We start from the raw sequence: 288,358 nt of genomic DNA, 5'->3' as shown, positions 1-288,358 counted from the left end.
CCAATTCCATCCTTACTAGCTGCTTTATTGGTCTTTAGCTGTTGGATGGCATCCTCAACTTCCCTCGAGGTGGAGACTGGTGGGCTTCCATCGTCCGCTGAACTGACGTAGTCATCTCCTCCGCTGCCTGTACTCTCAGCGCCATTCAAATGTTCCTCGTAGTGCTGCTTCCATCTTTCGATCACCACACGTTCGTCCGTCAAGATGCTCCCATCCTTATCCCGGCACATTTCGGCTCGCGGCACGAAGCCTTTGCGGGATGCGTTGAGCTTCTGATAGAACTTGCATGTTTCTTGAGAACAGCACAGCTGTGCCATCTCCATGCACTCCGCTTCTTCCAGGTGGCGTTTATTCTCCTAAAAAAGGCGGGTCCGCTGTTTCCGCTTCCGTCTATAACGTTCCACGTTCTGCCGGGTACCTTGCTGCAGTGCGACCGCCCGCGCTGCATCCTTCTCCTCCAGAATCTGTCTGCACTCTTCGTCGAACCAATCGTTCCGTCGACTTCGACCCATATACCCGACGTTGTTCTCCGCTGCGTCGTTAATGGCTGCTTTGACTGTATTCCAGCAGTCCTCAAGAGGGGCCCTTCGAGCTCACCCTCTTCCGGCAACGCTGCCTCGATATGATGCGCGTATGCAGTGACGACATCAGGTTGCTTCAGTCGCTCTAGGTCGTACCTCGGCGGTCGTCGGTACCGAACATTATTGATGACGGATAGTTTTGGGCGCAGTTTTACCATCTCCAGATAGTGGTCAGAGTCGATGTCAGCCCCACGATATGTCCTGACGTCGATAATGTCGGAGACATGCCGTCCATCAATCAGAACGTGGTCAAGTTGTGATTCTGTCTGAAGTGGTGTTCCGATACGGGAGGCTGTGTTGGAAGTAGACGTCGTGGCTTGGGCAGCTGCCGTACTCACGTTCCAGCTGCGCGTAGAATGCGTCCTTATCATTATCAGTGCTTCCGGAGTGTGGGCTATGGACGTTGATTATGCTGAAGTTATAGAACCGGCCATTGATTCTTCTCAACCTGCACATTCTTTCATTGATCGGCTACTACCCGATCACGCGCCTCTGCATGTCGCCCATCACTATGAAAGCTGTTCTCAGCTCGTGTGTGTTGCCGCAGCTCTGGTAGATGATATGATTACCTCTAAACGTTCGCACCATTGATCCCTTCCAACAAACCTCCTGCAGCGCTACGATGCCGAATCCACGGTCCTTGAGCACATCGGCGAGTATGCGTGTGCTCCCGATGGAGTTGAGAGATTTGCAGTTCCACGAACCGAGTTCCCAATCACTAGTCCCTTTTCGTCGCAGTGGTCTTCGCCGATGGTTCCGGTCCATACTCTCTTGTTGATTGTTCGTTGCGTATGTTTTTTCAAAGGCTGGCTTTCAGGGCCTGACACCAAACCCCCTAAATTTTCGGAGGACCATTCCTTCTTATTCCCGGTGGACCATAGTTTCACTTAGAGTCCCTCGTTGGTACTCGGACGATATGCCGTCAAAAATGTAACGTTTTTCAAAAATATGTTTCACTGGTCAAAACTCCCCAGTGTAGGCAGGACGATATGCCCTTACCAACTGAACACAAGCGCGATGAGCTTGCAGCAGTTGCTACACAATTATATGGAAACTATTGAAATGTTATTCCAACCTGCTTAAATGAACTTATGTTAGTTTTTTTGATGTCGAGCACATAAGGATTTGTTACCCTTTTATTATGGGATAGATAAAATACTAATGAAGGGCTATGAAACGTCTTTGGTTAAGATGGGGCGTATTGCCCAGGCACTTTTTGAATTTCATTTCTTCACGAATTTTCAAAAAAGCTTTATTACGTGATATCTGTAATATTTTATATGACTACTCACGGGCAATATATTTGTGGACTACCAAATAACACAAAGTTTGCATAAATTGCGTTGAAAATAAAAAGTTATCAAGGAGTTGCCTTAGGGGGCATACTATATCGTCTCAGCCTACTTGCACAATTGCACGATGGTTTAGAAAAGTCAATAGCGTTTTGTTTGCACTAGAGGAGAATCTCAAAAATCGACAATCAAACAAGAATTAACAGCTATCCATTGGGTCTTTTTACTTTTAAGACGGTATTTATATGGAAGGAAATTATGAAAGTGAAAGTTTGTTTCTTGTCCAGTCGCGTTTCTCTAGTAAGCAGGGCGATCAGCTGGTCATCGAAATTCAGTTCTGCTTTGTGCGGAAAGCAAAATAATCGACCGGTCACCGAAATTTTGTTCTGCATTGTGCGGGAGAGAAAATTGAACAGAAAAGAAAAACCCAGATTAATCCACCTAGCGGTGATGGTGCCTTTCTCGTTCGTTCAAAAGGTTTGAAAAATCTCAAATAACACCAACATGTGGATTGGTCTTATTTTTCATATTTGTTTATATGCATAAAAAAATTCTCGCCAAACGCAATTTGTTGCAAACAAATTCGCCATAACTCTGACCCAATTGTACGATCCGGCCAACTTTCTATAGGAAACAATGCGACAAGAATCTGCGTCGAATGCAATCTGTTGCGAGCGACCTGAGAAGCACACATATTGCACATCAATCACAGTAACTTACACTCAGCGAACTGGACTATCGAAATTCATAACTGGCGCCTTATGAATCTTCGACTGATTATTCCACCAACAGTGCTTCTTATACGCAGTTACCTTCCTGAGTATTCAAGCGTCGATGGGCGTGTGGTCTACATACCGGCCTCTCGACCCCGACGTCCATGGTTCGAACCCAGTCTGCCGCACTTTGCTTTTTTTTAATGAAAATCATCGCGTAAATATATTGAAACTCATACCGAATCCTTGTGGCAAATTTTCATAAGGCTTTTGATTGAAAATCATACGTCCATTTTCCTCAGTGCATATGTCCGGAATCAGTCACAATATGGTTACTGCAACCAGAATTGTTGAACTTGTGTTGCTTGGGGAATAGATGAAGTCTAAGTGCTAAAAAAGTGAGCTAGACTTTTTTAAACTCTTTTTCGCAATAAATAGTAATTTAACCATAACATCTAAGCCCATAGTCCGATCTGGCCAATTTTCAATAAGAAAATATGAGACATTCTGCGTCGAATGCAATTTAATGCGAGCAAATCGGTTGAGGAAAAGTACCTGAAAAATGAGTGAGTTTTTTTAGCGATTTTTTCGTATAAATTTATATTTTGGCAATAACTTTCGATCCCATAGTCCGATCTGGCCAATTTCAAATAGGAAACAATGGGACAGGATTCTGCGTCGAATGCATTTTGTTTCGAGCAAATCGGTTAAGGATAAGTGCCCGAAAAATGAGTGACATTTTTTACGCGATTTTTTCATATGAATTTGTATTTTGACCCTAACTTTCGATCCTATAGTTCGATCTGGCCAATTTTCAATAGGAAACAATGGGACAGGATTCTGCGTCGAATGCAATGCTCGCAATTTGCGAGCAAATCAGTTGAAAAAAAGGGTCCGAAAAATGAGTGACATTTTTTACGCGATTTTTACGTATGAATTTGTATTTTGGCCATAACTTCCGATTCCTTAGTCCGACCTGGCCAATTTTAAAAAGGAAACAATGGGACAGGATTCTGCGTCGAATTCCACTTGTTGCAAGCAAATCGGTTGAAGATAAGTGCCCGAAAAATGAGTGACATTTTTTACGCGTTTTTTTCGTATGAATTTGTATGTTGGCCATAACTTTTGATCGCATAGTCCGATCTGGCCAATTTCAAATAGGAAATAATGGGACAGGATTCTGCTTCGAATGCAACTTGTTGCGAGCAAATCGGTTAAGGATAAGTGCCCGGCAAATGAGTGACATTTTTTACGGTTTTTTTTCGTATGAATTTGTATTTTGGCCATAACTTTCGATCTCATAGTCCGATCAGGCCAATTTCAAATAGGAAACAATGGGACAGGATTCTGCGTCGAATGCATTTTGTTGCAAGTAAATCGATTAAGGATAAGTGCCCGAAAAATGAGTGACATTTTTTACGCGATTTTTTCGTATGAATTTGTATTTTGGCCATAACTTTCGATCCCATAGTCCGATCTGGCCAATTTCAAATAGAAAACAATGGGACAGGATTCTGCGTCGAATGCAACTTGCTGCAAGTAAATCGGTTGAGGATAAATGCTCGAAAAATGAGTGACATTTTTCACGCGATTTTTTCGTATGAATTTGTATTTTGACCATAACTTTCGATCTTATAGTCCGATCTGGCCAATTTTAAATAGGAAACAATGGGACAGGGTTCTGCGTCGAATGCAACTTGTTGCGAGCAAATCGGTTAAGGATAAGTGCCCGAAAAATGAGTGACATTTTTCACGCGATTTTTTCGTATGAATTTGTATTTTGACCATAACTTTCGATTCCATAGTCCGATCTGGCCAATTTCAAATAGGAAACAATGGGACAGGATTCTGCGTCGAATGCAACTTGTTGCGAGCAAATCGGTTGAGGATAAGTGCCCGAAAAATGAGTGACATTTTTTGAGTAGTTTTGCACACACACACACACACACACACACACACACACACACACACACACACACACACACACACACACACACACACACACACACACACACACACACACACACACACACACACACACACACAGACATCACCTCAATTCGTCGAACTGAGTCGATTGGTATATAACACTATGGGTCTCCGGGCCTTCTATAAAAGTTTGTTTTTGAGCGATCATATAGCCTTTACCGTATACTTAGTATACGAGAAAGGCAAAACCCGCCACACTGCCTACCCCAATTGACCTGCATTCGGACACGGCCGGTGCTGGTATTGCTTATTTTTGGGTCGCCAATGTGGGATCGGCCATTTGCTTTGCTGCCGTATCAAAGTGACGGCGAATTACTTACCCAATCGTGTGCTTCCATGGACGGTTACGATGGATGTGCTGGGTGAGCGTGTTTCGCGACTCGCCTACTTCGTTGCCAACCATCGTCATATGAGAAAGTCCTTTATGACGATTGTCGTGAGTGAAGCCAACACGTGGTGGGATGCTATAAGCGATAGGTATCATATCTATTTAAGGTGAATGCATACCACACAGCCAGTTCTTACACACTGAAGATGATGTTAGTCCCAAACCTCATCTGTTGGTTCTCTGTGTAATTACAGCTGACCTGGCAATAACGGAGTAGCAACCGTGTGTGTTCAATCATGCTCATGCTCATGCTCGTATTTATTTGGAAGGATATTTTTTATTTGACCTGATAACCGTCCGCTCGTTAATCTCTTTTCTATTAAAAACCCAACATCAAAACTTACCAGAATGAGATGTGATATGGAAGAATATGATTTTTTTTTTGTTCAGTATATAAAGGGCAAATCTAATGTCGTAGCAGACGCGTTTGCTCGAATCCCACTAGATACGAACGAATTGAAACAGATATACGCTATTACACGATCAATGACAAGAAATAGCCCCAACATTCGAATTAAGGAGTCTCAAGTACAGAAGACACTACGAAGAGCACCTGAATGGCGATGTGGCAGACAACGGTGGCGGTATGGTAATGAACCATTTAGCAAGCAATTTAGTTATTTTGTCATAAAACATTTCCTGTATGAGATAAAATTAATATTATTTTGGCAAAAATGCTTAGAATTTAATTTTCTACAACTTTGTAGGACAGTACGACCCCCTAAATTGAAAGATTAAAAAATACCTTTTACAAAATTTGTCACAAAAGGCCACCCTAATGACAACTTACACCAAAAATAGATATTTTTCTGAATAAGTTAACACTCTAGCACTGATAGTTTTCGAGTTATCAAATTATGTCGTGAAATTTTGTGTGAGAATGAAGGGCTTAGCATAAACGCTCAAAAAACTACTATAATTCCATTTACACGTAGAAGAAGTATTAGAGTTCCAGATATATATTTAAAGGGCATCAGGTTAGAACTTTCTCTAAAAGTGAAATATCTGGGAGTACTTTTAGATAGCAAACTAAATTGGAACTCTCACATAGAACTTTTAATCAGTAAAGCTACAAATGCTTTATGGATAAGTAAAAGAACCATTGGCAACACATGGGGACTCAAGCCTAAAATGATTCACTGGATCTACACTTCTATAGTAAGACCTCGAATAATATATGCTTCACTAGTCTGGTGGCCAAAAACAAAAGTGAAATATATTCAGAAGAAATTAGGAAAACTTCAGAGAATTGCTACTATGTCCATCACAGGAGCTAGGCGTAGTACGCCTTCTAATGCACTTGATGCAATATTGAATCTATTACCTTTACATTCGTTCATACAATTAGAAGCCGAGAAAAGTGCACTAAGATTAAAGAGAACAATAACGTTCTTCGAGGGAGATCTTAGGGGTCATCTCAGTATACTTAAGGAAATTAAAATAAATTCATTATTTAATCATAAAGACTGGATGAATACGAAATACAACTTTGGACGACTATTCAATGTGACGGAGCCTAGTCGCACTGAGTGGGAATCAGAGGGACCTAGTATTTAACCAGGCTCAGTCATATTTTATACAGATGGATCAAAATTAAATAATAGTGTAGGAGCTGGCCTAACAGGCCCTGGAGTAAATATATCTGTTTCAATGGGTAAATGGCCAACCTTGTTTCAAGAAGAAATACAGGCAATTATTGAGTGTACTTCCATTTGCTTACGACATAGATACAGATATGCAAATATATATATTTTTTCTGACAGTTTAGCTGCTAAAAGCGCTGAAATCAGTGACTTGCTCATCAAGATTAGTATGGGAATGCATTCAATTACTCCAACAAGATCAAAATAATACATTGAATTTATGTTGGGTTCCTGGGCACTGTGGAATTGAAGGTAATAAAAAAGCTGACGTCTTAGCAAGAAAAGGATCTTCCAAACTATTCATAGGTCCAGAACCATTCTGTGGCATTTCGGAATGTTCTCTTGAAATGGAACTGAAGTACTGGATAAAACTGAAAATAAATGAAATCTGGAATAATACAAGGACAACACAAAAATCAAGGAGACTCATAACTCCAAATGCAACAATAACTAAAAAGGTTTTGAGCTTATCAAAAAAAGACTTATGTACATTCAGTGGGCTAATAACAGGTCACTGTACCAGTAAATACTATTTAAAACAACTTGGAGAGCTGGAAGACGATATCTGTCGTTTCTGTAACTTTGAGATTGAAACTTCGGAACATTTACTTTGTGATTGTACAGCACTTTTTCATAGAAGAAGAAACATTTTTGAGAAGGGTTTTATCGAACCCTCGGATGTTTGGATAACTTCTCCCAACAAGACAATAAACTTCATTCGTTTAATTATACCTTACTGGGATAATAATCATAGTCAGTAAGTTCAAATCACTCTTCAATAGTGTTTTAGACTATCTGACTTCTACTATACATTAAAAAAGGGCCCGCCACAATAGATCAAATATCTGGTCGCAGTGGATATTGTACCCGACAGAAAAAAAAAAAAAATATAAAAGGAGTCAAAATTCCATGCAAGCAAAAAATACAAGCGCTCAAAAAAAATCATTTTTGACATGCTCTCAAATAATCCGGATTATCTCCGGTCTCCAGCGGTCTGAACATGGATTTGAAACAGTTTCCCAAAACTTGATTAATTTTCCCGTCGAACACTGTAAAAACCAAAGAAGTCGGTTGATTTTTCACAAAGTTATGGTCATTTGAATTTCGATAAAATTTTGCTTGTCCCGATCATTCTGTCCAACCTCCAAGTCAGTAAATAAGGGAGTTTTTAATGAAGTTTGCAAACTTCTTCTAATAACTCATACTTGGGCCAGTGTTTATCATCCCCAAACAATTGAATCATTAGAAAGAAGCCACAAAACATTAAACGAATATTTGAGATTTTTTTATCAATGAAACAAAAAATGATTGGGTGAATGGTTACCATATTTTGGTTTCTGTTTTAATACGACGTCATGTCCAGACCACGCATATACTCCTTTTGAACTAGTATTCGGCGATTCATCAAATCTCTTCGATCTCTATCAAGCTTATGAGAAAGAATTCAATTTTAAACTACGGGTTGCACATTCAAAAGTAAGAGAAGCAATAATGATTGATAAGTCGAAAATAACATTGAACCTTAACTATAAATATCTAAAACTTGAAAATAGGCAAAAATATGACTCAGTAAATTCTGGACCATTTACAGTTATTGATTTATCAGATTGTAACGTTGTTAAATTATAAGGGGCCCTCCTTAACCGTGCGGTAAGATGCGTAGCTACAAAGCAAGACCATGCTGAGAATGGCTGGGTTCGATTCCCGGTGCCGGTCTAGGCAATTTTCGAATTGGAAATTGTATCGACTTCCCTAAGCATAAAGGTATCATCGTGTTAACCTCAACTTGGCTTAGAAACCTCGCAGTTAATAACTATGGAAGTGATGAACACTAAGCTGCGAGGCGGCTCTGTCCCAGTGTGGGGATGTAATGCCAATAAGAAGAAGAATAAGAACGTTGTTATATTGAATTTTAGTAAAAAAAACGGCTACTCAGTCTAAATTTAGTAAAACGAGTATGTTATTTACCCAACCTTTCGACACAGGGATTGTGTCTTCCTCAGGGGGAAATATTGTCGTTTTTTGTCTTTTGTTTGGTCTAACTTTTTGAATAACAATAATAAGCAGAAACTAGAAGTACACAGAACACACAGAAATTTGAACCTTCATAAACATAGAGACATTTTAACACAATTCGAAAAACTATTCCTTTTAAGGGAGAAAGGAATACAAACTGAAAACGCATCTACATTTATTATAGCAGTGATGACTGCCCTAAATAATCAACAGTTTTACACCTTTGTCGGCGAATATCAAAGCGGTTTTCGAAAAGGACGATCAACAACGAACTAGATTTTCACTCTGCGACAAATCCTTGATAAAAAGTGGGACTCATCATCTGTTTGCAGATTTCAAGGCAGCGTACGACTCAGTGAAAAGGAAGGAATTATGGCATATACTGTTAGAACATGACTTTCCGCCAAAGTTTATTAGGCTGATTCGTGCGACGCAGGATGGAACCAAATAGAGCGTCAGAATATCTAGTGAGACATTCGATCCGTTCGTGACTATGCGCCATTCCTCCTTTAAATTCTTCGGTTTCGAACACAAGTTGTATTACTGCAAACTTCCTGATCGGAGTCTAGGATAGGATGTGCCAATTAGTCATTAAAAATGGTACGGATTTTCTGTCAAAATCGTACCGGTTGCTGATTGGGTGAAAATGACAAATGATTACTTCGATCGGCGGTATCACATTTTCAAAAGGGCAGCTTGTTGTTTGCTGGGTAATTAAATTCAAATTTATAACAAAATTCAAAAGTTTGTTTTTTTTTTGGTTAAAATAGTTTTATGCTAGACTGCAAATGATGTATGCATGATTCTCAAAGGTTATGCTTATTAAAACACTCAATTGATTTATCATCAGACTAAGGCCGGAGTGGCCTGTGCTGCACATAAAAGACTTCTCTATTCGGCTCGGTTCATGGCTGCACTTCGCCATCTACGCAGTCTGCGGAGGGTCCGCAAGTCCTCCACCTGATCGATCCACCTTGCCCGCTGTGCACCTCGCCTTCTTGTTCCCGTCGGATCGTTGTCGAGAACCATTTTCACCGGATTACTGTCCGACATTCTGGCTACGTGCCCGGCCCACCGCAGTCTATGAACGATGGATGGTTCTCCCAACAGCTGATGCAACTCGTGGTTCATTCGCCTCCTCCAGGTACCGTCCGCCATCTGCAACCCACCATAGATGGTACGCAACACTTTCCTTTCGAAAACTCCCAGTGCGCGTTGGTCCTCCACGAGCATCGTCCAGGTCTCGTGTCCGTAGAGAACTACCGGTCTTATAAGCGTTTTGTAGATAGTCAGTTTGGTACGGCGGCGAACTCTATTCGATCGGAGCGTCTTGCGGAGTCCAAAGTACGTACGAATTCCAGCCACTATGCGTCTCCGAATTTCTCTGCTGGTATCGTTATCGGCGGTCACCAGTGAGCCCAAGTACACGAATTCTTCAACCACCTCGATTTCGTCACCACCGATAGAAACTCGTGGTGGGTGGCTCACATTGACCTCTCTTGAGCCTCTTCCTATCATGTACTTCGTCTTCGACGTGTTGATGACTAGTCCAATCCGTTTAGCTTCGCTTTTCAGTCTGATGTAGGCTTCCTCCATCCTCTCAAAGTTACGTGCCATGATATCAATGTCGTCGGCGAAACCAAATAACTGGACGGACTTCGTGAAAATCGTACCACTCGTGTCAATCCCTGCCCTTCGTATTACTCCCTCCAAAGCGATGTTGTAGGGGCCCTCCTTAGCCGTGCGGTAAGATGCGCGGCTACAAAGCAAGACCATGCTGAGGGTGGCTGGGTTCGATTCCCGGTGCCGGTCTAGACAATTTGCGGAGTTGAAATTGTCTCGACTTCCCTGGGCATAAAAGTATCATCGTGTTAGCCTCATGATATACGAATGCGAAAATGGTAACTTGGCTTAGAAACCTCGCAGTTAATAACTGTGGAAGTGCTTAATGAACACTAAGCTGCGAGGCGGCAATGTCCCAGTGGGGGATGTAATGCCAATGAAGAAGAAAGCGATGTTGAATAGCAGACACGAAAGACCATCATCTTGCCGTAACCCTCTGCGGGTTTCGAAGGGACTCGAGAATGCCCCTGAAGCTCGAACTACTCACATCACCCGATCCATCGTCGCCTTGATCAACCGTATCAGTTTATCCGGAGATCCGTTTTCGTGCATTAGTATCTTCTATGTCGTTCGTAATAGTTGTTTTTAAAGGCGGCTTATTGGGCCTGCGCAAACCTCCTGTCTCGTCGGAGGGCCGTCGTGTCAGGGCTGTTTAGCGTCCCACCTAACACCAGGACTTGGGCTTGTGCGCTTTGAGCGGCACACGGTCGCTTTGGCGGAGCCTACTTGCGGATACATGCAGCTTTTCATAGAGGTTTAACAGGGCCCACTGTCAAACCCCACCACATCCTAGGCAGGCGCCACAACTCGCAGATGGCCCGGGGAGGGATCGTCAAGCCCTTGAACATAGTCCTTGCTGCCCCAAACACTTGATTTGAAGCATTATTAACAAACTTTTTACCCATTTCGCTGTAAAACTCATCTAATTCCATGTTAAAACTTTTTTCTAATAGTACGTAACATCTTTTATTACCAATAATGGAAGAAATGAACGAGAAAACATTATTCTTTTACATATATTGTTTGGCGGATTTCGCCAAAAAAAATATTCGGAAGCACTGGCCATCACCTCGTCGAAGCAATCGACTGAGGAAACAGTAAGGCAGTGGCAATTCAATGGTCACATCCTATCCTAGATCGGAGTAAGCTATGCCGAAGATGTGGAGCTGGAGGTCACATAGATCACACCTTCCAAAATCTTGCTGGAAGACTGCTCTGCAATAGCGAAGTTTTTTAGCGAGTTTTCATGGACTCGCTGAATGCCCATTGCAAACCGTTCAACAACCACTAACTTGTTGTGCCTAACGTCGTACATCACGGATAGCACGATTGTTCGCACTCAAAAGTATGTGATTTGCATAGATTTTTCTGCAGCATTTGATAAGCTGAACCACGAAATTGCACTCGCCAAGCTTGACAGACTTGGAGTCGGTGAAAATCTCCTCGAATTGTTTCGATCATATCTGACTGGGCGTCAGCGGGTGGTTGCTTTGGGTGTTTGTCGCTCAGATAGGTAGTTTCCGCGCTTCGTCTGGTGAAGTTTGAGCAGTCGCATGTCCAATTCCATTGTAATTTGTGTTATGTCCCCTGCTCTTCCCATTCTAACCCTGATCGAAATTGCAGAAAATAAATTTCAATTGCAAACAGAATTCTTTGAGCTCCTGATATGTTTTCGTGAAGTTTGACCAATCGCATGCCCAGTTTCATTGTAATTGGTGTTATGGCCACTGTTCTCCCCATTTTGAACCCTGAATCCAGCCCTAGTAAGTATTTAGAAGGTCAATGTAATTTGAAAATTAGATTTTTAGAACTTCCGCATGCATATTTCTTTATAGTTGATTTTATAGCCCATATTCTACAATTTTAACCTCTGAATCCGGCCCTTAATTCAGTCTTCCTTACTCAAATGGCGAATCATCAGAATCTACCACAAATCTTTACAAAAACAAAAATACCCCCACGCACATTAATGTTTAGTAATAACTCCGAATCAGAACGGGAATTTTAGTCTGAAAATGTATCAGGGCAATAATATAGCTATTCCCATTGAGCACAAACGAAACCACGAGGAATTCCGACGATCAGGTGCTGAATGCAAACCATTTGAAAAAATCCGTTCATGCTCTGTCTTTGAGGGTTACAGTTCCACACCAACTGAACTTTTTTCCTAATTTTTATGTCCATATTGACATTAAAAAGGATGCAATGAGTTATATCAAACAATAATTAAATATCAAATGTCATCTTATTCACTGAACCCGAGAAAGTGTGAACTGCGTGTCGCGTACATACATGCCGACTATCATACCCGGTATCGTCATTCTCTTCCAACCGGGCTAGTTGGAGTCCACGCCGAATCAAAATCCCCTGGGGCCACTATCCGCTCGGTGGTAAAGTGGTCGGTGACCTACATCCTCAGCTTTCCTGCTCGACGATTCGCTTTGGCACACCATTCGACCCGGGTGTCGTTTATCAATTTATATGCTAAAGGTTTCTTGTTGTCGCTAATTCGCTTGCTTTCTGCTCTGTCGTTGTTGTTGTTTTTGAGTTTTGCTTTCCACTCTCGCCTCTGCTGATGCTGGCTGGTTGGGCTTGGGAGTGTTTATTTTTTGGATGGTTCCACTTGCCATGGTCCAAGAAGACCCACAGTAAGGAAGCATATGAGTGATAGTGTCACATTCGTTTCTGTGCAACCAACCAAGCTTCTTCTGGGCCTATCCGGAGTTCGTCGAACTTTTGCTGAGATGGAATGTTGGTAACAACGAACCATGCGGAACATGCTGCATTGGATAGTCACGTGAGGAGGCTTGTGAAACCTGGAGCAACAACGCCAACGGTAGAATAAATGAGCGATGGGGTGAGGTATTCACATTGCAACATACCATGGTTGGCCGGTCGCTTAAGGCTCGCGAACCAGTGGAGATGATTTGATAAGAGTTTTATGATTTGTTTTCCCCATAGTTCCCCATGATCGATGAAAGTGAAATTGTATACCGGTTTGGAAGTTGTGAATTGAATACTCGTGAAATCAGAAAAAATCTGGAGCTCAGGGTACTTTGAATCGAACTTTCCTGCTCAAATTTACCAAAATTCTTTCCACATGCCTCCCACATTCATTTCCCTACCTAAAATGTTTCAGAAATCCATCATCTTATTTTGGTAACCACTTTGCAATACTTTCGCGAATGCTACTTTCTGAATAGCCAAAGCAGCATCACGCCTTCTTTTGTTAATAACTGGTTTTCGGACGATGAATACCATATTTTCCAAAAGCTTGGACACGACCCTGTTTAACCACCCGCTCTCCGCCCGGCAAGCCATTTCACCGGGAAGGAACTCGTGCTGATATGAGCGTTCAAACCCTTGTCGCACTTCTTGCCACCACACACACTGCACTCTGCGAGCCACGGGACCACGGGTTTCTCAGTTGACATGATCGCAGTTTTGACTTGCATAAATAAAGGGTGAGGAATTTCGACATGACGCACAGTGCTTTTAATTGCGTTGATAAAAATCCATAATTGTTTCTTTGAAAATGAGATCGTTTCAAGCGACGTAATGATTGATATTCCCTTCTCACTAATCACTAATTGCTCAGCTTGATTGACTGCGACAGAGGAATCAACGAACCTTGCAAATGAGGTGCTTGATGGCACTACTGTCGGAAAGAAACTTGACCTTACGAAAAAGTGAACTTTAAGTTGCATTTCCTACCATCGTTTAAAGTAATTTTGAGCGTTTATACAGGTAGAGAAAGCCAGATTTCAAAGACGTGCAAAATAATTCAACTATACTGTGTGGACAATATTTTTTTAAACTACTGAGAATTTCGCCCAGCAACTACGTTTCAAGTAAGAGGCGGCTTTGCAAACGCGAAATCAACTTCTACCCTTGGTCTGATATGTAAGCAATGGAGCAATAAATAACAAACCATTGATAAACTAATCTCATAAATTCGATCAACATCCGATTTGACAGACATTATCTAGTTCAGAAGCATGAATGAGCATGAGCATGAGCATGATTGACCGCCCACGGTTGCTACTCCGTTATTGCCAGATCAGCTGTAGTTACACAGAGAACCATTAGATGAATTTTGGGACTAACATCATCTTCAATGTGTAAGTACTGGTGACCCAAAAATAAGCAATACCAGCGCCGGCCGTGTCCGAATGCAGGTCAATTAGGGAATAGGTAGGAAATTGTTGACGTGATACTCGCTTTGATAGAAGCCGACGAGTCATCTGCACTTCCACGAGAGGTCCCTGGGATGTTGGATATATGGGGTAGGGCTGTGTGGCAGGGTTCGTTTTGGTAAACGGTATGCCATACATAGCGTGTAGTTAGATCGATGAAAACAATACTATTTTTTTTTTGAAGGCCGCACAAAGCAGAACAAAATTTCGGGATCGGCTGATCGTTCTGCTTACCACACAAAGCAGAATAAAACTATGATTACCGGCCGATCGTTCTGCTTACTGAATAAAATATGTCTAGATGCGATGATTTAAACTTTTACTTTCTAATTAATTTACACACACGCACGAAACAGAACAAAATTTCGGTTACCGGCCGATCGTTCTGCTTACCGCACTGCAGAAAACACGTCTGGACGCGAATTCCGATCGTTCTACGTTCAATACAATACACGAACAAATCTGCACTGAACTGATTGTTTCACTTTCCAGTTTACTCGCCCACACAGGGGTATTTGATAACCGCGCGACCGTACTGCTTCCAACTCAAAATACGAACACACTTGCACTCTTTACGATTTGTCAACTTTACGATTTATCAATTTCCAAGTACCTCTAGCTAATAATAAGTATAATTGATAAACATAGAGACAATAATAAAGAATCAATTAAGTTTACCGATCACGAAAATAATGATAAAGTATTATTTTTTTCAATCCTGCTCAATACGTTGAGCAACTTCTGCAGCCAAAGTAAATTGTTTGAGGAATAGTAACATTAAATCGCGAGTATATTTTGCCTACTTGACAGAGAAGCTAGAACTTTATTAGTTATTTAATTAACATTTGTCCTTACAAGCGAACGCAACACAATAGATAAATGAATTTGGTTACACTTGCATCTCACGAATTGGTTGATTAAGGCAGAAAGTAATAAATATAAGGATCAAATGTATTAAAATCAAAAACATAAAATCTCCTTTGGACGATCTTCCTGTTAAGCCAAAAATCAACACTTTCTATAAGTATGCTGCATGTTTTATGCTTACAGGATGTTCAATAAGTTCGAATACAAATGTTTGATCCTTGTGTTTGTAAACCCAATGTACATATTCTGTATTAGTATTGGTGTCAGTGTTATCGGTATTTATACGCATGTGTGTGGGTGTTGACATTCTGTCACTTGTTATTTGTTTATTACGTGCGTTGAAAATGGATTGGGCATCATAAATAGCCATTTTTGAATTTCAAAATCATTGCAGCGTACTACAAAACTGAGGTTTTGGGGACGATTGATGCCCCCTGTGGCCCGGTGCTTAGACGGAGATGAGCCCTACGTGTTCCAATAGGACGATAACCCTTTATACACGGAAATTGATATTTTAGCCTAATATGGGGACAATTTCATCGACTTTTTGGACAAAACTTTGCGACCTCACAGTTTCCCGGATTTGAACCCTCTTAACTTTTTTGTGTGGTCCTTTATTATGTTAAAGCTGTACGAATACAAGGTCAGTAACTTAGACCAGTTCAAGACGTAATCCTCAAAATCTGGACCGAAATGCCCATGCAGATCGTGCGTGCCGCTTGCGATGGGTTTAAGAAACGTTTGAAGCTCGTGAAGAAGTACAAATTAGAGGTCATTCCAAATGAAATGTTACAAACGTTCCTTATAAACAATACTTTCAGTGAAATGCAACTGGGAAAAGAAATAATTTAATTTCAATTTTTAAACATTTTTTGAAAGTGTATTCGAACTTATTGAACACCCTGTATATAAAACAATATAGCTACTTCGGAGAAAACTTAGCTAAGCTCTCTAGATTTCTATAAACGTTCATACTTACTTGATACTTGATGGGCTACAGCTCTTCGATGAACCTACGCCGAATGGAGTATCCTTCTCCACTGGACTCGATCCTGGGCCAATCGCTTCCAGTCGCCCTGAACATTGAGCGCCCTCAAGTCCTCTTCAACTGCAAAAAGCCATCGTGTACGCGGCCTTCCACGAAGCCTGCGGCCTCTTCCGGGTTCTCTACTAAATATTATCTTCGCTTGACGTTCTTCCGGCATACGAACAACGTGACCAGCCGACCGTAGTCTGCCGTGTTGTATAAGCAACAATATCCAGATACCGTTATCTTGTTTACCGCCGAGTATTGTCCGCAGCACCTTACGCTAGTTAACACATAGCGACGAACGACATTAAACTCTACAAGCAGCATCAGCACTTCTCAAGTGGGTCACGAACGCCGGGACAACGAACGCCGATAAAAACAATCACAACATTGTCGAGGGCACCGATCGATCTATGCTGAGTGGGCTCAACCGCCGCGGGACCGTCATCGCTGAAATTACATTTTGAGTTTTGAACCTTGAATAAAGTCTGTTCTGTTTTTACCATCGACCGACTCGGATCATTCTTTTAAAAGAACCTCCCCGGTAAAAAGTTAACTGGCGCCCGAATAGGGACCTTGCCAAAAGTGGGAATTGTATAAGTTACAAGTGGTGAAAATCGTTAATTGTTAACATGTGGAAAAAATCCTAAGTGGATATCACAAAATCCGAAAGTGGTTCAAGGAGCCAGTTCACCTGTTACAATCCGGTTCAACGAGCCCCATCACGACAACGAAAGCGAGAGCCAGGACACCGAAGCTGAGAAGCTCGATCGCTACTAGGACCCTGAGTAGCAGCACTGCAGCGGCAAAAGGAATCACCTGAAGTAGCTGCCTGGTTTTCCCCCACCGAGCGAGGCCGCCCTAAGTTACAACCCAAAAAGTCCAGGAATTTCATCATGGTACTGGCATTAATGTAAGTAATTTTTATCATTATTATCTAAAAGTGTAAGTGACAAACCAATTGAAACCAAGAAAAAAAACATTTTTCTCCATCGTCATTACCCATAAGTGAATATCTTTATCCGATCAATTGTGACAAAATTTCGTTCTACCGAGTGGAAACAAAACAGTGCGACGGTTTTTGATTTTTTTTTACCTTTTGCTTTCATATGAGCAAGAAAATCCAAGTAGAAGCATAAAAGTGTTACTGTGACGAGTAGATTTTATTTCACTCTTCCTAATTGCTAGCCTCACTAATTGATTAACCATCAGTGAATACAGCTAATTTGCTTTTCAAAATATAATTGATTAAAGATCATACAGAATTCCTTCAAAAAAACCTAGGGTGGACATTTACTTCAGAAACATAATGGCCACCAACAACGTAGTAAATAATAACATGACTGCAGACGACTTTATCGCTATTGGTAGAGTCCCTGAATTTGTACGGTCAGTCAACTCATTCAGCGGTAATCCTACTGAATTAGTGGACTGGTTGGCCGATGTAGATTCCATTTTTCGCACTTATAATGCCAGGAACGCTACAGCTGATCAAATCAATCTCCTTCAGAGAGTGATACGGCGAAAAATTACAGGCGAAGCAGCCGACATCCTAAACGCAAATAATATTACGTGTGATTGGGATGAAATTAAAACGACACTTGTTCTCTATTATAGAGACAAACGTGACGTAAAAACTCTAGATTTTGAAATGACTACAATTAAAAACTTCCCAACGAAAACATCAGTACTTATTATAGCAGAGTAAATGATGTTTTGACCCACATAATTGCTCAAATTCATACTGATGATAAATTGAAACTTAATGCAGCAGTACACATAACATACTTTCGGGACAAAGCTCTCGACGCTTTTATTAGAGGATTGGAAAATCCTTTGAATATTTTATTAAAAGTACAAATCCGACATCGCTCGGACAAGCATACCAATTTTGCATGGACTATTATAATATGAACTTTAGGTCTGCACCTTTCAGAAACGAGTTGGGCAACCAACCAACACCTAAACCTAATGAGCCACCAAAGATAAATATTTCCAACGCCCGATCAGGTTTACCACCTCCGCTCCCGCCAAAGTATTTCTTCAAACCAAACCAGCCTCAACCAAATCGTTTCAGATTCATGCCACCGCCGCAAAGAACATTTACTTTCGCCCCATCGCAAAGACCATTTCCCTTTGCTTCACAGCAAAGAACATACCCTTTTGCTCCGCCACAAAGAACATTTCCCCCACCGGAACCAATGGAAGTCGATCAAAGCCTACGATCGCGAAATTTAAATTATGGAAATCGCCCTCCAATGAACATGAAACGTCCTCACCCTCCTTCCCAACAACATACAAATTTCAAAAGACAAGCATATCCACTTGAGGATACATACCAAACGTTTGAAGAACAGTATGACTACTACGATTACGACCCATACTATAATTATGACACTGGATACGACTCATATTACAACGAAGAAACACAGCAAGAAACAGAAACCCAAAACATACTCGACGCCAACGTTCCGTTAAGTGACGAAAATAGTGCTGTTCAAAATGATAGTAACCTTGCATCTACCAATTTTTAGAATGGACCCCAGAGTGGTAAGTATGCCATATATAATGCTGAAAACCACTATCGGAAATTTTACTTTTTAATTGATACAGGCGCTAATATTAATATTATTAGTCCCAAATTAGCTTACACTTTCAAAATGCGAAACCATATAAACTACATGCAAGAAATATTTCTAGTGCAAATGGCAACTTCAATACTTCTTCAGCAATTAATATTAATTTTTTTCACCAAAAATTGACCATACGGCACAATTCATACTTCACAATTTTCATAACTTTTCGAAGGAATCATCGGAACCGGCATACTAAATACATTAGGTGCAATTGTTGACTTGGCAAACAAAATTTAACATTACAATTAGGTGAACAAAACTGACCATACCCTCCTGTCCTACATTCCCCAACGACAAGCATCGAATAGCTTAACTGTGACGACACCCGACACCTTTTACGGCGACAAAATTGAACTCGAACGTACTGACTGCAACGCGGATATACAAAGCAATAATGCATTAGACCCAACTTCATTCAGAACAGCTCATCTTTCAGAGAACCAAAACAAAGCATTGCTAAATGTACTCCAAAAGCATGACTACGCTTTTCATAAGCCTGATAATAAACTTACATGCAGCACGGTAGTTGAATGCTCTATCAACACCATCGACGATATCGCGGTTCACCAAAAGGTTTATCCATATCCAGCAGCGTATGTTGACGAAGTCAATATACAAATAAATAAACTTTTAAATGATGGGATCATTCGTCCCTCACGCTCTTCTTGGACGTCACCCGTTTGGATTGTTCCAAAGAAAACGGATGCATCGGGGATAAAAAAATTTCGTATGGTAATCGATTATCGTAAGTTAAACGAAAAAACCATATCAGACCGTTATCCCATGCCGGAAATTAATTATGTATTGGACCAATTGAAAGGCCAAAAATTTTTTACAACTCTTGATTTGGCATCTGGTTTCCACCAGATCAGAATGAAAGAGAGCGACATCGAAAAAACAGCGTTTTCAATCAACAATGGCAAATATGAATTCACAAGAATGCCATTTGGATTAAAAAATGCGCCGGCGTGTTTTCAACGAGCCATTGATGATGTGCTCCGTAATCACATTGGAAAAATCTGCTACGTATACATGCATGATGTAATTGTATTTGGCAGAAATTTTGAAGAAGCCTTGACAAACCTTGAAACTATTGTCAAAGCATTGAACGATGCAAATCTAAAAATTCAGCTAGATAAGTCTGAATTTTGCATCAAGAAATCGAATTTTTGGGATATGTGATTGGATCCACAGGAATCAAGGCCAATTCCCAAAAAATCGAAGTAATTCGAAGATACCCAATTCCTAATTCGATAAAGGAATTGAGATCTTTCCTTGGCATGATGAGTTACTACAGAAGATTCGTAAAGGATTTTGCAAAATTGCTAAACCCCTCACGAACCTTCTAAGGGGAGAGAAGAACATGAGTTCAACAAAAAATCAAACTCGACGAAGCTGAGACAAAATGCTTCGAAAAATGAAATCAATACTATCATCTTCTAATGTGTTGGCATATCCAGACCATTCAAAGCCCTATATATTGACCACAGATGCATCAGACTTTGCGATAGGCGCTGTACTTTCACAAGGTGAAATTGGGAAAGACAGACCGATCCATTTCGCGTCACGGTCTTTAACAAGAGCAGAAGAAAAACATTCTGTTCCTGAGAAAGAAATGTTGGCCATATTTTGGGCTCTTAAAGTATTCGAAACTATTTATACGGAGCCAAATTTAAAATTTTTACAGATCATCAGCCTTTGACATTTGCATTATCACCTAAAAATACAAACACCAAATTAAAAATATGAAATCTTATCTTGAGGAACACGATTACGAGATTGCCTATAAACCAGGTAAATCGAATGTCGTTGCGGATGCTCTTAGTCGCATCGCATGCTCTATGACTTGTACCCAACATTCAGCTGACGATAGTGATGATATGTTCATCATATCTACGGAAGCACCCATTAATGCCTTTAAACACCAGGTAATAATAAAAGAGGTCCAGACAAAATAGAAACTACTCATCCTTTCCCTAACTATACACGAATTTTAATTCATATAAACGATATTAATGAAAACTCTATATTTCAGGTTCTGAAAGAATACGTTGATCCGACCAAGTTAAACGGATTATTAACTGAGGAAAAAATCATGGGTCAAATACAAGAAGTGTATAAAAACACTTTATTCAAGAAAACATGTTAAAAATCCGTTTTCTCAAAAATTCCTCATCGACGTACCGGAAGAAGATGTTCAATGGAGAATTATTGAAAAAGAGCACTATAGAGCACACCGCGGTTTAGAGGAAAACAAAGCCCAAATCCTCAGGAAATATTATTTTCCACAATTGAATAGTAAGCTTCGAGAATTCACGAAGAACTGTCAATTGTGTCAAGAAAATAAATATGACCGTAATCCTATTCATTATCCACTTCAAAGAACCCTATCCCGAATACACCTTTCCAAATTGTACACATTGACATAATGTTTTTAGAAAATTAATGTTCCTAACGTGCGTCGATAAATTTTCCAAGTTCGCTCAAGTCCAGCTAGTAGAATCAAGAGCAACCGTTGACATAATGCCTGCTGTAAAAGAAGTTCTCACAAAATTTAAATTACCGGAAATTGTCGTAATGGACAATGAAAAATCGTTTATTTCTGGCGAATTAACAAATTTCTTCAATGAAAACAAAATCGCTTCTTATATAGCAGCAACCGGACGAAGTGTGATGAATGGAGTAGTCGAAAGATTTCACTCCACTTTACAAGAAATTTACCGAATCACGAAGGCAGAAAATCCACGAAAAAAAACCAAAACAGCTTGTCGAAATGTCTTTGATTAAGTACAATTCCACTATCCATTCTTGTACTAAATTCACACCCTTTGAAATCATTATTCCAAGCTCCCAAAGTTCCAAAATTATCGAAAACGTTTACCAAAATCTGCAGAAAAACAAAATCGAGACCTAGAATACCATAACAAAAAGCTGACTCCAAAACACATAAACGAAAACCAGGAAGCCTTTGAAAAGACAAGAAGACGGATAAAAACCGTCCCACGTTATAAAAAATAAAAATCAAAAATGTTCACAATAGCACTATAACAACTTCTGATAACAGACGAGTCCACAAAATGACCTAAAAATTCGATACACTTAATTTCGTTTTAGATTTTTACTGTTACAACTCTTTGGAGGCGGTACTCAACAGACGATCGCCATACATAAAACGGACAAATTACCTCTTTTCCTATATGATAAAGGCCCTGGACGTATTCAAATAAGTTCTCATTACTACATCCACCACTTTAATTTGGAGTCATTCAAAATTCACATACAAGATTTAAAATTAAAATTCAAACAAATAGAAGAAAATCAGTTTACTAGTCTCATATTAGATGAATTTAACGAGTTAGATACCAACTTAAAAATTTGTTACCAATCAGAAGAAGAAAAAGATGGAATTAGTTAGGAACAGTATGGAAGTATATCGCAGGAAGCCCTGATGCTACAGATCTTAAAATTATCAATAGTTCGATTAATGGCCTTGTTAGCAACAATAATGAACAGATTAGAATAAATAGGGAAATTTCATTGCAAATGAAGGAAATAGTGAATAAAACTAAAGAATCCATTGACTTGCTTAACTCAAAATCATCTGAACTATATTCTGTAAACATATTTTTGAATCTTAAATTCCTGAATGATAAACTAGATCACATTATTCAAACAATTGCTTTAGCCAAAGTAGGGATACTTAATGAAAAGGTATTGAGTCAGACAGAAGTCGAATTACTTGTTAAAGATTTAAGCAAAGGAAACTTGACTGTTTGGAACACCGCCGAAGCACTTACCTACGTCACCACATCAATAGTCACCAACGAACTCGACATCGCCCTTTTACTTAAATTGCCCAAACTAGACCCGAGAGTTTTTAGAAAAATCTTCGTTCTACCAACTTGGTTTAATCGTCAACAAATCCATATTTCCAACCACAATTATCTACACCATGGAACTCAATACTACATCGTAAACAGCCTACAGCCAAAGATCTTTGACGCTAAGGACGCTACACTAGATTTTACAGCCTGTGTGTCCAACAACCAGCCAAATGCGATTATCTAGCCAACCCGACGGAAGAAATCGTAGCAATCGACAACCAACATCTTATCACCAATGTGTTAGGAAATTTTACCCTACACACCAACTGTGGTTTGTCTGAAAGGAACCTGTCTGGAACTTATCTGATTTCGTTCAACAACTGTGAGGTAACGATCAACAATCAAACATTTTCGAACTACAACCAGAATATAACAGGTAAACCGATCCATGTACCGATGTATGGCATTCCCATCGAAAAACAACGTATTGTTGTTAATTTGAGCCTACATCACCTGCACAACCTGCATCTAGAAGCTAGGAAGGAGATGGAGCAAATCCGTTTGAACACTACAAGTATTCAATGGCCACATTGGACAATCTTTGGGGATTATCATTCTCTCCCGTCATCATATGTGCTGTTCTCTTTTGTATATCTTTCGTAACAGAAAACCAGAGGTGGAAATTCAAATGAACCAACAGAAGACGACGCCGGAGGAAACAAGGACATTTCAAATTTTGCCGCTGAGTGAAATTGTTCGTACGGAGCCTCACACTGAAGGGGACAAGTTAACACATAGCGACGAACGACATTAAACTCTACAAGCAGCATCAGCACTTCTCAAGTGGGTCACGAACGCCGGGACAACGAACGCCGATAAAAACAATCACAACATTGTCGAGGGCACCGATCGATCTATGCTGAGTGGGCTCAACCGCCGCGGGACCGTCATCGCTGAAATTACATTTTGAGTTTTGAACCTTGAATAAAGTCTGTTCTGTTTTTACCATCGACCGACTCGGATCATTCTTTTAAAAGAACCTCCCCGGTAAAAAAGTTAACTCGCTCAAACACTCCGAAAGCTCTCCGATCAGCCTCCTTTAATGTCCATGTTTCATGGTCGTATAAAGCCACCGGAAGAATCAGAGTAGTATACAGCGCGAGTTTTGTTTTCGTTTGCAGACTACGGGACTTAAGCTGGTTACGAAGTCCGTAATAAGCCCTATTTGCAGCTGCAATACGCCTTTTCACCTCGCGGGTAACATCATTATCGCACGTCAATAATGTTCCAAGATACACAAATTTTTCCACCACTTCAAATTTTTCACCATCCAGCACCATTCCACTACCACCACCACTAATGAACCCACGTTGATTGTCTGCGACCATATACTTCGTTTTGCTGGTATTGATCGTGAGTCCAATCCTCGCTGTCTCCCTCTTAAAAAGCACTATCCGCTTCTTTGCACACCAGCTCTCCTAATCACTCCATCGAACGCTATATTGAACAGTAGATTCGAGAGTGCATCACCCTGCTTTAATCCATCTAAGGTAACAAATGACGTCGATATTTCATCCGCAACCCTTACACTTGATTTCGATCCGTCCAACGTTATACGAATCAGCCGTATCAGTTTCGCCGGAAAACCATGTTCAAGCATAATTTGCCATAATTCATTCCGTTTCACTGAATCGTACGCCGCCTTGAAATCAATAAACAGATGATGTGTCTGCAAGCTGTACTTCCGGAATTTATCAAGGATTTGTCTCAGGATAAACATTTGATCCGTCGTTGATCGGCCCTCACGAAAAACTGCTTGGTATTCGCCGACGAAGGACTCTGTGGACAGTCTGTGCCCTTTCTTAAAGAGAGGGCAAATGAGGCCGTCCAACCAGCTAGCAGGCATTTTCTCGTCTTCCCATATTTTCGACATAATATGGTGCAGAACTTCATAAAGCTGCTCACTGCCATGTTTGAGAAGTTCAGCCGGGAACTGGTCCTTCCCCGCAGCCTTATTGTTTTTCAGCTCTTGTATCGATCTCTATTCGATCGGGTACCTGACACCAACATCCGGCTTCTGGCAACGTTCTTCTCCTCTGTCACTCTCTGACACTCCACATCGAACCAACCCGTCCTGGGTCGCCTCTGTGCAGTGCCTACCACTTCTCGTGCTGTTGTGCTCACCGCTCCATGAATCGACTCCCATAGATCGTTGATTGCACTTATCCGTTCGTTGTTTGTTGCACTTATCCGTTCGTCGAGCTTCTGGCGGTACTCAGCCGATACTCCTTCCGTCGACAATCGCTGGATATTGTAACGCATCGTTCGCTGTGATCTTTCGTTCGATACAGTTGACAACCGTGATCGAATTTTACTGACAACGAGGTAGTGATCAGAGTCAATGTTCGGACCTCTGAATGTCCGCACATCGATAACATCCGAGAAATGGCGCCTATCTACCAGAACATGGTCTATCTGGTTGCAAGTTTCACCATTTGGGTGTCTCCAGGTGTGCTTTCGGATGTTCTTTCGTGCAAAGTAGGTGCTACTGATGGCCATCCCTCTGGCAGCAGCAAAATTTACTAGCCGTAGGCCGTTGTCATTGGTGGCGGAGTGAAGGCTCTCCCTACCAATTATGGGACGGAAAAGTCCTCTCTACCGACCTGAGCGTTAGCGTCTCCAATAACAATTTTCACGTCATGCTTTGGGCATTCTCCATAGGCTTTATCAAGATATTCATAAAACGTGTCCTTCGCGTCGTCGGATTTATCGTGTGTCGGTGCGTTGATTAGGCTGTAATTGAAGAATATGCCCCGTATCCTCAATACACAGATTCGTTTGCTAATGGGCTTCCACCGCAGTCCTCGTTTCATCTGATTGCCAATCACTACGAAGCCAACTCCATGCTCTGCTTTTCACCGCCGCTGTGATAGATGTTATACTTGAATGCAGTATTGGTCGTGGGGTCCACGGCTCGGAATTCACGTTCTCCGGATCTAGGCCATCGGACTTCTTGAATAGCAGTCACGTTCACTTCAACCTTCTGCAGTTCACGAGCCAGAAGGCTCACTCGTCCAGGTTCATTTGGGGTCCTGACATTCCAGGTACCGAGTTTCCAATCATAGTCCTTATTTCGTTGCCGGGTCGGTTGCCAAAACTAACGTTTTCTTTTTCTTCTATCTATCTAGCTACCTTACCGGGGTCGCGTTACCTACATCGCGATGATGGGGCTGCCACCTTAGGTATAGCTGACGCGATACAGCATTTCGTTAATCAGCCGCTGGGTACCAGGCAGACGCTGTTTGAGCCGCACCTCCTGGTGAACAGACGCTCGAGGCGTACCTTCTCACTCTAGCTGATGTCAGAAGGACAACAGTGCCCAAGCTGCACTACCAACTAAGTACACAACCCCTAGCTGGCGGTCTTTTGTCATCGGACGACCCGTGGAAGCGTGAGATAGGGACTTGTGGGGACCAGAGCTTTGTTGGGCGCTCCTTCCTTGATGTCAACCCACCATTTTGCAGACGTTCATATCACCCATAATACTGACTTGAAATAGAGCAAAAAGAGCAAATAAGCCCACAATCATTGATGAAATAGTTTAACAAACACATTTTTGCACCTCCTACCAATGGTAGGCTACCCTGCCGTACATGTTGCCTGGTGTTCATTATATCGAATATATTTTACAGTTGACAAAAAAAAGTTTTCCATTCTATTTGTTACTGGAGTTTATTTTAAAAAAAAGATCCGTCTGGTATAACATCATCTGACTTTTTAGATTTTCGGAGTTTTTTTTAACTTTCGTTACATGCATAGCAATCATTCCGAATATTATCTGTACACATAAACTAATTATTGGTAATGTTTACCATACACATCGCCGAGCTTTCAACTGTCGGTTTGGCAATAAATTATTATTTTGGAAGGGAAGAAAAACATTCTTATTGAATATAAATCAAGGAATTTGAATAGAAGGCCATTAAAAGCACATTCATTTAACGACGCTACACATAAACGTTTCAAAGATATGAAAGTACAAAAGGAACGGACTTACCAACATAGTTATACATACTACTCTGTAACATCGTTGTCCATATCCTTCCTTAATCGTCTGCTCGAATTTCACACCAGATATTGATGCCAATTCGAGTTCAGATCTGAAATATATTGACATCTGCTACGCATTCCCAGCAATGTCTTAATTTCCTGAAGGTGCTTAAAGATCTCGGCCCGATATTGTTGCTTGAGAAGATCCTTGTACATTATCTATTTCTGTTTTTGAATGGCTTCATTTGAGTATGCAGTATGTCGCTCTGATTCATCTGTACTTCCTAGCACTGTCGAATGTAGTCCAAATTGTCCAAACGTTATTGTTTCAAAACTTTCTTTTTGAGTGGCAATCTTTTCTTCCAGTCATCAGTTTCTCTGCCCGTCGCTTCTTGATAGGTTATAAATTTACAAAACGATTGGTATGATTTTTGGAAATTTTGACGGAAAAGGCGGAGCATGTCTATCTAGTTTAGAAGCATGAATCTTAGAAATACTCCTGCTTCCATTGTTCGGAACTTCGTTAGTTCATTAAATCTTGGGCAAAACACCATCAGTCCTCATAAAGTTGCTGTTGGCAAACATGCACACAATCTTCAACAAATTTTCAACGACTTCTCGGATGAGATAGATAATTACGGATAACGGAACTAAGAAGAGAATTTCCAAGACCTTCCTTCCAGAACTTTAGAAGAATTTAAAGTTGAAAGAAAAATGAACGAATAAGGAAGGAGAGAAAATGTAAAACGTAGCAGGAAGACAAAGTAGAAAGATGAATAAAGGAAATAAAGAAGGTATAGAGAAAAGGACGAAGCAAAAATGAGAATGGAAAAAAATAAGCAAAGAAAGAAGAAGTAAAATGGAGGGAAAGATAAGAAGAAAGAAGAATGAAGGAAGAAAAATTAGGAAGAAAAGTAAGGAATAGGAAAGAGAAGAGAAAGAAAGAAAAAGAACGAAAAAAAAAATAAAAAGCGGAAAGAAGGTAGGAAAAGAAAGAAAGAAGACCCAATAAATAAAAATAAAGGAGATTCGAATCTCTTACTCTAGGACTCTTAGGATACTTACGTCGCTAGCCATCCTCCCGTCTCCTCCCCTCCTTTTCCTAATTCTCAATTTTTACCTTTCTCATTTCTTACTTTTTTCTCGTTTCTCATTTTTCAAATCCCATTTCTCACTTCTCCACTATTCTCATTTGTTGCTCTACAGTTTTTACTTCACACCCCTCAATTGTCACTTCTTACGTCTTACATTTTTTGACAAGTGGGAAGTGAGAATCATTCCCATTTCTTTCTTCAAGCTTCGCAATTCTCACTTCTCTCTTCTTAATTTACATTTCTCACTGCACGCATAATGATACATTGTCCTACTGCTCGGCCAAACGGCATTCATCCAAATGGCCCGACACTCTTAGAAATGTTTTCTATAACATATGTATATTTGTAAGAAGGGAATTTTACCAGCCTTGATATTTATAAATAATTTTACGTAACCGCAACCGAGTATTACAGTCGACTCCCTATATCTCGATGTTCTATATCTCGATATCACTCTCTATGTCGATGGTTTCCTTGGTTCCTTCAATCTACATATATTTTAGCTTTCTACATCTCGATAGCCTCCCTATCTCGATCTCTCTCTATCCCGATGTGTTCTGATCATATTTTGTTCTGCATTCACTCTCCTTATGTCGATATGTTCAAAAATTTTGGTTACTAGACCATCTTTGGACCATAATAAACAGATCAAACAACATGTAATGACATTTGTTTTGTTGTCGTTTTTCATAGCAACGACATTTTTAGGATCTAGTATACATTTCAATTTTCCTTCCATTCCTCGATCTCTCCCTATCTCGATGGTCCCTTCAATATCGAGATGTGGAGAGGCGACTATATAGTTAGTTAGTTATGGATCCTGTACACCTCCGGTGGTGAAAAGGACCGACTTGAAAGATTTCCATACTGAGCGTTGCCCGGCTATCGCTTTAACCTGTTGCCAGGTTAGATTTCGGTCGACTTCTTTTATTTCTTTATTGAGGCTTCGCCGTCATGAGCCTCTGGGTCTGCCTCTGCTGCGATGTCCCGCTGGGTTCCAGTCTAATGCTTGTTTACAGATTTCGTTTCCGCCCCTACGTAGAGTGTGGCCGACTCAGCCCTACTTCCGATCCCGAATTTCTGTTGCTATCGGCCTCTGGTGACAACGACGATGGAGCTCATTGTTTGTGAGGCCACCAGGCCCGAATTATATACCGCAGGCATCTGTTAATAAACACCTGCAGCCGTTGAGTGTTCTCCACTGATACACACCATGTTTCGCTAGCGTATAACAGCACAAATTTCACGTTAGAGTTGACTTATCTGCCTGTTTTTCCAGATATTTCTTAAACTCGCAAAGGCAGCCCTTGCTTTCTTAATCCGTGCGCCTATGTCGATCTTGGTACCGCCGTCTGACGCCATTTGGCTACCAAGATATTGGAAGCTTTCAACATTCTCCACTAGTTGCCCGGCTACTGTGAAACTGGAAGGAGTCACCGTGTTTACATCCAACGATTTGGTTTTGTTGACGTTGATGACTAAACCTACCGAGGAGGAGTACTCGGCAATGTCGTTGAGCTTACTCTGCATATCAGAGCGCCGTTGCGCGAGGAGTGCAACGTCATCAGCCAATTCGAAGTCGTTTAGGAGCTCCATGGTTATAGGCTGCCATAACAGCCCGCGGTTTGGTTCACGGTCAATCGCATCTACCAGAATCTCATCGATTACGATGAGGAACAGTAACGGTGATAGAATACATCCTTGCCTCACACCAGCTACAACCCGAATAGGGTCGGACAGGACCCCATTGTGCAGCACTCTACACGAAAAGGCCTCGTCCTGTGCCTCGATGAGACCGATGATTTTCTCAGGAACCCCATTGCGTCTCAGGGCGCCCCACATATTCTCGTGATTGAGACGGTCGAAAGCTTTTTCGTAGTCAATGAATACCAAGTAAAGGGACTGTTGGAATTCGTTGACCTGCTCCAGAATAATGCGGAGCGTGACAATATGGTCCACACAGGATCTTCCGGCACGGAATCCGGCCTGCTGCCGACGGAGAGTCGCATCGATCTTCTCCTGAATCCGGGCTAGGATAATTTTGCACAGAACTTTGAGAACGGTACACAGCAACATAATGCCTCGCCAGTTATCGCATACAGTCAGGTCACCCTTTTTGGGCACCTTCACTAAGATACCTTGCATCCAGTCGACCGGGAAAGTTGCGGTGTCCCAGATATTACGAAATAAACGATGCAGTAGTTGAGCGGATGTCATGGGGTCAGCTTTGAGCATCTCGGCTGATATTCGATCAACCCTTGGGGCTTTATTCGATTTCATTTCATTTAAATGGCTGTTTGAATCTCTAGCAGTGATGAAGATTCGGTACTGACGCGTGTTATATGTCGGATTCTAAGCAGATCATGCCGAGGTGGTGATGGCCTAGCTAGCACTTGAAAAACTTGTTCGAAGTGCTCGAACCAGCGTTTCAGCTGGTCAGTTGGGTCGGTCAATAACTGATCATTCGCGTGTTTCACAGGCATCGTTGCATTCATCTTCGCCCCGCTTAAGCGTCGTAAGATATCGTAGAGGAGGCGAATGTCCCCGGTTGCTGCGGCTCTCCTTCCTTCGTCGGCCAGAGAGTCCACCCACGCTGGCTTGTCCCGTCGACATGAGCGTTTTACCTCCTTCTCAAGAGCCGAGTATCGTTGACGGGCTAAGACTTTGGTTCCTCTGGTTTTTGATCGCTCTATCGCGGCTTTGGCCTCACTTTGTTCCTCTATCTTTCTCCAGGTCTCATCGGTGATCCATTGTTTTCTCTGGGTGCGCAGTACGGCGTACGATGAAGGCATTCTTGATGGTGGTCCATTGGTCTTCCACGATGCCACCTTTCGGAATATCTGCAGCACGGGTCTCCAGTTCTTCAACGAAACATCGTTTCACCGTGGCATCTTCCAGTCGGCGTGTGTTGAACCGTCGTCCAACTCTTTCCTCCTGCCGACGAATCCGTGCAATGCGCAGGCGTATTTCGCCGATGAGGAGGTGATGATCAGACGCGATATCGGCACTACGTTTATTCCGTACATCAAGAAGGCTCCGTTTCCAATTTCGGCTGATGCAGATGTGGTCGGTTTGATTTTCTGTAAAGCCGTCACGGGAGACCCACGTGACCTTGTGAACCGGTCGATGAGGGAAGAGCGATCCCCCGATCACCATGTCGTTATTACAACAAAATTCTGCAAACGGCTCTCCGTTTTCGCTCATTTCTCCGAGACCATGGCGTCCCAAAATGCGCTCATGGTTCGAGTTGTCGGATCCGATCTTCGCATTGAAGTCGCCCAAACAGATCTTGATATCACCCTTCGGAATTTAATCTACGACGGCATTGAGTTGACTGTAGAAGTTCTCTTTGTCTTGCAGATCGGCAGCATCGGTTGACGCATAACATTGGATTATAGTAAGGTTTCGGACCCGTGTTCTAAATCTGGCTACGATTATCCTTTCACTTATAGGTTCCCACTTCATAAGCGCAGAGTGTGCCTGAGCGCTTAGTAGGAAGCCAACTCCGCGATGCCGGGGAGCGTGTTCACCTCGTAAACCAGAGTATAGCAGAACTTGTCCCGACGGCGTTCTGTGTTCTCCAAAGTTTGGCCAAAGGACTTCACTCAGTCCCAGGATCTCAAGCTACATGCGGCGTGCCTCATTGACAAGTTGTGCCAATTTACCCTGCTGGGCTAGGGTTAATACGTTCCATGTTCCTATTTGTGTCCGTTGTTTCGCGCTCAGAGTCGTCACCGTAAATCAGTCCGTATTCTTTCATTATCGGATTCTCGAATAAATTGATGTTTCGGGAACAGTAGGTTATTGGCCCAAGGTTCCCTATCCACCGGGATGGGGCTGCCATCTTAGGTATAACTTCCGGGGAATAGCATTTCATACTCAGCCGCTGGATGCCAGAACAGACGCTGTTGGAGCCGCACCTCCTTGGTGAACAGACGCTCGATCAGTCGGGTCAAATTTGTTTAAAGTTCCACTTAACACCATGACTAGGCTAGTGCGCTTTGAGCGGCACACGGTCGCTTTGATAGGGCCTGCTTGGGGACACATGCAGCTTTTTATAGAAGTTCAACAGAGCCCACTGTCGAACCCCACCACATCCTAGGCAGACCCCACAGGACGCACCCTCTCAGTCTAGCTGATGTCAGAAGGACAACAGTGCCCAGGCTGCACTACCAGATAAGTACGCAACCCTTAACTGGCGGTCTTTTGTCATCAGCAGAACCGTAGAAGCGTGAGAATTGGAACTTGTGAGGACCAGAGCTATGTTAGGCGCCCCTTCCCTGATGTCAACTCACCATTTCGCAGCCCAGGCGACTGTATAAGTGACCGCAAATGCCAATAAATAGCACCAAGATCTCGCGAAAGTTCTATGCAAAGTTATCCTAGCCCAGATTCAGGATCGATGCGACTCTCCGGCGACAGCAGGCCGGATGCCGTGCCGGAAGATCCTGTGTGGACCATATTGTCACGCTCCGTATAGTTATGGAGCAGGGCAACGATTTCTAAGAGTCGCTTTACTTGATTTTCATTGACTACGAAAAGGAGTCTCAATCACGAAAATATGTGGGGTGCGTCGAGACGCGAGGGGGTCCTTGAGAAATTCATCGGCCTCATCAACGACGCATTCTATCACCTTTACTGTTCCTCGTGGTAATCGACGAGATTCTCGTAGGTGCAATTGACCGTGAACCACACTGTGGGCTACTATGGCAGCCTATAACCATGAAGCATGTAAACGACTTCGAATTGGCGGATGTGTTCAACAGCGCTGTGATATGCAGAGTAAGCTCAACGACCTCGCCGAGCGCTTCTCTTCGGCAGGTTTATTCATCAAAGTCAACAAAACCAAATCGTTAAAAGTAAACAAGGTGACCCATTCCAGTTTCACAGTAGCTAATTCATTGGCACTCGCTTCAGATCTATGGGCGCGTACAATTGCATTCTAGATAAGCAAGAATCTGTAGAAGGAACATTCCAAAGTTTCACGGGGTGCCTATATAGTGATGTTGGCTATTTTTTCGGATTTTTTTTTCGAAAAAACACTCAGTGGGTGGAGATTCTTCCAGAAAAGATACAGATTTTGAATTGTGTGGCATTCGAATGCCTCAGATGTAAAAGAGCACGAAATTCCATTATAATTTATCATATAGAATACACTTATCCAGAGACGCTGGAAATATTAGTTTGGACATTCTCAGTACGCGAATGCAATAGTATTTGAAAGGGCATGCCTTCACTGATGCTAGACCATCACGGCGAAAAGATTTCAAAAAGGCGCTCAAAATAAGGGAAAATTCGTCCAGAAGAAAATATTATTTGACTATTGGTGACTTTAAATTCAAATGCTTAAAATCTATAGGGATGCTAAATTATTAAACCAGTGCTTTCGATGTGAGCCAAATCTGCAGGAGGGAAATTTGACACTGTGCCTATATTCAGTAATCTTGAATATTGAAGCTGGGGGGACGTTGTTCCAGGCTGTAGCACCAATGCAATGGTGCTTAAACATCGAAGCTGCCCAGTAAACACAAGATCGTATATGATACCGTATAAGATGCTAAAGTGGAAGCGATATAGGTACTTCCCCATACAACTTGCGTCATTAACGATTTCGTGTTGACTGGGTGATTTGATTTAGCCTATTCAATAGCCGTGCGGTAAGATGCGCGGCTACAAAGCAAGACCATGCTGAGGGTGGCTGGGTTCGATTCCCGGTGCTGGTCTAGACAATTTTCGGGTTAGAAGTTGTCTCGACTTCTCTGGGCATAGAAGTTGCATCGTGATAGCCTCATGATATACGACTGCAGAAATGGTACCTTGGCTTAGAAACCTCGCGGTTAAAAAATGTGGAAGTGCTTAATGAACACTAATCTGCGAGGCGGAAATGTCCCAGTGGGAGATGTAATGCTAATGAAGAAGAAGAAGAAGAAGAAGAAGAAGAAGAAGAAGAAGAAGAAGAAGAAGAAGAAGAAGAAGAAGAAGAAGAAGAAGAAGAAGAAGATTCAATGATGTAAATTCTTAAGAGCGATAGTTCCTCTATCTGCGAGGTTTCGGCTTATTAGTCTGGGTATTTTTTAGTACAACCGTTTATGATCTGTCCCAAGGTTACAGCAAGTTTTTGTTGCGTTCATCAGGGGACGAAACAAAAAAACTTACCGAAATGTTGGAACAGATCTTAAACGATTCTTCTAAAAATATCCAGACTGAAAAACCGAAACCCCACAAATAGTTTTACATAAGCAGTCGAACCCGTTCCGCACACTGGGGACATAGATACTTTTTAGAAGTGTGTACTGTGTAGCGGTTTAAATCTGGTCATATTATCAGTAGCACTTCAGTGCAGCTAATAATATGATGTCTCCTAACCCCTTATCCTACGATATCAAGCGACCCGTGCCAAGAGGATGCATGGTCGCCCCACCGATCGCCAGGGGCAGGCGATACAGAAGAGCGTGGCAGGTGAGAGGAGCCGCCCATCGAAATCAAGATGGACGGAGCTATCCTGGCCAGGGTCATCACGAAATTGATGACCAGCCACAAGGAGAGCAGAGGCCAGAAAATGGATGTGATTACAGACGTAACGGACATAATCATGTCCAATCTGGACAACGGTGGGAAGTACAGCAAGGACCTTAAGAAGTCACCTCTGCAACATGGTTGTAGAGGCAAAGCAGGAGTGGAAGTCTTTGCTGCCTTCACTTGCCTAGTAAGGAGGCGGAACGAAAGATCCGCCAAGTTAAAGAGGAGAAAGAGTTGGCAATGAGTCAAGTCAGGATGTCAGGAAGGAAGCCGATTCGAAGATTTGAGTCCTTACTGAAGAAAAGCAGCTGGCAGAAAGCCAGACTGCAGAACTCCGCATACGCATGGCTGTCCCTGGAGCAATTCCAAAGCTTAGTAAGGTCAGTATGGCAACCGATCTGAAGGAAACTAGCGCCAAGCCGAGAAGAAGCTACTAATATCCGTCGGGAGAAAGTTGAGCAGGTTGCCGACCCTAAGGAACGACGGAAACCAGTTCCTCCCTCTACGAGGACTACCGAAGTTCGCCGGGAGGAAGACTTGCCCTGGAGGGAAGTTGTGAACCCCAAAAAGGCGAAGAAGGAGCGAAAAGTGGCAGAAGAGGCGAATGTGCCATTGGCTCGTAGAGGAAAGGCAACACCTTCCAAAGGTCAAGGACAGAGGTGAAGCAATTATCGCCAAGGCTGATGGTAAGAACTATACACCCATTTTTTTTACACGGTTTGGTTTTAGTCGTTTAAAACCTTTCAGCGTCAATGAAATAATGAGTTAACCCCACAAAAAAATTCACAAAAAATCAAAGAAAATTCAGGTGGTATTTAAAAAGCTGTGAAAGTTCGGGTTAACCGGGAAATTAATGAATTCCAACCGTGTAAAAAAAACCTGGGTGTATGTAGAACGGGGTAAGAACTGTAGAACGGGGCGATAAAAAGCCCACTGGCCTAGGGGATGATGTCAACTGCATCCGTAGAACGCAGAAAGGCGAGATGATCCTCGTCCTAAAGCGGTATGCTGCGCGGAAGAGTTCTGCGTATAAAAAGTTAGCAGAAAAGGTGCTGGGTGACGCGGTTCAGGTGAGAGCCCTATGCCCAGTGGAGATAATCCAATGCCGAGCCCTGGACGAAATTACCAAAACCGGTGAACTTGTAGCTGCACTGAGAGATCAGTGTGGCATTGAAATCCAGGATATCGTGAATCGGTTGCAGAAAGGTTATGCTGGAACGCAGGTTGCCTCATTCCAGGTACCTGTGGCTGGCGCCAAGAGGGTACTGGATAAGGCCAAGCTGAAGGTGGATTGGTCGGAATGCTCGGTGAGTGCAAACTAACAACATCAGGCTTCAAATGCTTCGATTGCGGACATAAGTCATATGACTGCAAATGTCCTGATTGGAGTCGGCTTTGCCGGAGGTGGGGAGCTGAAGATCACAAGGCTCAAACCTGCCAGGCCACACCGAGGTGTTTGATCTGTGGTCCGGGCACAGACAACAAACACCCATCCGGTGGGCAGGCTTGCCCGGCCTCCAGACGGGCTCGGTCATGCAAGTAGCTCAGTCTGATACAACAGTCTGTGCACGATAATAAGACCAACAATCAATATAAAACTGGCGAATATTTTATGGTTCCAGTTTCATATACTTTGGGCAATCCTCGGTACCTAATACGTAATTTATTGAGTACACGGTTTAGAACTGCTGTCATAGCAACCAATTTTTCCCCAAGCAAAAACAAGATTCTAAAATGAAAACCGTATAGAAGCAGTTTTTGGTCAAAATCTACGCCGTTTCTAAATATTTCCCAAATACTTTTATTAAACCATTATTATTTCTTTCAGCTCAACTTCGACCTGAAAAATTAACTTGTACTCAAGGAACTAGCCTTAACCCCTAGTTGCTACTCTAGCCACGAACGACAGCCGCCCGGGGCGGACGCAGAAGGCCTCTTTTGCTCCGTGTTTCCGGATGTTAGGTATGGGGAGGTTTTCGGAATCGTGGATGATCAAATTTTGTAGATTTCCGGTGAATTTAGGAGTTTAATTTTGAAACACTTACAGGGAGGTACTATAGGTGGCCATTTGTTAGTTTGGCCGATGGGCGGTTGTGCAATGTTGCTGCCGACGAGTATGTTACGAGTAGGAAACGGCTAGCAAGCGACGGCTGGCTGGTCAAACGGTGAATCGGCTAGCAAACTATGGAGTGAAAAGGTCGGCGTCGGTCTAATGGCGGCTGGACGGTAAAGCGGTCGGTGTTTAGCTGGTCAGCTAACGGGTTACGATGCAAACAGTCGATCGGAGATATGCCGGATGATAATGTGGACAGCGGCTGGGCCATTCACTGTTTGGAACGAAAACTAGGATCGGGGCTTCACGCTTCATTTTACTTAATTGGATAAACATAATTCACAAGAGTTTTTCCCCAGAACTCCCCCAGGGACTACTTTAAAAAAATCCACCAAGAATTCCTCCCGATCTTGTGACCAGAGATTCGAGAAATATGCGAATCAGTCTGTAATCTTCGGGATTGATCTGAATTTTAGAAGTCTGTAGACGATCCGTTACACAAATTTGTATAACAGTTTTGCCCCATATTGTGAGATATGGTTTACGGCTGGTTAGATGAAACTATGTAGAAACGTAATAAAATATACAGTTTATTCTGTAGGGAACTCTTGGACAATCTGTTTTTATGAAAAGTTTTAGTCACAAGTCTCCCAAGCATCGAGGTTATCACCTATTATGCTTATAAAACATTCTCAATGTTTATTCTTATCTATTTAAATCAAGCGTGAAGACAAGTGGCTAAATTTTTGATAGGGCGAATTTGAATTTATGCTTTACATGTGGATTAAACGCAAACCAGACAATGAGCGAACTCAGCCACTGCGAATAAATCTTAAAAGAAGAACATATCAAACACTCGCTTTCCGTGAGGAGATGAGTGTTCAAACCATATGTTTAGTGAACGACGCAATACAATCTGTGCACATCGTGTCTTGTATTCGGCAACCCGGAAGCGCTATCTTACTCCGACAGCCGCAGGCGCTAGCCCAGCCAAACGATCGACCGACCATCTTCTAGCAACACAATTGCGCATCCACCTATTAACAGTCTTATCATCCGGCATCACACCGACCACGCTGTTTTACCGTAGACCGTTAGTTGCATCGTGGTCCATCCTCCAGTCGGGAGTAAATAATCACGCCGCTTTTTAGCCATACCACCATCCGACTCTGGCTGGTTAGGATTACTGCAATGTCCGATTGTCTTTTTCGAGGCAGAAAAGACTTTCCGTTCTTGCCTAAAAAGCTGCCGTGGCTAGACCACTTGCTAGTTGTTTGCTAGGATGTTGTTAGTACCAATATCGGAATTGAGCGGTACCGGAGACATAAAATTTGAGTCATTTAAACCTAAAACAATAGAAAATATACAATTATTACATTACAATTAATAAACAGATGATTTCACGAATTCACCGACTCCCTGGGGAAATAATGAATTGAATAATTAGAACTAATTTAAATTTACATCAAAGTTTGCTTAGTTTCACTGGATACCAGAGAGCTTAAAATGAGTACTAATTTGCTCTGACCCCAACATCTTGATAATTATATCTATGCTAAGACTGATGTTACCTTGCTGTCCGAGCCGTACCGCATTGGGTTGCGGTCCAGAATCCTGACCATCTGAACTTGCGGTAAGTACCCTATCCAGGAGGTAGTGTCATCTCCTGATGATGAGGGCTTTGTCATAGCAAAGGTAAACGAAGTTTACTTTTATATCTGCTACTGTCCTCCTAAATGGAGCATTCAGCAGTATACTGGGGTGTTAGATAATCTTGTAGCGAGACTAACACTTTCTTAAACCATTAGTTGCGGCAGGTGACTTCAAAGCGTGGATGGGAAATGGATTGGGCCTCTCGATTCACCAACGCTAGAGGACATATCCTGCTAGAGTCTTTAGCGGTACTGAACGTAGTCCTGCTGAACGAGAGCCAAGCGTCAACGTGGCGAGTCATGCATCGATGTGACCTTCTACAGCGTGGTATGGACGGTGGAGCCTGAAGCCACGAAGGGTATATTGCTAGTGACTATCAGGAAATACATTTTATGGTCAGCAATACCCCCAACAGAACCACAAGGCGGGTTAGTACAGCTGATCTAGGATGGCGTACCTCGCAATTCGACCCGGAACTGCTGGAAGAATCACTACGGTGGAAAAATCGGACTCTAGGCCTTAGTGGTGATGAGTTATCCGATGTCCTAACACGAGCATGTGACGTGACAACACCCAGGAGGAATATGCCAACCGGCAACCGCAAACCGCTGCACTGGTGGACGAGTACGATAGCTGATCTTCGCAGAAGCTGTCTTAGAGCCGGAAAAGATTGCGACGAAGCGGACATGCTAGAAAGACGCCAGGTGTTCCAAACAGCGAGCAGAGCTCTGAACTACGAAATCAAATGTCATTAGAGAGCCTGCTTCGAAGAGCTGTGTAGGATGGCCAATAATACTCCATGGGGGGATGCATACAGGATAGTAATGGCTAGGACCAACAGCACACCTCCTGAGAAATCCCTGGAGATGTTAGCCAGGATCGTTGAAGATTTGTTCCCGAAGCATGACTCATCGGACTGGCCCGCCACACCGTACGAGTCAGTGAACGTGGTACCGCTAGTGACTAACGATGAGCTTATCGCCGTTGCAAGAAAACTTAAGCTAAATAAGGCACCAGGTCCGGATTGTATTCCTAACCTGGTCCTTAAGCACGCGATTCTTGCCGCTCCAGATATGTTCAGGAGCTGCCTTCAACGTTGCCTGGACGAAGCGAATTTCCCAGATCGTTGGAAATGGCAAAAGTTGGTGCTATTGCCTAAGCCTGGGAAATCCCCGGGTGAGCCTTCGGCATACAGACCAATTTGCCTACTCGACACAACTGGTTGTTAGAGAGGGTGATCCTGAATAGATTGCTATAGCTGATTCCCTACATCGATTGAGAGCCCCGGATTATCTGTGCAGGATGATGAAAAGCTATTGTCAGAGCAGGATATTGTTTAGTCAACACCGACGCTGGTCAGCAGTCGATTGAAGTGTCAGCGGGTGTTCCACAGGGATCGATCCCTGGACCGGTTCTGTGGTATATCATGCATGACGGAGTATTACGCTTGAATCTCCCGCCCGGTATGAAAATAGAAGGTTTTGCGGTTGATGTAATGCTAGAGAGTGTCGCCTGCTCGACGAAGTTGAATTGAGAGCTTCATATGCGATTAGCAGAGTCGAAGAATGACTCAACTCAAGAAGGTTGGCGTTAGCACATCACAAGACTGAGGTTGTTGTGGTGCATAATCACCATCGATTGCAGCGTAAGGTCATCTGGGCGTGATGATCGTCGATAAGCTCAATTTTACGAGCCACGTCGATTATGTATGCCAAAGGGCTTCATTGGTGATAAAATCTTAATCGCGAATGATGTCCAACGGATCAGCGGTGCAAAATCAGGTGCGTAGGCTTATAACATTGTTCATTATCCGATCTGGTGTACCAGCTTGGTCCAAAGCACTAGAGGCCTTCCGGGTGCAATGTTAAGATATTAATCAGAGTACACCGGCTGATGTATCTGCGGGCTGCAAGCGCATACCGCACTATATATTATGAGGCGATGTGCCTCATTGCTGGGATGATGCCAATAAAAATACTTCTGGAGGAAGATGTGCAGTACTTGAACGACAGGGACTCGGTGCATATGCGACGTGTCAAGAGAGCAACTTCGTTGTTCAAATGGGAAAGAGCATGAGACACTGCAGTCAAAGGTTGTTGGACCCACATACTGATTCCGGAGGTATCGAATTGGATTAGTAGGAAGCATGGTCAGGTAAATTTCCACCTACCACACCCTAGCAACACAATTCAAGTTGATTTGGTTGCAATAACTCATATATGACCAAATTTTGTCATATATGAGTATCATAAACTGATTTACAACATGAGTGTTGCTCGGGCAGGTGTTGTCTGAGCATGGCTGCTTTAAAAAGTTCCTTCATAAGTTCGGGTTCGCAGATTCTGTGGAGTCCCCGGAATGTGTAGGTGAGGTAGAATCGGCAGAGCATGTGATGTTTGCATGTCCGCGATTCGATGTTGCGCGCAATGCCATGCTGCTTGTCAACGGCATGGATACAACCCCGGACAACCTCGTTGAGAGACAACCTCGGGAAGAGGTTATATGGAATGCGGTGAACAAAACGTCTCAACAGATTATGTCTACAGCGTTGGTGGCGTCTTGAATAAACCAACAGCTGCAGTAGAGACTACTGTGATGCAGTGAACATGCTTACCTAGACAGCAAAAACGTCGCAGGTGGGCTGCGGTGACCTCCTTATATAGATATAGATGTCATTGCGGTTCCCGCGCGGAGTTGGTTGTCGGGGTGCTCGTCTCCTACGCGAGTTTATCATACAGACCGATAGGTTACTATTATAGCTTGTGATCGACGGGTGATGAGGTTACCATCCTTGAAGTCGATGTTGTGTTATAACGTCTAGTGCGTTAGCATAGGCGTGAGAGTTCTCAATAGTCCTCTCTTGATGTATTGCTTAATTGCGGGCCGGGAAATACGGACTGGCGAAAGGGTTTTGGTTTTAGTGGGTCGGGTGAGCCCATGCTCACATTACCTGAGTTAACCTCCTCGTGGGTCTGTTTGCAGATTCCCGTTCACCCTTGCTCAAAAAAAGCAGTCGAAAGACGGAATTTATTTCACATAAAAATAATATCCTCAGCTAGCTCTTTACGACGGACCCAGTATACAGAATGTAGCTAAAGCTGGAAGGATACGATGGGCAGGGCATGTAGCAAGAATGCCGGAAAGCAACCCTGCAAAGATGGTGTTTGTTTTCGATGCGGAAGGTACAAGAAGGCGTGGATCATAGCGGGCCATCAAGGTGGGCGGAGGTATGCAGGTAGGCGATTTGGCGAGCGAGGGGCGCAACCGTGGATGGAGAGATGTGGCCCGAATTGTGTATTATGGCGTCAAACTTTTAATACTGTGTTATCTGGTTAGATGTAAACTGAATGAATAAATACATTTTGGCATGTATTTTTGAGTACAAGGTGTAGCATGCGTATCACACATGTCATGGATTCAAGTTCAATTCCATCAAATCGCATTCCTTGCGTCATTCCGAATATAATTCTAGACCCCATAATTCAGCGACTCATCAAGTCGATGCCCTTTGCAATGCATATGCACTTTGCTTTGGAAGTGTCATTTTAGAGAGTGGTTATTTCCAGGCCAAGCTTTTCCCAAGCTACTCGTCGCACGTTAGTGCCGACGGTGTGGTTTCTATTTTTCTGTCTCTCTCTCTCCCGATCAGTGCACCGACAAAGATGAATCAAATTTGAGGATGTGAGTCAATCTAATATTATGCAAAGATTGTTTGAGTGACGATGTGTCATTCAGAAAATCTAGACCAACATTTGAAAAGAGCGTAACAGCCAAAATTTATTTCTTTTGTTTCTTTGTCTACATAAATAGCTATATATGTAGACGAGGAATCAGAAGGAATAAATATTGGCTGTTACGCCCTTTTCAAATGTTGGTCTAGAAATGTTTTACAGTAACACAGTGAGAATAGAACGGCGTACTGTACAAGGCTCTTCGAACTAGTTTAACTATTTTACCAGTTCGGAAAATATTCAAAGGTGCAACTTTCATTTTTTTATTCGCCATATTATTTTATTATTAATTTGTCCATATTCCAATATAGGCAACGCACTGTGTGCGGCAAATGTTTTGGAAGCGAGAGATTGTTGTTTATGGCATCAAAGGTAGGAAGCCCGAAAGAAAGTCGAGAATAAACTGCCAAGACTCTGAAAACAAGCTGCTTTGTGGCAGTTTCTCCACCCAGCTGGTTGCACTACGGACGCACATTAAGTCAGAACGGACTACAACAAGTTTCTTTATGATGGATACATGTTATGCGGAAGCAAGTTACCTTTGCGATTTCCAGACGTTTTAATTTGCGAAAGTTATGCTCGGAAATGTGGATAACATTGAGTATGTAAATGCTTTTCCGTTGCAGATGTGGAAAGCGAAGGGTGTATAAACAGTAGGAATTTTTTTTATCAAGTTATGACGCAAAATAAGGGTATTAATATCGAAAAAAGGTAGAACAAGATCGCTTGTGGTACACCAATTCACTGTCAGCTCGTTGTGTTAGTCATATATGGCTCCTCACATTCTCTACAATAAAAATGGAAATGTCGAAATAGAAGCATTTCGCTACATAATTTATACTCACAAGTCTGCTTACCTACCAATTAATTCCGTCATTTTTCCCAATAGGAAGTTACCTCTCCACAATCACAATCAACAGCCCAGCATTATGAATGGCTTTCGGAAGAACCATCCGTTTGTCTACTAAAACCTTGCCAGCCGGACCCGCTAATTAAAATTTTCTCACAACCTGCATCACAGACCTACTCTTTGCCAAAAGATTGTATCAAAATTCGGGCCCTGTCACTGTTCCACCTAGCCAGCATTGGCCACATAAAGTAATCTGCAATGGGAGAAAGGCGGGCGACACACTCGCGACTTTGAATTAGTGACTTCCCTCTATGGCTGACGAACCAAAACCTCTCAAATAACAAGGGGCCAAGCCCCTTTCCTCGCATGCGGTTTACGCAGGTCTTTTAAAATTTACGGAACACGGCAGTAGCAAGCACCAGGAAGAGGAACAGCGGTCGAATTTCCGAGGTCAACAAGGGATTTGGGTTTTGTCCCTTCCTGGGTAAAGAAGATTGATCATCACATTTATCACACTTCGTTCGAGTAGTTCCAATCCAATTGAATCACGTTGAACACGGCTTGAAACATGAGCCATGAATGCACAACATCCATTGAATAGATTCCGCCTGATCATTGAATAGGTAACTAGCGCGAAAGATATGACATTCATCTGCAGAAGTACGTACGGTCCCAGAAGTACGGGTGGTCCCATATTCCTATATGTTATGGATCTAATGAAGAGAACAAGCTGATTGCGTGTCTCATGAAATGCGCTTGAGAGTGTGCCCCAGAAGATGAAGCCGTGAAGTGTGATTTCACGCGATGTTTACATGAGCTTCGGTGGCAAATGTGCGCGCAAACCACTGTGTTGATGGTAATTAAGATGAATAATGTTTTTATTAGGTGTGATGCAGACTTTGCTCAGCGTAAACAGATAATAGTGAAATGTCGAAGAATGTATATTTGAAACATATGTTTTATATTACAGCAAATATATTTGACTACAGTGAAAAAAATCGTTTCCTGGCCAAACAAACATGATCATATTAACATAGTTTGGGACTCAAAAACGCCAATTCCCATTATTGTCTCATGACTTGTCAACAAGAAAGTAATGTGTTAAAAAATCTCGTTTCGCATCTTTTTATTAAATTTTAGGAAATCATTTTCAATTCGTAAGTTTTGTTCAATGTGATCGAATAACTTCGTCTAGCTGGGAATCGTTTTAATAGGCTATTTAGATTACGTTAATAACTATATAATAATTGAAGATTCAGGGTAAATATGCTTTATGATGACGATATTTACATAATATTCCGAGAACATGTGTTCTTTCGAAACGTGTACATTTAGACAAATGACGTGTGCTGCCGAACGACCATTTCGGACAAATGACTTGTGATTCTCTCTTATACATACTATTAGAAACTAATCGTATCGTGATTACGAAACAGACAACAGACATAGTTACTATGCTGACGTTCCGATGATTATAACGACGAGGGCGAATATTATATCCAGGACAACTATGACGACAGTGGCGATGACTTTGATGCTGGACGAATATGATATCGAGAACAACAGTGACGTCATCGTTACGTAATTTAAGGATGCTCTTACACCCGTGGAAGGATGAAGCTTTAGATTGATTACGACTAAGGGGACAAAGGTTATGATGACGTGAACGAATACGATAACGAAGACAACTCCGACGGGGAAGGGCCGGAAATTGTTTGGCCGAATATAACATTTTTTTCCGAACAGACCATTTGGCCGAAAGGGTAATTTAGCCGAATAGGTCATTTAGCCGAATAAAACATTTGTCCGTATGGGACATTCGGCCGAATAAGACATTAGGCCGAATAGGTTAGTTAGAAAGCGAGAAATGAGGTGTGAAAAGTGAGACGCGCTACTCACTTTTTACAGTGAAAAGTGAGAAGTAAGACGTCTCACTTCTCACTCATAATTTCTCACTTCTCACTCATAATTTCTCACTTCCCACTACTCACCTTTCACAGTGAGAAGTGAGAAATGAGGAGTAAACAATGAGACGTCCTACTTTTCGCACCTCATTTCTCACTTACAAATGGCCTATTCGGCCAAGTGATATGTTCGGCCAAATTTATTATTCGATAAAATGACCTATTCGGCCAAATGATGTAATCGGCCAAATGACTTACTCGGCCAAACGACTTTCGGCCAGATGGGTTTCGGCCTAATGTTTTGTTCGGCCTAGTGGCATTCGGCCAAATTGCTTTCGGCCATAAGACCCTTCTCCCTGTGATGATGTGGGCAAATATTATGCTGCCGTTGACAAATGACGAAGACAACTATGGCGACGAGGACAATGATTATGATGAGGTGGTTCAATATGATGACGGGAACAACTATAACGATGAGATCAACTATGACGACGAGAAGCTCTATGACGAAGGGTTCAATGATTATGGCAGCTTGGACCAATATGATGACGAGGACAATGGTTATGATGATTCGAACGAATATTATAACGAGGACAATGACTATGATGACCAGGACGAATATGATCTTCTTCTTCTTTTTTGGCTTTACATTCCAACTGGAACTTGGCCTGCTTTTCAACTTAGTATTCTATTAGCATTTCCTCAATTATTCTTTTTCGCTCGACTGTAGTATTGAGCTTATTTTTGAAATATTTAGCTTCGCAATCTTTGAGGGAATTGAAAACTATGTTTTTAATCTTTTCCCGTCGTTTCGTTCCATTTAGAGCCTTTTTCAAGGGGTCGATTTGTTAAAGTTTCTTCGTCAAATATGTTTCTGTATATGACGTTCAATGTCATGTGAATCAAATGGTTCAAATTTGGTCCGAATGAATTCTTCATCGGACAATTTGGACGATTTCTTGCTATCCGAAATTCGGTGTCTGGACTTGCCATGGTGGAAATTAGCAAATCTAGACACCGAATTTCGGATAGCAAGATATCGTCCAAATTGTCCGATGCAGAATTCATTCGGACCAAATTTGAACCATTTTATTCACATGACATTGAACGTTATGCAGAAACATATTTGACGAAGAAACTTTAACAAATCGACTCCTTGAAAAGGCCCTAAATGGACTGAAACGTCGGGAAAAGAATAAAAACATAGTTTTCAATTCCCTCCAAGACTGCGAAGCCAAATATTTCCCAAATTTCCTCAGTTATTAATTGAAAGCTTTTCTATGCCCGCCATTGCATGCCACCTTGTGTGGCAAGTACAATGGATGCACTATGCTCAGGGTGTCGAGAATGTTACCAACCCGAAAACATCCTAGACCGGACCGAGAATCGAACTCGCCATCTCCGGATTGGCAATCCTACGCCTTTGCTCGCAAGGCTACTGGAGGTCGAATATGATGATGAATACAAATATGACGGCGTTGATAATGATTGTGATGACGTAGATGAGTATAATGACGGGAACAACTATATGACGACGAGAAGCACTATGATGACGAGAACAATGACTGGTAACGAGAACGTACATTCAGTTGTGGGCACCTTTATTGGTTCGGCTATGGGCACCCTTATTATATTGACAAATCATTCAAAATCGTTTTTGTTGTTCTAATGCACCGATGGATGCACCATCACTGCTAGGTGGATTGATCTGATTTTGTTAGTGCCTCCTGACCATTAGAATAAATAAATTATTCCTTTTCTTCATATCTGGGTGGTTTCTATTCATGCTTCATAATTTTTAGCTGAGTTTTCAAGGGTGCCCACAACCAAACCACAAAATTTAATTGTCCAAAAATGTCAAATTTGCATAATTCTCGCTTAACTTTTCAAAAGGACCTAAGTAACATTTTTTTCAGGAATTAATTTGAATGCTGCAATCAAGAGCTTTCATGTTGTTCTGTTGATTGCAGTACTCAAATTAATTCATGAAAAAAATGTTACTTGCACAATAAATTTTTTTCGCCGAAATTCAGCATAATGTTGCTGAATTTTGCCGAACTGAATGATCAGCAATCATTTCAGCACAAAAAAGTTACTGAAAATTTCGGCGAAGTGAAAGTCATTCCATGTGACAGCTATTTGCTGAATCATTAGCAAATCCAAATAGCTCGCTGAAATTTCAGTAGATTCGGCCACTATGGAATTTGACAGTAGCTTGCTGTAATAATTCAGCAAAATATAGCCAACTGCTGATATAATCAGATTTAAACTACCAATCAATTAATGAAGAAATAAAAATATGTTTTTAAGGTTTAATTTTTTTTTATTCACCTAATTTACCTAAATATATCAAACATTATCCATAATTTAAAATGAATGCAGTGAACATTCATGTTGTGGAAAGGAATGACCAGGATTGTCCCAACGATCTCCCAGATTGTTTGCGCTGACTCGCCGACTGAAAAATATTTATAAAAATAATTATCACGTGACTGTTCTCCACTTGGTTCTTCATCAATATGAAGTATGCGGTACAGATAATTGGTTATGTAATACTTACAGGAATGAGGATTCGTGTTGGATTGAAAAATAATTTCACACATCACACAGCATAATAGAAATCATAATTAAAATGGCTACTTTTTTCTGAATTTTGACAGTAAATTGTCTGTCGATAGAAAAATCTGATCGTTCAGTAAAGTATGCTGATTTTCAGTAAACTTCATAATTGCTGATTTTCTACAGTAAATCAGTTTGCTGAAAAACTTTTTAAGAATTTGGTGTGTAGGTCCTTTTCAAAAGTTATGCGAGAATTGTCAATATTTTTTTTAAACCGATGAAATCAAACTTTTTTTTTCGCTAGTAATAAGGTTATCAGTCTAGCTTCCTATTGATATACGAATGTCGGCATAAGAACAACTAGGGCCATAGTTATGGAATAAAGACAAAACCCAAGTAACAATTTTCATGCTTGTTGGATTTATTTAATTCTTATAGCGGATTTATGGCAGCAGTCACCATGGCTAGTTGCTCAGATTTATTGGCGATCTTATTGCTATCAATAAACCTCTAATAAATCTGCTCGGAAAGCTTCAAACGTCAAATGCCGATTGGTCTTGTTAGCAACTCTATGGTTGTAACGAAGAGCGTAATAAGTCCAATTTTCAAAGCTTGATCAAAGCCATAATTTTTGGTCATAATGTGGTCAAATGAATAACCCCAATAAGAATATTTACATTGCAGAGGGTTTATAATGGTGTTCAATAAGGGCAACATTTTTCTGGTCGAAATCTATGATGGCCATATTGAAAATGGAGAACCATCTTCAAGTCAGTGAAATTTATCACTGGAATTCATGATTAGACGGTGTTTTCGCCGCAAAAGACACATTTTTGGTAAAAGATATAAAGAACAAACATATTTGGGTGTAATATCAATAGATTTAATGAAGATTTAAATTACTGATGTTATAATAATTTTAAATTTATTGCCCAAAACTATATTATTTTGCGGGCGCGTAGAGCTCAATCTCATTTTTGCACTAGTTTTCACCATGAAATCGAGCGCGCACCTCATTTCCATGAAAGTACATTGGAAAAAAAAACTTGAAAAAGTATTATTTTGTATTCATCCTCATCATGATTTTCATCATCATTTTAGTTTGATATTATTTGTTTGCAAGGTTTTGTTTCTCTTTTTTCAAAGCAACATTTTTGACAGCTGCCGCAGCCAAATTCGCTTTTCTGCGGGTGGCTTGAAACGGATTTTTATAAGAGTATATAAAGAGGTTTATAGTGGTAATCTAGAGAGGGCCATTTGGACATATCTTACTCTTATAGTGGTAACCAGAAGGTAATCCTGTAGTAATGGGTTTTATTGTCAGTTCTTGTAATTCGATCTTGAAAACCATTTCTAGAGCGGAATAAAACTTGAAATGTTACTTGGGAAGGGTGCCCAGAACCGAACCTTTTCCCCTAGTACAGTTACAATCATTATCAATATTAATACATGTACGATACATAATACATTCATATTATAAAGATTGTCAATAAAATATCACGTAATATAACAATGTTTTTTATAAATATGGTTGATTATCATTGTATCAGTCATCAGTGGCACCGCAAATTCAAGTTGAATTCATCCAAAGTACAGATCGATCTTATACCTTGTGCTTCCCCATGATACTTTCGATACCCTAGAGTTTGTCGAGCCGGAGAATGGCCAACCATGTGACGAGCTGCTACAGGAATCCTTCAAGTGGCTTACAGCTAATAAAATATTTTCATATTTTGCTGACCGAATGGCCCGATTATTTAATAAAGTTGAAACAAGCAGCATTTCTTCGAAACATCTGCTATCCTCAAGTGATTATTAAAAAAAATGACACCTCCGGTGGAACGGTCAAAAATTGTGCTACTTATTTTTAACAGCAATTTTTCGATCGTCTTTAAAATATATTACAGATTGATGGCTTCACATTTTAAATTCGGAGATATTGTTCAACGACAGCGAATTCATCATCAAAGCTACTTGTATTGTAAGTGCCCTGCTGGGAAATTCAACAGCTTGAAAGCACATTGGCGCTCTGCTAATGGCGCTTGAGGAGTTTGCAAAAACAGGTTAGTTTACCCTTTTTGGATTCCTTATTTTTAAATTCGTAACATTGTTACAAATTTTAGGTAATTTGCCGCAAAATAAGACTTGTACAGAAGTGCTTCAAACCTGGCATAGACCACCTAAAACACAGATAAATCGATGATGTACAGTATAGTCCTCTCAAAGAAAGTCTATCGAATCTTCTTCCTACCATCATTGATTCGTCTGGAAATGATTCAACGACTAAGATGATGAATAGTTCATTGAACCGCGGAATATGTATGTCAGTACACAGAGGCGCATCCACGTTTCGAGTCGTGGGTAGGACAATCTAGTTTTCCGCGAGCAGTAATGGCCGCCTGCTTGCATGTGAGCTAGTCTTTGATTTGACGTTTGTGGAAGTCAACTGCACCTACCGTTCCCAGCATTCTAACCAATATGGTAAATAAAAGAGGCGGATGAAGTGGGTTCACACGTTTTTATTTACCACATTGATCAAAATGCTTGGAACGGTGGGTGCAGTTAACCTTCACCAACGTCAAATCAGAAACTAGCTCACAGGCAAGCTGGCGGCCATTACCGATCGCGGAAAACTGGATTAGGAAAGACGAGTTTTGTTAAAAAATCTGGTATTAACATTTATAGACCAGTTATGCTTGCGGTGGCAATCTAATCAATTTTAAATGATTTAATCATGACTTGAAAAGCTCTTGAAAAACTCACATAATTAGAGATTTTTTTAATTGGCAAGACAAATATTGATTTTCCAAGATTATTCAGGCCCTCTAAGAATTTGACATACCGTCGTCGGGGTGACAATGGGTCAAATGTTGGTGAGTATGAATGTATCTGAGGGTAAGAAGACTAAAATATAAGAGATCTTTTTGAACGATTTTGCTGTACGACCTCCAGACTGCCGGGGAGATTGATGACCCATTCTCACCCCCCAGACCCATTGTCACCCCCGATGGCGGTGCATGAACGATTATTGAATATAACTCGGGTAGTTTTTCAAAATAACGTATGTAATTTTGTAAACAAAGATTCAAACTTCGATTTGTCGATACTATTAATTTAATATGGATATGGATCTAGCGATTCAAAGCAAACTACCAAAAAATCGCATGATTGTCAACTAATCTTTTGAGAGCTTAGAAGCCTTCACCGACCAGATTTCAAGCGGGATTTGGGATATTTGTAATTCCCCAGATTTCAATTAATCTTCTGAGGTTTGTATCAAACTTTATTCCGTGGGCTTATTAGAAGCCTTTTAAAGGTGCTTTATTTATCATAACTTCTAAAAATGTTTCTAATCACATTTGCAGATTTCAACAACTTCTATTTTATATCTGGAAAACCTTTAGACAATGGAAGTTTTCGATCATTTAGTAAACTGGGCTTTCCCCTTCTTGATTTCTGATAGCATTCTAGACAAGGATCTCAAAAGTAAAACATGAGTATCACTAGTGTCCAGTCTACGAATTACACCGTAACAATGCTAATGCTAAAATTTAGTAAACTGGGCTCGATCATTCAGCGAACTAACGAATGACTAAGCTAAATTCTAAAATATGTTTTCTGGTGGACTTCTTGTGCGAAGATTTTGCTACAACTTTCCCTAAAAATTCGTTGTTTGAATGCCATTTATAACGAAGGTAGCGCTACTTGCAGTATCTTACACTAAATGATTTAAATGTTGTCCTTTTAGTAGAAGTTACAGCAACATGCGCTTAAACTTCGTTTTAGTGGAATTTAAAAAAAGATATTTTAGTTACTAAGATAAAGATTGTCGCTTCGGTTCCCTTTGTTCTGCTGTTCGGAACATGTTGGGTACCAAGCTGTCAAATCGTATGGATTTCCCTTCTTTGACATTTAGCTCCCCCATCCTCGCCAGCAAAAAATGTTCCGGACAGTGACGACAGCGACAATCTTTATCTGGTAACTAAAATATCTTTTAATTTAAACAACGTTTTTAACTTGATTAGTTAATGCAAGCCCTGGGCTGAATAAAGACATCAAAGACTAATAAAGACATCAAAAAAACTTGGTTAAAGTGATTTTTCAAAGAGACATCGAGTTCATCACTCCAAACAACGGTCTACCGTACAACGCATTTGAAAATTTAGCCGCTGGACTGAGTTATTGACAAAATATTAAATGATCGAGCCCAAATAACTAAATAAACGAACACATTCTTCATCCTATAAATCTCTATATATCATATATGACTATTGTTTAGACTCTAATTAACTTTGAAATCTCCATTTGCTAACACACTGCCAATGACTTCATCTTACCATAATCATGGGTAGGACAATGCTTTGACTGTCCTACCCAGGAATATTCATGCGTAGGACATGTCCTACTTATCCCACCCACACCCGGCGCCACTGTCAGTACATAGAAGACGTTATGTTTCGAATATGGATAATTACATTATTGAGCATTCTTACGCAAAGAAAATTGACAACGAGAATGCTAAATATACTGAGGAAGATTCGGATAATAGTCAGTGAAACCCACAAGCAGACATAACTCTTTAAACATTTTGCGGCAAAACACATTGTTCAAAAATTATGAAAGGCGTCTCAAGTAACGAAGGTGATAGTGAGTAGGGTGAATGATATATTTTGGACATGTACATATTTTGGACAAGCCTGAGCTTCTTCGATCAACTTTAGATAATGTGTAGGAAATTTTTTATCGAAAATATGATCATTGCATACTTTTACCTCAACTCTAGCGGCTCCTGATGAGAATTCACAAATCAACTTTTATTTATCTTTAAAATTATCTAAAATGTAAAGCTTTCTACCAAAGTGCCTGCTGGACGACAGTATGCAGGAGAACATGCATTATAGGACTCTTCGTAACATGCACCTGAAACACGTTTAAATTGGTTCAAACAGCAATCTTGAGGTTCTGCGGCCAAAGTTTGATTGTAATTGAGATACTAACATATTCCAATCGCTTAACATGAACTTGACACGGATGAAAAGGAGTGACCAAAATGAAGTTATGTTTTTATGCATCAGACATTTATTGGTCACCCCATGTACAGTACATGGATGAACCATTAATTGCCAACTTTTAGGCTGTTTTCAATGATATCGATAAGATTGCGAAACAATGTTAATTTCTGGTTTAATCTATGTCAGTTAAGCAAATAAATGCATTTAAATGAATGTGGATACGTGTAGGTAAGTCATACCATTGAGATCTGTAGGTGACCATTTTTAAATTAGGAGAAAATGACTCTGTCCAAAATATATGCATTTTCCATGTCGAAATTATATATTTGATGTCCAAAAAGAAAATATTTCAGTTCGCAGTATATCACAGTTTACACCTAGTAAACGTAATTTACTCAAAAATTGGGCAATGGAGACGCAAGACTAATCATAGGTTATGTATTTGGATGAACCTAGTGGTTTTCAATTGTTTTATACTATTCAATCTCGATATATTTTCTAATGAATGTCCTGCGCTTGTCCAAGATACATCATTTACCCTAGACGTCAAACCCAAACAAAAGCGATTGGAATGCCGCTGCTAGTCTTTTAGTTGCCTAAGGGTTTGCCTCCACTATAATAGTTTAATCAAGAGTTAGAGTTTCCTTGAGAAATTGATTAGTTTGACACTGTTTTTGACAATGCACAATGGTCCCAGAGTCGAATCTAGCAAGACAAAAATGTTTGCGCCAAAACTATTAGTTTCAGATATATAGTGTCTTTGGGAAAAAAAAATTCATATTTTTGACGATTTTTTCCATGTAGTGAAATTAGGGTGGTACCTAAATTTTAGAAGTTCACAATATCAACTTTTAATTTTTCGGTAAAGACTTGTGCAATGTTCCAGAAAGTTGTAGAGCAACTAATTTTGAGCAACTTTGCCGAAGAAACCATTTTCTATCACTTATGGTTCACAAGTTATGAGCTTTTCAAAAATACGTTAGGGCGGTCCTCAAAAATCGGTATTCTTCACATATCTTTTTATACATTCATTTCTCGCATAAACTTTGTTCCGAGCACTTTTAGGACTTTTGAAGACGCACATTTTGTTAAAGAACCATGGATCTATCTCTTATAACAAAAGTTATTCGACTTTTGTATGAAAACATGTTTTTTCATATGCGTATATTTCAAAATGGAGCAAACCGATTTTCAATCTATTAGTTCTATTCGAAAGCTAGCACTTTTCTGCGTTTATGGTGGGAAAACTGAGAGAGCGTTTTTTGTTTAAAGCATTTTATTTCATTTTGAAAAAAATATCTTTTTAATCGAAAAACGGCTATAACTTGATAAATAAACGAGATAGGTCCATGAGTCTTCAACAAAAAGATGTGTCTTTAGAAGTTCTAAATGTGGTCCATACAAAGTATCCCTCAAAAAGCAATACATAAAAATAAATTAAAAAAAAACGGTTTTCTTAAGGAAATAAACGTTAGATCGATCAAAGTAGGCTGAACTAGAGAGCACATTTTCTCGATTCACCGGTTCATTCATACTGAATGTTTACATACGCGTTGAGACTGCCATGTCTTTTGTGTACCATGCTAAACATCAAACAGAAAATCAGGATACTATGCATATTAATGGTAGTAGCTTGGTTTTCTGTTGGATATGTAGCGTTAAAAGTACGTGACTTTTGAAGTTACAAGCCTATTTTGTTTTGATTAGATTTTTTTTCGGTATCGCCAGTGGGAGAAAGCGAAGATGACCTGTGGTTAGCTACTGAAATGTTGTTATTACTATTACGTTAAAATCCAATCTTCACATTTAACCGACACGTGGTGCATCCTAGCGGTGAATGCTTGGATAGCACGTGCTATTTGAACTGCGGAGAAATTTTTCACATCTATGAGAGCTTTGGAAAATTATCACGAATTTTTTGTTGCAAGGCACAATAACGTCAAAAAAATCATACGCTTTGTCGACCAGCCTACTTTGATCTAACTAACGTTTATTTCCTTACGAAAACCGTTTTTTTAAATATATTTTTATGTACTGATTTTTGAGGGATACTTTGTATGGACCACTTTTAGAACTTCTAAAGGCACATCTTTTTGTTGAAGACCCATGGACATATCTCGTTTATTTATCAAGTTATTGGCGTTTTTTTTTTATTAAAAACATATATTTTTCAAAATTATATAGAACGCTTTAAATAAAAAACGCTCTCTCAGTTTTCCCACCATAAACGAAGAAAAGTGCGAGCTTTCAAATAGAATTAATAGATTGAAAATCGGTTTGCTCCATTTACAAATATTTGCATATGACAAAAAAACTTGTTTTTCATAGAAAAACTTAAATAACTTTTTGTTATAAGAGATAGATCCATGGTTCTTTAACAAAAATGTGTGTCTTCAAAAGTCCTAAAAGTGCTCGGAACAAAGTTTATGCGAGAAATGAATGTATAAAAAGTTATGTGAAGAATACCGATTTTTGAGGACCGCCCTAACGTATTTTTTGAAAAGCTCATAACTTGTGAACCATAAGTGATAGAAAAATGGTTTCTTCGGCAAAGTTGCTCAAAATTAGTTGCTCTACAACTTTGTGGAACACTGCACAAGTCTTTACCAAAAAATTAAAAAGTTGATATTATGAACTTCTGAAATATAGGTACCACCCTATTTTCACTACATGGACAAAAAAGACACTATATATCTGAAACTAATAGTTTTGGCGCAAACATTTTTGTCTTGCTAGATTCGACTCTGGGACCATTGTGCAATGGCTAAGAAAAAAAGTAGTTTGAACATTGGGGTTCATTTTGCATTATTTTTAAAGTGAAGACTAAGAAAAAACTCAGATTAATCCACCTCAGCGATGCCAGATTGCTTCAACAATAATTCCGTAGATTCACTCAAAAAATTTGGCTGGTTCAATTTCGGCGCTCATCTACATTCTTAGTATACAGGATATTACACGACAGATCTCTAACTTTTCTCAATGCATGAAAATTAGATAAAAACTTAAAAAAAATATAGTAACTGGTGTTGATATTTCCTTTCATGAAAATCCAAAAAGAATGAGATTCATAAGCACAGTGCCCTATAAAGTTATCTTCACTCGTCATAATGGCAGTTGGTATACACAGAGCCGTAGCGTGGACTACCAGCGCCCTTGGCGAAACCGTTATTAGGCGCCCCTTACTTTCTTGGCATGTTCAAAATAAAAAGCATGATAAGAGCTGGGATACTTTTAAAATAAATTGGTCTGGGTCCCTTCTCAATGCTAGATCTCGGGAAATGAGAAAGCGGATGCTTTGGATAAGATGGGCGCTTGTACGATGATGTTTACGACAAGAAAATATCCTTCGATGAATTTTCCTATTAGTTCGTCAGCAAAACCTTGAACTAGCAGCCTCAGGAATCTTGAAACAAAGCCAACAGAAATGAAAAAAAGGGCAGTTGAGTAGTTGGCTGTATTTAATTCGCATGTAGATGTCGAAGCGTTCATGGTTCAAAAAATTGAATAAGGGACGAGACTTCATTCGAACCATGTGTCGTCTACTGTTCAATCATTACACTCTAAATTCACATCTTTTCAGGATATTGTTTACGTCGTGTGGGCGTGCAAGGAACATCGTGGTTCCAAATATGCGCTAAAGGAATATCTCCGGATCCGAAGAAAACAACCGAAGCCTCCTAACAAACCTTAAAAGCGGGTGAAGCGCTTATTCAGCTAAAAATAGTCTTGTAAAAATCAGCTTATTCAACTTAAATTGTTTGTTGGGATTAGCAAAGTGTTGGCGGGTCTTGATCTCTATAACATGTCCCTTGATAACCAATTTTTGAGAGTTTCTGATGTAAGAATGTAATCATAGTCCGCCCATCCTCTTTTCTGCCATTCCCCATCACGAATATCTTCCTCTTGTTTCCCCGTTTAATGTCTGTCGTTTCCCTTTCATATGCCTTCCTCTCGGTATTGTCTCCCAAGAAAATGTTACAGAAGTGAAACATCGTCAAGAATGGCAATTATGTCAACATCCGCATGGTTATTACTTAAGCACCCTAAATTTTCTTCCTTTCCTACTGCATTATTGTATTCCATAACCAAATCGCGAGTCTTTCAGTTCCCCAAAACTAACATTAGTACATAAGAATCATGAAAAATTGGAATTAAAACATGATTTTAGCTTCGTAACGCTTAACGGTAAATGAGCCTTCCAAAAAAACGAAAGTTATTTTTTTTTAATAATTTCTGTTTTGCTTGGTGGATTTAATAAATATTTGCTTAATGAATTCCTTAAGTCTTTAAGTAAACTTTACTTGTTCTTTTACCATCATACAAGTGTCTCACGGTGTCTTTGTCCGAAGGGGCTTATTAAAAAAAAAATCAGTAACTCTAAAACACCCACTACACAAAAGTAGAGGTTTTTCTCTTTCACGTAGGTGCATTTTTAAAATGTTCTATCGGGGGTCATTTTTCCATACATTGTTTGGGGGATTAAATCGGCTATCATTTGAGATTTCTAAGGAGTTTGTACCAAAAATAGTGAAAAAAAATAAAAATTGTTCTAGATCCCCCGATAGAACATTTTAGTTTACCCACTATATGAAAGAGGTGAGTATATACTTTCACGTGGTGCGTGTATCAGAGATACTGATTTAAAAAAAATCCCCATAGAGGCACCGTGGTCTGGTATAAAGGAATCGAAAATGTCACTAGATAAAATGCGATCGTTATGGTCCGTTGCTGAACCTCAAATAGTTTGCCTGCATAAAATGAGAGAATTAGTCTTAAATTCAAAAAAACTTCCTATCATTACTTTCAAGTATCTATTATTTGAAAACGGCTTAGATTTCTTAGTCACGAACAAAAATTGCACGGGGTTTTTTACACTCTACTCTGTGTTTTGCCTTTGGCGTTTTGAAGTCCTCATCTAGGGCTTCTTCCCTAGTAACTTGTTCCATTCTTCTTTTCAATTGTATTCCTGTTCAATTCAAATAGTATCCAAGCGCGTAAAAAACTTGAGAGATGAGATTTTTCATCATTTCCCTCAGTTCTGGATTTTGGCGCCCTTGGCGGGGGCCAACCTGGCCAACCACACGCTACGGCGCTGGGTATATATATTTTTGACAGTAACTATTTCCAATGTTGAGACTACTGTTGAGGATCCTTATTACTAATTGCACCTATTGGTGATAGCCCAGTTGGGCTATGTCACTGGCAGTTTAGTTTGCTCAAATTCATGCAGATCTCTCTTAAGTTTAGGCATATGATTAAGTTTTTATCATTTCCGAGATTATCTTGACTCTTGTTAATTAGCACTGACGGTGCCAGAGTTGTGTTAATGTTGGTTCACCAGTTTCTATCGAATTTCACTAACTTCCGACAAATTCCTTCGAAAATTTCTATAGGAAAAGAAATTCTTCTTCAGAAATTCTTCTAAGGATTCTTAAGAAAAATCTTAGAAAAAATCCTTTAGTAATATTTTCAGAAATTCCTACAGTAATTCATTCAGAAATAATTTAATCAATTCCCAGAGACATCGCTACAGTGAAAACTCAATTTCTTCGTACTTGATTTGGAACTTCCTCCAGAAATGCTAGGACGAAACTCTAGGAATATTCGAACGAATTTCAAAGGAATTTCTAAAGAATTTTCTAAATTCTCAAATTTCTTCAAGAATTACTTTGGACATTTATCCAAAAATTGTTTTGGAATTTACCCTAGAGGTTTCTTTGGAAAATCCTCTGGAAATTACTTCAAAAATAAATTCGGAAAATTCTTAGGAATCTCCTCCATATATTCCTTTGAAAGTCCAAAGAAGGACTTCTAATAATTCTTTCGGAATTTCCCTTAGAACTTTCAGGAAAATTTGATATGGATTTCATAGAATTTTCAGAGGACCTCCCCGAGGACCTCTGGACCAGGACCGAGGACCAGGAATTCCTTTAAAAATTCATTTTTTTTTTCATCTGTGCGTTCTATATTTATAGTTAAAATTAAATTAAGCCGATACAAATATTTAAAAAATTGACCACCACGGATTATTTTTGCCTGAAAATAATAAATTGAGGGGGCAACAATAAAATTTCCAGAAAGTCTTGAGGGTTTTCAAAATTTTCTTTTACAAATCCAAGGATTTGATTTAAAAATTAATTTTTATTATTCCTCCTTGACCTTTCGGAGACCAGTAGGTCATGACTTTTAATAAATATTTGTAACGGCCTTTCCTTCCCAATAGACCATATACCAAGAACTTACGTATTGCTTGCTCAACTTGAACTAAATTTAAAATCAAGTGAGAATATTTGAAAATTCTAAATTATCTAGTTTACTAACTAACAATCATCTCACATCGTTAGAGATCGGGCATACAGCTTTTGAATTTCAACTGTTATAGATACGCAAATGGGCAAATGCATGTTTCAGATTCGAATTCAATACAGTGTCCCAGTACAATGTTAAGGTCACTCCTGACGGAATCCAAGTTTCAAAGTGCTCGCGTTTTCGGGGGCACACCACTCGATACGGAAGCAACGCACAACTGTCATTTCTATTTTTTCACGCATGCTGCGACGCAACAAAGCTAAATCAACAGAAATGACAGTTGTGCGTCGCCTCCGTATCGAGTGGTGTGTCCCCGAAAACGCGAGCACTTTGAAACTTGGATTCCGTCAGGAGTGACCTTCATCACTGGTGTCACAGATACTCCATTTGAAATTAAAAAAGCGCTTTAAAAAAATCCGTAGATTTCCGCAGAAATTTTCAAATTTCCGTAGTTTTTATCTACGGATCCGTAGATCCGTAGAAAGCATTCAATTCCGTAAATCTACGGAAACTTCCGTAGATCTGGCATCGCTGATCCACCTAGCGGTGAAGATGCCTGTCTCGATTCAATCGATTGGTATCGCCTTTGTGTGATACACATCATAAATAATTGCCTAGATTACGGCTCTTGTAAACGCTGTACAACGTTCTACCATATGCATGGTGCATATGTTAGCTGGAATAAGCTTCGAATTCTTTCTATAATGACAAAAATGAACGTTCGGGGACAAGTACAATATTGCCACAGTCGCGATTTTAGCTGCGCTTATTTGAAACCTTATTGTCTATTGGAATTAAACCAATACCGCACCAGCACCACTTTAACAACGCGCAAAACACTTTGAAGAACGTAGCACAATGAGCCGATACTTTTAAAGTGAAAAAAATATTCGAGAAAAATTAAACTGTGACAGGAAGTTTAAAACGCGTCCGTTCGCGTGCACAGCCTACTCAAATTCCATTTTAATATAAAAAATAAACTTGTGATTCTATAAAACAGGGTATTTTGCATTTATTCACATAAATAGCAGTTCGTTCTCAATATGTAATGTGTGTTCACTTTTCGCGATAATGATCCTTTGCTACGTCACAGATTGGTGGCCTAAAGTTGGTTAGCTTAAACAAGACCTTTATGATTTTGTCCATATATGGGAACATACTATGGGTTACTTTATTGGATAGAATTGGCATAACCAATCACACGTTCCACAACGATTCGTCGGGAAATCGCCGGCGTTCTGAAAACATCTGCCCCACTAAGTTGGTCTCTTTGTTTGAAACCGGAAGACGGTTAAGAACTACTCCTTTGGCGGATAAGACATCCGTTTGCTCGAACCCTCTATCTTCCAAGATGTGATCACCTTCATTGAAATAATCGAGTTTTCCGGAGAGCTCTACAATTCTGTTGTTCTATACGGAGCCTCCATAAGCATCACTCACGCACAAAATTGTCCTTTGTTCATCTATCGTAACAAGAATTTTGAATGTATTCTTGTACTTCGAAAACGTAACTTGCTGGATATCTGGCGACTCTGGCTTCTCCATGATAATTTCCATACAATCCAGTATAGCTACGTATTCGTCAGAAAAAATATTTTAAGCTCTTTTTGGTGGAATGTATTCAATCGTCTAAAACGAGTTAAGTAACTCCATTTAATTCCACCAATTATCCAATAATTGGTGGAATTATATTGTTACCGTTTTCGGTACCAAGGATCAGTACATTTGCGTGGGTACCAATAAAAAAAACATACTAACCATTACTATTGTGAGACTTCGCATGCAGTAGCCAAAGGTAGAATAGGTGTACACTTTTGAAAACGCCTATTCTGCCTTAAACGTGTAAAGCCAACTAATTCCGTGTGGCTCAAATCTCGTGGGCGACGATGGCACCCCTATGGTGGGGATGAAGAGAAAAAATAGAAGATAGCGAGAAGATCGTATGGGGTCACGAGACGGAGCAGTCGGGAACCAACCAAGCGAGAAGAAAGTCAAAGTGTCCGATAAATCGAGATTTTTTTGTCAAGCAAGTGATCAAGGGTCACCACGCGGTGAGGCCGAAGTAAAGCTATTGCCGATTTCCTCAGCGGGAGTTCCAAGAACGGTGTCCAGTGTCACGGTGCTTCTTCGCCCGAGTTATAAGGCGCGAGACGTGGTTCTGAAGTATTTCTTGATTGGCAACCCGCACTGGATTGCAAGTATTACCCGGTCGGGGCAGTTTCCGGCCAAAGCAAGCCCAGCCTGTGTCCCGAACCAATTTGGTCCCGATCCAAGACGTTTCTCGAACCCATCAGGAAGTTCCTGGCCATTCGTGGTGCACCAGAAATCGTAAACCGTAAAAGTTCCGCGCAGGCAGGAACCGCTACGTCCCTAGCCTTGACAAGGTAACCTCAAAAGCCGCCAACTCAACGCAAGAATACCACGAGGTGGCCTCATTATCTGGATCCCGTCGCCAGCATTTTCTGCGACCGGAGATAGCCCGGACAAAATCTCGACACTCGCGCGTCGCCAGCACAGTAGAGGACGAAAAATCAGTCAAAGCCATCTGGGAAATCATCGGCAGGACGTGGCGGACAGAATCATTGCCCACCGGACTCCAGATCCCCACGCGAAGCCCATGCGAAATACCGAAAGCCTCGGATACGATGAGGATAGACGCCTACCTGAAGCCGGGAGCAAGCTCCGCTACCCGTACCGTCCCGCAGTAGGCCGTATGTGCATTGCACCCAGAGTTCGCGGGCGAGCCCACCTTTGCCATCCCCCCTTTGTCGCATCGCCACAGGTATGTTAGGAGCCTGGTCTCCGTATGCTTCTCGGGACATCTATCGGCCGCAACGAATCTACTAACCAAACAAAAAAAACTAACCCTAACATGATAAGAAAAATATATAAATAATAAAAATGTACATGGAATTCTTTAATGATAATGGTGCATGCATCTGAATGATCCTTCCTTGTTCCATCCACTTCAGCTACGTCTTGTGTCGTGTGTTCAGCAGGAGGAGGAGCAGGAGGTAAGCCGGCCCTGAGGAGAGGTGAGCTAGTTTGGGGCGTGTGGACGTCCACTGCCTACACGTGTGGACGTCACCGGCAGTTACAATATGTATTCGTGCTCTTTGCGTAACTCCAAACTACAGAAATAGATTTTCTCAATTTGATTGTATAGGCAGTAGATTCGTCCAGACTCCAGAATACGAAAATATCATGAACGCTTGACTCCTTCAGTTTGAACTAGAGTCCTATAAGAAGAGTACCGCCATGTTCTACGTTTGACAGGTCTCCTGCTCGTTAGTATGGAACTGACAGATGATTCTGAAATGATATGGAAATGCTAATATCATCTTCCAAACTTGGACGTACATGTTCATGATAGCATTAGAGGCGAAAGTATAGAATTGATAGTTCCGTTAGGATACGGCAGGCATGAAGAATGTTTTTATAGAAGTCGATTTGAAAGCGAGCGGAGGGCAATATTTGTGATGGCACATATCGCTGACCTTCCTTCTGCCAAGCTCCCGTATGAAGGGGAGGGAAGAATATCAGTGTGGAAGCTGATATATCTCCCCTGTCCAAAGGAAGGTGGTTTGACTTGCTCATATGCCATCGCGTGCGGAAGGATTTGCTATCGATGTGCTTCAGTAAAGGTGTGGGCCAAAGTCCTCTAAGTCTGTTCTGTTTTCTCATTGCGTCCGTCTCGTCGCAACCAACTTGGCTGCCTCGGATAGAACAAAGCAGAGAAAGGCACTGCTGCTGTACCGTCGACCAATAACAGCTGAATTGATGGATGCCCCCACCAAGGGTAGTACACTAAATTAATGATTTCGTGTGATACTTTCGCCTCTAATTCTATCATGAACATGTACGTCCAAGTTTGGAAGATGATATTAGCATTTCCATATCATTGTAAATCGTTTAACTTCACGTAGAAGTAACACACACGAAATCATTAATTTAGTGTAAGAAATTGATTTTCTCAATTTGATTGTATAGGTAGTAGATTCGTCCAGATTCCAGAATACGAAAATATCATGAACGATTGACTCCTTCAGTTTGAACTAGAGTCCTATAAGAAGAGTACCGCCATGTTCTACGTTTGACAGGTCTCCTGCTCGTTTGGAACGCGCATTTGTATGGAACTGACAGATGATTCTGTTTAAATTCTGACACTTGACGGCACTGTTATCATAGTCACTGTAGTTTGAACATGATTGATAGTGTTGTGAAACTTGTGAACTTCCAGGCTTTCCTATAATTCATGAGGGTTAGAGGAAGTTGCTCCTTCAACGGAAGGCCGTAATGTGGCCATTCTACTTGACGATTAATGCAAAACTGATAAACAATTCGAATGATGTTTTTTCCAAGCCCTGTTAAGTACTTCAAATGACGTGCGATTAGACTTTCAATATTGAATGTGCCGTTGAACATAGTGAATATACTACTGGTTTTACTATTTGCGTCTTCTGAGAGTGCGGTCCATCAACCTGAAATTACATTTTGTAAAATGAGATAGGCTAATGATGTAATCCATCTCGGTTTAGGAATGAATGGTTTGTAGCTTTTCAATGTGTCTAGTTTATTTATGAACGGTTTGTAAATAGTAACCTATAGTGTTCTTTTGGTTGATTATAAACTTGGATGAGTGGTGGAATTAAATGGGATTGTACAAACTCGTCTTATGACAAGTGAACTTGGATGACCTTTTCCTCACGGCCAATGTTTTCAAATATTGAGGCACGAAAAAACTCGTCTTTGCCATGCTTCTTCAGTGAAATGCTTTTGTCAATATTTATATAGGAGGCATGTGTTGTATGTAATAATAAATAATAATGTGTTGTTTGTCTGATTTGTCTGAAGTACGCTTGAGAAGGCATAGTGAACGTATTATAGAGCTTGCTGGCGTCAAATATTATAGATTAACAATATAGTCCACTCTTCTATTTTACAAAAGACATTACACTGGCGCCACAGTGGCATAAAAGTAAACCAGTACACTGTGAAATTTGCATTTGGAAAATGACAGCTCTCCAACGAGACAGTTTTTCAAATTGTCTTATCTAGGTAATACCTCGATGTTTTTTCAACAAGTCGTATTTAACATTATCATCAAGAATATAGCTGAATGATTTTCAAGGAGTAAATATACACTAGCTGTTCAATAACTGTTACGTATTAAAGTTTCATTTCACGTATTTTGTTTGATAAATGCAATGCATTTTAGACGTCAGACGGTTGTCGGCCGACGCCAGATGTACTAAAGCATCTATGCATCGTTCTGAAGTTCAGCAGTCTGATAACTACAGTCGTAATTCGCTGGTTGGGATTTTAATACTTGGGTAACTTTTTAGTTGGGCCTCCGCTGGTGGGGGCATGACCTAGTTGGGTAGATACAAAGCATCCAAACGTCAAAATCCTTTTTTGAGTGACTTTTGACAGGTGCTGGTTCTGTTGTACAAACCAGTATATTTGTTACAAATTTTGAAGACCAGTCCAAACTGTTTGATAAACACGTAAAATTTAAAAAATCCCCTATTTGAAACTATATGGGCTAATAAAATCTGACATTTTCTCAAGTTGTGAGAGAAAATGGTGAACATATAGAAAATTCCCGTTTCTGAAATCAAGCCAAACGAATTATCTGCTTTTGTAAACAAAGATTCCAATGACGATTTTTACTAATCTGAGAGCACTCCCTCGCAAACCAACACCATACACAGGTAGCAGGAACCTTCACCAACCTGCTAGCGAACCTGATTATGTTGTTTTGTACGGAAGTGCTATCAGATTCGACTATTCGATGTTTCAATACTTAGTTTACAAAAGCTGATAAGTCGTTTTGAAAATGCTGTCTTGAAATTTCGCATTTTTGAAGCAAGTCAAACATTTTTTGTGGAAATTGATAATCCAAGTGTTTTTACAAAACTTATTCTTGTAGTACTCAGCATTTATTATTCTGAAAAGATTGTCAATCTTGTCGTCACGCTTATGTGCATTATTTATCGATCCGTACTGTGAGATCAGAAGTTATATAACCTGAATTGATTTAAGATTTTGTTTTTAAATTGAAAAAAAGCGAACTATTCTCATATATAAAAAACGATGGGTCGAACAGAATGCGCAGTTTCTGGATGTTCCAGTTCCAAAATGGCCCGTCTTTATTGTCATTTTTCGGCTAAATTCAGCAAACAGGTATTTTTTAGTATCAAAATCGATGCATTTCAATCTATAATAATAATACTTGGCTTTAATACAGGGATATTGATATCTGGAGGGAGTTTTGCTGCAATCCTTTCCTCAGTAAAAACAGTGTTATCTGCGCGTTACATTTTCGGGATTCGGATTTCTCCAATCCACTCAACAAGTCTCAAGGGTATGTCTTAACTTATTAACAGAACGATCTTCAGCTTCAGCAAGACAACTAACCACAAAGATGAATCTTAGGTTGTATCTTCATGCTCGCCCGTCTCTATTTCCTGGCGTTCCATCAGCTGGACATGATAGTCGTCCTGTCACGCACAGTGCAGATTACGTGCTTCCGATGGATGATGAAATGGAATGGTTCACATCTGATGAAATCGACTGCGCTGGTGAGATGGAAGTGGGTGCAAATACGATCGTAGAGCCTGCTCCTTGTATTTGGAGTGAACCACCAACTGTCAGCTCGGACGCAACAGTTAAGCATGATCACGATTACCGCGGAGACGTTGAAAGGATATCCCTTTGTATGGAGAGACTTGTAGTTGTAGAACAACAAAATGTTGAGCTCAAAAAGAAAATGCATGTAAAGCAAAAGCTGTTGGCCGCATCCAAGTCCCGGGTGCGAGCTCTGACGGCGGAAAGAAATGAATTGAAGGCGGCCCTGTTGTCTCAGACATCTAATTTGACGGACCCAGTGCTAACGGAACTGCAGGTTAATAAGAATAGGAAGCAACGTGGTGCAAGATATTCAGACAAAATGCGAAATATGGCGATAGTGTTACACTATTGTTCAAGTAAAGCATATCGCCAGATGCGTAAGTTCTTTACTTTGCCGTCTGCTGGAACTATAAAACGGTGGCTTTCCAAATTAGAAATAAAAGAAGGCTACTCTTCAACTATTCTGAAGCTGCTCAAGTTCAAGGTGACTGGTTTGCCGGAAAATGAAAAGCTGGTGACAGTATTCGTCGATGAGATGAGTGTTTCTCAACGTCTGACCTATATTGCAAACTCCCAGCCTGACTATTTTATGGGATTTCCAACAAAAGTTGGAAACGAAACAACAAACCTTAATCAAAGGGCCAGTACAGCCCTAACGATCATGGTGAAGTCCATCCAATCAGGATTCAAGCAAGCAATTGGCTATTTTTTTAATTCGAGCTCACTGAACACTGAACGCCTTCAATGCATAGTGAATGAGGGTTTACGATTAGTTATTGAAGCTGGACTGATACCCAAATTGTTCGTTTGCGACCAAAATTCGACAAATCGTTCTTTGTTTAATTTGTATGGTGTTACCATAGAACGACCGTGGTTCCTTTTTCAGCAGAAAAGAATTTTTTGTGCATACGATGCACCTCATTTGGCTAAATCAGCTCGAAATAACTTATTAAAACATAACGCTGTCTTGGATGGTGAAATATGTAGCTTCCAACATATTGCTGATTTGTTTCATGTGGATTCCAAATGCATTCCGCGATTGGTTCCAAAACTGACACTGAATCATGTGCAGCTTGCTCCATACGCAGAGATGAATGTTAGCTTAGCTACCCAGACGCTCAGTTCATCTGTAACTGCTGGGTTGAAAGCGTATGTAGGTTTTAAAAAGCTACCAAAATCGTACTTGAATACGGCTGCTTACACCGAAAGCTTCGACAAACTTTTCGACTGTGCAAATTCATCGACTTTCTGCGAGACAAAGGTATTAACAACTGTATCCATGTAACAAAAGATTAACCTAACCTCAACATCTTAATACAGGAACTAAAAAGGCCGTTACAACAAAATTCCGCACACTGGGATTTACTGAGTGAAATGAAGGACAGACTAAAAACGTTACGATTTGTTTCCAAAGATTGCTTTGATTTGAAAAAGGTAAGATTAATTTACATACATTTACAAACGATACATATAAAAAATGTTTAAAATTCTTTCAGGAAGATCAATATCCCAAACTGCCGTCCCAATCGCGCAAACCGTACTTCATAAATGGCTGGTTGATTTATATATCAGCAGTTGAACAGCTGTGGGAAGATCTTTATTCAAATCATGGATTTACTTTCTTGCGAACTAGAAACTTATCGCAAGATTGCTTAGAGCATTTTTTCTCTCTCATTAGGTGGAAAAACTGTAATAATAACCACCCAGATCCAAGCAAGTTCACGTCCGCATTCAAATCTATAGTGATTAACCAAATCATGGCTCCGAAAAAGTTAGGAAATGTCCAAGCAGACGTAGATAAATATTTTGTAAATACATCCGAAATGTCGAAACTAAAAATAATAAGCTGCTCAGAACTTGAAAAGAAGAACATAAGAGAAGTCACTGGCGAAAAAATGGAAATTAACCAATCGAACAGTGTTTACTATACTGCCGGTTGGGTTGCATCGAAACTGACCCATGCTGAATGCATCGAAAGAGCATATGGAGATACTCGTTTCGTTTCTCGGGAGAATTGTATACTTTTGAACCTCAAAAAATTCAAACCCGATTCAAAGCTGAATGCTCCAGGCTTAGGAATATTTAGGTTTTGTAAAAAAATAGTATTTGTTTTTGAGAAAAACTTCGAAAATTTCCTGAAAAAATCCGTGCGAGGTGTTAAACAAAAACTTATGAATGTCATATTTTGGCCGTTTGAAACTAGCTGTGAGCAAAATAATCTAGTGTATAAAACTCTTTGTCTTCCTTGTGCAAAACTCATTGCCAACAAATATTTTAATATGTTGATTAAAGCTAAATTACAAAATTTAAATATGAAGATAAAGTCCAGTGAGCAGCAAAAGCGAAAAGATAAGAAGAACAGAAAAGTTCTGACAAAACGTAAAAAATTAAATATTTCCTGATTAACTGTATTTACTAGAAACATATCTAAAGGTATGTGTTGTTAAGTCTTTGAATTGATTTTAGTTATATATGTAAATTTGTTTTATTCTACAGAAAAACTTGAATAAATATTGAACAAGTCAGTATCTAAACTTATTTCCTTTTTGTAGAAACTAATTGATCGTAAAACAAGACGAAAAGCGAAACAAAAATAAACATCGGCATTTTATCTTTGCAATGATTCAATCGTTTCTACAAACATGTGACATGGTATTCAAACTGTATCACATGGTACAGAGTAACTTTGTGTCAAATTATAGTATTCATTATCTTGTTATTCATACGTTTTTTTTTCATAATTAATAACATTCACTTTTAACAAACACCCCCCCCCCCCCCCCCCCGATTATATTTATTGTAATTAAGCAATAACGGGCCCTCCTTAGTCGTGTGGTAAGATGCGCGGCTATAAAGCAAGACCATGTTGAGGGTGGCTGGGTTCGATTCCCGATGCCGGTCTAGGAAATTTTTGTATTGGAAATTGGACTCGACTTCCCTGAACATACAAGTATCATCGTGTTAGCCTCATGATATATGGATGCAAAATGGTAACATGGCTTAGAAACCTCGCAGTTAATAACTGTGGAAGTGCTTAATGAACACTAAGCTGCGAGGCATCAATGTCCCAGTGGGGGATGTTAATGCCAATGAAGATGAAGAGAAGAATTGAACACTTATTTTTTGTAATTATCACATTTGCACCCTCTTCCCTCTTTAACGCGCCACGTATTTAGTGATCATTTCATTGATATTCTCAAGCATACAAACTAGATGGTTTAATATTAGGAGCAACTTACTGATGCTTGTGTGTGATTAAATCGCTTTAAATCTATGCTGTTGGAAACAAAACTAGTGTTGGGCCGATACGTCCAAATATATAACACTTCTACCTATGGTGTATGATTTTCGACATCAAATACCTGATTCTTTTCTCTTTCTAATGTTGTTAAAAGCATATACCGCATTATAAGTTCACGTCGAAATGACATTTTTGTATGATCAGCGGAATATACTTACGGATGCATAGAATAATATACTGGTTAATTAGCATTGAAACACTTTATTAAAAACAAAACAAAAATGCTTTTTCCACTGCGAAAGTCATTATGACCGTAATTGAAAAAGTTCTTCAGTACTTTTCCGCCGGATGAGTCTTCTACTGCGAGAAATGCTTGAGAGAATAGAGGTAACAAAGAACCGCAACGTCATTCTTTTTTCTATATTGATTACCTTTATTCTGGGAGGCAGCATCGAAGATTCGGTTTTGTCACATCTACAATTTACAAGTCATAGATTAAAATCACTCTTCTTGCATTCTGAAATCGATTGTCAGGCTTACCTCAAAATCGGTTTTATTCGGATCTACTCGTGTATAATTTGGGCTAACACTTGGCGTTTCTTCTGCGATGAGATTGATTGTGTGCACTATGGTCAGTGAGCGAATTTCCAGCTCTTCCTGCTTGTCCATTCGCAGTAAACATTGGCCACCAAGGGTGGAAAACAGCATAGCAGCGCATAGCGTCATCATTCATCCAGAAATCACTTCGATACCTACCTAGGTACGTGAATTTAAACTTATTGCTATTTCCGAACGAGTTCTCCTGTTGGTAATTAAAGCAGAACATGACAGCGTTAAAAAACCATTTCTTTATTGACGAGTCTTTTCTTCACAACTTACCGATATATAGTTACTGAGAAATTAAATAATAAATTTAGCACTGAATTTAATGCTGAATATATTCGTATCAGGCAGTTTATTTATTTTGATTGTTTTGACGTTTCTTTGCTTCATCAGCTCAAGATACACACCGAAAGTAGTTTAGTCTGATCTGAAACTATATAAATGAATAGTTACCATTTTCAACAAAAGATGGCATTACATTTGTGTCTTTCGCGACTTGTATGAAATTTTGAGAAGTGGACTATATTGTTAATCTATAATATTTGCTGGCGTTTAATCATCTTCTTTTTCAAACGCATAGGAAGGATAGGATCTGTTTTCATCGATACCGAAACCATGTTTAAAAGCCCGATTGATCTTAAGCTACGCGTGAAGATCTTGAGGGCTTATTCCAAGGATTTCTTGGATGACAAAGATTTTAAGCTGTGGACTCTTTCTATTCTATGTGTTACAAATAAACATGAGAACCTTTACCGTTGAGTCATTCTATTCTACACATCCAAAAGGGCATATACCATAATTAAAACAGTTCGATTGATCTTTAGTTACACATGCTGATCTTAAGGCAAGAGATCCCTCTTGAATGACTGAGAACTTCTGCAGTTGACTTATTAAATTGTACACATTAAAAAGGGCGTGCATCACACTTAAGGTGGTTATACAACAAAGCCACAAATCGGCCATCTTGGAAACCACGTGCTTTTTCCAGTGATTTTTCCAGAGCACGAATTTAGAGAACTACAATGCCCATGGGGATGAAACATCCGTAGATCGTTTGCTTACTGAAGCTTAACAATCGACTTTAATTTCAGCATTGTACGAAAATTATTACGCTAGATTTGAACTTTTGCTAATAGGAGTAGAAAACCGTGTGGTGAAATTTGATTGTGATTTGAAACTCACCACATGGCTTGATTGTATAATCACCTTAAAACAGTCCGATAAATCTTTGGTCACTGGATTGGCTGCTGGATGCCCAGAAATCTTTTTCGACGACATCTACCAGAATCAAAAGATACTACAAATTAGTTCATAGAAGAATCCAAGGGATGGCGCCACTTAGTTTATCAGTGACGTCTACAGTTAACTTTGTTGCAAAGCTACGGGTGGTACCCCGGACTAGACAGAATACGAAAATGCTGTGTATTCGCAGTTTCTGAGAACTGTGAAGCTCAGTGTGCCGGAGCAACCCGTTCGGTAAAATGACATTTTCGGCCATATGGATTTATTTTATTTTGGGAAGGATCGTTTGGCCGAAACCCATTCGGCCGAAACCCATCTGACCGAAAGTCATTTGGCCGAAAGGGTCATTTGTCCGAATAGGACATTTGGCCGAAAAGGACATTTTGCCGAATAGAACATTCGGCAGAATAGATCATTTGAAAAGTGAGAAATGAGGAGTAAGAAGTGAGACGCCTCACTTCTCACTCCTGGTTTCTCACTTCTAAGAAGTGAGACGTCTCACTACTCACTCCTCATTTCTCACTTCTCACTGTAAAAAATTAAAATCGCGCTTTTAACTTATTACAGTAAGAAGTAAAAATGAGGAGTGAGAAATGAGACGTCTCGCTACTCACTTCACGCTTCTCACTTTTTACAGTGAGGAATGAGTAGTGAATAGTGAGACGCCTCCCTGCTCACTCTCCATTTTTCACTTTTCGCTATAAAAAGTGAAAAGCCCGAAGTTAGTAGTGAGACGAACCATATTTTTCACTTTTCAAATGACCTTTTCAGTCAAATGAGCAATTCGAACAAAAGACCGTTTCGGCCAAAGACCCTTTCGGCCTAATGGTCTGTTAGGCCAAACGGTATATTCGGCCAAACAACTTTCTGCCTAATGGCTTCCGGCCAAATGGCATTCGGCCGAACGGTATTTGGCCAAACGGCCCTTCTCCAGCCTTTTTATGCCATACTATATTCTTGTTCGGCAGTAAAGTCTGTTAAGCTGAATGTTTGTTTCTGATGAAACTTTCAACTGAATTGAGTTCCATACAAGAGTTTGTCTCCAAAAGTAGTATTTCAAATATTGTGTATGGTATTTAAAAACGCATTCAATAAAATCTCCAATCCAGACTTTTGAGGTCATCAGCATCTTAAATATCATCTCATAGTATTCACTTCTGGTGCCATGACGGCATCCTTATTCGTCGGCCATGGACGGTATCACGTTTCAATCATGATGAAAGCTTCAAACTTCATACATATATGCTTCGTTTTACGGGAAACCGGAATGTCATATTCATGTAACGCCTTACACGATGAAATGTTCGCTCGTAAAAACAAACACTATAACTGGCCCGAGTTGGGATCAAACATGGAACCGCGCATCGACGCATGCATGCTTTGGGATGTGGGTATGCGAATAACCCAAGATGAATCTTTTAACAGCCAGCGCCTCCAACTCGATGGAACTGATGAAGATGGGAGATTTGTTCGCTGAAGAATGGCGACAAGTGAGAAACCTGCTCGGTAGCAGTTCATTATATCACTAATTACCATTGGTGGAATGGTTAAAATATTGGTCCCAGTATCGCGTATCATCGCTTTGAAGTTATTGGTGTCACAATCTATCCACTTGCGATTGAAATATTGTTGCGCGATGACCTCTTTTAAAGTTTTAATCTTACAAAACTGATATGTTCGTTTTTCAATGTAACATTTCATCCCAAAAGCTCTTACATTGGGCCGCCATTCAAGCCCAGCCGGCTTCAACATAGGATTGCCATGCATCCGCGTATTCCACGACTAAGCTTAGAAGACCCCCCAGTCTGATATACATCGCGTGATAATTCGTTCATAACATTGCCCGCCTTGCAAAATCTACAGTTGCGTGTCTCCTTGGGGAGCTCTGTATGACGATGATAAGGCACTCAGCTGGGTTGCAATCTAATGTGTTGGTCGGTCCCAGACGCGGACCCTGGCGTGGCGTGGTCGGGATCAGATAATCAGCAAGACGAGCAGATGTTGATAAGCATCGATGATGTGTGTTTGCGAGTGAGACAGGTTGAGTTTGCTGAGAAAGTGAAAGTAGATATGCGAAGCTGTCAACAACGTGAAGGCTTGTGTTGTAGCCTTCTGCTGGGAAAATCCATAAGGTCAATGGGCAAATTTCTTAAAGTCGAATCCAATATGATAATTTCTCATATCGTCAAAATCAGGTGTTAAACTACGAGTAGCAATGTGAAATCAACTTTAAGGTTTCAAAAGCTTGAAAAAAAATAATAGTTCATGACAAATTGTGCATGTGAAAGAACTTGACTATGGTGTGTTTTTACTCTCGTGATTGTCAAGTTTGTTAATGCCAGATACTTAGTAATGATGATATACATATCCAAATGATCAAATCAGATATTATTTTATAAAAATATAAATATTATGGTCCCCAGTTAAGTTTATAGGGCGAGTTTTTTAATCGGTTTATAATTGAACACGTGATAGAAATATGGAAAATATCTCAGTGGGGGGTATAATACCTCAGCATAAAAGCATCGCGTCTGTCTTTACTTTGTCACCAAGCCCTGACCCAAACGCTTTCTCAATTCCGGTTTGACACACTTAAGCAGCGTGCAGTACCAGGTCCCACGGAGGTCATAACTTGTCAATCGTCGTAATCGTTATTTTCCCAAAATGTAAATTTTGTCGATATGTTACTGAAACATAGTCGTGAACCCTTTCTTTCCATATGCATGCTAAAATGCAGATGGTGTCATCTTTCCCGAACGTGCCGCCGATGATGGTCGTTACCGACAAGCGGCGATGCTGTGAAATTGAATTTAATGTTGGATCCACGACTTCACGCCGGCAAGTGACGATAAGCGATCGTGCCGTCGCCTTAACATGCTTTGTTATATAGGAAAAGATTTTCAGCGGCACTTCCTCGCTAGACACTGGGATTAGACTTCAGCCAATTTTAGGATGGGGGCCTCACGCAGATCGAAGCTGGTTGAAGGCCCTATTTCGTAATATCTACGAAGATGGAAATGCTGCTGACACGAAAGGTGGACCTTTCTGCACAGTGTGTCCCATGAGCATGTCCGTTGCCGATTTGCTAACTATGTGTGTTTTCTGAATTATGCAAAGTATATAATTGGCGTCTTCCTTAGTTGCAGACTAGATACTCTTTTTGCGACCGAATTATAATTAGTAGGAAGCGTAGCTCACTCAATAAAGTAGTCACTCTACAAGCTTTATTAGCATGGTCATTTGACTGATGGGTATGGCGAATGATCTTGTTTGATTACATGATCCCGGATATGGAACCTGTTAGTAATGAAATGAAATTGGATAATCGCGAACGAGATATCGTCAGTCACCTGTGTGGACACTGCAAACCCTATCCTTGTTCGAATTTGCATATGTGTGGGACAGTTATTCGCGTAAAATCAGTTCGGTGTATAATGAAATGGTCCCATAATCGGTAAAACCATAATCAAGGGAATGGTAAGAGGTAAAAGAATTGGATTGTGAAAAACAACACTTGCTGTTCAAAAAGTGAAAGATAATGAAATATTATCATATCTGAATGGTTTCATCAGAGAGCAAATCAGGGGGTCACGATAGATTTATTCAATCCTTCCAAAACACATGGAACATAATCAAGCCCTATTCGTAATAAGGTCGACTTCCGGCAGTAGGACACAAACATCTGACTTCTGTGAACGTTTTCTCATCTGTTAACCTCTGACACTTCATATCCAATCAATTCGGTCTGGCTCGCCTTTGAGAATTCCCTTTTCCAGATAGGTAGACTTCCAGAGTTCGTTGATGGTGTCGCTTACATGGATGTCGCTTATCCTTCCATCAAGCTTTTGGCCGTAGTCACTTGGTGTACTCCTTAAGCTAAAAATCTTTTTTATATGACTTCGATTTTATATTTAAAAACAAGTTCTTCACTTGTCATGTTGTATAAGCCGGCAGCCGGATGGACATACCCACGAACAAAAACGGTGCCGGCCACGTCCTTACGGTCATATAGGAAGGAAAAGATCGTAAGTCCAACTCTCGTTGCTACTAGAGACCGAATATACCTCTGCATTTCCACGATTGTCTTGGGATGGGATATCGTTTTATTTATAAAAGATAATTTATCTGAATTCACTTCGGTAAGCGATTCGATCTATGGGATGGGAATTACAGTCAAACCTCCACGAGTCGATGCTCTATGACTCGATATCGATTCATGGAAACAAATTATGCCATATCGAAAAATATTTTCTGGGTTACTGTGATGGCCCCTTCACACAGTTTTCCAAGGAATTTGTGTTCCATAACTCAATATTTCCATGAGTCGATGGTCCCTTCAATATCATGGATTGACTGTAACACTAATACACTAATCGCACACCCGGTGGAATACGAAAACTGAGGAGAATCGCGTTTTGGACAACCGAACGGAAGCGCAGCACTCTTTACTCACTTGCTCGATGACTACTGCATACTATTGAATATCGCGCTTGTTTCTACCGGAGCAAAACGCAATACATGCGCATGAACCACAGAACACCAAACAGATAAAGTACACGCACTGTACTCACTTGCTCGATGGCTTTGCAAACTCCGTTAAGTTACCGTACAAGAAGGTAAACAAACATAAATTTTAAGTTCCCCTGAGACGTAAATCACAGAGAACAGACTTGGGGGCTCATACAAAATTTAGTTGAAAACGTGTGTAAAGCTCCGCAACGCCGCCAACGCGGACGGCCCGACATACAAACTCAATCTGACCATGCGATGGCGTTGGCTTACACTACGCAAACAAGGTGATGCTGCCATCTAGTGACAATTCGGACTGAATACCAGCCACCACTAGCGCTAAAAAGTAAAGTACGGCAAAATTTTCACCAACATTATTAGCACACTAGCACCGCGCAACGGGGGCATAACGATATACTTCAAAATGACCAGTACAAAGCTTTACACAACTTTTTGACATAAGACGAACGTCTGTTCTCTGTGCCTCAATCTAACACATTAAAATAATTTAAAAAATATTTTCTATATGATAAAATTCTGTCGATATCGGTTTTTGATGGCATCATCGATGAAGCTCAGCATTCATTCATTTATTTAGTCTACATCTAAACAGATAACACTGAATCAACAATTTGACGCCACAATACACGGTTCGAGGCATCATCTCTCCATCCTCGAATACGCCTCACGCTCGCCAAGTCGTTTTGCACCTGGTCTGCCCATCTCGCTTGCTGCGCTCCACGTCGTCTCGTACCTGCCGGATCGGAAGCGAACACCATCTTTGCAGGGTTGCTGTCCGGCATTCTTGCAACATGCCCTGCCCATCGTACCCGTCCGGCTTTAGCTACCTTCTGGATACTGGGTTCGCCGTAGAGCTGGGCGAGCTCATGGTTCATTCTTCGCCGCCACACACCACACACACTTGCATAACGCCAAAGATGGTCCTTAGCACCCGTCTCTCGAATACTCCGTGTGCGTACAAGTCCTCCTCGAGCATTGTACATGTTTCATGTCCGTAGAGGACAACCGGTCTTATTAGCGTCTTGTACATGACACATTTGGTGCGGTGGCGAATCTTTTTTGACTGCAGTTTCTTCTGGAGCCCGTAGAAGGCCCGACTTTCACAGATGATGCGCCTTCGTATTTCACGACTAACATTGTTATCAGCCGTTCGCAAGGATCCGAGGTAGACGAATTCCTCGACCACCTCGAAGGTTACTCCCGGCTCTCCGCATTACACCTTCTAGCGCAATGTTGAACAACAGGCACGAAAGTCCATCAGGAATGGGACAAGATAAATAATTGATGGTAAATAAGACAAGAAGATACTCCAAGAATTTCTCTGCAAGTTCCTCCAGGAATTCCGTCGAAAGTTCGTACAGAAATTTCTCCAAAAGTTCCCATAGAAATTCCTCCGGAAGTTCCTCCAAGAATTCCTCCTAAAGTTTCTTCAGGAATTCCTTCGAAAGTTCCTCCAGGAATTCCTCCGGAAGTTCCTCCAGGAATTCCTCCGGAAGTTCCTCCAGGAATTCCTCCGGAAGTTCCTCCGGAAGTTCCTCCGGAAGTTCCTCCAGGAATTCCTCCGGAAGTTCCTCTAGGAATTCCTCCGGAAGTTTCTCCAGGAATTCCTCCAGGAATTTCTCCGGAAGTTCCTCCAGGAATTCCTCCGGAAGTTCCTCCAGGAATTCCTCCGGAAGTTCCTCCAGGAATTCCTCCGGAAGTTCCTCCTGGAATTCTTCCGGATGTTCCTCCAGAAAGTCCTTCGGAAGTTCCTTCAGAAATTCCGTTTCCACCGAAAGTTCCTCCAGAAGTTCCTCCAGGAATTCCTCCGGAAGTTCCTCCAGGAATTCCTCCGGAAGTTCCTCCAGGAATTCCTCCGGAAGTTCCTCCAGGAATTCCTCCGGAAGTTCCTCCAGGAATTCCTCCGGAAGTTCCTCCAGGAATTCCTCCGGAAGTTCCTCCAGGAATTCCTCCGGAAGTTCCTCCAGGAATTCCTCCGGAAGTTCCTCCAGGAATTCCTCCGGAAGTTCCTCCAGGAATTCCTCCGGAAGTTCCTCCAGGAATTCCTCCGGAAGTTCCTCCAGGAATTCCTCCGGAAGTTCCTCCAGGAATTCCTCCGGAAGTTCCTCCAGGAATTCCTCCGGAAGTTCCTCCAGGAATTCCTCCGGAAGTTCCTCCAGGAATTCCTCCGGAAGTTCCTCCAGGAATTCCTCCGGAAGTTCCTCCAGGAACTCCTCCGGAAGTTCCTCCAGGAATTCCTCCGGAAGTTCCTCCAGGAACTCCTCCGGAAGTTCCTCCAGGAACTCCTCCGGAAGTTCCTCCAGGAACTCCTCCGGAAGTTCCTCCAGGAACTCCTCCGGAAGTTCCTCCAGGAACTCCTCCGGAAGTTCCTCCAGGAACTCCTCCGGAAGTTCCTCCAGGAATTCCTCCGGAAGTTCCTCCAGGAATTCCTCCGGAAGTTCCTCCAGGAATTCCTCCAGGAATTCCTCCGGAAGTTCCTCCAGGAATTCCTCCGGAAGTTCCTCCAGGAATTCCTCCGGAAGTTCCTCCAGGAATTCCTCCGGAAGTTCCTCCAGGAATTCCTCCGGAAGTTCCTCCAGGAATTCCTCCGGAAGTTCCTCCAGGAATTCCTCCGGAAGTTCCTCCAGGAATTCCTCCGGAAGTTCCTCCAGGAATTCCTCCGGAAGTTCCTCCAGGAATTCCTCCGGAAGTTCCTCCAGGAATTCCTCCGGAAGTTCCTCCAGGAATTCCTCCGGAAGTTCCTCCAGGAATTCCAAGTTCCTCCAGGAATTCCTCCGGAAGTTCCTCCAGGAATTCCTCCGGAAGTTCCTCCAGGAATTCCTCCGGAAGTTCTTCCAGAAATTCCTCCGGAAGTTCCTCCAGGAATTCCTTCGGAAGTTCCTTCAGGAGTTCTCTCGGAAATTCCTCCAGGAATTCCTCCGGAAGTTCCTCCAGGAATTCCTCTTGAAGTTCCTCAGGAAGTTTCTCCACCGGAATTCCTCCGGAAGTTCCTCCAGGTCAATTCGGAAGGAACTTCCGGAGGAATTCCTGGAGGAACTTCCGAAGGAATTCCGTAGGAACTACCGGAGGAATTCCTGGAGGAACTTTCGGAGGAATTCCTGGAGGAACTTGCGGAGGAATTCCAGGAGAAACTTCTGGAGGATTTTCCGGAGGAACTTCCGGAGGATTTCCCGGAGGAACTTCCGGAGGATTTCCTGGATAAACTTCCGGAGGAAATCCTTGAGGAACTTTCGCAGGAATTCCTGAATGATCTTCCGGAGGAATTCCCGGAGGAACTTCCGGAGGAATTCCTGGATGAACTTCCGGAGGAATTCCTGGAGAAACTTGCGGAGGAATTCCTAGAGGAACTTCCGGAAGAATTCCCGGAGGAACTTACTTTATTTTTCTTCTCCGTCTTATCTATCTTATTTGTCTTATTTGTCTTATTCGTCTTATTTGTCTCATTTGTCTTATTTGTATTATTCGTCTTATTTGTCATATTTGTCTTATTTGTCCTATTTGTCTTATTTGTCTTGTTTGTCTTATTTGTCTTTTTTGTCTTTTTTGTCTTATTTGTCTTTTTTGTCTTATTTGTCTTATTTCTCTTATTTGTCTTATTTGTCTTATTTGGCTTATTTGTTTTATTGGTCTTATTTGTCTTATTTGTCTTATTTGTCTTATTTATCTTATTTGTCTTATTTGTCTTATTTGTCTTATTTGTCTTATTTGTTTTATTTGTCTTATTTGTCTTATTTGTCTTAATTGTCTTATTTGTCTTAATTGTCTTAATTGTCTTATTTGTCTTATTTGTCTTATTTGTCTTATTTGTCTTATTTGTCTTATTTGTCTTATTTGTCTTATTTGTCTTATTTGTCTTATTTGTCTTATTTGTCTTATTTGTCTTATTTGTCTTATTTGTCTTATTTGTCTTATTTGTCTTATTTGTCTTATTTGTCTTATTTGTCTTATTTGTCACCCAAATACTTTTCAAAGCTTGTGTGGAAACCTTGTACAGAAATCCTCTCACGATATTTTCTAATGTTGTTCTAGAAACGGCTAATGTTTTCATTTTCCAAAACCAGCTGGAGTTTGTTTATTTTGATTTCCTCATTGCGTGATTGGTCGGCACTGTTGCTGTTCTCTCGCCGAACCACTGCATGAGTGATAAATTTCTTCCCCATTGTTGCCAATTCCTTTTGTTCTCCGTTTACGGCAATTTCTCAAGCAACTGTAAACTACTTAATGATGAAATAATTTTGGCGACACTGACAGTGTCATTCTGGCGGGATGAATTGGTCAATTTTCTCTCTCAGAGAATGCTACCACGTGTATTTTTAACGGAAAAACTCATCCCTCAGACCTTAAGGATGGTGATCGCTCGAAAGTTCTCACACTTCAGCTTGCCGGCTTTCTTGTAGATGGGGCCTATAACCCCTTCCTTCCACTCCTCCGGTAGCTGTTCAGTTTCCCAGATTCTGACTATCAATTTGTGCAGGCAAGTGGCTAGCTTTTCCGGTCCCATCTTGATGAGCTCAGCTCCGAGACCATCCTTACCAGCTGCTTTATTGGTCTTTAGCTGTTGGTGGCATCCTTAACTTCCCTCAAGGTGGGGGCTGGTTGGCTTCCATCGTCCGCTGAACTGACGTAGTCATCTCCTCCGCTGAATTGACTTTAACTGCCTGTACTCTCAGCGCCATTGAAATGTTCCTCGTAGTGCTGCTTCCATCTTTATACCAATACCAATAATAATCAAAAACAGACGAGGCATCTCACACTGATTTACCCGTCACATTCTCTATTAGCATTAGCATTGAGCATTTCGCACAAATTTGTAGGTGGTACCAGCCAAAACTATTGTATGAGAGTTGCATCACTTTTATCCGTTACCACAGGATATTGATTTGGGACTAATCAATATCTCTTAGATGGGAGCAGTGCACTTTCCAATAGTCGAGATCTGTCCTGGCCACGTCCTTGCAAATGCTGAGGAAGGGGAAGGATAGTTTATTGGACACCTACTCTACGACCTCTCATAGTAGGTAATAGTAACAGTAGGAATCGTTTTGGTAGATCGTGAAACACGGAAAGAACTAAGACAGAAATAAAAAGTAGGAAAGGGACGAGTCTGGAATTGAACCCACGACCTCCTGCTTATAAGGCAGAAGCGGTAGCTACTAGACCACCGAGCTCGTCTGATTTACCAGTCACATTCTCTATATGTAAAATATAGCGAGAAACGCTTTTCGAGCTGCTTTGTTGCCGCTATGCGAAAAAGCAGCAAAAAAAACTGTGGTAGAGCTCGGTGGTTTATTGGCTACCACTTCTGCCTTATAAGCAGGAGGCCGTGGGTTCAATTCCAGGTTCGTCCCTTTCCTACTTTGTATTTCTATCTTTGTTCTTTTTGGGGCCGTACACTAATTACCTAAACCAGCGGTTCTCAACCTTTTTCTTGAGAGGTACCCCTTCGAACTTTTGCATGATTTGAGGTACCCCCTCTCGAAAGTAGGTTTCCAATCCTTTTGAAAACATAATTCCGAGCCATTTTGAAGGGAAGCTTATTTAAGCTTTTGATTCCATTTCAGGGAATCATTTTTTCTGGAATGCGCGTGCGAAACAAGCGACAAAAGAGAACCAACGACAAAGTTTTGTTTTTTTTTCAAGTTCGTTTATTTGGTAGGCTCAGGCGTGTATAACACTTTACGGAGCCATGGTTCTTTGTGATATATACAATCAATATCATTTTATTATACAGTTAATAAGAGAGGGGAAGGAGCCAGCGTACTCGTGGTGACTCGAGGTTAGTTTACAATGCTCAAGGATGGACGGGGCTTAGGATTTGGGATAAGGAAATTTCAGCTTCTCATCCGGGCATTTGGCGTCAGTGACGATGTGGCGTGTCGTCGTGATCGAGGAATGGTTCGACTGGGAGCATCTTCCGGATGGCAAGAGCTGTGGAGCTCTGCGGAACAAAAAGGCAGATACTAAACAAAACAAAAAAATTTGAAGAACGAAAAAAAAAAACAAAATATTAAATTTTGATGTCAGAAGCACAAAGAAAACTATAAATGGCCTGCATATAGACAACATCACGATCTCCCAAAACACCTCAAACTTCCCTGAAGGGTTGTTTACCTCGGGCCACAAGGGTATCCAATAATTACTTTCTGGAGGCGTCATTTTCCGAGCAGAACCAAACTACCTGATCGATGTCATCATAACCGGCTCTGTACCTACATAAGTTGCTATCGACAAGGTTTATTCTGTACAGATGTGCGTTTAGTGAATAGTGATTGGACATCACAGACTCGACATCACGCGAATGAAGCCTCGACTTAAGTCCTCACCTCTGAACCACGCTCGCCCAGAAACTTTTGGAACTATGGAAAATAGCCACCGTCCGAGTTCATTGTGTGTCCAATTCCTTTGCCAACTTTGAAGAGTACTCTGACGGACTAATGGGAAAAACTCGTTACTCGAGAGTTGTCTATCATAAACCTCACCTTCCTGTGCGTCCACCTTTGCCAGCGAGTTTTCCTTCTCATTGCCGTAGATTGAGCAGTGAGATGGGACCCAAACAAAGGTAATTTTGAATGATCTTTCGACAAAACACGCATCTGCTCTCTTATGTTTGAAAGAAAGTAAGATGCGTGCTTAACAGGTTTCATCGACCGGAGTGCCTCGATAGAACTAAGTCTATCCGAGAAGATGAAATAATGGTCTACGGGCTGATTTGAAATTATCCCCAAAGCGAATTTAATTGCTGCCAGCTCTGCAACATAAACCGAACACGGTTCCTGAAGTTTTGGAAGGTGGTTGAAGTTACATTGAAAACACCGAAGCCAGTGGATCCGTTGATGCGAGAACCATCAGTGAAATATCTGTTGTTGTAATTGACATGTTCATATTTTTCAGAAAAAAGTGAAGGAATAGATATTTGTCGAAGATGATCTGGTAATCCTTGAATAGCGTGTTTCATGGACAGATCGTATTCAATTGAGGAACTGTCGTTGGTGAAGTGAACTCGAGGTGGATTATAACATGGAAGACAGAGATCTGACGATATGTAGTTGAGATAAACTCTCAGGAATCTTGAACGACAAGTTAGTTCAAGCATATTATCGAAGTTATCTAGAACAAGTGTGTTACTTGTTCCACATTTGATGAGTATTCTAAGCGAGAGCTCCCAGTAACGGTGCTTTAAAGGAGTGACTCCAGCAAACACCTCCAGGCTCATGATATGCGTTGAATACATGCAGCCAAGGGCAATACGCAAACAACGATACTGAATTCGTTCCAATTTGATCAGGTGGCAATCAGCTGCTGAGAGGAAGCAGAAGGAGCCATACTCTAAAACAGAGAGAATAGTCGTTCTATAGAGTTTGATGAGGTCTTCCGGGTGAGCACCCCACCATGTTCCGGAGATAGAACGTAGAAAATGGATCCTTTTCCGGCATTTTTGTATCAAATATTCAATGTGGAGTTTCCAGGTGCATTTGGAATCAAACACGACCCCAAGGTATTTAGAAGATAAAGATTGGTTGATGTCATCATTCAACAGCTTGAGTTTCAGTTGAGCAGGATACCGCTTCTTAGTAAACACAACCAATTGAGTTTTTTGCGGTGAAAACTCGATCCCTAAATGTCTGGCCCAAACAGTCAGATTATCTAGGGTACTTTGCAATGGTCCTTGCAAGACAGCTGCACTTGGACCTCTTAGAGAGACCACGGCATCATCTGCAAGTTGTCTGAGCGTGCATTGTCCTTCCAAACAATTGTCAATATCTTTAACATAGAAATTATAAAGCAAGGGACTTAAACACGAACCTTGGGGAAGGCCCATGTAGCTATTTCTGGAAGTTGTCAGAGTGCCGAGTGTGAAGTTCATTTGTTTTTCTGACAACAAATTGTACAAGAAATTATTCAAAATAACGGGTAATCCACTACTGTGCAGATTGCCGGACAGTACTTCTATGGAAACTGAATCAAAAGCGCCCTTAATGTCCAAGAATACTGAAGCCAATTGCTCCTTGTGCGCAAAGGCCAGTTGTATATCTGAAGAAAGCAACGCTAGACAATCGTTTGTTCCTTTCCCTTTTCTAAATCCAAACTGAGTATTTGAAAGAAATGCATTTTCTTCGACCCAATGGTCGACTCTTGAAAGGATCATTTTTTTCAATAATTTTATCATGCATGATAGCATGGCAATCGGTCGGTAAGAATATTGTGATCAGACGCTGGTTTTCCAGGCTTTTGAATAGCTATTACTTTCACCTGTCGCCATTCAGGTGGCACAATGTTGTACTCCATGAAACAGTTGTACAGGTCAAGTAATCGTCTTTTTGCGATATCTGGGAGGTTTTTTAGAAGATTGAATTTGATGTTATCGCATCCCGGAGCAGAGTTATTCGATGAAAGAAGAGACATAGAAAGTTCCAGCATTGAGAATGGTCCACCCAAAGAACCGGGATCAGTGACTGATTCTCGAAATAGCGGTTCTGCTGGTACGGAATCTGGACAGACCTTTTTTGCGAAGTTGAATATCCATCGATTGGAGTATTCTTCACTCTCGTTGGTGGAAATGCGGTTCCGCATGTTGCGGGCCGTTTTCCAAAGTGTTGTCATTGAGGTTTCTCGTGATAGTCCCTCGACAAAACGTCGCCAGTAGCTACGTTTTTTTGCCTTGAGAAGATTTTTGAGCTTTCTTTCGAGCCTCAAATACTCTTCAAAAGCTCGGACCTTCTGTGTTTACGGAAGGCCTTGAAAGCATCAGATTTCTCAGAATACAACTTCATCATCCCATCCAGGAGTGGCTGGCCTTCTTATGACAGTTGAACTTGGAACGCGTCGTTTCTGAGCTTCTAGTGCGCTTTTTTGAATCAACTCAGTAAGGAATCGATACTCATCCAAAGGTGGAAGAGTATCAGTTGATTCAATACCAATTTTTACCGCCGATGCAAATTTTGGCCAGTCAATGTTTTTCGTGAGGTCGAAAGGAACATTAACTGGCTCAGATTGTTGATAGCTACTTTTAATTGTGGTAACTATCGGCATATGATCACTACCATGGGGATCTTGAATAACCTTCCACGTGCAATCTAATGATAGTGAATTTGAACATAAAGACAGATCAATACGGCTTTGTTGACCATTTGGTCCTATTCGAGTTACTTCACCAGTGTTCAAAATATTCAAATTGAAATCGTCACACAAATCATAGAAAATAGGCGCTCTATTAACGTCATACGTTTCGCCCCATCCAATACCATGTGCGTTCATATCACCCAATATCAATACTGGAGATGATAGGAGGGAGACTGCGCTCCAAAAATGTCGACGATTAATAGAGGCATTTGGAGGAATGTACACTGAAGCTATGCAAAGATCTTTATTCTTCACATTTACTTGGCATGCGACGATTTCTAAGCCGGGAACAGTCGGAATGGGAATTCTGTAGAAGGAGTAGCATTTTTGATCCCCAAAAGAACGCCACCATAATGATCATCCCGATCTTGGCGAATAATGTTAAAATCGTGGAAGTTGATTTCATCTTCAGAAGAAAGCCATGTTTCACAGAGGTAAAATATATCGCAATCGGAATTGCGAATCAAAACTTGAACACGTCTAATTTATTTTTCAGACTGTGACAGTTCCACTGCAGCACAGTGATTGTATCTTCGGTGTTGGCCGTATTATCCATCGAAAGATACAATTTCTGCAAGAAGGGCCATGAAACAGTCAATTGCTTCAGATAACTTTCAACTGTTGGAATAAAGAGGTCAATGATTGGCCTCAATGAATTCGGAATATTGAACAAGTTCAAAAACGGCCCACAAGGTCCTTAAAGGAGATCAATCCTCGCTTGGACGGAATACTTTTCTAGAAGTGCGAATTTGTTTTTTCTTTCGTTGATTCTCCTAGCCGGATGTTTCTTCGAAACATCGGATTTAGGCAATGGCGGGAATGTCTTACTGCAACTAGGATCAAAAGAAGCAGTAGGAACAGATTGCTTCGGGATTTTAAATAAACCCCCATTACCTTCAGATTTTGGCAAGCTTTTATTGATGACTTCTGTTCTCTTACGGCGCGATCCCGGGGAAGACGGTTGCTTCCTCTTTTCGGGCACGTGTACCTCCGCAGAATCATCCATGTCGGCTGCGTCAGAGTCCAATTCGTCAATTGATATGGAATCATAATAATCACTTACACGAACGGTGGCTGAAATATGTAGCAGTCGATGCAGTGGCTGTGGCGGATGTGTCTTGCGACCTAACCATTTCCGCATACGACTGCTTGGAGCGCTGTACCAACGAGCGCTTCACTTTTTGGGTGCGCTTTTGTACACCGGGCATTCTTGCAAACCATGGGAGGGTTCAAACCACAATAAGCACATTTTGTTGCCTGTTGCTGGCAGGACTCCTCCCGATGCCTTTCAGAACATTTGCCACAACGTGGTTTGTTGTCACAAAACTCGGCAGTGTGACCAAGTTGTTTGCAATTGGTACAATTAAATACCCTTGGCACAAAAGACGCACCGGAAATAGCATGTTTTCAATATCAACATATTTTGGGAGCATCGAACCGGCGAACGTCACCCGAAGCGAACCTGACTTGGAATATACCTTCTTTCCATCTACCGTGGCTGCTGAATGCAATTCCTTGCAGTCCATAATATCCACGGTAGACTCCATTGCATTCTTTAGGCGGCCTTTTCCGCAAGTACATCCTTGCAAGTCAGGCTCGCTGCGTTGATCACACCTTCAATCTCGACCTCTCGCGAGGGCACATAAACTAAATATTCAACATTGTACGCCCTGTCGCCAGCAATTTCATTCGCCACCTGGTATGTAGGTGCGGTGATGCGTAGTTTGTTCCTGTTGATTTGGCTGAATTCAAGCTTCGTAAAACGACGCGTCAAATCTCGTTTATGCCCAGAAAATCTAGGCTCTTCACTTTCTGCCGAAAGTAAACAACCCAAGGCCCAGGCGAAGCCGCATGGTACAATCGTGTGCGCCCTGCATCTTTTGGAGGCCCATTGCCTTCCACAGTCTCTGTCTCCATCCTCATCCCGCAATGTGGAAGGATGATTTTGCTTATGTTAACTTAAGACTAATAGATAATCAGAAAAAAATTTTAAAAAACTAATTTTATTTATTCTATCAGTCCCACTCCGAATCAAGCAGATGAGAGAACAATAAAAACGTTTCTACTTATCTGCCCCTGCTGCTGTAGGTAGCAGCAGTAACAATAGCCTGCTTCACTGGCGTCGCCAGAAGCAGCTACTTCACTCGCCGACAGCGATCGCCTTGGAAAGTTTTGTTTTTGTCGGAGATAATAATGGCAAAGATCCAAAAAATTTTGTCAGCAACAAAAAAAAAGACAATCTTGTATATTGTTAGGCGTTGCTCGAATATTGATTCCCTGGTCCCTTTAGAGTAGGCTTCCGCGTCTCTTTATTTGAGGCTTTTGAGCCTCTTGTAAAGAGGCTACCGAGCCTCTTGAAGGCGGTTTTCGAACCACTTAAAAGGAAGCTTCCGTTGCATTTTGGAAGAACGCTTCTGAACCTTTAGATAGTATGCTTCCAAGCAAATTGAAAGAAGAATTCTGAGCTTTTTGAAGCGAGGCTTCCGAGCCTCTTTAAAGGAGGAGAGGAGGCTTGAGAGGAGGCTGCCGAGCCTCTTGAAAGCAGGCTTACGAACCTCTTGAAAAAGGCTTTTGAGCATCTTGAAAGAAGGCTTCCGAGCCTCTTGAGAGGAGGCTTCCGAGCCTCTTGAGAGGAGGCTCCAGGCCTCTTGAACAGAGGCTTCCGAGCATCTTGAAAGGAGGTTTTGAGTCTCTAGAAAGGAGGCTTCTGAGCCTCTTGAAAGGAAGCTTCGAGCTTTTTAAAAGGCTTCGGGCCTCTTGGAAGGAGGCTTCCTGAGCCTCTTGAAAGAATCCTTCCGAGCCTCTTGAGAGGAGGCTTCTGAGGCCTCTTGAGAGGAGGCTTGAGCCTCTTGAGGAGGAGGCCTGAGCCTCTTGAGAGGAGGCCTGAACCTCTTGAGAGGAGGCTTCCAGACCTCTTGAGAGGAGGCCTGAGCCTCTTGAGGAGGCCTGAGGCCTCTTGAGAGGAGGCCTGAGCCTCTTGAGAGGAGGCCTGAGCCTCTTGAGAGGAGGCCTGAGGCCTCTTGAGAGGAGGCTTCCGAGGCCTCTTGAGAGGAGGCTTCTGAGGCCTCTTGAGGAGGAGGCTTGAGGCCTCTTGAGGAGGAGGCTTGAGCCTCTTGAGGAGGCTTCCAGGCCTCTTGAGGAGGAGGCTTCTGAGCCTCTTGGAGAGGAGGCTTCCGAGCCTCTTGAGAGGAGGCCTGAGGCCTCTTGAGAGGAGGCTTGAGGCCTCTTGAGAGGAGGCCTGAGCCTCTTGAGGAGGAGGCCTGAGCCTTCTGAGAGGAGGCTTCTGAGCCTCTTGAGAGGAGGCTCTGAGCAGGCCTCTTGAGAGGAGGCTTCCTGAGCCTCTTGAGAGGAGGCCTGAGGCCTCTTGAGAGGAGGCCTGAGCCTCTTGAGAGGAGGCTTCCTGAGCCTCTTGAGAGGAGGCCTGAGGCCTCTTGAGAGGAGGCCTGAGCCTCTTGAGAGGAGGCTTCCTGAGCCTCTTGAGAGGAGGCTTCTGAGCCTCTTGAGAGGAGGCCTGAGCCTCTTGAGAGGAGGCTTCTGAGCCTCTTGAGGAGGCCTGAGCCTCTTGAGAGGAGGCTTCTGAGCCTCTTGAGAGGAGGCTTCCAGGCCTCTTGAGAGGAGGCCTGAGGCCTCTTGAGAGGGAGGCTTCCAGGCCTCTTGAGGAGGAGGCTTGAGGCCTCTTGAGGAGGAGGCTTCCAGGCCTCTTGAGGAGGAGGCTTCCTGAGCTCTTGAGAGGAGGCCTGAGGCCTCTTGAGGAGGAGGCCTCGAGCCTCTTGAGAGGAGGCTTCTGAGCCTCTTGAGAGGAGGCTTCCGAGCCTCTTGAGAGGAGGCTGAGCCTCTTGAGGAGGAGGCTTCCAGGCCTCTTGAGAGGAGGCTTGAGGCCTCTTGAGAGGAGGCTTGAGCCTCTTGAGAGGAGGCTTCCTGAGCCTCTTGAGAGGAGGCTTCTGAGCCTCTTGAGAGGAGGCTTCCAGGCCTCTTGAGGAGGCCTGAGCCTCTTGAGAGGAGGCTTCTGAGCCTCTTGGAGAGGAGGCCTGAGGCCTCTTGAGAGGAGGCTTCCAGGCCTCTTGAGAGGAGGCCTGAGGCCTCTTGGAGAGGAGGCTTCCGAGCCTCTTGAGAGGAGGCTTCTGAGCCTCTTGAGAGGAGGCTTGAGGCCTCTTGAGAGGAGGCTTGAGGCCTCTTGAGAGGAGGCTTGAGCCTCTTGAGGAGGAGGCTTCAGGCCTCTTGAGAGGAGGCTTCAGAGGCCTCTTGAGAGGAGGCTTGAGGCCTCTTGAGGAGGAGGCTTCCTGAGCCTCTTGAGAGGAGGCTTCTGAGCCTCTTGAGAGGAGGCTTCTGAGCCTCTTGAGAGGAGGCTTCCAGGCCTCTTGAGAGGAGGCTTCCTGAGGCCTCTTGAGGAGGCTTCTGAGGCCTCTTGGAGAGGAGGCTTCCAGGCCTCTTGAGAGGAGGCCTGAGCCTCTTGAGAGGAGGCCTGAGCCTCTTGAGAGGAGGCTTGAGGCCTCTTGAGGAGGAGGCTTGAGGCCTCTTGAGAGGAGGCTGAGGCCTCTTGGAGAGGAGGCTTCCGAGCCTCTTGAGAGGAGGCTTCTGAGGCCTCTTGAGAGGAGGCTTCTGAGCCTCTTGAGAGGAGGCTTCTGAGCCTCTTGGAGAGGAGGCTTCTGAGCCTCTTGAGAGGAGGCTTGAGGCCTCTTGAGAGGAGGCCTGAGCCTCTTGAGAGGAGGCTTGAGGCCTCTTGAGAGGAGGCTTCCGGAGCCTCTTGAGAGGAGGCTTTGAGGCCTCTTGAGAGGAGGCCTGAGCCTCTTGGAGAGGAGGCCTGAGCCTCTTGAGAGGAGGCCTGAGGCCTCTTGAGAGGAGGCTTCCTGAGCCTCTTGAGAGGAGGCCTCTGAGCCTCTTGGAGGAGGCTGAGGCCTCTTGAGAGGAGGCTGAGCCTCTTGGAGAGGAGGCTTGAGGCCTCTTGAGAGGAGGCTTCTGAGCCTCTTGAGAGGAGGCTTCGAGCCTCTTGAGAGGAGGCCTGAGCCTCTTGAGAGGAGGCTTCTGAGCCTCTTGAGAGGAGGCTTCCTGAGCCTCTTGGAGGAGGAGGCCTGAGCCTCTTGAGAGGAGGCTTCCAGGCCTCTTGAGAGGAGGCTTGAGCCTCTTGAGAGGAGGCCTGAGGCCTCTTGAGAGGAGGCTTCCAGGAGCCTCTTGAGAGGAGGCTTGAGCCTCTTGAGGAGGAGGCTTCGAGCCTCTTGAGAGGAGGCTTCTGAGCCTCTTGAGAGGAGGCTTGAGGCCTCTTGAGAGGAGGCTTCCAGGCCTCTTGAGAGGAGGCCTGAGGCCTCTTGAGAGGAGGCTTCCAGGCCTCTTGAGAGGAGGCTTCCAGGCCTCTTGAGAGGAGGCTTCTGAGCCTCTTGAGAGGAGGCCTGAGGCCTCTTGAGAGGAGGCTTGAGGCCTCTTGAGAGGAGGCCTGAGCCTCTTGAGAGGAGGCCTTGAGGCCCTCTTGAGAGGAGGAGGCTTCCGAGCCTCTTGAGAGGAGGCTTCTGAGGCCTCTTGAGAGGAGGCTTCCTGAGCCTCTTGAGAGGAGGCTCTGAGCCTCTTGGAGAGGAGGCTTGAGCCTCTTGAGAGGAGGCTTCTGAGGCCTCTTGAGAGGAGGCCTGAGCCTCTTGAGAGGAGGCTTCTGAGCCTCTTGAGAGGAGGCCTGAGCCTCTTGAGAGGAGGCTTCCAGGCCTCTTGAGAGGAGGCTCTCGAGCCTCTTGAGAGGAGGCTTCTGAGCCTCTTGAGAGGAGGCCTGAGGCCTCTTGAGAGGAGGCTTGAGCCTCTTGAGAGGAGGCTTCCGAGGCCTCTTGAGAGGAGGCTTCTGAGCCTCTTGAGAGGAGGCTTCTGAGCCTCTTGAGAGGAGGCTTCCGAGCCTCTTGAGAGGAGGCTTCCAGGCCTCTTGAGGGAGGCTCTGAGCCTCTTGAGAGGAGGCTTGAGCCTCTTGAGAGGAGGCTTCTGAGCCTCTTGAGAGGAGGCTTCAGGCCTCTTGAGAGGAGGCTTGAGGCCTCTTGAGAGGAGGCTGAGGCCTCTTGAGAGGAGGCTTGAGGCCTCTTGAGAGGAGGCTTTGAGGCCTCTTGAGAGGAGGCTTCTGAGCCTCTTGAGAGGAGGCTTCTGAGCCTCTTGAGAGGAGGCCTGAGCCTCTTGAGAGGAGGCTTCTGAGCCTCTTGAGAGGAGGCTTCTGAGCCTCTTGAGAGGAGGCCTGAGGCCTCTTGAGAGGAGGCTTGAGGCCTCTTGAGGAGGAGGCTTCCAGGCCTCTTGAGGAGGAGGCTTCAGGCCTCTTGAGAGGAGGCCTGAGGCCTCTTGAGAGGAGGCTTCCGAGGCCTCTTGAGAGGAGGCTTCTGAGCCTCTTGAGAGGAGGCCTGAGCCTCTTGAGAGGAGGCTTCCTGAGCCTCTTGAGAGGAGGCCTGAGCCTCTTGAGAGGAGGCAGGCTTCTGAGGCCTCTTGAGAGGAGGCTTCCGAGCCTCTTGAGAGGAGGCCTGAGGCCTCTTGAGAGGAGGCTCTGAGCCTCTTGAGAGGAGGCTCTGAGCCTCTTGAGAGGAGGCCTGAGCCTCTTGAGAGGAGGCTTCCTGAGCCTCTTGAGAGGAGGCTTCCTGAGCCTCTTGAGAGGAGGCTTCTGAGCCTCTTGAGAGGAGGCTCTGAGGCCTCTTGAGAGGAGGCTTCCGAGCCTCTTGAGAGGAGGCCTGAGCCTCTTGAGGAGGAGGCTTCCAGGCCTCTTGAGAGGAGGCTTCCTGAGCCTCTTGAGAGGAGGCCTGAGCCTCTTGAGAGGAGGCTTCCTGAGCCTCTTGAGAGGAGGCTTGAGCCTCTTGAGAGGAGGCCTGAGGCCTCTTGAGAGGAGGCTTCTGAGCCTCTTGAGAGGAGGCTTCCTGAGGCCTCTTGGAGAGGAGGCTTCCGAGGCCTCTTGAGAGGAGGCTTCTGAGCCTCTTGAGGAGGAGGCCTGAGCCTCTTGAGAGGAGGCTTCCTGAGCCTCTTGAGGAGGCTTCTGAGCCTCTTGAGAGGAGGCTTCCTGAGCCTCTTGAGAGGAGGCTTCCGAGCCTCTTGAGAGGAGGCCTGAGGCCTCTTGAGAGAGGAGGCTTCCTGAGCCTCTTGAGAGGAGGCCTGAGCCTCTTGAGAGGAGGCCTGAGCCTCTTGAGAGGAGGCTTCTGAGCCTCTTGAGAGGAGCTTCCAGGCCTCTTGAGAGGAGGCTTCCTGAGGCCTCTTGAGAGGAGGCTTCTGAGCCTCTTGAGAGGAGGCTCTGAGCCTCTTGGAGAGGAGGCCTGAGCCTCTTGAGAGGAGGCTTCCAGGCCTCTTGAGAGGAGGCTTCCGAGCCTCTTGAGAGGAGGCTTCCTGAGCCTCTTGAGAGGAGGCTTGAGGCCTCTTGAGAGGAGGCTTCTGGGCCTCTTGAGAGGAGGCTTCCAGGCCTCTTGAGGAGGCTTCCAGGCCTCTTGAGAGGAGGCTTCCTGAGCCTCTTGAGAGGAGGCTTCCAGGCCTCTTGAGAGGAGGCTTGAGGCCTCTTGAGAGGAGGCTTGAGGCCTCTTGAGAGGAGGCTTCGAGCCTCTTGAGAGGAGGCTTCCGAGGCCTCTTGAGGAGGGGCTTCGGAGGCCTCTTGGAGAGGAGGCCTGAGCCTCTTGAGAGGAGGCTTGAGGCCTCTTGAGAGGAGGCTTCCAGGCCTCTTGAGAGGAGGCTTCCGGAGCCTCTTGGAGGAGGCTTCGGGGCCTCTTGAGGAGGAGGCCTCTTGAGGGAGGCTGAGGCCTCTTGAGAGGAGGCTTCCAGGGGCCTCTTGAGGAGGAGGCTTCCGGGCCTCTTGAGAGGGAGGCTTCTGAGGCCTCTTGAGAGGAGGCTTCCGAGCCTCTTGAGAGGGGCTTCCAGGCCTCTTGAGAGGAGGCTTGAGGCCTCTTGAGAGGAGGCTTGAGGCCTCTTGAGAGGAGGCTCTGAGGCCTCTTGAGAGGAAGGGGCTTCAAGCCTCTTGAGAGGAGGCTTCTGAGCCTCTTGAGAGGAGGCTCTGAGCCTCTTGAGGAGGAGGCCTGAGCCTCTTGAGAGGAGGCTGAGGCCTCTTGAAGGAGGCTTCCTGAGCCTCTTGAGGAGGAGGCTTCCTGAGCCTCTTGAGAGGAGGCTTCCGAGCCTCTTGAGAGGAGGCTTCGAGCCTCTTGAGAGGAGGCTTCAGGCCTCTTGAGAGGAGGCTTCTGGAGCCTCTTGGAGAGGGGCTTGAGGCCCTCTTGAGAGGAGAGGCTTCTGAGCCTCTTGAAAGTAGGCTTCGAGCCTCTTGAAAGGAGGCTTGAGCCTCTTGAAAGGAGGCTTCTGAGCCTCTTGAAGGAGGCTTCGAGGCCTCTTGAAAGGAGGCTTCCGAGCCTCTTGAAGGAGGCTCTCGAGGCCTCTTGAAAGGAGGCTGAGGCCTCTTGAAAGGAGGCTTCCGAGCCTCTTGAAAGGAGGCTTCGAGCCTCTTGAAGGAGGCTTCCGAGCCTCTTGAAAGGAGGCTTCTGAGCCTCTTGAAAGGAGGCTTCCTGAGCCTCTTGAAAGGAGGCTTCCTGGCCTCTTGAAAGGAGGCTTCTGAGCCTCTTGAAAGGAGGCTTGAGGCCTCTTGAAAGGAGGCCTGAGCCTCTTGAAGGAGGCCTGAGGCCTCTTGAAGGAGGCTTCTGGAGCCTCTTGAAAGGAGGGCTGAGCCTCTTGAAGGAGGCTTCGAGCCTCTTGAAGGAGGCTCTGAGCCTCTTGAAAGGAGGCTTGAGCCTCTTGAAGGAGGCTTGGGCCTCTTGAAGGAGGCCTGGAGCCTCTTGAAGGAGGCTGAGCCTCTTGAAAGGAGGCTTCTGAGGCCTCTTGAAGGGAGGCTTCCGAGCCTCTTGAAAGGAGGCTTCCGGAGCCTCTTGAAAGGAGGCTTCTGAGCCTCTTGAAAGGAGGCTTCTGAGCCTCTTGAAAGGAGGCTTCCTGAGCCTCTTGAAGGAGGCTTCCAGAGCCTCTTGAAAGGAGGCTTCCGAGCCTCTTGAAAGGAGGCTCTGAGGCCTCTTGAAGGAGGCTTCCTGAGCCTCTTGAAAGGAGGCCTGAGCCTCTTGAAAGGAGGCTTCCTGAGCCTCTTGAAAGGAGGCCTGAGCCTCTTGAAAGGGGAGGCTTCCTGAGCCTCTTGAAAGGAGGCTTCTGAGCCTCTTGAAGGAGGCTTCCGGGCCTCTTGAAGGGAGGCTCTGAGCCTCTTGAAAGGAGGCTTCTGAGCCTCTTGAAGGAGGCTTCCAGGCCTCTTGAAGGAGGCTCTGAGCCTCTTGAGAGGAGGCTTCTGAGGCATCTTGAAGGAGGCTTCCAGGCCTCTTGAGAGGAGGCTGAGCATCTTGAAAGGAGGCCTGAGCCTCTTGAAGGAGGCCTGAGCCTCTTGAAGGAGGCTTCCTGAGCCTCTTGAAAGGGCCTCTTGAAAGGAGGCTTCTGGGCCTCTTGAAAGGAGGCTTCCAGGCCTTTGAAAGGAGGCTTCCAGGCCTCTTGAAAGAAGGCTTCCAGAGCCTTTGAAAGGAGGCTTCAGGCCTCTTGAAAGGAGGCTTCTGAGGCCTCTTGAAGGAGGCTGAGCCTCTTGAAAGGGAGGCTCTGAGCCTCTTGAAGGAGGCCTGAGCCTCTTGAAAGGAGGCTTCCGAGGCCTCTTGAAAGGAGGCCTGGAGCCTCTTGAAGGAGGCTTCCGAGACTCTTGAAAGGAGGCCTGAGACTCTTGAAAGGAGGCTTCTGAGCCTCTTGAAGGAGGGAGGCTTCTGAGCCTCTTGAAGGAGGCTTCCGAGCCTCTTGAAAGGAGGCTTCCGTGCCTCTTGAAGGAGGCTTCCTGAGGCCTCTTGAAAGGAGGCCTGAGCCTCTTGAAAGGAGGCTGAGCCTCTTGAAGGAGGCTTCCTGAGCTCTTGAAAGGAGGCTTCTGAGCCTCTTGAAAGGAGGCTTGAGCCTCTTGAAAGGAGGCTTCTGAGCCTCTTGAAGGAGGCTTGAGGCCTCTTGAAAGGAGGCTTCTGAGCCTCTTGAAAGGAGGCTTCCTGAGCCTCTTGAAAGGAGGCTTGAGCCTCTTGAAAGGAGGCTCTGAGCCTCTTGAAGGAGGCTTCCGAGCCTCTTGAAAGGAGGCTTCCGAGCCTCTTGAAAGGAGGCTTCCGAGCCTCTTGAAAGGAGGCTTCCGAGCCTCTTGAAAGGAGGCTTCCGAGCCTCTTGAAAGGAGGCTTCCGAACCTCTTGAAAGGAGGCTTCCGAGCCTCTTGAAAGAAGGCAGCCTAACCACTTGTAGGAGGCTCCCGAGCCTCTTGAAAGGAAGCCTTCGAGCTGATTGGAAGAAGGCTTCTGAGTGGCGTAAAAGGATGCTTCTAATCCACCCGAGTTTTAGTGAAAAATAAAATCATTTTGTTCATTCGACGTTTTGTTCGTTTGAAACTTTTGTTCCGCAGCCCTTCATACATTGTGGTGGTTGTGTGGGATTTATTGACCGCATTACATATTATGTACAATATAATTTTTTGATATAGAAAAAACACAATTATCAAAACTTTATCAATAGTTTTGATTGAAATTGTAATATGTCCGCCATTACGCATTTTTGTCCGAGGTACCCCCCAGGGCCAGCGAAGGTAACCAAAGGGGTACATGTACCCCAGGTTGAGAATCGCTGACCTAAACAATTTTTCTGGGTTTTTCAACAGCCCCAACCCAAGCCCAATAAAATTTTTCCCATGTAAAACATTTTATAAATATATGGAGTGTAAGAAAATGGCAGACCTCCCCTCCTCCCATAAGTGCTTACGTAATTAGTGTACGATCCCTTTATGTGTTTCACGTTCTACTAAAACGATTCCCACTGTTATAACCTCCCATACAATCCCAAAAAACTCCCTTGGAACCTATGACAGGTCGTAGAGTTCTCTGCATCTTTCTCAAGCAGGTGTCCAACTAACCATCCTTCCCCTTCCTCAGCATTTGCAAGGACGTGGCCAGAACAGATCTCGACTATTGGAGAGTGTATCACTTCCATCTAAGAGATAGTGATTAGTCCCAAATCAATATCCTGTGGTAACGGATGAAAGTGATGCATCTCTCATACAATAGTCTTGGCTTGTACCACCTATGAATTTGTGCAAAATCTTCAATGCTAATGCTTTGCGAAAAAAACTGTAGTTTTCCTCATATATTTTCCATACTTTCAAAACCAAGAAAGTCCTTTTCAAAATATTGATGATCATTCGCTGAGACGACATCGTCGAATAAGGAGTCTAGCATTTTGCATCTCCTTTAAACCCTGTCGATTGAACGGAAACTGGAAGCTCTCACGCCGACACGGGGTTATCGCCTTCGGAGCTTGTAATGCAGATTAGAAAATTATCGCAAAGGTCTGACGATGGCTCTTCTTAGGCGACGGACGACGACGATGTTTGTCCAAGTTCATAGACATCGTACGCAATTTGCATCTTTAGCATGCGCCATTTATCTACGGTCTCGCCGCCAGTATGCACATAAGCAAATCGCGATGCGCGATTGTGGCTGGGAGCGTGGCGATTAATTAGTGCTGGGCAGAGGGGAGCCCGTCCCGGGGCAGACACACCGGCGAGGATGTGGCGGTTAAGTACGTTTAATTTGCCGATAGGTACTTCTCCGCCTCGGTGCAGTCGTTGCTGCCGGGATTATCCGCCGGAGAGTAGCAAGTGATGGAAGCTTATGTGCTGCTGTTGGCTACGATGTACACGACGACAACCAACAAACATTAGCGACACGGTCAAATGAGTGGTGAAGGTTGGTGAAGTCCCGCAGCAATTGCATTGCAATAGAAGGAGATGTTAGGATTTTTAAGGGTATATGCTTTTCTTTTAATTGTTCATGTAATTATAACAATTTTGTTCATAGAAAACGTTATTGATCCCCGTTGAATACATTGATTCTAGTCAAAAGCACTTCGACAATTTGATTCCATAATGAACATTTGATGCCATATAATATCACATACCGTCATGGAAATTGCGTGCTGCAGGGTGTGGAGAGGCCTGGTTCATGGTCGTTAAAACCCTGCCGGCCATCTCGCCCGATCACCCGGCCAAGAAGGGCGAGCACGAGGATGATACGGAGGGGTCAAGTGGTTCCGATGGGTCGCTAAGGGAAAGAGTTAATTAAATCACTTTCACATGACGCACCGTGCAGTGGATGTCGCGGAGACTTTGCCCCAGTAGAGTGAAGTGCATTGATAGTTACCACCGAATGTGCTCGGCAGAACGCGCGTTCCCGCCGGTTGGACGTCTTTCTGCAACGAAAGCGAAAGGAGTCCAGTTGGATGCTGAACCGGGTGGAGGAATGTCGATAATGGGCTATGAAAGGAAAAGTGTATACAACGTCAGAGCTCGAAGAAGGATGACATCATGGCGGCGGAAGTTTACCAATTAATTGTGTTGAAATAGATATTACTTTATTTGCGATAAAACGATATTTGTGGAGCTTTTGATCTATGTTGCAACAATCACCAAGAGTGATCTTCTAGTGCTCTTGTAAAGCTCTTCTTGGTAAAGTACCTCCTCTCTTGCGAAAACAAAATTTATCGTTTTTCGTTCATTAAAGGATTGCGTGGTATAAGTAAGTAGTAATAATAAAAGATTTAGAGTATATTTGTCATTTTCAAAAGTATGTAAGAATTTCGGTGAAGAATTAAAAACGGAGAAAATGAATTATTGGCAGTGGCTGATTTTCTACCCGCCGCTGTCACATCCAGGCGCTATAGTATATGCGCAAAATAGCCAGCAAGAGTTAACCGCACAGAAATTTGTATGGCGAAAGACATCTAACGCGGGTTTTCTCAAAACTATGAACTTTTCATGAAAAACTATTTGGTACCGGTTATGAAGGATGGTGTCAGCTACTAAGCCTAACAAATATTTTTTCGATTAAAGTGCTTAATTTCGAGTCCTCGAACGGTAGATGCCTTTCGCCCTACTGATTTTAGAAAGTTAACTGCTTCTGTGCCGCTGTAAGAACGCTCAAAGCAGGCAATTCATTGATGCGAATTCTCGAATATTCTGGCAAATCTCTTGAAGTGTTCTGAAGAAGCTTGTGAGAATGTATATGATTAGAGGAAACTATGATTTAAAATACCTGGACGTAAAATTCAATTGATTTTCTCTTGTTCCCACACGATGCTTACGCCACGTTAATTTACACTGAGTCTCAGTGATGTCACTGAACTTTATTGCAGCTACACGAAGATGCTGTGTTCCCGGAATCCAGGTCATATCAAATGAAAACGTAGATGATTAGTAGACGTACTCCGGTCTGAATCCGGACTGGAAAAGTTTTATCTCGTTTTACACACGATTCGTATAGTTAAAACATTTAAATGTCATTAAAGTCTCTTCTTGATAGCGGTTGGCGTTCGGGTTTGAATCAGGCCCGATAATCATTGCTGGCGGTAATTAAAAGAAACTAATTTGAAACTCTCGCAATCCGCTTCTTTTCTATGATCGAAACGACTTTCCTACTGATCTAATGAGTTTATCTCTGAATGAAAGCCTCGATATAATCATCATAGGTTCCGATCATAAATTAAGCATCTGTGTATTTGATGGATGCTGGCTTAGTGTGATTGGGTGACTCCAAACTGAGGATTCACCCGAATTCAAAATATCAAGTTTTTTTTTTAAGAGATAGCGAAATGTGAAAGTCTTTATTTCCAATGGGCGTCGAGGGCAACGACTGGCTGTTAACTCAACCCAACCCAAACTGACCGACGATCCTGACGTCATTCTTGTTTGAGATGCCACGCCGATTTTGTTCCCCCTCTCTTAAATGGACATTATTACTGACAAGCATGACATTGCTATCTTTTAATGGAGCTACGGCCCCTCCGAGGAGGTTGGGTTAGACTGACTTTACTTTGGCATTACAGCAGGTCCATCCACCAAACAGATTCCCGTACTGTTGGCTAAGCAGGATGTCAAAGCTGTTGGGTTAAAGCATTCAATAGCTTCTGTTTGTTTTTTATTTTCTGGAGATGGCTTTACGTTCGTACTGGAGCTTCGCCTGCAATTAAACTTAATCGGTTATATTCATCTCCACAGATTAACAGTCCAATGTGTACGAATTATGAAGGATGACGATCTGACTTAGTAAAGGAGTACCGAAAAAGTAGGATGCTTCAAGCCTACCTAAGCCGCATGGGAATTCCAATAGTGTGAAGGACTCACCTCCTTATTCAATTATTATCACAAAGTTGACCTCAAGCGGAACGGAATTTGATCGCACGTCATCTCTCAGTGGAACGCGTCAAGAGGTGAAATGCTTTCAATTTTATTTTTTCGCGAATGAATGACATCCCATCAAGAGCTGTTACTGACCGCCCGATAGAGTAGTATGGAAACCACTCGAATTCGCGCCCTGCTGTCGACTGACCGACCGGCCGGTTTCCGTATAAAGGATCGATGATAAATGACTTCTTCCCTCGGGCGATGGCGGCTTGGTATAGTGCCGTGCATATTTCGTTTTCGCGTTTGCTTGTTTTCGGACGAATCGGGCAATGAATGGAGGTGGATGCGGAATAAAAGAAAATATATTCACCGAAAACACTTTCGCCCTTTTTGGGTATCTGCATCTGCTGGAGGAGATCACTTGACCGGCAGTGGTTGACGTTGACACCATCTCACATTGGGACGGAATATAAAAAGTGACACATGAGTTATAGGGTTAGGCTACTGTAAACAATTCGAATAATCTTTTTTTCTGAATACTTTTTTGCAATTTCTGTTAAACTGGTAGATCCTACAATCTAATAATGAAAAATTTATGCATGTAGAGCAGTGTTGTGCTGAATTATTTTTGGACGATAATGATAGCACTTTTTTGGAGATTTTTTTTGTTATAACAGTCAAACGTCAAACGATAATAAACACAGGATTATGATTCACCGACTTAATGGATAGATTCATTTTAAAGTGCCACATTATTTGGTGTCAAATAATAGGCCATTCTTCCGGCCATTTGGTCGCAAAGGTCAGTTCGTCGCGAGGGTCATTTGGCCGAATAGGTCATTCGATCGAAATGTCGTTTGTCCGAATTGATCGTTTAGCAGAAAGGGCAATTTAGCCGAACCATGTGGCCATGTGACACGGCCTAAAATGTTGTTTGACCGAACAGGTCACATGACCGAAAATGTCGGTCATTTGGCCGAAAAAGTCGCTTGGCCTAAATTAATGTGGAAAGGGCCACTTTGAAAAGTGAGTAGTGAAAAATGAGGAGTCAGTGCAACTTCGCTTTTTTCACAGCGAGAAGTAAGAAATGAGGAGCAAGTGGTAAGAAGTTAGAGGTATCACTTCTCACTCCTCATTTGAGAGATAAGAACCTGAATAAAAAATACAATAAATAGCAATAAAATATCATAATAATACGTAATAATACAATAATACAATTAATTGGTAAAATAAAGACTCTATTGTTCTTATATTATACCAATTGGGTTGCCATATTGTTTATTTGTTTATTTATTAAAATAATTCAACTGACAATGAATGCCTAAATGAATACTAGTTAAACTAATTGGTTACGGCCAGCGGTAAGAATAAAGTCTAGTAACCGATGACGAAACACGTCAACTGATAAATTAAAGTAAAAAATATCGAATTGGTTCGTGTAGTGTATAGTTGCTAGTCTGTGGTTCTAGAAGCAAAAATAGACGTTGACGGAGAGGTATTTCAGGTGCAAATAGATTTAACTGCGACAGTAGTGCTGGACAATCGATGTGACCCGTGAGCAGCTTCCCAGCAAACGTAGCTTGAGCGGCGATCCTTCTAAACTCTAGTGGCTCGATGTTAATCAACCGGCACCGCTCCCCGTACGGTGGCAAGTTCGTCGGATCACGCCTCCTTAAGGATCGAAGAACGTATCTTTGAAACTTCCGTTGAACGGCTTCGATTCTAGCGATCCATGTGGTCTGGAAAGGGCACCAAACAACAGCGGATGATTCCAGTATTGATCGCACAAGGGAACAGTACAATGATCTAAAGCATAACGGATCACGGAATTCACCGGCAATTTTGAAAATAAAACCCAATTGACGATTAGCTCGGGCTACAATGTCATCGTAGTGAGGTCTGTATGTCAGTCCGCTATCCAGGATAACGCCAAGATCCTTAATGTGCTGAACGCGAGTGAGCTATCGTCCAGACAGGACATAGTCGAAGATGATTGGTGCGTTTTCCGGTGATATGAGATGATGTTGCATTTTTCTATACTCAAGTTCATAAGATTTCTTGAGCACCAGGTTTTTTTTATAACGTAATAAATTTTGGAATCGTCTGCGAAGAAGAGACGGCAGCCTTGTGACAACAGCTGTATTTGTGCGCGCTGTATATTCCGCCCGACAAAGTTCGGGATATGGGATATGTCATGGGATATGATATGGGATATGAAACCCACTGTGATTCGCTTTTCTATATTCTAGAAATAGCAACTGCTCCGAGCATAACCTGGATCACTTCACCCAATGGCTATCTTTATCCGGACACCGCTCACTCTTCTTTACACAACGGAGCGGTAAAGCTTCTCGACAGCTATAGCTCAGCAGCACTAGTTCAAGTTAATTCCATCGCCAACGAGAATAATCGTCGTCTTGACCTCTGTTTCATTAGCGATCAAAGCACAGCTATATCTTCATCGATTGCACCTGCCCCACTAGTCAAATCAGTGGCACATCGACCGCCGCTGCTCGTCATGGTAAACCGCGGTTTGAAGCATGATTTCAACGACTCTCATGAATCCATATCCTTCAATTTTCGCAAAGCCAACCATCGTAATATCGCTGAGCTACTGTTTTCTATCGATTGGAATAACATTCTGGATCTAGAAGATGTGAATATCGCAGCGCAAACATTTTCCAACGTCTTGGCGTATGTCATTGATCAACACGTGCCGAAGAAAGTCTGTCGTAAGGTAGTCAGTCCTTCATGGTACTCGAGCTCGCTGCGACGTTTGAAAACTACTAAAAGAGCTGCTTTGAGGCAGTTTACCAAGCATCGTTCGGTCTCATTTCGGAACCATTATGTTAGGCTCAACTATGAGTACAAGCGAGCCAGTAAGGAGTGTTACTCTCAACATCAGCTTAATATCCAACGCAACCTCAAGTCGCATCCTAAACGCTTCTGGCAATATGTCAACGAGCAACGCAAGGAATCTGGATTACCTTCATCCATGACGCTCAACGACAACACGGCATCTACGACCCAGGGCATATGTTCGTTTTTGCCTATGACGATGCCTTTCAGTCAGAAAGACAAAGCAGGAAAAGCTTAGTCAACTCCGTTTGCCAACAGCGGGCTGAAGCTGATTATTATTCGGCACAAATTTCCTGTCTTTTTCTTTCAAGTATATTAGTATTCACCCATGCATTTATATAGGGCCGTCACTTTTGCGCACCAGCGAGTGAACCGAATGGCCTGTCACTGTTGGCTGCGTGTGCGGTGAGAGAAGAGGTTTTTTGTTTACTTTATCTTTGATTGTTGCTGCTAACCATTTTTAGTTTTCACTGCTAGGAAGTAAGTGTGAAAAGGTAATAATCAATATCTCACAAATCTCAGTCACCTAGACTGAGAATTCGCACCCCTGGTGTGCAGTAACAAAAACTTTTCACTTCTTCACTTCATGAGTAGTAGGAATGAGAAATGAGAAGTGATAAGTTAATGATGCGATGTGCTATGTGTTGGTGAAGCGAAGTGAGTTAAGTTGTGAAGTGAGAAGTAGGAGGTGAGTAGTGAGGAAAACAGATGCAAAATATGAGAAGTAAGAGATGATAATTAGGATGCGAGAAGTTCAGCAGTGAGAACTGAAGAAAGAAGACATAATAAGGAAAAAAGAGAAGAAAAAAGAAAAATGAATGGAAGAGAAAGAATAAGGTAGAAGGAAAAAGAAAAGAAGAATAAGGAAAAAGAAGAAATGAAGAAGAGAGGTGGAAGAATAGAGTAAGAAGGAAGAGGAAAACAATTATGAAGGAAGAAAGAAAAAAAAAAGAATGAAAGAAATGAGAAGGAAAAAGAAGGAAGAAAAACAAAAGAAGAAGGTAAAAAAGCAGAAGGAAGTTGTAAGGAATAAATATTAGGTTAACAAATCAATTTACACCTCACTTTTCTCTTCTCATTCCTTGGTCCTCTCTTCTTGCTTCTCATTTCTCACTTCAGTTTTCTCGCCGTTCACTCCTCATTTCTCACTTTTTACTTCTCTCTTCTCGTTTCTCAGTATCCACTCACACTTTTCTCTCATTACATTACACTTTTCACTTCTCACTTCGCACGTCACTATTCATTTTTCACTTCAATTTTTCACTTTGAACTTCTCTCCTCTCACTTTTCACTTTTCACTCATCAATTCTTACTTATCGCTTCTCACTTCCCTTCTTCTTCTTATTGGCATTACATCCCCACTCCTTCTCACTCCCCACTGTTCACAATTTACTTTTCTCTTTTTACTTCTCACTGATCACTTCTCACTTCACACTTTTCACTTCGAATTTCTCATTTTTCACATCTTACTTCTGACTTCTGACTTCGTACTCCTCAATTCTTACTTTACACTTCTCATTTTTCACTTTTTACTTCTCACTTCACAGTTCTCACCTATCAAATTTTTCACTTTTCACTTCTCAGTTCTTACTTCTCGCTTCTTACTTCTTACTTCTCACTTCTTACTTCTCACTTCTTACTTCTCACTTCTTACTTCTCAACGTTCACTTCTGTCTTTTTACTATTCACTTTTCACTTACAATTCTCTACTCGCTTTCTATTTCTCACGTCTTATTTTCTATGAGATGTATGCAATGTCTTATTCCTCATTTTTAGCTGCACATTTTAGGTAATTCTTACTACTCACTTTTTATCACTCACTTTCCACTATTCACTATAAGTTTTTTAGCTTTACGGCTAGATGTGTGCGCCGGTCCGAAAATCAGCGGCGGCGGCGTTTTCGACGTCACGCCAAAAGCCATTTTAACGGGCGGCGTCGTCGGCGTGAATCGGCGTGGTGATTTTTTATATAACGTTCTCGAAGATGTTTTTTTTTTGCATTTTTTTGGGATATTTTCAAGACATGAACGGGAGCATCTTTTACAGAAAATTCTTCAAGTTCTTCTAAAATATTCATTACTAGCAGACCCGACGAACCTCGTTTCGCCTAAAATTGATTAATTCTCTGATTAGTTATCGAGTTATGCCGAAATTTCTGTGTAATTTGAATAGGAGCCCCCATTGGGAAGGGTTCCCAATTAGGAGAGAACAACAAATTTATATCATATTGTGTTACTGAGTTCAACAGTTTTTCTAACATAGGTTGTTATAAACTTGGTTCAGGATGTTGTTAAAATAACTAAATTTTCTAACAAAACAATGAAACAACTAATTCTGTTATAATTTTGTTAAGAAAAAAAGTGATAATAATTTATCATAACTTGATTATATCAACGGTTGTTATAAATAACTGATGTTGTTACAATCATGTTATAATCTTGTTTTGCCTTCCTAGTCGGGTTTCGAACCACCACAGAAACATATCCTCCCTTCCAAAACCTCTACATGCTAGATTTGGTTCCATTTGCTTACTTAATTTTCGAGTTATAAAGAAATCTGTGTTTCATTTGCATAAGAGTGTGGCATGCGTTTGCGAACCACTGATAAACCGAAATCACAGATGATAAACAAATCCAAAGGCCTTCCGCCTTGCACCAAGGAATGTACTCAAAAATGCATAACATAATAATTACAACCATATGTGTCAACAAACTCATCGCTATTCTCCTTTTTTCCTTACCTCTCCCCATGCGCTGCGTACCCAAGCACAGTCGAAACGAAAGGTTTCAAATTACACAACCTGGTAGGTCCAGTAAGTGCGCCAAATTGTACTGATGCAGTAAAACACATTTTAGGACAGTCACTCCAGTCTCCCTCTTACACACTTAAGATATAGAACATGGATATTTTTGTAAACTTATATAAGTCCCAGAAGAACCAGTAAAGATAACAATCGATGACTAAAGATTGAACTCGAATAGTCTTCTCGGCCCTAACCGGTGGTTACACTTCTGAGCCCTCCTAAGTTAGGTTACCGATTTGTCTTAAGAGAAAGTCCTTCTCCAACGTATTAGTTAAAGTGTAAGAACCACACTTTACAAAAGCCTCCCTTTCCAAAGGGGGAGGGGTCTCGAACCATCTTAAAAACCTACCTTGTCCCCAAAAACCCCTACATACAAATTTTAACACCGATCGGTTCAGCAGTTTCCGAGTCCATAAGGGTCAGACAGAAATTCATTTGTATGTATATAGATTGGAAATTATTTGCGAATTTTCCACAGGAACTACCTACTTTGAAGCTTTTTGTAATTCCCAAAATTCGGAATAATAATTCGGAATTGACATAAGAAACTATTCAAAACTTTCACGAGAAATTGTTCCAAAATTTTATAGGAAATTGTTTGGAAAATTCTCGGAAAGTTCCTGTTGAGTTTTTGTTGAGTGTTTTGTAAAATTTACACTGAACATTTTTCGGAATATCCGCGGGAGATTCTGAGGAGTTTTAGTAGGAAACTCGCTGGAATTTTCACCAGAAATATACCACGGGAGATTTTTCAAAATGAGGATTTTTTTCTATTTCATAGGAAATAGGAAATTCATTTTAATTTGCACGGGCTGCCATGTTATTGAAAATTCTTCGGTATTTTCACGAGGAATATTTCGGAATTTCTACATCGAGGTAATTATTCTACTACCTGGAAAAACCTGTAAAAATCCTGAAAAATCCGAGATTTTCTGATGCAATCCAAATTCAAACATGGAAAAAAATCAAACAATTTTAAAATTGAACACGTATGGTTCACATCGTAGTCCGATCTGTGGACAGAAAAACGTTTTACCAGCTTCAACGGAATTCCTGGATATTTCCTAAAGAAAGCTAAGAATTAATTCGGGAAATCAATTGGGAATTGCTTTGTAAGCTCTTTTGAGAAATCCTTCGGAAATTCTTCAGGTATTAAAAAAACAAAATAATTAAGGATTTCAAGGCAGATCCTGGAGGAACTTTCGGAGAAATTTCTGGATCAATTTTGAAAATAATGGTTTTCCAAAAGAATTACTCAAGGACGGATATAAAATAATCCGAAGCATTTTCCGAATGTATCTCCAGTAGAAGCAAAAGTACTAAAACGCTAGTAGCTCTGCAACCATTAAAATTATTTCGCCATTTAACATTATTTTGCTTCAAATATTCAAGCATTAACTTGGCCTATGTTTTCTATCATTTTGTAATGTATGATTGGTTGTATCAACAACATTACCAACACTTATAGTAACTGGTTTTTTGGCTGTTACGTTTGACCACACGAACTGGAGCGGCATTAGCAGATTTATACTTTTGCATCAACTGTATTTTCTAAAGGAATTCTTAAAAAAAAACTCGAGGAAAGCATTTACAAAGGAATCGTCAAATGCTTTTCTTGAGTAATATTTGTACGAAGTTCTGAATGAATTCCCGAAGAAAGTCCCAAGCAAAATTTTCGGAAATTACCAAATTAAAATCTATTGAATTTTCGAAGAAATTTTAAAAGATTATCTGAAGAAACCTCCAAGGTATTTTACGAAGGAAACCCTACACGAATTTCTGTATGAAATTCTAAAAGAAGTTCCGAATGAATTCCTGAAGAATATTACGAAGCAATTCTTAGAATGCCCTCTTTGAAGGAATTTCCTGTTTTATTTCCTGGATGAATTTTCAAAGTGGTTGGGTTCGATTCTCGATCAGGTCTAGGAAATTTTCTTGACTATCTTAGGCATGTAAATGTATCATCGTGTTTGCCTCATGATAAAAGAATGCAAGAATGGTAACTCGGTATAGAAACATCTTTACCAACTGTGGAAGTGCTTAACCATTAAATGCGTGATGTTGTTTTAAAACAACAGACCGTAAATACGTTTAATGTTAATGATTTTAATGATTGTTTACGTAAAAATATTTTCGACGAATTTAAAAAAAAAGCAGTGGGTAATGTTTTTAACATAACCGCGAGTAGACGTAGGACTTGTCTACATCAAGTTTAATAATACAATTTCTCTGAAAACGAAAGACATATAATAAAAGAATGTTTATTTAAATATTCTTCAGCAAATTATTTTTTACGGACTTTTTTAAAACATTTACATGTAAAACAGCGAAATTTTCTAATCTATAATGGATATTAACACTGTTTAATTGCAAACGCTTTCTGCGAATAAATGAAACTAATTATTTTAATCAAATTTTCATTTTCATCAGTGTAGTTGATTTTTTTGCTGGGGAATCAGAACTGTTAAAGTTTAACCATGTTTTAATGTACGTGTCGTTTAGTACCAAGCACGACTTAACATATGGTCAGTCATATGCCATGACTCGTAGCCATCCCAGGACCTTGTAGATTATGAAACCAATCACTTTTCGTGGATGAGCAGACCAAATCTCTCTAATTTTATTCTTTTTCATCCACCACCGCTGCCCTCGCTGGCGCTACCTCAGCCATCATCGGCCTCTAGCCGTGAACTCCGAGCGATGCGATGGGCGATCGCATCCATCGCAACCGACACCACTGCATCCGACCATCGTCAAGCACAGAATGACAAAAAATGCGCCCTCTTCTTTCATGCATATTCGCAGACCCACCGGCAGTTCTACCGCTGGCGACTGCATGCTGTGTAGGTAAACGTAGCGAACGAACAAACGAAACGAAAAATCCGCGAGCAAAAAGCACGTCAGTACACGCTGCTGTCACAAACTGTAATGACTCGTACACGGAAGGCACTGCTTCTTTTATGCACAAAGAAAATCTTGCGGTGGATCCGAAAGGCACGCGCAATGCATTCTGATGTCCGTGTTAGGAATGCACAAGATTGATTATATATGAAATTTTTATTGGCCTTGACAAGAATTGAAATTTTCTATAGCTTATCGTTAAAAATCTTAAGTTTCAATGAAGTTGGCAAATTGCTGGAGAGTGTCCGAGTCGATTGATATATAAATCTTAAAAATCCATCGAAAGATAAAGGCGCTAGTAACGTTCGAAATCTTCCCTTTCAGCGTAACGCTCTCGATTTCCAAAAATCTAAATGACACCCAGTATAGTAAAGAAAGACGTAAGTCCTACGTCAAAACGTCTTGCGCCTTTAAGGGTTAATGAACACTGTGAGGCGGCAATGTCCTAGTGAGAGTTGTAATGTTGCCAATAAGGCCGATACAAATATTTAAAATCCATTTTGTCTCCCCCCTCGGATTTTTTTTGCCAAAAAATGATATTTTGAGGGGGCAACAAAATAAAATTCGGATAATTTTGAGGATTTTCAAAACATTTTTTTAACAAATCCGAGGAGATTTTAATTTTTTTCATTTTAATGTTTATTTTTTATTATCCCCCCTTGACCTTTCGGAGACTAGTAAGAAAAAAAGTCAATTAAATATTTGCAACGGCCTAAGAGGAAATAGGAAAAGAGAAAAAAATTTTGTGGGACCAACAAATTTTTTTTGATGACGTGGGGATCATTCGGGAAACTCTACGGAAATTCGATTGAATCTTCGACGGCCAAACAGCATTCAACCAAACGGCATTCGGGCAAATGACCCAACATCGTATATATTGTGCATGTGAACTGCTTCTGTTAACATCGAGTTAGCGAGGGAAAATACTTCGACTTAGAGAATATCGAGACGTGTGAGACATGAGACGAGTGAGACACTTCTCTTCTCACTCCTCATTTCTTACTTCCCAGTGTAAAAAGTGAGAAGTGCAAAGTGAGAAGTGAGACGTCTCACTACTCACTTCGTACTTCCCACTTTTCATCATGGGAAGTAAGAAATGAAAAGTGTGAAGTGAAACGTCTTACATCTCACTTCTCACTCTTCATTTCTCACTTCTTACTGTGAAAATGACAGAGTGAGAAACGAGAAGTGGAAGTTATGTGTGAGAAGTGAGATTTGTCACTTCTCACTTACATTTTTCGCTCTTCATTTCTTAGTATCAAAAGAAAGAAGATCGAAGTTAGAAGAGAAATGCCTTACTTTTCACTCATCATTTCTCATTCCTCACTTCTCTTCGAAAGTGATAAGCGCGAAATAAGAAAAGAGAAATAGGAAATAAGAAATGATGAGACGTCTCACTTTTCATTCCTCATTTTTCTATCATCATTTCTCACTTCTCACCAAGCATATGCGGTGTTGACTACGCCCCGTCGAAAACTGCAGCATCCGCACATACATCTACGTCACTGACAAATGAACAAGGCAAACCTGCAACCACACGAGCGATTGTTAATGAAAACCAGATGTACACAAAACCACGATAAAAGTGAATGCTACTAGTGTCCTAACTTAATGGAAATTTACTTAAATCTACGGCCTTAATCTAGTGTTTTCTATCTTATTACAATTGCTAACTACATACTAGTGTTGAACTCTATTAGGAATCTAAAGAAAAGTGAGAACTTAATGAAATTATAATTAGTAGCGCTGAACTCAGATTATAACCTATGTTTATCTCTAGTTCCTTAGTGCAGCTTCCTTAACTATTGCCTATTACGATCTTCCGCGAGGTAATCGGTAGCCTAGACACCAAGGTGAGCTAAATTATTACTATATCTTAAACAACGTCATGAAATCTAAGATAAGTGTTTAACACAGGTTTCGTAGAAGAGATCAATTGAAAAATCAGGCACCACACGTTTCTCCTTGCCAGCTACCTCTGAGCCAATACCGTAGATAGGTGAGACATTATAAGTGTTTTGAATCACACGTTGCTGATACAAACTTTTGTAGATTTCGTTCGGAACAGGATTTCAATGACTCTTTGCACGTAATCAGCGAAAACCACTAAAGTATTCTTTTTTTATATTTAAGTGATTCTTTATCTAAGAAAAATAATTTGTTTCTCAGGAATTTTATAACTTTCGTCCGTTGAAATAAAACTATCTGGAAGGAAGTTCATGGAATTTAATTCAATTCGCTGTAGCCAACAACATGCGGTATTTCGAAAAATTTCGTTTCAAGTGGTTCGAAACGAAATTCCGCGGAATTTGAGCATGGCGAAATCTGATTTCTTGATTTCGTTTCGTTTCGTAAAATTACAAAAAAAATCGCTTGAAAAAACTAGCTTCTAACGAAATTTAACGGAATTCCGCGGAACTTCGAAACAAATTTAAACTTAAACCACATTTTATATTATCAAAAATTTTGGCTGCGCCGCTGAACTAAATGATAGAACTATTTTCAAAACTTTATGTTATACATTTTTTTAATAACACTTACTTCTTCTTCTTCAATGGTTCTACATTCCAACTGGAACTTGGCCTACTTTTCAACTTAGTATTCCATTAGCACTTCCTTAGTTATTAACTGAAAGCTTTTCTATGCCCGCCATAGCATTAATTAGTATCTTGTGTGGTAAGTACAATGGATACATTATGCCCAGGGTGTCGAGAATGTTTCCAACCTGAAAACATCCTAGACCAGACCGAGAATTAAACTCGGATTAGCAATCATACGCCTTTGCTCGCAAGGTAACTTGAGACGCTTACTAACGGGTGGGCCACTAAAAACTAGAATTTCAATACTTCAATACTTTTCGTTGAGAACGTTAATGCTTTCAGAGAAATACTTCTTTATGTGATTGAATCTTTAAAATATTCAGCAAATTGTTGCCCACATACATTTACTCTAACATCTTCAGTTGCTTAAAACATGCCGTCAACAGGAAGTACTGCAGCGCACATTGTACAATTCATTCAAGCGAACAAAGATCGTGGAGAAAGAACACGGTGGACAATTTTAGACGTGATTTTTTTTTTGAGAATCGTTTTTTTTTGGTCTACTAAGCTCCATTGTTTGCTAATGTTATTGAAAGGCCAAAGACACGAAGCAACTCATCCAAAGGAACAGAAGCACCATCCGAAAATGGCAGCCGTCCAGCGGTCATGTGAAACCTGCAAGATTAGTCTATGCCTACCGGCGGACAACGGACCGTATTCATTAATTAATAACGTTTAAACGCATGTTTAAAGACTAAGGCCAACTCTTTATATAACGTATATCAGATTGAACTGTACTTCTTTGTAGTTTTCTTCCAGGGCCATTCTTTCCATTCCCGCTATTTAGTGGCCACCCGTTACATAACCCCATTCTGAGTCGACAAATACGTATTTGGTTTTCTTCTATAAAACGTCTCCAGTATTTTGTTAGAAATATCTAACAGAAAACGAAAAATATCTTCAACTATTCTATCCTATTTGTGTGAATGTAATCAGATATAAATCAGATTAGTATAACTTTGAGGCAAAGCTGTGGCGGCGTGGATTCCAAGGGCCCTTGTGAAGTCTCTTTCTTATTGAAGACCGATTTCTACACCTCCGCTTAAGCCTCAAACCAGGTTTAAGCACATGGTTAAGAATCGTTTAAGAGTTAAGAAGGCCCTAAGGGATAAATTGACTGTAAGCACGAGACCGGCATCATTATTGGATATGAAAACGTTTTTTGGGCCCAGGAAGAAACTCTCGCTTAACTTTTCAAAAGGACCTAAGTAACATTTTTTTCATGAATTAATTTAAGTACTGCAATCAAAAGCTTTCATGTTGTTCTGTTAATTGCGCTATTCAAATTAATTCATGAAAAAAATGTTACTTAGGTCCTTTTGAAAAGTTAAGCGAGAACTATTTTCATTATTTATAGTGAGGAACATCATTCACCCACCAGCTAGCCTTGAAGGATGAACGAAAATCGTGCTTATTAGATGAAATTCCTTTTTCGTTTTATTACTTTTACCTCTCCCTCACTTTTCGTGAGAATTATCGCAGAACAAATATAAAAATTGTACGGCCACGATGGGACTCGAACCCAACATTAATAGCTATCCCCAATCAACATTAATAGCTATAGGGATGCGCTCACTCTATAGCCACACCACCACGCTGATGCATGTAGGTACCAGGTTATTAAATTAAATTTTATTCCACAAAGGCTACTACTGTTTGTATTGATGAAGGCACCGAAAATGCTCGGATATGATAGAAAACAAGTAAATCAATTTACCACGGAAATCAAAGCGAACGAAAAATGGACTGTTTTTCTTTCCCGAAAAATGATTTCTACCCAACAGTGCTGTGCTTAATCATTATCAGACGATCATGATTGCAGTTTTCATGTAAAAACTTTTCACGTGAAAACAGCAGGCGAGTTATCGCCGGCGACAACTTCTCAAATTGTGTACTCAAACGATAATAAACACAGAGTTTTCATTCAATCATTAATCTTCACTAGTATCAGCTAATTGCAATGTCAACATGTCAATAACATGTCAACAGTCCCGTTATATCTTCTTTTTGGCGTTTAGGTTTTGTGATAGTAAGGAAAAAAGAGTTCAAAATGTAACGGAAAATGCTTCAAATCAAGAAACGATTTTCAAACGATTCTTAATCGCTGGCGAGTTTTTATCACTTGATGATTTAAAAGTAAAATCGAGGGTGAGTTTGATCATTCTCGATTTTTCGGAAATTTGATTTTTCCCATCCCTGCTTCTCGAAATATTTCGTGAGGGAGCATATTGTGCTCCTGAGCTGTGCATATTTGCTGTATCTCGGTCAATCATGATTAGCAACTACGATGTGTACGGTTAATCAAGCTAAGCTAAGCTCTTCTTTGACTATTTGCCCAATATGTACGGAACATTGCAGATTCGTGGGCATTTCTAGATCTTTGCATTAAATTTTCAAAAAAAAAACAGATTGGAAGATCATTAAAATTGCTGAAAGTTCTTTACTCATGATTGCTTTCAGCTCATACTGACCATAACAGCTGTTTCTTGCACTTAATTGCAGATTGATGATGAAAATTTGGCAACATTTTTTGCGTGTCTCATATACACAAACACATATACAAGGACAAACAGACAATAGCTCAGTTCGATGAGCTAATTGTATAGGGGAAGAGGCCCCAAAACGCCCCCCCGATGCAAAACGCCTTTTGTGGTTTCCCTCATATTTACCGTCATTAAGATGTCCGTAACAAAACTAGATCTAAAATTATGTAGGATAGGCGAAAAAAGTTTCAAAATAGTGCATGGGAAGGTCGGAAAAACCGAAAATTTCCACATTTTGAAGTAACATCTAACATTTTGGCGAGGCAAAACGCCCTAGTGGCAATAACCTACAAAATACTTGCGTCTCCACGGACTATCCATACTAGAATGCTGCTTCGCCGACGCGTGGTACTTTGTTCCCTAGGAGCTGCCAGCTAAAAGGCGTTTTGCCTCATGAGTTTTCCGGCAACAGAATATCACCACTTTTTTGAAATGTGAATATTATCAATATGATTGAGATTTTTGACAATTTTTGAATGGCATCAACTAGCTATCTTGTTTAACTGATGCATAATGTAAAATACCCATGAATAGCGTTACAAATAAGACAATAGAGCAGTGTTTCCTTAGCTAGGCATATTGCCCCCCTTCCCTACACTGGATTCTGTTTTTATACGATTTACACTTTCTCAACTTTGCACCTATCCTAAATGTTTAACGCATATTAATAACCATGTGGTTTTTCTTAAAAATATTTAGGATTTCTTGAAACATGTTGCAAAGATTTAGGTGACAAATTGAAGTCACCCGATCAAAAAGATGAGCAAAAAAAAATCGTGTTAAAAAGAAGCCTTTTATAAAAAGTTTGAATTTGGAAGGAATGATAGCCTTTTGATACAACTTTTTGTATGAGAAAGGAAAATTATTTCATATCTGGTAAACTGCTGCCGTAAAAACTTTGCGGCCACATTTGTGAAATACAATCTGAAATACATATCTTTGTGCATTTTAAAAAGGTTCACAGGATAATTCTAGTGAGCAAATGTATGCTATTATCAATTCTCTATCTGTGTATACTCACGGCGGAGTATCCCGCTGGATAAAAAATAAAATCTATGCATTTATTTTCTAATTTCTAGTTAGCTCAATACCATAAACCACGCTGATACGTGAATATGAAGTATGCTTCTGTATAATCACATAATTCTAAAGTGAAATAAGGTTTTTGACGAAATTTGAAGCGAAAAATCACACAATTTCTATATTTTTATATACTCACTAATATAAAACTCTCAGTATAAAACTAACCTGATTGATCAGCTTCGGGAGCGCACGCTCCACAATGTATTCCTTTCAAAGTGACACAAATGCTGGGGTATTGCATTATCGCCAATGGCTGCGGTTTAATAACAGGACACTGCCCGAGTAAATATTATTTGAAACAACTATGTAATGTTCAAAATGATACCTGTCGTCTGTGAAAGGGTCATGAAAGATTCAGAACATTTATTGTGTACCTGTGCAGCACTTTTCCAAAAAAGGCGCAAATTTTTCGATAAAGGACTAATACAACCATCAGATGTATGGATGACTTCTCCCAGTTAGGCAATACATTTCATAAGATATGTTATACCTTATTGGGAAAATGCCTACAATCAGCAAGTGGAAGTCACTCAAATTCATAGTGATCGCAACTGGTCGCAGTGGAAAATGTACCCAACAAGGAAAAAAAGAAATCGCCAATGGTATATAAACGGGAACGCGGCGATGTATCACAAACTCTATTGGTCGCAAAACAGTTATTTGACTATGAAAAGGGAAATTAAAATTTCGTACATAATGCAAGGGTCTGTTCACAAATTACGTAACGCTTTTGGGGGAGGGGGGAGGTCCAACTTGCGTTATACTTTGTTACACTAAAAGGTGGGTATTACCAAATGTTACGCATAACGCGAATAAAAATTTATTTGAATGTCTTTTTTTTAATCACTGATTGAAGTAATTGCTGTTTATCGTTATCGTATATTAGTCATTATCGAAATCAAGCATTCTGACATAGCGGGACTGATATGCGTAAAATACCAAGCGAATATTGTATTTCTCGACACCACAGTTCCGCAAAACTATGTAAATGGTTATGATCGCAAATTCTATTTTCGTTTCTACTAGCTGCATTCTTGATATCCTTGATTTTTGATCATGTGTCGTCCCTATTCTAACAGTGTTCAAAAAATACCAAAACCCAAATGCTTCAGAACAGGAAAAAAATCTGCCTTTAAAATTTTCTCAGTTAGGCGTTACAAGGGGGAGGGAGGGGGTACCAAAAATGTTACTTTTTGTTACGAGGGGAAGGGAGGGAGTCAGAAACTCTGATTTTTGCGTTACGTAATTTGTGAACAGACCCTAAAACTAATTCAATAAAAATTCCGCGGAAAAAATTAAATTTCGTTTCGTTTTATAAAATTTCGAATTAAATGAACCTTGATTTCGTATTGTTTCGAAGTCTCGAAAGTAAATCCATATTTCGTTTTTTTTTATCAACCTATATTCTAAATTTCGTTTCGTTTCGTTTTGTAAGGAAAAAGTGTTTTATCGCATACCCTAACTTCTCACCAGAGCTTGAAATATTCATCTTCATGAAGCAACTTCAGTCCGAATTTTGACAAACATCGCATGAATATTCAAAAATAGAATGACATAGTCAGACGACTACTCCACAAACTCATTCATTCAACTGTCACTGAGTGTGGTCACTATGTGCAGAAAAACATATAATTAGCATTGTTTTCATTGATGTTTACCGTTGAAAGTGCCTCGCGGATAAAAGGGATAAAAGTCGGGTTTAGTTCTATATTATAAATTATTTTACTCATTTAAAACGTGTTCAGATTTTAGATAATTTATCAATTTGTAGAATGTGCATAAATATTCAATGACTAACATTCAATCGAATATTGATAGTCCAGAGCCGACTATGAATGTGTTTGGAAGTGAGCTGACAAGTGAAGAAAGGTAGACTTCACCAAAAAAATTCGATTATTTTACACTCTGCTTCTCACTGTAAAAATTTAGTAGTATTGAGTGAGTAGTAAGACGTTTCACTTCTCACTTCACACTACTTACTTTCTTCAGTGAGAAGTGAGACATGACAAGTAAGAAGGGATAATTTGCTGTAAAAATGAGAAGAGCTAAATGGGAAGTGAAATGCCTTGTTTCTTTCTTACTTCTCATTTTTCACTTTTCGTGGTGAGACGTCTCACTTCTCATTTCTTATTTCGCACTTTTCACTGCTCACTGTAAAAAGTAGGAAGAGCGAAATGAGAAAGGAAACGCATCACTTCTCATCACACATTTCTGTTTTCTTATTTTTTGGTTGCCCTTTCTGTCAAACGATCATTTCGGGCAAACGGTATTTTCGGCCAAATGACCTATTCGGCAAGATGACTTTCGGCCAAATTAGTTTCAGTTCAACATTCCTTCTCCTGATTAATATTATGTCACTTAAACACGAACACTAAAGTAAGTTTTATGACGTAAGATTAAAAGATATCGTAAAACTTATTACTGCACACAGACTGCTTGAAAACACCATCCGTATCCTGTTCCACTGTGCTCCGTTATTGCGAGAAGACACCCGGAGGGCGAATATTTCTCCTTTCTGAGAGTATGAATTTCGGTTTTATGTTGTGCCTTAATTGCTTTCTGGACCAGGAAACAGTGACCGGTATGTGTGCGACGGTAAAGAGTGATTATGCGTCACTATTACGCGAGGGGGTCGCGTTGTGTGCTGTTGTGCGGGATCACCATCCGGAATCGGACGTTGTCCGAGACGACTTTTTTTTTCTTAATTTTTGATTTGTGTGTCGTGTCAAGATGATTGGGAAGCATTTTTAATCGAGTATTGAGGAACAGAAGGAACCACACCGGGACCAAGTCTGTAAATATGGTCCGAAGGCAGTGATAATTATTCACTAGCGAAAGTTGAACCCACCCTTTTGGTTCCATAATGGGACGCGGTGATGCTACGACAGTGCGTGTGGTTTTAATTTATATTGCAATGGTTTCAATTAATATGCATATTTTTTCATCGAATTATTAATTTTTTGGGCTTAATTGTAACCTTTCTATAAGAATCGTACAATGATGAGCAATGATGTAACGCAATTATAAGCTAGTAGTTACCAGCTGTTAGTTTAAGATAACGAAAATAAGGTACCGTTTCTCCTGTGGCACCAGATTGGCTGATACTGAAATATGGACTATCATATGAAAGGCGTTCTTAAAAAAAAATAGACATAGACGAACCTTACATTATTGGACGTTTGTCGTTTATTTTGAATTTCTCAAATAAGATTTCACTCAGACCCGCCAGCATCTATTGCATCAATATTTTCGAACACATTTAGCGCACGAATCATGGAATAATCATCAATTCCTTTCAGATTGTACTTTGTATATTGTGCTCTTCATTCAGAGATGTCAGTGCACCTATTTAATTACTTCATTACGTAACCACTCTCACCCGCAATATTAAAAATATACGGCGAGGGCATTAATCGGTGGTGTCTGCTATCCTTTCGACTCGTCATTTATTCAAACTCGTTCCAATCTATTGACACATTGCGGACGGAAAGTTTCTCCCCAACCCGCCCCAAGTGGCCCTTTCTTCCTTTCGAATCTGGTTTTACCTTCCCATTGCAAACAGCCCAATGATACTCTGCAACCTTTTTTTTGTTTCCTATATGGATAAGAGATTATGCTAATTTTTGCTCATGTATTAATTTGCGTTTGATATTTCTCGCGCTGCATAATCGCGCGGGTACTCGTCACCATGTCGTTCGAAGGCGGTGACCCCCAGATGAAAGTGAAATCTCGCATGCCTTCGTTTGATTGCTTCTAATCGTTCGATTCATGAATATTCTGATACGACGACGCTTTTCGAACTGAGCGTATGCTGTAAGGTAGAGCGAAATTCAACTTTCAGTCTGGAATCAAAATGCCAAAATTGAGCAGACTTACATTTTAACGTATGTGAGAAGGTGGTGTGAAATGAACTTCACCAAATTATTTTGAACAGCATTGGACAGCCCCAAAGATGCATCCTTGACCATCTACCCCCAATCGTCGAACCATTCATCTATTTATTTATTGACAGATTAGATTAGCAGGAATGCTACCTCAGCTAAACTCTGATTTCCTCTTTAAAGCCTCGCAACATTATAACCATTTTGCTATTACAGATCTTCCATCATCGTCGTCGCGATCATTGATTCCATGTTTGGGCGTTCGTTGTTGGTATGCTCTGGCCGAAAGGGAAAGTTTTTCGGTGTTTCACGCCTCCAGGATGCCGGCGGAAACCGCGCGAACGATGATCGATTGGGCGCGGACGATGATGGCCGTGCGACGAAGCAGCATAATCGCATGGTGAGTGTAAGACGGTGGAATTGTTGATTAATTTGCATAAATGTGGTATTATTTGAGCGCCTGTCAAATAATCGTTGTAAAAGATATTGCATTAGGGGAGTGGTGTGTCTCCAAGTTAAGACCGAACACTTTGAGCTAATGATGGTGTTTGGAGGTAGGATGAATATTTTGATCAATATATTTTTAAATTTTGGCTAGGTTTGTGATGTTGGTTTCAACTTACAGTTGGAGCTTACAACAAAATCAACAGGTTTCTGCTTTAAGAAATTTCTATTTATTGTAGGGAACTCGAATGGAAAGATCAATGAGAATTTCGTTAATTAAAGAGACGTTTCCTAAATAACATTTCCTAAATATTGTATTTTCCACTAGAAGCAATTCAAGAAATTATCGAAATTTTGTTCCGCAGTTTCTCCAGAATTTAGTTTGGTTATTATTTTATGAATTCCTTAAACAATTTTTCATTGAATTTATTCGGGAAACCCTTGAGGTGAATTCATCCATGAAATTTGTAAGAGAAATTGTCCTAAATGTTTTTTCGAAGAGGGATTTCTTCATAAATTCTTCTTTATAAAATTTTCAAAAATTATTTAAGAATTCGATTACGAAACCATCGAGAATTTCATCAGCGAACTCTAACAAGAATTCAAACAATTTCTCAAGTAGCTTTTTTGTTTTTTTTTCCAAAGGATCCACCATGGGTTTTGTTAGGAATTTGTTCAAGAAGTTCCTCTGAAAATTCCTTAAAGTATTTAAAGCCAAGTCAGAATAACCTCAAAAATCCTACAATGCAAGATGTTCAAAGTAAGAGTCGTAAAGCGAGAAATGAGGAAAGAGAAGTAAGAAGCAGAAAATTAGAAGTAAGCATTGAGAAGCATGCAATGAATAATCAGATTTCTTAATAAGAAGTGAAAGTGGAAAGTATGAAGTTAAAAGTGAGAAATTAGGAGTTAGACGTGAGTAGTTAAGAAGCGAAAATTATTCTTTCTTTTCTTTATTTTTTTCGTATTCTTTCGCCCATTTCCATCTATCTTTTTGTTTATTTAGCTTTTTCCTATCGATTCCTTTTTTCCTTTTATATTCTTTCTCTGCTTCTCCCTTCCTCTTTCTTCTTCCTTCCTTTCTTAGTAATTCCTTTTCCCTTCGGTTACTTTCTTCTATCTTTTTTCACACGAAAAGTGCGATCATTCTTCCTCCTTTCATTTTCTTTCTTACTCATCCTTCCTTCCTTTAGCTTCTCTCTTTTTTTCCTTTCTTCCGTTTTTTCTTTCTTATTTCTTGTCTTCTGTCTTACTTTTTCATCTTTTTTCTATATTCTTCTCTATTACACCTTTCTTCTTCCTTTAATTTTTGTTTTTTTTTTGTTTTCATTGTTTTGTTTTTTTTTGTTTTGTTTTCATATTTTCTCTTCTTCATAATTTTGTTCATTTTCTTACTTCTTTTATTTTTTCCCTTTCCTTTCTAAGTTTTTTTCTTTCTTCGCGCTTTTTTTCCTTACTTCTTTCCCCATTGTAGTTTATTTTTTCTGACTTCTTCCTTCTTTTTTCTTTATTTCTTCTTTTTTTTATTTAAGAAAATTATTTTGAGCTTTTTAGTGGAATGTCTTCACTTGTCATAAGACGAGTTTGTACAATCCCATTGAATTCCACCACTTAATTGTATCTTGACAGATACGTATTTCGACCTCAACAGTAAGGCCGTCCTCAGTGTCTCGTACTTGACTCGACGGGAGTCGAAATACGTATCTGTCAACATACAATTAAGTGGTGGAATTCAATGGGATTGTACAAACTCGTCTTATGACAAGTGTCTTTTTTTTGTTTTCTGTCTTTTTTCTGATTTTCTTCTTTTTTCTTCTTCTCCCTCCTTTCTTCTTTCTTTCCTTTTTCATTTTTATATTCTTTTTCATATTTTCTCTTCTTCATAATTTCGTCACGTCTTTCTTTCTTTCTTCATCCTTTATTAATCCTTCCCTTTTCCTACTTCTACGTTCTTTCTACTTTCTTCTTCTTTTGTTCTACTTTTTTTTTCTTCCTTTCTATTTTCTTCTGTCTTTCTGCTATCTTCTTATTTCCTTCTATTTTTTTTGTTTTTGTTTTTCTTTTTCTTCTTTTTTATATTTCTTTCTTCTTCACGCTTCTATATTATTCAATCTCCTTCTTCTTTTCTATTCTTCTTACTCCCCTCTACCTTTTTCCTCCTTCCTTATTATATCTTCTCTCTTTCTTCTTTCTTCATCCTTCTTCCTTCTTCTTCATTTCTTCTTCTCCTTCTCCCTTCTTTATTTTCTTCACTACATACTTTTAGCTGCTTTCTTCCTTCTTCTTTTGCTTCTTTTACTTTCTGTCTCACTTCTCATCATTCTCTTCTCACTGCAGCTGAGGTCTATCTTTTCTCCTTTCTTTTTTTCTTCCATATTATCATCTCTCACTTCGCACCCTTCGCTTATTAATTCCCACTTCTCGTTTCTCACTTTCCACTTCTCACTCCGAACATCTCGTTCCTTACTACTTACTCCGAACTTCATGTTTCTCGTTTCTCATCGCTCAATTCTTGTTTTTCAGTACTCACATCCCATTTGTCACTTCGTAATTCCCATTACTCACTTCATTAATTTAATGAGGAAACAAGTTTCATCCATTCAGTAGAACGGCATTAGGCTTAAAAGCAAATGGCATTCGACTAAATGAACGTAAACCAAGGATTTGGCCAGACGTTCCTCCGAAAACTTCACCAGGAGTTCTTTAAAGATTTTTTCAAGGAATTCTTTCACTTATTTTTCTGGGAGTTGCTCAAGGAATGGCTACTAATGGTGGAATTCTAGGAAGAACTTCTGGATAGTTTACTTGAGGATCCACCGAAGAATTCCACAAAGGAGTTCCAGGGAGAATATTTGTAGGAATACTTGGGAAATATACTGGTGAAAATTTTGAAGGACTCTCAGAACAGTTTTCTGGACAAGTTCCAGAAGGAAATCCTTCAAATACTAGTGGAAGTGAATTCCTGTAACTTATTCAAAAGTGGAGTGGTTCTTGAGAGTGAAGAATTTCTTGAAGGAACTCCTGAAGATACTTCCAATGATCTCCAGTAGCCTTGCGAGCAAAGGCGTAGGATTGCCAATCCAGAGATGGCGAGTTCGATTCTCGATCCGGTCTAGGATGTTTTCGGGTGGGAAGCATTCTCGACTCCCTGGGCATAGTGTATCCATTGTTCTTGCCACACAAGATAAATAACTGAGGAAAAGCTAATAGAATACGTTGAGTTGAAAAGCAGTCCAAGTTTCAGTTGAAATGTAGAGCCACTGAAGAAGAAGAAGAAGAAGAAGACTTCTAATGAAACTCTGTGAGGAGTTTACTTATTTATTTATTTATTTATTCATAACAAGTCGATCCAGCAGACGTTGTCCTGCATAGTAGGCAAAAATGCGCGTTATAAACTGCTCATGCGAAATTCCCATACGATCCTTAATTTTACTTCCGGACATCTTACTTGCGGAGGAATTCCTGTAGGAATTCCTGGAGGAACTTCCGGAGGAATTCCTGGAGGAACTTCCGGAGGAATTCCTGGAGGAACTTCCGGAGGAATTCCTGGAGGAACTTCCGGAGGAATTCCTGGAGGAACTTCCGGAGGAATTCCTTGAGGAACTTCCGGAGGAATTCCTGGAGGAACTTCCGAAGGAATTCCTGGAGGAACTTCCGAAGGAATTCCTGGAGGAACTTCCGAAGGAATTCCAGGAGGAATTTCCGGAGGAATTCCTGGAGGAATTTCCGGAGGAATTCCTGGAGGGACTTCCGGAGGAATTCCTGGAGGAACTTCCGGAGGAATTCCTGGAGGAACTTCCGGAGGAATTCCTGGAGGAACTTCCGGAGGAATTCCTGGAGGAACTTCCGGAGGAATTCCTGGAGGAACTTCCGGAGGAATTCCCGGAGGAACTTCCGGAGGAATTCCTGGAGGAACTTCCGGAGGAATTCCTGGAGGAACTTCCGGAGGAATTCCTGGAGGAACTTCCGGAGGAATTCCTGGAGGAACTTCCGGAGGAATTCCTGGAGGAACTTCCGGAGGAATTCCTGAGGAACTTCCGGAGGAATTCCTGGAGGAACTTCCGGAGGAATTCCTGGAGGAACTTCCGGAGGAATTCCTGGAGGAACTTCCGGAGGAATTCCTGGAGGAACTTCCGGAGGAATTCCTGGAGGAACTTCCGGAGGAATTCCTGGAGGAACTTCCGGAGGAATTCCTGGAGGAACTTCCGGAGGAATTCCTGGAGGAACTTCCGGAGGAATTCCTGGAGGAACTTCCGGAGGAATTCCTGAAGGAACTTCCGGAGGAATTCCTGAAGGAACTTCCGGAGGAATTCCTGGAGGAACTTCCGGAGGAATTCCTGGAGGAACTTCCGGAGGAATTCCTGGAGGAACTTCCGGAGGAATTCCTGGAGGAACTTCCGGAGGAATTCCTGGAGGAACTTCCGGAGGAATTCCTGGAGGAACTTCCGGAGGAATTCCTGGAGGAACTTCCGGAGGAATTCCTGGAGGAACCTCCGGAGGAATTCCTGGAGGAGCTTCCGTAGGAATTCCTGGAGGAGCTTCCGTAGGAATTCCTGGAGGAACTTCCGGAGGAATTCCTGGAGGAATTTCCAGAGGAATCCCTGGAGGAATTTCCAGAGGAATTCCTGGAGGAACTTCCGGAGGAATTCCTGGAGGAACTTCCAGAGGAGTTCCTGGAGGAACTTCCGGAGGAATTCCTGGAGGAACTTCCGGAGGAATTCCTGGAGGAACTTCCGGAGGAATTCCTGGAGGAACTTCCGGAGGAATTCCTGGAGGAACTTCCGGAGGAATTCCTGGAGGAATTTCCGGAGGAATTCATGGAGGAACCTCCGGAGGAACTTCTGGAGGAATTTCCGGAGGAGTTTCTGGAGCAACTTCCGGAGGAATTCCTGGAGGAACTTCCGAAGGTATTCTTGGAGAAACTTCCGGAGGAATTCCTGGAGAAACTTCTGGAGGAATTTCTAGAGGAACTTCCGGATGAATTCGTGGAGAAACTTCCGAGGAATTCCTGGAGGTACTTCCGGAGAAATTCCTAGAGGAACTTTCTGAGGAACTCCTGGAGGAACTTCCTGAGAAACTCCTGGAGGAACTTCCGGAGGAATTCCTGCAGGAACGAATTCCTTCGAATTCCTGGAGGAACGAATTCCTGATGGAATTCCTTGAGGAACTTTTGAGGAATTCCTGGAGGAACTTCCTGGAGGAACTTCCGGAGGAATTCCTGGAGGAACTTCCGGAGGAATTCCTGGAGGAACTTCCGGAGGAATTCCTGGAGGAACTTCCGGAGGAATTCCTGGAGGAACTTCCGGAGGAATTCCTGGAGGAACTTCCGGAGGAATTCCTGGAGGAACTTCCGGAGGAATTCCTGGAGGAACTTCCGGAGGAATTCCTGGAGGAACTTCCGGAGGAATTCCTGGAGGAACTTCCGGAGGAATTCCTGGAGGAACTTCCGGAGGAATTCCTGGAGGAACTTCCGGAGGAATTCCTGGAGGAACTTCCGGAGGAATTCCTGGAGGAACTTCCGGAGGAATTCCTGGAGGAACTTCCGGAGGAATTCCTGGAGGAACTTCCGGAGGAATTCCTGGAGGAACTTCCGGAGGAATTCCTGGAGGAACTTCCGGAGGAATTCCTGGAGGAACTTCCGGAGGAATTCCTGGAGGAACTTCCGGAGGAATTCCTGGAGGAACTTCCGGAGGAATTCCTGGAGGAACTTCCGGAGGAATTCCTGGAGGAACTTCGGAGGAATTCCTGGAGGAACTTCCGGAGGAATTCCTGGAGGAACTTCCGGAGGAATTCCTGGAGGAACTTCCGGAGGAATTCCTGGAGGAACTTCGGAGGAATTCCTGGAGGAACTTCCGGAGGAATTCCTGGAGGAACTTCCGGAGGAATTCCTGGAGGAACTTCCGGAGGAATTCCTGGAGGAACTTCCGGAGGAATTCCTGGAGGAACTTCGGAGGAATTCCTGGAGGAACTTCCGGAGGAATTCCTGGAGGAACTTCGGAGGAATTCCTGGAGGAACTTCGGAGGAATTCCTGGAGGAACTTCCGGAGGAATTCCTGGAGGAACTTCCGGAGGAATTCCTGGAGGAACTTCCGGAGGAATTCCTGGAGGAACTTCCGGAGGAATTCCTGGAGGAACTTCCGGAGGAATTCCTGGAGGAACTTCCGGAGGAATTCCTGGAGGAACTTCCGGAGGAATTCCTGGAGGAACTTCCGGAGGAATTCCTGGAGGAACTTCCGGAGGAATTCCTGGAGGAACTTCGGAGGAATTCCTGGAGGAACTTCCGGAGGAATTCCTGGAGGAACTTCCGGAGGAATTCCTGGAGGAACTTCCGGAGGAATTCCTGGAGGAACTTCCGGAGGAATTCCTGGAGGAACTTCCGGAGGAATTCCTGGAGGCACTTCGGGAGGAGTTCCTGGAGGAGCTTCCGGAGGAATTCCTGGAGGAACTCTCGGAGGAATTCCTGGAGGAACTTCCGGAGGAATTCCTGGAGGAACTTCCGGAGGAATTCCTGGAGGAACTTCCGGAGGAATTCCTGGAGGAACTTCCGGAGGAATTCCTGGAGGAACTTCCGGAGGAATTCCTGGAGTAACTTCCGGAGGAATTCCTGGAGTAACTTCCGGAGGAATTCCTGGAGGAACTTCCGGAGGAATTCCTGGAGGAACTTCCGGAGGAATTCCTGGAGGAACTTCCGGAGGAATTCCTGGAGGAACTTCCGGAGGAATTCCTGGAGGAACTTCCGGAGGAATTCCTGGAGGAACTTCCAGAGGAATACCTGGAGGAACTTCCGGAGGAATTCCTGGAGGAACTTCCGGAGGAATTCCTGGAGGAACTTCCGGAGGAATTCCTGGAGGAACTTTTTTTTTCTTTCTTCCTTGTTCTTTCTTCCTCTTTTCTTCCTTCTATTTCTTTCTTCTCCATGCTTCCATATGATTAAATTTTTTCTCCCTTGTACCTTTTTCCTTCTTTCTTCTTCCTCCTTCCTTCTTTTTTTCTAAATGCTTCCTTCTTACTGTTTGCTACTACATACTTTCATTTGCCTTTTTCCTTCGTCTTGCATTTTCTTTTTTTCTTTTTTTTTTCTGCCTCACTGCTCATCATTCTTTTCTTACTGCTGAAATCTATCTTTTCTCCTTCTTTTCTTTCCTTTTACCATCCCTCAGTTCGCATACTTATAATGAGACTTTTTCTTGATTAGTGACTACCCAACTATGTGTATCAGAATTGAGCAACAGTCGGTTGCGTATGGCGGGTTTGCTTCTGCAACTAGAGGTGTGCGCCAGTTCGATATTCAGCGGCGGCGGCGTTGGTCCGAATTTCGAATTTCGGCGGCGGCGTGAATCGGCGTGACGATTTTTTTAATACTTTCCTTTGAGATTTTTTTGCAGGAACATATTTTCAAGACATTAATGGAAGAATCTTTCGAATTTCGCCTGAAAAATCTGATGAACTTCTTCAAAAAATGCTTTAAGTTTCTTCCAAAATATTCACTAGGACGGATTGTTCACGGAAACTACTTTGAAGTTTCGAGAATTATTCTGAATTACCAACGGAAGCTCTTTGATAGTCCAAAAGAAAATTGTTTTGAATTTCAGCAGGAGATTCTTTGGAATTTACATAAGAAACTGTTACAAATTACTACAGGAAAATGTTCCGATTATCCGCGGAAAGTTCTTGTTGAGTTTCTGTTGAATATTTTTCGTAATTTACTCAGAAAATTCTTCATAATTGTAGTTGTGTTGCTAGTAGAATGTGTGTTTTATCATTAGCTTGTTCAGTCTAGAAAAAATAAGACGGCTAATTTGGCATGGCCATCGTTAAAACAGAAAATTCTTCAGGATATCCGCGGGAGACTCTTTAGAGTTTTCATAGAAAATTCTCTGAAATTTTTACGAGAAATTCTCTGGAATTTTAATGAAAAATTCTTTAGAATTTCCGTTTTTCGAAATGTAGATTTCAATAATAAAATATTTGGATTTCAACGGGAAATTGCTCGGAGTTTTTAAGGAATTTCGTTGAACTTCCAAGAAAAATTCATTGTACAGTGGACGTTCGACAACTGCAATGCTTTTCGAATGCAATTCAATAGTTGCAACAGTTTTGCAGTTATCGGACCGCTGAACTTCAAAACGATTTCAAACAAAGTCGATTATAGCTGCACTGTGCTGCACATTCAGGTGCACTTCTATCACCGACAAACGGACGTGCCTGTCTAATTCCGAAATTGGCAAACAAAAAAATTGAACGCCGTTTTACTTGCAGTGTAGTAACTCGTTCTGTCACTACTGACATAAGCGATCATTCGACAAAAGAAGTCAAGAAGGAGAGAAGGAAAAATGTGCGAGAATCGACCAGATGTTCGGTGTAAACATTATATACACGCTTTGAGTAATCTACACAGCGATGTTAATTAAAATAAAGCCTGATTGAAAATGTCTTCACAATGCTGTAATCGCCAGTAAACATCCTATATCATTACTATAGAAAGCGTTTTAGCCTAAAAAAATAATTCTAGCTTGAAAATAATGATCTTTATGATAACATTCTCAGATGGAATGTTAACCCGAATATTCATTATTATTCGATAGCTGATAAAATTCATTAAAGAGTGCATGCTCAAGTTTGTGAAAATCATCGCACAGATGGAGTTAGTGCAATAAATTGCCACGAATTTTAAAAAATTGTATTGTAGATCCAGTTTAAAAACACAACTGAGGTCTCGCGACAATCGCATTTTCTCTCATGTCCGGATGTCGCAACTGCATCGCGAATAGTGCGCATCTATGCCATAGCCGTGCGCCATCATGCGCAGCACTCGCGATGCAGTTGCGACATTCGGAAATGGGCGAAAACGCGATTGTCGCGAGAGCTCAGTTCGGGTTTCAACTGGGTCTTCAATATATAAGAAGGAACGTCGGTTTGTGGGTGCTTCTACTGCATCTGACGTCGACTGACAACCGTTTGATGTCTAGAATGCGTTGCACTTATCGAACGACATTCACTAACTGAAACGTGAAATTGTTGTAGTTTTTTAACGACTAGTGTATTGTCCATAAGAAATTCATGGAATATTTCATAGGGTGAAAGCAAAATACGACCGAACTGGTAATTTGACCAAAAAAGTCGTTTTCCCTAACAGGTCGTTTGGTCGAAATGGTCATTTGGCCGAATAGGTCATCAGCCCGAAGTTCCGTTTCGACGAAATAGTCGTTCGACAGAACAGGTAGTTTAGCCGAAAATGTTGTTTGGCCCAACTAGTAACATGACCAAATGTCAAATACTGAACGAATATCTGATGGTTTTCAATTATCTTTCGATTATCTATTCCCTCATACTTTGAGTAGAAATGACCGATAAAGCCGATAAACAAATCATTCACCACAATTACGGTCGTAAAATCTGTTTCAATTATGAACGGATATGGTCAAAAATGTTCACCTATTTGGCCAAATGACATTTACGGCGAAATGGCCTTATTGTCAAAAGATTATTGAACGAAATTTCGCAAACTTTCTACTTTGTAAGCTGATTCAAGCCAAAAAGTATCTAACCAAATCGCATTAAGCCGAATTGAACGTATATCCGAAACTGCTATTAGGTTGAAAATGGTTTGGCCGAAAACGACATATGGCTGAAAGGGACATTCGACGTAGTTTGGCCGAAAAAATCGTTAGACCAAATAGTTCATTTCTAGGAACTTTTTTCAAATGGGCCTAATTGATTCTGTCCTTGATTTTTGAAATGGCGATTGTGCCCTGAATTCAAACTATTTTGCACAACTACCCAGTAAACCACATATCGTATAACAAACAACAAATAAAGTCGCATTTGTGTCCATCAAAATCTGCATCGCATTGTATATGAAACTTTATCAGATTATTGGCGAAAGATGTTGTATTGAATGCATCGTATACGATAATGTTTACTGTAGTGAAAATTAATCGTAATTGTGTGAATAAAAACTCGTAATGACTTATACTCCTTGCAATATCCTATATCAGTGAGAATGAATATGGACGAAATATGGAAAATAGAGAGAGTATGCGTCCTTTCAAATTTCAAGGTCAATATATGGGCTAACTGTCAAATCTGCCGTTTACGTCGCCGTTCCGCTGTATTGCGTGGGGGCCTTGGCGCCTATTTGAAAAAAGTTTCCTAGATTTGACCAAAAATATGCCGTTTGGTAGGAATGGCCATTTGGCAGAAAAAGCCATTTGGCCCTAAAATTTCCTTACTGCAAAACAACCCTTTTGGCTAGACGGCATTTTCTGTCAAATGACCTACTCGGTTAAACGATTTCTTACAAAATTTAATTCTTACCTAATTGAATTTTTGGTCAAACGATCTATTCGGTCATACGACTTTTTCGGCCGAACGACATTTTTAGTCGAATGCTCCTTCGGCCAAACTACGTTTCCGGTCAAATATCAGCTTAGATAAACGTTCAGTTCGGCTTGGCTAAATGGAAATTGGTTAGATGACTTTTGGCTTTCGGCCAGTATGGGCTTAATAAATAGAAATTGTGTTCAACTGTCGTTTGACAATTTCGTCAAACGAGTGGCCATTTTTTACCATATCTAGGAACTTTTTTCAAATGGACCTAATTGATTCTGACCAGGAATATTGATTGTGCTCTTTATAGGGCACTGCACGGAAAAATCTCTTTCTCTTTCGTTCTCCATAAACTTTGACGTTTACTAGCCTTGTTGTTTTCTAATATCTTTGCAGTGAGAAAGATACAAACCAGTTCGTGGTGTGCCCTATTCAAACTATTTCGGTCAACTCATGCACCCAACAGAAAGAATAGATTGCGACTTATCTGGTAGTAGCTAGAGGCCTGAAGTAGTAACGTCAGTTGAACGAAATATGCTGCATAGAGAAAGAATGAATCGTTTCAAAAGGTCAAATACAGTTGAAAAAAGTTCCTATATTATTATCCAATCAGTAATTGACTTTATGCTAAATGCCGTATGCCAAATAACATTTTCGGCCAAATGGCCAAAAGGCATTTTTGTCTAATGACTTCTGTGGCCAAACGATCATTTCGGTCAAATGACTTGTTAGGGCAAACGTTTTTTTCAGGCAAATTACCAGTTCGACCGTTTGGTGCTTTCAGCCAATCGAATTTCCCAAGACTTTCTTATGGAAAAGGCAAAGATTTTTTTTGTAAAAATCCTCAAAAAAGTTCGAGCAATTTTCCGTTGAGTTTTCCAAAGTTTTTTTTTTAATTTACATTTTGAATAATCTTCCGCGGAAGCTTTGAAGATTTTTTTAAAATTCAAGAGAATCTCCCGATATTCCGGGATATTCCGAAGAATTTTCTGTTTTAATGTTGGCTATGCAAACTAGTTATTTTCATTAATCTAGATTGAGAAAATCGACGTTAAAGCATCTTCCAATCACAAGAAGCATATTCTGTGTAAATTTTGAAGAGTACCCAAAAGAAACTCAACAGAAACTTTCGGCGGATATTCATAATACTTTTCTGTAGAAATTCGGAACAATGATGACTTAAACAACAATATCCTGATGAGATTCTCATGTAAAATCTGAAGAATTTTTTGCCGGAAATTCAAAACATTTCCGTTGGGAAATCCAAAGAGCTCCAATCTACTCGAAGCTTAACGCGAGTTTTTTCTTAGTTTTTTTCAGAGAGTTTTTCGGCGTGGAAATTTATAGATTAGCGGAAATCGGCGTGGAAATTTATAGATTAGCGGCGCGACAAATTTTAAATGGCGGCGCGCCGGTGCAAATTTGTCGGTGGCGGCGGCGTGCCAAAAACTGTCGGCGGCGGCGGCGGCACACACCTCTATTTGCAACGACAATAGAGGCTCGTTTGCCATCGTGCGTCCGGCTAGCTACAGTGTGATACTGCAGGGTATCATCGTTTCTCTTCTTTTTCCAAGAGTTGCTCAGTATAAACGTTCAATCATAATTCGTTAATGATTGGCCGAAAACTTAATTCCGACCAAATGGCCATACGATCTAATTTTTATTAAACGACAAATTATTCGACTAAATGTCTTTTCTCCAGGCGGTATAGATTCATCATAGTTGGTAAGAGGAGTTTGTCGAAACAGAATCCTGTCCAAAATATTTATCATTTTCTTATTATTTATTAATTTGATGAGCCCATAATTCTTTGGTCAATATCGGAGCAATAGTTACGTGACTTTTTAAAACATCGCAATAAATCATTTTTCATATGTACTGTTGACTAAAGTTTCTCCCTTTCAAACACTTTCGGCGGAACGTCATTTGACGAAATAAACCAATATTATTCATTTGACAATTTGCTTTCCACTTAATTTCCATTCGACCAATCGTCCATTCGACGTTTTGTCTTTTCGATTAAATGAACGAAGATTCTTCATTTTAAAATCTGCTTTTGACTAAATGTCCTTCCGAGCAAATGCAGCTCTAGTGGACTAAACATTAATTATCGACTACATGTCCACTCGACCAGATGTTGATTCGACGTAATGTCCTCTCGACCAAACGTCATTTGACTAAACGTACGAAGATTCTTCATTCTAAAACCTGATTTTGACTAAATGTACGTTCGTCCAAACGTCCATTAGACGCAATGTCCTTTCGACCAAATGTGCAAAGAATCTTTATTCTGAAATCTGCTTTTGACTAAATGTCCTTTCGAGCAAACGTCATTCGACCAAATGTCCTGGGTCTCTAGCGGACTAAAAATTTCTTTTTGACTAAATGCCCATCCATGGTAGTATCCTTTCGTTTCAATGTCATTCGACGAAATGTCTTTCGAAGAAATGGTAAAGATTCAGAACCAAGCACGTAAGTTGCTCTCATTTGATGCCTGTGCTTGCGATGCACGAACAGTATTGGCTGGTTTACGGAACTCAACAGTTGTTGGGTATTCATTGTATTTAATGGTTCAACGTTGTTCTCAATATTCGTATGAAATATTAGAGAATTCGCTGATCGATTGATTCCAAAATCTCAATAATCGGTTGAAAAATGGTTGAGTTATTAACCCTTACTGCCCCCTTTTTTGGCGGTCTCCATTCAAAACTGGAGAATGACTCCCATTTTTTCCCGAAAGACGTGATATTAAAACGATATTAAAACATACAGTGCATGTATAGACCATTTTTGCCAACTTCATCATCTGGTATCTTCAGCTTCTGGAGTCGGTTGCATTAAATTGCAGTGCAGGACGAAACGGTTTGGCACATAAACAACTCCAACCGGTGGCGATTGTCTAATGGCTGACGCTTATCTTCGCTTTCTTCCGCGGTTCAATTGACTGAATAACACTGCAATGATTCCTCAATAAGGTCATCATCAGATTCCGGTACTCCGGAATTTTCTTTCGAGTTATGCGGCGATGCCCAGAAACGAAGTGTTGCACCACAAGGCCTCGAGCACACCACGTGCACCAGAATCATGCTACAGCAAACCGCGTAATAAGCGACCCCAGTGTACGCTAGTTAGTTGTTTGTCGTTGTTTATTAGTTGTTATATTTCATGAATTTCAGTTTAGTTTCAATACAAATTAATGGTATTGTGCGTTCGATGGGATGTCAGATCGCTCGGCAGTTTGTGTAGCTTCAGTTTACGAAGAGTCATTCGGGCTGCTGTCGGTCCGGGTATACTGTGTTGGGTGTTTCTGCTGCTGACAATGTTGCATACGCAGGATACGCATGTACAGATCGAATCACGTATGGAACACTTCCGTCTAACATTACGGAACGTCGACTCTAACCCTCGAGTCGAGTCAAGTACGAGACACTGAAGACGGCCTTACTGTTGAGGTCGAAATACGTATCTGTCGAGATACAATTAAGTGGTGGAATTCAATGGGTTTGTACAAACTCGTCTTATGACAAATGAAATACCAGGCAGTCTGAAATGGGTCACTGGATCTGCATTAGAGCTAACATCTTCGAAGTCTTTGGGTTTCGTAAACCAGTTTGGGTTTATATTGGGCACGCACGCACTGTGATAGTCCCACCAAGTGACTTACCCTGGATTTTCTGTTCCCCATGCCGATATTTACATAAGCCGATGATCATTTCAATAAGCGAGGGTGGATTGTTATAAAGTCTCTCTTTGAATCAAAAGGGCGTAACCGCATTGATTGATTTTTTTAATAGAGTGTTTTCTTTTGTTATAATTCACTATGATTCAAAGTTACAACCGTTGATTCTGGTACAAGATGCAACCATCTTTTATCACCACATTCAATAACATTTCCGTCCAGCTACCAAACAGAGAGTTTTTCAATAATGTACAAGACGACAAGATAATATAACAATTTGAAACTGTGTCATATCTATTTTCTCATTTACAATTGGCGATCAACCTCGACTAAGAATAAGAATACATGAAAATGTTGCAGCCTGAACAACCTTGACCACAACCACCTCCCCCCTTTCCAGGTGTTAAACCAAATTGATGGCATGAAGGATCAGTAATCGACGATGAGGAGGATTGAGTTTTTGATAACATTCATCTTCTAAATGGTCTGTCTCATTTCCCGAATTGAACGCAAATTAAACTTAAAAGTGACAGTTCAATAATTATCGAAAAACCTTGCTCGTAGAGCAGGATTACTTTTGGCAGGTATCGAATCATTTTTGATAGATGTCTTATAGGTCACCCTGGGCAGCATCAGCCATTCTTATAACCGGGTGATTTTTTAATCTTCGAACGATCATTTTTGAGTTTGATTCGCGAAATGAGACAGATCATAAATTGAAATGAGTGGATTAATATAAAGCCCTTAGGTTGAGACGTTAGATAGTTAATTGTATTCTTGATTGTTTGGGCTTGTTGAAGAACTGTTAAAATTCACATCCCAATGAAACAAATTCAAATCAACACCAAATACAAAAAAACACAAACACGATTTTGTTAATTTTGTCACCATCGTACGTACGCACTGCTAAAAAAATATAAAAATATGAAACAATATATTTTTTTTATTTAAATATTTTTGATAGGATCGAAACATCGTCCTTTTTCGTGTGAGGAAATGGTAATCCATCCAGGGACCTTCTTGTAAGTATTCCAAAACAATGCAACAAGAAAGCTCTCCACCATCATTCAACAACGCGCAACAATACCCAACCCCCAAGCGAAACCAAATCAACATCATTATGCCATAGGCGCAATTTGCATAAACAACAATCAAACACTTTGATTCGCAGATTGTTTTCCAATCAGCATTCCACCCGAACCCTTCTCTCATCAGCCGTTTGCGTCTTCCTAAGTGGACCTCTCTCGATCATCTACTCGAACTGAGCGTCCCGCGAGACACATGTTGCAATTTCTCATAAAACTTCCTATCAATTTTTTTCCTACCAAGCTTCACATCCAACCATGCAGTCAGTCAGGTGCACGGAGCAGGTCTCGGCTTCTTCTCATCAGTGTCGAGCTCCGAAGTGACTTTAATGCCGCGAAGCACCACCAAGAGAGGAACCGCACTCGTTTGGTATGCAGGTCCGAATCGAGACCCAAGTGCCCCGATCTCCCGGCGTGCGTTCGGTGGAATGTGGAATCAGTCTTTCGCCAGTGCCGGACGGGGACGGATCGTGATCGTGACACCTCGAACGCGGGTCGAATGTTTTTGTGCGACGGAACGCTTTTCCAAACTCACCTTTCTACTTTCCTGGATAGGCGCCTCGTGAGCGTCTGAATGTGACTCGTTCGAAAGAAGAACCATAAACTAATTGTTACGCTGGATTAGGTTGGATGAAAACGGAATCGAATCGTAAAAGAGGAGACGGTGTTTTTTTGCGTTGTGCAAGGCAATCAAAGTTGATGGGAAAAAAGTGATCAAAACCGAATTGAATCAAACTAATCGAATCGATTGCGGCAAACTTGTGACTGGATTATAACAGGGTAGCAATTGAAAAAAAAAAAAACTAAGATCAGTTCAGAAGCCGTTCGAGAAGAGAGTTTTTTGCGAACTACGATGGAGTGCCTACCAGCTGGGTCAAAACAAAACAGTGAAGTTGTTTTACGGCCTGATGGGCTGCTAAGTATGATTGATTGAGCTTCAAACAGTTTTGCTTCGAAAAACGAAGCGATTGATAATAATTGAACAGGTTGTATTTTCTCACGCCGAAACCATAATTCGGCACTTGGTGCCAAGTGGAATCAATTGAAAAACGGTTTTGAAGTGGATCATCATAACTATTAGTGCTTGATCGGTGAGTGGTGGTTCAATTGTTCGACGATTTATCAGGATTGCGCAATTGTGTAAATCTTCGTGTGAACTGAGCAACTGACCGGAATCGGTCGACCTGCAGTGCAGTCACAAAAGTGTTGCACGGTATTAAAAATGAAATAACCGTCCGAGTAGCAATCGCATTGAAAAAATCAAACAGTGGTGCAATCGGTGCATGTTGTGCAAAGATTTAAACTTGAACACAGTGTTCGAGGCCGTGCTTTGAGCTGTTATGGATGGATATGGTTGTCTCGCCCAATGCCAATGATTTTCAGGCAAGTTGAAGGATTTGATATTCAGTGATGTCAAGGAGTGTGAGCTTTTCGAAAAAGTGTAGGTGCTGATTGCCATCTATCTGCGTAACGGAGGCAGCCGCACGAGGTAAGCCAGAGTAAATGCACCGTTTCTAATTGCGATTTGAATGGAGTTTATTTACGTTGCAAAGAAATTGTTGGAGTCATCGGAATGGATACCAGGAAGGATAAATGCTTCATATCGAAGCAGTTTTCAAGTTATTGAATTTACAAATTCAACATCCTATCGATAATTGTTAGATTTTTCAACAATTCTGTATAAGAACCTGTATAAGAACTGGTCATATGCGAAAATGCTAGATTCTTATACAAATATTTTATGAGACCTCACAATTTTGTAAGCTTTTTTGTATAAGAATCTAATGATTTCGCATATGCCCAGTTCTTATACAATATTTGGTAAGTTCTTAACAGTCGCTGGTTGGTTGAATATTCTATATCAAACTCAAGAGATCCGCCGATGTAAATTCACAAAATTTCCTTTATAAACTAGGTATAATTTCCTGCGATAATTCAAAAGACTTTTTTTGGTGATAAGTAGTTGAAAAGAACTGTCCGTACAAAATCAAGACTATTTCCCGTTGAAGACAATTTCCCGTGAAGAAATAAAAAACCAATAGAAATCCTCCTGGCTTCATCTTCTTCTTTTATGGCTTTACATTCCAACTGGATCTTGGCCTGTTTTTCAACAGCTATTAATTGAAAGTTTTTCTATGCCCGCCAATGATCTAAATATGTATCTTGTGTGGCAAAAGTACAATGGATATACCCCAGGGTGTCGAAAATGTTTCCCAATTTTATGTCTTTTCTCGCAAGGCTAACTGGAGACCCCATCCCAAGACACTAGATGCTTAGTGGACCAGTGAAGAATTTTTTTTCTTGAATGCCATTGAGAATCTCAATTTAAGGCATATCAATGAAAATACCGTTAACTGAATGGTTTTCAACTGAATAAATTCAAAACTGTTCAGACTAAATTTTGAGGATCATTTGCATTTTTTCTAATCCATTTTTCACAATTCTTATTGTTCTGATATATTTGACACATGTATTACACACTTTTTTTTTTTACCGGGATCTCAGCAAAATGTTGAACTTTTACCGAGAATCGCACAGCCGTGCCCCAGCAAACATGTTTTTTGTCGAGATTTCTGTCAAAATTGCTGATAATCAGCAAATAATTTGCCGAAAATCAGCTAACAATTGCTATTTTTGCCGGAATATCAGTTATTTATTTTGCTGGGCACACGGCTGCACTATGGGGCGGCTCCATACAACTAGGTGGCCGAAAATATTTTCATTTCATTTCTGCAATATTTCACACTTATATCGTAGATTATTGTCTAAAAGATGTGAAATACTTGTTTTGCAGGTCGTTATTACTTCTAAGGTCTCCAAACTCCCTGGAATACAGACATTTGATCTCTATGGAATATATCCCTTTTATCTACGAATGTCTCATGTACACAGCAGTCTATAGATGTGTATTTTATTGCAGCGCAGACCTGTAGAGTTCAAACTAGAAAATTGTATACTGTTTTTATGTGAATTGAGTTGTACAGATGTTCTAAGTTGCACAAGGACTCCGTCAAATACAGGCCATTGCATCTACATACGTAACAGGTTGTCTTTGTAGGATTTTTCAGATTGGTTCAGGCTCTTAACCCGTAAAAACAAGTAAAGGGAATACAATATAAAGCTCTATTAAAGCTAAACGAACTCCATGCAATAAAAGCTTCAAGATATATAAGTATACTGCAACAACATTTATTTATTCATTATGTACATTAGACCTCTTCATGTTTTCAAAAAGTATCAAAAATTCAACCGGTCAGCCCAGAACCACAATTTTTATGCTAAAATAAGTCTCCTGTCAAATTTTCATCTAATTCGGATAAAATTTCGAGGTGGCTCAAGTCGATTTAGTGTTTTTGGGCTATTTTCAATTTCGGAAAAAATCTAACAAGAGATATAAACGTCGAAAACTATCGCAACAACCTCTATACTGAAGCTTTGGGTGTGCTCTACAAGTCTTGTGAACATTGCGATTCGTTCCGTTCACGTTTTGTCCATGTTAAAGTGTTTATCAAGCTTTTAAGTGCATAAAAATACCGTTTCCCCCAAAAGTCGTTATTCTACAAAATTCTTGAATTTATGACAAATGATTGCTAATTTATTATATTAATATTCCTCTTTTTTCTCTGGAAATTTGAGTAATATAATTGTCAATGTGCGATTTATCGTTAAATTCTTAAAAATCAGAAGCTAAACATTTGTCATAAATTTGCACGCTGAGATTTCTTTAAACAAGTTGTTCAAACAAAGAAGCTTCGATTTCACTTGTTACTACGATGCACTCAATGTTAAAAGCATGCAGACATATGGTGAAATTAACAAAATTTGGAAGTCGTTTGTTGTAAGCATCAAATATCATATGATTTGATTTATGTTTTGTTCGAACAACTTGTTTGAAGAAATCCTAACGTGCAAATTTATGACAAATGTTCAGCTTCTGATTTTTAAGAATTTAACGATAAATCGCACAGTGACAATTTTATTACTTAAATTTCCAGGGAATAATAATATAATAAATTAGCAATCATTTGTCGTAGATTCAAGATTTTTGTAGAACAACGACTTTTTGGGGAAACAGTATTTTTATGCACTTAAAAGCTTGAAAATAACTTTAACATGGATAAAACGTGAACGAAACGAATCGCAATGTTCACAAGACTTGTAGAGCACACCCAAAGCTTCCGTATAGAGGTTGTTGCGATAGTTTTCGACGTTTATATCTCTTGTTAGATTTTTTCCAAAATTGAAAATAGCGGAAAAACACTAAATCGACTTGAACCACCTCGAAATTTTATCCGAATTAGATGAAAATTTGACAGGAGACTTATTTTAGCATAAAAATTGTGATTCTGGGCTGACCGGTTGAATTTTTGATACTTTTTGAAAACATGAAGAGGTCTAATGTACATGAACATCCTCAACAAAATCATCATTTATTTCTTCAAGATCGATTAAAATATCTGTTATGGTATATTTTTCTGTACTCGAATCTGTTGTATTGCAAGAAGTTTCAGTCACTAAAAAACTTTGAACATCTTCTGGATATTCCAGATTAGATTTATTTTGAAGTCGCTTACCTAAGTTGAGGGAGCTTATCAAAGGATCCGACGAGTTCATAGCACGAATGAAAACGTCATGTAAATTTTCTTCTCTTGAGGCTTTCCTGGCATGATGAGTCCGACTTTTTTTCAAGTGCTTGTGTTGACACTCAGCTGCTTCTTCAGCCAACATTCCAAGTGGTGCTGGTGAATGAATAATTATATCCCCAGCATGGGCAAGGACTTTATGCACCGTAGCAGGAATTTTATACCAATCAAATCTTGCAGGATTTTTTTATGTGTTTGTTCGTACACATATTTACTCATATCACAATCGAGAAAATATTCAAAAGTTTCTTAATCGGACATCATTCCATGAGAATCACTTAGAGTAGTGTACATTCTGGAAGCGTGATCTCGGTTTTTTTAAATATGGCCTATCACTTTCACCATACTCGTATCACTTCTGTTGTAGGCAGTTCTTCTTGCTCCCAGTAGCGCTTTTTCTATGGTATCCTCTCTTGGATCCATTAGCTCGTCATTAATTCTTCTGCGCTTCGTACGCTCACTTAAATCCTCAAAATTTTTGATGGCCTTCCACGAGATGTTGAAGCCACTGGCTCTGGCTCAGCATGATAAAATTCTTCTAATTCAAATTCTGTGTCAAGCCATTCCTCATTATATGAGTCAGTAAGTTTTGGGCCGGGATGCGGCCTGCCATTTTTCAAATTTCAAATGTAGATTTTTTAATTTTGCATGAAGTTGACTCTTTTCTTGTTTATCCACAGCAAAGCTCTGGCAAATATATTCCAAAGCTTTTTCAACGCGATCTACCTGACGTCCCTCGTGAGCTCTAAATACTTCAATGAGTTGCCTATAATTCATGATTCACCAAATAATAAGTACAAACACTTCACACGATTTACCTTCGCAATCACAGCTCACTATGCACTCAGATAGACATTCATAAATGTTCTGTTTATTTATTTCACCTAGGGTAAATGATCCAATAGTGGAGGAACTGAGCGCGTTCCAACACTATTCATTTGCCCAGAATAATAACAAATCTAATTCCACTTACCTTTGATATGTATCCGAAAGCTTTTCGCTTCTATTTCAATGAGAAAATGCTTCCGTTTGAAAAGAAATCGTAATTAAAACCTAAAATCATAACTCCAATTATTGGTACAGTATTCCAACAGTTGCGATGTTTTTTAATCCTTGTTCGTATAGTTTCGAATCCCACTGTTTTCTTACGGGATTCGCAACTATAGGAACACTACCGCAACTATTGGTGCACATACGGAAAAATATTAAGGTATTTTGAGGATATTTACCAATTTAAAAGAGCTAACCAAGATGTTTTGGTTCGGTTCGGGTACTGACTGATTAACTAGTTGATTGACAATGTGGGTTTCTGCGTTTGATTTGTAAATTTTGAGTATACCATACTACCGCAACTATAGGAACACCCACGACTAAGGGAACTTTTACCCTAGGTACATACCAATAATTATCGAAAGATGTCCTTAGGTACAGACATTTTTGCTTCTTGTATTCACATATTGGATTTTAATTAATATCAAAATTTTACTTTTTATGAAATAATTTCAAATGAAGCCTAGAGTATTTTCGTAACCCTCAAGAGTATATTGTTTTTTTTTTTTTCATATTTATTTGCTTGATACTTGATAGATAATGAGTTGCCTCCTCTTGGTGAGCCTACGCCAAATGGAGTATCATATAGCTGCATAAGCTATCGTGTACACGGCCTACCACGAAGCCTACGACACTTTTCGTGTTATCTACTATCTCTATTTTAACTGTTCTTGATGCTCTTTTGTCATACGCATGGGATTTGTATCCAGCCCATCACAGTCTGCCGTGTATTATGAGAATAATTACATTTAATGTTTCAAAATTAATGACTTTTTTTCGAAAAAGTGATCGGAATCGCAGATTTGCAGCCATAAGCAGCTGGAATTTGTTTTAATGCCTTCTGGGAGGTCCAAAGAAAGTCGTAGTGGTAGTCGCTAAGCGAAACTTTGAGAAACTTTTTTTGTATGAAAAAAATTTTTTTTTCTTCGGATCATTTTCGGATGTCTCACTACCTATTTTCCCATAACTAACCCGTTCTTCGCAAGTCCATGAAACAAGCTTTCAGAAACTTTTTAAAGAGTTGGAAAAGAGCTACTGTAGCCGAAAATATTGACAGTTGAATAATGCATTGATTTTTCAAGAACTAAAAAGTGTCTGGCTCTAATGCCTATATCTTGATAACCATATGGCTTAGAGTGCTGATATGCTGGGGCTTAATGCTCCAAAGCATTAGCATTTAGTAGGTCAACTTGAATTACGAATCAGAAAAAGTCGATTTTTTTATTTTCGGCCACCTGATTCCCCATAGTGGGCTGTGCGGATTTTTGCCGAGCTGCAGAAATAAAAACTGAGTGTGTACTGTAACTCACGCATTTAATTTTCGATATTTACATTGATTTTATTCGAAAACTTAAAAGAAAACTTTAAAGATTAGAAGGCAAAAAATTCAAATGTTTGCAACGTATCATTTGCGAATGGATCTCTATTGTATAGCTCATTAAACTAGAATTTTTACAGAAAAAGTTAGTAATTTAACTGATTTTTATTTCGAAATATTAAAAATGGAGGACATTTCATCGCAAAAGAAGATCATCTGGTATTTATTGAAAAAGGAGGACATGTCCTCCTTCAGGATACCAAATGGTCACCCTAGTGTTGGCAGAATCATGCTCGAATATAAATCCTCGAAGCCTCATGTGCAAGCTAACCCGCTTGCGATTCAAGCATTTTGATTAGCTAATGCGCCGAAAAATGATTCCGGTTTAAAAAGCGTCATATCCTATTTTATGCTCCCGTATAGATTGTGAAACAATGGATAATGAATCTATACCAGAGAAAATTTAATTTGATGAATTGAACAAAGAACAACTCGTAAAAATCATACGATAATGCAAATCGCGAGTCGAATCATGAACGATTTTATTCACGCTTGATTTAAATCTTGGATGGGATTTGAGAATTAGAGGTTTTCTCAACACCGATTTTCATTTAAAAAAATATTTTGCATTTAGAGACACCACGCCATACCAAGACTAGGATAGATGTACCAGTCGTGGTTATAGCACCAGTTGTCGCGCTAATGCATTATACACCAAGTGGCGCATCATATCGCCACAGAACATGTTCTAAGCAGTGAACCATGTTTATATAACACGATGACACCTCTAGTCTTCTCCAAAACATACAAAACATGATTGTAAAAATTGATTTTGCATATTTTTTGTCGTCTTTTGCACTAGTAACCCCATTATGGCCAATACCATAAGAAAACAAGAGAATTAACCAAAGTTAAAAATACTGCCACAACTGGTAGGGTAACGGCACCAGTAGTGGAGGTATTAGTAGATCCACATAAGAAAATATTTTTTAAAAATCAATAATTACGGAAAATTAAAGCTTTTATATCATATCCAATAGATAAACTAATAAATTTGCTGATAATAATGAGATTGATGTTGATAAACATCAACAACTACCAGATATTGCTTGCACCACTAATGGGTACACTGTTCCTTTAGGGCGGTAAAAAAATACTGTTTGTTCCCATAGTGGTGTTATCTATCGATTTCTTATGAGAATCGCCACTATTAGTACAGTTGTCACTATAGATCCAAGGAAGTCAATTTTATTAAGGAATATCATATTTTTCAATAGTTTTTAAGCGAAATCTAACATTAAACAAGATATTTCAAGTACGACGCATCAACTGAAACCATCGTAAAGTGTATAATCAAGATAAATCTCATTAAAACCCCACTACCTCCACTATTGGTGTTACCTGGTATGGTGGTGGTGCTTTTTTTATTTCGCACCGTTTTTCGTGAATATTTCAGCTTAAATGTCTTCTCCGTGCCTCCAAAACGTCGTCCACTTTTGCCCGTCAGGCGTACACTTTTCTTCGGAACCTAAAACGTGTTAAAAATGCCAGTCAACGGAAGCATCGTGCAAAACAGTCTGCTGAGAGCAAAATCAACTTCCAGCGCGCCAGTAATGCATACCGTCGTTTGAATTCAACTCTGTATGAGGCATATGTTATGAGGGTACAAACCATTCTTAGGCGTAATCCAAAATATTTGGTGAAATTTGTCAATAGCAATAGGAAAAATTCGTCCATACCAAGCAATGTGTACGATAACGACGAAGCCAAAACACCTGTGGAACGATGTGAAATGTTCGCCATTTTTTTTGCATCAGTGTTCAAGCCAGTGCAAGCAACAGATGCCGATGCTGAATGTGCATAATTAAATTTACCTCTGGACATTGTTAATTTGACAACATTCGTAGTTACTCCTGGAATGATTATCGCTGCTGCCAAAAAGTTGAAAAGTTCCTTCTTCTTTGGTTCTGATGGCATCCCCTCTGGTGTGTTCTGCCGTTGTTCAGCTGTTTTTGCTGAGCCGCTTTCCTCTATTTTTATTCGATCACCGGATGACGGCATTTTTCCGGACATTTGGAAACAATCCTATATGTTTCCGGTCTACAAAAATGGTGATAGAAAGGATGTCAAGAACTATCGAGGAATAACCAACTTGTCTGCAGCATCAAAGTTATTCGAAATAATTGTCAGTGATGTTATTCTTAGCCAATCGAAGAACTACATCTCTACCGATCAGCATGGTTTTATGCCGGGTAGATCAGTCACTACAAACCTGCTCAACTTCACTCACACTTGTATTACTGCTATGGAGAATAAGGCTCAAGTAGATGTTATCTACACCGATTTGAAGGCTGCTTTCGACAAGATCGACCACAACATCTTGGCTTGGTTCTTACCTAACTGACAGAACACTCCGTGAGAAAATTGGCTCGTGCGTTTCGTCCCCTTTCTGCAACTTATCCGGCGTGCCACAAGGAAGCAACTTGGAACCTCTGCTGTTTACACTCTACTTCAACGACGTTGTACCGAAATTGAGTTTAGATTGCAGAATCATCTATGCAGACGACCTGATAATATATCTAATAGTACGATCAGTTGATGACTGTCATCGTCTGCAAAGTTTGTTGAACGTGTTCATTACCTTTTGCTATCAGTACAAATTGACTGTCAGTGTTCCAAAGTGCTCTGTTATGACCTGCCATGGTTCAAAACACCCATTACTGTTTGATTACCGTATTGATGGAACCACACTTCAAAGAGTTACGGAGGTTACTGATCTTGGAGCTGTGTTGGATCAAAAATTGACGTTCAACGCCCATTATACGTCGATAATTTCCAAGGCAAACCGCCAGCTGGGTTTCATATCGAAAATTGCGAAGTACTTCACTGATCAACATTGGTTGAAGTCCTTTTACTGTGCGCTGGTGCGACCTATCGTGTAAACCGCTTCTATTGTCTGGACTCCGAATGACGTTGTATGGAACTTGAAAATTGAACGTGTCCAACGGAGGTTTATTCGAATGGACCTGCGTCACTTATCATGGCGTGCTCCTCTTCATCTTCCTCCATATCATGTTCGATGCAGATTGCTCAATATGGATACCCTCGAATGAAGGCGAAAGCTGCAGCAAGCGACATTCGTGACTAGACTACTGTGCGGAGAAATCTACTCTGGACTGGATATTCGTGCCATTCAACGACCTCTTCGACAACGATCCTAACTGCAGGATCGATTTAATCGTACGTTCTTTGGGCACAACGAACCAGTCTCTGCAATGATCAGGACATTTACAATGGTTGAGGAGCTTTATGACTTTTGCGAAGCACCCGAACGTTTTACAAATAGGGTGAAGAGGTCACTATTATTGTAATCGTTAGTTTTAGTTTCATTCAGTAAGACTAAGCTGTCAGATGAATAAAAATAAATAAATAAATAATTGATAATAATAATAATAAATAAAACTGAATGAGCCAGATCTGATCCGTTCAACGAAATGATCCGTTTTGCCCATCTCTAATTTTGACAAAGGTCTCTTCCGAAGAATATATTAAGCTTTTTTAGTGGAATGGATTCAATCGTCTAAGACGAATTAAGTACTCTCCATCTACTTTCACCCATTAATTTTCGATCTCGTTGCAGATACGTATTTCGACCATAACTGTGGTCGTCTTCAGTCTCGTACTTGGCTCGACTAGTAAAGATATCGAAAATTAATTGGTGGAATTAAATGGAGAGTACTAATCTGTCTTAGCCGGTTGGATACATTCCACTAAAAGAGCTTAATATATTTTTTTCGAAAGAGACCTTCAAATGTAGATTTATCATTTTCAAAGTGCACGCATTGACCCTAAATAAGGCATATCCAGAATTAATTTGCTTGGGATTTCCAAAGGAATTCGCCCGGAATTTCAGAGAAATTCGACCGCAATTTAATAATAAGTTCAGCTGGAATTCCAAAAGCAATTCGGCCGAATTTGTAGAAGGAATTCGCCCGGAAGTCCAGATGAAATCCTCTCAAAACTTTAGAAGAAATTAGCTTGAAATTTCAAAAACAGTTCACCTGGAATTCCAGAAGGAATTCGTGCGGTATTGAAAAAGGATTTACATTTCTTCTGCAGCTTGATGTTCTTTGCTTTGCCTTCCATCTCCACTAACATTCGAAGTCCTAAAACATATGTTCGGTAAACGATTTAATTTAGGTAAAGAAGTTGCGTCCCTTCAGGCAATGGGAGTGCGCGTCCGATCGTATTTTGCCCAGCACGCAGAACGATCATGCGATCATCGAAATATTTTGTTTTTCGTTGTACCGTCGGTAAGTAAATTGATTAGTAGACTGACCCAGGAAACAGAAAGTTGTCGAATTCCACGGGGCATTCCCCAGGATTGTGTCCTTGGGTGAGAATATCAATCTCTCAAAATTTCAGCTCAATCGCTTGTTGCATAAGCTGGCGCATTTGATTTGAAGTTTGTATGGGAATTTTAGCCAAAATATATAGGAAAATACACCTCCGTCACTCATTCAATCCGAAATTGGTTCTGATTACTCGAATGAGCTCAGAATTGCAAAAAGGGCAGTTGATATGCTACAGAACAGCACCAGACTTGAAACATGTGTGCTACTTGATTTGTGCCACTTGTCCTAATTTTTACGCGAAACTTTCATCGTTGATCAGGCCAAGGGTCTTCTTAGATTCAAAACATCTTAAACTTGATATTGGCAACGTCATGGGATTGCTGTTACTAATTTGCTGAAAACTAGAATAGAAAATTTCTTTTGGAAAGCTTCGACTTTACCAGCATATTTAACAGATCTGCGTGAACTGTTTTCTACCGGATTAGAAAAATGAATCAGTTTTCGACAATCAATTTACCCAAATTGTTTCAATAGTTTGCATGTTGGATAATAAAAGTTCAATATCAGAGCAATATCGCAAATTAACTTTTGTGGCTGATTAACAATCGATTAACAAATGAACAAATTGCTTTAATTTTCAAGTGCCACAACGCCCGTGTTCTTTCCCGTCACTGCCGGAGCTCTATTAGTTGTTAAGCCTTAAATTTTCAAAAAAAAGTTCAGGCTCCTTCATACAGTTCTTAACAGCTTTCCCCGGCCCTATCCCGGTAGTCGTTTCCTTCATTGTAATCAAAGCTACATATGCCTTGTATTTTACATGCGGTACATATGTTCATCGATTGCGACCAGGTAGAATCAGAAGCAGTTGGTTTTTTTAAATCTTCAACTCTTCATCGTGCTTTACGAGAAACTAATATGTACTACACTGCCGCTAACCGCAAGCCGAGCATGGATGCCCATATACAGATGTGCTCGGCTTGCGGTTAGCGGCAGTACAGAAGGAGGCCATTTTTTAGAGCAGACGATATCACCAACATCCAATTTGCATTCCCTAGCAAGCTTTTCGTCCTGGAAAGGTTTCATCCGTATTGCCAAAATCTCATTAATAGCAATACTGGCCATGCGGCATTATTCGACGCCGTGCTTGCCAAGATTTAATGTTTTAATCAGTAATAACCGGTGTCAGGCCATTAGGCCGAAGGCCATTTGGCCGAAGGTCATAAGGCCGAATGGTTATTAGCCCGAACGGTCATTAGGCCGAATGGCCATTAGGCCGAATTAGCAAAAAGAAGCAAAAAGTGAAAATGATAAGTTCTTTCTTCACCTTACCCCTTCTTCCTTCTCGCTTCTTGCATCTTCCTTATGCTATCTGTCTTCTTCCTTCTCCCTTCTTGCATCCTTCTTCTGCTATCTGTCTTCATCCTTCTTCTTTCTTCTTTCTTCCTTCTCCCTTCTTCCTTCTTCATTCTTGCTTCTTCCTTCTTTTTTTATTCTTCATTCTTCCTTCTTCCATCTTCCTTCTTACTTCTTTACTCCCTTCTTACTTCTTCCATCTTCCTTCTTCCTCCTTCTTACTTCTTTCTTCTTCCATCTTCCTTCTTTTTCTTCTTCTTTCTTTCTTCTTCCTTCTTCCTTCTTCTTTCTTCCTTCTTCCTTCCTTCTTACTTATTTACTTCTTTCTTCCTTCTGTCTTCTTCCTTATTCCTTCTTCTTCTTCATTCTTCCTATTTCATTCTTTTTTCTTACTTCGTTCTTTCTTCTTCCTTCTTCTTTCTTGTTTCTTCCTTCTTGCTTCTTCCATCTTCATACTTCTTTCTTTTTTCTTCTTTCTTCTTCCTTCTTCTTTCTTGTTTCTTCCTTCTTCATTTTTGCTTCTTCCTGCATTCTTCATTCTTTCTTCTCACATCTTCCTTCTTACTTCTCTACTTCCTTCTTCCTTCTTCTTACTTCTTTCTTCTTCTTTCTTCCTTCTTCCTTCTTCTTTCTTCCTTCTTCCTTCTTCCTGCTTCCTTCTTCCTTCTTCCTTCTTCTTTCTTCCTTCTTCCTTCCTTCTTACTTATTTACTTCTTTCTTCCTTCTGTCTTCTTACTTATTTACTTCTTTCTTCCTTCTGTCTTCTTCCTTTTTCCTTCTTTCTTCTTCCTTCATTATTTATTCTTCATTCTTCCTTCGTCCTTCTTCCTTTTTCCTCCTTCTTACTTCTTCCTTCTTTCTTCTTCCTTCTTCCTTCTTCTTACTTCTTTCTTCTTCTTTTCTTTCTTCCTTCTTCTTTCCTTCTTACTTATTTACTTCCTTGTTCCTTCTTCCTTCTGTCTTCTTCCTTATTCCTTCTTCTTCTTCATTCTTCCTATTTCATTCTTTTTTCTTACTTCGTTCTTTCTTCTTCCTTCTTCTTTCTTCCTTCTTTCTTCTTCCTTCTTCCATCTTCATACTTCTTTCTTCTTTCTTCTTACTTCTTCCTTTTTCTTTCTTCCTTCTTCTTTCTTCCTCTTCCTTCTTCCTTCTTTTTTCATTCTTCATTCTTCCTTCTCGCTTCTTCCTTATTACTTCTTTACTTCCTTCTTCCTTCTTCCTTCTTCCTCCCACCTTCTTCCTTCTTCCTTCTTCCTCCTTCTTACTTCTTTCTTCTTCCATCTTCCTTCTTTTTCTTCTTCTTTCTTTCTTCTTCCTTCTTCCTTCTTCTTTCTTCCTTCTTCCTTCCTTCTTACTTATTTACTTCTTTCTTCCTTCTGTCTTCTTACTTATTTACTTCTTTCTTCCTTCTGTCTTCTTCCTTATTCCTTTTTCCTTCTTCCTTCTTTCTTCGTTCTTTCTTCTTCCTTATTTCTTATTACTTCTTTACTTCCTTCTTTCTTCTTCTTCCTTCTTCCTTTCTTCTTCTTTCTTCTTTCTTCTTCCTTCTTCCTTCTTCCTCCTTTCTTCTTCCTTGATCCTTTTCCTTCTTCTTTCTTTCTTTTTCCTTCTTCCTAATTTCTTCTCCCTTCTTCCTTCTTCCTCCTTTTTTCATGTTTCTTCCTTTTTCTTTTTTCCTTCTTCTTTCTTCCTTCTTCCGTCTTCCTTATTTCTTCTTCCTTCTTTCTTCTTCCTTCTTTCTTCTTCCTTCTTCCTTCTACCTTCTTTCTTCTTCCTTCTTCTATCTTCATTCTTCTTCTACCTTCTTTCTTCTTCCTTCTTCTATCTTCATTCTTCTTTCTTTCTTCTTCCTTTCTTCTTCCTTCTTCCTTCATCATTCTTCCTCCTTCCTTCTTCCTTCTTCTTTCTTCTTTTTTCCTTCTTCCTTCTTCCTTTTTCCTTCTTCCTTCTTCCTCCTTTTAGCTTTTTCTTCTTCCGTTATACTTCATCCTCACATCGCACTACTCACTTCTCACTCCCCAGTTCTCATTCGGCCTAATGACCATTCGGCCTAATGACCATTCGGCCTAATGGCCTTCGGCCTAATGACCTTCGGCCTAACGGCCTTCGGCCTAATGACCCAGCATCGAAATAACCTACAGTGTTTATTAATAAGGAATAAGAAGGATCTTCTCGAGCCAGATAGAAAAGCTTCTGGACCTGTTATAAAGTATTTTTTCTTACACGTCGCAGACTAAAAAAAAATGGAGCCAAGGGCCGCATCCGGGCTTAAAAGGTTCTAGAGCTTTGTGTGAGAACGAAATTGAGGAAATGTCACGGAATGGGATGACATTAATGTCATTTGCCACTAGTTCGGCTCTCGCGCCGCCCATATTAGACCAATTAGAAAAGCCTCAGGATCCTTCAAGGGCTACATGTTTATGTAAGCAACACAATTAACCCAAGTCCTGGTTTTAGGTGGGCCCTAAACAGACTTAATACGACGGCCCTCCGGTGAGATAGGAGGTTTGCGCAGGCCCAATAAGCCACCTTTAAAACCAATAATTAGAAACAACATAAAAGATAATACGACTCGATACAATCGGCAACGACCTAAGCGACGAATAAAAGATCACGATTGGAAGCTTGGAACATGGCTTCTTCGATGTCGTAGCGCCGCCTTCGATGTCGTAGCGCTGCAGGAAATCTGCTGGACAGGACAGAAAGTGTGAAAAGCGGGCATCGAGCGGTTACCTTCTACCAAAGCTGTGGCACCACCAACGAGCTGGGCACCGGCTTCATAGTGCTGGGAAAGATGCGCCAACGCGTGATTGGGTGGCAGCCAATCAACGCAAGGATGTGCAAGCTGAGGATAAAAGGCCGTTTCTTCAACTATAGCATCATCAACGTGCACTGCCCACACGAAGGGAGATCCGACGACGAGAAAGAAGCGTTCTATGCGCAGCTGGAGCAGACATACGATGGATGCCCACTGCAGGACGTCAAAATCGTCATCGGTGACATGAACGCTCAGGTAGGAAGAGAGGAAATGTATAGATCGGTCATCGGACCGAATAGTCTGCATACCGTATTGAACGACAACGGCCAACGATGCATAAACTTTGCAGCCTCCCGCGGGATGGTAGTCCGAAGCACTTTCTTCCCCCGCAAGAATATCCACAAGGCCACATGGAAATCACCTAATCAAATAACGGAAAACCAAATCGACCACGTTCTAATCGACGGCAAATTCTTCTCCGACATCACGAACGTACGCACTTACCGCAGTGTGAATATTGAATCCGACCACTACCTGGTTTCAGTATGTCTGCGCTCAAAACTCTCGACGGTGATCAACACGCGTCGGAGTCGTCCGCCGCGGCTAAACATTGGGCGGCTACAAGATGGTAGACTAGCCCAAAACTACGCGCAGCAGCTGGAAGTGGCACTCCCAACGGAAGAGCAGCTAGGCGCAGCATCTCTTGAAGATGGCTGGAGAGATATTCAATCCGCCATTGGAAGCACCGCAACCGCTGCACTAGGCACGGTGGCTCCGGATCAGAGAAACGACTGGTATGACGGCGAATGTGAGCAGTTAGTTGAGGAGAAGAATGCAGCATGGGCGAGATTGCTGTAACACCACACGAAGGTGAACGAGGCACGATACAAACGGGCGCGGAACAGACAAAACTCGATTTTCCGGAGGAAAAAGCGCCAGCAGGAAGATCGAGACCGTGAAGAGACGGAGGAACTGTACCGCGCTAATAACGCACGAAAGTTCTATGAGAAGGTGAACCGTTCACGTAAGGGCCACGTAACACAGCCCGACATGTGTAAGGACATAAACAGAAACCTTCTTACAAACGAGCGTGAGGTGATCCAAAGGTGGCGGCAGCTCTACGAAGAGCACCTGAATGGCGATATGGCAGACAACGGTGGCGCTATGGTAATGATCCTAGGAGCACGCGCACAGGACATGCGACTTCCGGCTCTGAATCTCCAGGAAATCCAGGAGGAGATCGGCCGGCTGAAAAACAACAAAGCCCCTGGAGTTGACTAACTACCAGGAGAACTGTTTAAACACGGTGGTGAGGCACGGGCTAGAGCGCTGCACTGGGTGATTACCAAGGTTTGGGAGAATGAGGTTCTCCCGCAGGAGTGGATGGGAGGTGTCGTGTGTCCCATCTACAAAAAGGGCGATAAGCTGGATTGTAGCAACTACCGCGCACACATTGCTGAACGCCGCCTACAAGGTACTCTCCCAAATTTTATGCTGCCGACTAACACTGAGGCAGTACCAGGCGGGATTTATGGGTGAACGCTCTACCACAGACCAGGTGTTCGCCATACGTCAGGTATTGCAGAAATGCCGCGAATACAACGTGCCCAAACATCATCTATTTATCGACTTCAAAGCCGCATATGATACAATCGATCGGGACCAGCTATGGCAGCTAATGCACGAAAACGGATTTCCGGATAAACTGATATGGTTGATCAAGGCGACGATGGATCGGGTGATGTGCGTCGTTAGAGTTTCAGGGGCATTCTCGAGTCCCTTCGAAACGCGTAGAGGGTTACGGCAAGGTGATGGTCTCTCATGTCTGCTATTCAACATCGCTTTGGAGGGAGTAATACGAAGGGCAGGGATTGACACGAGTGGTACGATTTTCACGAAGTCCGTCCAGTTATTTGGTTTCGCCGACGACATTGATATCATGGCACGTAACTTTGAGAGGATGGAAGAAGCCTACATCAGACTGAAAAGCGAAGCTAAACGGATTGGACCAGTCATCAACACGTCGAAGACGAAGTACATGATAGGAAGAGGCTCAAGAGAGGTCAATGTAAGCCACCCACCACGAGTTTCTATCGGTGGTGACGAAATCGAGGTGGTTGAAGAATTCGTGTACTTGGGCTCACTGGTGACCGCCGATAACGATACCAGCAGAGAAATTCGGAGACGCATAGTGGCTGGAAATCGTACGTACTTTGGACTCCGCAAGACGCTTCGATCGAATAGAGTTCGCCGCCGTACCAAACTGACTATCTACAAAACGCTTATAAGACCGGTAGTTCTCTACGGACACGAGACCTGGACGATGCTCGTGGAGGACCAACGCGCACTGGGAGTTTTTGAAAGGAAAGTGTTGCATACCATCTATGGTGGAGTGCAGATGGCGGACGGTACGTGGAGGAGGCGAATGAACCACGAGTTGCATCAGCTTTGGGAGAACCATCCATCGTTCACACCGCGAAAATCGGAAGACTGTGGTGGGCCGGGCACGTAGCCAGAATGTCGGACGGTAATCCGGTGAAAATGGTTCTCGACAATGATCCGACGGGAACAAGAAGGCGGGGTGCACAGCGGGCAAGGTGGATCGATCAGGTAGAGGACGATTTGCGGATCCTCCGCAGACTGCGTGGTTGGCGAAGTGCAGCCATGGACCGAGCTGAATGGAGAAGACTTTTATGTGCAGCACAGGCCACTCCGGCCTTAGTCTGATAATAAATAAATAAATAAATATTCAAAGGTGCGCAAATGTTGTTACAAATATTCCAAACTCACTTGTCATTGGACGAGTTTGTTCTATCTCATTTAATTCCACCACTTGATTGTACCGTGACAGATACGTATTTCGAGCTCAGTATGGCCGTCTTTAGTGTTTCGTACTTGACTCGTTTTCCAAACTACCTGGGATAGCGTGAATGTTACGGCCTTTTGTTCGATCGCCCAAACCACAAAAGTTGGCGAGCGCCCTTAGGCAAGAGGCTTCATGGAAGCGTAGTACAAATTTTCTACGAGCAGAGTCCTGTAGAACAGAGCACCCCAAAATATTTTTAAACTTCCGACAATATGTTCCATATTCTGGTCAATAATGGTCATAGTTCTGAATTGTAGAGCTTTTTTATTTGCTGCGCCAAGAAACAATATAGTTAACGATAATACAGGTAACAATTTGTTACGGATTAAATCATGCATGTAGCTTTCCATGCATTTTCCTTTTCTATGCATTCAGCGTGCCTCACTTTCAAACACATAAATTTTCTACTCAATCATCTTTTCAACTACATCCATCGTAAAAGCATGAATTGCCGTTTGACACGCTTTTCCTGGCCCCGAAATGCACATGCCTTCTCTGGCGATGCGCACGTTTTGTCTTACATTGCTTGTGGGTCAACTTCCATGGGTGATTTAGTTCGCGAAGGTTATGATGCTTCCACAAGTAACCGGAGGTATCATCATCCTTTCAACCATGCTCAAATTCTCGAATCAAATCGTACATATTTGTCCGGGCCTACATTTGCAAATCACGGTGTTTGTTTCCTTGCACCGCACGCAACCGATGAGGAAATTTTCAATTTAGTACACATTCGACATGCCTACGGCTTTCGTTCGGCTTCATCTTGGCAAGACCAAGCGGGCGGGAGTGATAATTTTGGCTCATATTTGTTGCGTCACATCACTTGGCAGATGATCGAGTCTCACTTTTAACCGAGTAACATTTAATAGGCTATTACTGATGCATTAGCACACTGAGCCCCTACCGAGCCCCTATTAGTCGTGGACCACTTTTTTTCTTCTCATTTTTTTAACCAGTGATGCTTCGTGCGAGAGTAGTTTCCATTTTCAATATCGTGATGTTCGAAACATAACTGCGTCTAAATTGAAACGATTTGAGCGAGGTCGAATGCCGAATTGGTGCAATTGATAGAAGGAATGTGCAGTGGGTGCCTTCTGTTTTTACAAGTATTATGCGAGTTGCTCAACTTTGTTATTAACATGTTTGTACCTGAGAAAAAAAATGAGAGCCGACCGATATTGACAAACAGTCCTGAGCACCTTCAGCTGAAACATGAAGGAAGATGATTAGTTGGACAGCAAAACCACTAATCGATCATAATGGAATCTACGTGTAATATCAACATTGGATATTCTTGATCACTATCAATGATAGTGTACATGTCACACATCCTGAATGTTACTCCTTTATTTCAATGGCTTGTCAGTCCAACTGTTGAATTTCTGGTTTTAAACTTATTTATTTAAATTTTAAAAAGTTTTCTTTAAATAATCATTTTTTCTTCTGTTTCAGACTCAATCAATTATTAAAAAAATCTTACCATCGCAGAAACATGTAAGTAAAAATACTTCCCATTTGGGACTAAAAACTTTGCTAACCGGTCGTTATTTCATTCCCATTATATTTCTTTACAATGATGATGATGATTGTCAGAAAAAGAAAACATTTTTCCAACTACATGAACCATAATAAATGGCAATCCGTAGATAACATCACATTCTGAGAATCATACGATCATACGAACATAAATTTATATCGTTACATAACATATTCGTGCATTTGTAGCATGTTGCTAATTGTCTGGTATGTTTACCTAACAAGCCCAACAGAATATAACTCATCATCCAACGCGAGACACGCACTCGGTGCCTTCACCTAAAATACCAACCTCTTCGTGGACAATGGATCGGTTATTAACACCAATGCCTCCAACAAACAGTTAGCTCGTGTCTTCAGAGCGCCGTCCCCTTTTGTCGCTATCAAATGCATTGTTCATCCATAAAAGACTATTCGGTCAAACGGAAATGCCATCCAAAGAGCATCCACTCTTCTAAGCGGTGAGACCTTACATAACCCCCATCACACCGCCTGGCGGCGGCCCCAAGAATAGATTTTCTCATTTTCCCATTATACTGTCAAAACAATATAATTTAAGCACCGCGCTCGCGCCGGCACGAAAAGGTTGAACCGATTTGAGAAAGAATCTTCATCAATCTTGCCGGTCTCTGTTGGAAAGACCGAGACAATGACCCCGGGCTGTTTTGACACGACTAAGACTTCCTGATGGGCGCCAACGTTGATGCACGCGCGATGAGTCCAGGTGACCGAGGCCGGACCGCCGGGTAGGAGTCTGGATGAAGCGCACCGACATAATCCCCTCTGCTTTCAAACTCATTCTTTTTCCTATTACGGTTGATTTGTCACGTCTGCTTATCACCCGTCAAAGTTGATTGCCTCTGGATTGAATCTGATTTCCTGTACGGTAGGTGTCGTCAATAGTGGTCGAAGGCCCTTAAAAAAACTAACGAGCTTTTTCCAGTGGCGTTCTGCTTGATTTTGTTGTCAGACTGGACCCAGAGAATAAAATCCAAATGTAGCACAAATAAGTCATAAAATTGTTACTGTACAATACTTTTGTATGATATTGTGTATTGCTTCTTCGATTTTCAACAACAACGTGCACGGAGCTCATTGGACATTTTCGGAATTTTTATGTTGCCAAAATCAAGTAGAGCCAAATAAATACGCGGGAAGAGCAAGAAACTAGAAAAAATCCCTGCAGAAGCGAAAAAGAGTCCTGTCAAAGATGCAGAAGTTTCCTGCAGAAGCTGGAAAAGCTTGCTGCAGAAGCTGGAAAAGCTTCCTGCAGAAGCTGGAAAAGCTTCCTGCAGAAGCTGGAAAAGCTTCCTGCAGAAGCTGGAAAAGCTTCCTGCAGAAGCTGGAAAAGCTTCCTGCAGAAGCTGGAAAAGCTTCCTGCAGAAGCTGGAAAAGCTTCCTGCAGAAGCTGGAAAAGCTTCCTGCAGAAGCTGGAAAAGCTTCCTGCAGAAGCTGGAAAATCTTCCTGCAGAAGCTGGAAAAGCTTCCTGCAGAAGCTGGAAAAGCTTCCTGCAGAAGCTGGAAAGCTTCCTGCAGAAGCTGGAAAGCTTCCTGCAGAAGCTGGAAGAAGCTTCCTGCAGAGCTGGAAAGCTTCCTGCAGAAGCTGGGAAAGCTTCCTGGAGAAGCTGGAAAGCTTCCTGCAGAGCTGGAAAAGCTTCCTGCAGAAGCTGGAAAAGCTTCCTGCAGAAGCTGGAAAAGCTTCCTGCAGAAGCTGGAAAGCTTCCTGCAGAAGCTGGAAGCTTCCTGCAGAAGCTGGAAGAGCTTCCTGCAGAAGCTGGAAGAGCTTCCAGCAGAAGCTGGAAGCTTCCTGCAGAAGCTGGAAAGCTTCCTGCAGAAGCTGGAAAAGCTTCCTGCAGAAGCTGGAAAAGCTTCCTGCAGAGCTGGAAAGCTTCCTGCAGAGCTGGAAGAAGCTTCCTGCAGAAGCTGGAAAAGCTTCCTGCAGAAGCTGGAAAGCTTCCTGCAGAAGCTGGAAAGCTTCCTGCAGAAGCTGGAAAAGCTTCCTGCAGAAGCTGGAAAAGCTTCCTGCAGAAGCTGGAAGAAGCTTCCTGCAGAAGCTGGAAAAGCTTCCTGCAGAAGCTGGAAAGCTTCCTGCAGAAGCTGGAAAGCTTCCTGCAGAAGCTGGAAAGCTTCCTGCAGAAGCTGGAAGAAGCTTCCTGCAGAAGCTGGAAAGCTTCCTGCAGAAGCTGGAAGAAGCTTCCTGCAGAAGCTGGAAGAAGCTTCCTGCAGAGCTGGAAGAGCTTCCTGCAGAAGCTGGAAAAGCTTCCTGCAGAAGCTGGAAAGCTTCCTGCAGAAGCTGGAAAAGCTTCCTGCAGAAGCTGGAAGAAGCTTCCTGCAGAAGCTGGAAAGCTTCCTGCAGAAGCTGGAAGAAGCTTCCTGCAGAAGCTGGAAAGCTTCCTGCAGAAGCTGGAAGAAGCTCCTGCAGAAGCTGGAAAGCTTCCTGCAGAAGCTGGAAAAGCTTCCTGCAGAAGCTGGAAAAGCTTCCTGCAGAAGCTGGAAAAGCTTCCTGCAGAAGCTGGAAAAGCTTCCTGCAGAAGCTGGAAAAGCTTCCTGCAGAAGCTGGAAAAGCTTCCTGCAGAAGCTGGAAGAGCTTCCAGCAGAAGCTGGAAGAGCTTCCAGCAGAAGCTGGAAGAGCTTCCAGCAGAAGCTGGAAAAGCTTCCTGCAGAAGCTGGAAAAGCTTACTGCAGAAGCTGGAAAAGCTTCCTGCAGAAGCTGGAAAGCACTGCAGAAGCTGGAAAAGCTTCCTGCAGAAGCTGGAAAAGCTTCCTGCAGAAGCTGGAAAGCTTCCTGCAGAAGCTGGAAAGCTTCCTGCAGAAGCTGGAAGAAGCTTCCTGCAGAAGCTGGAAAGCTTCCTGCAGAAGCTGGAAAGCTTCCTGCAGAGCTGGAAGAAGCTTCCTGCAGAGCTGGAAGAAGCTTCCTGCAGAAGCTGGAAGAAGCTTCCTGCAGAAGCTGGAAAAGCTTCCTGCAGAAGCTGGAAAAGCTTCCTGCAGAAGCTGGAAAGCTTCCTGCAGAGCTGGAAAGCTTCCTGCAGAAGCTGGAAAAGCTTCCTGCAGAAGCTGGAAAGCTTCCTGCAGAAGCTGGAAAGCTTCCTGCAGAAGCTGGAAAAGCTTCCTGCAGAAGCTGGAAAAGCTTCCTGCAGAAGCTGGAAAGCTTCCTGCAGAAGCTGGAAAGCTTCCTGCAGAAGCTGGAAAGCTTCCTGCAGAAGCTGGAAGAAGCTTCCTGCAGAAGCTGGAAAAGCTTCCTGCAGAAGCTGGAAAACTTCCTGCAGAAGCTGGAAAGCTTCCTGCAGAGCTGGAAGAAGCTTCCTGCAGAAGCTGGAAAAGCTTCCTGCAGAAGCTGGAAAACTTCCTGCAGAAGCTGGAAAAGCTTCCTGCAGAAGCTGGAAAAGCTTCCTGCAGAAGCTGGAAAAGCTTCCTGCAGAAGCTGGAAAGCTTCCTGCAGAAGCTGGAAAGCTTCCTGCAGAAGCTGGAAGAAGCTTCCTGCAGAAGCTGGAAAGCTTCCTGCAGAAGCTGGAAGAAGCTTCCTGCAGAAGCTGGAAAAGCTTCCTGCAGAAGCTGGAAAGCTTCCTGCAGAAGCTGGAAAAGCTTCCTGCAGAAGCTGGAAAAGCTTCCTGCAGAAGCTGGAAAGCTTCCTGCAGAAGCTGGAAAGCTTCCTGCAGAGCTGGAAAGCTTCCTGCAGAAGCTGGAAAAGCTTCCTGCAGAAGCTGGAAAGCTTCCTGCAGGCTGGAAAAGCTTCCTGCAGAAGCTGGAAAGCTTCCTGCAGAAGCTGGAAAAGCTTCCTGCAGAAGCTGGAAAGCTTCCTGCAGAAGCTGGAAAGCTTCCTGCAGAAGCTGGAAAAGCTTCCTGCAGAAGCTGGAAAAGCTTCCTGCAGAAGCTGGAAAAGCTTCCTGCAGAAGCTGGAAAGCTTCCTGCAGAAGCTGGAAAAGCTTCCTGCAGAGCTGGAAAGCTTCCTGCAGAAGCTGGAAAGCTTCCTGCAGAAGCTGGAAAAGCTTCCTGCAGAAGCTGGAAAGCTTCCTGCAGAAGCTGGAAAAGCTTCCTGCAGAAGCTGGAAGAAGCTTCCTGCAGAAGCTGGAAAAGCTTCCTGCAGAAGCTGGAAAGCTGCAGAAGCTGGAAAGCTCCTGCAGAAGCTGGAAAGCTTCCTGCAGAAGCTGGAAGAAGCTTCCTGCAGAGCTGGAAAAGCTTCCTGCAGAAGCTGGAAAGCTTCCTGCAGAAGCTGGAAGAAAGCTTCCTGCAGAAGCTGGAAAGCTTCCTGCAGAAGCTGGAAAAGCTTCCTGCAGAAGCTGGAAGAAGCTTCCTGCAGAGCTGGAAAAGCTTCCTGCAGAAGCTGGAAAGCTTCCTGCAGAAGCTGGAAAGCTTCCTGCAGAAGCTGGAAGAAGCTTCCTGCAGAAGCTGGAAAACATTCCTGCACAAGCTTGAAAGCTTCATGCATAAGCTGGAAAAGCTTCCTGCAGAAGCTGGAAAAGCTTCCTGCAGAAGCTGGAAAAGCTTCCTGCAGAAGCTGGAAAAGCGTCCTGCAGAAGCTGGAAAAAGCTTCCTGCAGAAGCTGGAAAGCTTCCTGCAGAAGCTGGAAAAGCTTCCTGCAGAAGCTGGAAAAGCTTCCGGCAGAAGCTGGAAAAGCTTCCTGCAGAAGCTGGAAAGCTTCCTGCAGAAGCTGGAAAACTTCCTGCAGAAGCTGGAAGAAGCTTCCTGCAGAAGCTGGAAAAGCTTCCTGCAGAAGCTGGAAAGCTTCCTGCAGAAGCTGGAAAGCTTCCTGCAGAAGCTGGAAAAGCTTCCTGCAGAAGCTGGAAGAAGCTTCCTGCAGAAGCTGGAAGAAGCTTCCTGCAGAAGCTGGAAAGCTTCCTGCAGAAGCTGGAGAAGCTTCCTGCAGAAGCTGGAAGAAGCTTCCTGCAGAAGCTGGAAAGCTTCCTGCAGAGCTGGAAAGCTTCCTGCAGAAGCTGGAAAAGCTTCCTGCAGAAGCTGGAAAAGCTTCCTGCAGAAGCTGGAAAAGCTTCCTGCAGAAGCTGGAAAGCTTCCTGCAGAAGCTGGAAAGCTTCCTGCAGAAGCTGGAAAGCTTCCTGCAGAAGCTGGAAAAGCTTCCTGCAGAAGCTGGAAAAGCTTCCTGCAGAAGCTGGAAAAGCTTCCTGCAGAAGCTGGAAAGCTTCCTGCAGAAGCTGGAAAAGCTTCCTGCAGAAGCTGGAAGAAGCTTCCTGCAGAAGCTGGAAAAGCTTCCTGCAGAAGCTGGAAAGCTTCCTGCAGAAGCTGGAAAGCTTCCTGCAGAAGCTGGAAAGCTTCCTGCAGAAGCTGGAAAAGCTTCCTGCAGAAGCTGGAAAGCTTCCTGCAGAAGCTGGAAAGCTTCCTGCAGAAGCTGGAAAAGCTTCCTGCAGAAGCTGGAAAGCTTCCTGCAGAAGCTGGAAGAAGCTTCCTGCAGAAGCTGGAAAGCTTCCTGCAGAAGCTGGAAAGCTTCCTGCAGAAGCTGGAAAAGCTTCCTGCAGAAGCTGGAAAGCTTCCTGCAGAAGCTGGAAAAGCTTCCTGCAGAAGCTGGAAAAGCTTCCTGCAGAAGCTGGAAAGCTTCCGGCAGAAGCTGGAAAAGCTTCCTGCAGAAGGTGGAAAAGCGTCCTGCAGAAGCTGGAAAAGCTTCCGGCAGCAGCTGGAAAAGCTTCCTGCAGAAGCTGGAAAAGCTTCCGGCAGAAGCTGGAAAAGCTTCCTGCAGAAGCTGGAAAATCTTCCTGCAGAAGCTGGAGAAGCTTCCTGCAGAAGCTGGAAAAGCTTCCTGCAGAAGCTGGAAAGCTTCCTGCAGAAGCTGGAAAGCTTCCTGCAGAAGCTGGAAAATCTTCCTGCAGAAGCTGGAAAAGCTTCCTGCAGAAGCTGGAAAGCTTCCTGCAGAAGCTGGAAAAGCTTCCTGCAGAAGCTGGAAAAGCTTCCTGCAGAAGCTGGAAAGCTTCCTGCAGAAGCTGGAAAAAGCTTCCTGCAGAAGCTGGAAAGCTTCCTGCAGAAGCTGGAAAAGCTTCCTGCAGAAGCTGGAAAAGCTTCCTGCAGAAGCTGGAAAGCTTCCTGCAGAAGCTGGAAGAAGCTTCCTGCAGAAGCTGGAAAAGCTTCCTGCAGAAGCTGGAAAAGCTTCCTGCAGAAGCTGGAAAGCTTCCTGCAGAAGCTGGAAAGCTTCCTGCAGAAGCTGGAAAGCTTCCTGCAGAAGCTGGAAAGCTTCCTGCAGAAGCTGGAAAGCCCTGCAGAGCTGGAGCTTCCTGCAGAAGCTGGAAAGCTCCTGCAGAAGCTGGAAAGCTTCCTGCAGCTGGAAAAGCTTCCTGCAGAAGCTGGAAAGCTTCCTGCAGAAGCTGGAAAGCCTGCAGAAGCTGGAGCTCCTGCAGAAGCTGGAAAGCTTCCTGCAGAGCTGGAAGAAGCTTCCTGCAGAAGCTGGAAAGCTTCCTGCAGAGCTGGAAGAAGCTTCCTGCAGAGCTGGAAAGCTTCCTGCAGAAGCTGGAAAAGCTTCCTGCAGAAGCTGGAAAAGCTTCCTGCAGAAGCTGGAAAGCTTCCTGCAGAAGCTGGAAAAGCTGCAGGCTGCAGAAGCTGGAAAAGCTTCCTGCAGAAGCTGGAAAAGACTCCTGCAGAAGCGGGAAAAGCTGCCTGCAGAAGCTGGAAAAGCTTTCGGCAGAAGCTGGAAAAGCTTCCTGCAGGAGCTGGAAAAGCTTCCGGCAGAAGCTGGAAAAGCTTCCTGCAGAAGCTGGAAAAGCCCTGCAGAGCTTCCTGCAGAAGCTGGAAAGCTAAAGCTTGCTGCAGAAGCTGGAAAAGCTTCCTGCAGAAGCTGGAAAAGCTTCCTGCAGAAGCTGGAAAAGCTTCCTGCAGAAGCTGGAAAAGCTTCCTGCAGAAGTTGGAAAAGCTTCCTGCAGAAGCTGGAAAGCTTCCTGCAGAAGCTGGAAAATCTTCCTGCAGAAGCTGGAAAATCTTCCTGCAGAAGCTGGAAAATCTTCCTGCAGAAGGTGGAAAAGCTTCTTGCAGAAGTTGGAGAAGCTTCATGCAGAAGCTGGAAAAGCTTCCTGCAGAAGCTGGAAAAGCTTCCTGCAGAAGCTGGAAAAGCTCGAAAATTGCCTAAACCGGCATCGGGAATCGAACATAGCCACCCTTAGCATGGTCTTGCTTTGTAGCCGCACATCACATCGCACGGCAAATGAGGGACGATTATTTCAATAATAAATAATATTTGAGTAATAATTTCATTTAGACTAAGTTGTCATATGAAAATAATAATAATAAATGAGAATAAGTTCAAATAAGACACTATGTGGCAACTATTTGGTGCGTCATTCCATATGATTGTTTGAAGACCTGTCACTGTGCTTCAAATGAAGCGCTTCTCCATCGTTGAAACCATTTGTAATGTCAATGCCCATTCAAGCCGCCTCCAGTACGCATCCATCCGCAATGAATCATTTCCACAAGAATTCTTATCTCTCTGTCGGCTTCCGAACCGGCGGCGGCGTTTGTGTGGCGCCCGAGACCTACATTGCGGAATTTCTCTCACACATCGGAATGGCTGAGTGGGTAACGGAATATCAGCTTTCCTCAAATTTATTACGTCGGACGACGTCGTCGGTGAGTTAGGCTCAGCAGATCGGCCTGATTAGTTGTGTCGTCTGCGGGCGAATGTGCAAAATGCACCTTCCAAGCCATTCGATAGTTTGTCATATAGGATTTCAAAAATTACCAGCAACGTCGTCACTGGGAGTGAGGCAAAACCCCTTTTTGTATTAGAAGAAAGAGTCCAACAAAATGTCCGAAATGGATCATTAAATTTGGTCTTTTGCCGCCATGTCAAGAGAAACCATTTCCCCCTACAAACCGTTGGTTCGCTGCAAAAACGTGAGGCTGTACCACAGTTGGAGTTCTGATTATATCGAAAGAGCTCCCCTGTTGATGCTTCAATCCTATGCGACAAAACAATGATTGCTCGCTGAGTACCAGACTCACTGACGAACTGATTAATCAAATTTATTTGATTCCTCTGGACCGTCAATTAAATGGTTTATTTACATCGACACTTCGTAATCAACCACAAGACGGAAATAAACTTCATCAGGTGGGCAGCCCAGAGAGTTTTTTTTTTTAAATTGCATTGTGTTTTTTATGCGCGATAAATGAACGTAAGATAGCTGATCGGAGGTTCCAGTCGAGTCGAAGAAGTACAAGACACCGATGATGACGTTGCAATTGAGGTGGAAATACGCGTATCTAAAAAGATACAAACAAATAAATGAAATGTAACCGCCAAGTCTCTGCACAGCGAGCCTGTTTTTCGGTCATGGTGAATAAGGTTCACAATTTATTCAGTGAGCATTTCAGTAACTGAGTCGGTGACCGTACGAAAGTAAGATTCTAAAAGCACATGCCGCGTTCCACTTTATTTCACAGGGACCTCAACTGTTCTGGGTAAATGAATATGTATCGAACTGGCTTTGCGCGTTGATGTAGCAATCAATTTTAGGGTAATTTATTTTGCTGTTTCGTGACTTGGGCAGTATAGGGTTAAGGGCCGGTGCAATACTAACGAATTTAGTTGCTGACTATACACCCCCACGGTGCACAGTGATGCAACTCCATACAAAACACGGAAAAAAGTCTTGTCTATCACTTGTTGTCAACCGATTTTATTGCAACAAAGCTTATTCGATGGTAATTGAGCCAGATCATGCGACGCATTCCAATATTGTGACCAATATGGTGATCCGAGGAACACATCACTTGACCTGTCCGTCCCTGACGTCTGTTTTAGTTTCCCAAATTGAGCCAAAATTGGTCGTGCGACATCTCAAACTTCATGATTTCACAAAGCAATGATGAGAATAATATTTTCAGGGTTCCTATGTCACTCGGGTTCAATCCGGCCGTATCGACCACAATCCGGGGGACCTCAGGAATGACCATTTCCTAAATTCAGTCAAAATAGGTCGTGTAGGCATGACCTTTCCGTCCCCAACGTCTGTTTTAAAGGGCTTTCAAAAACTGCTGTAAAAAACACATTTCTTGACCGATTGCTTCGCAACAAGTTACATTCCATCCGGATGGATCCCAATTTTTGATTTATACTATATCCTGGCTAGAGGCTATCCACAGTACGGTTCCAGAATTATTCCAGATTCCCTAGGGGTCAGTTGTCCCCGGAATAAGTGGCCATTTACAATTTTAAGTCAAAACAGTTCGTGCGACATCTCAAACTTCATGATTTCACAAAGCAATGATGCGAATGATATTTTTGGGGTTCCTGGCCCACTCGGACTCAATCTGGCCACATCGGTCACAAACCGGGGACCTACGGAATGGCCATTTTCGCAATTGATTCAAAATAGGTGGTGCGACACCTCAAACTTCATGATTTTACAAAGCAATGATGGGAAAGTAATTTTTAGGGTTCCTGACCCACTCGGATACAATCCGGCCACATCGGTCACAATCCGGGGACCAACGGAATGGTCATTTTCTAAATTGATTCAAAATATGTCGTGCGACACCTCAAACTTCATGATTTCACAAGGCAATGATGGGAATGATATTTTTAGGGTTCCTGGCCCACTCGGATCCATTCCGGCCACAATCCGGAGGACCTACGGAATGGCCATTTTCTAAATTGATTCAAAATAGGTCGTGCGACACCTCAAACTTCATGATTTTACAAAGCAATAATGGGAATGATATTTTATAGGGTTCCTGGCCCACTCGGATTCAATCCGGCCACATCGGTCACAATCCGGAAACCAACGGAATGGCCATTTTCAAAATTGATTCAAAATAGGTCGTGCGACACCTCAAACTTCATGATTTTCCAAGCAATGATGGGAATGATATTTTTAGGGTTCCTGACCCACTCGGATTCAATCCGGCCACATCGGTCACAATCCGGGGACCAACGGAATGGCCATTTCCTAAATTGATTCAAAATAGGTCGTGCGACACCTCAAACTTCATGATTTTACAAAGCAATGATGGGAATGATATTTTTAGGGTTCCTGGTCCACTCGGATCCATTCCGGCCACAATCCGGAGGACCTGCGGCATGGCCATTTTCTAAATTGCTTTGAATTACGTCGTGCGACACCTCAAACTTCATGATTTCACAAAGCAATGATATGAAAGATATTTCTAGGGTTCCTGGCCCACTCGGATTCAATCTAGAGATGGGCGCTCCGCTCAGGAGCTGTTCCAAAGATTCGCTTCCTTACATTGAGCTGATGAGTCATGGATCTTTTTTAAAGAAGCCCAGCTCAGCAGCTCACTTTAAATTGATGAAGTCATTGTCAAACACGCGCCTAGAGAAACTCCCTCGAGCGTACGCACTTGAGTACGCGCGCTGTTGTATTTTGTACAGCACATACGAAAATACCACGCTCGCGAGCTTGTGTGAGCATTCCAGTGCAGTACCGCGCACGTGCTGATCGTTTATTATTTGCACCTCCAGCACCATCAAGCCAAGCGATAACACCATCTAGCCAAGCAACAGAAATCCTGCTGCAGAGAGGAATAAGAAACACCCAAGCAAAAATAATCTAGCTTGCCGTCTATTTCTTAACCCATACCCACATACTCGGCGCTACGAACGGACACACAAAAGATACCTATAGTACTCTTGTAGTGCGGTAGCGAACGAACCGTACCAAGCAAAAGATCCGAAGATCCGAACAACTCTCAGTTCCGCTCATGTCGTCGTCCAGCTCGAAATTGCTGTGACATGGAAGCGAGAGCTGCGCCACCAGCTCAGATCCGTGCGACACGGATCTCGATCCGGATCAGTCGCGACCGATTCTAGCGAGCGAACCGTGTGGTTCAAACGAACCGAACTGGGAGCTGTGTCTTGCACGGAGCGGATCTTTTACTTGCGACGGCTTTTCCCGCCAGCATACTGCTACATGTGCACTCGGTTTGTTTGTACCACCGTGCTCTGTATTTTTTACTCTCTTGTTTTTATTTCTCTCGCATTTCGGGAACCAATATAGATGAATGGGCTCGCTTGTATGAAAATGTCAGCTACGCATGGTTAGAAGGGTTAGAAGCGCGCGCAAACAAGGCATTGATTTACTGCACCCAGTATGAAGAGAAAACTTATGACACGTGATATGGTTCATATACATATCAGAGATTAGGGACTGAATTATTCAAATTAACGATTTGAGAAACGTTATCAACAAAATGTAACTTAGAATTATGAATAGAAAATAATGTTGAGTTAGTTTTTGTATAGAAATAAATGTGATGGTTCTAAATGAACTCCTAGACTTCAAAACTAGACGGTCAGAAAAAGCGTAATAAATGTTATTAATTTAAAATCGTCGGTTTTTCAATAGAAATTATTTCCTAACTGTAGCTTAACATTTTAAAAATTTCAAAGTGAGGTAAATAGATGAATGAAGGATGAATGAATAAATCAATGAATGACATAAATTTTTCAAATTTTTGAGCAATAATTTAAATAATAATATTGACAATTATGTTTTAATATATGTAGCATTAAAGAACTGAAGAGCTGATCCAAGGAGCTGACTCTTTTCAATGAGCTGAACGGATCTGATCCGCTCACTGCAATGAGCTGTTTTGCCCATCTCTAATTCAATCTGGCCACATCGGTCACAATCCAGGGATCTACGGGATGGCCATTTTCTAAATTAATTCAAAATAGGTCATGTAACACCTCAAACTTCATGATTTTACAAAGCAATGATGGAAATGATACAAGGGCGTAGCCAGAGTGGGCAGGTTGCACATAGGAGTAAAATAGTAAATTCTTGGCCAAAACTGTTTTTTGCGGTTATTTGGGCATGGTATTCCTAGGACGAAGTAATAATTGCCAATTATGCAGAAAAATGCAATTTTTTGGACAAATCTATCCACCTAACAGTGTAAAACCAGATAAAAATGTCAAAATACATATGTTTTTAAATAAACCCTCGCGCTTGATGTAAAATATCTTGATTTCGCTACGCAAACGATTCTAAAATAGCTATATACCACAAAGTAACAAGAAACCCATAGTTAAAGCTCTATCTTTAAATGAATTTTCTAACATTTACATAGGAAAAAAACATCAAACTTATTTTAACCCATGCTCAAGATCCCAAAAGAAAAATGGTTGTATAAATTCGCACGCACAAAAATAAACACTGTTTTTGCTTGAACACTCTTTTCTCCTTAACTTAAACCTTAACCTTAAAAATTAGGGTCTGAAAAGGTGAAGCCTGTAGTAAAAAATATAAATCACCTGATTCTATGTATACCATGGCTTGAAACAACAACGATTACCATGTCCGAGTCGAAGCCCAAAAGATATCATAGCTAGCCATGACCCTTCTTCTTCTTCTTCTTATTGGCATTACATCCCCACACTGGGACAGAGCCGCCTCGCAGCTTAGTGTTCATTAAGCACTTCCACAGTTATTAACTGCGAGGTTTCTAAGCCAAGTTACCATTTTTGCATTCGTATATCATGAGGCTAACACGATGATACTTTTATGCCCAGGGAAGTCGAGACAATTTCCAATCCGAAAATTGCCTAGACCGGCACCGGAAATCGAACCCAGCCACCCTCAGCATGGTCTTGCTTTGTAGCCGCGCGTCTTACCGCACGGCTAAGGAGGGCCCCTAGCTAGCCATGACCCAAACTATCATAATAAGGCACCGTTCATAAATTATGATCACTCAATGAAAACGGGTTCATCCTAAATCTAGGTTGTAACAGGTTTCTCTACAATGCAGAATTTATAGATAAGCGATTTCAATATAAGGTTTTCAAAAAGATATCAACGCAACTCATGGGAGACCCATTATTCTATTTGTGTCTTGACAAAATGCATGCTAAATAGCATCCTTTTTACATTTTTTCCCTGGATTCGTTATATGTGGTAATTTATAAACAAATGTTAAAATTTTGTTTTAAAATGATGAAAAATCGCATTTTATTCAAATAGCTTAGAATCTAATTTGCGGACGTTTGCGGACGAGTTTTCACGTGGAATGCTTAGTCCATATCTTGAAGTTACACCCAAGTGATTTATCTTTGCCGGATCTTGCCGTATAGATTAACTTTTCCTCTGAAGAAAAACATAAAAAATAGAAAAAAATAGTGATTTTCAAGTGGTCATCACCTGAAACATGAAATTCATAATTTGACCATAAACATGAACAAAATGGAGACATATATTAACGAGTCGTGGCTCGATTTAATTCAAAAAAATATATTTATTTAAACACTTTTATACATCTTAACACTACGCGTACACGAACTGAACTGAATTTGATTAATAATTGTATAGACCTCGAAACCTCACAGCCTATTCTAAATCTGCTGACTCCAAAGGGTCCGAAGTTCGATGGTCGATGGTCATTCGATCCACTTGCTGACGCGGCATCCGTCCACTGGTTGCGTGGTGTAGGTTGTTGTCAAGCTTAAGTTCTGGGTCAGCACATTGGTAATTGGTGCCAACGTAACTCCTCCGGGGGGTGAAAAAGCGTGTCCTCACGCGTCCTGGTTCTGCGTGTTGTTTGTTGGTGATGGCATCTTGGCTTTCTTTTTCCTTGATAGTTTAGATAAGACTTTGAAAAGAGATTTCCTATAATTTAGAAAAGCAAAAATTGATATTGTAATGGTCAGTATCATTGATATGGAGATTCCTCCGAGAAGACTCCAATCCCATAATTTGTTACTGAATTGCATGAGATAGACGTGATCAATTTTCTTCCTGTTAGCTATCGTTAAATTGTTCATTGTTTCCAAGGCATCCTCTTCCGGATGTTGACTTAAGATCAGGTTATGCATAGCTCCTTGTATGATAGTTGTTTCCATCTCTCTGACATTCGACGAAAATGTTTGGTTTCTCCAGTGGATAGTGCAGTTGAAAATGTTATTACAATATTTCCAGTTAGGTTACGATCATCTGGACCACAATCGGAATGTAACAAATCATTTTTAGCGTTGTTGATGAGTAGCATATTATCCGTTACAAGTTGTATTTTTGGTAAAATAGATGGCTTTGTTGTACACTTGCTTGTTTTTCCTTCTATTAGAGGCTCTACGCAGTCATCTGAGAATGATGTAAGGTACGTGCTTCATTGGATATATTCATGTGGTTGTGTTGTTGAAAACAGTTTTTCTCTGATTTTATCAGAAAGATTTGATATTCCGTAATAATTAGTCCATTCTTTGATATTGGGATTAGCCGAAGAATTGAGGCTTCCGTTTGTTGCACCTGTGGTACTTTTATGATGTATAGAAGGCTTTTTCCATTCACTGCTATACTTCGTTTCACTAAGTTGATCATTTCGTCGGGGAGATCCGTGATTATTTCCTGGTCTTCGAGAATGGTTTTGATGACGGATATCTCGTTCGGTGCAAGTATTTTTTTACTCAATAATTTTTGACATTTTGATAGTGTGATAGCTTCTGCAATATGTTCTAGAAGTTTGTTGATAATGTCTATCTTCATGATGGTTACTATAGTATCCATTTCGTCGAGTAAAATTTTGTTTTTGCTTTTATTTTCTATAATCTCGTTGATGGTTTTCGTGATTGCCTGTAATCGGTTGCCAATTTGCTCATTCACTTTGTATTGTTGGTTATTGTTGATGATTAGCTCGTTCATCGTTTGGTTGATTATTCTGAGGTCGGTGGCGTCCGGGCTACCACCTATCCACTTCCATGCAGTGCCAATCGACTCGATACTTCTTCGTCCACGGTGATCCCTAGGCCTAATTTCTACTAGGTTGGAATAAAGTTCCTTAATTTTGTGTTTTGCAATCTGAGTTAGGTAATTATTAGTTTTTTGGTAAACTACATTAGTCAAAAGATTTACAGTAAGTTCAATATCGGTTATATTGATAGGATGAATTATGGTAATTGTACCTGTTTGTATCCTACATTTTCCTGCTAAAATGGTTAATAATGGTTGATCGTTTAAGTTTGATATTTCCAATTTTTGGCAATGTATATAATTCAATAGGAAGGTTGTTAAGATAATTTTCAAATACATTTTTCTTCTAAAGTTTTGACTTTCAGTTCGTGTTTTTACGAATTATGTTAATAGAATATGAGAATGTGATATGTAGTTCTCCTAATTGGTTTAGCTGCGGATGAAAAGAGCAGAGGGTTTTTGTATTAGAGGATTTTCAAAAAAAATAAGTGTTGTTTTTATTATTATTAGTTGATAGGTATCCAAGAGTTTTCCGTGAAAGGGTTTTCCTGAAAAAAGAAAGGTAATAGATTAGTTTGTGTTTCTTATACGTTTCATTTTATTTTTATTTCTTTTAACATTCCTTGGGTTTATAAAAGTTCGTTCCATATTTTTCATACATTTTGTTTCTGAGAATCTCGGATCTTCTTGTATTTCGTTTTATGTAAACTTTACTATTTTCGTTCACTTGTGGAGGTTCCTCTTTAGATTGGTTATATTTTTGCATTTTGTTAGCGGCTTTTTGAAGGTTTTTCGACACTTTTTCAAAGATTCGATTTGTAACTACTGCAATTTCATCTGGGTTAATAGAGTTTCTCTGATTGAAGATAACTTCGTTAGGAGTGAAGGTTGTTGCAGAATGTATCGTGTCATTGTAAAGAGAAGTCATTATTTGGACAATTTCTGGGGAGGAAATTTCGTTGAATCTGTGTTTATTTGTATTGTACAATTCAATTATTGTGCTATGCGCTTTCTCTATCTGACCATTTGACTCTGAAGAGGATGCAAATTCGATGTTTGTACCAAAGTTGGCCAAAAAATCTCGAAGTTGGATACTAGTAAACGAAGCTTCATGGTCGCAAATAATTTTCTTGGGTGATCTGAACGTTCTGAAATATTGTGAGAGTGCATTTTTAACGTCAGTTAGGTTCCTAGAATCAATTTGTATAAGCTGTAGGTGTTTCGAAAAGGCGCATATAAGGGACAAAAAGTAAAACTTGTTCATACTAAAGATATCCATGTGTACTCTATGGAATGGTCCATTCTCAATCGGACGAGGTGAAATCTTAATGTTATAGGGCTTGCGTTCATACTTATGTTGAGCGCAAATTGGACAAGAATTTATAAATTTTCGAATTTTCATTGCCATTCTGGGGAAAAAATACGAACGTTTAATTTGATTTTCTACTTCAGAAATTCCACGATGAGCCCGTTCGTGTTCCTTTTTAATGATCATATCTTGTCTTATTTCTAGGGCAACATCCTCTACCAAGTTTTGGGTAATTACGAAGTGACCTGCATCCGAAAAATGTTCTTTATAGACGTCCTGAATTAGTTGTAGCATATTCTCTGGAGCGAGAATTGCTGTCTGTTTTCCATTTGTATATGTTTTTAGGTTATTGGTTATGGATTCGAATGAATGTTGTGGGGAACAAATAGTTATTCTTCGGAAATTTTCGAAAGGGTGTTCGGTAAGAATACTATTAAAATTTGTTGTTCTAAATATAATTTGATTTCTATAATTATTTATCGATCTCTCTGTGAAGTGTATGAAAAAATCATCTGATGATACTGCTGAATGGACAGTATCGTCATCGGATTGATTGTTATCATGGGATGTATTGGCATGTACCTCCAGGTTGTTATCGTTATCTTCGGTTTTTCGACTTAAAGCATCAGCGACAACATTCGCTTTTCCAGGCTTATACGAAATATCGAAGTCGTATGTACCCAATTCGAGGCGCCAGCGAAGTACTTTTGAATTTTTGGTAGCTGTTTGTATAAATGTTAACGGTTTGTGGTCCGTTACCAATTGAAATTTGTTTCCATGTAGATAGGGTTTAAATTTATCCACTGCCCACATGATTGCAAGTGCTTCTTTTTCGGTTGTTGAATAATTTATTTCAGTTTTATTTAACGTCCGACTAGCAAAGGCTATTGGTTTCTCCACTTTGTCCTGTATTTGTGATAATACAGCACCGAGTGCATAGTTGCTTGCGTCCGTGGTGAGGATGAATGGTAATTCGAAATCGGGGTATGTTAAAATTTGATCTGACGCGATAATTTCTTTTAATTTTTTGAATGCGTTTTGATACTCTACATTTTCTATGTCAACCGTGCTTTCTAATTTAAGACACTTAGAAAGGGTTTTGTTATTTTGGAGTAGTCTTTGATAAATCTCCTATAGTACCCTGTCAGTCCAAGGAACTGTTTGATTTCCTTTTGGTTTCTGGGGATAGGCCATTCCTGGATTTTTTTCACTTTCTCTGGGTTGGGTTTAACTCCCTCAGGTGTGATAATATGCCCAAGGAATTCCGTTTCTCGCTTGAGGAATTCGCACTTATCTAACTGAATCTTCAGATTAAATTCAGAAAGACGAGCTAATATTTTGGATAAATTTTCAAGATGATTTTGAAGATTGTATCCTATGACAATGATATCGTCCAGGTATACGTAGCAAATGACTCCGATATAACCAGATAGTACATTGTTCATCACCCGCTGGAAGGTTGCGGGAGCATTCTTAAGGCCAAACGGCATACGGGTAAATTCGAAGTGACCCTGTGCTGTTGAGAATGCTGTTTTTTCCATATGGTCAGGATCCATCTCAATCTGGTGGAAACCTGATTTCAAATCAAGTGTTGTGAAATATGCAGATTTGCCAAGACTGTCCAATATTTCTTCGATTTGGGGAATCGGATACTTGTCGTCTATCGTTTTCTCATTGAGTTTACGATAGTCGATTACCACTCTTACTTTACGTTTTCCCGATGCGTCCATTTTCTTTGGGACAACCCAAACGGGGGAGGAGTATGGACTGATGGAATTTTGAATTATGCCATGATCTAGCATTTCTGCGATCTGTTCTTCTACATCTTTTTTTAGTGCATGAGGATATCTGTATGACTTTGAATAGACTGGCTGATTGTTATGAGTAAGGATTTTGTGTTTGATTGCTGTTGTAGAAGTAAGTTTTTCATCAGATTTCAACAAGGTCTGTTTGTGTTGTAAGATCAATTGAGTTAGTTGGTCTCTTTCAAACTTGGATAAATGATTGGTTCTAATGAGGTTATTAATGGTATCAACAGAGAGCGCTTCGTGTTTATTTGTAGGGATTGAGCTTAATGTTTCGAAATTGTTCACATGAAGTTTCAAATTCTCAGTTCCAAGGTTAGGAGTTTCGTTACTGTTCGTTGTTACTCGTACAGTAGTTTTATTATCCGAAGCTTTATAGAGACCTGGGCATATTGTGATACTGTCGGACAATTTTGAAAAATTTGGTACGAACCAATCTCCGTTATTTTGAGTGGGTAAGGTTATGACGTGGTAGAAATTTTGTATTTTGTTTGGGTAGTACTTTTTGAATAATGTTTCTATGCCTGAAATAGTTATAGTTCCTTTTTGATAATTTATTTCCGACTTTGTTTTGGCGAGAAATTCAGATCCCAATAATCCATCAAAAAAGTCATGGAAATTAAGTTCGTAATAAGTTTGAGCTGGGATACCTAATCCAAGAAGATTGTATTTTCCTTTCTTATTGACTATATGACATCCTGTAACGTTCTTGATTCTTGTTTCAGAAGTTTCTTTGCGGTTTCTAAGAAGTCCTGGTTTGATTAGATTTTTATTAGCTCCCGTGTCAATGAGTAGCCGGATTTTTTCCTTATTTTCTTTGTTAAAACATTCTAAGTAGGGCAGAAAGTTCAGGTTGCTTGTGGTTTTGATGTTACAAGTTGAAAATTTGGGTCTATTTCAGATTCTGACTCGGACTCTGATTCCTGTTGATCGTCTTCTGTATCTGGGTTCTTGTAAGTTTCATTGTTGTGGATTATACGTCTATTCAGAGTTAGTCTTGAGTTTGTTGATTTCGTGTCCATCGGTTCAACAGTATTTTCCGTTTTCGGTTGATAGTTCTGATTGCTTTGTTTGTTCGAATAATGGGGTTTTTGTTGGAAGTGTTCATTTTCATGTCCTGTTTTTCGAGAAAAATTTGGTTCTGTTTTGAATTTTGGTTGTGTAGAAGGGTTTTGAGTCAAGCTCCTGTTGGACTCATTTGAGGAGAATTTGCATAAGAAAGCGTAAGCGCTTTCTATGTTCTTAGGCTCCGCAGCTTGAACATATCCAAAATACGGTTTCTGTAGGCCGCTGACATAGGCCGCCAAGCAATACTCATCAATAAATTCATTGATGGCATCCCAATGATCATTATATTTAACTTTTTGTTTGGCCAAGGCTTTTATACTTTGGACTAATTGCTTTGTGCGTTGGTAGTGTTTAGATATACTACCATCCATTTTGTTGTGCCAAAGCTGGCAATTATAAGTGGACAAGTCCTGTTTGTCCCCTAAGGCTGCTATCAATATCTCCTTGATATCTTTAAATGTGCTGGGATTGCCGTTGGTGCATAAAACATCCTTGGCATGTCCTTCAATTTTATTACTAACCGCAGTTAGATAGATTTGAAAATTTCTGGTGAGACCAGAGGTTGGAAATTGTCAAGTGTTTTTCGGCGGTTTCCAACCACCAATTTAATTGCTTTTTATTACCGTTGAAAGAAGGTAGCATTTTTATGGGGTCAGGGATTCTAAACGGATCGCCTGACGCTGTTCTCGTATTACTAACGTTGGTGCTACGGCTGGTCGATGCACCGTCATTTAAATGTGATTCGTACATGGTTTGTTTTGCGGTGAGGTCCGTTATCGCCTGCATCATCGTTTGCATTTGCTGGGCGAGAATTTCTAAGTGGTTCACCTGTGTTTGATGGTGCTCATTCATGTTGAGGCTTTCGACGTTTAGTGAAAGATTATTAACTGGTACGTGAGAGTACTCGTTGGATAATTCACTATCGTCTGAATCGGAGCTGGATTCGTTCTCCAAACGTCCGAGTAACTTTTGTGTCTTTCTTAAAGCTTTGAATTTTGGCATGAATTTAACCAAATTCGCTTTGACACGACAGAGTATGTGGGATATGAAGATAAACGAACTCTATCTTGTAGTGGTCCGAATAAATTTCTCCGAGAACCGTCTATCTTGTAGTGCGGTGGTCGGTTGCAATGTGACACCTCTTGAGTAATCGCAAAGCGTTTGCTCGTGAATGAAACGGGAGGATGTTTTTATCACAAACACTACTCGGAAGGTCTATCTAATAGTGCCTCTCGAGGACGTGGGTAAGAAAAAGATATAAAACATAAATTAATTACTCACGGTTTTGTTAGGTTCCTTTCGTCTAGAGTTTTCCAGTGAAGCGGCGGCGGTACCCACAAGTCGATCGGGCGTTGACTGCTTGTCCGATGATGATGTCTTCTAGGAAGCTTTTTCCTTATGAATAATCGGAGTACACTTTTATGGGAATTTTCACTTCTTCCCTAAGCACTGTTTGTTCACTTTAAACTTTTACACTAAACTCCGGACGGCTGCGCCATTAACGAGTCGTGGCTCGATTTAATTCAAAAAAATATATTTATTTAAACACTTTTATACATCTTAACACTACGCGTACACGAACTGAACTGAATTTGATTAATAATTGTATAGACCTCGAAACCTCACAGCCTATTCTAAATCTGCTGACTCCAAAGGGTCCGAAGTTCGATGGTCGATGGTCATTCGATCCACTTGCTGACGCGGCATCCGTCCACTGGTTGCGTGGTGTAGGTTGTTGTCAAGCTTAAGTTCTGGGTCAGCACATTGGTAATTGGTGCCAACGTAACTATATAACTATAATCTACTCATTGTGTACTAATAATAGCTTGTTGATAACATTTATGTTGTGTAAAAATCAGATTTTCCAAATGCTTCACAAATAAAATAGATAAAATCCAATCCAATACCTCATTTTTGAGCCCTAATTATATTTTTTTTACAAAATTTTGGGTCATTTCTGAAATAGCCACAGTATGCAGAATGTTTTTGAGTATCTGAAAAAATATAACAATGTATAAATGTTGAAATTTTTTTTTTTTTGGGTTTTGTCCACGAATTTGTTCTAGTTACTCTTCTGTGGGTTGGGGCAAAACAACTCGAAAAGTTTCGGGCTCAAGAATTCTCCTTGAAATCCTTCTAGAAGCTCCCCTGGGAACTTCTAAATTCTTCCGGAAAGTAATCCACAAATTCCTCTGAAAATCGTTCGCAAATCTTTCTCATGTAATTGTAATTTCTCCTTATCTAGAAACCCCTCACTAAATTTGCTTTTTAGGAAATTCATGAGGAAATTCCTTGAAGATTTCTTTTCTTCTCCAATTTCTCCTTCTAGACATTTCTTTGGCTATTCTTCCAGAAAAAACTCCGGCATTTCCTTCAGGAATACCTTCGAGAGTTCCTTCAAGAATACAAACGGAATTTCCATCCAAAATTCCGCTAGAAGTTTCTTCAGAAATTTATGACGGAAATTCTCCGATTTCGCTTCGCAATTTCACTTGTAAATCTATTAGAAATTCCTTCGGAAATTCTGTTAGGAACTTCTCCGGGCATTCCTTCACGAACTCTATCTTAATTCCTCCTTCCTCCTTTCAGGAGTTTTTCCGGGAATACCTTCATAAATTTAGTAGCGAAATCCTCTAGGATTTCATTCTGGAATTCTGTCCGCTATTACTTCAGAATATCCTTCAAGAATTCATCTAAAAATTTCTTTAGAAATTTCTTCAGGAATTCGTCCATGTTTTTCCTCGGAAATTCTTTCAGGTATTTTCACGGGAATTGCTTCAGGTACTTCTCCAGGAATTTCTCACTAGAAATTCACTCCAGAATTTCATTCGGATATTAATCTGAAAGTTCCTTCAAGATATCTTTCAAGAGTTCTTTCAAGTATTTCTTCAGAACTATCTCCGGGAATTCATCCGGTAATTTCTGGGAATTTCTGCAATAATTTCTCCTGGTATTTTTCCGGGAATTCCTTCAGATATTTATCCAGAAATTCCTTCATGAACTTCTCCAAGAATTAGCTCAGGACTTCCTTGTGAGAATTCTTCCGGAAGTGCTTGTGGGACCTTTTCCAGGAGTTTTTCCAAGACTTCCTCTGGGAATCCCTCCAAGAACTTCACAGGGAAATCCAGGAGGATATATGGAGGATATAGTTCCTCTAGAAATTCAACTCCGGGTATTCCAACGACTGTTCTTCTGAAAATTTCTCCGGGAGTTCCAGCAGTAGCTCCTCCGGGAATTCATTCAGGCTTTTTTTAGAATTTATCTACAAAATCCTCCAGGAAGTTCCTCGGAGAATTTCTCTGGGAGTTGCTCTGGGAGATCTTTTGAGAACTCTTCCAGGAGTTCCTCCTGGAATTCTTACGGAAGTTCATTTGGGAGTTCATCCAAGAGCTCTTACGGGAGATACTCTAGAAATTCTTCCTGTAGTTCTTTAAGAAATTCCTACAGAAGTTCCACCGGAAGTTCTTCCGAAAAATGCTCTGATAATTTCTCCGGAAATTCCTCCAGAAATTCCTCCAGGAGCTCCTACGGAAATTACTCCAGGAGTTCCGTCTTAGAGGAACACTCGGGGTAACTGGCGTAGAAACTTCTGGAGGAATGCTCATAGAAACTGCCGATGGATCTCCCGGAGGAATTCTCGTAGTAACTGCCGAAAGAGCTCCCGTAGGAGCTCCCGGAGGAATTTCAGGAGGAACTCCTAGCAGAATTCCTAGAGGGACCCCCAGAGAAACTATTGTAAGAATTTTGGGAGGAATTTCCAGCTGAATTTCTGAGGAAGGACTAAATGATTTCCTGGAAGAGCTACTGGTGGAACTCCCGGAGGCATTCTTGAAATAACTTCCGGAGGAATTTCTGAAAAAACTCCGGGGAGAATTTTTAAATGAACCCCCGAAGGAACTGGCAGTGAAACTACCAGAAGAATGCTCGAAAAAATTCTTGGATAATTCATCTTATACACAAATCTCATCTAGCTGAAACCTTTCTAGGGGTATGTAGCTGAGCTGGATCATCATCATCATCAGAGGACCTCCCGGAGATTACCTTCAGGAGCTCCCAGAGAAATTCTCGGTGGAGCTTCTGGAGGATTTTCTATATAAATTCCTGAAGAAGCATAAATGAATTCCATAAAAAAAGCTTGAATGAATTCCCGGAGGAAATTCTGGAGAAATTCCCGGAAGAGAAACCCCCGTAGGAAGTGTCCTGAAGTTTTCATCAAATGTTCTACCGTATCAACCACGACTGCCATGATGTCCCTAGTCGCGGTGTCAACCCAATCATGTCCTCCGAGTATTTGTCTTTTATTTGCGACTCAATGTGTCTTTCAGTTGCGTATTTATTGCTTACTGGCAGTCGTGCATGAGATCTTTTGAGATCCCCGAATTGCCCTGGAGCTTGAATAAAATGGTCTACCGAATCAACCACGACTTCCGTAATGCCCTTAGCAACGATATCAATGAAATTGCACTAGGTATGTACAAGTATTTGTAGCTTGTTATTTATGCGCATCGATGACCCATCGCCTTAATTTCAGCTCCTGCAGCAGAGGTATCAACTCAATTATTTACGTAGTTAAACTTTCAGAATTGATGAATTGATGAATTTGAATGGATAATTTTGGAAGAACTTCATCTGAGATCACCGAAAAGATTTTCAGCGATCTAGTTTGATTTTTTGATGCAAACTGTTTTTGTTTATCAAATGTTGAATGGTTCATGAAAGGATTGCGCAACCGGGAATAAAGCTAATCAGTTCAGTGTGTGTTTTCTCTTTTTTCGGACAGCAGAACGATCGCGCGATCCGCCGAAAAAATGTGTTCTGCATTGCGCGGCCTGGAATTAGGGTCTTGCCGACATTTCTCACCAACACGAACGCACGGTTCGTGGTTGCAAACAATCTCATTTGATTTTGCCGTGACAGCTGCTCGTGGTTGCAAACAAACTGAGTAAAAGTGTGAGTTAAATGTGCGTGTGCGTACACGCTCGCAGAAAGCCTAATAAAGCTAATAAGGTCAGTGTGTGTTTTCTCTTGCTTCGGACAGCAGAACGATCGCGCGATCCGCCGAAAAAATGTGTTCTGCATTGCGCGGCCGGGAATAAAGCTAATCAGTTCAGTGTGTGTTTTCTCTTGTGGTTTGAGCAAGTATGTACAGTGCGTGGTGGTATGTGTTTTGGTCGTCGCGAAATAGTTCTGTGTTGATTTCACGATTGATCGTATTTCGAATAGCAAGGAAAACTGTCGCGTGATCCGAGATATTTTGTTTTTATCTGTACGGTTCGCGTTTTTATTTGTATTTTATATAATCCCCTCCCTTAGATCGCATCACTTACCAAAGTGAATCCAGATAAAATATCCTATGCAACTAACACAATACCACATCCCGTGACAATCGTGGAGATGCAGAGGTGTTCTCGGTCTCTAGTAGCAACGAGAGTCGAACTAACAATCCTACCTTTCCTATATGACCGTAAGGACGTGGCCGGCGCCGTTATTGACTTTAAATACGTGAGCTTCTGAAACGTGTACATTGAGAATGGATAGCATATCCCATGCTCCATTCACATGGTTCTCTGTGCAATTTCACAAGTTCCAGTCAATCACGGAGTAGCAACTACGAATTGTACGGTCATAATGCTCATGCTCATGCTCATGCTCATGCTCAAATGTTGAATGGTTCATGAAAGCTGCATTATTGAACGCTGAAGATTATTTTTCAGAATAGAGTGATGTATGGACGAAACTTCCGCAACACTCGAAGGAAAAGAACGGAAAAATTGAATTTGGCACATATTGAAAATTTATACTACTCCCAGAACCACCTAAAATTATTTTTCAGGTTTTAGGTATTTTTTCAGCCAAATCTACTAAAAAGTCATAGAATAAGCCCTATTTACATCCTAGTATCAATGACAAAGTGGTAGATAATAATCTAAAGAAGCTATTAATGACTATTATGTGGAGTAAAATTAATGCATTCAGACAACATTTCTATTAAAAATCTCGTTTGATGCAGGTTTTAGTCTTCTTAACGGATTTAGCTGAAAATTGATTAGGAGACTCCATTCAAGATACTCAATGAAATAAAGGAATGACACTTTCAATCTGGAATACTTTTGAAAATGGTGAACAGGTCTATTGATTATAGACAAACTTTCTTTATAGAACAAAGTATAATTGTTTGTCATCGGTAGCGAAGTCATATCGTCAGTGCCGGTCCGAGCATCGGCTGTCGGCGGGTGGCAATATCCGAGCAGCAGAATAAAGATAATAATTGTTACAGCAGCTTATTTGTGACTTCAATCTGGTCACATATGAGTTGCAGTAACCTATGTGAAACATGTGTGCTGCTAGGGTAGCGGTCAGCTATAGCTATTTATTTTCTATTGAGTTTAAATTGAGTTTCTCAGTGCAATGCGGCGTTTGCAAAGATTTGGATGTCGTCGGCATAAAATGAAATTTTCCCGCGAGACTCCTTTTGATTTTTGACGTAGATTACGTCTAAGGGGAAGGCTCTGATACAGGATGTAAAATGAAAATTTCAGGATAGGGAACAGACATTAAATCATGTTAGATTTTAGCGTTAATAACGCCTTTATCTTTTGATGGATGTTTGAGATTTAGGGTAAACCTTGTATTTTAGACACCTGAATATATTTTGGAATTTTGGCAATATTTAGCGTATTTTTCTATTTACCTTTCTTTAAATAAATAGGAATCATGTTTCTTTTTCGCCTAATTCATAATCACATGTCGAGCTATATTTATGTAACAAAATAAACAAAATATAGCCAAAAGTCCAAAATATATTCAAATGTCCTAAATATCATCGTCGCCTCGACTCGAAAACTCACCACCAATTTGAAAATTATTTTATTCATTGTCAACATCATATTATTGAAAATTTCAATTCCTTCCAAACCCAGTTAAAACATCAGAGCTAATCCTCAACACGGACATCAGTTCGATGTAAATTACGTTCCTTTTGGCCTATCGCTCCATTTCGGCGCGTGCGTCAGTTTCATACGAGCATTCCCGGAGAGCGGACACGACGGTTCATCGGTAGCCGTGAGCCAGCATCGGAGGTGATTGTCGGGCGAAGAGCAGACCGGGGTGTCGTTTCCTAGCGATAACAGCTGTCAGCAGCGATAGCGTTGGCGGCAGTCAACGATGGTGCAACGACGGTTGGGGCGGCAGCATCATTTGAGTGAAATTTTGGAAATAGATCGGTTCTTCTGAGGACGAATGAAGTAGTAAGGCTGAGAGGATATTTCCAAAGTGCAACTACTAGGGTAAATGGTGTATTTTGGACAGCTGAATACGTTTTGGACTTTTGGATATATTTAGCGTGTTTTCTAATTAGCTTTTTTTTAATTAAGAAAGCATAGAATTGACAGTTCCATTAGAATACGGCAGGCATGAAGAATGTTTTTATAGAAGTCGATTGAAAGCGAGCGGAGGGCAATATTTGTGATAGTATAAATATCACGACCTTCCTTCTGCCAAACTCCAGTATGAACGGGGAGAGAAGAATATCAGTGTGGAAGCAGATATATCTCCACTGGGGGGGCATCCACCTAAACAAAATATATCCAAAAGTCCAAAATATATTCAGATTTCCAAAATACCACCCTAGTGATTTGCAAATTATTGGCGTCCTATGAAATTTTAAAAAGATTCTGAATTTGGTTATGTGCTGCTAGTGATTTAAAAAGCGTATTAAAAAGATTAATAGAAAATTGACCTGAGATTAGCTTCCTTCAAAGTACGAAACATAATTGCTTGGCATCAGTAGCGGAATCATTGCGTCAGTATCGGTCCGAGAAACGGTTTTTCTTCTTGGATACGTTTTTGTTGGCCTTAAAAAGGGCCGTTGGATTATTATTGGGTGGTGTGGACGAGCGCGCTCAACCTCCGAAGCCGTACAGCGTGCGACCCTGGCGCTTCAGTGCGTAGACGACATCCATGGCGGTGACCGTTTTGCGCTTGGAGTGCTCCGTGTAGGTGACAGCGTTCCGGATAACATTTTCCAGGAACACTTTCAGCACACCGCGGGTTTCCTCGTAGACGAGCACGGAGATACGCTTGACCCCTCCACGGCGAGTCAGCCGACGGATTGCGGGCTTGGAGATGCCCTGAATGTTGCCGCGCAACATGTTCTGATGGCGCTTGGCCCCTCCTTTGCCGAGACCCTTGCTTCGTTTCCACGTCCGGTCATTATGATGTTGATGAACTGGTGGGTATGCGTGTCTGGTCTACCTCTAAGACTGCCTGTAATAGCGCGCGCGTGCCCGATAGCAGCTTCCCTGTATCCGAGAAAGTAAAACCATTAGCCCCGCCCCATTGGTAAGCGTTACCGGTGCACATTTTGATTCATTGTTAGGGCGGAGCCCACCGCATTGTTTTCTCTATGCATGAAAAGACCTGTGTTTTGGGGGTGCGCGCTATTTTTAAATCATTATTGAAAATATTAACAATAGAAAGTTGACCCGAGACGAACTTCGGTTAGTTAGGGAGAACTTGGTTAGTCAGAAAATTTATTATTATTGTGTGGCAAGTACAATGGATACACTGGAGACCATATTGAAGGTTAATCGGTTAATTATAAGAACCAAATTTTATACAAGAAAATATTTATCGGAAACTAATTTTCTTCGAAGTGCTGAGAAAAGTTTTTTTTTTCAATATGACTTTTAATAGATAATGATCCAACGAATGATGACTAAAAGTCACCCCAAATTTAAAAATCCAAAAACGTGACTAAAAAGATTTCTAAAACAAGTTTTAAATTATAAAATAATTAAGAACAACAGTTGCACAGATTTTGGTGGTGAACTGAAGTCACACGATCAAAAATACGACTGGAAAAATCGTGTAAAAACAGAATTCTTCGTAACTTGGTTCGAAGTAAAATTTTGAAACATTCCTTCCGGTCAGAAGGATGATCATTTAAACAAATTGGTACACTGACCGTTGATCAAACTTGACCGGAATTATCGTCACCTATAAATAAGACAGCTCTTGTAAACATGCAGCAAGTATCAATAATGGTTTGAAAACATCGTTGAACCTGAACTTGATCTAATATGACTTTTTCCCGTAATTCGAATCGGTAATTTTCTATTTTTCACGTTAGATAAGTGCATTCCGAACAGATGAAAATGTTCGAGTCAGCAAAGTTTTTGAAACATAATCAATATACTATTTTTTATCAAAACCAATGTCTGACTCTTACCTACAATTTTAATAATTATACCATCTGGGTGGGTATACTATTGATTCCGTTCTAATGTGGTTATTGGACACAACGTTTCAATTTATCCATCATCCACAGAATTTCTCTGCTACCTCATGTACCGCTGAGTGTTACATCTGTCAAACAACCGTAATTTTAACGATTGTTTTTTTTTTTAATATATCTCATTAGCTTCATGAGCCCATTCTCACTTGCCCCACTACGATTGGAATCACACCTAGAGATGCAAATCATGCCAGTTAATAATAACTCACCTCATTGAGTTCAAACATGTATAGAAGAAAATAGCACCATAAATTGATTCAAACCTCGCAGGCTCATACATCAAACACACCACAAATAGAGTCATCCCACAAATAGTGGGTCACTCTTGTAGCACTTGTTTCACCCCGCCGAAGCGGCGGCTGTTGGTGTTCAGCAAACGCTCGTAGCCCCTTTTACAAGTTAATGGTCGATTTAACCCTGTTTCTTGTACCACCCGTAGCAACTATTTGGAGTCTGGTCGGACCATTTCCCACAACGTGATTACTCTGTTTTATTTGCATCGATCGACTTGCTGTCGTGTGAGAAAACAACGACTTGAAGAAAAACAAAACAAGCTACGGAAGAGTTGTAATCATGAACCTTAGGTGGTAGGTTCTCAAACTGCGAGCAGTAGTTCATGAGCCAGAAGGTTGAATAAATATTCCCGTACCGTACATTGGACATATTTGGTCAAGATTTCATATGTGCGAAATCGAGTTTTAAAATCAAAACAAGAAGTCTTATTTTTGGAACTTTTTTTAAATTGACAAGAAAGCGTATACCCACTCTAAATTAAATTTCGAAGCAAAGGAGGTTTTGTATTTACTTCATATAAGTCAACTTGTTATGTTTCAGGAGCTCTGAATCAAATGTGATTGCTATTCAAGTCACAAACGAATAGTTCAGTACATAAGAATGGCTATCCTCATTGGGTTGGAAACCTCTTCATTATATTGTCAAGAGTCAGCGGTGCCGAGCTTTACTTTTAAACGGTTGATTCGATCACTCTAATAAATTGAACACAAATTCCACTTAAGGTAATACTTGCGCGGTCTTTAGATATTGCATCAGTAGGCAGCCAGTGCTCGTGGTACCTACTTGTCACGGTTTTGTCTTTTCCCAGTCTATTGGATTGTTAAAATTCGGGTGAGAATTAATTACCACTAAATCGAGGAAGGTCACTGACTGTCAGTTGTGAAATGAAGCTGCTTTCAAATGGAGCTTTACAACGTGTGAATCATTTATCCCCGGGCCACGAATTCCCCGTCTCGAGATTAACTAACTTCGTTAGATATCGTCTCCTCCTTTTGAGTGGTTTCTGATACTGTATGCATGTTAATGCGGCAAAGCCAATCTTTACTACCTTTCCACCAATGAGCCACTCACTCGGCGCGTCAACTGTGCCGAATGTTTCCAAAGCTCTCTAATTTGAATAGATGGCTCCTCTTCATTCCGAACCGCCCAAGCTGAAATCGATCCGAAACTCTCATGTTGGTATTTGAAATGCAACTTTCTTGGGTGCCGAAAATATGACCCACTTCGCTGGGAAGCAATTACCCAAACGGATATTTTCTCAATTCAGTCGGTCATTATCGTTGTTACAAATCTTTAATTACATAGGTGTGACTTTCTCTCAATGAGACCTCCACCGTCAGATCGCTCGTTAGTGGCCGATTCCATAATTAATTAATCAATCTCAGGTTTCCGCTCCAGTTGCTGCCTATCCACGTTTATTAATTTGGCTTGATCGAATTGGCATCGATAGATTTGAATTACAATAATTTGTATGGTCGGATGGTTGTCGCCGGTACGGCTAGAAAAAAAATAAGTAAGCTTGGCGAAGTTACATGCTCACTGGTGGTTCGACAGATGAAAATTAAGCTAATTTACTTCTTCACTATATTCACTGTAGCTATATCATCAATGCCTGAATGAAACAGTCAATTCCATTTATGTCGATGTTCGATTCATGGATGTCTTTTTTTGTGTCAAAAGTTTTCTCGATTTCTCGATTCCTTCAAGATTCCTTCAATTGAATTCACAAACAATTTGTACTTTCTACAATTTGATGATATCTTTACATCAATATTTCTCTATTTCGATTAATCTTAATCAGATTGCATTTCAAAAAATACGGTCGAAGAACAAAAGGTCAAAATGATAAAGTTGTGCAAAATTTAGTCTAAAAAACGAAGCAAAATTGTACAAAGTTGTTGAACGTACGAATCAATGGAAGATTTCTCCTCTTTAGCTTCTATGCAATATGCTTCAACATTATTCAACATTTTGCCTCAATAAGATTTTAATTTTTTTCATTCGACCTTTTATCATTTAGATCTTGGCCCTCCGATCTTGTCAACCTTTTGTACCTCGATCTTGGCATATTTCGATGGTCTTTCCGATTGAATCGAAATCTAATTGAAATCAAATCAAAATCGAATCGAAATCGAATCGAAATCGAATCGAAATCGAATCGAAATCGAATCAAAATCGAATTGAAATCGAATCGAAATCGAATCAAAATCGAATCGAAATCGAATCGAAAACGAATCAAATCGAAATCGAATCGAAATCGAAACGAAATCGAATCGAAGTCGAATCGAAATCGTATCGAAGTCGAATCGAATTCGAATCGAAATCGAAATGAAATCAAATTGAAATCGAATCGAAATCAAATCGAAATCGAATCAAAATCGAATCAAAATCGAATCGAAATCGAATCGAAATTAAATCGAAATCTAATCGAAATCGAATCAAAATCGAATTGAAATCGAATTGAAATCGAATCGAAATCGAATCAAAATCGAACCGAAATCGAATAAAATCGAAGTCGAATCGAAATCGAAACGAAATCAAATCGAAGTCGAAACGAAATCGAAACGAAATTGAATCGGAATCGAATCAAAATCGAATCGAAATCGAATTGAAATCGAATCGAAATCGAATCGAAATCGAATCGAAATCAAATCGAAATCGAATCGAAATCGAATCGAAATCAAATCAAAATCAAATCGAAATCAAATCGAAATTGAATCGAAATCGAATCAAAATCGAATCGAAATCGAATCTAAATCGAATTGAAATCGAATCGAAATCGAATCGAAATCGAATCGAAATCGAATCGAAATCGAATCGAAATCGAATCGAAATCGAATCGAAATCGAATCGAAATCGAATCGAAATCGAATCGAAATCGAATCGAAATCGAATCGAAATCGAATCGAAATCGAATCGAAATCGAATCGAAATCGAATCGAAATCGAATCGAAATCGAATCGAAATTGAATCGAAATCGAATCGAAATCGAATCGAAATCGAATCGAAATCGAATCGAAATCGAATCGAAATCGAATCGAAATCGAATCGAAATCGAATCGAAATCGAATCGAAATCGAATCGAAATCGAATCGAAATCGAATCGAAATCGAATCGAAATCGAAATCGAATCGAAATCGAAATCGAATCGAAATCGAATCAAAATAAGATCGAAATCGAATCGAAATCGAATCGAAATCAAAATCGAATCGAAGCCTAGTCGAAATCGAATCGAAACCGAATCAAAATCGAACAAAAATCGAATCAAAGTTTAATGCTTCCGAGCCTCTTGAAAGGAGGCTTCCGAGCCTCTTGAAAGGAGGCTTCCGAGCTTCCTGAAAGGAGGCTTCCGAGCCTCTTGAAAGGAGGCTTCCGAGCCTCTTGAAAGGAGGCTTCCGAGCCTCTTGAAAGGAGGCTTCCGAGCCTCTTGAAAGGAGGCTTCTGAGCTTCTTGAAAGGAGGCCTGAGCCTCTTGAAAGGAGGCTTCTGAGCCTCTTGAAAGGAGGCTTCCTGAGCCTCTTGAAAGGAGGCTTGAGCCTCTTGAAAGGAGGCTTCTGAGCCTCTTGAAAGGAGGCTTCTGAGCCTCTTGAAAGGAGGCCTGGAGCCTCTTGAAAGGAGGCTCGAGCCTCTTGAAAGGGAGGCTTCTGAGCCTCTTGAAAGGAGGCTCTGAGCCTCTTGAAAGGAGGCTTCCGAGCCTCTTGAAAGGAGGCTTGAGGCTCTTAAAAGGAGGCTTCCAGGCCTCTTGAAAGGAGGCTTGAGGCCTCTTGAAAGGAGGCTTTGAGCTCTTGAAAGGAGGCTCTGAGCTCTCTTGAAAGGAGGCTTCTGAGCCTCTTGAAAGGAGGCTTCTGAGCCTCTTGAAAGGAGGCTTCTGAGGCCTCTTGAAAGGAGGCTTGAGCCTCTTGAAAGGAGGCTTCTGAGCCTCTTGAAAGGAGGCTTCTGAGCCTCTTGAAAGGAGGCTTCTGAGCCTCTTGAAAGGAGGCTTCCTGAGCCTCTTGAAAGGAGGCTTCCTGAGCCTCTTGAAAGGAGGCTTCTGAGCCTCTTGAAAGGAGGCTTCTGAGCCTCTTGAAAGGAGGCTTCTGAGCCTCTTGAAAGGAGGCCTGAGCCTCTTGAAAGGAGGCTTCTGAGCCTCTTGAAAGGAGGCTCTGAGCCTCTTGAAAGGAGGCCTGAGGCCTCTTGAAAGGAGGCTTCTGAGCCTCTTGTAAGGAGGCTTCTGAGCCTCTTGAAGGAGGCTTCCTGAGCCTCTTGAAAGGAGGCTTCTGAGCCTCTTGAAAGGAGGCTTCGAGCCTCTTGAAAGGAGGCTCTGAGCCTCTTGAAAGGAGGCTCTGAGCCTCTTGAAAGGAGGCTTCTGAGCCTCTTGAAAGGAGGCTTCTGAGCCTCTTGAAAGGAGGCTTCCTGAGCCTCTTGAAGGAGGCTTCTGAGCCTCTTGAAAGGAGGCTTCTGAGCCTCTTGAAAGGAGGCTTCTGAGCCTCTTGAAAGGAGGCTTCCTGAGCCTCTTGAAAGGAGGCTCAGGCCTCTTGGAAGGAGGCTGTGAGCCTCTTGGAAGGAGGCCTGAGCCTCTTGAAGGAGGCTTCTGAGCCTCTTGGAAGGAGGCTCTGAGCCTCTTGGAAGGAGGCTCTGAGCCTCTTGAAGGAGGCTTCCAGGCCTCTTGGAAGGAGGCTTGAGCCTCTTGGAAGGAGGCTCTGAGCCTCTTGGAAGGAGGCTTCTGAGCCTCTTGGAAGGAGGCTTCCAGGCCTCTTGGAAGGAGGCTTCTGAGCCTCTTGGAAGGAGGCCTGAGCCTCTTGGAAGGAGGCTTCTGAGCCTCTTGGAAGGAGGCCTGAGCCTCTTGGAAGGAGGCTTCCGAGGCCTCTTGGAGGAGGCTTCGAGCCTCTTGGAAGGAGGCTTCTGAGCCTCTTGGAAGGAGGCTTCTGAGCCTCTTGGAAGGAGGCTTCCGGCCTCTTGGAAGGAGGCTTGAGGCCTCTTGGAAGGAGGCTGAGCCTCTTGGAAGGAGGCTTGAGCCTCTTGGAAGGAGGCTTTGAGCCTCTTGGAAGGAGGCTCTGAGCCTCTTGGAAGGAGGCCTGAGCCTCTTGGAGGAGGCTTCCTGAGCCTCTTGGAAGGAGGCTTCTGAGCCTCTTGGAAGGAGGCTTCTGAGCCTCTTGGAAGGAGGCTTCTGAGGCCTCTTGGAAGGAGGCTCTGAGCCTCTTGGAAGGAGGCTCTGAGCCTCTTGGAAGGAGGCTTCTGAGGCCTCTTGGAAGGAGGCCTGAGGCCTCTTGGAAGGAGGCTTCGAGCCTCTTGGAGGAGGCTTCTGAGCCTCTTGGAAGGAGGCCTGAGCCTCTTGAAGGAGGCTTCTGAGCCTCTTGGAAGGAGGCCCTGAGCCTCTTGGAAGGAGGCCTGAGCCTCTTGGAAGGAGGCTTTGAGCCTCTTGGAAGGAGGCTTCTGAGCCTCTTGAAAGGAGGCTTCCTGAGCCTCTTGAAAGGAGGCTTCCTGGCCTCTTGGAAGGAGGCTTCTGAGCCTCTTGGAAGGAGGCTTCTGAGCCTCTTGGAAGGAGGCTCTGAGCCTCTTGAAAGGAGGCTTGAGCCTCTTGGAAGGAGGCTTCTGAGCCTTTGGAAGGAGGCTCTGAGCCTCTTGGAAGGAGGCTTCTGAGCCTCTTGGAAGGAGGCTTCCTGAGCCTCTTGGAAGGAGGCTTCTGAGCCTCTTGAAAGGAGGCTTCCTAGCCTCTTGGAAGGAGGCTTCCAGGCCTCTTGGAAGGAGGCTTGAGCATCTTGGAAGGAGGCTTCTGAGCCTCTTGAAAGGAGGCTTGAGGCCTCTTGAAATGAGGCTTCCAGGCCTCTTGAAAGGAGGCTCTGAGCCTCTTGAAAGGAGGCTTCTGAGCCTCTTGAAAGGAGGCTTCTGAGCCTCTTGAAAGGAGGCTTCTGAGCCTCTTGAAAGGAGGCTTCTGAGCCTCTTGAAAGGAGGCTTCTGAGCCTCTTGAAAGGAGGCTTCCAGGCCTCTTGAAAGGAGGCTTCCAGGCCTCTTGAAAGGAGGCTCTGAGCCTCTTGAAAGGAGGCTTCCAGGCCTCTTGAAAGGAGGCTTCTGAGCCTCTTGAAAGGAGGCTTCTGAGCCTCTTGAAAGGAGGCTTCCAGGCCTCTTGAAAGGAGGCTTCCAGGCCTCTTGAAAGGAGGCTTCTGAGCCTCTTGAAAGGAGGCTTGAGCCTCTTGAAAGGAGGCTCTGAGCCTCTTGAAAGGAGGCTTCTGAGCCTCTTGAAAGGAGGCTTGAGCCTCTTGAAAGGAGGCTTCTGAGCCTCTTGAAAGGAGGCTTCTGAGCCTCTTGAAAGGAGGCTTCTGAGCCTCTTGAAGGAGGCTCTGAGCCTCTTGAAAGGAGGCTTGAGCCTCTTGAAAGGAGGCTCTGAGCCTCTTGAAAGGAGGCTTCCAGGCCTCTTGAAAGGAGGCTTCTGAGCCTCTTGAAAGGAGGCTTCTGAGCCTCTTGAAAGGAGGCTTCTGAGCCTCTTGAAAGGAGGCTTCTGAGGCCTCTTGAAAGGAGGCTTGAGGCCTCTTGAAAGGAGGCTTCTGAGCCTCTTGAAAGGAGGCTTCCTGAGCCTCTTGAAGGAGGCTCTGAGCCTCTTGAAAGGAGGCTTCTGAGCCTCTTGAAAGGAGGCTTCCAGGCCTCTTGAAAGGAGGCTCTGAGCCTCTTGAAAGGAGGCTTCTGAGCCTCTTGAAAGGAGGCTTCTGAGCCTCTTGAAAGGAGGCTTGAGCCTCTTGAAAGGAGGCTCTGAGCCTCTTGAAAGGAGGCTTCCTGAGCCTCTTGAAAGGAGGCTTCTGAGCCTCTTGAAAGGAGGCTGAGCCTCTTGAAAGGAGGCTTCCAGGCCTCTTGAAAGGAGGCTTGAGGCCTCTTGAAAGGAGGCTTCTGAGCCTCTTGAAAGGAGGCTTCTGAGCCTCTTGAAAGGAGGCTTCTGAGCCTCTTGAAAGGAGGCTTCCAGGCCTCTTGAAAGGAGGCCTGAGCCTCTTGAAAGGAGGCTTCCTGAGCCTCTTGAAAGGAGGCTTCTGAGCCTCTTGAAAGGAGGCTTCTGAGCCTCTTGAAAGGAGGCTTGAGGCCTCTTGAAAGGAGGCTTCCAGGCCTCTTGAAAGGAGGCTTCCGAGGCCTCTTGAAAGGAGGCTTCTGAGCCTCTTGAAAGGAGGCTTCCTGAGCCTCTTGGAAAGGAGGCCTGGAGCCTCTTGAAAGGAGGCCTGAGCCTCTTGAAAGGAGGCTTCCAGGCCTCTTGAAAGGAGGCTTCTGAGCCTCTTGAAAGGAGGCTTCTGAGCCTCTTGAAAGGAGGCTCTGAGCCTCTTGAAAGGAGGCTTGAGGCCTCTTGAAAGGAGGCTTCCGAGCCTCTTGAAAGGAGGCTTGAGGCCTCTTGAAAGGAGGCTTCTGAGCCTCTTGAAAGGAGGCTTCCAGGCCTCTTGAAAGGAGGCTCTGAGCCTCTTGAAAGGAGGCTTCCTGAGCCTCTTGGAAAGGAGGCTCTGAGCCTCTTGAAAGGAGGCTTCTGAGCCTCTTGAAAGGAGGCTTCTGAGCCTCTTGAAAGGAGGCTTCTGAGCCTCTTGAAAGGAGGCTGAGCCTCTTGAAAGGAGGCCTGAGCCTCTTGAAAGGAGGCTCTGAGCCTCTTGAAAGGAGGCCTGAGCCTCTTGAAAGGAGGCTTCAAGCCTCTTGAAAGGAGGCTTGAGCCTCTTGAAAGGAGGCTTCTGAGCCTCTTGAAAGGAGGCTTCCAGCCTCTTGAAAGGGAGGCTTCTGAGCCTCTTGAAAGGAGGCTTCTGAGCCTCTTGAAAGGAGGCTTCCTGAGCCTCTTGAAAGGAGGCCTGAGCCTCTTGAAAGGAGGCTTCTGAGCCTCTTGAAAGGAGGCTTCTGAGCCTCTTGAAAGGAGGCTTCCTGAGCCTCTTGAAAGGAGGCTCTGAGCCTCTTGAAAGGAGGCTCTGAGCCTCTTGAAAGGAGGCTTCCTGAGCCTCTTGAAGGAGGCCTGAGCCTCTTGAAAGGAGGCTTCCGAGCCTCTTGAAAGGAGGCTTCCGAGCCTCTTGAAAGGAGGCTTCCGAGCCTCTTGAAAGGAGGTCATTTAAATTATTATTCGCAAATAATTAGTGATTTGGAATTTGATTTGACGGTAATTAGCTCAATCAAAGTTAATTGCCTATTTCCGGGGATTAAACCACCCGACTTGGACGTTAATTTACAATGTTATGAAAACTCATATGTACGTTATGTGGAAGATATTGATTTGGAAAATGTATTGGAGGTAACCACTTTCCCTTCGATGGGACTCGAACCCATGACCCTACAGTACGCTAGAATGGTGCTTTAACCATCTAAGCTACGAAGGACCTCCGTCGGCCTTCGCAACCTAGTGGCTACTGAACGAGCTCGAGTTTTACGCCAAGGACGAATTACCAAGTATCTGTTTGAAAAAGATTCTTCTTCGAGCGGAAGCTTGGGAAAAACATTCACACGAATGTGTGTCATATTGTCAGAAACTATCAAATCTATACATTGACTTAGATTGATTTTGAAGTTCCCTCAGAGTTAACAACTGCTATTATCAGACAAGTAGAGTAGAAATAGCATATCCACTTTTGGTTTTTCGTCCATTTGCCTATAAAAGCATAAATGACCCATATAGATAGGAAGTCAAGCAAATCTGAGATAATTATATTCGTACTGCTCATTTGTCTAAACATACTTATGATTACCTTTTGTGGCCACCATGTTTGCAATTTACATAGTGTACTTCGGGTGTAGAAGGGTTACCAAAAGTCTCAATTGTTTTCCGCAGACTTCTGCCTGTCAAGTTTAAATCTGATCCATTCGGAAAAGCCCATTGTTACACTAAACAATAAACACCTCGTTCGTCTTAACCTCAGCAATTCTTTCTCATCAGCTACAAATATCTGGTTCAATAGTTCATTGATGCCACACCTAAGCATGATTATATCTCTTCAGCATCCCCCAGTGGCGGTAACTGTCGATAAGCAAACGATTGAAGCACCGCCCTACATCCATCACGCGGGAAACCAAGACAACAAACAGTTAGGAGAGACCTTTTGTGTGGCCCTATTTCCAGTCTTGTTGCCGTTTTCATCCGCGTAAAGATAGTGGATCTTCCTTCGCCGAAGTGTAATTGATGTAATAGAGGCAAAGAATGACGTAACCGAACAACGCCAACAACGCCGCGCACCTGTCAGTTTGTTTGGATCGTTGGCCGGTGCTGCACTCCCGCCGTGCTGCCCTGCTGGTCCAATCGCTTCTTCATGACCGCCTTTTCGTTCAACTATGTAGGCATCTCGTAGGCAGGCAGGCATACATATATGAGTAGTTAATTACCGCACGAATCATCGCCCAGAAGCGCTATATGGATGCAGTGACGACAAGAGGAGCTCGCTGGTTTTGCGCGATTTTTATCACAACCACCATATCAATGTTAGCCGCTTCACCATGGGTGGCCTTCTTCTAGCCACTGATCGTTTATAAATGGCATATGAAGGTGGAGTAATGAGGGAGGTTGTTGAACATCCCCGAGACACAGTTTGCCGTCGTCATCGACAACAGAGCCTCTAGCAGACAGTAACACTTTGTGTGGAGTGGACTCGTGGGAAATATCTCATTTTCCTATCCGTTTGATGGGAAGTCACAGCAGAAGTAACAAGCCGTTGGGTCGGTTGAAGTTTTTTTTTCCCTAAACAAAGTCGTGTTAGGAGAACTCAACAATGTATGAAGCGTGTCGTGTAGTTATATGCTCTTCATGGATGACCTTTTGAAAGTAGCTTTGTCTATAGTTAAATGTAAACTATTTTAGACAGTGTAGATGTTTTATGCCGTTTGATTTGTTCCGCAATCATTTGTTGGGTCAGGCATTTCCTGCCTAATGGCAAACTTGGTTTGTGTGACCCACGAGTCGTTGGACTCGTAAGCATGTTAGTTAGTCAAGTTATTTGATTAGGTAAATGTGGTTTTCAATTGGTCGTAGAATCAGTAAATAATGAAAGTACGTCATAATTTTATGATCAAACTAGTAACGAGCCAAAGGACACTTAACACTACAAGTACCGAGTCAAGATTTGTAACATAAAGTAGGGGACCTGTTCCGTTTTCCATCTCATTGAACATCCCGAGCAGCACAATTCCGACAAAAATGGTTGCAACAACTTGAGTGTGACTGAATCTGGTCACATATCAGTTGCAGAAACCAATGAGGAACATGTGTGCTGCTAGGGATATATTCATCTCATCGCAAAACAAAGAAATACAGCACCAATATCGTCGCTTCTTTTTACTAACTGCTCACTGCTGCGTGCTCACTACTGAAAAAAATCACAAAAATAAGAAACAAACCAAATTTCTTTTCATTGTTTTGTTGATGGGATGGAAATAGGAGCTATGAGATGAAGTGCATGTCAAATGGGGGATGTCAGGGATGTCAAAAATAAATCACCTGTTGAAGGTAGATTTCATTTTCATGTAACGGCCTCTGCTTTTTGTTCTCTCAGGCTAGGCTATCCAGCATGTTGTATGCAAGTCGTTCTACACTGCTTGTACGCCAAATTATATGAATCAGGAGGAATGTTCGGATGAATCAGTTCAGCTATTAAAATCTAAGGATTATTTTGTGATTTCTAAGAATATGAGAAGGTTCATCATGCTGTTCAATTTTGCATTGCTCACAGAATCAATGATCTAATGAATATTGAAAAATAATTGTTTATTTCGGTACCAACATTACGTTGCAAATAGGACAACATTTTCTAAATACTTTCAGTTATCTTTGTGAACCACAATGGCCTGTTATTCATTTTTTTTATATTCTTTACTCGCGAGATTTTCAGATCAATCAAATTCAAATTGATCGTTAAAGTCATGGTCGATGATATTTTCTCTAGTGTTACGTCTGTTTGTCTGTGCTGAAATGGTTGTAGGAAAAAAAAGTCGAAGGTCAAAAGGTCGAAGGGCAAAAGGTCGAAGGTCAAAAGGTCGAAAGGACAAAAGGTCGAAGGGACAAAAGGTCGAAACAAAAAAACTGCGTCAAAAGGTCGAAATGAAGAAAGACCCTTCTTTTCTCTTCCTTCTTTATTATTTTGTCTCCCTTTTAACCTCTATTTCCTTTCTTTCTTTTTCCTTCTTCCTTCTTCCTTCTTACTTCATATGCTTCTTTCCTTCTTTCTTCTTTCTTACTTCTTTCTTCCTTACATCTTTTATCTTCCTTATTTCTAACTTCTTTCTTCTCTCTTTCTTCCTTCTTCCTCCCTTCTTTCTTTTATTTTCTTTTCTTCCTTTTTTCTTCTTTCTTTCTTCTCTCTCTCTTCATTCTTTTTCTCTTCTTTCTTCCTTTCTTCTTGTTTCCTTTCTTTCTGCTTGTTTTTTTATTTCTTCCTTATTTTTCCCTTCTTCATTCATTTATTCTATTTTGCTTCTCTTTTCCTTGTTTCTTCTTTCATTCTTTTTCATCTCTTCTTTTTTTCTCATTTCTTCCTTCTTTCTTCTTTCTTTCTTCCTTCTTTGTTTCTTCTTTTTTCCTTTTTTCTTCCTTCTTTCTTACTTATTTCGTTCTTCTTTGTTCCTTAAAGGCTTGTACGCGACAAAATCTGGACACCTTTAAACACGTATAACTTTTGAAATAGCTCATCAACGAGTGAAATATTTCGTAGATTGATGAATCTATGTCTGTACTTTCTGAAAATATAATTCTTATGCGTGGTACAAGTACGTAGTGAATAATGACATCGAAGGAATTGCAGGTTCGGAAAGAATTGTGTGCAGTCCCAATTGAAATTCGGTCTCTCGATCCAAAAATGACTAAAACATTTTGTTTTCATGTGAACACTGCTCAAAGCGTTTTAAAATTTGTCGATGCTTGTTCGACAATATCTAAAACGTCAGAGAGTGGAACAAAACGGATTTTATGAGCCACCAGAAGGATACGAGCTCGAAATAAATTCTACTGAGGATGCCAGATCATTCGGCACGTATTATTTCTTAGAAAATTCAAATGTCACCAAGTTGCATACAGGGGTTAGGCAAAATGATTGAGATAGGCAAAATTTGGCACAAATTCAAATCCTTATAACTTTTGAAAAATTGATGGAATTGGACAAAACCGGAGGCATTCGACGGCAAATTTAGTCAAGATTTAGGAACATGTGCGGTCACGAATACTGGCCACCGGACACCGGAGATGTTCCGGATTTTCGAGGCCATGTCAAAACACATTTTTCTGCCGCTCGTCTTTTGTGTGGTTTGAAGTTACATCGATAAACACTATTTTCCTAGAAACTAGACCTTATTGAAAATTGAATGCGGGCGGTTGCGCTAAGATCCATTGGAAAACATCCGAGATATGGCCATTTCAGTAAACCTGGTATATATTATCCGGTACCATATCAATATTGGTATCAAACTTTAAGATTTTTCATGGATATGCTTCAGGAAGCATATGCAGGACGATCAGTTGCCCTGACCACTCTGTAGTAGGTTCCAGGTGCCCGGGGGAAATGGCCAATTTGAAAAACGTTCAGAACCCTATCAATATCGGTATCAAACTTCAAGATTTTTCATGAAGATGCTTCAGGAAGCATATTTAGGATGATCAGTTGCTCTGACCACTCTGTAGTAGGTTCCAGGTGCCCCGGGGGAAGTGGCCAATTTGAAAAACGATCAGAATCCTATCAATATGGGTATCAAACTTCAAGATTTTTCATGAAGATGCTTCAGGAAGCATATTCAGGATGATCAGTTGCTCTGACCACTCTGTAGTAGGTTCCAGGTGCCCCGGGGGAAGTGGCCAATTTGAAAAACGTTCAGAACCCTATCAATATGGGTATCAAACTTCAAGATTTTTCATGAAGATGCTTCAGGAAGCATATTCAGGATGATCAGTTGCTCTGACCACTCTGTAGTAGGTTCCAGGTGCCCCGGGGGAAGTGGCCAATTTGAAAAACGATCAGAATCCTATCAATATGGGTATCAAACTTCAAGATTTTTCATGAAGATGCTTCAGGAAGCATATTCAGGATGATCAGTTGCTCTGACCACTCTGTAGTAGGTTCCAGGTGCCCCGGGGGAAGTGGCCAATTTGAAAAACGTTCAGAACCCTATCAATATGGGTATCAAACTTCAAGTATTTCATGGAGATGCTTCAGGGAGCATATTCAGGACGATCAGTTGCTCTGACCACTCTGTAGTAGGTTCCAGCTGCCCCGGGGGAAGTGGCCAATTTGAAAAACGTTCAGAACCCTATCAATATGGGTATCAAACTTCAAGACTTTTCATGAGGATGCTTCAGGAAGCATATTCAGGATGATCAGTTGCTCTGACCACTCTGTAGTAGGTTCCAGGTGCCCTGGGGAAGTGGCCAATTTGAAAACGTTCAGAACCCTATCAATATGGGTATCAAACTTCAAGATTTTTCATGAAGATGCTTCAGGAAGCATATTCAGGATGATCAGTTGCTCTGACCACTCTGTAGTAGGTTCCAGGTGTCCTGAGGAAGTGGCCAATTTGAAAAACGTTCAGAACCCTATCAATATGGGTATCAAACTTCAAGATTTTCATGAAGATGCTTCAGGAAGCATATTCAGGATGATCAGTTGCTCTGACCACTCTGTAGTAGGTTCCAGGTGCCCTGGGGAAGTGGCCAATTTGAAAAACGTTCAGAACCCTATCAATATGGGTATCAAACTTCAAGATTTTTCATGAAGATGCTTCAGGAAGCATATTAAGGATGATCAGTTGCTCTGACCGCTCTGGAGTAGGTTCCAGGTGCCCTTGGGAAGTGGCCAATTTGAAAAACGTTCAGAACCCTATCAATATGGGTATCAAACTTCAAGATTTTTCATGAAGATGCTTCAGGAAGCATATTCAGGATGATCAGTTGCTCTGACCACTCTGTAGTAGGTTCCAGGTGCCCCGGAGGAAGTGGCCAATTTAAAAAACGTTCAGAACCCTATCAATATGGGTATCAAACTTCAAGATTTTTCATGAAGATGCTTCAGGAAGCATATTCAGGATGATCAGTTGCCCTGACCACTCTGTAGTAGGTTCCAGGTGCCCCGGGGGAAGTGGCCAATTTGAAAAACGTTCAGAACCCTATCAATATGGGTATCAAACTTCAAGATTTTTCATGAAGATGCTTCAGGAAGCATATTCAGGATAATCAGTTGCTCTGACCACTCTGTAGTAGGTTCCAGGTGCCCCGGGGGAAGTGGCCAATTTGAAAAACGTTCAGAACCCTATCAATATGGGTATCAAACTTCAAGATTTTTCATCAAGATGCTTCAGGAAGCATATTCAGGATGATCAGTTGCTCTGACCACTCTGTAGTAGGTTCCAGGTGCCCAGGGGAAATGGCCAATTTGAAAAACGTTCAGAACCCTTTCGAAATGGGTATCAAACTTCAAGATTTTTCATGAAGATGCTTCAGGAAGCATATTCAGGATGATCAGTTGCTCTGACCACTCTGTAGTAGGTTCCAGGTGCCCGGGGCAAGTGGCCAATTTGAAAAACGTTCAGAACCCTTTCAATATGGGTATCAAACTTTAGGATTTTTCATGAAGATGCTTCAGGAAGCATACTCAGGATGATCAGTTGCTCTGACCACTCTGTAGTAGGTTCCAGGTGCCCTGGAGGAAGTGGCCAATTTGGAAAACGTTCAGAAACCTATCAATATGGGTATCAAACTTCAAGATTTTTCATGAAGATGCTTCAGGAAGCATATTCAGGATGATCAGTTGCTCTGACCACTCTGTAGTAGGTTCCAGGTGCCCCAGGGGTAGTGGCCAATTAGAAAAACGTTCAGAACCCTCTCAATATGGGTATCAAACTTCAAGATTTTTCATGAAGATGCTTCAGGAAGCATATTCAGGATGATCAGTTGCTCTGACCACTCTGTAGTAGGTTCCAGGTGCCTCGGGGGAAGTTGCCAATTTGAAAACGTTCAGAACCCTATCAATATGGGTATCAAACTTCAAGATTTTCATGAAGATGCTTCAGGAAGCATATTCAGGATGATCAGTTGCTCTGACCACTCTGTAGTAGGTTCCAGGTGCCCTGGGGAAGTGGCCAATTTGAAAAACGTTCAGAACCCTATCAATATGGGTATCAAACTTCAAGATTTTTCATCAAGATGCTTCAGGAAGCATATTCAGGATGATCAGTTGCTCTGACCACTCTGTAGTAGGTTCCAGGTGCCCAGGGGAAGTGGCCAATTTGAAAAACGTTCAGAACCCTATCAATATGGGTATCAAACTTCAAGATTTTTCATGAAGATGCTTCAGGAAGCATATTCAGGATGATCAGTTGCTCTGACCACTCTGTAGTAGGTTCCAGGTGCCCCGGGAAAAGTGGCCAATTTGAAAAACGTTCAGAACCCTATCAATATGGGTATCAAACTTCAAGATTTTTCATGTAGATGCTTCAGGAAGCATATTCAGGATGATCAGTTGCCCTGACCACTCTGTAGTAGGTTCCAGATGCCCCGGAGGAAGTGGCCAATTTGAAAAACGTTCAGAACCATATCAATATGGGTATCAAACTTCAAGATTTTTCATGAAGATGCTTCAGGAAGCATATTCAGGATGATCAGTTGCTCTGACCACTCTGTAGTAGGTTCCAGGTGTCCCGGGGAAAGTGGCCAATTTGAAAAACGTTCAGAACCCTATCAATATGGGTATCAAACTTCAAGATTTTTCATGGAGATGCTTCAGGAAGCATATTCAGGATGATCAGTTGCTCTGACCACTCTGTAGTAGGTTCCAGGTGCCCTGGGGGAAGTGGCCAATTTGAAAAACGTTCAGAACCCTATCAATATGGGTATCAAACTTCAAGATTTTTCATGAAGATGCTTCAGGAAGCATATTCAGGATGATCAGTTGCTCTGACCACTCTGTAGTAGGTTCCAGGTGCCCCGGGGGAAGTGGCCAATTTGAAAAACGTTCAGAACCCTATCAATATGGGTATCAAACTTCAAGATTTTTCATGAAGATGCTTCAGGAAGCATATTCAGGATGATCAGTTGCTCTGACCACTCTGTAGTAGGTTCCAGGTGCCCCAGGGGAAGTGGCCAATTTGAAAAACGTTCAGAACCCTATCAATATGGGTATCAAACTTCAAGATTTTTCATGGAGATGCTTCAGGAAGCATATTCAGGATGATCAGTTGCCCTGACCCCTCTGTAGTAGGTTCCAGGTGCCTCAGGGGAAATGGCCAATTTGAAAAACGTTCAGAACCCTTTCGAAATGGGTATCAAACTTCAAGATTTTTCATGAAGATGCTTCAGGAAGCATATTCAGGATGATCAGTTGCTCTGACCACTCTGTAGTAGGTTCCAGGTGCCCGGGGGATGTGGCCAATTTGAAAAACGTTCAGAACCTTATCAATATGGGTATCAAACTTCAAGATTTTTCATGAAGATGCTTCAGGAAGCATATTCAGGATGATCAGTTGCTCTGACCACTCTGTAGTAGGTTCCAGGTGCCCTGGGGAAGTGGCCAATTTGAAAACGTTCAGAACCCTAACAATATGGGTATCAAACTTCAAGATTTTTCATGAAGATGCTTCAGGAAGCATATTCAGGATGATCAGTTGCTCCCACCACTCTGTAGTAGGTTCCAGGTGCCCCGGGGGATGTGGCCAATTTGAAAAACGTTCAGAACCCTATCAATATGGGTATCAAACTTCAAGATTTTTCATGAAGATGCTTCAGGAAGCATATTCAGGATGATCAGTTGCTCTGACCACTCTGTAGTAGGTTCCAGGTGCCTCGGGGGAAGTGGCCAATTTGAAAAACGTTCAGAACCCTATCAATATGGGTATCAAACTTCAAGATTTGTCATGAAGATGCTTCAGGAAGCGTATTCAGGATGATCAGTTGCTCTGACCACTCTGTAGTAGGTTCAAGGTGCCCCGGGGGAAGTGGTCAATTTGAAAAACGTTCAGAACCCTGTCAATATGGGTATCAAACTTCAAGATTTTTCATGAAGATGCTTCAGGAAGCATATTCAGGATCATCAGTTGCTCTGACCACTCTGTAGTAGTTTCCAGGTGCCCCGGGGAAGTGGCCAATTTGAAAAACGTTCAGAACCGTATCAATATGGGTATCAAACTTCAAGATTTTTCATGAAGATGCTTCAGGAAGCATATTCAGGATGATCAGTTGCTCTGACCACTCTGTAGTAGGTTCCAGGTGCCCTGGGGAAGTGGCCAATTCTAAAAACGTTCAGAACCCTATCAATATGGGTATCAAACTTCAAGATTTTCATGAAGATGCTTCAGGAAGCATATTCAGGATGATCAGTTGCTCTGACCACTCTGTAGTAGGTTCCAGGTTGCCCGGGGGAAGTGGCAAATTTGAAAAACGTTCAGAACCCTATCAATATGGGTATCAAACTTCAAGATTTTTCATGAAGATGCTTCAGGAAGCATATTCAGGATGATCAGTTGCTCTGACCGCTCTGTAGTAGGTTCCAGGTTGCCCGGGGGAAGTGGCCAATTTGAAAAACGTTCAGAACCCTATCAATATGGGTATCAAACTTCAAGATTTTTCATGAAGATGCTTCAGGAAGCATATTCAGGATGATCAGTTGCTCTGACCACTCTGTAGTAGGTTCCAGGTGCCCCGGGGAAGTGGCCAATTTGAAAAACGTTCAGAACCCTATCAATATGGGTATCAAACTTCAAGATTTTTCATGAAGATGCTTCAGGAAGCATATTCAGGATGATCAGTTGCTCTGACCACTCTGTAGTAGGTTCCAGGTGCCCCGGGGGAAGTGGCCAATTTGAAAAACGTTCAGAACCCTATCAATATGGGTATCAAACTTCAAGATTTTTCATGAAGATGCTTCAGGAAGCATATTCAGGATGATCAGTTGCTCTGACCACTCTGTAGTAGGTTCCAGGTGCCCCGGGGGAAGTGGCCAATTTGAAAAACGTTCAGAACCCTATCAATATGGGTATCAAACTTCAAGATTTTTCATGAAGATGCTTCAGGAAGCATATTCAGGATGATCAGTTGCTCTGACCACTCTGTAGTAGGTTCCAGGTGCCCCGGGGGAAGTGGCCAATTTGAAAAACGTTCAGAACCCTTTCAATATGGGTATCAAACTTCAAGATTTTTCATGAAGATGCTTCAGGAAGCATATTCAGGATGATCAGTTGCTCTGACCACTCTGTAGTAGGTTCCAGGTGCCCTGGGGGAAGTGGCCAATTTGAAAAACGTTCAGAACCCTATCAATATGGGTATCAAACTTCAAGATTTTTCATGAAGATGCTTCAGGAAGCATATTCAGGATGATCAGTTGCTCTGACCACTCTGTAGTAGGTTCCAGGTGCCCCGGGGGAAGTGGCCAATTTGAAAAACGTTCAGAACCCTATCAATATGGGTATCAAACTTCAAGATTTTTCATGAAGATGCTTCAGGAAGCATATTCAGGATGATCAGTTGCTCTGACCACTCTGTAGTAGGTTCCAGGTGCCCCGTGGGAAGTGGCCAATTTGAAAAACGTTCAGAACCCTATCAATATGGGTATCAAACTTCAAGATTTTTCATGAAGATGCTTCAGGAAGCATATTCAGAATTATCAGTTGCCCTGACCACTCTGTAGTAGGTTCCAGGTTGCCCGGGGGAAGTGGCAAATTTGAAAAACGTTCAGAACCCTATCAATATGGGTATCAAACTTCAAGATTTTTCATGAAGATGCTTCAGGAAGCATATTCAGGATGATCAGTTGCTCTGACCGCTCTGTAGTAGGTTCCAGGTTCCCCGGGGGAAGTGGCCAATTTGAAAAACGTTCAGAACCCTATCAATATGGGTATCACACTTCAAGATTTTTCATGGAGATGCTTCAGGAAGCATATTCAGGACGATCAGTTACCCTGACCGCTCTGTAGTAGGTTCCAGGTGCCCAGGGGAAATGGCCAATTTGAAAAACGTTCAGAACCCTTTCGAAATGGGTATCAAACTTCAAGATTTTTCATGGAGATGCTTCAGGAAGCATATTCAGGATGATCAGTTGCTCTGACCACTCTGTAGTAGGTTCCAGGTGCCCTGGGGGAAGTGGCCAATTTGAAAAACGTTCAGAACCCTTTCAATATGGGTATCAAACTTCAAGATTTTTCATGAAGATGCTTCAGGAAGCATATTCAGGATAATCAGTTGCTCTGACCACTCTGTAGTAGGTTCCAGGTGCCCCGGGGGAAGTGGCCAATTTGAAAAACGTTCAGAACCCTTTCAATATGGGTATCAAACTTCAAGATTTTTCATGAAGATGCTTCAGGAAGCATATTCAGGATGATCAGTTGCTCTGACCACTCTGTAGTAGGTTCCAGGTGCCCCGGGGAAGTGGCCAATTTGAAAACGTTCAGAACCCTATCAATATGGGTATCAAACTTCAAGATTTTCATGAAGATGCTTCAGGAAGCATATTCAGGACGAGCAGTTGCCCTGACCACTCTGTAGTAGGTTCCAGGTGCCCCGGGGAAGTGGCCAATTTGAAAAACGTTCAGAACCCTATCAATATGGGTATCAAACTTCAAGATTTTTCATGAAGATGCTTCAGGAAGCATATTCAGGATGATCAGTTGCTCTGACCACTCTGTAGTAGGTTCCAGGTGCCCCGGGGGAAGTGGCCAATTTGAAAAACGTTCAGAACCCTATCAATATGGGTATCAAACTTCAAGATTTTTCATGAAGATGCTTCAGGAAGCATATTCAGGATGATCAGTTACCCTGACCACTTTATAATGGCCAATTTGAAAAACGTTCAGAACCCTATCAATATGGGTATCAAACTTCAAGATTTTTTATGGAGATGCTTCAGGAAGCATATTCAGGACGATCAGTTACCCTGACCACTCTGTAGTAGGTTCCAGGTGCCCTGGGGAAGTGGCCAATTTGAAAAACGTTCAGAACCCTATCAATATGGGTATCAAACTTCAAGATTTTTCATGAAGATGCTTCAGGAAGCATATTCAGGATGATCAGTTGCTCTGACCACTCTGTAGTAGGTTCCAGGTGCCCTGGGAAGTGGCCAAGTTTGAAAACGTTCAGTGCCCTATCAATATGGGTATCAAACTTCAAGATTTTTCATGAAGATGCTTCAGGAAGCATATTCAGGATGATCAGTTGCTCTGACCACTCTGTAGTAGGTTCCAGGTGCCCCGGGGAAGTGGCCAATTTGAAAAACGTTCAGAACCCTATCAATATGGGTATCAAACTTCAAGATTTTTCATGAAGATGCTTCAGGAAGCATATTCAGGATGATCAGTTGCTCTGACCACTCTGTAGTAGGTTCCAGGTGCCCCGGGGGAAGTGGCCAATTTGAAAAACGTTCAGAACCCTATCAATATGGGTATCAAACTTCAAGATTTTTCATGAAGATGCTTCAGGAAGCATATTCAGGATGATCAGTTGCTCTGACCACTCTGTAGTAGGTTCCAGGTGCCCCGGGGGAAGTGGCCAATTTTTAAAACGTTCAGAACCCTATCAATATGGGTATCAAACTTCAAGATTTTTCATGGAGATGCTTCAGGAAGCATATTCAGGATGATCAGTTGCTCTGACCACTCTGTAGTAGGTTCCAGGTGCCCCGGAGGAAGTGGCCAATTTGAAAAACGTTCAGAACCCTATCAATATGGGTATCAAACTTCAAGATTTTTCATGAAGATGCTTCAGGAAGCATATTCAGGATGATCAGTTGCTCTGACCACTCTGTAGTAGGTTCCAGGTGCCCCGGGGGAAGTGGCCAATTTGAAAAACGTTCAGAACCCTATCAATATGGGTATCAAACTTCAAGATTTTCATGAAGATGCTTCAGGAAGCATATTCAGGATGATCAGTTGCTCTGACCACTCTGTAGTAGGTTCCAGGTGCCCCGGGGAAAGTGGCCAATTTGAAAAACGTTCAGAACCCTATCAATATGGGTATCAAACTTCAAGATTTTTCATGGAGATGCTTCAGGAAGCATATTCAGGACGATCAGTTGCCCTTACCACTCCGTAGTAGGTTCCAGGTGCCCCGAAGGAAGTGGCCAATTTGAAAAACGTTCAGAACCATATCAATATGGGTTCCAAACTTCAAGATTTTTCGAGGTGATACTTTTAAATGCATTTTAGAACCAGAAGCTGACATGACCACTCTGTAGTAGGTTCCAGGTGTTTCGGGAAGTGACCAATTTGCAAAATGTTTGAAACCATATCAAATACTCAATACTCATTATCAAAGTTCAAGGTTTTTCATGGAGATGCTTTTGGACTCTCCTGTCGAATAGAGTTCGCCGCCGCACGAAGTTGACCATCTACAAAACGCTCATTAGACTGGTCGGCCTCTATGGCCACGAAAGTTAAATGTTGCTAGCGAAGGACCAACGCGCCATTGGAGTTTCCGAATGGAAGGTGTTGCGGACTATTTATGGTGGGGTGCAGATGGAAGCCAATGGAGGTGGTGGTGGAGGCCAATGAACCACGAGTTGTAACTGTTAGGAGAACTACCACATGGTACAATTTTGGCGGTTACGGTGGGCCGGGCATGTAGCCAGAATGTCAGACGACAACCCGATTGAGATGGTGCTCGATAATGATCCGACTGGTACAAGAAGAAGAGGCGCGATGCGGTCACAGGGGATCGACCACCACCTCCATTTTCTTTCATCTGCAACCCACCATAGATGGTCCGCAACACCTTCCATTCGGAAACTTCAAGGGCGCGTTGGTCCTTCGCCAGCAACATCCAACTTTCGTGGCCATAGAGGCAGACCAGTCTAATGAGCGTTTTGTAGATGGTCAACTTCTTGCTGCGGCGAACTCTATTCGACGGAAGAGTCCAAAAACCTCTCCATGAAAAACCTTGAACTTTGATGTCCATTCTGATATGGTTTCGACCCTTCTGCAACTTGGCCACTTCCCAAGGACACCTGAAACCTACCACAAAGTGGTCATGACAGCTGCTGGTTCTAAAATTCATTTAAAGGTATCACCTCAACAAATCTTGAAGTTTGATACCCATATTGATTGGGCTCTGAACGTTTTTCAAATTGGCCACTTCCCCCGTGCACCTGGATCGTACGACAGAGTGGCCAGGGAAACTGATTGTCCTGAATATGCTTTCTGAAGCATCTTCATGAAAAATCTTGAAGTTTGATACCCATATTGATAGGGTTCTGAACGTTTTTCAAATTGGCCACTTCCCCCGGGGCACCTGGAACCTACTACAGAGTGGCCAGGGAAAATGATCGTCCTGAATATGCTTCCTGAAGCATCTCCATGGAAAATCTTGAACTTTGATACTCATTTTTATATGGATTCGAACATTTTGCAAATTGGCCACTTCCCAGGACACCTGGAACCTACTACAGAGTGGTCATGACAGCTGCTGGTTCTAAAATGCATTTCAAAGTATCACCTCGAAAATCTTGAAGTTTGATACCCATATTGATAGGGTTCTGTTTGTTTTTCAAATTTGCCACTTCCCCCGGGGCACCTGGAACCTACTACAGAGTGGTCAGGGCTACTGATCGTCCTGAATATGCTTCCTGAAGCATGGTACCGGATAATATATACGTGATTGGAAGGATATACATAATTGACCATAGTATCCGGAACCAGGTTTACTGAAATGGCCATATCTCGGATGTTTTTCAACGGATCTTAGCGCAATCGCCCGCATTCAATTTTCAATAAGATCTAGTTTCTAGGAAAATATTGTTTATCGATGTAACTTCAAACCACACAAAAATACGAGCGGCAGAAAAAATATGTTTTTGGCATGGCCTCCGAAAATCCGGAACATCTTTGATGTCCGGTGGCCAGTATTCGTGACCATGCATGTTCTCAAATCTTGACTAAATTTGCCGTCGAATGTTCCCGGTTTTGTCCAATTTCATCAGTTTTGCAAGAAGTTATAAGGATTTGAATTTGGGCCAAATTTAGCCTATCTCAATCATTTTGCTTAACCCCTGTACATCGAAGCATCGATAAGGAATGAAGCCATTTGAAGTGAAAAACGTACCGAATTAAACCAACAGCAGTTTATTTTTTCTTAAAGTTATGTGTCCAGATTTTGTCGCGAACAAGCCTTATTTCTTTTCTATTTTTCCATTCTCTGTTACTTGCTTCTTTCTTTTTTTTGCATCGTTGTGTCTTCTCTCCTTCTTCATTCTCCCTTCGTCCTTCTTTTTTCCTTCTTCCATCTTCCTTCATCTTTCTTTCTTTTTTGGTTTCTTTTCTTCTTCTGTTCTTCTTCATTCTTCATTTTACTTTCTTACAGTATATTTTTCCTCCCTCCCTTCTTTCTATCTTTTCACTTCTCATTTTTATCACTCCTTATATCACATTTCTCACTTGTCACTTTCTACTTCTCATTTCTTCCTTTTTACATTTCACCTCTCACTACGCATTTCTCACCTCTCAATACGCACTTCTCACTTCTCACTCACTACTCACTGTTCACTTATCACTTCTCACTTTTCACAACTCACTATTCACTTTTCACTTCTCACTACTAACTTCTCATTTCTCACTTATCAATTCTCACTTCTCACTTTTCACTTCCCATTTATCTATGCTCATTACACTTTTCTTACGTCTCTCTTTTCACTACAAATTCCTTGTTTTTTTGTCCTTTCGACCTTTTGTCCTTCGACCTTTTGTCCTTCGACGTTATGATACAAATTCGACCTTTTGACCCTTCGACCTTTTGTCCATTCGACCTTTTGACCCTTCGACCTTTTGACCCTTTGACCTTTTGTCCTTTCGACCTTTTGTCCTTCGACCTTTTGACCTTCGACCTTTTGACACAGATTCTACTGAAATCGGGAATGGTCAATATTGGAGCGTTTATGAACCGCTCCTTAATTCTAACCAAAGCTGACTCTGCGAATCATTCCATCGGACTGTTTTAGGTTTATCCTTCAGTAAGTCGGTGAGGGGGCGTATTACCTCGCTGTTATTGGCAATTAAACGCCGATAATAGTTACCAATACTTTCACCAAGTTTAAACAATTAGTTTTCGGGTTGGCTATCAGTCATGAATAATAGCGCTGACAATTTTATTTCATCGCCGACGTTTCGATCCACGGGTGGGATCTTCTTCAGGGCTCGATGGCAGTCAATTTGTTAGTTATCGTTATATTCAAACGGGTGTTTGTCATGGATTTGGTGGAAATTGTTTCTGGCCTCATTGACAAAATATAGCGCACTTCTATAACTTTTCTGACACTAATTTTGTCACACACTATAGGGGGGTGTTTTGCAGCCGGAGAATGGGCGATTATTTATACAATCTGTTGTCAGAGAAGTGTGTGAGTTCTTCTCAAGGTGACTCGGCAACTACACGAATTAGCTACATGGGTCTCCCTTAGGGCTCATGTTTAAGCCCCCTTCTTTACAAGTTTTGAGTCAAAGACATTGATGAATGTCTCATGCTAAATTGCTCGTTAAGACAGCTTGCAGATGATTGTGTTGTATCCGTTTCATGGCCAACCGCAGTTGATCTGCATTCTGCAAGGACCGTTGCAAGATACTCTGGACAATTTGTCTACTTGGGCTTTAAAGCTGGGTATCGCATTCTCTCCGGAGAAAACTGAGATGGTTGACTTTTCAAAAAAACATAAGCCGGCAAAGCTCCAACCGATGGGTAAGGCAATCACTCATAGCATGTATTTTAAATGCTTCGCACATTGTGTATCTGACACAAAAATGCCAGAAAAGAATCAACTCCATGCGAACGATAACGGGAACTTGGTGAGGAGCGCATCCCGAAGATCTTATCACTTTGTACCGAACAACTATTCTGTCGGTTCTCGAATACGGTAGTTTCTGCTTCCAGTCCGCGACTAAAACCCACATGCTGAAGCTTCAACGGATTCAGTACCACTGTCTCCGTATCGCATTGGGTTGTATGAATTCGACTCATACGATGAGTCTGGAAGTACTTGCGGGAGTACTGCCACTGGCAGTTCGTTCGCGGAATTATCACTCCGACTCCGGGATACGGAAAGCTTTGAGTGCTTTATCAAAAAGGTCATTCACAATCACCATGGCTTGGATCCCTTCTCATTGCTCGATCCCGGGAAATGAGAAAGCGGACTCTTTGGTTAAGGTGGGCGCTGTGGAAGGTGATATTTACGATCGGCAAATCACCTTCGATGAATTGTTCTCTTTAGTTCGTCAGGAAACCTTGATCAGCTGGCAGGGCAGCAGAAATGGACAAATGGAAAGTTGGGTAGATGACTGTATTCAATTCGTCATGGTTAAAAAAAATGAATATAGGACGTGACTCCATTCGAAGCATGTGTTGTCTAATGTCCAATCATTACACTTTAAACGCACATCTGTTCAGAGTGGGGCTCTCGGAAAGCAATCCCTGTGTTTGCGGCGAGGATTATCAGGACATTGATCATGTCGTGTGGGCGTGCGAGGGGAATCGCAGCCCCAGATCTGCATGAACTGAACATCTCCGGGTTCGAAGAAAACAACCAAAGCCTATTAGAGAAGTGTTGGCGGGCCTTGATCTCGAATACATGTCCCTCGTCCACCAATTTGTGAAAGTTGCTGAAGTACGACTGTGATCTTAGTCTGCCCATCCCTTTGTCTGTCGTACCCCATATCGAATGTCTTCCTCTAGTTGTCCATTTCAATGTCTGTCGTTAATCCTTTCCGCATGCCTTCCTCTCATTGTTCTCTCCCAAGAAAATGTTTGTTTGTCCCGTTACAGATGTGAAACATCGCCAAGAATATCAACTATGTGAACATCAGCACTGTAATTACTTAAGCACCCTAAATTTCCTTCCTTTCCTACTATACTATTGTATTCCCTAACCTCGACCAAACCGCGAGTCTTTCGGTTCCCCAAAATAATAAACAAACTCAATTCCTTTCCATTGCGGGATGGAAATAGGAGCTATGAGATGAAAAGGCGAACCGTTCCCCTATAAGAATTTAGAAATGAATTGTTAAGGTCACTCCTGACGGAATCCAAGTTCCAAAGTGCTCGCGTTTTCGGGGGCACACCACTCGTTTCAGAGGCGGCGCACAACTGTCATTTTTGTTGATTTAGTTTTGCTGCGTCGCAGCATGCGTGGAATAATAAAAATGACAGTTGTGCGTTGCTTCCGTATCGAGTGGTGTGCCCCCGAAAACGCGAGCACTTTTAAACTTGGATTCCGTCAGGAGTGACCTTAAACATGATTTCGGCTCCGTAACGCTTCACGGCAATTGAGCCTCCAATATAAACGAAAGATAAAAAATAGTTACTTATGCCAAGGAAGCTCAAGGCACGAATTCTAGTGTTTAGAATGGGCTCCAATCGATCTGGGTTGGCATTTTGTCCTTTGGTAGACAAAATGTAACCCAAATAGAGGAGCTCAGAAACGCAAAATTTAGATTTTTGTAAATTCGCCCTATTCGAACAAGCAGCCACTTCCTTGAGGAACAAGAGATGTTCCTCGAAAGTTCCACTCAGGAACAGGTAGACAAAAAACTTAGGTTCCAGTTCACCAGCGCCCAACACTCGGTCCATCAGACGAGACAGCGTTGCAGTGCTGTTTACCAAACCGAATGGCATTATGGTCCGAATGGAATTTGCAGAAACGCTTTTGACAAATCAATGTACAAATATGTGCTTACATGGTGCTAATATGAATCTCTCACAGTCCGTTCATTTAATTTGCGAGCGTCTAGGCACAATCGTCCGGTTTGTCTAGGGGGACAAGCCTGAGAACCCAGTTACTGTACGACCGTTCGATTATGCCCACTTCTAGCTTGTTATCTAATGTTTTATTAATTTGTTCTTGGCGCTTTGGCGAAGTAGTACTATAAGAGTGACGATCAATTAAGTTCGTCCAATAAAACATATCGGTAGGTTCACGTAACCTGTTACTTCGAGCTTTCGGCCACTAGCCGTATCCAGATATACTTTTGCGGGAAATATACCTTCCCCTAGAAAACTCCGATGATCGGGACGCCGAAATTGGATACTTCAACGAACGGGCAAATCATCATCTTGTATATCGATGAAAAGCTCTTCAATATGAATGTGTGCAGGGGAGTAATACTCACAGTTTTGAACTCGGTGGTAGCCGGATTCATTGAGATTATTTTGAAGGATTCAAAGAGTGATTTTGATAACATTGACTGCTTTGCCCTCTCCGGCAGTCTATTGAAAGTTTTTTTTTGCACAATAGGGACAATTCTTCGTTTCTACCTGATACAAATCATATCGAAGGCAAAATTTATGCCTTGGTTGGTTACATTAAGTATGGTTATGGCTATGGTATCTACAATTAAAGCATATCCCTTCTGTAGGCGGTACGTATGTGTCAAGCCATAATGGTATCTCTTCCACCTTTGAGAGGGTATACCACGTAAGGTATAAGTACGTTAGGCATAATGGGAGAAGGGTCGTTTGGCCGAAACCCATTTGGCCGAATGCCACTAAGCCGAAACCCATCTGGCCGAAAGTCATTTGGCCGAAAGGGTCCTTTGGGTCATTCACTGTAAAAAGTGAGAAGCGTGGAATGAGTAGTGAGACGTCAAACTACCCACTTCGCACTACTCACTTTTCACAGTGAGAAGTGAGAAATTACCCTTTCTGCCAAATTACTCTTTCGGCCAAATGACCCTTTCGGCCTAATGACCCTTTCGGCCAAACGACTATTCTGGCCAAACGATCTTTTCTGCCGCCAAACGACCCTTTCGTTCAAATGACTTTTTCGGCCAAATGACCTGTTCTGCCAAACGACCCTTTCGGCCTAATTACCCTTTTGGCCAAATGACCCTTTCGACCAAATAACCCTTTCAGCCAAATAACCCTTTCAGCTAAATAACCTTTTCGGTCAAATGACCCTTACAACCAAACGACCCTTTCGGCCAAATTACCCTTTCAGTCAAACTACCCTTTCGGCCAAATAACTTTCACCCTAATGGTCTGTTCGGCCAAATGGTACATTCAGCCAAACAACTTTCGGCCTAGTAGCATTCGGCCAAATGGCTTTCGGCCAAATAACCCTTCCCCGATACCAGCAGAGAAATAAGGAGACGCATCATGGCAGGAAATCGAACGTACTTTGTACTCCGCAAAACGCTGCGATCGAAAAGAGTTGTCCGCCGTACCAAACCAGCGATCTAAAGCATGGCCCACTTAGTAATACAAACAACAACATAATTTGGGTTTATTTCGGATTTGAATTAATGGATTTATAAACTTTTTCATCTCAACATCGAAAAAAATACGAATAGAATTATTCGTCATGGTTTCGAAGAAATTTTCGAACTTTTCCCTTAATACGTCCCATCAAGCGACGCACAACGGTCTCGTCCACTGTTTTGGCGATTTTATTCCACCATTTTTTCATGTGAGCTGCCGTTTTGATGACAGTTCCCTTGACCTTCAGCTTACTCTTCATAATAGCCCAGTAGTTTTCTATGGGCCTGAGCTGGGGACAATTTGACGGATTGAGGGTTTTTGGAACAAACTGAACTCCGTTGTCGCTATACCATTGTTGCACTTCCCGGCTGTAGTGGCAACTCGCAAGATCCGGCCAAAATGTCACTGGACCGTTATGTGACTATGAGAGGCAAAACTCGCTTCCGGAGGCACTCGGTTTTGTAAACCTGCGAGTTCATCGTTTTCTCAGTTATGAAAACCTTTGTCTTCTGACCGCAGCTGCAAATTCCTGCCAGATCATATAGGGGAATGACGGCTTTGGCAGGTTTTGTTCTATTATTGGCAGGGGGTTTTTCTGTCTGAATATGCTCAAATTTGGCCTAAACATTCTTTGCAAATCAAAGAACATTTTGGCCAAATTTCATAAAATTTGGTTGACAAAACCCCCCTGCCAATAATAGAACAAAACCTGGCAAAGCCGTCTTTCCCCCTATTTGTGTGCGAATTTATTTGCAAAAACAAATTTGTATCTGGAAGGGACAGCTCCTCGATCCCCCGCTTTATAAAATTTTGGTCCTGGAAGCTGTCCGAAGTCGGCCTTCACGTAGGTTTCATCATCCATAAGTATGCACCCATTTGACTTGGTCAACAGGTTGTCATACAGTTTTCGAGCACGAGTTCTAGCTATGGTATTCTGTTTGAGCGACCGATTTGGTTGCCTACTGACGCGGTATGCCTGTAAGCCTTCGCGGTACCGAATTCGCTGCACTGTACTTCGGGCGGCACCATACTTTTTGCTTAATTCGCGATCGACATACCTGGGTTACTTTTGATGGACCTCACGACCTTTCCATGGAGCTGACGGTTGGCAGTTCCACTCCGGCGTTTGATATGGGGCTTTCGAGCCGTTGATAAAGTTTTCTTGTAAGTTTTGAGCACGCGCCATACGGTGTTTCTAGGAAAAGTCAAGACTTTTGCCAGCTTAGATGCGGTCCAGGTTGGATTTTCCAAGTACTGTGCACGATTTTTAGCCTACGCTCCTCTAGCATAGTGAATGTCTCCAGAACAAGACCGTTTTATGAAACGAAAAAAATATTCTGTTATTGCAAAAGATATTTTAGTTACTAGATAAAGATTGTCGCTTCGGTTCCCTTTGTTTTGCTCCGGAACATGTTGGGTACCAAGCTGTCAAATCGTATGGATTTTCCTTTATTGACATTTTGCTCCGCTATCCTCGCCAGCAAAAGATGTTCTGGATAGCGACGACAGCGACAATCTTTATCTAGTAACTAAAATATCTTTTGTTATTGCCGTTCTTATTGTTAACAGAAAACGTCAAAAGCTTCCGAAACCGTCCACTAGGAGCGCTGTAATAAGCAAAAACGTTTGTTCTATTGTTTGGTACTGTACTCACTCAATACGCTCACCCAATCGTGAACAGTGAGCACTACCCAAATGGTGAGAAATATGTTCAACCAGTCAATAATGCGCGATGTCATTGGATTTGTTTACGTAAAATAAAGAAAGAAGGTGAACGACAATAAAACGGTTGAAGTAAAAAGTTTTGGCAGCGTATTTATTCAATGGACAAGCGGAAGGTGAAATTGTCAGGAAAGTCAATTGTAGTTTCGGATTATGATCTGTATTTGAAGAGTGGTGAGTTTCGAAAGAATATCTTCGAAAGTAAAAATAAATGAATGATACTTCATACCAGAACACAGACACGAACGGTCAAAGTGGTGTTAAACTCAGTAGGAAGAAGCGAGTAAAACAGATTAGGTAGTAAGTAAAAAAACAGAGTTTAAAAACAAAATTAATGAAATGAAGTTGTGACAGGTTTATTACTGGAAATTTGGTGTTGTATTGTTGCATCACAATAACAAAAATATTTATAATGAAACTCGACATTACAGTTTTGAACTGATCACAAGACTGCTACAGAATAAAAAGTCTTTCTTTGGACCGATTCCGAACATTCTTAAAAAAGTAAAATCGGACACAACCAAGCGGCGGAGATGTCGATGAATGCCTGCGGTATCTGCGGAACAACTTCCGAAGTCGAGTCCGAAGACGAGAGGAGGAAAAGAAGAAGAAGAGTAGTAAGAAAAATAAAGCAGTAGGGGAAGATTTCTACAGGGCTAGTAATAAGTCTTAGATAGCCAATGATTCCGGTTCAGAGTTGAAAAAGTGTTTGAAGTCGTTAGAAGATGAACAGCAGGCGAAAGAGAGGGAGATGGAGATTGAGATGATCATTCTTCAGAAGCGGATTGAGATGGAGACGGCGTTAAAATAGAAGAAGATGAAACTCGAGCACGCGATTAGGCCGAAACAGAGGCAAAATGAGAAGGTGCTCATGGAGATGGCCCCATTAGACAAGAAAAAACATCTGGTAGAGTTGAAAAAGATGCTTGACTCTTTCGAAGTGAAGATGTGTAGTGTGCGGGAGGAAGTGAAGCAAATGCAGTTGAAATAAGAAGGTAGTCCGACGAAGGAGAAGGCTCTAGGAACGCCTCTCAGAAATTCAGAGGTAGTGGTATCGAAGCAGTTGGAAAAGGAGCAGATTGTCCCCCGGTGCGAGCAAGAGTTTGAAATCAGTGAGGAAGACTCCGAAGAAGAAGAAGACACCGCTTTCGATGAAGAATCTAAAGAAGAAACAGATGAAGAGGAAACCGAAGATGAAATGGGAACAAGCAAAGAAGAAGGGGAAACCTAAGCTGAAAATTAGGAAAGTCGTCGAAAATGGGCTGGGGAGTAGCACAGTGCGCCGACAAGGGAGCGGAGCAACAAATAAGCTTCCGGTGTTTACTCCGGCAGACCGGAGTAATGGCCATTGATTATCGGCACGTACAAGGCATCCAACGAGGCATGTGGATTCACTGACGTCGAGAATCTTGTGCGGCTGCAGGAAAGCCTTTGGAAAGTGTTTGAGGGCAGCTGTTGTTCCCTAAATCTGTTCCGAAGGTAATAAGTAAGCTGAGACAGCTATATTGGTCGTCCGGAGCAACTGCTACAATGTCATCTGGAGAAGGTGCGTAGGCGTAGACAAATTGGCGACATTCATAGCGTTCGGTTCAGAAATGAAGCAGCTATGCGAGCACTAAGAGGCCGCCTGTTGTTAGTGCAGGATCTGGCCGACAAGCTTCCTTCCGGCGGCAAGCGCGAATGGCTGCGATACCATAATCGAAAGAAGCTCCATACCTTCATTAATCCATACTTTCATTAATTTTATTTCGGGAATTGTGGCCGAAGCACGCGAAGCGAACGTTTTTGATGACTTTAAGCCCGAGGCGAAACCAGGAAGCTCCGGCTTCAGGGAAGGATGGAGTAAGGAGAGAGGTGCTATGAAGTCGGTCGTCAATAGGCCGGCCACGGTGGGATCTAGACAAAAGGCGTGCAAGGTTTGTAAGCGGACGGACCATCGATTGGGATTCTGCCAGGATTTCAGAAGCATGACATCGGGTGAAGCTCGAGTGGAAATGGAAACTTTGTGATACATGCCTGAACGACCATGGCTGCGCGGAGTGCACGTTCAGAATGTGGTGCACCATTGTCGGGTGGCACATTGGAAAGGCACAATCCGTTGCTACATCAGGGGCCAGGAATGGTCGTTATGAATGCCCACATCCGGCTAAACAGCAACTTATTAATCCGTATGCAAATCCGTAACTACCCAAGCGTTTCTGGAAGAAGAAGCATCAGTTACAATGGTGGAGAAGGCACTGGCAGACCAACTGGGCGCAGAGGGCATCCGGCAAAGACTCGAGATCCGGTGGACAGGAGACGATGCCAGCGTCGAAAATGACTCGAGCAGCATCAGCCTAGAGATTTATGCGGGTGGAGGAACTCAGCGATTGCTGATCAACGAGATATGCACTGTAAGAAAATTAGCGCTACCAGAGCAGTCAATAGATGCTCAGGATAAAACGGTACGAACACCTCCGTGGTCTATCAATCACATCGTATCGAAAAACCCGACCTAGAATCTTGATTGAACAATCTACATACGATGGCGCCGATTGCCGCTAGACTAGGTGAACCTGGAGAGCCCATAGCGGTAAAGTCGCCGTTGGGGTGGACTATATACGGTCCAACGCGTGGAGCAGAATCGTCCGAGGCGCATACGAATAAACAGATAAACGATCTGGTCAAACGATAGTACGCGCTGGAGGAGTCGGTGATCTGTAAACTGAAGGAGACCGCGGAAGATAGGAGAGCCAGGGAAATTCTGGAGACAACAACTGTACGAGTGGGAGATCGCTTCGAAACCGGACTGTTGTGGAAATTCGATAATCCACAGTTTCCTGAAAGCCATCTGATGTCACTGCATCGGTGCAAGCAGTTGGAGAACCGACTGAATAAAAACCCTACGCTTTGCGAAACCATGCCTAAGCAAATCAAGGAGTGTCAGATCTAGGGATACGAGTTATGAAGAAATTAGTGTTTCATCTGTATGGCAGACCCCCTTTCCAAAGAGGGGAGGGGTCTCGAACCATTTTAAGAACTTTTCCCGGCCCCGAAAACCTCTGCATACAAAATTTCACGCCGATCGGTTTAGTAGTTTCCGAGTCTATAAGGGTCAGACAGACAGAAATTCATTAGATTGCGAAAAAAGATTCAGCTGCCGGTGGGACTTGAGCCCACATTATTCCATTAGGTACATTAAGTTAAAAAAAAATACTGCAATTGGGGTGACAATGGATCAAATGGGGGGTGAAAATGGGTACTGCTTCAACTACTTATAATGCTTGTAGAATAGATAAAATCTATCTGAGGGTAAGAAAACTAAAATATAAGAGACCTTATTGAATATGTTTGTTATCCGACCTCCGTGATTTCGGCGAGAGCGATGACCCATTCTCCCTCCCCCCTGGAGGGTAAGTTTGAGCATCATGTGATGTGACAAACTAAGCCCTGTCATTTATTCAAAATTGTAACAAAAAACTGCTTTGGTGATCTAAAAACTACTTTTAAAGAGGTTGGCCTAAAAAAAGTGACCAAGTCAATTAAAAGTGACCCGCTACTAGGCCTCTACTTATTAACTGTATTCATTGACCGAAAAACACCTAAAAGCTGATGTAAACCCGTTGTACAATTATTCGGGTCATAAATTTAAAACACCACCAACCTGCAATCAACACCAAACAATTGAAATCGCAACCAGCGCTGTTATTGTTTACTAATCTGTTCCTCTGTTTTGCCACTTATCTTTCTCCTCCGCAGATACAAACCGCTCGATCAGCTGCTGGAACTGACCACACCACGCTTATGAAACACGAATTCCCCCCATTATCATCGTCGCGTCATCGGTCATTCCGTGATCGTTAAGCTCGGCCGCCACAACGGTGGAACAAATGCCTTCGTTTCCACCGGGAAAGCTTGATTGGACCAAATTAAGTCATCAGCGCGCGCCCAGGCGTTTCGGTTGACAGTTTCCAGCATAATCTGGGTGTAACAGTTGAGTTGATTTAATCGCGGGAAAATCGTAGAATTTGTTTCAAGCCTTATTTAGGTCATATGTGGACAGGTGAAGTAATGGTAAACGAGAAACGAGTGCAACGCAATCTCACGACAATTTTGTTTTCAATTAAATTCAATAAGTGACCCGATTCAGCACACATATAGATACCTTGATAAAATGTCAAAAACTCGTGTCGAATTTAAATATTTCTACCACTGAATTAGTTTTATTAAGTACACATATGTATATTAATGATACCATTTTAATCTTCGAAAGAGTTTACTATTTGATCTTCCACCGATTAGAAAAATTGTTTGAATAAGGTACGTTGAAAATAGGTTAGCCTAATATGTGTTGCTTTTCGTTTACTTTTACCAAAGTGACCTAATCCGTAATCAGTCCTTCAAATATTTCTGATCGAATTCAAACAAAACATTTACCGGCTTCCCAGCAACAAACTTTCCATCCCAAACCGCAGAAGTGCAATTGCTACAATTGATTTCACCGGAGAACGGTGCGGCGCTGCAGAGAGAAAGGAACTGCGCGCGATGGTTGTGGCCACTGCTGGGGGCAACGATCGTGACGGAGACCTTCACCTTAATCCATTGACAATAAGCGCGAACGTCGTCGGTAGCAAGAAGAGTCCACCGGCGCTTTCGGTGGTGCAGCGTTTGCATCATCTCCGCCCGTGCAGTGGCTAGTGCTTTAGCTGCCCAAATCTCGGAAAGTCCGTTATCTTTCCGTCATGGCTGACAGCCGCGAGCGAATACGAGGGCCACCGCGTGATGGTCGCGAAGGTTTTACCAGTCCGCGGCAGGTGCTCAGGCGGTTGATGCTGCTGTCGGAGGGTCGCCAGTATCGCGAAGCGGCTACCGTGGTGGGACGGCTAGGGCCGTCAGTGCTGCGCTCCGTTGTGGCGGAACTACCGATGGACATACTGATCGAGGCGTTGCCTCACAGTACCTACCTGCTGGAGTCGTTCTTTAATCGGTGAGTAAACGTGATTCTGTTTATTTCAATTATTAAATAAATTAATTGAACAGGTTATTGATGAAAATTATATTTGGAGCTCAACGTCAAACTAGCATTTGATTTGTCGTCAGAAGGACATAGTTGATACATTTGTGAAGACTTATCTCTATGAGGATATATGATACGGTGACAAAGAATTCCACCCAATCCAATAAGGGACATGTAACAAAGATGTCTACATTTTGAGGGGAGGAGGGGGTCCTAAATTTTGTGCCAGTGCATAGATCGTTCAATGAAATATAAACCAAACTAACTGAAATAAACTGAAAACCATACTGTCGCTTCTTTCATCCGTAACGCTCTACTTACAAGCAACGGATAAAATCTTATAGCATATGAAAATATGTATTCCTAAAAAGAACATTGAATAAGAAATTCCAGCGAGAGTGCCTATTCTTCAGTTGTGCAACTGCATTTATTCAAACGCATGTGCATATTAGAAAAAAAATCAATTATTATTACCGCAAAAATTATCTCTGCTGATTTTAAAAACGTCGAATGATCAAAAAAGAGGTTCTCTTTGTTTTTTTCTCTTTCGATTTTTACAAACCCATATTAAGGCTCCCCCAGACCTAAGCAATTTCATCGCCGCGACGGCGACAACTAGTCGCCGCGATTCTATCGTTGGGTTGCTGCAGGGGACCGTCCAGAAACCACGTGGTCATATATGGGGGATTTTGAAAAATGACCACGATAAGCCACATGGGGAGGGGTGTTGCTCTCGAACCACGTGGTTTTTTACACGAAAAACTTTTGGTGCATAACAATAGTGGTGTAAAAAAAAATCATTAAAATTTAATGATTTAATCATTGAACGCAAAGCGCATCTTAGGGCCGATGCCCACGTAGCGTCTTTTCAACTCAGCGTTTTGAAAACTGTTCATGTTTTTACAATAATCCAAGAAAAATCTTCAAAAGAATTTCTTGTGGATATTCAGGAAAAATCCAGTAAAGAAATTTCCTGTAAAAACTTTGACCTTACTTCATACAATCCTGATGAAGTGCTAGCATTTAGAATGTTTTTTGAACAATTCTCTCTGGAAAATTTTGCCTGGAAATTTTGCTACAAATTGGTCATGAAAAAAAAAACAAAACATCTCCAGTGTAAATTCCGAAAAAAAATTCCATTTGAATTCTGTCTGAAAATTCAAAACAGTCTCGTGGGAAATACATATAATTTTCGGTGGAAAAAATGTTCATATTTTCATATATTTTTTACATTCCAATGAATTTCTTCGACAAGTTCTTCAAAATCTTCACCAGAAATTCTTTTTCATTTCCAAAATAAGTTTTTCGAACATTTTAGGGAGTGCACTTCAAAATGTTCAGTCTCCAGTTAGCCTTACGAGCAAAGGCGTAGGATTGCCAATCCGGAGATGACGAGTTGGATTCTCGTTCCTGTCTAGGATGTTTTCAGGTGGGAAACATTATCGACACACTAGGTATAATGTATCCATCGTACTTGCTACACAAGATATATAATCGTGCAATGGCTGGCATTTAAAACTTTCAATTTATAACTGAGGAAATGCTAATAGAATAAACTAAGTTGAAAAGCAAACCAACTTCCAATTGGAATATGAAGCCATAGAAGAAGAAGAAGACTTCTTAATTTTTCAAGAAAAAATCTTCTGAATTTTCATGAGAAATTAAATAGCCAATGTCACATGAAACACTTTGATATTACCGTTGATTTTTTTGCTTTTGGATTTTTTTTTTTTTCAAATTTGGTATTTGAAATGAAAATTTTTACGCTCTTTGTGAATTCTATCATTTTTTTTAAAATATTCCAAGTATTTTTTTATTCGAGACATTATTTAGAATTTCAACGGAAGAGTCTATGGATTATCTTCAAAAAATACTTTGGATTTTCAAAGAATAATTCTTTAGGATTCTCAAGGTTCAAGTTTTTTTGAATTTGCATCATAAATTCTTCCAAAATTTCATGGGAAATTCATTTTTCTTCGGAAAGTCATTTTGATTTCTTTGTAGGTTCAGCTAAACATTGCTTTAAATCTTTACCATGCAAAGAAGCACAAGAAATGATTTAGAAATTTTAAGAAATTTTCACATCAGAAAATCCTTAAAATTTTGATTTTATTTTCTAAGGAATTCCGATTGGAAGTACTACAAAAGTACAATTTTTCCGTTATTTCCACTTGTAAAAACATCGGAATATCCTCGGGAAATTCATTATTGGTGTTTCAGATGAACTTTTTTCGATTTTCTACTGGAAAATTTTAGGAATTTCCATCGGAAATATTTTGGCATATTCCGAATAATTTCTTTTGGAAATTAAAAAAACTGCTGAAAATTTCTAAGAATTTCTTTTGAAAAACGAAAAAAAAATTCAAATGGAAATTTAGAAGAATTTCCTTTGAAGATTCATTAAAGTTGCACAGGATTTTGAAAAAAATCTTTAGAGATTCTGTAAAAAAAGTAAGCTGTATTTTTTTTCTAATTTATACTGGAAATTCTTCGGAATTTGATGTTTATTGGAATTTTCATCGTAAATATGCATTTCGGATTCTTCTATGGATTCTTCTAGTTATTCAAAATTTCTACCGAACATTTTACGGAACTCTTACACAGAATTTCGAAAAAAAAGTCGTTGAAATACTGAAGATTTTTCCGTGGAGACTCCGAAGAATTTCTTCTCAATATTCTGAAGGGTTTCCCTTGCAACTCCAGAATAATTATTCTTGAAAATTAGGAAGATCTTGGAATTTGAAATTAATCCAAGCAATAAATGTAGGCAATAATTTAGGATTAAGAAGCCTAGTTTTTACGAAATGAATAATTAGGATAATTGATCGAAAAATTTAATAATGCACCTAATTAGAACATTTAGGTGCATTATTAAATTTTTCGATCAATAATGCACAAAATTCTAGTAGTGCGTATGAAAAAGGTTATGACATAGAGAAGCTTGCATTTAAAAAATCAACATGAAATTCTAAATAAAATGCTTTTTAAATTCATAAAAGGGTCTTAGAAGATTCCTGCGATATGAAAAAAGTGGCAGTGTTCCAGAAGAAAAACACTCCAATTCCTAAAACAAACTAGGTTAAAAAATAGTGTTATAATAACGATTGCAATTGAATTCCAAAACAAATCTCAACCCTTTCAGGACGGATGGGTCATATATGCCCAGCATTTTAGATTGTCTATTAAATCACAAAAGAGAGCTAGGCCACCATTTTCTTCAGTAAAATTGTTCATCTAGATATTGGCTTTACAGAAAAAAATATGGGAGCTCAAATTTGACTGACCCTGAAAACTCAGATATCCGAAACCTTGAGAAGATTTCGATTCTAAGAGCATGCAAATGAAGTTGAAATGTTTGAATCATTCTGAACACTCAGATAAGATGGGTCATCCTGAACGTTAAGCCAGTGATTAATATTCAGGAATACGAGATGCTCAAGGTACTCCAAAATGCTCTCAAGTTCAGCCCACGACTTCTCGGGTGATCAATCAAGACATTTGCAATGTCCTCATCATCGGTATGTACCCAATCCGATGAAATAAGCATATGATCCTAATTTCCATTAACATGAGATCCAAGAGACGAGGTACCCAAAATTATCTTGAGTCAACATCAAGTTGCACAATGACTATGAGGTTTGTTCGCAAACTTTTTTTGTAGGGTCTTAGAAGCACTGGGCCTAAAACCTAAAAGTTTTATATAACCTAAGTCGAGTCAAGTACGAAACACTGAAGACGACCTTACTGTTGAGGTCGAAATACGTATCTGTCAAGGTACAATCAAGTGGTGGAATTAAATGGGAAGGTACAAACTCGTCTTATGACAAGTAAAGACATTCCATTAAAAAGCTCAAAATAATTTTCTTAACTAAAAAGTCTGTAGTAGCTTGTATAAATAATAATTGTCATATCAACCCAATGGACCTAATGGGATATTATATCATACATCATTCATAATTTGGTTAATTGGATAAATCGAATGATCCGAACTCCAAAATGATAATTGATCTATAATACATTCATTCCTCTATGAGTCGCTTATGAAATGACCATTTACTGAAGCATATTCGAGATGTGGAATAGAAGTTCCTTGGGAAATTATTCGAAAGACATCAGAATGACCGAGAAAATATTTTTAGTACGGCATCATTGAATTCCACGAGTCAATATCAAAATAAAATTTCAATGGAGAATTAGAAATTTTGAGAGATGAGCCAGCTCTAGATTGAAAATCTATTTATTAGAGAAAAAATAGAAATTTTCCATAATAGAATAGGAAATTGCTAATGAAGAAATTAGGGTATGAGTATTAAATAAACATAGAATTACTACAAATAATGCAAAATTTCCATAAACAGTTGAAAATGTTTCACAAAACAATAATAAATTAGCACTTGTAAAAGTAAAAATTGCAATTATGTATTTAAAAAAAATCACCAATAAAGAAATTAAAAAAATTTAGGGATATTTTGTAAAATTTCTAAGCCATTACAAATTTTTCTCGAAATTTTTATAACATTTTTTGTATCCTCCTGATGCATCAAAGGTATGCGAGTTCTAGATATCCTAATACCTGATACACATTACAACATGATAACATCATCAACATTTTCGAATTAATGAAAATTTATAATTTCTATGCTGGGTTTAGTTTGATTTTGAATCAGTTGAAATTGTCCATCTTCAAAATTGATCAGATGAACCATATGTTTTAGTTACATAGGGTTTTTCTTAAATTTTTGTACTTGAAAAAAAAACCACGTTGTCAAAGGGGGGGGGAGGAGGGGGTCTGCCAAATGACCACGATAGACCACATGGGGGGAGGGGGTTGAAAATCTTCAAAAATATGACCACGTGGTTTCTGGATGGCCCCCAGGCAATGTTCTATTTACGCTTCCATACCAACTGCAGCAGAATCGCTGTCGCCAAGCGATAGAATCGCATAACACCAGATATGCCGTCTTTTTGGCGGAATACTTCGGCTGTTTGGGAACTTTTCAGCATGGAAAAAATTATATCATTCCCCAAAAATCTCTCAGGAGGTTTCCCCAGGTGTTCTTCCGGAAACTCCAGTAGTTTCCTTAACTTTACCCTGGTATTCTTCCGGAAATTCTTTGGAAATTCTAGCATTGTTGTAACAAGGTTACAACAAGGTGATTGTTTAAAATAAAACAAAAACATGGTTGGACTTTCCACTCCTCTGGTTAGAGAGCGAAAGTTCAACAATTGCAAACAGGGGTAAGATTTGGATTAGAGACCTTTTAATCGATCGCTATAGGTGGCGAGAAAGCATCCATTTTTAACGCATCGCGAAGCAGATCACATCGCTCCGCTCCAGAATTGGACTACTATGGCCAATGGATGACTTGCTAAATTTTGAAGTAGATATATGTGCGGGAATCTCGCGGTTACGCAATGGCCCAGGTAAAGGTCATCTATTTTTAGTCCGAGTATCGTTCTTTCCCGAGTCGATCGGCAGAGTGAACGGACGTAGGTCCCGAAGATAGTGGAAGCAAAATTGTACTAGTTGCTAGCCAATCGCAAGTTATATTGTTAGTAGTGTAAAAAGAAAAAAGCTTCCAATATTATAAATGTTAATTTATATTGTATCCCATAGTTCTCGAGAGTTTTCCAAGTGGTTAGGACGTGATAAAAGGCCCAAGTGCGCCTATTTATTTTTACTAGAAATGTAAGTTTTTGTAAGAGAGTAAGTGTTTCCTATTTTAATGTTTAATGTCTGTAGGGGCCTTCCTTAGCCGTGCGGTAAGACGCGCGGCTACAAAGCATGACCATGCTGAGGGTGGCTGGGTTCGATTCCGGTGCCGGTCTAGGCAATTTTCGGATTGGAAATTGTCTCGACTTCCCTGGGCATAAAAGTATCATCGTGCTAGCCTCATGATATACAAATGCAAAAATGGTAACCTGGCTTAGAAAACCTCGCAGTTAATAACTGTGGAAGTGCTTAATGAACACTAAGCTGCGAGGCGGCTCTGTCCTTATGTGGGGATGTAATGCCAATAAGAAGAAGAAGAAGAAGAAGAAGAAGTCTGTAGATTAACGAATGGTCAAGTATATTTGCCTACGAATCGGAAATCGGTGATTGAAATTGCTCGAGGTCAAGGTAAATGTTCGACACAAATATTCTAGTCCATGGGACCGAAATTTTAATGTTGTGTGTTATCGCTTGAAGGACCAAATATCCTTCAAGCGAAGGTGTTTCGTCCGTGTAGGTGTAGGGGGTTACGCACGTCGCGTGGCCTCTGGGAAGGTCCGAAGACTCGTCCGCTTGTAACTGGTTTCGCGGCGGGTTAATGATCAGGCCCCAGCGTATCTACGGGCCATCGGAAGTGACCACTGCAACCGGGGCGTCAGCCGCTCGTCAATAGCCGGCCACACTCCATTGTTGGCCTCGAAGCAGCACTCGTGAGTGGAAAAAGCGGGCCCGTCAACGAACTACCCTGGTGTGCACGGGACGTAAGTCGAGACACCCACCACTGACAGCATCGCATCGAGCAGTAGGTATCCTTCAGCGAAGCACCAGAAACAGGTCAGAGATCTCATTTTTGTATGGCAAAATATTTAAATCCTTGACGACCGGTACCGCCCCAAGAGGGATTAGAGTATTGGGGTCGCTCCCCATAGGCTAGATGAATAAAAAAGGGACTTGCCACAATCGAGAGTTAAACTCAATTATTTTGAAGGGTCGGTAAAGAAGAGCCGAACCCTGTAGCTTAAGCTTGAAATCAAAATACCTTTTAATTCCGCCGCTCGAACGATTTAACGACGAGAGAAAGCGATAACCAAGTTTTTTTTTTATTTTTGCATGCGTTATTTTGATTCCCCGTTGACCATCCCGTCTAACGAAAGAGTTTGGAGAGTGTGAGGTGGTACGATTCGACGGTTCGGCTGTTTTTTTTGAAAGACTCGCCTTGAGGTGTCTCGCCGGGATACAAATCTTGTCTCTTCCGTTGCAAGTGAAACTTTTTGCTTGCTTGGCGCTTAAGCGAAGTAATTACTCCAACCGATTCGGACGGCGAAGCTAGGCGACCGTTACATAGTATCGTATGCCAATTCCCTCAGAAATTCCTCTGAAGATTTCCCGAGGAGTTTCTCTTGAAATTTCCACAGGATTTTCTACAGAAGTTCACCCGAGGGTTCCTCCGGAGATTCTTCCAGGTACTATCTTAGAAATTCAGGAGGAATGTTCTCCACATGTTTCTTGGGAAGTTCCTTCAGAAATTCTTAGTTACCTGAGTTACCTGAGGAATTCCTTCAGCAGATCAACCAGGAATTGCTTCAGAAGTTCCTCAAATTCTTCCGCTAATTGCTTTAGAGATACCTTCAGGATATCTCAAAAAGTTCCTACAGGAATTGCTCGGGAAAATATACCAAGAGTTCCTTGGGAAGCTCCTGAAAGATTTTATTAGAACATCCTTCAGGAATTCCTCTGGGAGATGGGCCAGGAGATCCTTTAAAAGTTCTTAGTTTGGAATCCCTTGGAAAATTGCGCAAAGAATTCCTACGGAAGCTCCTGCACGAATTCCTCGTCTTCAAGGAATTCTTCAGGACGTTCTTGCAAAATTCCTATTGAAATTCCTTCAGAAGCTCCTTTAGGAAATCCACTGAAAGTTTCATTTGAAAAACCTCCTGGAGATCAACCAGGAATTATTTTGGAGTTTTTTTCCCGGAATTTCTCGAAAATTTCCTTTTACGAGATGAACTGGCCAAGGGCCGAAAATCTCGTAAATAAAGGTAATTCAAGTCAATTCGAAAAGTTCCTGCAGCTATTATTTTAGAAATTTGTCCAGCAATTTCTTGATATTTTTCTCCAAAACTTCCTCGGAAAGTTCCTCCAGGAATGTCTCCAAAAGTTCCTCTAGGAATTCTTTCGAAAGATTTTCTAGAAATTCGTTGGAAAACTAAACCAGAAATTACTCGGAAAGTTTCTCCAAAAGTTCTTCGGAAAGTTCATTCCCTGAAAAAATCCTTCAGGAAATCCTCCTTGAGTTTCTTGGGAATACCTCCAGGAGATTGACCAGGATTTCTTTCGGAAGTTCTTTTTGGAGTTTCTGGAAAATTTCCTCCAGTAATTCATCCAAAAGTTCTTACAGGAATTTCTCTAGAAGTTAGTCCAAGATTTTCTCAGAAAGTTCCTCCGGAAGTCGCTCCAGAAATTCTTTCGACATATGTTCCAGGAATTTCTCAGAAAGCTACTCTAAGATTTGCACGGGAGGTTCCTTCAAGAGTCCCTATTAAAGCTCCTTCAAGAATTTCTCGTAAAGTTTCTCCAGGACAGTCGCTCCTGAAATTCTTCCGAAATATGTCCCAGGAATTCCTCAGAAAAATACTCTAAGATTTTCTCGAGAAGTTCCTCCAAGAGTTTCTTGGAAAGCTCCTTCAAGAGTTTCTTTGGAAGTTCCTTCAGGAATCCTTCCGGAAGTTCCTTTAGGGAATACTCAGGAAGTTTCTTAAGGGATTTCTTTGGAAGTTCCTTCGAGGATTCCGTCAGAAGTTCATTGAAGAATTTCTGCGAAAGTTCTTTCAGGGATTGCTCCGGAAGATCCTTCAGGAATTCCTTCGGAAGCTCCTTCAGGAATTCCTCCGGAAATTCCTTCAGAAACTCCTCCGAAAGTTCCTTCAGGAATTCCACCGGAAAAACCTCCGGGAATTCCTCAGGAAGTTTCTTCAGAACTTCCTCTATAAGTTCCTCCAGAAGTTTCTTCGAAAGTCGTTCCAGAAATTCTTTCGAAATATGTTTTAGTAATTCCTCAGAAAGTTACTCTAAGATTTACACGGGTAGTTCTTTCAACAGTTCCTTGGAAAAATCCTTCAAGAATTACTAGGGAAGTTCCTTCAGGAATCCTTCCGGAAGTTCATTTAGGAGTTCCTTCGGAGGTTTCTTAAGGGATTCCATCACAAGTTCCTTCAGAGATTCCTCCGGAAGATCCTTCAAACATTCCACAGCAAGATCCTTCAGTGGTTTCTCCAGAAGATCCTTCAAGAATTCCTCCGGAAGTATTTTCAGGGATTCCTTCAGAAGTTGTTTCGAGGATTCACTAGGAGATCCTTCGGGGATTCCTTCAAAAGATCTTTCAGAAACTTTCAGGGATTCCTCCGGAAGGTTCTTAAAGGTTTCCTTAAAGAAGTTTTTTCAGGGATTCCTCTGGAAGATTCTGCATTGATTCATCCGGAAGTTTCTCCATGACTTCTCTAGAAGTTCCCCCAGGACTTACTCCGGAAGTTGCTTTAGGATTTCCTCTGGAAGTTTCTGCAGGAGTTTCTCCGGAAGTCGCTCAAGAAATTCTTCCGAAATAAGTTCCAGGAATTCCTCAGAAACTTACTCTAAGATTTGCTCGGGAAGTTCCTCCAAAAGTTCCTTGAAAAGCTCCTTAATATATTTGATAAGATTGGATTGGAGTTTTGATAAAATTATTATTGAAAAATACCATTATCAGCAATTCCTTGTAATCTACATTTGACATATGTTCTAATGATATGCACTTATTTATTGAGTAACTCAAATCAGCGTGTATAGAGATAACGCAAAAATGTTTACGGTTTTTCGAGTCGGTGTCAGAACAAATCGACGACGGAGCTCAGTTTGCTGAGGTCGAACTTAGAAACCTCGTCCGGGTCACGACACTTCAAGAATTCCTAGGAAACACTATGGAAGTTCCTTCAGGCATTCCTCCGAAAGTTGTAATGATTCAGTCACGGCTCAGACAACCTGATAAATTATTTTCTCAAACCAATCAGAATTCACTCAATGCTAATCATATCACACAAATCAGAGTCTTTCGCACCAGGTACAAACGATCTGCTATCCCCTCGCAGGAAAAGTAAGGGCAAACCACGCACATATAGTCACTAATTTTCTAACAGTGGGACAGTTAGGACCTCTTAGCAGAGCAAGCTCCCTATCCCATTCCAAAGCCAACCGGCGAGCAACTGAGCAAGGTTGCACCGAGGAAGACATCATTGCCACAGACGACTGCGAGAGGCACGAGGTCGAATACCTAGTGCGCATCCATCCGATCGCTTAGCACTGCCCCGGCCTTTTATTAAAGGTGCACGGGCTCGGTTGCAGAATATTAGGGCTTTTGCGGCTCCAGCTGCTCCGCTTGGTAAATCACCTCGCAATACACAATGCGAAGCTGTCTGCACATAATATCCCATCCTGTTGTTGATAGGCTTCTCTGCAACGACAGTAGTCCAACCAAACAAAAGTTAAATATTCTAACCAAACAGTCCAAATTAATCGAGTAAAGCTAGAAAGTGTGTGATTTCCAGTGACAAACCGATATAAGCATGAATTTTCTTGCCTTATCGAGTCATGAAAGTGATTGCTCATCCAACCGCCACCACAGCACCAATAACGGTGGTAAGTTTTAGTCGGAGTCCACGTGTACTTCATCAGCGATTCTCAACCAGCGGCGTGGGACTTGGCTTGGCTGAGAAAGAAGATAAGTGAAGAAAATTTGTGCACAATACTGACGTTTTTGTAACAGCGCGTGTTTTGAAGATAGTTTTTTAAGTGTTTATTAAGGTGTTTTTTTAATTTTAAACTAAGTTCTACACCGGTAAAGTTAGTGTTTAGCAGAATTAGCTCACAATTTACGACCGTCTAGAAACTAAATTGCAATGGATCGCGTCGCTAAGTTGTGATTGGCTCCCATGATTTTTCCGGGCAAAGTTTTTGTAACATGCAGTTTTGCATCAAGCGTTAGCTTGATTGGTGCTTAAGTGAAACATTGAATAACGCAGTAATCTGAATTCGGGACTCGCATTGTTTATTGGTAATTTATTGGTGGTCTACCAGGGCAGGAACGTTACAAAGTTACAAAGGGATTCCGTTGGAAATTCCTTGAGGGATTTCTCCGGATATCCCGGGGCTCCTTCAGAAGATCCTTCAGTGGCTCAATTCCTCCGGATGATCCTCCAGAAAATCCTCCGCAACATCCTTCAGGGATTCCTTCGAAAGTTCCTTCAGGGATTCCTCCGGAAGGTTCTTAAGGGTTTCCACCGGAAATTTTTTCAAGGATTCCTCAGGAAGATTCTAAATTAACTCATCCGGAAGTTCCTCCAGGACTTCCTCTAGAAGTTCCTCCAGGACTTCCTCCTAAAGTTCCTCCACGACTTCCTTCGGAAGCTTCTGCAGGAGTTTCTCCGGAAGTCGATCCAGAAATTCATCCGAAATATGTTCAAGGAATTCCTCAGAAACTTACTCAAATATTTGCTCGGGAAGTTCCTCCAAAAGTTCCTTGGAAAGCTCCTTCAAGAATTTCTAGGGAAGTTACGCCAGGGATTCCGTCGGAAGTTCCTTCAGAGGTTCCTCTGGAAGTTCCTTCGGGAATTCATGAGGATTTTTTTTCGGGAATTCCGTCAGAAGTGCCTCCAGGGATTCCTCCTGAAGTTCTTCAGGACTTCCAAATAAAGTTTCTTTAGGACTTTCTTCGGAAGTTTCTTCAGGATATCCTGTATAAATTCCTCCAGGACTTCGTATGGAAGTTTCTCCAGGACTTCCTCAGGACGTTCCTCTAGGGATTCCTCCGAAAGTTCCTTCAGCAAAACCTCAATGACTTCCTCAATGTTCCGCATATTCCTCAAGATTTTTTTCATTCGACAATTCAGCCAGGAAATCTTATGCGCAAACCTTCAAAAATTATCCCAGAAATTCCTTAAAATTCCAATTATGAGAGTTTCACTCAAAATAATTTTGGAATTATTTGAAAGATTTGTTTTGGGAATTCTTCTAGAAATTTCTAGAGAAATTTCTTTAAAAATTCATCCGGTAATATCTCCAAAAATTCACTATAAAATTAAAAAAAAAATTAAATGTATCTCATTTGATGTATTTATTTTGATTGAATAAAACTTTTCCGTGTTACCAAACATGTTACTCCAGACGCAGAGCATGACTTTGGCACTATAGATTTGAACAGGAATAAGAACTTTACTGATGCAAGTGAAATCCGGAATCATGGTTCCCGCAAATGTGACTCGGAGGGCATTCGATGGTATTCTGCTTGTTTTGTCAGCCCTAAGGATGCATAGCCTCTAACAATCCAAGATCGGTACTGAGGGAATTGCTCTGTTGCGGTATTATCCCTCGCCTTGCCTCATGATTTCATTAGGGGTCAAAGCCTCGTCGTAGATGACTCTATCTATTTCCACATTTGCACATGGAGTTTCCGTACGGTTGGTACACTCCATCAAACCGCTGCATTTCAACAACTGCGTTTGCCTCCTCTCGATTAGACAGGATAACTCTGACCTTGAACTCATTGATTTTTTCCACTGGATGGAAGAGAACTTGCTGAGATCAGTAATAATTTGAGCGGCGTTGAATTTTTTTTTCGGAAATATAAATAGGGCCCTGAGAACCGACTGGGTATTCCCTGATTCTAGGAGATCGTTGCAGTTGTTCGGGTTTGCCCGAATTACCATCCTCATTTATGTCCTCGAACATTGTAACAAGGGACGTGCGGGATCTAGCTCACAATGTAGTAAAGATAATATCTTTCCGATACTTTATAGACCTGATCTTATCTACTCCATTCTTTTCCTCCTCTAATCTCCAGAAATGTTATGAACGAAACAAAAATTAACGCTGAATTTCACAAAACGATGCAGATAATAAAAAAATATTTGAAACGTAACACAATTAAGCCGAAAATGCTTTAGACAATCAAATCTAAATTTAATGCAATCTAAGTTCAACTCAATCCAATTCAAATCAAGTTGAAAGCCAATCCATATCTGATTCCAATCGGATCCAAATCCAATCTAAACTCAATCCAAATCCACTAAAATCTAATGACATGCTTATTCACATCTAAATTCAATCTCAATTTAATCCTACCATAATCCAGTACAAATGCACTGCAAATCCAAACTCAATACAAATCCAATGTAAAATAAATCCAATTTAAATTCAATCCGACCTCAATCTGAATCCAATACAAATCCAATCCACATCTAATCCAAATCAAATCCAACCCGAATTTAATTTGAATCCAATACAAATCAAATCTAAATCTAACATAAATCCAAATCTAATCCAAATCCAAGTCAGTTGATCCAAATCCAATCCAAATCTAGCCAAATCCAATTAAATACTCATTCAAATTGAATTTATATTCGATCCAAATTTAATCACTCTTATGCGAATCTGTGTCAAAAGGTCGAAGGTCAAAAGGTAGAAGGACAAAAGGTCGAAAGGACGAAAGGTCGAATGGGCAAAAGGTCGAAAGGACAAAAGGTCGAAAGAACAAAATGTCGAGAGGACAAAAGGTCGAAAGGACGAAAGGACTAAAGGTCGAAAGGACAAAAGGTCAAAAGTACAAAAGATCGAAAGGACATAATGTCGAAAGGAGAAAAGGATGAGAGGACAAAAGGTCGAAGAAAAACAATGTCGGAAGGACAAAAGTTCGAAAAGACGAAAGGCTGAAACGATAAAAGGTCGAAATCTAGGATAGGATGTGACAATTCAATTGCGACTGCCTTGTTGTTTTTTAGTCGGTTGCTCTGACGCAGTGGTCGCCAGTGCAGCCAAATTAATTTGGTACAAAATCTTCAAAATATCATGTATCAAAACTTGATGTTTTCTTTCCGTTACATCCATTATTTATGTAAGAGAAATGAAAGAAATGAAAGACTAGCAGATGGAAGTTTTTTGCTAATTAAAAAAGAGTTTTAGATCTAAAATGACAGAAAAGTGAATTATAATGCCTAAAAATCAACAGTTTTAAATCTATACAACCCTTGGAAATAATTTATAGGGCGTTTGCAGTTTAATATAAATTAATTTTGTGCCAAAAAACACGAACTCAAACATTCACGTATATTGCTTAATACCAACTTTACAAACCAGCAACACGGCCAAACTAACAACATGCTGCCCTACGAAAAACGCGCCGCCGCCAATCGAAGTAATCGATTGTCATTTTCAACCAATCAGCAACCGGTACGATTGTGACAGAAAATCGGTACGATTTTTAATGATTACTTGTCGCATCCTATCCTAGGTAGAAAGTCAAAAAATCGAAAGTACAAAAGGTCGAAAGGACAAAAGGTCGAAAGGACAAAAGGACGAAAGGACAAAAGGTCGAAGGGAAACAATGTCGAAAGGACAAAAGGTCGAAAGGACGAAAGGCCGAAACGATAAAAGGTCGAAAGGATAAAAGGTCGAAAGGATAAAAGGTCGAAAGGACAAAAGGTCGAAAGGACAAAAGGTCGAAAGGACAAAAGGTTGAAAACAAAAGGTCGAAAGGACATAATGTCGAAAGGAGAAAAGGACGAAAGGACAAAAGGTCGAAGGGAAACAATGTCGAAAGGACAAAAGGTCGAAAAGACGAAAGGCCGAAACGATAAAAGGTCGAAAGGATAAAAGGTCGAAAGGACAAAAGATCGAAAGGACAAAAGGTCGAAAGTGCAAAAGGTCGAAAGGACAAAAGCTCGAAAGGACAAAAGGTCGAAAGGACATAATGTCGAAAGGAGAAAAGGACAAAAGGTCGAAGGAAAACAATGTCGAAAGGACGAAAGGTCGAAAAGACGAAAGGCCGAAACGATAAAAGGTCGAAAAGACAAAAGATCGAAAGGACAAAAGGTCGAAAGGACAAAAGGTCGAAAGGACAAAATGTCGAAAGGACAAAAGTTCGAAAGGACAAAAGGTCGAAAGTACAAAAGGCCGAAAGGATAAAAAGTCGAAAGGACAAAATGTCGAAAGACAAGTCTAAAAATTGAAAGGAAAAAAGTTCGAAAGTCAATAAATTGAAGGGACAAAAGGTCGAAATGACAAAAGATAGAAGGAAAAGAGGGCCGAAAACTAACCGAAGGTTGATTGAAAAACAGGTAAAAAATCAATTTTTAAATCTGAACAATTAAAATTAAAAAAAATAAAGGCGGTCTTGGGCGTTAGAGGGTTACTAGTTGACTTCAAAATGCAACACATACGTTCACAAATCACGTAAGAAATCGTCCATAAATTACGTAACGCTTAGAGGGGGAAGGGGGTCAAACGAAGTGTAACGATCCATACAAAATTTATAGATGTTTCTTTCAAAAGAGAGACTAAGGGGAGGCAGGGTTGAAAATTCCAAATTTTTGCGTTACGTAATTAATGGATCTTCCTACGCTTCCCTTTGGCAGTTCCATACCCCTCCCAACTTTACAGCGTAACGTGACGGTTTCTATTAATATAAATAAATGTATTATGTATATTCGTTTATAGTTACTTCAAAACAAATTTCGTGAACAAAAACGTATCATCTTTTTAACAAATAAAAATAAAATTACTGTCATTAGAAGATGGTGTGTTGAGCTAAAATGATATATTTTAAATTATCATTTTGATGAAAGTGAGAGAAGAACTATTTTCAGTAATTAAAATTAAAGTTAATAAATCCTGGCAATAGTAAAATTCTAGAATGGAATGTTTTCAAGTGTTTTTGGTGTTTCATATGCGGTATAAAAATGCGAAACTCGAAAGAAAAGACTATGAAAAAAGAAAGAAAAGAATCAACAATGAAAATAAGGTTAAACAAAAATAAATAATAATGTGCGAAACTCGAATCACAAGCCTTTGATTAAAAGAAGGAAAAAATAATAATAATAATTATATAATCAGGTGAAACACAAAAGTTAAACGAATTACTATCCTAAATCTATTTTTAAAAAATAACTTTATTCACTGTCCTAATCCTAAGCAAATCATAAAATGACTAACTAAGTCCTAAGCTAATTGCAAACTAAACGTGCGCATTCCGATGGCTGCTGATATTTATAGATGGTGAAATGTATGTTGTATGTTTTGATTCGATAATGATAATTATCGATTGTTGATGTTTGGTCTCCGTGTGGCTCGGTGATATCGTTGACTTGATCGTGTGTCGGGTCGGCGTGTTTTGGTTTTGCAGTTGTTTTGAATTGGCGGTAACTGTGTTTTAGATTGGTGGTAACTCCTCCCTTCTTAAAAATACTTTGTCCTCAAAGTTTAATGGAACGTTCCTGTGTTGGCATGTTGAGAAATTGTTGAATTTCGATGAATCGTTCTGATGAAACATCTGGGTATGGTGATGCTTGAATTTCTGGTAGTTTAGGTGCTGTTGCTTCAGGTTGTTCAGGGGCCTTTATTTCAATGTTTATTTTCCTTGATAAAAATTTCTTGATAATGAATACAGTTACTGTTATTACTATGAGAAGTATAGTTGAAGCACTGATGGTTTGAAGAAAATGAAAATTCCATTGTAATGATTTGTTTTGCAGATACACGTTTTCCAAAATACCTCTGTGATTAAGTGTAAGATTTGCCAAGTATTCTGGGGATGGAATATCGATAACGTAATCTTCCATTACTGATAATCCTGTAGTTTGCCTGAAGCTTTTACTATCAAGTTTGATCATGAAATTTGTGAATATGTTGTTGTCCAAGTACAGTTTACAGACCTCGAATTGGATTAGAAAAGATCCTTTCAAATTTTGTGTATTATTGCTGCAATTTGATTTAAAACTTATGTTTACATTGTTGAGTAAAATTGTTGCTTCATCTATTCGTTTGATGATTCCTGTTGCGTATGTTTTTTCAAACGTGCAGTTGGCATATTGTATCCTGATTAAATTGGTGATGCATAAGTTCGGAGTTTTTATCATCTTAGTGTCACAAATGTAGAAAGTGTCGTCCTTTATGCATTCATTATCGACTTCATATATGGCTGTTGTATTAGAAAGGATATAATTCGAGTTTAGATGTACTCTTTTTTCATTTTGTATTAAAGAGTCAATGAATTCGTATTCATATAATTCCGATGATAATTGAGGTATTTTTATTATGTACATTATATGTGTATCATTCATTGTTACTTGAGTAGATGATTTTGATAAAAGACCTTCAAATGTTGAAGCATAGACATGCTGTTGATCTAGGAATGGTTTCATCTTCACATAATCTGTCATTGATAGGATTCTGCTGCTGGGAATACCATGCTTCGCGAGTAGAATTGCATCTTCCAAAATTTCTAATTGATGTTGAACTGTATCCATATTAAGTATAGTAGCTAAAATATTGATATCCATTTCGTGTTGTTGTTTTGCTTGAAAATCCAGATTGAGGAGGTCGTTTGTTGTTTTACTAATTTGTTGAATTCTCATATCTATGGCGTTATTGACAAAAACAAAGAATAATAGTCTTTTAACCTTAAAAACTTGTCGATTGTTTTGGTTAATCAAATTATTCATAGTATAATTTATTATTTTCAAATCATCTGCATCCGGAGAACCAGCTATCCACTTCCAAACAGTTCCAATGGTGTTCCAACGCTTCTGTCGATGAATGGTTGGTTTCAATTTATAATATGTGTTATACAAAAATGAGTGTTTTTTCTTTAGTATTTGATATAATTTTCCATTCAACTTATTTGTTTTTATTATTTCATCGAAGTCTTCAATTATTTCCTCAAATATTGTGAAATTGATTGGTTGAACTATTCTAACAAATCCTAATTGTAGTTTTGCCTTTCCTATCGGTATTATCGCCAAAGGATTGTTATTGAGATCATGGATTTTGAATGTTGATTCCACCAGAATGTATGGCACGCATAAAAGAACAGCCCTAAAAGTAAAGATAAAAATAAAACATTATAATTTTCTTATATTCATTTTATGTATTTTTCGGTTATTACTATCTATAATATATGTATCAAAATCTTCTTGAATTTGTATTTTTATATCTACTTTTTCGTTTTGAAATTTCTTTAGATTTTTCAAAAGCATAAGATCCTGGTTCAAAACTGGGATAACTTTTATCTTGTATGTTTTCATTCTTTTTATTATATTGGTTTATAATTTTTTCATGGCTTTTAGCTTTTCTTCTATCTATTTCTTGTGTGCTTAAGTTTTTATTTGTTTCACCTATATAAATATTGTGTGGGGTGTTTTTAACAAAACTGTGAATAGTATTGTTGTATTTATGAACAGCCAATCTTATTAAATGTGGTACATCTATTGCTGGTGTTTCCTTTTTTATACATCTGGCAATTTCACGTAGAGTAGAATGACAACGCTCGATTTGTCCATTTGTCTCAGATCTGTTGATAGGAGTTTTATAAATGTTGATATTCAAATTTCTCAATCGTTGCTCAATAATATTTGAATTAAATGAACTTTCATTATCCATAATGATTATTTTAGGTATATTCCATTCGTGCATGAGCTCTAATAAAGCATCTTCAACATCTAAAAGTGATTTGCTTTCTATTGCTCTATATTTTAAGTATTTAGAGAATTTATCAATTGATGTAAGAAACAGATTATCCTGATCATATATAAATATGTCTACATGAACTATTTCACAAGGTTGATTTGGAATTGGTGTTTTAAATGGTATAAATTTTTGAGGATTTCTTTGATATTTTCAGTCTTGCATATCTCACAGGTTTTTACAAATTTTGCAGTTATTTTACCCATTTTTGGAAAATAGAAAGTTTTTAATAATTGTTCTGAATTTTCTTGAGCATTTCTATGAGCAAATAGATGAATTTTTTTTATTTCTTCTAATTGTTGCTTGTTATTTAAATCTTGCACTTTGATTTGAGAAAATCTTGCTTTTATAATTCTTGGATTGAATGTATCTTTATAAATTTCTTGGATAGTAGCCATTATTGGTTCATCAGTAAATATTCCGTTAATTACATTAGGATTTAAAAATTTCTTTAATTGTTCCTTCAAATAATCTCTTGAAAATCTAGGCTCAATGAAAATGTGTCTTTTATAATTATCAAATGGAACTACAAGGCCGTAACTAGATCTTGCTCCAATTTTAAAAAATAATTGATTTTTGAAGACATTTATGGGAGCTTCCGTGGATGGAATAAAGGAATTGTCATCATCTTCAGCGGAGTTCTGGGTTGCGGTCATGGAATTTATTTGAACTCTTGATAAAGCATCAGCCACAACATTTGCTTTACCAGGCTTATAATGAATTTCATGATCGTGTTCTTCTATGAATGCTTTCCATCTTTTTAACTTTGAATTGTTATTTTTTGGAGAGATGGCAAATGTTAGGGGTTGATGGTCAGTATAAATGATAATTTTATGACCATATATAAAATTTCGCAATGTGTGTAATGCCCAAACAATAGCAAGCATTTCTTTCTCATTGGTAGCGTAATTTTCCTCTGTACTAGACAAAGTTTTAGAAATAAACGTGATCGGTCTTTCTCCATCGTGAAAGTTTTGTGATAGTACTGCGCCTATGGCTTTATTTGAAGCATCAGTAGTTAGAAGAGAATGTTTTTTGAAATCAGGGAAAGCCAATACATCTTCTGAAGATAGTATGTCTTTTAATAATTTGAGCGCCTTTTTTCCGTCATTATCCGATGAAATTTTAAAGTTTCTAGATTCAGTCTTTGATACTTGTTTGTGTCCTTTATCACCTTTTAGAAAGTTGGTTAAGGGTTTTGCTACATTTGCATAATTTTAACAAAACGTCTATAGTATCCTGATAATCCTAAAACATTCTAAGTTCTTTCAAGTTAGTAGGCTCTGGATATTTTTTATAACATCAACTTTTTTGAATTCGGCATTAAACCATTTTTAGTTACAATAAAGCCGAGGAATTCTACTTCAGATTTGACAAATTCACATTTGTCTGGTTGAACTCGGAAATTTGCTTTTCTCAAAACTTCGAAAATCATTTTAATATTTTCCAGATGCTCTTCAAATGTTTTACCTACAATGATGATATCATCAATATAAACAAAACAAATTTTCCCAATATGTTCCCTTAGAACATCATCCATTACTCTTTGAAAAATACTAGGAGCATTCTTCAAACCGAATGGCATACGAACAAACTCGTATTTTCCATTATTCACTGAAAACGCTGTCTTTTCAATGTCTTTTTCAGACATGAGTACGTGGTGAAATCCGGAAGCTAGGTCAATAGTTGAAAAATGAATTTTTTCCTAAATTCGCGAGTACTGATGAAGTATCCGGAATAGGATAACGATCGCTTATTGTTTTTGTGTTTAGTTTCCTATAATCAATCACTAATCTGTATTTTTTTGTGTTCGAAGCATCCGATTTTTTTGGAACAACCCAAATTGGTGAATTATAGGGAGATCTAGATGGACGAATTATTCCATCTTCTAGAAGTTTATTGATTTGACTTTCAACTTCGGATTTTAAGCTATGTGGGTATGGATAAGATTTGGAGTAAATAGGATTGTCATCATGAGTCCTTATTTCTGCTTTGATCCTCGATGCAAATGATAACTTACCATCTACTGGTTGAAAAAAGATCCTGAAATTGGGTTAATAATTTGAGTAACTGCTTCTTTTGGTTTCCTCCAGATGGTCATCTCTGTATTTGGATTTGGTTAACTTCCTGTAATTTGTGTGCTAGTAAAGGAATAGAATTATTATTAATTTTCAATACATTTTTTGTGTGTCAATTATTGCTTCCATTTCTTTGAGTGTATCATGGCCAATTATTGCATCAAAGGATTTTAGCTTGTCCATATGATACAATTTAACATTTACCTCAGAGTAAGGTTTAAAAGTTTTGCTTGTGAAAATTTTTCAATTCTAATGCTTCCTCCAATTGAAGAAACATAAAATGGATTATTAACTGTGTGTGAAATTTTAGCAAATTTTGGATGAATAAAATTCTTATTCGATCCAGTATCGACTAACATTTTAATGGCTTTTCGCAATTACCATAAAATAAAAATATGGTAACGCGGAATTTACTCTAAAAAATTTAATTCGGCTTCGTCTTCTTGGGAAGATTCTTCATAATTATCCTGGTATTCAATTTTATTTTCGTATCTTTCAAAAGATTCTCCATCTGCGCAAGATTCTTCTGAAAGATTTGGTACTGCTTCAAAATATTGATTCATGTCCGTATAATCCATCGTTTGGATGTTATATTGTTTAGGATTCCTATTAGGAACTGGGGGTCTGTTTGCATAATTCACTTGTTGTGTTTTCATTGAGACATCGGTATCAATAAGTTCAGGTTTGACGTTTGGTTTATAGAAGAATGGGTTATTCGGTGGATTTTTGGGATTGTTTTGGGTAATGAATCTTTGAGGTTGGGAAGGAGTCCATTGTGGATTTGGTGAATATTGGTTGAAGTATTGGTTCTGTGGTTTCATAAATGGAACTATTTGTGGTGGTTTTGGTACAAACTTTGGTGGCATGTATATTGGTGTTGGGTGAATCACTTTATGTCCATGGATTTGCTGCAAAGGACGTGGTGGAATTCTTGGTGGTATTTTTCGGGTAGAAAATATTTCGAAGTGGAAGGTATGTCAAAGATTTGGGTTTTGTCATCATTTTCTCAATTCAATATTTTGATAGGTTATGCAATATGCATACGCATTTGCAAGGGAATCAGGTTCGTAATTTTTCAAGAACTTACCTATATCTCCATCTAAGCCTCTAATAAAAGCGTCAATTGCCTTTTTATTAAACATACTGATCATTGCTTTTGATGCTTCTGGATGTTGGAAGGCAGAATTGGTCTTTATTTGACTTGCTATCAAAGATAAAAGTTTATTAATTTCATCATAATATATTTTCAATGGTTTACCAGATTGAGTCATGTTCATCAATTGGTAATCAAGCGTAGTGAGGTCTCGTTTCTCTCCGTAATAAGTGAGTAACGTTTTCTTTATAAGGTTCCAGTTGATATTTACGTCTGAATTTACCAAAGCAGTATTTGCTTCACCTTTAATTTTTCTACGAATTACGGTGCAAATAGCATAAAATTTATTTTTTTGGGAAACAGTACTGGAAGAGTTTATTTGGTAAGCTCTTACCAGTGTATCAACATCACGAATCCAACTACTCAATTCGTCGGACGATCCGTCAAAATTTGGAATTCCGTTGATCAAATCTGGTATTTTTTCTATTGCGGATGGGTCAGCATTAGTCCCGTCTGGATTCAAATAATACAGAATTGGATCATTATAATCCAATTCCGGCGGAGTGGAATTTGCTTGTTCTAGAGCATCAAGCCTCTGTAGAATAGTGGTCACATCGATCGTTTCACTAGTCATTGTGAGATTTTTAAATTTGTCTATCAAATAATCCAGAATGATTTAATATGTATGTAAAGAATTTAAGAAATTTTCTGTTTTTATTTTAATAAAAATAAATTTATAACACTATTATTATAGAAAAAGTTGTTTCACTTTCACTTTCTTTATTAAATTATCTTAAAAGAATACTTACAATATAATCATGCTAACAACCTCGTTGTATCGGAGGCAGTGCGGTTGCAATGCTGTATCGTTTGCAATCTCGACTTTGAAAACAGGTGAGCTCCAATTGTCCCAGTGAAGTTGCGGGATCCCTTTTGTCTGCTGCCTAAATTTAACTTGCACCAGTGACTCGGGCGCTGTATCTTCACGGCTGCGTGTATACGCGGTAGAATCGAAACGTTTATATAGCCCACCAGGCTGTATCGCTGTGGCACTATTAAACTCTCACACTGTTTTTAAAGAACCAGTGCGATCTTCACATTCACTTATATGTTTGTTCACGTTTTATCACTGACAACACAATGGAATGGAATTACGCGCTGGTCCCTATTCAGGCGCCAGTTAAACGAATTACTATCCTAAATCTATTTTTAAAAATAACTTTATTCACTGTCCTAATCCTAAGCAAATCATAAAATGACTATCTAAGTCCTAAGCTAATTGCAAGCTAAACGTGCGCATTCCGATGGCTGCTGATATTTATAGATGGTGAAATGTATGTTGTATGTTTTGATTCGATAATGATAATTATCGATTGTTGATGTTTGGTCTCCGTGTGGCTCGGTGATATCGTTGACTGGATCGTGTATCGGGTCGGCGTGTTTTGGTTTTGCAGTTGTTTTGAATTGGCGGTAACTGTGTTTTAGATTGGTGGTAACTCAAATAAATATAAATATGCGAATCTCGAAAGAACGGCCTATGACTAAAAGAAGGAAAAATTCAACAGTGAAATTATCAGGCAAAACATAACTCTCGGCGTTTTGCCTAATTTTTTCGACCTTCGACCTTTTGACCTTCGAGTTTTTGATCTTCGACTTTTGGGTCTTCGACCTTTTGTCCTTTGACCTTTTTACTTTCGACCTTTTGTCCTTCGACGTTTTTATTTTCGACCTTCGACCTTTTGACTCAGATTTTTTGTTTCGACCTTTTGTCACTTCGACATTTTGTCCTTTCGACCTTTTGACGTTCGACTTTTTGGCTTAGATTTTTTTGTTTCGATCTTTTGACCTATTGACCTTTTGACCTTTTGTTCTTTCGACCTTTTGACCTTAGACCTTTTGACCTTCGACCTTTTGACCTTCGATCTTCTGGCTCAGATTTTTTGTTTCGACCTTTTGACCCTTCGACTTTTCAACCTTTAGAGCTTTTGACCCTTCAACCTTGTGACTCAGATTTTGTGTTTCGACCTTTTGTCCCTTCGACCTTTTGACCCGAACCTGTGTCAAAAGGTCGAAGGCCAAAAGGTCGAAGGTCAAAAGGTTGAAGGGTCAAAAAGGTCGAATGGACAAATGGTCGAAGGGTCGAAGGGTCAAAAGGTCGAATGGTCAAAAGGTCGAAAGGTCAAAAGGTCGAGTATGTATCATAACGTCGGAGGTCAAAAGGTCGAAAGGGCAAAAAGACAATAAATGAAAAGTGAAAAGTGAGACATAAGAAAAGAGTAATGAGCATAGGTAAATGAGAAGTGAAATGTAAGAAGTGAGAATTGATAAGTGAGAAATGAGAAGTGAGAAGTGAGTAGTGAGAAGTGAAAATTGAATAGTGAGTAGTGAGAAGTGAGAAGTGAAAAGTGAATAATGAGTAGAGAGTGAGAAGTAAGAAGTGCGTAGTGAGAAATGAAAAGTAAAAAGGAAGAAATGAGAAGTAGAAAGTGACAAGTGAGAAGGTGATATAAGGAGAGATAAAATTGAGAAGTAAAAAGCTAGAAAGAAAAGGAAAACGGAGGAAGAAAGACTGAAGAAAGAAATAAGTAAGAAAGAAGGTAAAAAAACAAACAATAAGAAAATAGGTGAAAAAAAGAAAGAAAGAAGTTAGAATAAAGAAAGAAATTAGAAGGAAAGTAGAAGAAGAAAGGAAGAAGGAAGGCAGACACGAGGAAATAAAAAGGAAGGTAGACAGAAGAAGAAAGTAACAGGGAAGGACGAAAGAAAATGAGGGAAATAAAAAACAAAGAAGGGAGAAATAAGGAAGTAAAAAGAAAGAAAGAAGGAAGAAAGAAGAAAGAAAGAAGGAAAAAAAGAAGAAAAAAGGAAAGAAAGAAGAAAGAAAGAAGAAAGAATGAAGGAAGAAAGAAGAAAAATAGACGGAAGAAAGAAGGAAAAAAGAGGGAACAGAGACGGAAGAAAGAAAGGAGGCAAAAAGAGTGAAGAAAGAAGGAAGAATAACTGTTTCCTGAAAAACTGGAAAAAAATGAAAGAAGGGAGGAAGAAGGAAGAAAAAGAGAAGAAAGAAGGTAGAAAGGAAGGAAAAAAAAGGAAAAAAGAAAGAAAGAAGGAAAAAAGGAGAAAGATTGAAGACAGTCAAAAAAAGAAGAAAGAAATAAGAAAGGGAGAAGGTGGATAGCAGCAAAAGAAGGCAAAAGGAAGAAAAAACGAAAAAAGAATAAAAAAGACGTTAGAAATAAGAAAGATAAAATATGGAAAAAAAGACGTTAGAAATAAGAAAGATGAAATATGGAAGGAAGAAAGAAGAAAAAAGGAAAAATAAAAAAGAAAATAATAAAGAAGGAAGAAGAAAAAGGGTCTTTCTTCATTTCGACCTTTTGTCCTTCGACCTTTTAACTCAGATTTTTTGTTTCGACCTTTTGTTCCTTCGACCTTCTGACCCTTCGACCTCTTGAGCTTTCAACCTTTTGTCCTTCGACCTTTTGTCATTCGACCTTCGACCTTTTGTCCTACAACCCCCTTATGCACATCCAATGCAAATTTAATATGAATTCATTGCAAATCCAATCCAAGTCCAGTCCAAATCCAATCCAAACCAAATGTAATTCAATCCTAATCCAATCCAAATCTAATTCAGTCCGAATTCAATCCCAAATCTAATTCAAATCCAATCCAAATTGAAATATAATCCAAATCCAATCTAAGCCCAAATCTTTTGGAAATCTTGCCAAATGTAATTAAATACCTATTCAAATTAAAATTAAATCCAGTCCAAAATTTAAACTAGATCTAATGCAAATTGAACATGAATCCATTACAAATCCAATCCAAGTCCAATCCAAATCTAATTGAAACCAAATGAAATCTAAATCCAAAATTCAATTCAAAATTCACTCCAAATCCAATCCAAATCCAGTCAGATCAAATTCAATCAAAATTTAGCCAAATCCTTTTAAATAAATTTAAAAAATAATAATCTGAATTCAATCCAATGCAAATCCAATCCAATGCCAATCCAAATTCAATTCAAATCCCAATTTCAAATCCAAGTGCAATTGAAATCTCATCACAATTTAATCCAAATCTAGTCAAATCAAATTCAATCCAAATTTAGCCAAGTCCTGTTAAATACTCATTCAAATCTAATCTTAATCCAATCCAACATAAATCAGAATTCAATCATATGCAAATCCGATCCAAGTCCAACCAAATTCAATCCATTTTCAATTCAAATGCAAGAAAGTGTCTAAAGCTTTTTCGGTTTAATCGTGGTACGTTTCAAATAATTTTTCATATACTGAGTCTTGTTTTATAAAATTCCGTTTTTTTTTTGTTCGTTACATTCCTGGAGAATAGAGGAGGAGTAGAATGTAGTAAAGTTAATATTTTTCCCGATACTTCATAGACCTGATCTTATCTACTACAGTTCTGTTTCTTTTTCGTGCTACTCGAACAGTTATCAAGAAATAAGATGGAATTCGCGCTATTCACATGAGAATAAAATCATTTTGCTTCCTTTGCGTCGTCTGTCTTTTCTATTTTTCTATTTTTTACGTGCAAAAAATAGATCAAGTATATCGAAATTCAATATTGACACCCCACAACATTCCAAATCACCTAATTCCATAGCGATTAAATCGAAACCACTGTAGGATAATTGCGATAATTTTCCGTAATCTGCCATAACGTGTTATTAATAATGCCACACCCATTAATCATTTCGCTCATCATCCCAACATTATATCGTCAGCGCCATTTCTAGTCGGTAATTGATTTACCGCACCGATCGACCGGAGCTCAATAAACGAAACCCATCGGTGTCGGTAGTAATTATCTTCACACTCCTACAGCGCACCGTTCTGGTCTTTTGTTCTCACGCTTCTTTTTCCTTCCCTTTTTCCTTCTTGCAGGTTGAACACCGTGATTCCTAACCCGAAGCCCGACGTACCCAGCGAGGCAATCATGTGGCACCTTGTGAAGCTGTTTAGCAATCCGCACGAATCTGGCCTTCGGCAGCGATGTACCAAGCTGGCTCAGGCCATTGGCACCTGGCAGCCATCGTTACGGGACGCATTGATGGCACGCCGCAAACAGCTAGATCAAGCGATCGAAGGTCTCGGCGTTCACGGTTTGACGGCCGATCACAGCGGATCGCTGATCTCGCTGCACGTGGCACTGAAAAATGAACTCCAGCGGCACATCGACACCTACAAAACCGCCATACACAAACTGGAGGAGCTTAGCACCGTGACGGTTAATCCAGATCCTGCCCAATCCTCCCACCAGCGGTTGCTGGCCATCAGCCACGGGGACATCCAGCAGCGGTTAATTGATAACAAAACACTACTCACCATGCTTGACAAACCGGCACTCAAACAGCTCAGCCAGCTGCTGGAAAACCTGACGCAGCGGGTCCAAAACGATAAGGAGGCGCTGTTCTGCGTGGGACAGATCCGGCGCATCGATACCTCAGCGAACACGGAGGAGAGGTAAATATTATTTCTTGAAACTATATTCCAACTGATTTCTCCTCTCCTTAAACTCTCAAAATTAATTTCATTTATTACATTTCACCCGTACAGACCTGCAGCTGGCCTGTTAATGAACTACTCCCGCGGTTGCGAAGCCGTTCTGGGACTGATGGGACCCCTGTCGGCACCTAGCAGCCCAACGAGCAATGGATGCGGCAGCGGAAGCGATGGTTACCACTCCGATTCAGACACAGACGAAACTAAGTATTTACCCCAGTAGCTAAGCCTTCCTGTTGCGTAATTGTGTTGGACATAAATTAACAACAATCATTCCCAGATTTCGCTTTTCATCATTTATCATCAGAGTTCTTACTAATGAATCGTTGAAAATTTTCCCCTTTTCGTTTTTTTTTTCGCATTTGCATTTTTGCATTTATTTTATTTACATCCCTCGATGGCCATGTGGACAATTGCCGAGCAGTTCCGAACTGGTGCGACAATACGGTACGATGTATAGCAAGAACCGAATCGACACGTTGGATTCGCTCAATAGTTTACCGCAGCTGAAACACGCCCACCAGCTCAAAGCCAAGATACTGTTCTCGATTATTGTGGTAAGGCCATAAAAGTGTATAGGTAAATATTGGAGAATTCTAAGATTTAAACAAATCTGATAGCATCAAATAACTAGCTTAGTATTGTAGCTTGTAGCAATTTCTTAGACAATTTTTTTACGAAGTCGCGTATTCTATTTATTTATTAATATTCGAATGCTCAGACGTGCTTGTTAGAAAATATTAATAAAATAACGCAAAATAAAAGTCTGTTACTTATTTAGCCGCACTGAGGTTAATAGTAATGAAGCAATTTCGAAGCCAATTTTTTTCTACATTGCCGCGTATTTCATTTAATTTTCTTTGACTATCATGTTCATTCAAATTCCTTGGGTAAGTTCCACTGAATTTGTGTAAATGTTATAACCACGAGCAACGTGTTGGAAGCTCTTAAATCACTTTCAATTGCTCCGAATGCTCAAACACGCTTGTACAAAAGTGATTTGACTGAAAAAAAATCGTTATTTTAATAACGCTAAGTTAAGACTGTTACTTACTTTGCCGCACTAAGGTTAAAATATCTCCTGACAAATTACTCTAACTGCTACCTGCATTCAACCACCGGTTAATAGGCAGCGGCATTCAAATAACAGACACTGGTCTCCGATACACAATTCGTAACGCATGGTCCGACCTATACTTAGCCTGTTAGTCAACGATCACCCGGATCTGATTATCCAAGGTGTCAATAAAGTAATCCACCGACTACCTACTCGACTGACGTCTGATGAACCCCCAATCAGTAAATCATATCCTCCGAGCTCAATGCCAACCAGCATCGCCATTATCGGTCTGTCCATCAGCGACTGACGACGACAGTGTCGACGGGAGTAGCGTGATAGGTGAAATTGACACCGTCGCGTCATCTGCACTGTACACATTTGCTTCTGTACGACGATTCCTTCCCTTTGCCAATAGTCAAGATCCACAATTTTGCAGTTGCTCCCAAGACAATGATTAACGGTTATTATTTCCCTCCCAATGATCGCTTCTCCCCCTGCCTGCAGTTGGCATTTCGCGCCTGCCATGGCCTGAAGGAACGCAAAGTACTCGAAGTGCGCCGAACGTTGCACGTGCTGGATGCGAACGACGACGCGACGGCCGCGCTGGACCGGGCCGTTCGGCAGAATCTCAAAGACACCGCCGACCGGTTTCCGATGGGCGACGTCGAGCGACAGGTTGCCAATCAGGTGAGTGAACTGCAGAAACGGTGCGCGTTATCACCGCAAACGATTAGCTACCGCAAACACCATGCGGGATAGACGCAATATTGGGTATGGGTTTGGGGTGGTGTGTTTAGTTTACCGATCCGATCAGCGACGCAATCTCAGGGCGATCGGTTTTTGTTCCGTTTATGATTTATGCTACACTGCCTACTCGTTACTGTTTATGGAACTTTCTTCGACGCAGGTGCTGTCAACGCTGCATGAGTATCCTTGCCTGGAGGCTTGCATCCCGTTGATCCACTACATCAGCGACTGTGTGCGGCTGGCTTGGAAGATGACCAACCAAACGGTGCCCTACTACCTGGATACGGATTTTACATTGGGTAAGTTGATGATGGCTCATTAATCAAATGTGTGTTATTACAAACCTCATGCGAGAAGATGGCGATTGACGATTACAAAGTTGTAGAAATACTAATTGCCAGTTTTCAACTTTAAATGGACGTTATTAAGACAAAGTAAGATGCCAAAGACACATTGAATAGTTCTGATACAATATGGTAGGTATGAAGCATTGAAACAGAATGTATTCCAAGATGAACACAGAGCATTTAACGATGACACACTGACGAAGTTAAGCTGAGTACAATGGGGAACGTGACCCATCAAATCGAATATTTCTCTGAAATTTATCATATAGGTACGTCAAAACTGTCCTGTGAAAAAAACCTGATTTTCTTAGAATTTTGATTATTCCTGGAAAAACTTCCAATAGGCTAGGTGTACCAGTTGTGGCTATAGCACCAGTTGTCGCACTAGTGCTTTATATGCGAAATGGCCAATCAAATCACCGCAAACTAAGTTCAAATCGATAAAGCATATTCATATGATACGATAACACCTTTGATTTCCTCCAAAACAAGCAATGCATAATTGTAAAAATTGATTTTGCTTAATTTTTGACGTCCTTTGCACCAGTTGTGGCACTAGTGGTCCCTATTTGGCCAGTCCCATAAGAAAACAATGGGATTTGCCAAATAAAGAACCAAAATTAAGAATAGTGCCACAACTGGTGCATGCGTTCCTATTATGGATTAATTAATTTTGAGGATAATAACAAATTGTATTGTGGTTTTCACAGCTGTACTAAGGAGCAGAAAGTAAAATCTTTCGCTTGATATATAAAGTCCACCCACATGCCTTTTACTTATTTTTTAAAAAATAGTTGTTCTTATGTATGGCGACAATTGGTACACCCACCCTAATTAATTATTTTCAAGTGAATTTTAGATGAAATTCTAAGAAACGGTAATCCAATCGGTATTTTTCCGGAAATTCTATTGAAAATTCCATTTCTGTAAGAATTTCTTGGCCAAATCTATATCTATATCCTTAAGTTTTCCACTGCAGGAATAATTTAGAAAATTTCTCCATTTATTCCTTCTGGGTTTCATCGAGGGACTCAGACGGAAAATTATCTGGAAAGGCCTTCGTTAATTCATCTAGAAATTCCTTAGGAACTTCCTTTTCAGTACAACAAAATTCATGTAATTCTGAAGGAATTTTTGTGAGGATTTCTAACGGAAATATTGGAGGTCTTTCCAGATAATTTTTTTGAGAAACTGTTGAAGCTATTTCTATAGGATTCGTAAAAGAATTCATTGACGACTTTCTGGATCGATTCCTGAGAGGATTTCCAAACAAATATCCGAAGATGTTTTTCATTCATTTTTTGGAGGAATGTGCGAAGCTATTCCTAAAAAGGTCCAGTAACACCGGGTAGACACCTTACGGAGTAAGATTCACCATGGTCACATTGCCAGCTTCAGGCAAATCCTGATCCAACAGATACCCTCCCCAATATCCAGCTCCGTGCCACTTATGAGAGTGTCCCTAAGTCGGTGACCTTTTTTAAGTAAGCACCACATTACCATTTTCTTCCTCTCCCTAGTTACGGTGAAGATGAGCGTATTCCGGAGTAGTAATTCTCATGCTTCTGTTAATTTTATCGTAGAAGGGAATCAAAGACACCTCCCCTTCTTGATTTCTGATAGCTTCCTGGATAAGGATTTCAAAAGAAAAACATGAGTATCACTAGTGTCCAATCTATGAATTACACCGTAACAATGCTAATGCCTGAATAAAATTTTGAAAGAATTCCTGGATGAAGTTCTGAATAAATTCCTAAGTGAAATTTCAAAGGAATTCCAAGAATTTCTTTCTAGAGTTTCGGAAGGGATTTCTTGAGGAATTACTGGAAGAATTTGTATGACAAAAACCTGAAATAATTGCTGATGCAATTCCTTGGAAAAAAATGGAAGAGTTCTTAATTCAGTTTCCTCAGGAATTCCTCAGGCAATTTTCAAAGAAATTCATAAAAGGAGTTCTCCCGAAACGTTTTCCGTTGGAAATTTTCATGGAATTTACTAAAGAACTGCCGAAGAAATTCCTAAAAGAATTTGTAAATGAATTCTTGTAGGAATCTCCAGAAGAATTTCCTAAGTAATTTCCGAATAAACTTTCGAGAATATTTCGAAAGGTATTCCCAAAACAAATTGAAGAAAAAATGGAGTTCTGAAAATAAATTGGAGCATTCCATCATAATATTTATCGAAAATTTATAGATTGGAATTATAAGAGAATTTCGACAGTCACTCCGTAATTTCTTTACGAATTCTTTTAGAATTTTCTTTGGAGTACGTTTTAATAATTCTGCCAGTACATTTTCCAGCAATTATTCAGGAAACTTGAGTAAGAATTTCTTGGAGTTCCTTCGAAATTTCTTTCCTTTAGATCTTCGGAGATTTCTTTTGAAATTTCTTCGGAATTCCCTTTGAGCATTCTTTCGGGAATCCCGTCAAAAACCTCTCAGAAATTCTATCAAGAATCCTTCGGAAATTTCATTTAGAAATTCTTTTGATAATTCCTTCGAGAAATCTTTAGAAATTTCTTATGAAGTTCATCCAGGAAATCGTTAGAAACTCCTCCGGAAATTCCTCTACGATTCCATTTTTATTTTCGATAATTTTTCAGAAGATTTCTTAACAAAATTTCTGGAATAATTCCTGCAGGAGTTTAGAAAGGAATATTACATTGTTGTTAAAAAATATGAAGAAATTTACAAAGGCTTTTCGGAAAGTTTTGCGAAAGGATCCCTGAAGGAGTATTCAAATGAGCTATATGGAAAATTTCATAAATTATTCATGGAGGAATTCTCTAAAAAATATCTGGTGGATTTTTTGGAGAAATTCTTGGAGGAATTTCTAAATGTATTTTAGAAGGAATTATTGAGGGAATTTTCAAAAAACAAACTGAATAGGTTTTTGAAAAGAATTTTTTAAAGAATTGTTGAATAAATTTCCTGAATAATTATTAAAGGTATCCATGAAAAAATCCAAATGGAATTTTCAAGCAAATATCTATTGGAATTTTCATAAAATCAAAACCTTGTTTTGAATCTGGAATAAGGACTTTTTGCCAAAAAGAAAAAAAAACAAAAATATCGGGTTTTGCAGTCGATCCATCATCATACTTCTTCGGATGGGGAAGGGTCGTTTGGCCGAAAGCAGTTTGGCCGAATGCCACTAGGCCGAACAAACTCATTTTGCCGAAACCCATTTGGCCGAACGGGCCATCCGGCCGAATAGATCATTTGCCGAATGGGGCATTTGACCGAAAAGATCATTTGGTCGAATAGGACATTTGGCCGAATAGGTCAATTGAAAAGTGAGATATGAGGTGTGAAAAGTGAGACGTCTCACTTCTCACTACCTATTTCCTTTTTCTTAATGTGAAAAGTTTTTTCACTTCTCTCTGTAAAAGTGAATAGTGAGGCGTACTCACTTCGCGTTTCTCAATTTTTACAGTCAGAAGTGAGAAGTGAGACATCTCACTATTCATTTCCCACTTATACAGTGACGAGTGAGAAATGGGGAGTGAGTAGTGAGGCGCCTCACTTCTAACTCCTCATTTCTCACATCTAACTGTAAAAAATGAGTAACGCGAAGTGAGTACGCCTACCTACTCACTTCGCGCTTCTCATTTTTTACAGTGAGGAGTGTGTAGTGAGACGTTTCACTTCGCACTTCGCACTACTCACTTTTTAAAGTGAAAAGTGAGAAATAACGAGTGAGACATCTTACTTTTCACACCTCATTTCTCACTTTTCAAATGATCTATTCGGCCAAATGTCCTTCTCGGCCCAATCAAGTGTTCGGCCAAATGTCCTGCTTGGCCAAATGCCATATTCGGCCAAATGTGCTTTTCGGCCAAGTGTCCTTTTCGACCAAATGTGCTATTCGGCCAAATAACCTTTTCGGCCAAATGTATTTCTCGACTATATTACCCTTTCGGCCTAATCCCACCTGAATTTTTTTTCGATTTTTTGTAAATTTTTTTCATGGGGTTAACTCATAGTTTCATTAACGCTAAACTGCCGCTAACCGCAAGTCGAGCACATCTGTATATGGAGTCCATATACAAAAGTGCTTTACTTACGGTTAGTGGCAGTAAATTTCGTAATCAACTAAAACCTACTGGTGTAAAAAAAGAACTGGGTGTAGTTTAACCTTTAAAAAATCCTTAAGGAATACTTGTGTCTTGAGAACTTTTTCGAAATATCCTTAAACGAATTATTTAAAGCGCTTCTTTGTCGGAATTCCTTCGGGAAATTCTTCAGTAATACCTACGGAAAATATATCAGGGGAACCTTGTGACCTACTCCAAACACAGCTAACGACATAGTTTAGTTACGCTGCCTTGGAATGGTTATTAGCCCCCCAGACCAAAACGTATGTTGTGGCTACTTATGCACTTTGTATGTTAGTGAAATAATCTTAATAATTTGAATAGCATGCAGATATTACTCGCTGGCATAACACCATCATGCTAATGGAGGAGATAATTTGAGATCGGTGAGCCCTCTAACAATAGATAACAATAGTGAATCTGATCTAAAGTGAATCTGGATAAAACTAGTAAAATTCCCTTTCGATCCCATATAATAGGCCTATTGGCATTCATGCACGTAATGTGAGATGGCGCAAATATAGTATATTAACAATATAGTCCACTTCGTGAATCCCCATATATTAGGCAAGAGACAGCACATTCACACCATCTTGCGTCACAAAGGGTAACTAACGCCTGAAAACGATAGCCAAGGGGTGCGGTAATTCCAAAAATTACACTTATTTTACAATTTTAAAAAATTTGAATTACTTTTTACAAAATTTTATTTTTAAACTCAGATATCAAAATGGGGTCATGAAATGGTTTCTAGCACATTATTTCGACATGTTATACTGCAAATTGATTCATACGTTTAAGCACCCCTCGGAATGTCTCTTCACTACATTGCTTGACTTTTGTGACACCGCGGCGCTACTGCGTTGTCTCTTCAAATCAGCCAGAGTGGACTATATTGGTAATAGAGTATATTTGGATGGCGGGAAGGCGGCGTGTGTCAAGCGCAGCCTGGTCGTCCTGCTAAAAGTTTTGTGGTATGCCCTGCGGACCAAAGCCGGTCGTGGCCGGTCCTGTAGTCATCCGGATGACGTCAATGATGCTAGCGCCGTGGGATACACTCAAGGAGCTAGACTTTACTAAGGTGGCGCAGATCAGCGCTGCGTGCCACTAGTTCTCTCTTTTACTCTCCCACTGATCTTATGCAACGCAAATAGTGACGTGACTATTTGCGTTGCATAAGAACAGCGGGAGAGTAAAAGAGATAACTAGTTCCACGCAGCGCTGATCTGCGCCACCTTAGTAAAGTCTAGCTCATTGGGGTATCCCAGGCACACACTAGGCACACAGGCACACGCCAACACACTAGGATTAGGAACAACATTCGGATAAGTAGAATCTTAGATTTAAGTGTAAATGGGGTTAAAAGAGATTTAAATAAAATAAATTTGGATCATGATTGCCATTTTTTGTAAAGATCGGCATTTCTTTTGGCATCTGGGTGTTTCCGGGATTAACTCGTTCGTAGAATTTTGATGTGCTAAACCACGAACCTGATCGAACGGCTGTCGAGGATAGGCCAATACACAAACGAAAGTCGATTTTGGTTTTATTAAATTTTGTCTCATGCGACCGGGGAACCCGGAATTTGACAACCTACCGAAATTCCTTTAAGGGAATTCCTTCAGAAATTACTTTTGGAAATTGCTCTAGAAATTCTTGCGGAAATTCATTTAAGAATTCTTTCGATCTTTTTCAAGAAATGCCTTTAACAATTATTTCAGGAATTTTTCAAAGAGTTTCTTCCAGTAATTTCTTAAGAAATACCTTCGGAATTTATTTAGAATATCATTCAGGAACGTTCTTGTTTTTTTTTAATTCATTCGGACATACCCAAGGAAATTTAATTAGTCTCAAACCTTCGGATATTCCTTTGAAACATTTTCGGAAATCACTTCTGAAATTTATTCAGAAACTCTCTTGTGAAATTGGAAAAAAAAATCACGATGGCCACACGTTTCTATACAGATACTTTTCACACATTTTTGACGATTGTGACATGATTTCAAATGTCTCGATAATATGTTCGGTGTTTTGATGGCTGTTGATTTCAAGATAGACCATGCCGAATGATAAATTCAATCCAAATCGGGTGAGTAGGAAGGCAATTCCTTTTTGTTCGGAAAACCAGAAAAAAGCATTCACAAAGATTTTTTTTATACATGAAATGACGCTCAGTGTTCTTAGAATATACATCTGTTACAGCCTGCTGAGTTGTTATGCCCATATAGCTACCGATTAAGTCCATTATTGTCTGTTTTTGATTTGTAGAAGCAAACTATAAAAATCTGTACGGATGATTTACAGACGCCCTGTATTCTCCCGCATGTATCGAAGAGACCATGGTTCAAAGGGTTGATTGTGGAACGTGATTTCATTCGAAGTCGACAGTTTAATGTCTAATCACTACTTGCTAAGTGCACCTACCCCAACAAACAATTTTAGCTGAATAAGCTAGTTTTTTTGCTGAAGAAGACTATTTTTAGACCAGCTTTTTACGCGATGGTGCTATAATGCTTTGAATTTCCCCTTTTTGATATTGTTGTGTCCACTATATTTTTTTCAAAAATAGATCTCAGCAATCTTGTTCAATTTTCTACGTAGGTATACACTGCCGTTATACGCATAACTGTCCCATGTATATAGGGAATCCCAGCAAACATGGGACAAATATGCGTATGACGGCAGTACAGGGGTTAGGCAAAATGATTGAGATAGGCAAAATTTGGCACAAATTCAAATCCTTATAACTTTTTGAAAATTTGATGAAATTAGACAAAACCGGAAGCATTCGACGGCAAATTTAGTCAAGATTTAGGAACATGCATGCAACGAATACTGGCCCCGGACACCGGAGATGTTCTGGTTTTTCGGAGGCTATGTCAAAAACACAATTTTTCTGCCGCTCGTATTTTTGTATGGTTTGAAGTTACATCGATGAACACTATTTTCCTTGAAACTAGATCTTATTGAAAATTGAATGCGGGTGGTTGCGCTAAGATCCGTTGAAAAACATCCGAGATATGGCCATTTCAGTAAACCTGTTTCCGGATACTATGGTCAATTATGTATATCCTTCCAATCACGTATATATTATCCGGTACCATATTAATATTAGCATCAAACTTCAAGATTTTTCACGGAGATGCTTCAGGAAGCATATTCAGGACGATCAGTTGCCCTGGCCACTCTGTAGTTTTTTCCAGGTGTCCCGGGGGAAGTGGCCAATTTGCAATAGTTCGAATATCTAAATGAGTATCAAAGTTCAAGGTTTTTCATCGAGATGCTTTTGGACTCTCCTGTCGAATAGATTTCGCCGCGCACGAAGTTGACCATCTACAAAACGCTCATTAGACTGGTCGGCCTCTATAGCCACGAAAGTTGGACGTTACTGGCGAAGGACCAACGCGCCCTTGTTTTCGAATGGAAGGTGTTGCGGACTATCTATGGCGCGGTGCAGATGGAAGACAATACGTGGTGGAGGCCAATGAACCACGAGTTGCAATTGTTAGCCAGAATGTCAGACGACAACCCGATTGAGATGGTGCTTGTTGGAAAAAGTGTGAACGATGATTCATCAGACCACACGACCTGCTGCCATTGATGCGCTGTCCTGTCTTTGTGGGCTTTGCACCATCGCTTTCTTGCGTTCGCATTCTTGGGTTTTATTAGAGGTTTGACAATAGCAGCGTGGCCATACAGGTTCATTTTATGCAGTTCTCTAAGAATGGTCCAAGTAGAAACTGGATCTTCCATAGAGTCATTAAAGCTGCAGTTGCTTTTACAGCAGAAATCCGACGGTTTGATTTGACAATCCGTCGCAATGAGCGTTGTTGTCGGTCATCCAGCTTCCGTTTTCGTCCTTCGGTTTTTCCGGGAGCTGTTTTTCCCTCCTTGTATTGTACCATAATTCTGCACACTGTTGCGGGAGATACTCCTACCAATTTGCTGGTTTCCGTAATCGATGCACCTGCTTCACGTGCACCGACTATGCGCCCACGCTGGAACACGGATAACACGGACGACATTATGAACCAAACAACAAGAAGACGACTTTTTTTTTATAAAAACAAAGCTTCTACACACCATGCAATGGGAACAAAAGAATCAGACAAAACAGTACATTGTTGTGACCGTGATCACTGAAAAAAGCGCCAGCATAGACTCATGCAAAAGGCTATAACAAAAAACATATGGCAAAAGTTTTGCAGCAACAAAACCTACAAAAATGAAATTTCATCAACGTTTTGGTATCTTAAAATGATAACTGATTACATACACACCCGGATAAAATTCATAAGGCTATTTATGAGCTTATTGGAGGACGACGTAGCATTTTAGAGACATTCGAAGAGAACTGCATAAAATGAATCTGTATAGCCGCGCTGCTATATAAAACCCAAGAATGCGAACGAAAAAAAGCGATGGTGCAAAGCCCACAAAGACTGGACAGCGCATCAATGGCAGCAGGTCGTGTGATCTGATGAATCATCGTTTACACTTTTTCCAACAACTGGACGAGTATACGTTTGGCGCTCAGCAGAAGAGGCTTATTATATAGAGTGTCTCCTTCCTACCGCCAAGCATGGCGCCGACTCAGCAGTGGTGTGGGGTGCTATATCTTGACATGGCCATGGTCCTATTATAGCACTTAAGGGCAAAGTGAAGCCTGCCTGCTGATTCTGAAATTATTTTGGAAGACAAGGTATTTGTTCATATGATGACAAAGCCGATGATGGAATCGGTCTTTCATGGAGAGGATGGAATCTTTCAGGATGATAACGCTCTGATTCACAGAGCGAAGATCATCAATACGTGGTTCGAAGCACATGCTGATGATTTTGATCACCTGCCCTGACCTGCACAATCGCCGGACCTCAATATAATTGAGTCGCTATGGTCAACTCTCGAAGCAAGAGTGAAAAAAGTTTTGGCAAAAAAAAATCCTTTGGAAGCAGTTCAACAACATTATGAATCCATCCCCCGTCTAATCCATGCAATTCTGGCGGCAGTATCACTCGCATATCCGAAAGCTACCTAATTGGTGATCATTTCAACTATTTATTTATTTATTTATAAACAAACCAAAGGCACTGTGCTTTCGCTACATAAAGAAGCCGTCTCCATTCTACTCGATCCATGGCCTCGAAGTCTGCGAAGGATCCGCAGGCCGTGTTCCACTTGGTCGATCCACCGTGACCGCTGCACGCCTCTTCTTCTTGTACCGGTCGGATCATTATCGAAGCATCATCTCAATCGGGTTGTCGTCAGACATTCTGGCTACATGCCAAAATTTCACCGTGTGGGTAGTTCTCCTAACAGTTGCAACTCGTGGTTCATTGGCCTCCACCACGTATTATCTTCCATTTGCACCCCGCCATAGATGGCCGCAACATCTTCCATTTTAAAACTCCAAGGGTGCTTTGGACCTTCGCCAGCAACGTCCAACTTTCGTGGTCGTAGAGGCCGACTGGTCTAATGAGCGTTTTGTAGATGGTCAACCTCGTGCGGCGGCGAACTCTGTTCGACAGGAGAGTCCAAAAGCATCTCCATGAAAAGCCTTGAACTTTGATACTCATTTTGATATGGTTTCGAACATTTTGCAAATTGGCCACTGTCTTTGGGACACCTGGAGCCTACTACAGAGCGGTCATGGCAGCTTATAGTTCTAAAATGCTTTAAAAGTATCAGCTTTTAAAAATCTTGAAGTTGAAACCCATATTGATATGGTTCTGGATTTGCCACTTCCCCGGGGCACCTGAAACCTACTACAGAGTGGTCATGGCAGCTGCTGATTCTAAAATGCATTTAGAAGTATCAACTCAAAAAATCTTGAGATTTGATACCCATATTGATAGGGTTCTGATCGTTTTTCAAATTGGCCACTTCCTCCGGGGCACCTGGAACCTTCTGTAGAGTGGTCAGGGCAACTGATCGTCCTGAATATGATTCCTGAAACATCTTCATGAAAAGTCTTGAAGTTTGATACCCATATTAAAAGGGTTCGGATCGTTTTCAAATTGGTAACTTCCCCAGGGCACCTGGAACCTACTACAGAGTGCTCAGGGCAACTGATTGTCCTGAATATGCTTCCTGAAGCATCTCCGTGAAAAATCTTGAAGTTTGATACCCATATTGATTGGGTTCTGGTCGTTTTCAAATTGGCCACTTCCCCCGGGACACCTGGAAAAAACTACAGAGTGGCCAGGGCAACTGATCGTCCTGAATATGCTTCCTGAAGCATCTCCGTGAAAAATCTTGAAGTTTGATGCTAATATTAATATGGTACCGGATAATATATACGTGATTGGAAGGATATACATAATTGACCATAGTATCCGGAAACAGGTTTACTGAAATGGCCATATCTCGGGTGTTTTTCAACGGATCTTAGCGCAACCACCCGCATTCAATTTTCCAATAAGATCTAGTTTCTAGGAAAATAGTGTTCATCGATGTAACTTCAAACCACACAAAAATACGAGTGGCAGAAAAAATGTGTTTTTGACATGGCATCCGAAAATCCGGAACATTTCCGGTGTCCGGGGGCCAGTATTCATGACCATGCATGTTCCTAAATCTTGACTTGAAATTTGCCGTCGAATGCTTCCGGTTTTGTCCAATTTCATCAAATTTTCAAAAAGTTATAAATAAGTTTGAATTTGGGCCAAATTTTACCTATCTCAATCATTTTGCCTAACCCCTGTACATTAAACTGTCATAATTTTTCTTGAAGATCAAACACGCCTCTGGTTTTACAAGTTGAAATTAAATTAGCGTATATTTGTATAAATCATCTACGAGAAAAAGTGAGTGTTTATTAATTTACGACAGACGTAGGAAAACTAAAAGTTATTTTACAAATACGTAATAATCACGCATGTACTGGTAACATTTTCTTTTAGCGGATCTGTTGGTTGTATCGGGTCTCCTAGACAACCCTCTTTCTACACAGTCGATCGAACTAAAACTAAAAAAAATAACATAATATTTGCCACAATAATTTGTGAGTCAACCGTCGTAAGATCTGGAACTTTGTTTCAATTTTCCAGATTTTTCTCAAGCCCTAGAAAAATTAAACAAATTTTATCTTCAGGAAAAATAATTAAAAATGAAATTCCAATATGAGAGGTTGGAATGAACATGAGCATGACAATGAGCATTATGACCGCACAATTCGTAGTTGCTACTCCGTGATTGACTGAACTTGCGAAATTGTACAGAGAACACAATGAATGGGGCTTGGGATTAGCTACCCATTCTCAATGTACACGTTTCGGGAGCTCAAATATTTAAAGTCAATAACGGCGCCAGCCACGTCCTTACGGTCATATAGGAATGGAAGGATTGTTAGTCCGACTCTCGTTGCTACTAGAGACCGAGTATACCTCTGCATCTCCACGATTGTCTTGGGATAGGATATCGTTTTAGTTACAAAGGATAATTTATCTGGATTCACTTTGGTAAGCGATGCGATCTATGGGATGGGAAATAACATTAATACGAGTTAAAAGTTAAAACATGCACGCCCGGTGGCATATGAAAACTGAGGAGATTCGCGTTTTGGACGACCGCACGGAAGCGCAGCACTCTGTACTCACTTGCTCGATGGCTACAGCAAACTATTGAAGAGTGCGCTTTTTTACCGCGCGCAACATGCGCATGAGCCACCGAACACAAGATAGATATTTTATTTTATATTTCTATCCCGACGCACTTACTTGTTCGATACTCTTTACTCTTTACCGGCCGCGCAATGTAGAACACAATAATTCGGCTGACCGCGCGATCGTTCTGCTGTCCGAAACAAGAGAGATCACGCTCCAATGTTTGTTGGGACAGGACGTTTCGGATTGGGCTTTCGGAAATCAATCTCTGTGTCAGCGTCAAAATATCAGGATATCAAGCACGTCGTGTGTGGGTGCGTTGAACATCCTGCAACATGATCTGAGTAGATTGAAAATGTCCGGGTCAAAAAAAAAAAAACAAATAACAAATTAAACTCGTTAGGGAAGTGTTGACGGACCTTGATTTAGAGTATATAAACATTATCTATATGTGTTTGAAACAAGGGTGTTATCGATCATTTAGTAATCTGCGTTCGATCACTTAGTAGTTTGTCAATAACTCATTCCTGAGGCTAAATTTCAAAATTTGTTGTATGGTACTTCTAGTGCGATCGTTTTTCTACAACTCTGCCTAACAGGTCAATGTTTGAATTCAAATTATAACGGAGCTATAGCGCTAGTAGCAGTAACTTATACTAAATGATAATAAAATTTCAATCATTTAGTATAAGTTACTGTTACTGGAGCTATAGCTCCGTTATTAGTGAAAATCATACAACGAACTGTTAGGCAGAGTTGTAGATAAACCTTTGCACTAGAAGTCCACCATACAACACATTTTGAAATTTAGCCTCTGGAATGAATTATTGACAAACTACTAAGTGATCGAACGCAGATTACTAAATGTACGATAACATCCTTGGTTTGAAAAATAATGATGTTAGAATTAGATTGTTTGTGTGCACTTTGTCTAGCGGAGATCCCATTAAAACGTCGTTGTCTCCCGTCTTTTTTTTTGTTTTTTTTTTTTTATTTTCCAAAACCCACCATCAAAACAAGTCAACAACATCAATCGATAGTATTAGAACCCTAGAATCCCTCCTTTTTCTATTGTGTAATTGTTATCTCTAATCTCTAGTCAGCCGCGTCGGTTACCTAAACTAACTCTAGTTGTAAGAATGATAACATGATGATGATGATGATGATGATGGTCCCGCCACATACCCCTACAAAGGTTTGAGCTAGACGATTTATCTTTAAGATAATTAATAATGATCAATTTTAATCAGATTTGGCAAACAATAAACGATCCGATTATTTCCAAGAACTGTAAAATGAATTGTATAAAAAGCAAAAGCAAAAGGCTCCGTAACGCCAAACGGCAAATAAGCCTTCCAAATAGTCGCAAGATTAAAAAAAATAAAAAAATTAATTAAAATAGCCTACTACGTGAGAAAACTTATAAATAAATTCGCACCACAATCTGATTTTGAATTTTGATGAAATTTGAATAGGTAGGGGAACTGGGGGTAGGACTCCCACGTTAAGGAAAATGCCATTTTTATCAATGAAAACCACCATTTCAGCCAGTTTTCATCAGCGCATACTGAAGAACAGCATATCTGCGACTGACTACCGATAACAGATATCTAATTGTCCATTTTATTGCACAGAAATTTGATTTTTAAAAAGCACCCGAAAAAAAATGATTTTGAAACCATGCGGGGTGAGATGCGCCAGTGGATGGGATAAAACGCGCATGTGCTTATCGTACTGATTTTCATTTTAATTGCCTACATTAAGGCAATTAACCGAATGTTTCAGCTGTTTCGGTCATACGAAATGAGCATGGGCGTAATGCCCCACACCGACCTCAGAAGTTTGAAGGCCCATAAAATCGTTTTAAAACCATTTTTGACGACGATTTCGTGTGGAACATAAAGAACACGAGTAAGCAGCATGGCTCATGGCTCAATTATTAATTTATCAATGTCTAACAGCGACAGAAAGACTAAATTCCACCGAGCTAGAATTGCATCAAAACACGCAAAAATCGTTTTTTCGAGTTTTTCATGTATAACTAGAGAAAAATCATGAAATATATGTATCCAATGGCAATATTTTTCATTGCTTTATCGTATAGACTATTGAAAATAATCAAAATGGGGATATTTAACCTTATTCAGGGGTGGCGCGTTTTAACCCCTATGGGCGTGCTACCCCCACTTCCCCTAAGCAATTTTAATCGTGCATTCTTATGCGATGTGTGGCTTTCTGAGTGGTATATAGCACTATGGGTATCTGGGCCTTTTACAAAAAGTTTGTTTTTGAAACAAACATCTATAACACTAAGTGTACAAGAATGGCAGAATTGAAAATATTGTTTGCCTTTGATTTGATCAGAAAATATTTTATATAGGTATATAAAAATTACTTTAAACAAACATAAATAATATAACATGTTTCCTTTTTTTCAGGCCTTCTCCAACCGGAGAAACACGAACGCTATCCCATCTCGGAGAAGCGGTCCGACATCATCCGGGCGTTCCTGTGGCCAGCTTTAGTTCAGAACGGGCGCTGCGTTTACAAGGCCGTAGTCGCTACGTAACCCAACACATTACCAGAACTCAACCAGCATTTGCTCAAAGCTTTTTTTCCAATCGAATTAAACAAGAGAACTCATAGAAAGGCATTTGTTATAATGTAGACATTTATTTGCTGCAACCAATAAATCGAATCAAGAGTTATTGTTCCAAATAATAGCTAATTAGGTAATCCATAAAGCTGATTTTAATTACATACGCACTCTGAGTATCCATTATCGGGTTATGACAGATCATGTACATATAGTTGTTAAGAAAATATGGAATAAAGTTTAAGTATTTTCACCACGAATAAATTGGAACACTACCAGTTTCGAAGTTACTTTGTTTGCTGTTGCGTTATCACATCTCCTTCGCATCGAGTTTCGAGACAACCCTCGGACCGGTTGTCACTGTTAACGATCGGCAATAAATGGAGCCTGAATTTGGCACCAGCAGCACTACTGCTACATTCCAGACGATGAGTTTGATAGTACTGCACGATATCGGAGGGGAACTTAAACTGGCGCTCCTTCCTTTTTACGAGTCCGAGCGCGTACATTCTATTCGGAGCGGTCAGGCGAATGAACAGGTGAAAGTAGACGCCGGCAGCGTGCACCGAAAGGATGTAGCGGATGTGAGGATGCTGTGAAAGGAAAGGATCGATAGCTGTTGCTGAGTTGTCAGATGAAATGAGATAATTTCGGTACATTTCCATTCTCTTTCAGTTTCGCCGTTTGCATAATCACTATCAATTGTATAATCCGAAATGATCATTTTTTCCAATAAAACGGTTGTGAAACAGTGCAATAAAACATTGAATTTTTCATGGAGTTTGAGATATTCTCATTTACATATTGCTTTTCTGCAGTATTAAATCAAACTTCCAAGTAGTAAGTAACAATTATCATAAAAACCCAAACGAGAAATCAAGAACATAGAATTATAGGAATCCAAGATACGTAAATCCAAACAATCAAAGAAATAATTATTTGAAGAGCTTGTCATGAGTTTATCATTTCTTAAATCTTATGATGCTTTGGCATCAGATTGTCATGTGGTTTAAATTGTAAATAACAAGTTGTATCTTTAAAAAAATCCACACGCAAAATAAAAGTAATTTCAGGTCAAGAGCTCAGAGAAGTTTAAAATCAGATGGAAACGAACCTCACTGAAAAACGAAACAGACCCACCTGCGTCTTGAACGGTCTAACCAAACAGCTTCCAACCGGACTTCCTCGTAGCATTTCCTCACTCTGCGGCCGGTCCACTGCCCAGAAGTACGGTTCCAGCTCCACGGTGTCGTAGATCACGTTGTACAAGCCAGACCCCGCCATCATCGGTGCCATCGCTTCTGGCGGGTCAGTGCCCTTCGTTTCTCGTTGTGCGGCATCTGAATCGATAGGACGAAAAAACGCTAGTTGAGTTGTTTTTCCCGTTTGGAAACCATCTGCTGCGATGGCATACGAAGACACTGCCATGCCGAGGAGTGATTAATTGTTTTTCCGCTATTATGGGTCGGCCGCGTGGATGTGGCGTCCCGTTCGACTAATTAGTCTCCATTTGTGGTGTCTCTGCGTGTAAACTGAATCAATCACCTTGCTCACGCCAATGATGCGGTTGCTGCTCGGGTTGTTGTGGATCATCACCGTTTGATGACTGTTGGCAGTGGTATTGATCTTCGGCTGATTGAACACTACTCGTGGACGACGTTGGACAGTGGCGACGCTGGCAGTAGATCAGTTCCATTATGCAATCGATGATGCGTTGCACTAAATTGGAGAGCAAGTTTAGCGAAACGGTAACGCAACAGCAGCACATTGATTTTCTGCATCAAAAGGAATTCGACTCAGATGACACTTGTCTTTGTAGACTTCTGGACCGAGTAACGTTCGGCAGATGCTCTCATTACGACGATTTGCGGCGAACTGATTTCGACTTGTCGTAATCATGTCTGGATTGTAGAGCGGCGCAAATTCTCAGACAACATGTGGTACAGATGTTGGTTGATTTTCCATTACGATGCTTCATTCAACATCTTGTATCACTTCGAGGAAAGTCGACCACGAGTATAGATTCAGATAGCATAGTTCTACAGACAAACAGATGTCACTCTTGAAGAAAATATGGTGGAAAATCTTCGTCGTCGAAAACATTGGCGGCATATGTTGCACAATGTACTCGAATCAATAACGCTTCAATTCTAAAAGCTACGCAGTGATTATTCACTTCTGTCGCAAGGTATCGAATTTTAAAAGAACCGTTTTGCGGAAGACGTTTTGCGTACCCTCCGCAGACTGCGTGGTTGGCGAAGTACACCCATGGACCGAGCTGAATGGAGAAGACTTTTGTGTATTGCACAGGGCACTCCGGCCTTAATCTGGTAATAAATAAATAAATACTTTTAAAATTAATTTTACATAGGAATATTGGGGCCTTCCTTGGCCTAGCGGTAAGATTCGCGCCTACAAAGCAAGACCATTCTGCAGGTGGATGAATTGGACTCGCAGTCCATTTCGGTTTGAAAATTTTCTCAACTTCGCTGGGCATAAATGTATCAACTCGTTAGCTTCATGACATACGAATGCAGAAATGTTAACTTGGCTTAGAAACCTCGCATTTAATAACTTTGGAAGGGCTGAATGTAAATTGAATGTAATAGCAAGAAGGAGAAGCGAAGAATATTAGGGTATACAAGGGTGAAAAATATGATGTATGCCAGATGTCCGCTTATTATGGACCCCTTGAGGAAGTGCTTACCATTTTTTTAAAAGCTATTCACAGCTGTCAAAATGATTTAATTAAAATTTGTTCTAAATATCGTTATTTTCGCACAAGACTCTTGGCAAACAAATGCAGAGCAATCTTATTTTCTTCTGGAAATCCGAAGCGGTATTGATTGTAGGTCAGAAATCAAGATATTGTAGCCAGGATGGTCGAAAATGTGTAAAAATCAAAATCATGTTAAGTTGGTCTCGCACAGAGACAGGCGTTCTTTTAAATGCAGAGGAAAAATCAAAAAGTTTAGCCAAATTAAAAGAAAAACAATTACTTTTAAAGCAAAATTAAAAAAAAATGTATAACAGTTACTTTTGGGGTACATAATAAACGATAACCAAGCAATTTATTAAGAAACGGATTACTTAAAATATTCTGTTTTTCCTTTCCTTCGCTCGCAACTGGTGAATGTTTATATGGTATCAATATTTCTGAGCTTCTCTGCTAAAAAGTGTTCACGGGTTCACGGTACTCATACGATGATACATTTTATGGTGCTGCGGTATAAAAGGTAGTGGAAGTAGCTTTTATAGTACATACCGCCGGTATGCCATCTGCCGTGGAATAGCTGAATTTCAAATTTGTTATAACTATCGGGTAAGAAGGGTAAGATGCACAGAGGGGTGATGGTCAAGACAACTGTCTTTGAATCAAATAGAAAACAAATTAATCACTTTTCAAATATGACACTTTATTAGAAAGCGTTTTACACAGACAGATAAATCAACCCAAACTTTGAGTTTAATATACGCACAATTGAGAATATCGCAGAAAAAAATTACCCAAATTTGGGTAGTTTTCTCTTTCTTTCCCATGATTGCTATCAAAACTAGAGCAAGATGCAAACACCTCACCGAGGTTGCTCAGCCCAATAACCCAAATTTGAGTAAATTCAATATTCTCTATTTTGGGTTGATCAAGGTCCGCTTTGGATAAATTAAATTCAGCTTTGGGTAAATTGTTTACATGGGATTAAAGGCAAACTACCTAGTGCCAGAAAAGTCATTTTACTCAAATTTGGGTTATTGGTCCAAACCACGGTTTTGAGTGCAAACAACCCACTTTTGGGTAGTTTTGGTTTTCAGTGTATGTTAAGTAGGGTAAGGTAACCGTACCCTTATTGGAGGTAGTACCAATAGTGGAGGAAGTGGGGTTTTAAGGTGACACGGGAAGCACAAACCATCATCAATTCGTCATTATTTTCATCATTGAATGCTTAATGAACGCTGCTGATTTTGATGACGTTTACACCCTGAAAAGCCTGTATTGCTGCCTCGTGCGAAGCATACTCGAAGATTGTATGACATTTGCCAGAATCAATTTGCCAGAATGATTTTTGCCAGAAACCCATTTGCCAGAATGGACCATATGCCAGAAAGCCATTCCCCAGAATAGACCATTTGCCAGAATGTACCATTCCCCAGAAATAGTAAAACTGGAAATTCCGATTATTAGTGGTGGCTAAAGAATACAAAAGTAATTATATTAAGAAGGAAATTTTGCATAACGGGAATTTGGCATTGTTTACTAATGAAGGGATTTTCGGTATAACTAATGTTCATAAAAGAGATTATTTAACATATTAGACAGTTTTCAGAAAGATGGATACTATTTGTCAAAAAATTACAATAATGTTTGTCTAAAACCAAACAAACTGCTTACGAATGGATATCATATTTCTTCGCCTCATTCCGGACACAGACTTCATTTCAAAAATTGAGTCCTATCTACAATTGGATAATATTACTTTAAATCAAACTGGACAGCTATTGAAGAAGTTCTACAAGTCTAGGCAAAATGTCTACTTCTAAAGAAGGAATCATATCCACAATTGCCATATTCAAACACCCACCTTTAAAGAAGGGATAACATCTAGCCTTGCCTTAATCGGAGCAAGCGCGTTCTTTAAAAAAAAATGTTCCCAACCACCATTGCTTTATTTCTAGCAAACGCCTATTTTCAAAGAATGGATCACATCCACCATTGCCTTAATCCGGACAAGCGCCTATTTTTAAAGAAGGAATAACATCCACCATTGCCTTAATCCGGGCAAGCGGCTGCTTTCATAGAAGAAATCCCATCTTCCATTTCATTAATCCCGGCAAAGGCCTTTTTTAAAGAAGGAATCACATCAACCATAGCCTTAATCCGGGCAAGCAGCTGCTTTAAAAGAAGGTATCACATTCACCATTGCCTGAATCCGGAGAAGCTCATTTGTTTTAAGAAGGGATCACATCGTCTATTTCATTCCATTGCCTTAATCCCGGCAAACGCCTGCTTTTAAAGAAGGGATCACATTCACCATTGCCGTAATCCGGGGAAGCGCCTTCTTTAAATAAGGGATCATATGACCCTCCCTTTCGAGGCTGCTCACAGTTATGCCAAAAGTTCATGGCGTTATGAATTATTGCACATACTGGGCAAACGCGTGAATGGCTAATAGAAGATGCCACTTGTCATAAGACGAGTTTGTACCTTCCCACTTAATTCCACCACTTGATTGTACCTTGACAGATACGTATTTCGTCCTCAACAGAAAGGTCGTCTTCAGTGTCTCGTACTTGACACGACTTCGACTCGGGTACAAACTTGTCTTATGACAAGTGAAGACATTCCACTAAAAATCTCAAAATAATTTTCTTAACCAAATAGAAGATGACCAATTCTGGGGAATGGTGCATTCTGGCGAATGGCTTTCTGGGGAATGGTCCATTCTGGCAAATTGATTCTGGCAAAATGCCTTCTGGCAAATGACTTTCTGGCGAATGTCATACAACCTACTCGAATATGCTGTGCAGGTGTGGGCGACCTATCACGAAATCCAGATGACGCGAATCGAAAGGGTTCAACGCAGTTTTGTTCGTTTTGCCCTCAGGCGATTGCCGTGGGATAATCCTTTCAGGTTACCGCACTACGAAGAGCGATGCCAACTGATTCGACTCGAAACCCTTCGACAACGACGTGGAGATTTGCAGAGGGTTTTTGCATTTGACATTATAAACAACCACGTGGACTGCCCTGAGCTCTTGCAGCAAGTTAACTTTCATGTCCCAGTCCGTCGTTCCCGCCAACGTCAGCTCTTCCAGTCTGTCCGACACTCCACAATGTTTGGGCAAAACCACCCGCTGGAACGTTGCTTCAACCTCCTCAACGACATTGATTGGTTCGATTTTAATTGTAGCAGAACGATATTCAAAACTAGATTAAGGCAAATTTTAAGTTAGCATATGAGTTTTAAACCAGTCTGTACAGTTAACACTGAAGATGAAGATAAATAAATAAATTTAAAAAAAAAGTATCACCGGAGCATGCTTACTCGCAATCTACATGCTGATACATTTACAGTTACATCAAACAACTGAAAACCGAAATACGCCGCTCCAAAATTACGAGGTGACAATGCTAGAAAGAGACAAAAGATAGGAAAAATAACACGGTATGCAGTGCCTCCCCGAGTCACCTTAATGGGATTTTCCATAATTCTAGACCAACATTTAAAAAGGGCGTAACAGTCAAAATTTATTCCGTCTGATGTGAGCCCTTTTCAATTGTTGATCTAGAATTATACATTTAACGATGGATTCAGTTAATGCGTCGTGCTTTTAATATCCTATTGAATACAACTTACCCTAAAATTTTGCTTGAAAAACTATTGAAAACAATGATTTTCCTCAATAAAATTGACTCCCTTGCACCTACAAGTGGAGCAACTATACCAATAGCGGCGAGTCTCATAAGAAATCAATGGATAGCACCACTGAGAACCCACATTTTTATCACCACTAAAGGAACAGTGTACCCCTCAGTGGTGCAAACAATATTTGATAGTTATTGATGTTAAATAACATCAATTTCATTATCTGCCAATTTTTTTGTTTTATTTGTTGTTCAAGATACAAAAGCTGTAAATTTCGCATAATTATCTTCTAAAAAAATCTTCTTCATCGTTAGCCTAATAGAAAAAATAACATGATTTAATAGCTTTATCTCTTTGTACATAAATGAGTATATTTTACAATTTTATTATTTTCTTTATGAAAAAAGAATTTAATTTTAAATATTGAAGAAAATAAATATTGAAGCACACCAGCGGCAATTCGACAAATTTATGGACGGACTATCGAGATTTCTCGCGTTAATCCAATTGTTAAATCCATACAAATGAATCACAATATGTAAATATGAAAACTGACAGCATAATGTAGGGTTAGGCAAAATAATTGAGATAGGCAAAATTTGGCCCAGATTCAAATCCTTATAACTTTTTGAAAAATTGATGAAATTGAACCGGAAGCATACGACGGCAAATTTAGTCAAGATTTAGGAGCATGCACTGTCACGAATACTGGCCACTGGACACCGGAGATGTTCCGGAGTGTGGAAAGTTCTCCTAACAGTTGCAACTCGTGGTTCATTGGCCTCCATCACGTATCGTCTTCCATCTGCACCCCGCCATAGATGGTCCGTAACACTTTCCATTCGAAAACTCCAAGGACGCGTTGGACGTTCGCCAGCAACGTCCAACTTTCATGGCCATAGAGGCCGACCAGTCTAATAAGCGTTTTGTAGATGGTCAGCTTCGTGCGGTGGCGAACTCTGTTTGACAGGAGAGTCCAATAAGCATCTCCATGAAATGTTAGAACTTTGATACTCATTTTGATATGGTTTCCAACATTTTGCAAATTGGCCACTGTCTTTGGGACACCTGGAGCCTACTACAGAGCGGTCATGGCCGCTTATAGTTATCAAATGATTTAAAAGTATCACGTTAAAAAATCTTGAAGTTTGATACCCATAATGATATGGTTCTGGACGTTTTTCAAATTGGCCACTTCCCCCGGGGCACCTGGAACCTACTATTGAGTGGTCAGGGCAACTGATCGTTCTAAATATGCTTCCTGAAGCATCTCCATGAAAAATCTTAATGTTTGATGCCAATATTGATATGGTTCCAGATAATATATACGTGATTGGAAGGATATACATGTCCCAATTAACCATTCTTTTTCCTCCAGCATTCACAAGAACGGGGCCAGGATAGATCTCGACTGTTGAAGAGTGCCTTGCTTCCATTGATCAGTCCAAAATTATTATTTGTGTTAACGGATGTAAGTGACAAAATAGTCTTGTAACGCCTGCGAATCGATTAATGCTACTGTTAATCACTTGTCATAAGACGAGTTTGTACAATCCCATTTAATTCCACCACTTAACCTTTTGTCTGTGCTCTGGGGTCAATATGACCCCAGGCCACTTTGAGTGGCTGCCATTTTTCAGTTTTCAACCGATTCTCCTAATTTTTGGTAGTTTGGTAAAACTCATGAGATCTGTCTCCTATGTGCAAATTCGCTTGGAAAATCTTGAAAATATGCGCTACAGTGTACTTTTTCAAAAAACTTACGTTGTCTGTGCTCTGGGGTCAAATTGATTTAAATTGAAATGCTATAACTATTTTAATGTTTGGCCAATTTTGGATTTTTGGGCTGTTTCGAAAGATAATTTAATCATCTTTCAGGTCGTTACCAAAGATTGACTATAGGTGGGCGGGTACATCGCGGGGAGGTTTTCGTAAAAAAGTACAAAAACAGTGATTTTTCATGCTTATTTTATTATACCTGAAAATCCTACCCATTTTGAACTGCACCTTTTCAAAAAGGTTATGCAGGAAGGCGTTTGCTTTGACATGAGGCATTGATTAGTTTAGCGCTTGGTCGCTAGGTGGCGGTATATTTGAATTCATTATTTTACACTACTCAAGTAACTCCGATATATGGAATTTTCCTCATTGTAAATATTTTTATCGCACAATTTTGAAATTTGTAAAGATGACGTCTGTAACAAAGTTCGTCTGGTGGCAATAGACTGTCATTTGACGGAATAAATAATAAGGAAATTTACAAATAGGCGGCGCTAGTGTACTTGCAATATTCTTGCATATATGAAATATTGCTTTAGCTTGAGATCCCTCATACCTACACCAAAGTTGTATTCGGCAACATTGTTCAGGATGTCTAGCACTACAAAGCGGTGCTCAATATAATGAGCACTTCTTCTCATTTTTAAATTTGTGCGATAAGAATATTTACACTGAGGAGAATTCTATATATCGGAATATCTTGAGTAGTCTAAAATAATGAATTCAAATATACCACCACCTGGCGGCCGAGTTCTAAACTTATCAACGCCTCATGCCAAAGCACATGCCTTCCTGCATAGCCTTTTAAAAAGTTGCAGTTCAAAATGGGTAGGATTTTCGGATATAAGTAAAATAATCATGAAAATCACTGTTTTGAACCCATGTTTACTAAAACCCTCCCGCGATTTACCCGCCCACCTATAGTCAATCTTTGGTAACGACCTGAAAGATGATTAAATTATCTTTCGAAACAGCTCAAAAATCCAAAATTGGCCAAACATTAAAAAGTTATATCAATTTCAATTTGGGGTCAATTTGACCCCAGAGCACAGACAACGTAAGTTTTTTTGAGCACAGACAGAAGGTTAATTGTATCTTGACAGATACGTATTTCGACCTCAACAGTAAGGCCGTCTTCAGTGTCTCGTACTTGACTCGACTGTTAATACCAGTTGACCAAATCGGCATTTCCTATTTGTCCTACCCACGACTCGGAACGTGGATGCGCCTCTGATATCATTGGTTTTTGATAATGTGCCGAAAGAATAGAGGGTATTTCACCATCAGTACCTAATATTTTGCTATTTCTGTAGGTTTTCAATTTTTCTATAATACACCAGAATCTCCATATATTTCTTTAGCTCAGGTGAAAAATCCTCATTGACATCCATATTCGTTTCTTCCGCTCTTCCGCACTTCCGCCGAACTTCCTCACGTCGACTGAATTTCTGTTATCAGTTTATCCATGAATCTTGTGTATTATTTATTCAAATTCAACCAAAAATCTATTGACGAATTATCCATTTAACTAATTACCTATTACTACTAAACACTTTCAACATTCGACTAAATTTCCATTCGACTAAATGTTCTTTCGACTAAATTTCCATTCGACTAAATGTCCATTCGACTAAATTTTCATTCATTAATTAATCCGCTAGATTGGCTTTTCTCGGTGATATTTTAAACTTCACAGCATTATTTTTCGTGACGCGTTTCGGCTTACTGACCTTCAGCCATCATCAGACGTAACGTGCTGGATGTAACCTTTCAGCTTGGTCAGTCAAATAAATTTCCATTCGACTAAATGTCCATTTGACTAAATTTCCATTCGACTAAATGTCCATTCGACTAAATGTCCCTTCGACCAAATGTACTTTCGACTAAATGTCATTCGACTAAACGTCATTCGACGAACTGTCCCAAAGCCGATCATGAACGGTCACATTTATTGCGCCTTTTCCAAAGGATAGAAAACATTACGTTCACTCTCCCACACTTCTTCTGCAACGTACACAATATTTGGCGCGCAAGTCACGTTGCAGAAAAAAGTGTAGGAGGTAATTTTTTTTTTTATTTGATAAGAGGTAAGATACGTGGCTACAAAGCAAGACTATTCTGCAGGTGGATGTGTTCGATTTGCGGTCCAATATAGGAAATTTTCGGTTTAAAAATTCACCTCAACTTCACAGGGCATAAAAGTATCATCGTGTTGGCCACATGATATACGAATGCAAAAATGCTAACTTGGCTTAGAAACCTCGCAGTTAGTAACTTGCTACTAGGCAGCAATGTCCCAGTGGGGATGTAATGGCTAGAAGAAAAAGAAGATGAATATTAGGGTTACAAGTGTTAAAAATGTGCTGTAGGCTTACTGTTCGATCATTTTGGACCCCTCGAGGAAGTTCTTCCCAATTTTTATAAAAGTTATTTAAACCTGTTAAAATGATTTTATTAAAATTTGATTTAAATATCGTTATTTTCGCACAAGACACTTGACAACACTTGACAAACAAATGCAGAGCAATCTTATTTTCTTCTGGAAATCCGAAGCGCTATTGATTTTAGGTCAGAAATCAAGATGTTGTCGCCAGGATGGTCGAAAATGTGTAAGAATCCAAATCAAGTATTGCAGGTTGCAGTGGAATGTCAAAATGCATGAAATCTGACTAGCAAATGTTGCCTAAAAATCTTACCACCAGTGTTGGTGGCAATGAAAATAAAAATGTTTTGTTACTTCGCAAAAAAAAAATGTTTACAGTCCTGGAGGAGTCAAATAAAATCTTTGCTTTTTAGCCAGTCTATATTCTAAGAAATATCCCATTTTCAAAACCGTAAAATACTTGGTAAAACACGACAGTTTTCACTCCAAAAACATATTTTTTCATTGTCATTTTTCTAAAATCAAAGTAGTTCCTAAAAGTCTGGCATCACTGTTTTTGGCGCGCTTCGGAAAAACAAGCTCGACAAAAACAAACGGACAGCTTTAGCTGACATCTAATCGCCCTTCTCTTTCAAGCTCATAGCAAGGATAGGATTTGACATCCAAAAGTTGACAGCTCGCTGCTCGCATTTTGGTTGGAAAGTTCTTGCAAGATCTTTGCATTTCGCGTTTTGAAAGAAATCTGCAATAAGTTGCTCTCGCAGAATAGCGTTCTTTTAAATGCATCAGAAACATTAAAAAGTTTAGCCAAATTAAAAGAAATACAATTACTTCCAAAGAACAATTTGAAAAATTGTATAACTATTACTTTTAAGATATGTAATAAATGATAACCGAGCAGAAACGGATCTCCTAAAATATCCTGTTTTTCTTTTTCCTTCGCTCGCAACTGGGTGAATGTTTATATGGTATCAATATTTCTGAGCTTCACTGCTAAAAAGTGTTCACGGTACGCATACGATGATACATTTTATGGTGCTGTGGTATAAAAGGTATTGGAAGTAGCTTTTATAGCACACACCACCGGTATGCCATCTGTCGTGGAATAGCTAAATCTCAAATTTGTTATAACTATCGGGTAAGAAGGGTAAGATGCACAGAAGGGTCAAATTGAAATTAATTAACAAATTAATCACCTTTCAAATATTACACTTTATTAGAAAGCGTTTTATGTTAAGTAGGGTAACCGTACCCCTATTGGAGGTAGTACCAATAGTGGAAAAAGTGGGGTTTTAATGAGATTTTCCATAATCATACATTTAACGATGGATTCAGTTGATGCGTCGTGCTTTTAATATCCTATTAAATACAACTTATCATAAGATTTAGCTTGAAAAACTATTGAAAACAATGATTTTCCTTAATAAAATTGACTCTCTTCTATCTATAGTGGTGCAAATGTACCAATAGAGGCGAGTCTCATAAGAAATCAATGGATAGCACCACTATGGACGAATCCAAGTAAAAATAAGAAGAAGACACACGACGGTGTTAACTTTGACAGATCCTACAGCACAGCATGGAAAGATCATTTTAAAATGCTTATAATAAATTCTAGACAAAATGTAATTAAAATCTGATTGATGTTCGATACGGTAAAAGTTCTGAATTACATATTTGGAAGCGTTTCTCAATTTTTGTATATTTTCCAAAAATGTATCTATTATACACTTCGGAACTTTTTCCGTATCATATATCAACCAGATTTTGATTTTTTTTCCTGTTCAGTGTGCCACTGCGACCAATTATTAGATCTATTGTAGCGTTAGATTTTGAGAACATTTTGGCTAGAATTAATTATAAGCATTTTAAAATGAGCTTCCCATGCTGTGCTGTAGGATCTATCAAAGTTAACACCATCGTGTGTCTTCTTCTTATTTTTACTTGGAGTAGTCTGTAGGAACAAAAAATTTTAACACCACTGAAGGAACAGTGTTTTGACAAATTCGACAAATTTATGGACGGACTATCGAGATTTCTCGCGTTAATCCGACTATCAAATCCATACAAATGAATCTGAATAAATATGAAAACTAACAGCACAATTTATTTGAATGTGAAACTTTTTAATCTGAAAAATTCAAGATCCGAACTTAAGAAGCTGCCATTTCGACAGTTTTTCACTCCACCGGTCTCTGGCTACAGGGTTTCTAGTGTGTAGTGCCTCCCCAAGTCACCTTAAAATAATTATTTGAATCTGATACAATACATTTTTTTTCTGTAGAATTTAAAATTTAAATTATCATTTTGGTCAACGCCCACTCACGATTGTTTGCCTTGCTTAATAGGCAAGAGAGTTTGTTAAATGAAAAACTAAAAAGTTGGCGGATTAAAAAAAAAAAGAATGACGAAAATAATAAATGGTCAGATGAAAATTAAACAAAATTAGAATTTGGATTGGATTTTAATTGGATTTGGATTAAGATTGGTTCGGAATTGGATTTGATTTGTTTTTGGATTGGATATGGATTGGATTTGGATTAATCTTGGATATACATGGGATTTGATTTGGTTTTGGATTAAATTTAGATTGGATTTGGATTTAGAAATTTGATATCAAATGGTTTCAGATCGGATTTGGATTGGATTTGAATTTAGATTGGATCTGAAATGGATTTGGATTAGATTTGAATTGCGAGTGGATTTGGATTGGATTAAAATTGAATTTAGATGGGATTCTGATTGATTTTTATTGGATTTGGATTGGAGTCAGATTGATTGTGGATTTGAATTGAAGCCTCCTTTCAAGAGGCTCGGAAGCCTCCTTTCAAGAGGCTCGGAAGCCTCCTTTCAAGAGGCTCGGAAGCCTCCTTGCAAGAGGCTCGGAAGCCTTGCAAGAGGCTCGGAAGCCTCCTTGCAAGAGGCTCGGAAGCCTCCTTGCAAGAGGCTCGGAAGCCTCCTTGCAAGAGGCTCGGAAGCCTCCTTGCAAGAGGCTCGGAAGCCTCCTTGCAAGAGGCTCGGAAGCCTCCTTTCAAGAGGCTCGGAGGCCTCCTTTCAAGAGGCTCGGAAGCCTCCTTTCAAGAGGCTCGGAAGCCTCCTTTCAAGAGGCTCGGAAGCCTCCTTTCAAGAGGCTCGGAAGCCTCCTTTCAAGAGGCTCGGAAGCCTCCTTTCAAGAGGCTCGGAAGCCTCCTTGCAAGAGGCTCGGAAGCCTCCTTGCAAGAGGCTCGGAAGCCTCCTTTCAAGAGGCTCGGAAGCCTCCTTTCAAGAGGCTCGGAAGCCTCCTTTCAAGAGGCTCGGAAGCCTCCTTTCAAGAGGCTCGGAAGCCTCCTTTCAAGAGGCTCGTGTGTGGCCCTGAATGGCCGGAACGAAGTTATGACGGCGACTCCCCGTGGATGCGTGTGCACGCCGCGGAGGTCTGATTGGAAGGGGCAAAATCATGGCTTGCTGCTTGCCGATTGACACGCTGGTGTGTGAATCTATTATAACACACTGCAGGCATGTTACTCAAACCCCACATTTCCCTTCTTCTCTCATTAAAAAACGCAAAAAAAAAATCTTCTAGCATAGGATGCAATGCTTGTTTTCCCCTGGGTTATTTAAATGCGACGAAAGCGAACATCGATTGCAATTGAGCAACCGGTTAACTCCATTGAAAACTGCACACCAAGATAAAACGTGATACATACTTTCGTTGCATGATTAGAGAACAACAAATGTTTGAAGCCTTCTTTTGTTTGTCAAATACAATGACAATTTCTTCCAAAAAACATTCCAAATCTTACCCAAATGCAATCCAAAACTTTTAAGAACAACCTAATAATGATAAGAAAATTCATGCTAATCCAAATTCAATCCAAATCAAATCCAAATCCAATCCAAATCTAATTTAAATCCAAACTCAATCCAAATCCAATCCAAATCCAATCCAAACTCAATCCATATCTAATCCAAATCCAATCCAAATCCAATCTAAATACAATCCAAATCCAATCCAAATCCAATCCAAATCCAATCCAAATCCAATCCAAATCCAATCTAAATACAATCCAAATCCAATCCAAATCCAATCCAAATCCAATCCAAATCCAATCCAAATCCAATCCAAATCCAATCCAAATCCAATCCAAATCCAAATCCAAATACAATCCAAATCCAATCCAAATTCAATCCAAATCCAATCCAAATCCAATCCAAATCCAATCCAAATCCAAACTTAATCCAAATCCAATTCAAATCCATTTCAAATCCGTACATATAATCCAACTTTTAGTTTCGCGTACAGTACACCATCAACCATTTGCAGTTGATGGCAATATTGTATTGCTAGCCAATAACTCCAAACTAATCTTACGCATAATGAATTCGAACTTCCGAATAGCTTTGTAAAATCCGGCAACCTTATTAATTTTTCAAATTCCAAGATATCTGCTCCTACAGGTAATCCCGCTATGGCTACTAAGTCAGTACATTCCAAGATAAATTTCTAGATAATATATTTGGCTTTCCGAACATTTTCGAACAGTACAGCATTGAATATTTCTCCATTTCTCTCAGACTTCGTTATAAAATAGCTCGACTAGTAGTCTCATGTACGTTTCCAAGTGGCTTCATGTAATCTAAACTTGTTTTAATCAAAATCAATGCTCGCAGGACTTTGAAAATTTCTAGATCGTAAACCATTTTCCGTTGGTCTTCCATACTCACCTTGTAGTTTCACAAACTACAATACATTTTTTCGGTCACCTTTCACACATGCCTTATAGTTTTCTAAGCCACAAACCATTTCCACCGATCTTCCAGATGCGCATTGTAATTTTGCAAACCACAAACCAATTTCTTACGGTCTTCCAGGCGAGGCTTTAATATTCTTCAAACCACAAACCATTTTTCCAGCGGTCTTTCAGATGGGCCACCACAAATTTCCGACGACGCGCCTTGTGATTTAGCAAACCACAAACCATTTTCCGACGGTCTTCGAGACGCGTCTTGTGATTTAGCAAACCACAAACCATTTTCCGACGGTCTTCGAGACGCGTCTTGTGATTTAGCAAACCACAAACCATTTTCCGACGGTCTTCGAGACGCGTCTTGTGATTTAGCAAACCACAAACCATTTTCCGACGGTCTCCTAGGCGAGGCTTTAATATTCTTCAAACCACAAACCATTTTTCCAGCGGTCTTTCAGACGGGCCAGCACAAATTTCCGACGACGCGTCATGTGATTTAGCAAACCACAAACCATTTTCCGACGGTCTTCGAGACGCGTCTTGTGATTTAGCAAACCACAAACCATTTTCCGACGGTCTTCGAGACGCGTCTTGTGATTTAGCAAACCACAAACCATTTTCCGACGGTCTTCGAGACGCGTCTTGTGATTTAGCAAACCACAAACCATTTTCCGACGGTCTTCGAGACGCGTCTTGTGATTTAGCAAACCACAAACCATTTTCCGACGTTCTTCGAGACGCGTCTTGTGATTTAGCAAACCACAAACCATTTTCCGACGGTCTTCGAGACGCGTCTTGTGATTTAGCAAACCACAAACCATTTTCCGACGGTCTTCGAGACGCGTCTTGTGATTTAGCAAACCACAAACCATTTTCCGACGGTCTTCGAGACGCGTCTTGTGATTTAGCAAACCACAAACCATTTTCCGACGGTCTTCGAGACGCGTCTTGTGATTTAGCAAGCCAGAGCCATTTTCCGACGGTCTTCGAGACGCGTCTTGTGATTTAGCAAACCACAAACCATTTTCCGACGGTCTTCGAGACGCGTCTTGTGATTTAGCAAACCACAAACCATTTTCCGATGGTCTTCGAGACGCGTCTTGTGATTTAGCAAACCAAAAACCATTTTCCGACGGTCTTCGAGACGCGTCTTGTGATTTTGCAAACTGAAGTATATCACTCGTCACAATTCAACCAATTGAATTTAACTCACCTCATGAAATCAGCGACAGAATCCAAAAAATCTCCTGGCAGGATCGCCAAACTGTGTGGCCCTTAATGGCCGAAACGAAGTTATGACGGCTACTCCCCGTGGATGCGTGTGCACGTCGCGGAGGTCTGACTGGAAGAGGCGAAATCATGGATTGCTGCTCGCCGATTGACACGCTGATGTGTAAATCTATTATAACACGCTGAAAGCATTTTACTCAAACCCCACAGCTCGGAAGCCTCCTTTCAAGAGGCTCGGAAGCCTCCTTTCAAGAGGCTGGAAGCCTCCTTTCAAGAGGCTCAGGAAGCCTCCTTTCAGGAGGCTCAGGAAGCCTCCTTTCAAGAGGCTCAGGAAGCCTCCTTTCAAGAGGCTCAGAGCCTCCTTTCAAGAGGCTCCAGGAAGCCTCCTTTCAAGAGGCTCAGGCCTCCTTTCAAGAGCTCAAGCCTCCTTTCAAGAGGCTCAGGAAGCCTCCTTTCAAGAGGCTCAGGAAAGCCTCCTTTCAAGAGGCCTGGAAGCCTCCTTTCAAGAGGCTCAGGAAGCCTCCTTTCAAGAGGCTCAGGAAGCCTCCTTTCAAGAGCTCAGAGCCTCCTTTCAAGAGGCCTGGCCTCCTTTCAAGAGGCTCAGGAAGCCTCCTTTCAAGAGGCTCAGAAGCCTCCTTTCAAGAGCTCAGAGCCTCCTTTCAAGAGGCTCAGAAGCCTCCTTTCAAGAGGCTCGGAAGCCTCCTTTCAAGAGGCTCAAGCCTCCTTTCAAGAGGCTCAGGAAGCCTCCTTTCAAGAGCTGGAAGCCTCCTTTCAAGAGAGCTCGGAAGCCTCCTTTCAAGAGGCTCAGAAGCCTCCTTTCAAGAGGCTCAGAAGCCTCCTTTCAAGAGGCCTGGAAGCCTCCTTTCAAGAGGCTCAGAAGCCTCCTTTCAAGAGGCTCAGCCTCCTTTCAAGAGCTCAGAGCCTCCTTTCAAGAGGCTCAGAAGCCTCCTTTCAAGAGGCTCGGAAGCCTCCTTTCAAGAGGCTCAAGCCTCCTTTCAAGAGGCTCAGAAGCCTCCTTTCAAGAGGCTCAGAAGCCTCCTTTCAAGAGGCCTGGAAGCCTCCTTTCAAGAGGGCTCAGAGCCTCCTTTCAAGAGGCTCAGGAGCCTCCTTTCAAGAGGCTCAGCCTCCTTTCAAGAGCTCAGGAAGCCTCCTTTCAAGAGGCTCAGAGCCTCCTTTCAAGAGCTCAGAGCCTCCTTTCAAGAGGCTCAGAGCCTCCTTTCAAGAGGCTCTGGAAGCCTCCTTTCAAGAGGCTCAGGAAGCCTCCTTTCAAGAGGCTCAGAAGCCTCCTTTCAAGAGGCTCAGGCCTCCTTTCAAGAGGCTCAGAGCCTCCTTTCAAGAGGCTCAGGAAGCCTCCTTTCAAGAGGCTCAGAGCCTCCTTTCAAGAGGCTCAAGCCTCCTTTCAAGAGGCTCAAGCCTCCTTTCAAGAGCTCAGGAAGCCTCCTTTCAAGAGGCTCAAGCCTCCTTTCAAGAGGCTGGAAGCCTCCTTTCAAGAGGCCTGGAAGCCTCCTTTCAAGAGGCTCCAGCCTCCTTTCAAGAGGCTCGGAAGCCTCCTTTCAAGAGGCTCAGAAGCCTCCTTTCAAGAGGCCTGGAAGCCTCCTTTCAAGAGGCTCAGAAGCCTCCTTTCAAGAGGCTCAGAAGCCTCCTTTCAAGAGGCTCAGGAAGCCTCCTTTCAAGAGGCTCAAGCCTCCTTTCAAGAGGCTCAGGCCTCCTTTCAAGAGGCCTGGAAGCCTCCTTTCAAGAGGCTCAGGAAGCCTCCTTTCAAGAGGCTCAGGAAGCCTCCTTTCAAGAGGCTCAGAAGCCTCCTTTCAAGAGGCTCAGGAAGCCTCCTTTCAAGAGGCTCAGGCCTCCTTTCAAGAGCTCAGAAGCCTCCTTTCAAGAGGCTCAGGCCTCCTTTCAAGAGGCTCAGAGCCTCCTTTCAAGAGGCCTGGAAGCCTCCTTTCAAGAGGCTCAGGCCTCCTTTCAAGAGGCTCCAGCCTCCTTTCAAGAGGCTCAGAGCCTCCTTTCAAGAGGCCTGGAAGCCTCCTTCAAGAGGCTCAGAGCCTCCTTTCAAGAGGCTGGAAGCCTCCTTTCAAGAGGCTCAGAAGCCTCCTTTCAAGAGGCTCAGAAGCCTCCTTTCAAGAGGCTCAGGCCTCCTTCAAGAGGCTCAGAGCCTCCTTTCAAGAGGCTCGGAAGCCTCCTTTCAAGAGGCTCAGAGCCTCCTTTCAAGAGGCTCAGGAAGCCTCCTTTCAAGAGGCCTCAGAGCCTCCTTTCAAGAGGCTCAGAAGCCTCCTTTCAAGAGGCTCGGAAGCCTCCTTTCAAGAGGCTCCAGGCCTCCTTTCAAAAGAGCTCAGAAGCCTCCTTTCAAGAGGCTCGGAAGCCTCCTTTCAAGAGGCTCAGAAGCCTCCTTTCAAGAGCTCAGAGCCTCCTTTCAAGAGGCTCAAGCCTCCTTTCAAGAGGCTCAAGCCTCCTTTCAAGAGGCTCGGAAGCCTCCTTTCAAGAGGCTCAGGAAGCCTCCTTTCAAGAGGCTCAGAGCCTCCTTTCAAGAGGCTCAGAGCCTCCTTTCAAGAGGCCTGGAAGCCTCCTTTCAAGAGGCTCAGAAGCCTCCTTTCAAGAGGCTGGAAGCCTCCTTTCAAGAGGCTCAGAAGCCTCCTTTCAAGAGGCTCAGAGCCTCCTTTCAAGAGGCTCAGAGCCTCCTTTCAAGAGGCTCAGAAGCCTCCTTTCAAGAGGCTCAGAAGCCTCCTTTCAAGAGCTCAGAGCCTCCTTTCAAGAGGCTCAGAAGCCTCCTTTCAAGAGGCTCAGAAGCCTCCTTTCAAGAGGCTCAGAAGCCTCCTTTCAAGAGGCTCAAGCCTCCTTTCAAGAGGCCTCAGCCTCCTTTCAAGAGGCTCCAGCCTCCTTTCAAGAGGCTCAGCCTCCTTTCAAGAGGCCTGGAAGCCTCCTTTCAAGAGGCTCAGAAGCCTCCTTTCAAGAGGCTCAAGCCTCCTTTCAAGAGGCTCAGAAGCCTCCTTTCAAGAGGCTCAAGCCTCCTTTCAAGAGGCTCAGAGCCTCCTTTCAAGAGGCTCAGAGCCTCCTGCAAGAGGCTCGGAAGCCTCCTTTCAAGAGGCTCAGAAGCCTCCTTGCAAGAGGCTCAGGAAGCCTCCTTTCAAGAGGCTCCAAGCCTCCTTTCAAGAGGCTCAGGAAGCCTCCTTTCAAGAGGCTCAGAAGCCTCCTTTCAAGAGGCTCAGAAGCCTCCTTTCAAGAGGCTCAGGAAGCCTCCTTTCAAGAGGCTCAGAAGCCTCCTTTCAAGAGGCTCAGGAAGCCTCCTTTCAAGAGGCTCAGGCCTCCTTTCAAGAGGCTCAGGCCTCCTTTCAAGAGGCTCAAGCCTCCTTTCAAGAGGCTCAGAAGCCTCCTTTCAAGAGGCTCAGAGCCTCCTTTCAAGAGGCTCAGAAGCCTCCCTTTCAAGAGGCTCAGAGCCTCCTTTCAAGAGAGCTCAGAGCCTCCTTTCAAGAGGCTCAGAAGCCTCCTTTCAAGAGGCTCAGGCCTCCTTTCAAGAGGCTCAGGCCTCCTTTCAAGAGGCTCAGAAGCCTCCTTTCAAGAGGCTCGGAAGCCTCCTTTCAAGAAAGCTCAAGCCTCCTTTCAAGAGGCTCAGAAGCCTCCTTTCAAGAGGCTCAGGCCTCCTTTCAAGAGGCTCAGGAAGCCTCCTTTCAAGAGGCTCAGGAAGCCTCCTTTCAAGAGGCTCCAGGAAGCCTCCTTTCAAGAGGCTCTGGAAGCCTCCTTTCAAGAGGCTCAAGCCTCCTTTCAAGAGGCTCCAGCCTCCTTTCAAGAGGCTCAGGAAGCCTCCTTTCAAGAGGCCTGGAAGCCTCCTTTCAAGAGCTCAGGAAGCCTCCTTTCAAGAGGCTCAGAAGCCTCCTTTCAAGAGGCTCAAGCCTCCTTTCAAGAGGCTCAAGCCTCCTTTCAAGAGCTCAGGAAGCCTCCTTTCAAGAGGCTCAAGCCTCCTTTCAAGAGGCTCAGGAAGCCTCCTTTCAAGAGGCTCAGAGCCTCCTTTCAAGAGGCTCAGAGCCTCCTTTCAAGAGGCTCAAGCCTCCTTTCAAGAGGCTCAGAGCCTCCTTTCAAGAGGCTCAGAAGCCTCCTTTCAAGAGGCTCAGGAAGCCTCCTTTCAAGAGGCCTGGAAGCCTCCTTTCAAGAGGCTCAGAAGCCTCCTTTCAAGAGGCTCAAGCCTCCTTTCAAGAGCTCAGGAAGCCTCCTTTCAAGAGAGCTCTCAAGCCTCCTTTCAAGAGGCTCAGGAAGCCTCCTTTCAAGAGGCTCAGAAGCCTCCTTTCAAGAGGCCTCAAGCCTCCTTTCAAGAGGCTCTGGAAGCCTCCTTTCAAGAGCTCGGAAGCCTCCTTTCAAGAGGCTCGGAAGCCTCCTTTCAAGAGGCTCGGAAGCCTCCTTTCAAGAGGCTCGGAAGCCCCCTTTCAAGAGGCTCGGAAGCCTCCTCTCAAGAGGCTCGGAAGCCTCCTTTCAAGAGGTTCGGATGTATCCCTGCAAGAGCCCGGAAGCCCCCTAAGGATCCTAGAATCAGGCCCCCCCCCTTAGGATCACCAAATCCTTGTAAAGAGTCTCGAGAACCTCTTGTCAAGAGGCTCGGAATATTCCCCTCAAAAGGTTTGGATTTTTTCTCTCAAGGAGCTTAAAAGCCTCCTTTCAAGAGGCTCGAAATTTTTTTGGCATCAGCGTATTGCGCGTGGCACACTACGATCTAGTCAATACATTCCAAAAATTGAGGAAATGCTAATTGAACATTAATTTTAAATTATAAAGTTGAAAATCATGTTAAGTTCCAGTTGGAAGAGAAAGCCTTAGAAGAAGAACAAAGAGAAGAAGAAGAAAAATAAAAGATAAAGAAGAAGAATAAAAATAATGTGGAACTTGCAAATTGTCAAATTTTGATTTTTTGAGATATGATTCCGACGTATTTCAACTAAAACTTATGTTATGGATAAATGTTGTATATTTTAGGTTTGTTTTATTAATGGACCTAAAAGGAATTTTCCCATTGATATTGAACATTTCTACATTTACCAAGGCATATTTAATCATTATCATGCAAACAAACATGATTCATTTGGCATTATTGGTGTTGCAGATAATTAGTGCGCCAACCGCAACAACATGGCTGCGAATTATTAGTTCACTTACCTTCCACCTTTGTCAGCAGTATAGATCAGTTGGGTGTTTCCGATTCAAGGATCGCGTTGATCGGCATTTCAAAAGCATTCATTACTTTGTTGTGGCCACTGTCGGAACTGTTTGACAATTAGAAAAATGATAGATGCTCATTAGTGTTAATTCGATCTGATTGACCAACGTAGAATGACATTTTTTCACATGCTTATCAGATAGTATGACTTTAAAACCATATCGTGTGCTTGTTAGACGATCCTATTAGATCTTGCACATTGTTGCATCATCTTTCCAACTCAGTTATTTATTAGATCCAATAAATATATTCGAACTATATAAATCATCAGCTCATTCCACCAATCGACACTGTATATCGCCATATACAGCGCCTGATTGTTGACTGATCTGACAGCTCGTTCGATTAAATTACACAATTATTGCCTGTTAACTACGAGATAATTATGTTCTAACAAGAATCTGTCGTCCCCTCTCTTTATATCGAGTTATCAAGTTTAATTGCAACAACTCAACGACCCAACCAGGACCAACGTGCAAACAGCAAACCAATTCGCTCAACAAACAGAGACCACCTAGACTGGCCGGCTCGACTGAAATTCGCCGCTGAACTAGATTACCGTCCATCGGCATCGTTGGTGCAGCAGACGTCGCCGCTCTGATGCCGGTTCGTTGAACGATCGGTAAAGCACCCTGACTACAAGCGAGAAAACAAACAAGTAGTAGTTAAATAGTCACAAGTAATTACCCTTCCCCTAGCTCACCACTAGGGTTGAGTCGATATCTCGAGAATCTGTTCTCTAGGAGGCACCACCTGGTGCTACGCGAAATGTTGGTCAAGCTCGAACGCTTCAGAAGGGCTCGCCGCCGCCAATGTTAGAAAAAACCCGGCAGCAACGTGGAACTATCACTCTCAAGGGTGGCCAATCATCGTGCGGCTCGATGGAGGCGCCTCGACGGACTGCGGTAGTGGTGTTCGCTCGTGATTCGTCACGATCGGCACGGTTTTCTCGGAAAATTCTTGCGCTGACTTCCAACTAATGAGCGTTTGTCGGTTATAATTTTTGTCGCTGTCGATGTCTAATGATCGGCGCTGAACGCAACCCTTCGATACCCGTTCAATGCTAGGGATTTAAGGGATTAAAGTGTGAAAAATTATTGGTTCTAGAAATGAGGAATATTTGCTCAAATGTTATTTGATTCTATTGAAAAAGTTTCCGATTATTCATTTCACCAGCCTTTATCAAACACTAAAATCGCTAAATGATCCATAAACATTTTTCTACAGTTTGCTCATGACGATCAATTTATCATGAGTAAAACCTACTCGAAAGATGAATTTGATTCATAAAAGGAAGCCTCATAATCCACAACTTTTATGAAATGTATCAAGGAAATCATGCAATTGAAATTGTATTGAAAATTCTTGGAGAACAATCTGCAATCCATTTCAGAAGAAATAAAAACTTTCTAAACTTCGTACGAAGATTAAAGCTTTGTCTTAAGTTAAAGTTTTGTATTGAGTTGGTTTAATAATAAGTATTTTTTACATATTCCGATAAGTTAATGTAATTAGAAATAGAAAATTCGTTGAAAATTCTTCATCAATGGTCTAATAAAATCCTGAACAGTACTTCAAAAGTCACACATCTTATCGCAGCAATGAAACAACCTTCAAGAAATGAGCTTGAAAATAGCAATTCCACGCTGTGGTCCAACTGCTCATCTGATGCAACTTGGATGGTTGGCTGCTGGTAAACGAAATGATGGACTAAAACGTGGAAACATTATTTCACATTGCAATGCCAAAATCAGAATTGAAAGCACCGTAGAAATTAGATGAAGGTCATTCACTATCTACGCAGAAGATTAATTAGGATTTTGTTTCTAATTAAATTGATAATTCACTTGCGAAAGTTGCTTTCTCACAGATTTTCAATTTGAACTGGGCTTTTTAAAGAAAAACTAGGCTTTGGATATCAAAACTGACATAAGAAGGTTAATCGTTTCTCTTTGGAATTGCTGAGCTCTATCCGAGTGCGAATGGGATTTTTCTTTGCTATGATGCAATCAAACAAATGTATTTCATCATTCTATTTGCACGGGGTTATTTGATCGCTTACAAAGATGAGCTGTCATTAATAGAGCAGTGAAGTTTTAGGGAATTGTAAGGAAACCCTTTCTCTTTTCATCTCTAATTGCGTTTCTCGATATTTATTGAAAAAAATATCTAAAACCTTCTTGCTTCAGTTGATCAATACTAAAATGGTTGTAGTAATTTCTTCGACCTTCTCTCTTCACTACGTTTCTTTCATTTTCTTTTATTTATATCGGCTATGCTAACTCTTCTCATTAATCCTTCTTTTGATTTCATATTAGTTTTTTTTTCGGTTTGCCAGCTCTTTTTTATTATTACTTTTTCTCCAATTATTCGTTTTTATAAATTTTTCTTCTCATTCCTCTTATCTCTAATTATCTGATAATCGTCGTCTTTTCTGTTTCCTCAAATCTTTCCTTTTAATGATGCCCTTTGTGCATATGCCTAATGTGTCTATACTTTTTGCCTTGATCGTATAATAAGTATACGTAAAGTCTATAGGATCACTCCAAAATTAAACATTTGATAGAAGGCTCGGAGACTCATAGTGTTTTATACCAATCAACTTAGCTCAACGAAATGAGGTGATGTCCGTATGTATGTGTGTGTACAAAAAAAAAGTGAAACATACTTTTTTGTACTTGGCCTTATCCGATTTGCTTAAAACAGGTTGCATTCGACGCAAAAATCCTGCCTAATTTTTCACCAATAAAAATGGGCCCAATCTGCCATTGCGTTCCGGAGTTATTAAAAAACATCATTGTTTTCTCCATTTTTTACGCACCAGAAAAAAAAATTCAGAACAGATTTTTTTTCAAAAACTGCTGCAATGCACTCAAATGAATGCAAATAAATGTGAATTGATGGAAAAAACTGAATCTTTCTCCCTTAACTGCAATTTTGACCTCGCTTACCAAGGTTATTATTTATCTTTATTAACGAGATTTTCGGCCCTTGGCCGGCTCCTCTCGTGCTTACCAAGGTGATTTTCAATAGCTTTCCTTCCCAACTAACATACTATTCCTTTCCAGTGCGATCATGGAGATGCAGAGGATTCATCGGTTTCTTATTGTAGTGCGTGTCGAAATAATTTTCCTCCCCGTATCCTAATTTAAAGTAAGGATGTGGCCGGCATCGTTATTGGTCTTGAATTAAAGAAATTTCGAAGCATGTACAGTGAGAATAGCTTTCTAGTCGCGAGAAAACTATTCATTTGATGAGCTGTACATTATTTGTTGTTTTTCGGACAATCACGACTAGCAACTACGATGTGTACAGTCAATCAAGCTAAAGCTAAGCTCTCCTCTTTTCCTCATTTTCTTTTGTTTTTAATTTGTCAATCATTCCTTTTCTTTCTGTTTTTTCTTCCTCTCTTTCAAACTAATTATCTTATCCTTTTTCTGTATATGTAATTCTTTTTGTCATTCTATTTTTCAATTCATCCTTTCTTCCATTATCTTGCTTATTTTTTTTCTATCTGCTTTCCAGTTTCTATATCTTTTCTTCTCTTTCTTCATTTGCTTTCCTATGCACTTTTTTTCTTTACGCCTTTTCCTTCTTTTCTCTGATTTCTTTTATGTTCATTCTTCTTCCTTATTTTTGTTTTTTTCTCCTTCCATATCAATTATTTTTCTCCTTCCTAATTGCTTTTTGGTTTCCTCTTTCACTTACCTTCTCAAATCTTTCTTCTTCTTCTTCCTTCTTAGTTTTTCGTTCTTTCCTTTTTATAATTTCTTTTTTTTCTTATTGCTTCTTTCTTCTTTTTTTTTCTTTCTCCTTTCTTATTTTTCTTTCTTTCTTCATCACTCTTCCTTCTTCATTCCTTCTCCCATATTTCTTTTTTTTCAATCTATTTTTTTTCTTTTTTTTCTCAATTTATTTTTCACAATTTTTTTTTCTTTTTTTCTTCCCAATTATTTTTGTTTGAGTTTTTATTCTTTCTTATATTTTTCTTCGGTTTTCTTTCATCTTTCTTTTTTCTTCTTCTTTCTTTCTTTTGTGTTATATCTACTTTTTCTTATTTTGTTATTCATTTTTATTAAGTGGTGGAATTAAATGGGAATGTACAAACTCGTCTTATTGCAAGCGAAGACAGGCCTCTAAAAGCTCAAAATAATTTTCTCAACAAATCTCTTATTTATTTTTCTTCTTGATTCTTTCTTTTTCCACTACCTTTTTCTTCTCTCTCTTTTCTTTTCTCTTCCTTCTATCTTCTTACAAGATTTTTTAAAATCTTCTTATCATTCCTTCCTCTTTCTGTTTTTCTTCTTCTCTTTCATATAATTACTTTGTCTTTACTTTTTCTGCATATGTAATTCTTTTTCGCCATTCTATTTTTTGAATTCATCCTTTTTTCCATGTTCGTGCTTAATTTGTATTGCTCTTATATATATTTTTTTTTCTAGTAGATTTACAGTTTCCATATCATTTTTTCCTTCTTCATTTGCCTTCTTCAGCACTTTTTCATTTTGCCTTTTCCTTCCCTTTTTTGCTTCCTGTTCCCTTCTCTTCTTATTTTTGATTTTTTTTTTCATCTATATCCTTTATTTTTCTCCTTTATTTAAAATTTTATATTTTTTTATTATCCTTTTTTTCTTGCTTCCCTCTTTCATTTCACTTCTCAATTCTTCTTTTTATTTTTTCTTCTAGCTTCTTACTTTTTTTTTCTTTTTCCTATCTTCCTCTTTTTTTAGTCATTCCTTCTTCTTCATTCCTACTTAATTCTTCTTACTTATTCTATATTCCTTTTCTCATCAATCTATTGTTTTTCTTTCCTTTCTTATATCATTTTTCACAATTTCTTTCTGTTTTCCTTTCTTCATTCTTCCTGATTATTATTTCTTTTAACTATTTTTTTCTCTCCGTTTATCTTTCATTTGTCATCTTCCTCCGTCTTTTTTATTCTTTCTTCTTCCTTCTTTTTTTCTTCTTTCTTTATTCTTTTATGTTATTCCTTCTTCCTCTTTCTTTTTTATTAATTATCTCTTATTTTTTGTTTCTTGTTTCTTGTTTCTTGTTTCTTGTTTCTTGTTTCTTGTTTCTTGTTTCTTGTTTCTTGTTTCTTGTTTCTTGTTTCTTGTTTCTTGTTTCTTGTTTCTTGTTTCTTGTTTCTTGTTTCTTGTTTCTTGTTTCTTGTTTCTTGTTTCTTGTTTCTTGTTTCTTGTTTCTTGTTTCTTGTTTCTTTTTTTCTTGTTTCTTGTTTCTTGTTTCTTGTTTCTTGTTTCTTGTTTCTTGTTTCTTGTTTCTTGTTTCTTGTTTCTTGTTTCTTGTTTCTTGTTTCTTGTTTCTTGTTTCTTGTTCCTTGTTTCTTGTTTCTTGTTTCTTGTTTCTTGTTTCTTGTTTCTTGTTTCTTGTTTCTTGTTTCTTGTTTCTTGTTTCTTGTTTCTTGTTTCTTGTTTCTTGTTTCTTGTTCTTATTTCTTGTTTCTTGTTTCTTGTTTCTTGTTTCTTGTTTCTTGTTTCTTGTTTCTTGTTTCTTGTTTCTTGTTTCTTGTTTCTTGTTTCTTGTTTCTTGTTTCTTGTTTCTTGTTTCTTGTTTCTTGTTTCTTGTTTCTTGTTTCTTGGTTCTTGTTTTTTGTTTCTTGTTTCTTGTTTCTTGTTTCTTGTTTCTTGTTTCTTGTTTCTTGTTTCTTGTTTCTTGTTTCTTGTTTCTTGTTTCTTGTTTCTTGTTTCTTGTTTCTTGTTTCTTGTTTCTTGTTTCTTGTTTCTTGTTTCTTGTTTCTTGTATTCTTGTTTCTTGTTTCTTGTTTCTTGTTTCTTGTTTCTTGTTTCTTGTTTCTTGTTTCTTGTTTCTTGTTTCTTGTTTCTTGTTTCTTGTTTCTTGTTTCTTGTTTCTTGTTTCTTGTTTCTTGTTTCTTGTTTCTTGTTTCTTGTTTCTTGTTTCTTGTTTCTTGTTTCTTGTTTCTTGTTTCTTGTTTCTTGTTTCTTGTTTCTTGTTTCTTGTTTCTTGTTTCTTGTTTCTTGTTTCTTGTTTCTTGTTTCTTGTTTCTTGTTTCTTGTTTCTTGTTTCTTGTTTCTTGTTTCTTGTTTCTTGTTTCTTGTTTCTTGTTTCTTGTTTCTTGTTTCTTGTTTCTTGTTTCTTGTTTCTTGTTTCTTGTTTCTTGTTTCTTGTTTCTTGTTTCTTGTTTCTTGTTTCTTGTTTCTTGTTTCTTGTTTCTTGTTTCTTGTTTCTTGTTTCTTGTTTCTTGTTTCTTGTTTCTTGTTTCTTGTTTCTTGTTTCTTGTTTCTTGTTTCTTGTTTCTTGTTTCTTGTTCTTGTTTCTTGTTTCTTGTTTCTTGTTTCTTGTTTCTTGTTTCTTGCTCTTGTTTCTTGTTTCTTGTTTCTTGTTTCTTGTTTCTTGTTTCTTGTTTCTTGTTTCTTGTTTCTTGTTTCTTGTTTCTTGTTTCTTGTTTCTTGTTTCTTGTTTCTTGTTTCTTGTTTCTTGTTTCTTGTTTCTTGTTTCTGTTTTCTTGTTTCTTGTTTCTTTTTTCTTGTTTCTTGTTTCTTATTTCTTGTTTCTTGTTTCTTGTTTCTCATTTCTTGTTTCTTGTTTCTTGTTTCTTGTTTCTTGTTTCTTGTTTCTTGTTTCTTGTTTCTTGTTTCTTGTTTCTTGTTTCTTGTTTCTTGTTTCTTGTTTCTTGTTTCTTGTTTCTTGTTTCTTGTTTCTTGTTTCTTGTTTCTTGTTTCTTGTTTCTTGTTTCTTGTTTCTTGTTTCTTGTTTCTTGTTTCTTGTTTCTTGTTTCTTGTTTCTTGTTTCTTGTTTCTTGTTTCTTGTTTCTTGTTTCTTGTTTCTTGTTTCTTGTTTCTTGTTTCTTGTTGCTTGTTTCTTGTTTCTTGTTTCTTGTTTCTTGTTTCTTGTTTCTTGTTTCTTGTTTCTTGTTTCTTGTTTCTTGTTTCTTGTTTCTTGTTTCTTGTTTCTTGTTTCTTGTTTCTTGTTTCTTGTTTCTTGTTTCTTGTTTCTTGTTTCTTGTTACTTGTTTCTTGTTTCTTGTTTCTTCTTCCTTCTTATTTCGTCTTAACTCTTTTTCCTTTTTATTTTTTCTTCTTTCTACTTTGTTTCCTTTCTTTTCTCTTATTTCTTAATTCTTATTTCTTGATCATTTTATATTCATTCTGCTTTCTTCTATTTTCATCCTTTCCTTCATTTCTTAATTTTCTGTCTTCTCTTTCCTTCATCCTTTCTTCTTTTTTCGTTTTCACTTTTCTCCGCACTCTATACGCATTTTCTTTCTTCTTTCTTTCTTTATTCTCCTTCTTCAACCTCTTATCTTTTCTTTTATTTCCCTTATTTTCTTTCTTATTTTTTATTTATTTTTGTTTCTTCTCATGAAAAATTCTTCTCCTTCCTTAGTTCTTTTTTCTTATTTCTTTTTTATTCTTTCTTTTTTCTTCTGTCTTCTTTCTTTTTTATTCTTTCATCTTTCTTTATCCTTTCTTCTTTTTTCTTGCGTTTTTCTTCTTTCTTCATTATTATTTTTCAACTTTTTCCCTTTTTTCTGCTTTTTTTTCCTTTCCTCTTTTTTCTCTTTTTTCATAGCTTCATTTCTTTTTTCTTTCGTTTCTTATTTTTCTTTCTTATTTCCTTGTTTTTCTTTCTACTTCCTTATTTCCTTTTTATTTTCTTTATGCTTTTTTTCTCCTTTTTGATTTCTTCTTCCTTTTTTTTTCTCATATTCTATTTTCGTTTTTGTTCTTCATTCATATTTCTCTTACCACTTATTTTTTTCGTTTCTTCATTTTTTTGATTTTTTTTATTCGTTTGGGGAATGAGAGAAATGAGAATCCTTTCTTTTTTCTTCATTTTCATTTCTTCTTCCGTTTGTTTTTTTCTATCTTTTCTTTTTTTTTTCTTTCTCCTTTCTTCTTTCTTATTTCTGCTTTCTTCAATCCCATCTTCTACCTTTATTCGTTTCTCTTCTTTTTTCTATTCTCTTT

At 40.9% G+C, this 288,358-nt stretch overlaps 3 protein-coding genes and 1 pseudogene across 5 annotated transcripts; 2 read left to right on the top strand and 2 right to left on the bottom strand.

The window, feature by feature from the left end:
* The first annotated feature begins 45,016 nt into the window (after positions 1-45,016).
* LOC134202776 (uncharacterized) lies at positions 45,017-61,240 on the top strand (annotated as a pseudogene).
* Positions 61,241-132,687: 71,447 nt separating this feature from the next.
* On the top strand, positions 132,688-258,992 carry LOC134202768 (uncharacterized). Of its 3 annotated transcripts, none has more exons than XM_062677760.1 (10): positions 132,688-133,716; positions 152,023-152,064; positions 214,072-214,305; positions 214,761-215,299; positions 241,667-242,245; positions 242,339-242,491; positions 242,709-242,841; positions 243,849-244,031; positions 244,252-244,390; positions 258,577-258,992. In XM_062677760.1, exons 4-10 carry the CDS (start codon positions 215,055-215,057, stop codon positions 258,705-258,707), a joined length of 1,563 nt encoding a protein of 520 aa, XP_062533744.1. In that variant the 5' UTR covers positions 132,688-133,716; positions 152,023-152,064; positions 214,072-214,305; positions 214,761-215,054; the 3' UTR covers positions 258,708-258,992. The 3 variants fall into 3 exon arrangements, with proteins under 3 accessions (XP_062533744.1, XP_062533742.1, XP_062533741.1); XM_062677758.1 differs by having other exon boundaries at positions 214,690-215,299; XM_062677757.1 differs by having other exon boundaries at positions 214,072-214,632.
* Positions 178,826-180,433, bottom strand: LOC134202775 (histone H4-like). The gene is made up of 2 exons (XM_062677768.1): positions 180,429-180,433; positions 178,826-179,114 (listed from the first exon to the last, which is right to left on the bottom strand). Exons 1-2 carry the CDS (start codon positions 180,431-180,433, stop codon positions 178,826-178,828), a joined length of 294 nt encoding a protein of 97 aa, XP_062533752.1.
* A 19-nt stretch (positions 258,993-259,011) lies between the features above and the next one.
* On the bottom strand, positions 259,012-260,729 carry LOC134202769 (uncharacterized). Its single transcript, XM_062677761.1, has 3 exons — positions 260,280-260,729; positions 259,875-260,074; positions 259,012-259,327 (listed from the first exon to the last, which is right to left on the bottom strand). Exons 1-3 carry the CDS (start codon positions 260,500-260,502, stop codon positions 259,022-259,024), a joined length of 729 nt encoding a protein of 242 aa, XP_062533745.1. The 5' UTR covers positions 260,503-260,729; the 3' UTR covers positions 259,012-259,021.
* Positions 260,730-288,358: the final 27,629 nt, after the last annotated feature.

The sequence above is a fragment of the Armigeres subalbatus genome, unplaced genomic scaffold (assembly GCF_024139115.2).
Source record: "Armigeres subalbatus isolate Guangzhou_Male unplaced genomic scaffold, GZ_Asu_2 Contig141, whole genome shotgun sequence".
Classification (NCBI taxonomy): Eukaryota; Metazoa; Arthropoda; class Insecta; order Diptera; family Culicidae; genus Armigeres; species Armigeres subalbatus.
The sequence above is the reverse complement of the archived record's forward strand: the minus strand, read 5'-3'. Positions and strand labels throughout refer to the sequence as shown.

Coding starts and splice junctions, on each gene's coding strand:
- LOC134202768 (XM_062677760.1), top strand. CDS start 215,055: ATGGCTGACAGCCGCGAGCGAATACGAGGGCCACCGCGTGATGGTCGC. Junction 215,300..241,666: donor CTGGAGTCGTTCTTTAATCG/GTGAGTAAACGT, acceptor TCCTTCTTGCAG/GTTGAACACCGTGATTCCTA. Junction 242,492..242,708: donor TCAGACACAGACGAAACTAA/GTATTTACCCCA, acceptor ATTGCCGAGCAG/TTCCGAACTGGTGCGACAAT.
- LOC134202769 (XM_062677761.1), bottom strand. CDS start 260,502: ATGTGCTGCTGTTGCGTTACCGTTTCGCTAAACTTGCTCTCCAATTTA. Junction 260,075..260,279: donor GCATCATTGGCGTGAGCAAG/GTGATTGATTCA, acceptor CTATCGATTCAG/ATGCCGCACAACGAGAAACG. Junction 259,328..259,874: donor TTAGACCGTTCAAGACGCAG/GTGGGTCTGTTT, acceptor TTCCTTTCACAG/CATCCTCACATCCGCTACAT.